The sequence below is a fragment of the Meles meles genome, chromosome 6 (genome assembly GCF_922984935.1).
Source record: "Meles meles chromosome 6, mMelMel3.1 paternal haplotype, whole genome shotgun sequence".
In the NCBI taxonomy this organism is placed as follows: domain Eukaryota; kingdom Metazoa; phylum Chordata; class Mammalia; order Carnivora; family Mustelidae; genus Meles; species Meles meles.
This window is the reverse complement of record NC_060071.1, coordinates 1920188-2195174: the sequence shown is the minus strand read 5'-3', so window position 1 is coordinate 2195174 and position 274987 is coordinate 1920188. Positions and strand designations below refer to the sequence as shown.

Below are 274987 nucleotides of genomic sequence, written 5' to 3'. Positions count from 1 at the left end.
GAGGCCGACGCTGGATGGTTAGAGACGGAAGTCAGCAGGAGGAAGCAGGAGCATGGGCGGACAGGAAGACAGCCGGGGCCCAAGTCCTTCATGGATTGGGGAGAGGGACCTAGAGGTCAGCGGGTATCTGCGGGGAGGGAGGAGGCTGGTCGGAGGGCTGGATGGAATGAGCTGGAAGGTGGGAGGGGGGAATCAGAAGTGGTTTAGAAAGGGCGGTGGGGCCCCAATAAGATCTCTGGGCTCTCCTGCTGGTTCTCCTGTAAATCTGCAGTTGGGCTGGGTTTAAGCAGCCACCGGTCGTGGGGAATTTATTGCTCAACAGTAGCTTAACTGTGGGAGAGCCCAAGGGTCCACGGACGGCAGAATGGATAAAGATGTGGGGGTGCGTGTGTACGTGTGTGTGTGAGAGAGAGAGAGAGAGATGGTCTATTACTCAGCCGTCAAAAAGAATGAAATCTTGCCATTTGCAACGGCGTGGGCGGAGCTCGCGTGTATTACGCTAGGCAAGCTAAGGCGGAGATAGATACCACATGATTTCACTTTAATTTAGGAAACAAAACAGATGAACCTACGGGAATGGGGATAAAAAGGAGAGAGGGAGGCAAACCACAAGACACTTTTTAAAAATTGAATTTAACTTTCTCAGTGTTCCCAGGTTCCTTGTTTCTGCACCACACCCAGTGCTCCATGCAATCCGTGCCCTCCTTAGTACGCACCACCAGGCTCCCCCAACCCCCACCGCCCTCCCGTCCCAAACCCTGTTTGTTTCTCGGAGTCCACAGTCTCTCATGGTTCGAAGAGACTCTTAACTATAGAGAACAAACTGAGGCTGGACGGAGGGAGGTGGGCAGGGGAGGGGCTGGGCGGGGGCTGGGCATCCACGAGGGCACCTGTCCTGACAGGCACTGGGTGTTGTAGGCAGGTGACGAACCATCGAATTCTACTCCTGAAACCCATACTGCACTGTACCTTTGCGATGTCAAATTCAAATAAAAATTTTTTAGAAACAATTGATTGCTAACCGCAGATAAAGCAGAAACCATCTGACGTAGGTATCATTCCCATTTCACGGATTCGGAAACAGTGGAATTCCTATACCCCCGCGGCACGAACGCACGACCAAGTGAGCAACTCAGGTGCCCTTGGCTTAAACTGAACTAGTAGCTTTAAGGAAGAGAAAACTGTCGTGAAAACTTCCAGACCTTCAAGCGGCTGGTGAGGGAGGAGTTCTTCCTAGGCGTGTGTTGGCAACATGTGGGCACAGGCGGGCAGAGAACACAGAGAAGCCGGCGATCCGACCGACTGTGTCACCGGTCACTAATTCGTCAGCACGTGTCCTGCCGACCAGGTCCATGCATCACGCATCTATGCGCACACAAAGAATTACGTCTCCGCCCCAGTAGAATCATATTCTTACCATTCTTTGATTCACCATAATTGATGTAAGCAATCTGCCCGTTCGGAGACATATATATTGTTGGAAGAGCTGGGTTTTTAAGCAGTTCTGTGCTCACTTTCTGTGCTACACGTACAGATTTCGCCAATTGCTTTATTCTGCTTTTAATTGAGCATTTTTTTTCTTACGATCTCAGCCATTTGCATTTCTTTTAAGATTTCATTTTTTCCAGTCATCTCTACCCCCAGCGTGGGGCTCAAACTTACAACCCCAAGATCGAGAGTTACCGGCTTTTCTGAGCCAGCCAGGTGCCCCAATTTGCATTTTTAAATTAAATATTCTGTTCAATCTTCCTGCTCGTATTTCTGTTATGAAAGGTCAGAATTCATTACATAATCTTGCGAGTCAAAATTACTACAATGCACTTCATAACGACCGCAGGCTCGTTTTCAAGCTGAGTCCTACGATTTGTTTTGTTTTGTTTTGCTAACATGGTCCTTGTGTTTTCCGGTTGCTTGCCAAATTTGGGACTGAACCAAAGTGCCTTCCAACCAGTTTCAGACTCTGCTCTCCAGAGGACAGAGACGGAGGTCAATCCTCGCCTCCTCTCTGTATCCTTTGTGTGCTAGAACTTCACCCCTACAGACCTAAACCTGAAATTAACATTTAAATGCATGATTTCCAGCTTAATTTGGGAAATCTAGTAAGCATTCAACCGGAATGTTCCTCCAGGTTTGTTCTGTCTTTTCAGATCTGATATCCCCTCTGTCAGGGTGGTAAGTTTTCTGTATGTTGATATTCCACGCCACAGGAAAGCCACTCCCCCTTATATATCATCCCTGGGGCTCTTCTCTGAGCCTCGTTTACGGCCACTCTGGGATAACAGAGCATCTCAGGCTGTAACTCATTTTCCGATCATTCTTTCCTTTCCGTGGGCTCCATATGGAGATGGACAAATGGGAACATGGGAGGGTTGAGCTGAGGCTCAGAAACTCTCTCGAAATCGGGGTGCAGGGAAGCGGGGCCACAGAGACCAGGCATCTTGCCCTGTGGACTGGAGGTTAGGGCCACTGTGCAGGTCCTGGGCTTTGGGGTCAGTGTACCTATAAGACGAGAGCCTCGGAAAAGGAGTGAAAAAAAATCTGCAAAAAGAAATTTTCCCCATCATACCTTTGGCTGAGCCCTACAAGGTGCCTGGTAGGCAGAGACCCAGGGTCAGCTGGAGGCTACAGGGTGGGGAAGGGTTTCAGAGACGGTGCAGGGCTGAGCAGGCCCATGGTGCAGGAGGGGCCAGAGAAGACCTGCGGAGTCAGCTCTGGAGCCCTGCGCTGAGGCTCCAGAAGGACACACCCGCAGTGAGGACAGGTACTGGGAGAAAGGGCTGCACCCTCACCGCAGGGGTAGGACTGCAAAGACTTGCTCTAACCAAGCCTGAAACCAGCGCTCATGTCTCAACATGACCAAGGTAATGCTTCGGGGATTTCACTGTGGGCAAGAACAGAAGCTCCTTGTCTCCAGAGGAATCAGACAACCCAGGGCCTGTCCTCTGCTGTGTACGGTATTTGGTGAAAGTGAAAATCAGTAGACATGCAAAGGGATGGGGTAAAGAGACCAACGAACAAGAAATGAAACAGTCCTTAGATGCAGACTCTGAGATGACCTCAAGGCCAGAGATGGTAGAAGACAGGGTTGCTTTTGAGCTATGTTTTTGAGAAAATAGAGGGGGAGATGGATGAAAAGGATGGACATTTCAATAGAGAACTAAAACACTTTTTTGAATTTTTTAAAGATTTTATTTATTTATTTGAGAGAGAGAAGGCGCACACGAGCAGGGGGAGCAGCAGAGGGAGAAGCAGGCTCCCCACTGAGCAAGGAGCCCCATGTGGGACTCGATCCCAGGACCCCAGGATCATGACCTGAGCTGAAGGCAGATGCTTAACCGACTAAGCCATCCACGTGCCCTTAAAATACACTTTTAAAGAATGTTCTAGAAATATGAAACACAGCATCGGAAGTTGGTGCTTGTCAGAACGGCTTGCAGGAGATGGAGCAGAGCAGGGAGCAGAATTAAGTCAGGTGGGGACAAATCGATTGAAGCACAGAGTGGGGAAAGGAGCAGAGTTTCCTCTTGTCTCTCCGCTTCCTGAGACGGCCCCGTGCAGTGACGAGGATCTCCAGGCTCGTTAACAATTGCAACTTCTCTGTCCTTCCAGGTTGAGAAGCTCTGTCCTCCTTCCTTCCTTCCTCCTTCCTTCCGCAGCTCTGAACTGGACAGACTGGAGTCCGAGAGGACTTGTCCCCCTCGCCCTGTCCTTCTGCCTCTCCTCACCCACCTCGCGAGCCGGTCTCTGCTCCCCAGAGCTGGAGCGGGACAGGCTGCAGGGCAGAATGGATGGGAAATTGCCCCATGGGTGACCCCTTGGGCTTGAAGGGTTGGATGGTTACCTTTTCTCTTTCATAGCACTTAAAAGTGTTCTTCAAAAACCCCTCCATTCCCCATCTCTGGCTTGATGCATTTTTTCCTGGTTGGTTGCTTAAGCTCCTTCCTTCACCCCTGAGAATCCCATGGTCTGGTCCCCTGTTGGACTAACCTTGACCAGGACCTAAGAAGATCCTCAACTGACTCTCTCTTTCCCTCCTGCCACTGGAAACACTCGCCTGTTTTTTGGTTCCAGAATACTCTGGGAGGGCAGTCAGATCCCAAGGCCTGGTCGCCCGAGTGGCCACGCCAGTGTTTCCCAAGTTAGATTTCTCAGGTGTCAGTCAAGCATCAGTCCTGCGGTTTCTGAAACTTCTAGATGCATGCCTGGATCTTCAGTGGTCCCTTCTGAGCCCATTTTCCTCAGAAAGTTCGGAAAGTCTGAAGCGAGGGGCAGGCTGCCCAGACACCCCAGTCTCTGCAAACCTTTCCTGGAGTTTTTTGGAGCCTGGAGGTAGGTGGTTGCCTAAGGCTCACACAATCTTTTACAAATGCGAGTGGTGGTCTCGCATCCCACTTTGGGTTGGTCCAGGGTTGGACAATAAAGGGTTAACTCGGCAGGTGGGGGATCATCATGCTTGCACATTCCGAAGAAAGGACTGGGCCGTCTCAGTCTCCTGTGACGTAACCTATGAGTCTCTGGAATGTTCTGCCTGATAAGACTATCTTCACATACCTGGGACTTCGGACCACACCAGATAGCTTCCTGTTAACAATGTGGTTTCTGATGAGGGCCTCAGGCTACAGTGTATCTCTCCGAAGTCTGGAGATCCAGAAGCTGTGGCTAAGGTCCACTGAGCAGGTGTTCCGTGCCCACATGACCCACCCTGGGTCCGCCCTGGGCACCAGCGCGCAGGGGAGGTTTCTGGGTCGGGGGATGTTGCGTGTGTTGTCACACCTCATTCCTGAGAGAATTAAGTGCTACCCACAAGACTGTGCCAGGAGAGGAAAAAGGAAGTTCATTCCCCTTGGTGCAGACTCTGCCCCACCTCCCTTTTCCCTTTGCTGAGTCTCCCCTGGGTCCTTTTGCTACAGGACACTCTCCGTCCTGCAGCTTTCCTGAGTTCTGCGCCTCCTTCCGGATCGTGGAATCTGAGAACGGTTCTGGAAACCCCAACACTGGGACCCACAGTAAAACTACCGCAGTTAGTCTCGTAACACAGCTGTCGTATTAAAAAATCTCAAACCCCCAGAAAATCACGGAGGCGAGAATAGCGAACACCCATGCGCCCGTCGCACAGAACAGACGAACGAATTTTGTCACAATTGTTTCTTTTTTGGTTAAGAAATCAAACCTACTAGACACAAACCAGATGTCCTGGAGCCCACCCTGGTCCTGGTCCCCGTGGCGGTCACTGCTCTTGGGCTGGTGTATGGTCTTCCTTTCTGGGTGTTTGTATTTATTCCTGTATACGTGCATCTCCCTTGACGGGGCCCTACGGCCTCGGGGCGCGCAGGTCTGGCTGTCTTCGTTGTATCACCCCAGTTCCGACACACAGCTTGGCGAAATGCGCATTCCTAACTTAACTTGGGCCCAGCACGTAGGTTTCACACAGGGCTGGCAGAGCGCCGGGCACCGGGGCTGGGGACACGACGGGGTCGTTCTGCTGCTCTCGTGGGAATGTCTATCCTGGGGGAGATAGTGACAGTAAAGCTGAATTCCATACCCGTTTTCCGAACGGTCCTTCCTAACACGCCCCCTGCCTACGTCACCAGAGGATTCACCTCCCGAGTCAGGCACGGCAGGGGAGCGAATGGGGATCAGATCAGGGGCGCGGCCGGGTGCGGTGCTCCGCATTAGGGCTTGATCAGACCTCGCTGTGTGTTATATGGGAGGTGAATACAGGTGAGACCCGCTTTCTTGGCCCTTGACTTGATTGATGAATCATTCCGTGTTTCTCGATCTCGGCTTCCCGATCTCTGCTCGGAGGGCTGTGCCAACCCTCACATTCCAGGCCTCGAGAACTCGGCAGACCTCAAAACAGCAACAAGAACCAGGAAATTCTGTGAACCTCACAATGAGTGAAAGATGAAGATATTACGGACAGGGCATGGGGTCTCAGAGTTAATGGTCTAGAACATTCGGAATATTGCTTTTCACAATGTAAGAGCAAAAAAAAAAAAAAATGATCCTGGTACACAGAATATTCCAGAATGATTCTTTCCACGCTGCTGTGAACCAAATCCGTTCAGTTTTCTGCTAACATGCATTCGGCGACCCCTGACTGAGCACTTCCCACATGCCAGGCCGTTTGCCGTGGAGTGGACAAGGAGAAAGGGGTAGGGATAAGAGAGAGGCCCAGACAGAATGGAAAGGAAGCCCTCGTGTGGAAAACCCTCCCAGGGTGGAAGGATCATGGAAGTCTTCCTGGAGAAGGTGGCATGGCAAATGGATTCCTTAGATATTTATATTTAATTAATATGCATTTTTGAGCCATTACTGTGTCCCAGGCCCTGCACAATGTGAAGGCCACGGGGCTACCGTGATGAATACGACAAAGCCAGACCCCGCCTCTGCAGAGCTCCCACCAAGCATGGGTCACCTAGTGTGCGGCAGAGGTGAATGGAAGGTCCTAGAGCCAGGGGAGGGAGAGCTCACCACCCCAAGGACGGGCTTGTGAAAGCTTCGGAGACAGGGTCAGGGCCAGGCTTGTGCTTGAAGGAGGTACAAGATCGATGGGTGCAGAGAGGGAGAGGAAAGGCGCGTTGTGAAGCCTGCAGCACGTGCAAAGGCACGGTGGTAGGAGCGAGGTCCTCAGTCGATCTTCCCAGAGCAGACCGGCTGCGACAGAGAGTGACTCGGTGAATGGCGGGGGTCTGTTTAAGATGAGCTGAGGGAGGCCTGAACGTGGGCAGCTGCTCGGCAAAGTGAACCTGGTGGAATAAAACCCAGGAGAGAACGGCGGGCGGAGATACCCCAGAGACCAGCGGCCACGAGTATCAGACGCCTCACGTTTCTTGCGTGATGATCGTCCCTCACGTGTGATTTAAAGACTCATCTTGGGGAAAAAGGAGAGGAAATGCGACTTATCACGTATCGGACAATTGGATTTTCCATTTTCTCCTAACGCGGAGCTCGCTTCTCTGCCGGAAAGCCACAAGCCACAGCCAAGGAGCCTAAATGAGGCACCGACATGAACACATGTCCCCGAAGGGCAGTCGGCGGACAAAGGCTTCCTCAGGACACGCGCCAGCTGATGTCATAGCGAAGTCAGACACAATTACTCATCACCATTCTGTTAACAAACAGGGAAGGGGGGAAACCCGGGGAAGGTTAAGAAAACGTGGATTACAAATTCTTCCAGGCACAGACACTGTACCAGGCCCCTTCTGCATGTGCTCTCCTGCAGCAATGAAGGGAAGATTCTTCTGGAAGCTGCTCTTTCTGTGCTAACCGCTGGGATCCCTCTGGATTATGGCGGCCTTGGACCGTGCTGTCATCCAAGCCCAGAGTCACGGAGCAGAACAGCCTCTTGGGGGGTCTGGCTCAGTCACTCTGTGCTCTACCCGGAGGGCAGACCAACTGCAGGCCTGTTTTTAATCCCGTTCCAGGGCCCTGAGTCGCCCTCCCTCGGCATGGCCCTCGCTGCTGCTCTACCGTGTGGTGAACGGAATAGAGCTGCCTTCCTCCGGCTCCTTCCAGAAATTCCCCATACACGGACCCGCCCACCTCCCTCTTCTCTGAACCCACTCGTGCTCTTCTACGGCTGAACCAAGGCCGTGGGGTTTTAGTGTGCATCGGTAGAAATGCAGGCCCCAGGAGGAGAGGACCGCCCCACTCCGAGCCGTCCCAGCAACCCGGTGACAGGGTCGTGCTGAGGGTCACGCGTGGGGTGCGCATCGTGGCGGCCGGTGCGCAGGAAGCACTGTGCAGTGTACAGTCATCATCTGTTATTAGCATTACTGTTCTGTTCTTGGAATGGCATCGCCTGCCACACACAGCCCAGGGCCGCGGCCCCAAGGCATCTGCATGTCTCTGCAGCAACAGCTAGGCCGTCGGGCCCTGGGCTCGGCGGTCAGCGTCTCCACCTCCAGGAAGCCCCATCTATGGCAGGAGGGGGAGGAGGCTCCATAGAGAGTTTCGGGGAAAGCAGAGGGTCAGAAGGGGGCTGAGAGAGACCGCCCTCTCCGGAATGAATCCCACCAGTGATGTTTGCTCCCAGAGGGGAGCCCGAGGTGCTCAGCCAGGCTTGGGGCAGCCTGCCTCCGGGCGGGGCTGCTGGAGCCTCTGTCCTCACCCGGGCCTCCACATGCGTCCAGCTCGGTCCAGTCCCAGTGTGATGGGCAAGTGGCCCAACACCGCCCCAATGGGCCCTGGATGGAGGCGGCAGGGGACCTTCCTTCCCTCAGTGAAAGCACCACGAAAATGCAGATGGGGTCTCGCCACCAGTCGCTAAGGAACCACCCATCCCTCACCCTTGTCCTTGGCTCGCTGGGTCCCGGGCAGGTCCACAGTCCAGAGACTTGGAAGAGAAAGAAGAGGGTAGGTGACTTTCTGTGGTCGTAGCCACTCCTCAGCTCGTGACCGTTGGGTCACACGAGCCAGTGATGTTCCTCACGCAGTGGGGGATGGGCTCACGGGGCCTCCTGGGAAGCAGACCCCACCTCCCCGTGCAGACGCCGCAGACCTCAGGAGGCTGGGCTAAGTCCACACAGTCAGACACAACCACATTTGGAAACTGTGAGGGGTGAGCTCAGGTGACCGTGAATTGCCTCTGGTGCTCCCCAGCCCCCAGCCAGCAAGGACGTGTTCACAGAGCGGGGTGCTCATGGTCCCTGGTTGACCGGCCTCCTTTTTGCCCGGGTCTCAGGGATTGCCAGGGTGTGGTATCTTCGGTGCCGAACACATAGCAGTTGGTCCGGCCCCCAGCCAGGCCTGTCGTCCACAGGGCAGTTAGCCACACATCTTACTCCCGTCTCTGCGGCCCCTGACGGCGGCTGGCGCTCCGGGCTGGCTGCTGGCCGGCCCTATCCTGCACGGTGTGTGCGTGTGCGTGTGTGTGTGCACGTGGGTGTGTGTGGGGCCTGTGTGTCTGTGTGTGCACGTGCGTGTCTGTGTGTGTGCGCGTGGGTGTGCTTGCCCATGGAGTCCTCAGAGCCAGCATAGGAGGCAGGACACTGTCATCTCCGTTTTGCAGAGGGGGACACGGAAGAGGCAGGATTCGAACCAGGAACCCTCAATCCGACTCCTTGCGGCGCGCTCTCACTCGCGTGCTACGCCTCCTTTCCTCACGATGTCCCACGCATTGCTCTAGGGGCTTAAACCGTGTTAATTCAGTTATTTCTCGCAATGACCCCGTGAGTGCTATCACGGACCAAGAAGAAAGGACGGCTCGCCGGGGACAGCGGGAGCACGGGGCACGGGCTGGGCACAGGCTGGGCCGGCTCTCTCATCGGCGTCGAGAGCCCGTGGGCCAGAAGCCTCCCCGGACCAGCAAACCAGGGCTCTCAGTCGGCTGCATAGACACTAATACACAGCAGCTAGCATACCCCCTGACCATTCCAGAGGGGTACAATTAGCCAGCGGGAGCACTGATACAGGTGCCTCCTTCGTGGTTATCAAGGAAATGTAAAGAGCATCACGGTGAAGGTCAACGCTTAGCCAGTGAGTCATCGTTTCCAGGGATGATAACAGCACCAGCAGGCAGGCTGGGGAAGCTGCGGCTCCGTGGGGTCCCGGGGGGAGCGGGAGCAGCTGCGTCCAGAACCGGGGTGGGCGGTGTTGACCACAACGTAACATGTTTGCATAAATGTCACCAGGGCTTGGAAAGGAACGTGGAAAAATAAAAGCATCTCTTGTGTGGAGGAAACTGCACGGATCTTCTCCCTTTTCCCCTCGTTTGCGTCGTTGCTGTTTGTTTGCGGCAGAGCAAGGCCAACGGCCCGCGTGACTCATCCTGTCTTCGTGGTCCTGCCCCTCCGCACCCCCCAGCCAGGCCCCCTCCCTGCACACCCCCTACCCCAGGCTCCTGCTTCCCCTGCTCAGGGTCCTTCCTTCCAGGGTGTAGCCTGGGGCCTGCAGGGTCAGAGCAGAGACCCCCCTCACCCTGAAGGCTATTTCGGGCCCAGCAAACGGGACCGGGGAAGGCCAGGAGAGGTTCGATGGCTCCAAGTGTCCCACAGCGGCTGGAAGGGAGCCCGTGAGTGGGGACGAGCGAGGTAATTCGGAATCCCTCAGGGAGGCAGGACCCATGAAGGCAGAAAACCACTCCATTCCGGACAGTCCACAGAGCCGCAGCCTGTGGGAACGAGGGAGGGAAACACGGCGGGGCAGGTCCCCTCCGGCCCACCCAGTCCCACCTCCCACCTCATCGGCACAGGAGCTGCTGTCCGCCAGGCCTATGCCCCTCTGTGTCCCCCGCGGGCTGGCTTCGGCCCCGGCAGCAGCTAACCCTCAGCCTGCTAACGCGCCGGAAGTTTCCGTCACCTCTGAGTCACTGTTTCCCCCTGGGAATGTCGTTTTCATCCACGGAAGCACAGGAGGTATTTGTCCAGTTTCCTGAAAGTGACCTCTTGGGAGGCATTGTGGACACTGTTGTCTCAGGCTGGGTCATTCTGTGCGAAGGCCGCCCTTCCCCAGGCCCGGGTGGGCTTGGGAAAGGAAGGGGACAGATTTGCATGGGAAACGGGACTAGAGAGTGAAACCCAGAGCGGCTGGCTGGCCGGCTGAGGGGGAGGAGGTTGGGGACAGCCAGGTGCCGTCAGGGGGACCCCCCCCCGCCGGGTGCCTCTTCCGAATAATCACCCATGATCTTGAGCAAGGCCTTCTGAGAGCTGGCTTCCTCATTCCCAGAAGGGGGTGATGGCCGCAGCCCTCACTGAGGGTTCCGGAAAGGGTCAAAGGAGACAAGGTCCCAGCACAGCTGGGCGGGGAGAGAGAGAGGTGCTCGCTGATGACCACAGAAAATGCTGAGGATTCTCACACAATCAGAGTAATCGCCAGGTGTCAGCGGGGTTTGGTGGGCAGGATGAGTGGCCGAGCTTTGGGCAAGAATGTTCAGAAATCACTTATCTAGACACACTCCTCCCTCCCTTCCTTTCTTCCTTCCTTCCTTCCTTCTTTCCTTCTTTCCTTCCAGATTTTATCTATTTGACAGAGAGAGAGAGAGAGAGAGAGACGGCGAGAGAGGGAACACAAGCAGGGGGAGTGGGAGAGGGAGAAGCAGACTCCCCAGCAAGCAGGGAGCCCGATGCAGGACTCGATCCCAGGACCCTGAGATCATGACCAGATCCGAAGGCAGGTGCTTCACCAGCTGAGCCAGCCAGGTGCCCCAAGACACTCCTCTTTCTGCTCCCAGATCCCAAACTGTTGTCTTCCCTCTTTTGTGGACCGAGCAGCCTTCCCCATTTCCAGCGTGTGAGGGCTCACTCCCTTCTCCCAGGATCTGGGGGAAGCAGAGTGCCGGGGCGGAAGCGGGAACAGTGTCCAAGCTCAGGTTCTGCTCTGTGTGTCTCCTGGGAATTAACCCACTGGGTCCTCCCACTGGCTCTGGGAGTCCCCATTTTACAGAGGAGGAAACTGAGGCACAGCGTGGTTTTTCACAGCTCATGCCAGTGGAGGCAGGATCTGAACCTGGGCCTGGGGACAATGAGCAGCCCTGCATGTCACCCCCCTGTACGGGACAGCCACCCGGTGACACTGGTTGTCCCCACTGTGTCATCTGCAAAGTCACAGCTAACGGAGGCGGCAGACGCTGGTCCCGTTCCCAGCTCCTGATCTCTAGCCCAACCCTGAGCCCCGCACTGGGAGGCTGTCGGGGTCTTGGGGGTCCCTGCGCCCCAGCCACAGAACGGGGGTTGCTGGGGGAACCCTCCACTGCTCTGTGACAACGTCCCGGCAGCGTCACCGGCTGTCCGTGTAGGTCAGCAGAGGCAGACTCGGGGGCTCGAGGCTTCCAAAGTGGAGAACAGTTGTTTTGCAAAACAGTCTCAAAGATGAACAGAACTGGTCGAAAGCAATGGAGGCATTTTCTTTTATCTCCAAAGGAAGTGATTCAAGCTAAGGAAAGGTGACTCTTGAAAGAGAGGAGTTCAGTCAGACATAAACATCAAAGGTGCTGCAGCTCTTGCCGGCAGGCTGGAGACAGCCGGGGCTTGTGCGTGTGTGTGCACACGGGTGTTTGTGCCTGTGTGCGTGCACACCCGTGTGTGTGTGCGTGCGTGCGTGCGTGCATGGGTGCCTGTTTCCTTCTTCAAGCTTCCACCTAAAACTCTCCTCTTTAAAACTGTGGTCTTCACACAGGGTTACGCAGAGTTCCCCGGAGAACTTTAAAAGCCACCAAAGACCAGAGCCCCCTGGAAGCAGCTGGAAGGGGCTCATCCAGGCTGTGGAGTCCAGACATCCACACAGTTTTCAGCCAGAGGTTTCCCTCTCTGCTTGCGTGAGCTCTCGCGGCCGTGCCCTTGGACCTGGAAAGAGCCACGGGACCAGCGTGGGCTGCGGCTCTGGTTGCGGGAAAGCCAGGGAGGGCAGCGGCCTTCCGCCGCCCCCCGGGGATGCTTCCCTGTGGCACAGGGGTTCTGAGGAGCTGATTGTCTTTCAGAAACAGGGCAAGGCAGGACAATCTTGGGATTCATTCTCCCGGGAATGGAAGCTGGTCTTTTGTGAGGGGAATTTACATGTACAAGGGAAATCTGCATCTGTGAGGGTGGCCCCCAGTCCCGGAGAGGAAGGGGATTCCCAGTCTCTAGAAACTCTTTCCCACCTGAGCCCCCCCACCCCACCGCCATCTGCATAGCAAGCCGTACCCCTGGGACTGGGCCCTTCCCAGGAACCCCGACCCTGCCCCCCACCCCGTCCCAACAGCTTTTGCTTTTAGCCCAAAATGGTATTTCAAGTGGTGGCTCGGCGAATTTTTCTGTTTTCCTGGGTTTCTCTCACATATATGAGGCTTCCTGTAATTAAACTTGTTGGTTTTTCCTTGCTAACCTGCCTTTTATAACATGGGGTTTCAGCCGCAGAAGCTAGAGGATAGAGGGGGAATTACGGCCCCCACCGCACAGCTGCACCGTCCCACATCGGACCCGGGGGCCCAGGGGTGGGAGCGGGGGTCGGGGGTCCTGACAGGTGGGCGGCCAAGCTGGGAGAGGCTGCAGGAGGCTGCCGGGCAGGGCAGCTCTGCACCCCACTGCCTTGCCTGCGTGTTGGGTTCCTTGACGTACTTACTCAGCGCCATTTTGATGTGTGGAAGCTTCTGGACCCACTTCTCCCAGAAGCAATGACAGAGTCCAATAGCTGGTTCCGTCTTGGCTTCTGGCTGTGACCCACTGTACTTACCCCTTTCTAGGAAGCACGATAGAACCAACTGAGACAGAATGTTCATTCTTCTGATACCCCGGGGATGGCTGGCCCAGGGGAAACCATGGCAGCAGCAGGCAGCCCGGATGCCCCGACCCCCGACCCCAGCAAAATGTTCCCCGCTCCTTTGCCGTAAGCCCGACCTGGGGACTCCTCGAGGACCAGGTGCACCAGGAGATGGGAGCCACTCACACAAAAACGCCTACATTTTGGAGGTGAGGAGACCGTGTAGACTAGGCTAGGACGCGTTCTGCAAGCCTGACTGTGCCTTGTCATCCCCTGACCTGTTCCCCAGAGACCCGAGTCCCACCCAGTCGGTTAGAATGACCATTTAATTGGTCTGGGGCATAGCCGGGACACAGGGGCCTTAAGAAATTTCCCTTTAAAAAAACATCTGTTTCAGACCTGTGTGTGCATTGTGCTGGTGTGTGTAGATGCGTACAGTACAGAGCACACACACGCTCACACGTGTGTTTAATACAAGCGACTCATCCCACGTGCACGCACGATTTATTTTTAAATGTGTGGGCTTCCTGTTTTTTTCTTAATTTAATTTAATTTTTTTTTTTTTTTTTTACTTTATCAAGTACTATTATTCTACAGACATTTCTAGGTCAGTAGGGACTCATTTACAGGACTATCTTAATGTACTATTTAGACATCTTAAGGGCACTAGTACATTCAGACTAAGTAGTACATTTAACACATATTTTTTAAAAGATTTTTATTTATTTATTTGACAGAGATCACAACTAGGCAGAGAGACAGGCAGAAGGAGAGGAGGAAGCAGGCTCCCTGCTGAGCAAAGAGCCCGATGATGTGGGACTTGATCCCAGGACCCTGAGATCATGACCTGAGCTGAAGGCAGAGACTTTAACCCACTGAGCCACCCAGGCACCCCCATTTAACACATTTTAAACATATTATTTAGACATCTAAATGCCTAAAAAGTATTTCGTGTTATGGATTTACAATAATTTATTTAATGTCATGCTACTATTCGATGTTTGGGTTTCTCTAACTTCTTATTAACTTCTTCACCACCGTGAATAACCATCGAATACACACAACCCATTACGTGATCTATTTTGCGCCATTAATGATTATTTACTGAGAATCAATGGTTATCATCCTGATAACTTTGTGAACATAAGTGGAAAACGGCATTTCTTTTTTTATTAATTATTTTTATTAACATAGAATGTATTTTTATCCCCAAGGGTACAGGTCTGTGAATCGCCAGGTTTACACACTTCACAGCACTCACCATAGCACTTACCCTCCCCGATGTCCATAACCCCCTCCCCCTCTCCCAACCCCCCTCCCCCCGGCTCCCCTCAGTTTGTTTTGTGAGATTAAGAGTCACTTATGGTTTGTCTCCCTCCCAATTCCATCTTGTTTCATTTATTCTTTTCCTATCCCCCTAACGCCCCACGTTGCATCTCCATGTCCTCATATCAGGGAGATCATATGATAGTTGTCTTTCTCCGACTGACTTATTTCACTAAGCATGATACCCTCTAGTTCCATCCACGTCGTCGCAAATGGCAAGATTTCATTTCTTTTGATGGCTGCATAGTATTCCATTGTGTCTATATACCACATCTTCTTTATCCATTCATCTGTTGATGGACATCTAGGTTCTTTCCATAGTTTGGCTATTGTAGACATTGCTGCTATAAACATTCGGGTACACGTGCCCCTTCGGATCACTACGTTTGTATCTTTAGGGTAAATACCCAGTAGTGCAATTGCTGGGTCATAGGGTAGTTCTATTTCCAACTTTTTGAGGAACCTCCACGCTGTTTTCCAGAGTGGTTGCACCAGCTTGCATTCCCACCAACAGTGGAGGAGGGTTCCCCTTTCTCCGCATCCTCGCCAGCATCTGTCATTTCCTGACTTGTAAATTTTAGCCATTCTGACTGGTGTGAGGTGGTATCTCATTGTGGTTTTGATTTGTGTTTCCCTGATGCCCAGTGATGTGGAGCACTTTTTCATGCGTCTGTTGGCCATCTGGACGTCTCCTTTACAGAAATGTCTGTTCATGGAAGACAGCATTTCTGATTTTTCATTCCTTTTTAAGACGTGTTGGTAGAGTTGAACACGTGTGTATGTGGCTGACTGCATTAGATTTTGTTTTGTTTCAGCCATTCATGCGTTTTTCTCTGAATTGCCTCTTGGAGTCCTTTGTCCTCCGTGTGCGGGGGAAGCTGGCTTCCAAGCTGTGCCTTGCTTCTTGCGGTGATAGGTGCCCCGGCCTTCTTCCAGAGGCTGACAGATGTGTTCGGGGTGTCCGTCTAGAACTTCCGATGTCTCTTGATTAGCCCCTCAGACCTGGCATTCCATAGGCAGGGCTGGTCCTGGGGGTGCCCGAGGAGGCCGGAGGCAGGAGGCCAGAGGCAGAGGCCGCTGCTGGCCAGAGGAGTCTCCCACCTCCCTCCTCTCTCCTTTCCACTTCTCTCTAGTGCTTCCTTTTGGTAAAATGTGAAAGGCGGCCGCCAGGCCTGTGGTTCTGGAAACTGCGGTTAGGAGCGCCAGCCCCAGCCGCATTGAGCAGCGCGTATAAGGGCGGATCTGTAAGCAGCACGTGGAAGGGAGAGGCACAGGCCGTACCCATGGGGTGCGGCTCTCCGGGTTTCTGTCTCCCATCTGTCCCGTCTGCTTCCCTGTGCTCCTGACACCGGCAGGGCCCTCGCAGGGGTGGTCCATTCCAGGGCGGGGAGGCTCCTCCACGCACCAGCTGTTGCCCTGCCCTGCGCCGCACCCCCCTCCTGCGAGCTGGCCACTTCCCTGCCAACTCCTGGTTTTGGAACGAGGCTTCACCAAGGCCCACCAAGTCGATGTAACTTCAGCCACAAAATGATAGGTGCCGGACAGGAAATGAAATATTTCGCTACCATATCCTTGGGACAGAGCGAGGCCAGCAGACCGACCTTCGGATTCTCACACAGTGACGTATGGACCCACAAACCTGCGGCTTCCCTCCTCCTGCTGAGTCTCTGCACTGAGGCCACTCTGGCCACAGAGCTCGGGCCACAGGCCACTCCGTGGCCGAGCATAGCGGAAGCGTGCTGACTGGCTGACAGCCACCAGGCTCTTCTCTAGGACACGCGCTGGGTTGCTTACGCGGAACTCAGGCTGCTGTCTGGAACCCTGCGGCTTCCCAGTGCCGCCTGCTTCTCCCGTGCATCCGTCCGTCTGTCCTCCTTCTGCGCTCCGTCTGTAATCCAGCACCTGGCCCCAGAGATCCAGAGACCAGGGATGGGAGGAACTGCAACTTCGCACCTGGTTCAGCGGGACGGTCACTTGCCGGGCATTCCCGGCAGCAGCTCACCCAGCGTCGGGAAGGTCTCTGTGGGACCCGGCATCCCACCAGCTGAACTGGACCATCCCCCCACATCCAGGAGTGAAACCACAGGGCAGGCAGGGGAGGAATCGTCAGCAATCTGGGAAGTCCTCCTCTGCCCTGGCGTGGCCTCCCCCCTCCCCCCGTGCCTCTGGGGACCTTCTCAGAGCTCCCCTCCCGAGCCCCCCGATTCTGCTGCTGACTCACTGCAGTGGTCCCTCACTGGGGAGTCCTTTTCTGTCTTTTGCTTTCTCTTCCAGGCTCAACCTTGGGCCTTCCCTTGCTGTCATGTCTGCCCTGCCCAGCTGAGCTGACCTCCATTCCCTGGGGCCACTCTGACCTGCAGAGCGACCTCTTCCTCAAGGGTCTTCGTTCCCTTTCCTCGCGTCTGCCCTGCCCGGCTCCCACAGAGGTTTCTCTGACTCTGTTTGAGGCCCTTGCTGGAGAAGGTGGAAGCTGATTTTGAAGGGCAAGGTTTGCTTGGGCTGGGCTGGGCGTAGGGCCTCTTCTTGCTGTCTTCGGTCCGCTCTCCCTGAAGCACGAAGTGATGGGAACTGCAGGACACAACTCGGCAGAGCCCTGCTCCCCAGCCCACTGTCTGCCACCCGTCCCAACATCCGGGAGGTTTGAGGGCACTGGGGAGCTCATCTCATCCCTGCAAACGCTGCCCAGAACACCTGTCCTTCCTCCAGACGCCCAAGCACCTGCAGGAGCCTTACGGCCGACGGCCATGACCCTTGCCGGCCCCTCGGCTCCTCTCCGATGCCTTTGCCGGAAGCTGACAGGGACACTGGCTGTGAAGCCCGTCATAGATGTATGTTGTTACAGAACACGACAAACCCCATTTAGAGTTCAGTGCCAGAGAAGATCCCGTTCGAAACCAGAGAAATGGAAGCTGGGTTTCTCTGTCTTTTTATCAAAAAGAGTGAAGCGAAACCAGGCTCTGCTCTCCCGGGGTACGCTGAGCCAGCAGTGATGACAGAACGGACGATGCACCAGCCTCCTGGTCCGTTCACAGAGCCCCCCTGGGTTGCCACCGTCCTGTCCCCTGTCCCACCATCTACGCCCCAAGGCCCCAGGCTCTGTGCGGGCAGAGGATCCCAGGGACACTGGAAATCACAGACGGGGCTCTGTGCACCGTGAGTGGGATGAGAGAAAAACCCAGCAGGTGCACCTGCCAATGCCTGAGTGAATGTGTAGGGTCAGGGTCAGCGTCCTCCAAGCTCACGTTCTGCCCCGGTTGGGTGCACAGGAGGCCGTTTCTGTCTCTGCCTCAGTGTCTCGGGCCCTGGGAGGTTCTGCGCTCTCTGAGCTGGTCATTTGCCCCCCACCCCGGCCCCATTAACCCCTCCTCCAGGGGCAGGAGGCTGGGACCCCGCACACTGCACTTAGATGCTGCCTCCTGGTTCCCGGCGGTCCCTGGGGAGGGGGAACCTGCAGGAGACCAGAAGGTGGGAGGCAGAGCAGCCCTTCCTGGGGAGGGTTCCTGAAGCGGCGGGCAGGCGGGATTCCCTTCCAACAGCAGCAGCGGGCACGGCACCCTCTCCACGGCGAGATGCTGAGTGGGGCTGGGGCGCAGCTCAGGCTGTGTCACAGCCGGGGGGGCGGGGTGGGGGGAGACCTGGCTGGCTGCCCGCCCCCGATAGCAGCATCAGGGGCAGCATTAAGCCCCTCCTCATGCATCATGAATCTAGATCCCAGACTCCAGGGTAGCCCCATGGCCCTGTTAGCACTCTCATCCAAGGGGCGCCCCCGAGTCCCCGAGCCCCCGAGCCCCTCTGCCCCTTGCATCCGCTCTTCCAGCTTTTCCGAGGCTGCTGCCTTCTGTCCCCTCCGTGGGATCGCACAGAGCAACTTCTCTTTCCCCGAAAGACAGGGACCCACACCCTCACCTCTGTGGCTCGGGAATGGCACCAAGACCGCCTTGAACGTGATGCCCTAACACATCGGCACCTGCAAGTGACCAGGAGTGGGGCAGCCATCGGGTGGGTCTGTGTCGGCCTCCGAGGAGGCTGGCTCTTCTCCGAAGACGCACGCCACCGTCTGTCAGCTCCTGCTGGCGGGGCAGGACGTGCCCCGTGGCTGCAGTGGACAGAGGCGACCTACCTCCAGGCTTCTGGGGGGAGGCGGCCGGGCCAGCAGCTCAGTCAGGCTGCGGAAGCGTGGTTCATGCCACCGGGCAGTGTCCCGCCTTCCGAGCTCCACACCAGTCCCCTCGCCCTATGCCCAGGGGCTCAGATCGGGGGCGGCGGGCTGAGGCCGGACAGTACTTGTGTTTTGCTCAGCCTCAGTGGTTTCCGAAAGATGGAGAGGCGCCCCCAAACCCAGATTTTCTGGAAGTAAAAGCAACCCAGAGGCTTGGGCATCCCTGGGCCAGCATCCCACACGTGGCCACCCTTGTCTGGAGCTGAGTAGCACCTGGGCATGGTTTGCATGGGATGCGAGGTCCTCGGGTGGCCCCCGTGTCCCCTCCCGGCTGCTCACCCTTCGCTTCACCTACTTGGGCCCCAGAGAGGCAAGTACGCCCTGCGGGCTGAGGACCCCAGCCTCCGGACAGCTGCTCACTAAGCTTCCCACCGGACTCTGCCCGGAGCTGTCTGTCTAGACAATAGGGTCCCCAAACTTGGCTGCTCAGAAGAATCACCTGTCGATGTTTTTCCTTTTAATTCCAAAGCCCGCCCCTCTGCAGACCCCCGACTCCACAATCTCTGGAGGCGGGGGGGGGGGGGGTGGGCACGGGCAGCGGTGCACTGGTCAGAGCTTAACAACAGGCTCCCTGGTCGGCAGCATCTGCTCTTTTCTGTGGCATGAACACCCCCGGGGGTAGATTTCACCTGCCTGCGGAACGCAGAGTCGGGAAGAGACGCTCGGTGCCGAATCCATCGCGCAGCGTTTTCTTCCTGCAGATAAAAACAGGTGTAAGTAATCTCAAGGATATAGATGCTGGTAAAATGCGGTAAGATAATTTGGAGGAGATGAGTTTTGAAAACTTACTGTTTTTAATAAACGCAACTGCAAGTGTGTGTATGATTTCCAGGGCGTCTGTGCTAGAAACCTGGGCCGGGCGCCCACATTTTCTGAAATTTTTAACAATCGGTTCTTGCGAGCTGGTAGGGACTGGTTCCAGCCCACTACCAGGACAGCCATCAGAATTTTCTGGAAATCCCCAGTTAGATAAATTGCATTAGATAAATTAGATTAGATAAATTCGGAATCCACCGCTTTCCAACAATGCTCAAACTTTAACTCGCACCGGGATTGGGGTCCTGGGATGGAGCTCTGCATCAGGCTCCCCGCTCCATGGGGGGTCTGCTTCTCCCTCTTTCCCTGCCCTTCCCCCTGCTTACACTCTCTGTCTCTCAAATAAATAAAATCTTTTTTATTTTCTATTTTTTAAAGATTTTATTTATTTATTTGTCAGAGAGAGAGAGCACGCATAAGCAGGCAGAAAGGCAGGCAGAGGCAGAGAGAAAAGCAGGCTCCACGCTGAGCAAGGAGCCAGATCTGGGATTCGATCCCACGACCCTGGGATCATGACCTGGGCTGAAGGCAGTAGCTTAACCTCTGAGCCATCCAGGCATCTCATCAAATAAATAAAATCTTATTTAAAAAATTGGAAAAAGAAAGAAAAATTATTCTGTAAAAAAATTCTGTATTAGACTAACGATATGAAAATAAATAGTTGGAAAAAATACAGGCTCTACAACATGACATTCTTAATTTTTTTTTAAAGATTTTATTTATTTATTTGACACAGAGAGAGAGATCACAAATAGGCAGAGAGGCAGGCAGAGAGAGGAGGAAGCAGACTCCCTGCTGAGCAGAGAGCCCGATGCGGGACTCGATCCCAGGACACTGAGATCATGACCTGAGCTGAAGGCAGAGGCTTTAACCCACTGAGCCACCCAGGCGCCCGACATTCTTAATTTTAAAACTTTTTTTAAAAAGATTTTTATTTACTTATTTGACACAGAGAGAGAGAGAGAGATCACAAGCAGACAGAGAGGCAGGCAGGAGAGAGGAGGAAGCAGGCTCCCCGCTGAGCAGAGAGCCCGACCTGGGGCTTGATCCCAGGACCCTGTGATCATGACCGGAGCTGAAGGCAGAGGCTTAACCCACTGAACCACCCAGGCGCCCCGACATTCTTAATTTTATTTTAAAATGTTTACATATATGGAAAAAGGGCTGTAAAAATGTATACCAGAATGCTAACAATGGTTATGGATAGTTTTTGTTGTTAACAGCTTTTGGAGATGTAATTCACATACTACAAGATTCATCTGTTTAAGATACACGATTCAGTGATGTTCGTATATTCACAGGTGTGCGACCATTAGTACAATCAATTTCAGCATATCTTCGTCACCCCCAGAAGAAGCTCTGTACCAATTAGCGGTCACTCTCCATTTCGCACCTGCTCCCCAAGCCGGAGGCAAGCAGTAATCGACTACGTCTCTCCCGATTTGCCGATGATGTACATTTCATGCACACGAAGGCATACAGTACGTGGTCTCCGTGTCTGGCTTCATTTGCTCAGAATAATGCTTTCCAGGTTCATCCGTGTTGCAGCCTGACTCACGATCTCCTCACTCTTTTATGACTGAACGATACTATATTGTATGGATACATCACACACTGTATTTATTCATTGATCGCTTGATTGAAATTTGGGCTTCATTGAAATTTCCACTCTCAGCTGCTCGGAATGATGCTGCTATGAACATTCAGGTACAAGTTTTCACGTGGATATATGTTTGCATTTCTCTCAGGTGTGTTCCTAGGAGTGGAACCGCTGGGTCCTGTGGTAACTCTGTGTCTTCTGAGGAACTGCCAGACTGTCTCTACACCACTTTACAATCCCTCCAACCGTGCATGGCGGTTACATTTGATTACATTTGATCTTTGATCCGTGCCAACTTCAGGATGTGGTGTGAGGTAGGGGTCCAATTCTGCTTTTGCATGTGCATATACAGTGTCCCATAAACCTTCTTGGAAACACTGTTCATTCCTCAGCGCAGGGTCTTGGCAGTCTTGTGGAAAACCGATTGGCTGTAGGCCTGAGGGCTTGTTTCTGGACTCTCGGTTCTGTTCTGTTGACCTATGTGTCCATCCAGAGGCTGGAACCACACTGGTTCCTTCAGTACAACAGTTCTGCAGTAAGCTTAAAATTGGGAAGTCTGAGTTTCCCAGTTTTGTTCTCTTCTTCTTAAAAGTGCTTTGGCTGGGAGCTCCTGGCTGGCTTGGTCGGTGGAGCAAAAGACTCTTGATCTCAGGGTTGGGTGTGGAGGAAACTTAAAAATAAAAATCTTGAAAGGAAATTTTTGGCTAGTCTGAGTCCCTTAAATTTCCATATAAATTTTAGAATTGGCTCATCATTCTGCCAAGAGGTTGACTGAGGTTTTGACGAGCACCGCGTCGGACATGGAGATCACTTTGCATGGGTCCTGTCTGTACTGACACCCTAACAATTAGTTACGTCTTCTAGCTCGTGAACAGAAGACACTTTTGATTTATTTGGGTCTTCTACACTTTTTCTTTCAACAACTTTTGATGGTTTTTGGAGTATAGGTTTTGTACTTCTTTTTTTAATGGATAATTTTTTCTTAGGATAAAAGATACATCACGTGGAACTTACCATTTTACCCATTTTTAAATGTGCAGCTCGGCGGTGGTAAATACATTCCCTTGCTGTGAACACGCCTCCAGAGCTCCATCTTCCCAGAGTGAAACTCTGCGTGTGAAACAGTAGCCACCCGCCTACTTTCGGTCCCTGCTAATTTGATTACTGTTGTCACTTCATATGAGTGAAGTCATACAACATTTTTCTTTTTCTCTTTAGTGTATTTCATTAGCATATTGTCTTCAAAGTTCCTCTATGTTGCAGCAGGTGTCAGAACTCCTTCCCTTTTAGGGTTGAGTAATAACCCATCGTGTGTATGCCGGAGTAGATCCACGCCTCTGTGTGTGCACACCTGGGTTGTTTCCACTTTTTGACTCTTGTGACTGATGTTACTGTGAACATGGGTGTGGACGTATCTGTCTGAGTCCCTGGTTTCAAATCTTTTGAATATATGCCTAGAAGTAGAATTTCAGGATCCCATGGCAATTCTATGTTTAATTGTTTGAGGAATGGATCGCTTTAATTCATCACTGTCTGTTTTTATGCTTTTTCATCTTTATTATATAATCTACAAACTGTTCTTAAGAATCAATTATGTGTCATAAATGGAAGCCCTTCAACGCTTCCCGTAATCTGTGAACTAGCGCTTATTTGCCATGGCCACTGGGTTTCACGTAATCACTTTGCCGACGGCTTGAAAGCCTGTATCATTCCTTCCTCACACTTGGGGGTCAGAACAGGGTTGACATAGGTCCTCGGCTTTGTTTTGTCTTTTTCTGAGAAGTGAGATTGGACTCGTGTCTATTCTACACTCTCACCCCACCTTTCTGCCCCAGTACCTGGGGGATTTATGTCCATTCCCGGGTATGGAACAGTGACGGAGAGTTCATTGACCTGTTGCCTGGTGACCCCGACTGTGTGGACTTCCTTTTCCCCAGCACCACATAAAATGGGCGGGGGGGGTGAGTTCAACCAAGCTGCTTTGACGAACAAGCCAACATGCAAACAGGAACAAGAGCCCTGGGACTTTCCTAAGACAAACAAAGGATTTGAGAGAAATAACAATATTTAGCAAAACTCAAAACTCCCACTTCCAGATTAAGAAAAACAACTCGCTGCAAACAACTTAAAATAACATTGAAAGTAGCTCTGGGGTTTTACAAAAGCTCTATCATAACACCTAAAGTTGCTTAGACTGAGTTTAGGGAATGTTTGTAAGATTGGAAAATACCTGTTTTTAGCTCAAAGAGGATCTACTGTGTCCTCAGCTGGTCCAGCTCAACAGCCCGTTCCAGCTCTGGGTTCGCTCCAGCTTCTCCAAGGGCCTCGCTTCCCATTAAAACGCTATTGTCCCTAAACCTCCGTGTCTTTTCTTAATCACAGTTCCTCCACTAGGAAATTAATTTTTAGCATTTTCCCTTTTGCAGCCATGAGTCAAACTCAAGACAGCTGTCAGATATTCCCCTTGTGCAAGCCAAGCCTCCCAAGGAGTGACACTACACAGTTAAGACGCAAACGGATGTGATGAGGCGGCCGATGTTGGGCTTGGCACGGCCATGGGCAGAGGAGTGGGGATGCAGAGGAAGAAACCATGCGGAGACAGGATGCACATTATCTCCAAAGGAGTCACCAAGGATATACATTCCACATGGCCCAAATTCAGAGTCTGGAGCCCACAACCCTTTGGCAGATGATATGGTCCAGAGTCTCTGACCCTGGCTGACAACTGGGATCAGTGGACGTTCTAGAACAGCCGTCTGAAAACTATGGCGTGTGGGCTAACTTACTGTCTTCTGCCTGTTTTTTACAGCTGGGCAACCTAGGAATGATTTTTAAACTTTTAAATATCTGAAAAACATAGGTAATGTTTTTGAAACTAAGATTGTATAAAATTCAAATTTCAGTGTCCAACATTAAAGTTTTGTTGATCACCATACCCATTCGTCTTGGCTGCTTTCTTGCCACAGTGGAAGGGTAGCATTGTGTCTGAAACTCTATGGCCCCAAAGCCTAAAATATTCCCTCTCTGGCCTTTGTCATCTCTTTTTTTAAAAAGTTCTTTTTCACAAAACCCAGCAGCGACAGAAGAGAGAGGAGCAGGGAAAGGAAGAGCCAAGCCATAACCATTATCTCCAAGACGGGGAACGTAGGCTTGGTGGGGAGGAATGGGCTTGGGAATCACTGGTTAGGTCTGGCCACTGTGTTTCCATGAGGGACGCTCTGGTTGCAGCCATAGGATGGGACAGACCCAGTGACTGTCCTACTGAGCTTCTCACCCTGTGAAGTCCTTTCCTTATCACTGTGTCTCTGGACCATCATTAGGAGACTTATTCTTCCTTTAGTCCCAAGTGGAGGAAAACACCTCAGTTCAGGTCCATTTGAGAAGAACTTAGCAGGTGGAGGATTTAGATGGTTCAAGGACCTTCGATGGAGAAGCAGCAGTGTTGAGTGCCACGAACGTACTCCTGGCTGGTCAGTCCCCTCTCTGCATCTAGCTTCCACGCTAGCTCCTTGTCGAGTCCCAGGGCTCAGTCCTGTGTCCTGGTGCATCCCAGCGTTGGGGACATTGTCTCCAGACCCTTTGAAGGCCATCTTGTGGAAGACGGTTCTACAGGGCCCCTGGGATCCAAAATAGTACCGATCGGCAGAGTCATCATCAATTTGGACTCAACTCAGAGAAGACTTTGTTCACAGCGTTTTCTGAGCAGAGCTGGAACGAGCTGCCTAGGGAGGCCAGGGGCTTGCTGCTTTTGCAGGAATGCTGGCGACGGTTAGAAAGGTGGTACATGAGATGCCTCTGGGTGCTAGAATTATACGACTCAGAGAGCATGTGCGGGTCAAGGGGGTGGGGGAGTGAGAGGACTCCGACGTCGCCCACAATAGCCAAGAGCGTGGGCTTTGAAGTCAAAGCGGAAAGCATTCAGATCACTGCTCTGTCACCCAGCGGCGCATTGGTAGAGTTAGCAGGGATGGGGTTCAGCTCCACATCCGTAAACTGTGGATTCCGGTCATGACCTCACCGGGATGCTGTGAGGGATCCTTACAGGGCATCCAGGTCGACGAAGGGTGGCTGCTGTGGAACATGCAAGGGAAGCCGACTGCCTTGTGTATCAACCGAGTCCAACACTTGGTAGGAAAAATGCTCTTTTTTTTTTTTTTTTTAACTTCCTCAATGTCAAAGTCATTTGAGGGCAGAGAAGAAAGGAAATGAAGAAACACAAAACAGAGCTCTCCGGGATTACATACCAGGCTGCAGTAGGAGACGGTGACTGTCCCGTGTGTGTGTCTCCCTGGGCTCAGTGACATCAATGTGCCCTTCCTCAGGATTTCTGCCTCAGTCGGGCTGTTGAGCCTCACTCCAGGACTCACTCAAAAGGCTTGGGCAGGGAGGAGAGATGCTCGTCACTTGCCAGACTGGCGATGTGTTACAGATGGTGGTTGGCAGGGATTCGGGAACCAGACAACATCACGTTAATTTGTTTTTATATTCTCCCCAAGTGTTTTACAAAACCATTAATCAAGAAACCCGGTTTGGCTGAAAAACAAATGTCAGTGGTGAGTAACGGCTACCAGCTTCCATCATAGCTGCCCTTTTCGGGAGTTTCTGAGATTCCGGGTTCGCTGGCTTCACAGCCCAGCTGCCACCAGGGGGGGCTTCATAAACCGCGGGGTCGCAGGCTGCTTTCCCGACGTCTGGTGAACGACCCGCCCAGCCCGCCGTCACGGGAGCATCAGGCAGGTCAGCTCAGCATCTGCTGTGGAAAGCAGATTGCTTGAGCTCATTTTAATTCGGCTCCTACTGGGTGCCAAGTCCAGTAGGACCCACGGGAGACACAGAGGTGAGTGCCACATGGTCCTTGCCCCTTAAGAGGACCATCCGGCGAGAAATACCCCAGGTCCTTCCGTGCATGGGAGCAAGTGTGTGCGTGTGCCCTGGAGCGCCCCGCACGGGCCGGGGGGCCAGAAAAGGCTTCCCGGTCAGGTCACGCTTAAGCTGAGTCATACAGGGCCATGCACTGAGGCGAAGGCACTGGAAACAGAGCTGCGGAGCGGTCAGTGGCCAGCGGCCAGCACAAGGCGGACAGAGGGAGCGCGCACCTGCAGAAGTAGCTGAGCGGAGGCAGTGGCGGGGGCGGGAGGAGCTGGGGCTGGAGTGGTGAGTGCGGCTCTGAGGGCCAGCCTGGGAGGCCAAGCGGGAGAGCCCGGATTCCTCGGGGAGGGGAAGCACAGGGGGAGCCAGGAAAGGCTCTAGGGAGAGCTGCGGGTCAAAGGGACTCGCCCATGTAGGTAGCTTCCCTGGGGACCCGCAGTGTGGAAGATGGGCTAGAAGGCATGGGCCGGGCTGTGACCTCGCCCGAGGACGGCTCCCCTCCCTCTGCGGCGCTCGCCATCCGCCCGGGGTCATGTCCTCACGGCTCACCCCGTCTTCACTGACCGAAGTGGACGTTGTCCAGCAGGCCCACGTGTCCCGGAGAGGTGCCGGCAGCCAAGCCGAGCACGTGACTGTGTGTGCCTGCACGTGTGAGGGGGTTCCCCCGACCCCAACGACAACGGGAGGCCAGGCAAGCCTGAACTGCCCTGCACGACAAAGTCCCATGGGAGCCATTGGCCTTTGGAGTTCAAGAGGCCCTCACTTACGTCCTCTGGGGAGGACACATCGCCTCCAGCCCTAAGCCTAGTCGATCACGATCACGGTCACACTTGGTGCTCGCGGGTGCTGCGGGCAAAAGGGAGGGATGCAGGCTTCATCGTCAGGCTGGCGGGAGATGGGGCGCACGGATGGCAGGAGGCGGGTTCCCGGGTGCAGGCGGCTTTTCCCACAGGCATCAGTTCCCCGTGTCCAGAGCAGCACAGTGGCTCTCCCGTCTACACCCGAAGACCCCGGCGTTCACGAGCGAGGAGTAGGGCACCCCCTGGAGGTGCACAGACAGGCTCCGGACGCATCTGGGGTTCTGGCTGCTCCCGCTCCATCTGTGGGAGGAAAGCCAGGGAGCAGCCCGCACTGTAGGAGATCCCCCCCCCATTTGATAATGAGGACCCTCCCCACAGAGTGAGGCTGCTGTCCTCTAGCCAGCAGGGTGGGCTGGACAAGCGGCCCCCAAAGATGTCCGTGTCTCAACCCCTGCAATCTGGAAATGTGTTACCTTTCCCAGCAAAAGACGCTTCGCAGATGTGACATAAAGATCCCGAGAGGGGAAGAGAGTCCCGGACATCCGGGTGGATCCAAGGCAGGCGCAGTGTCCTCTGAAAGCGGGTCGGGGGGGTCGGGACTCGTAGCAGCCGTGACCCTGCAAACAGGAAGTGACCCTCTTGTGAGGAAGGGGCTCAGGAGCCGAGGAAACCAGGCACCCGCAGGAGCCGGAAAGGTGGGAAACAGATCCTCCCTGGACCCTCCCCAGGGAACCAGCCGGCCGACACCCCGATTTTCACCCAGTGAGACTGGTTTTGGACTTCCAGCCTCCAGACAGACGGGAGATAAATGCCTTCATGGTGATTCGTTACAGTAGCCCCCCGGGACCTCCCAGGTTTGGAAACGGGGTCCAAACCCCAGTCTGCTGGCTCAAAGCGTCTTGGAAAGACCTGTTTCGGAGCAGGTAATGGATTTGATGCTGCACTCGGTCTTTGGAATAAATATCCTCAGGGGTAGGGTGAGCCCACCTCGGTGGTGACGTCCAGCACATAGTCACTGAGCCACTGAGGTCAGGCGCCGGCCCGGCTGAACCTGAGGCACAGCCCGCACTTCCCCTTCAGGGAGCTCGGGGTCCGCGACGGGAGCCAACGGACGGGCACCGACGGCAGGAATCGAGGCAGAAAATGCTCTCACAGAGGCTCGCGGCGCAGTGATGGGAACCACGTGGGAGGCCTCTCCGGGGTCGGGAGGGCTGCGGACGGTTGGAAATGAGCTTGGATTTTGGATGGGCTCAGGGGTAAACTGAGGCAGGCCTGGGTGAGGCCCCGGGGAGGCAGCCTGGGTCTAGAGAGGTGGTAGGAACGCGGCCCTCCTCCAGGAGGACTGAGGTCGTGAAGGGTAAGGAGGAGCCGCGGGGGACTCCGTCCCACACACACGGAGGACCAGGGCCGAGGGGGCAGCCACTGTGAGCCGGATCCAGGACCCCGTCCCGCTGGGCATCTGGGGCCTCCAGCCTCGGGGCTGTGAGAAGACCCGTCTCCGCTAGGGAAGGCAGCAGCTGTGGTGGTCCCCCCGGCGGCCAGAGTGGAGGGGACACAGAGGGCCCCGAGCCGGCAGGGTCGATGGGCCCACGGGACGGCGGGGAGGGGCAGGGTGGAAGCCAGGGGAGGGGCCTCCTGTGCAGGAGGCTTTCATACGTGTTAGACACAGAAACCCCATGTTTGTGAAGAACGGGCGAGACAAGGGGCTTGGGGTGTGGGCGGTGAGTGCCGAGGAGGCCACAAGGCCTTCTCGTTCCTGGGTTCCCCGTCTCAGCTGATGGATCCCGTCCACCCCCCTTTCACAGGGGGGCCGGGTCTCCCGCTTTCAGGGGTCAACGAAGGAGGGGCAGCGTCCTCGTGCAGGCGGTTTCTCAAGCTCCTGCCAGAGTGGCCCATCTGGGGGTGACATATTCTGAGCCCCACCCCCAGTTTCCGATCACTCTTGGGGAAGGAGCTCGAGTCTTCAGTGGGAAGTTAAAACTCCACTCGGCTCTCCAAGCGTCTCTCACTTTTGAATTCCGGATCCTGGAATACCTAGAAAAAACTTGTAACCTTTCCGTAAAGGTTGGATCTCCCGAAGTACCTTGACTCGCGTACCTTGTGTACCTCGTGTCTTTACGTAATCCTTGCATTTCTTTCTGAGCCACTTTCTGGCAGGATAGATGGGGGGTGGGGGGCTCTTCCTGCTACCGGAGTGGAGGTGAGTAGAGACAAAGGCAGCAGAATATTAAATCGTTACCCTATCAGGTAAATGGAGCCGAAGTGAAGAATTTTGTGGGTTTAGCTCTTCCTTCTATTGAGTAATCAATTCCCAGGTCCTGGGTGAGCGGATGGGCTGCACGCAGAGGTCTGCGTGGCTTATGACCTCCGGCTGAACAGGAGGCAGAAACCTGCCATGGTCTTCTCAAGGCCCCCGGGGACTGATGCTCTTTGGCCGCGATCAATAATGACCACTTAGCGGAGGAAGAACAGCCCGGGCAGGTCCCGTTTTTTATGCTTCCGACAGTTGTAGAATTGCCGTTCTTTGAGGCCAAGTGCAGCCTGCGTGAGCACGTGAGCTGGGACCCTTGCGGGTTTCTGTGGCGAGCCTCGTGCCCCGAGAGCAGGTGCTTGTGCGTGCGGAAGCGTCCATCAGGCCCCTGGCCTCAACCCCCGGCTTTTCCCCGCTGCGGTCACGTCTGCCTGCAGGCTGCGTCCAGCCCTGGAGCCAGCGGGCCAACTTGCCGTTCCGTCCACTGGCACAGCCTTGTCTCTGAAATCTAGGTGTCCCCTTGGGCTCCCCGGTTGGCGATCACGCTAGTATCTTTTTCCCCCTGTCTGGATCCTGTTCTGAATGGCCTCCAGGGCTTAGTCCTCAAGGACAAGGCACCTGACCCCTGCCTTGCCTTCGCTGCTGGATTTCACTTGCTGGGTCCCAAGGGACTCCTGAACTCCAGAGCCCGTGGACACTTGCCAGGTCAGATCTTGATAGCAGCGTCCTGGGACACAGCTGAAGTCACTTCCTTAATACACGTCTGCTGCAAAAATTATGGTTCCCTCTGGGCCTCCCTGAGTGTCGGGAGTGAGCTCACATTAGCACGACGGGAAGGCACGAAGGGCAGAGCGGGAGTTGGAAAAGCATTTTGTAATTTATAAATACGCTGCATTTAGGCTGTACCGGAGCCTCATTTTGAAATGGACTCTCTATTTTAAACGAATTCTAGATTTACAGGAGTTACAAAGAAAGGTCCGGAGGGGGTGGGAGGCATCCTTTTCTCGCCTCTGCCCTCTCGTTCCATCTGATGGGTTTCTACAGTCATAGGACAGTGTCCTGAGAGAGGGACCCTGGGGGGACCCAGAGCTCACCGAGAGTTCTCCGATTCTAGACACACTCGTATGAATGTGTGTTGAGTGTGTGTGAGTGTGTGCAGGACCCAGCTGTCCCAACAGCCTGGCTCTTGTTGCCCTCCATAGCCTCACCCCTGCCCATCTCCCGTTCCTGAACTGTTACTCTCTGACCGTCCCAGTCCTAGAATCAAGCAGCAGGAGTCCTCTCGCTCATCTCAACTTCCCTGAGGATTAGCCGAGGCCTCATGCGAACCAGCACCTCGTTCCCTCTGGTGGCTGGGTCGATTCTATGGTATGAAGGCAGCCTAGGGGCTTAGGGGCTTTTTGGTTGTGTTTTGTTTTTATCCATTGAAGACACTTTCACTTATGCGTAAAGCTGTTAGGAACATTCCTTTATAAATTCTTGGGTGAAAAAATAAGTCTTGGGGCACCTGGGTGGCTCAGTGGGTTAAGCCTCTGCCTTCAGCTCAGGTCATGATCTCAGGGTCCTGGGATCGAGCCCCACATCGGGCTCTCTGCTCAGCAGGGAGCCTGCTTCCTCCTCTCTCTCTGCCTGCCTCTCTGCCTACTTGTGATCTCTGTCAAATAAATAAATAAAATCTTTAAAAAAAAAAAGTCTTCATTTTCCCGGGACGAAAGGCCAACCCTGCAATGGCTGGGTCATGGAACCTCTACTCGCAGTTTTGAAAGGACCCGCTGAATGACCTCTGAGTGGCCAAACCGTTTCCTGTCCCGTCTGGGTGACCCGTCTTCATGCCCCTGCCAGCCCTCGGCACCGTCACTCTGGTTCACTTTTGCCCTACTATTGTCTCATCCAATAATTAATTAATTTACCGAATGCTCTCATGGTTGAAAGTCCCGTATTGTTGATCGGAAAGGCTTAGCTTTGAACTTGGACATACTCTTCATCAAAAGACATCCGTCCGTCAGAGCGAGCACGAGGCCTAAAGTCAGGTGGAGAGTATCTTGGACTCACCTGCTCATGTCTTTTCCCGTTTAGCAATCTGGGTGTTTTCCTTCTTCTGTGGGCCCTTCTGTCATTAGGCGGATTGCACGGGGACTCTAACCCCAAGGACAGGGAGGGGGGCTGCGACCTAGAACAGTATGGTCCTTCGTACCCAATAGGAAGAAAAAGCTGCAAGTTTTCCGGTGGAAGAGAGGGAAATTCAGAAATAAGTAATTTAACAAATACTGTGTATCCCCATGTGTCCAGCAATATCCTCGGATCTTGGGACCAAAACGAGATCCCAGACCTCAAGGAGCTGAGGCTGCCGCCCTCGGCCAAAGGGAGGACGGATGAAACAGACCCGGAAGTGAAAGAGACGGCTTGCAGCCACACTCTGGAGGGAAGGACTGGAGAAGATCTTCGGTGGCTTCCGCGGCCCCTGCTGCAGCCAGCCCAGGTCGGGCCAGGACCTCGGGGGACAGCGGGCAACTGTACGAGGATGCAGGCGGGAGAAGGGTCGGAGCAGGTGTCCAGCCCCTCCCAGCAGCGAGCTGTTCCCAACGTCCCACGCAGCGGGATTCGCAGGTGCACGAGACCACCAGCGTGGCAGGTCTGGGGCTCGGGAGGGAGCCGGGGAGACGAGGCCCTGTGGTCGGAGGCTGAGGCCAGCTTCAGGCTTCTGCAATGATACCAGTCTGACTCCAAACAGGGAGGCAGGAGGCATCTGTTTCTGGCCGAGGCAGAGAAACAGGGGCTCCTCCCTGAGTCAGATAACCCAGAGAAAATGCGTGAAACGGGTTATGCAACGCTGGTGGGACAGGAGACAGCGACTCCCGAGGGAGCAGGAGCTAGGAGGTTAGTGGAGGTTAACGTCCCAGCATAGGGCCTGTGTTTCTTCTAGAATGCTGCACAGAGAGAGAGGGCACCTGAGTAGCGTCTGGGGCCGCTGGACTGAAGAGAAAGAGCTCCACGGAGGCCCAGGAGGCTGGCATCTGCGAGGCGCAGTGTCAGCTCGAGACCGTGGGGCACAGGCGGGCACGTACCTTCCCCGCCTCTGTTCTGATCACGGGGCTCTTAGAGAATATTTCTTGAGGCTTCCCCCGGCGAGAGTAATCAAGGAGGGAACTGTTTAAGGTCAGGGAAAGAGCAGCCGGAGAGGAGCAGAGAGTGCGACTCCTGGTGCCCCCACAGATCGGGGATTGGCTCCGGCATCCGGGGCTGGAAACGGGAGCTTCACGATCCACGGCATCAGTGGGGGGGCAGGCTCCGAGGGCACCACCTCATGAAAGGGGAATAGTGACCTATCCCTCCTGAAACAGCTTAAAAGCAAGATTGGAAAGACTCAGACCGTTGCTGTGACTCTGCTCTGTGCTGGAACAAAACTGCGGATATGTGTGAGGACAGGAAGCCATCCAGCGTCCACGAAGGTGAAGCCGATGTCTGTCATCCAATCAAAACTGCCCAGGCCCTTGAAGAAACAGGGGAATACGACCCAGGACGAGTACACCGTTCAGCTGACAGGTAATGACGCAGATGACGAAATGAGCAGAAAAGAACCTCAAACCCATTTTCATCATATAGTCAATACGGGGCCTGAGGGAGCCCCGGGATGATGTTCCCTAGACGTGCAAGAGGATAAAAAAGCCCCGCTTGGACTTCTAGGTGAAAACCACAACGTCTGAAAACCACAGGGGGTGGATTCCTGGAGGACGGGCCCCGCAGAAGCAAAGGTCTGTCACGGACACGCACCGCATTCGTAGAACGCAGGATGGAAGCTCGTCGATGATCGTAACAAACGCAATCGATGCAGAAGAAACACTTCACAAAATCCAGCACCTTTGCGCACAGAAACACGCACCAAACGAGGGTGGGGGTCACTTGCAAAGAGCACACCGCACTTGGCGATGGCGGAACAAAGGCTTTTCCCTTCAGGTCAAGAACAAGCCAAGGCCATTGGCTCTCATGGCGGCCATGCGACTCTGAGCCAGAGCTTCTGTCTGCCTGGGGAGGCAGAGAACGAGGCAGGAGCCATCACGGCTGGAAAGCAGAAGCGAAACTTGTCTATTTGCAGGGGACATGATCTCTACTGATACCAAGAAAACCCAAGGTGTCTGCAGACGGGCAAAGGGCCACTGGAGCCTCTCAGTGAGCTCGCCAAGGCCTCGCGGCCCAAGGCGGTTGCGCGCGTCGGCTGTGTTTGCGCCAGCAATGAGCGTTCGGAAAACGAAAGTCGGACGGCGACTGCGCTTACACGATCAAGAGCCACTCGGGAATACATCAAACAAAAGACGTGTACGACTTGGATATTTGAAACTAAAAATTAATTCTTTTAATTAATTAATTAATTAATTAATAAAAATTAAGCAAGCAAGCAACCGTATAAAAAAGAGAAAAGGAAACTAAAACCTTATTGAAGGAACTAAAAACCTAAATAAATGAACCGAGTTCCGTGTTTGTGGGTTGTGAGGCCAAACACTGTTAAGAGAGTGAGCCCCAGAACGGACCCACGGGCTGCCTGCCACGTCTGCAGAACCCCAGCTGCCCTCCCGCTAGAGCGACGAGCCGGTTCTAGAATTACTCTTATTCAGAGACGGGCACGTTCCTGGTCATAAAATTCATTCATTCACGCAGAAATGCGAGGGACCGGAGGAGCCAAGCAGGCCTTCGGGAAAACAGGGCTCATGACTTCCCAATTTCGAAAGTCCCCATGAAGCTGCAGCCGTCAAGACTGGGGGCTGGTGCGAGTGTAGATGGGTCGATCGTCGGAATGAAACGGAGAGTCTGGGACCGAATCCTCACACGCATGGTTGGCTTCCCGCCCCGGGGGAGAGGAGCGAGGCCTCTGTGACAGAGAGGGCCGGGACAGCTGCGTGTCTACGTGCAGAAGGGCCCATTTGGACCACAGTCTCATCCACGAAAATTAACTCAATACGGGCCAAAGAGCGAGGCGGAGGGCGGAAACGAGGCAAGTCCTACAACAAATGTGGGTGTCGGGATTTTGACCCCAGCGTGGACACCGGTTTCTTCCATACGGCTCCGAGGGCACGAACAAGAGCTGCAGAAGGTAGATCGGACCCCACCCGAATCGGGGAGCTTCGTGCTTCCCAGGACACCCCACAAGGTGAGGAGAGAACCGCGGAGTGGGGGAAAGAAGTTACACATCGTAACTCTTACACCTCAACTGTACCAAAGACAACAGATCCAGTTCGAAACGGGCAAAGGATCTGAACGGACATTTCTCCAAAGCAGCTGGACCCACGGACATTGAATACGCGAGGAGACGTCGACGCCGTCAGCCGTCCAGGCCATGCGAAGAAACCGCCGGCGAGCTACCCACGACGCCCACTAGCGCAGCGACAAAGTCAAAGGCGGGAGGAGGATGGGCAGCGAGACTCGGGCCGCTGATCATGGTGGGGGCGGCTCCTCAGAAAGGGAAATGCGGCCTTACCTGGCGACCCTGCAGCGACCCCACCCTTCCTGGTCGTCCGCACCAAACGTGAACGGATGCGCAGCGTGGTTTTACCCACAATATCCAAAATGTGGAAACGATCCCAAAGGGCCGCCAGGGAATAAGATCCAGCAGCAAAAGGGCCGAGATACGGAGAAGCTCCAGGAGGGGTGAGGCTTGCGCGGATGCGAGAGGTCGCACGCAGCCCCGCTCCTCTGCCCGCAGGCTCCGGCGCAGACGCGGCTGCCAGGAAGGCGCAGAGGCGACAGGGCCAGAGGGACTGAGGCTAATGGGCACGGGCGTCCTTGCAGGACGATGAGACGGTTGGGATGGACACACTGATGGCCACACAAGCTTGTTTGTGGTCTGAAACCACCGGATCGTCCAATTCAACACGGTGGACTTGACGGTATGTGAATTTTATCTCAAAATCATGCAACGTGGGGGCACCGGGCTGGCCCAGTCAGAAGTGCATGTGACTTGTGGACTGGGGGTTGTGGGTTCGAGCCCACCCTGGGGGTACAGATGACTTAAAAATAGAATCTTTTAAAAAAAAAACACAAGGTGCATCACGGGGCATTTCAGTAAAGGACATGTAACTGTCGCCCTCTTTCCAGAATAATCCTCCCAAAACACACTCTATCCCATGTTTGTGTTTTTCCTCATGAACGGAAAGGAGGGAAGACATCTTGAGTGACGCACCTATTCAGAAAAGGTAGTGCTCGTGGGCGGGCTCCTTACTCATACACCACGCTCCCTGACTCAGTGTTCCCTGCTCCCTAACTCATACACCACGCTCCCTAACTCATATACCACGCTCCCTAACTCAGTGTTCCACACTCCCTAACTCACTGCTCAGGTCCCTAACTCGGAGCTCCAGGGTGGGTGCTCTCTCCAGCACAGCCTCTCGCCCGCGCGGGAAGCCAGGCCGTGTCTCCATGGGGTCAGCACGGGCTCTCCCTCTGACGCTCGGAAACATGTGCGTCCTCACCCCGTTGAGCTGGAAATAGCCTTCTCCTTCGGGAACCACCCCCACAGGGGGTTGCTGTTCCTGAGAAACGCAGACGCACGGCACATGGGACAATCCCCTGTGGGACGCCCGGCCCCCATCACGCTCTGTTCCGCAGAGGACTCTCTCCTCCCAAATCACACTCAGCCTCCTCTTAAAGGGCTCTCAGACTCGGCGCTGCAGTGATGCCTGGCTCAGCCCCGCACCCTCTGTGTTTCCCCCTCCCACACCTGTTGTGCCCGCGCGTCCGAGGGCGTTTTCAGCACATATTCCCCCAGGTCCCCACCCCAGCAGCGAGGGGGAGATGGGCCACCCCTGAATTCCGGGCTCTTCCATTTGGCCATCTCCGTGCTTCTGAACAGTCTGCAGGCCTGCCCGCCTTTGCAGAAGACCCGGCCACCAAAACTGCCCCTCGCACCTTGCCGTGTGCACTGGGTTGAGCTGTGTTTCCCGAAATAGGTCCGAGCCCTGGTGCACGGAAAGTGGCCTTACCTGGAAACAGGGCGTTCGCAGACATAATGAGGTTAAGGATCCTGAAATTAGATCCTGGATTTAGGGTCAGCTCTAAATCAGCGGGTGGGTGGCCGTAAGAGAAAGGAGAGGACACGGGAGACCCAAGGACTCGGGAAGGTCTTGTGGACCCGCAGGCAGAGACTGGGGCATGCTGACACACGCCGACGAACACCGAGGCTGGCTGGCAGCCACCAAAACCTTGAAGAGGCACGGCTCAGACGCTCCCTCGTGACCTCAAGGTGCCAGCACCTTGATTCCAGAACATGGTCTCCAGAATCCCGAGAATATATTGCTGCCGTCTGAAGCCACCCGGGCTGTTCTAACTTGTCACGGAGGCCCGGGGGGAAACGTGGCCTCCATGTGGGACTTCCCGTGGTGGGCCATGCACTCCGTGTGGCCCCCGCCCGTGGCCTGTTTGCCCCGGGCCTCTTCCCCCTCTCCTCCCCTGGGACAGGCTCTGGGTCCTCAGGGTCCTCAGAGGGGCCGGTGAGACCACAGGGATCGTGTGCTGGGTTTCCCCAGGGTGGACACTGCTGTTCCGCACAGAAAACCAGCCTCGAAGACTCCAGGCTTCCCTCAACAGACCAAGCTGCCAGCCTGGTGGACTTCTCAGCCGTTCCCTTCCAGCATTCTCGGGTAGGACACGCACCACTGACCCGGGTCGTGGGGGAAACGTCATTCTCCACAGGTCTGGGCAGTTGCTGGTGGCATGGAAGATCCCGGCTTTGGAGCGCCCGGGCGGCTCAGTCGGTGAGGTGTCCGACTCTTGATATCGGGGTTGTGGGTTCGGGTCCTGAATTGGGATCCAGGCTGGGCTAGAGCCTCGCTGAAATAAAAAAAAAAAAGGAAAGAGAGAAAATCCCCCACTTTCTGTGGGATCCGTGTGGGTCTGATAAGCGGCCTCATTCATCGAGAACTTCAGGGCGAGAGGAGCATATCCTCTACGGCTAAACGTTCTGGGAAACGAGGCAAGACTCGAGCGATCTTCTCGCCTCCCTTTCCTCTCCGGTCACCGAAGAATGCTGCTCCCAGTTCCCAGAAATCTTGTCCAGCTCCAGCCATCTGCAGTCTTGCAAAATCCTGTTGGTGTCTTTCTTCCTGTCCAGGGCGCTGCCGTCACTGCCAGCAAATGTTGGGGTCCCCGGTGGGTGACCCGATGTCCTTGTCTTCTTTGTTTTCGGGATGTGGGCTTCCACGCCTGCAACTGGAAAGTCCCAGGTAGACGGGGGTGAGCTCCTTTCCCAGGCCCTGGAGAGGAATCCTCGAGGGCAGAGTCCTGTCCCAAGCACGGCACCAAATATTACCAAGAATATTGGTGTTTTTATTGACAAGTAGAGACTCAGTCCTCTGTACGTACCGCTCGTCAGAAGACATCTTCCTTGCCTCTTGTTCTGCCAGAACCATGCGGCGGCCACGTGTTCTGAATTCTATGTCCGTGTTCGGTGTGAGGCTGGCGTTTTCAGAAGCAGCTCTAAGAGCGTGTTCTCGTGCGAGGGACCCAAGGGGCTCCCGGGAAGCCGGGGTGGGGAGGAGACTGGTCCATCCGCCATCCCCGCCACCACGCAGCCCTCCGGGGCTGGAGGGGGCTCTGCTCACGGAGACGCGGGATGGCGGAACTTGACCGCCAGGGAAGGGAGACACCTCCCCCCCAGAGAGTGGGATCGGAAAGGGAGACGAGCAAGTCCCGGTGTCCAGCAAATAGGGTTTCCACAGACGGTAAGTATATCTTCGTCTCCCAGGAAGGCTCGAGCACCCGGAGAGCACCCGGACAGGACAGCGTGGAGAGTCCTCAGCAGGGGAGTGGGGTTGCGGGGGGGGGGGGCGGGGGGAGCAGGGGGAGCGGGGGTTTTGGCACCCCTGCACCTGTGGGTCCTTGCTAAGGGGCAGCTCCCGTTGAGATAGAAGGTCCCAGGCGCGCCGGCCTTGTACGTTGGCAGAGCGGGGCCCAGGAGCCGAGGACATTCCTTCGACAGAGATGGGGTTCCTGTGCCCGGGGGGGAAGGCAGAGAGGGCTAGAGTGAGAGACAGTGGACAGCAGGGCCCCCCAGCAGCTTGTCCCCCACTGGCCATCCGTGGTCTCCTCAGAGCGGCTGTGTTCTCCCCACCCCGGCCTGTGCCCTGGAGTCCTTGGGTCCAAGACACACTGGGGACCAGTGTCCCTATTCAGGCCTGCACCACACAGCCTGACCTGCCTTTCCCCCATTGCTTCTTGCCTTCAGATTTTCCATCCCAGGTGTGGCCTCTTTTGCCAGGCAACAGGGAGGGCCTCCATGCCTGGGTGTCCCCGGCCTCCCAGGATGTCCCTCCCCAGGCCGCCTTCGGAGCCTGGCTTGGGTCAAACGCCCGCCTCCCCTCATACGGCCTCCCTGCCTCACTCACACGGAAGGGAAAACAGTCCCCTGGACGTTTCCAGCGATAAACAGGGCCAAGCTCCATGGTCCCAGAGGGGAGGCGCTTGTGTCCCATTCCTGCCGACGGCGGTCCTGGTCCACATGGCCCCAGGCGGGCCGTCGGCCTGGGCTCCGTTGGTGGCCGCCAGCTGTATCCCCCCGACTCTCGGCTGCCCTCCCTCTTGTCTGTGCGGGAGCCACAGGCCTGCGGGTGCCACCCCGCCTGGGCAGACCCCCAGCCCGCACCTCCACCGGCCCCTGCCAGCTGAGATCTTGATGGTCGCCGGGCTGCCCGGCCCCCACTGTGGCTCTGTGGCTCTGCCTCGGCCAGACATGGCCACAGGGAGAACTCGGTGGCCGTTCTGGGGGCAGCAGTTCCATGAGGCCCCATAGTGGACACAGGTTCTGCTCCCAAGGAGCCTCGTGGAGGAGGACTGCTCTCGCGCTGGCGGACGGCCACCATGCACCTGCTGCTTTCTCCCCCGCGCCGGCCCCTGGCCACCTTCTTGGTTTTCCAGGCCCACATGTGACGCGGCCATGAAATCGGTGAGAAGAGGCTGTGGTGTTCCGGTCCTTTCCCACCGGTGTCCCGCTGGGGGGCGGCATACCCGCTCCGGGATTTGTAAGGGACAGGGCCTTAGAGATGGGACCCCGTGAAGTGTCGTCTGAGCCCCCGGGCTGGGCTCTCGGGGGAAGGCTGTGTGGTTGACGGGCCCGGCCAGGGCTGCTGGTGAAGCCAAACCCATCAGGTCCTTCCACATGCCCCGGGCCTCCCCCGCTCCCACTCCCTGTCTGTGTTGGTACGGGACGGGGGTCCCCTCTACCCAAACCCTTCGCACATTCTGGAATGTCATATTCTGTCTGCCCACCTCTCTCCCCGGGAACGGGGTTTCTTCCCTGGGGAGCCCCAGTGCCCTGCCAGCAGGTGGTCTGAGAACACGTGGGGGAGATTCTGGGAGAGAAACAGGCTCACAACCGTCAGGCCCGAAGTGGGATGGCTCTGTGTGTGTTCACACACGGAGGTGACGTGTGACATTTAGTGGAAGGACTTTTTTTTTTTTTTTTAGATTTTATATATTTATTTGACAGACAGAGATCGCAAGCAGGCAGAGAGGCAGGCAGAGAGAGGGGGGGAGGCAGGCTCCCTGCTGAGCAGAGAGCCCGATGTGGGGCTCGATCCCAGGACCCTGAGATCATGACCTGAGCCAAAGGCAGAGGCTTAACCCACTGAACCCCCCAGGCGTCCTGAAAGGACGGTTTTTGATTTGGTTTCCCTGAGACTGAATAGCTACTTTCTCATTTACTGACTTGGGGCACTTATCAGCTGTTTCCAGAACACGGCAAATCTGAGAGAAGGGGCCACACCCCACGCACCCGCCTCTCTGCTCGGGCCAAGATAAGACCGGCTGTTGGACTTGTTGCCCTAATTCTTCAGATCCCTTCCCTCTGCCCTTTACTTTGGACCCACCCCCTTCTTTCTTAATCCGTTTGAAGAAACTCAGCCGCGCAAGCTTTCTCTTCTGGTCACACCGTCTCTTCGCCACTCTGTCCGGGGCTGTACCCGTCTGTCGGTCCACGAGACCCTTCTCCAGACTCGAACTACTCATCTGTTTATGCACAAAATAGGTGATTGCGCTGAGTTATAAAAATACAAAGCGTATTTTAAATTCGGTGCCCTAGTGTTAGAACTTTTGCAGGCTGCAACGAGACCCCTTTCCGGGCCACAGCATATCCCTGTGCGTGACTAGATGAGTTTATTCCTGTCTCCACCGAGGGACGGTTCCGTGTTTCTCACTTTTCGCTGTTCTGCACGGCACGACGAATCTCCTTTTCACTGTCGTCCTACAGGACGCTTCCTAGGACAGGGCTTGGCGTTGGCGTCCCTGAGGCAGGGATCCTGCACATCCCTGACCTGCTGGGCTGTCTCCTAACTCGCCACAGCGTCCTGCCCGCTTCCCACCAGCAGGGCTCCCGGCTTCCCCACATCCTCAGTAGCACCTGTTTATCGGAGCTGGGTGGGTCGGAGGACGTGGTGATCTTGTTTCGGTTTTGCATTTCCCTGATTACTGGGGAGGTCCGGCCCCTCGTGATGTGTTTGCTGCCCTGGGAGTTTCCTGAATGGGCAGCCGGACCCTGTGGCCGGGTGTCTGTTGTGCTGTATTTTGCTCATCGGTGTTAATGAACCCTTCGCACACGCTGAGTACTTTGTCCCGATACTACTCTGTGGGGCACAGACAATATAAATCACAAACACTTCCTACCAGTTCACACCGGTTGTCTTTTCACGTGTTTTCAAGCTGGGCCTTTTCTCAGTGAGTTCAAACACTCACTGGGGTTTAGGGCCTGTGGTCTCCTGGTGTGAGAAATCCCGGATTTGATTCCATACGTACGGTTTCCTAGTTTTGTTTTGTTTTCCCTCAATGTTCTAATGTACCGCTTTCCAACGTTCAGATATTCTCTCCTTGGTGGACTGTCTTTTCTGCATGCTGCGTTTTGCATCCTGTATGAGATGAGGATCAACTGTTTTGTTTCTGCCATTTCCCTGCCACCACGGATGGGTAGCCTGGTTCCTGTGACCTGTGACCCCATGATCTGTGCTGTGGGCTCTCCTCTCCTCTCCCGAAGGATGATCTGACTTCGGACTGTGAGTGTCCTCCTGGGATCTTGGCCGTGTTCCCCTGATCTAGGGTTCCAGACCCACGCCAAAGCCACACTGTTCATCCCAAGGCTTCTGGGGTCTGGAAGGCTAAATGCTCCATTTTCCTCCTCCTTTTCTTCCTCCTCCTCCTTCTCTTCTTTAAATATCTCATTCAATTACATGTATTGGCTATTGTTTGTATTTCCATAGGAACTTTGGGGTTGTCTTATCAAATGGCACAATACACCTCCCCTGTGATTATTTTTGTATCAACTTAATTCGGGTAGAATTTAAACATATTAGAACTAAAAGGGCCCCTCTTCAGGGAACGGTTTGATGATTTACATCATTTGTATACACCTCTGTGACCACCCATCAAATCTAGAACCTCCCCATCCCCTCTTCTGTCCTCCTTCCCTCCAGCCCCAGAACCACGGACATGCTTCCTGTCCTGCTGATTAGCTGCTTCTTTCCTGAAATGTCGTCTCTGCGCAATCAGGTCGTACCTTGGTGCCTGGAAGCTTTTGCTCTGCGTGATGTTTTTGAGATCTATCTTATCGTTGCTTACATCCACGCTCTGTTCCCGGCATTGCTGAGTCGTGTTCATTGTGTGGATCTACCCCGATTTCCCCACTCACCTTCTGATGGACATTTTAGGTGGTTTCTGGCTCTCGGTAATTACAAATACAGCTGCAGTGAATAGTCCCATTGCGGTCTTGGTAGGGAAACAGGTTTCCGTTTCCGCTGGGAAAATAAACACCTAGATGTGGAAAGACTAGGGCATAGGGTGCATGTGTGCTTAACTGTACAAGAAGCTGCCTCGCTGTTGTGCAAAGGGACTGCGGCACCAGCACGTACGTGGGGATGTCTAGGCGCTCCACAGGCCCGACAAGATCTGCGGCCATCAGTCTGTTTAAATGTGAAAACACTCTAAGGGCTCGTGGAATTAGAATGTGCATTTCCCTGATGACGAATGACCCCAGCCACCTTTTCCTGAGTTTATCTCCCACTCCGTAACTTCTTTGGCGAAGTGTCTGTCCGAGTCTTTTGCCTGCTCTGTCCTGACTTGTTTATTGAGCTGTGAGCATTCTTTACGTATTTTGGATTCAAGTCCTTTGTCAGATACATGGCTCACAAACGTCTCCTCCCCGTCGATGGGGGATCTTTCCATCCTGCTACCCGTGTCCTTAAAGAGCAAAGGTTTGAATTTTTTTACGAAGTCCAATTTATAATTTTATTCTTCTACAGATCATGCTTTGGGTGGCTTATCTAAGCCTAACTCAAGGTCACAGAATTTTCTCCCATGTATGCTTTATTTATTTATTTATTTATTTTTTAAAAGATTTTTATTTATTTATTTGACAGACGGAAATCACAGAGAAGCAGGCAAAGAGAGAGGAGAAAGCAGGCTCCTTGCTGAGCAGAGAGCCCGATGCGGGGCTCGATCCCAGGACCCTGGGATCATGACCTGAGCCGAAGGCAGAGGCTTTAACCCACTGAGCCACCCAGGTGCCCCTCCCATGTATGCTTTAAATACATTTTATTTTATATCAATCAAAGCTGTAAAAACAAAATAGGACTGGTAGACGTTTAGTGGAAAAGCATTTAAATGATTTCACTCTGGCATTTTGCTAGACCCCAAATAGTCATCTCTCCACTGAGAAAGGTCAGAATTTGTAAGTATTTCCTAGAGGCATGAGCGTATTAAAATACTAACGTATGGGAGAATTTTTTAAAAATTTAAAAAGAAAATAAAAAGAGCGTTTGAAGAAGACAGCAGATACAGGGTTTGGAGTGAGGGCTGAGATCAAATCCTGATCTTGCCACTCCCTTCCTGTCTGTTCTCAGGTAGTCCCTGCACTTCTCGAGTCCGGGTTCGTGATGTAGGACCTGGGACTGGCAAGCACATAGCCCAGGTCTGTCACGAGTCACCGAGCAGCCCAGAGCCTCCTGGAGAGCTGTGCCTGTCCACAAGGGCCGGCACCTTCCTCTCCCATGTAGCCAGACCCCCGGAAGGGCCCCTCGTTGGCGCCCAGGGCCTCTCCGCTCCTGGCCGGCAGTGAGAGAGGGAGCAGAGCCCTCAGCAGGAGCGAGAGGGTGAAGCCGGACACCCCCCACGTCCAGAAGGCTCCCCAGCCCGCTCAGTCATGACGCTGGCCGCGTGGTTCACTGGTCAGAGCAAAGTCATCTTTATTGTGATGAAATCTGAGAAGGCAGTTACATTAGTTACACATATACACAACCGACTCAATCACCGTTAGTCCGAGAGAACATTCCAGAAATACACAGGAGAAGGTATCCACGGCACAGCTCACAGCCATACGAAGAAAGGCTACAAGGGAAATGACGGCGTGCTCACAGGGTCCACGCCAGCCCGTCCTCGCCGCAGAACAAGGCTGTCCCGGGGAGCCAGTCGCCCCACATCCGGCCAGCCTGGCCCCTCCCCAGCGGGGGGCCCCACGCAGGCTTTGGGGGGCTGCTGGGCCACAACTCCAGACCACCAGACCCAGACCCAGGCACATCTCTAGGCGAACAGCGGCCTGCAGCCCGGCAGGGTGCCTCTCCGGTTTGTGTCGGGCCCCGGGCAGCCGAGGGAGAGGTGGAGTGGCCCCTTCGCACGCCCCACGGGGATCTGGTGGAGGGAGGAGGGAAGGGACCCCTGGCAAGGAACCACCAGACTCAGGGTTTCTGGTACAGCCAAGCCCGCTGTGCCGACTCGCGACCCACCAGCACTTGGGTCGGTCTGGCTACGTGACAGCATACTGGCCGGGAGCCCGTGGGCCGGCAGAGCTCGGCTGCTCCCAGGGGCTGGCGTACGAGGATGAGGCCACGGCCCATTTCCCCGGTTGTCCCATCCCTTGGCGGAGGCTCACGGACAGGGGTGGGAGGTCCCAGTCACATGTGGCTAATCTGGGGGAGACACGGTCTCTTCACTGGCTGAGAGGTCCGAGCCCCCGAAGGACGTTCCCTCAACTCCCAGCAGCTCCCACTCTGTAACGGACTCGTGTAACAGCGTAGGGGGTGCGTTGGACGTCTCGGGAACCCGAGGAGGACGCGGCTGTTTGTGATGGCACTGTCACTCCCTGAAACCACAGCTAAAGACAGAACTCGTGGGAGGGACATATAGGTAAAATGTTCTAGAACCTCCTTGCCCAGGGCCACCGTCACTAGCCAAGTCTTGGGTGAGCCTCAAAATGGCTGCTTTGTGTCCTGGCCCAGGGTCCAGGCTGCCGCAGCCCAGCCTGTTCTGTGGAAGGGCCACACTCCGGGCTCAGGGAGAGCGGGCGTGAGTGAGGGAGTGAGTCCCGGCCCAGCTGGGCTGCGTCTCCGGCGGGACGGGAGTCTGGGCTGGGCCTGGCTGGAGGACGTGCCAACAGCTGGGCCCACGCACGGTCCCCTCTTGGCTGCACTGGCCTGGCACGGGGTGCTCTCCTCCAAACCGGGATGAGACCCCAGCAGCTTGAACGCTTCTGCTCTGTCATAAGATTCCTCGAGGGGACATCTCTTGGGTCAGAGATCCTTCCAGTCCTGTTTTCGTATTGGCCACGGGACAGCTTCCAGGAATCACAAGCAAGGAGCGGGGCGGGGAGTGGCGAGGACAGAGCACTCACACCGCCCGTCGGACGGCCATCAGCTTCCCTGTGGGCGCTCCTGGGACGGGGCTGGAAGGCCAGGAGGCCGGGCCACCCAGTCACGACCTTCCCCATCACGCCCGGCCTACGGTCACCGGCGGTCCCCACCTTCCAGGACCGAGCCTTCAGTGACAGACGGAAGTGGCTGCAGGGCTGTTGGGGACCAGGCTCTCTCGCCCCCCCCACCCCCTCGGTGTGCAGCGCAGCCCTGGGTCACAGCGTCAGGCTGAGGGGCACCTCTCAGGAAACCCCCCAGTTCTCTCCAGGAAACGAAAAAACAAACATGAAAGCCCGAAACTTCCAAAATCACAGGTGAAAGGCCACAGAAAGTCCGTTTTCGTTTCATGGAGAAACCATTCTTTGATCTGAAAGCGATTTCTGTGACTTTCTTGGAAATGATCGCGCCCCTGCTTGGGGTCGGCTCAGGCTGCGGGGACAGAGGGGACCCCAAGGGCGGGGCCCACACGGGGGAGCCCCCTCTGGCTCTGGCTCTGCTGCGGTGCCTGGTGTTGGCTCCACCCAAGTCTTGGGGGAAAAGGACTCGAACCCAGGGCCCAATCACCACTGTGCCCGAAGGACTAAGAGCCGCTCTGGGAACGGTTCAGCCCGCGTGGACTCTGTCTCGGAGCCGGGAGCACCCGCAGCTGACTCCTGGCCACAGCTGTGCTACCGCACGACGCTGGACTTCTGCTGGTGGAGCTCCCCAAGCGAGACAGGGCACAGGGGTCCCCTCTGGACCCCCACGCGGCCGGCGCTTAATGCACAGCAAGCAGAGGCTCGCACAACCCCCAACCCCCGGCTCCTTCCGCACGCTGGGCTCACTCTGCTCTCAGGCAGCTCAGAAGCCCCCGCACTCCACGGGGTCTTCCAAAACCCAGGGTGGGGTACACGGGGTATTTCTGAGCCGCTGCCCGAGAAGGTCTGCCTGGAGGGCCCTGGGATGGATACAGAGACTTCCTGGGGGAGGACACCTCCACCTGCCCGGGGCGAGCGTGGCTTCTGTCCCACACGGGCATCAGCGAGCCCACGGACGGGGAGGACAAACGGAAGCATGGCTGTCAGCAAAGTCAGAGACGAGAGGCTGGGAGCCCGCCTCAGTGCACGGCGCACGGGAGACGTGAAGTCACCGAGTACAGGGAAACACAGCAAGCCAGGGACCATGGGCTCAGCTGGGCAGAAGCTTCTAGAGTCACTCTTCCTCCCCTCTTGAGACCACCTGGACAACGCAAGGCCCGGGGAGCATGTACCCGAATCAGACCGTGAAGCCCGGCCTGTGCCTCACAGACCTGCACTCGGCCCCCACGAGGCGCCACTGTCTCCAGTGGCCTGGCGGGAGGCGTTTCTGAGCGCCTGTCTCTGCACAGGGTCCGCGTCTGATCCTGTCCAGGGTCGCCGAGAGCGCTGTGGCTGCCGTGGCGGGCGCTGGGGGAGGAGGCACAGAAGGACGGGGAGGCCTGGACATCCCGCCTTCCCTCGGGCTCTGTGACCTCAAGGTGGGCCCTCGGCGGGCGCGGGCTGGGAGCTGGGTGGGAGACACCCACGGGTAAGCGGGAAGGGCCCGCACTCCCACGGGGGCCTCCTGGAAGAGGAGGTGGCCGCCTCATCTCAAGAGGGGCGCCTGGACGCGGGAGTGGACCCATCGAAGCAAGCAGGTTCCCAGCCCGCCGGCGCCCAGACTGTGGGCCAGGAGCGGTCCGACTGGGGCACTGCTGAGCTGGAGGCAAGGGCTGTCCGTGCAGGCCCTGGGCCACGACGCCCCCTGGATCCTGGCTGCTCACTCTGGCCACACGACACACACAGGGCACAGCACACCCACCAGGACGGGGATTCCTGTCACACTGCACAGAGCACAGCACACCCACAGCACGAGGGACGGATAGACAGATGCACACACAGACTTGGCTGAGCTGGGGATTGGGGGGGGGGGTCCTCTGGGTCCGCGCTCGGAGAACAAGGCCGTGCGTCCTGCTCACCCCCTTCCAGTGCCCAAGCCCCACCTGTCCGCAAACGTCGAAGGCAAGAAGAAACCCGATTCCCGTGTCCCGGGCAGGCCTGGGCACTCGGGACTGTGATAGGACGTCTTCCAGGTGAACACGGTCGACGACGACATTATTCACAACCAGACCTCGAGGGCCCACGGACTCACCTCCCAAACATACACAGAGAAAGTACAATAAATACAACGCCCCCCCCCATGTCTACCAGGGCTCCCGGTGGGCAGCTGGGCATCCCTGGACGTGGGCTCAGCGATGCTGTGCCAGGGGCGGCAGGGGGGTGAGATGCCTTCTGTTGGGGGGTCCCGCGGCGGGGCAAGCAGAGTGTGGGAAGGCCCCGCCAACATGGGGGGCACCGGCATCGCGGGCAGGGCTTGGCCCAGCGCCGGCCGCACTCTGCCTGCCGCTACTCAGAAAACGGCGGGAACATGCCCAGGTCCGCGAAGTCTTCGATGTTATAGTTGCTGGTCCCCTGGGTCGGATCTCCGGGCATGGGCAGCATGTCCTGCGGGAGGGCAGAGAAGAAAGCCGCGGGGATCAGCTCATCGTCCCGGGCACTTGCATGCCCCAGGAGCCCAGTCCACCCCCCTGCCCCGGGGGCAGCCCTGCGATGGGCTCCAGGTGTCTGGGGGACACTCTCAGGGGTCCTCAAATGCCCAGAGGCGGGAAGCTGCTCTCCCCCGGGAGTGGCGTCTCAGCAGCTCGACACAACCTCAGGACATAACCCATGTCCGTGTGAGGCTGAGCCAGGACACAGGGTGGACAGGGACCCCACCGGGGTGGTGAATCTGGCCGGGCACCCAGCAAGGGACCCATGGCCGATGCTCAAAATGCAACATAAACTCAGGGCCAGGCTTGGGCGTATTGTGAGGGCACAGTCAGATGCCGGTGTGGTCGGGCTTCACTGTCAACAAGCCCCTCAGGTTCTGTGGGCCTCAGACCGCCCACCTAGAGAAATTTGCCACCTCTCTGGCAAATTTCTCCAAGTGTGTTCTGTCAGATTCTTGCCCCATGAGATACTCTCGGAGAAAAGCATTCTGTGGACTAGGGAGTTTGGGAAATGGCACACTCTGCCTACCTCCTAAAAATCCTCAGGGCTTATTAGTATAATAAAGGCTCTGATAAGTACTGCAGGCAAGAACCTGGAATTTATCTGACCAAGAATTCTTTCAAGCCTCGTGACCATGAACAATCCGGTAGGGGAATTCTGCCTTACACATGGCTGTGAGGCATAAGGACGGAGGAGGGAGGTCAGAATGCTGTCCCTCTGGAGATCTAGAGGGACCTCTGGGTTCTAGACCTTTGTCTGCAAAGATGTTGCTTGGCTGGGTAGGACAGGTGCTAGGGACAAGGAGAGTGGACCCTCCCTTGGGAAGGTGGGGTTACCAACTGGGGGGCCTCCAATCCCTCCCTCCATGGGCTTCCTGCCCATCCTTGCTCTGCTGGGCAGACCTGGAGCTCTGGGCGTGATGGTGACGGGGACGGGGGTGGGGTGCCTCGGCTCTAGGGGCGGAGCTCCTCACGCAGGCCGCTGGGACAGGCCAAGCCCTTGGCTCAGGGGGCATCGACAGGCTCATGCCTCCATCTGGAACCTTCCCTCCAGTGGAAACTTCTGGCTGAAGCTGGGGCCAGGGAAACCCCGTGGGCCCGAGCACTGCTCTGAGGGGCTGTCCCAGGGTCCCCTCCAGCTGCACAGCCAGGTCAGGGCTGCCATCACGAGGGATGGCTGGGAGGGTCTCCAACAACGACTGCTGTGAGGGGCCCGGGTGTCCTCAAGCAGGGAGGACAGCTGAGGCCTCAGCTTCCGGCCCCTCCCCCCGGGGTGGGCCCGGCCCCAGACCCCTAAGGACCAGTAGGGGCGGCCGCAGAGAGCGAGGGGAAAGGAAGCAGAGAGAAGGCGCCGGTACCTACGAGAAGGCTGTGCTGGCTCGATTTACCTGGAACACTTCGGTCTGACCGGGCTGCTGGTGGGAGTGCTGCTCGCCGCTCTGCGGGCCATGGTGCTGGCTTTGCCACTGCGACCAGACTTCCGACGGCCGCCCTTGGAACTGCCCGCCACTCTGTCCGCTCTCGGCTGAAAGACCCGACGCACAGGACACCGCCGTCAACAGCCGCGTCGTGGCCCCGCGAGACCGAGAGCCACGGCAGCCCAGCGCGCCCCATGCTCGTGAAGGGCGCGCTCCATGGGGCCGGCGGGACCCGCGTGTGCAGTCCTCCGCGTGCTCACACGGACCGATGGGTTACAGGTCACCTTTGCACCACACGGCTGGGGGTGAGACCGACGCGGGGGCTCTCTGTCAAGGGGTGCAGGCACGTGGTGGAGGGGGCTCCCAGAGCGCACCTGCCGGGGGTCGGGGGCTCGAAGCCTTGGAGCCCTGGTGCCCTGGGTGGGCTCGCACGGAGCTCGGGCGGGGGCGTGTCGGGGGGCCCGGAGCGTGGGCGGAGACAAGCCCTCCACGCAGCACCCCTGCAGGCCCCGGGAGGGAAGGCCTCTCTGCCCCTCCAGACCCCTTGTCCCCCGGCTGCTCTTTGCAGGCGCCTGACTTGGCCAGAGGAAGTCACCTCAGGGTGCCCTGAGCTCCGCCACCCTCACGGTTTCAGGTAACTTGCTGAGGCCACACGTGGCATTCCACGAGGTCCTTCCACAGGCACCCAGAGCCTCTCCTCTTGCCTCCGAGGGTTTCTTAGTCCCGGACGGCTTGAGAGCAAAGGCATCAGGGCTCAGACACGAAGCGCTTCCTTGTAGGAAGGAACATGTTAATGTGTAAGGACGGCGGCCCGGCCTCTTACAGCTCACAGGGAACACAACAAAGGAACCCAGTAGGAAACCAACACAAACCTGTCTAAACCATTTTAAAGATTCAGCCCAAGAGGAATGGATTATCCAGAGGCCCAGCCAGAAAAGCTCAGGAACGTCTCTGCTTGTTCCAAACCACTTGCCACCGTTCGGGAGCAGCGGGCTCTCCGCCAGGCTCGGGGCGCAGGACAGGCCCCCACCCGCTCTTCCCAATGGCTGTGCTCCCCACGGGCCACCCTCCTGCCCGAGGATGGGCGCTGGGCTCCTGGAGCTGAGACCACTAAGTGTTCAGGGAGAGCCCCAGCCTCTGTCTGTCCCCGTCTCTGTCTGTCTGTCTTACACACACACACCGGACACACGACCCGATTCACGAAAGTTATAACAAAACATCTACGTTCTCCTTAAGGCCTCCCCACGGGTGCTTCCCGAACTCCGCATGGTGACAGCTGGGAAGGGGCCCTCTACAATCAGACAGGGGCATGACTCCCTGCTTCCGGAGCAGGGATTAAAATCGACTGTGCACACGGGACTCTGCTGTTTAAGAAAAATGCATCTTTTCCTCACGCTCACGAGATCCCGAGGCCAAGGGACTTCTTTCAAAGCAGCGTGTCCGTGGGCCGGTTTGGGCATCCAAACGTCTAGAACAGGCCTGGTCCACGCAGCAGCGCCGGGGACAGGGGTGCAGTGAGGAGGCCACCTGAGGCGCCCGGGGAAACAGAGCACAGGCCGGCCCACCTGCTGCCCAGGGGAGCGTGGAGGGGCCCGGTCGGCCTCGCAGAAGGCGACGGCGGGGCCGACCAGGGGAGCTGTCATAACGGACCTGGCGGGGGGCGGGGAGGATGACCACTGCTCAGGAGGCCACCCGCGGCCCCCGCCGGCCACAACAGTGACTCCTTGCTGGGGTCTTGCCTGTCGGGAATTAATTCCCTCCACTTTTCCTTCCGGGTATGGCCACCACTGAGTCCCCCTGATTCATACGTTGGGGTCCTGGGCTCTGGCACCAAACCCAGGCTTGGTGCAGGTGTGCACACAGGTGGGGAAGCAGGACAGCGTCTCCGGGGGAGCTCACGGCATGCCGGGGGAAGGGGAAAGGCGGTGCCACACAGGTGGGACACTGTGACCCGGGAGAGCAGCGAAAGTGCCAACTCTGAAGGGGACACCGAACCTGTCCCAGAAGTAGAAGAGCCCAGCAGGGGGACAGTCAGCAGCTGAGCGGGTGCAGGGCTCAGGGGTCCCTGCCCGGGGACCCGCAGGCGGCTCTAGGCATAAGGCTCCGAATGTGATGGGCTGAGGGCGAGCCACGGCGCGGGTGTCCCGCTGTGAGGGTGGCAAGAACCCGGGGTGCCCAGGCACGTGGCGGAGTGGATGTCTGCGCGTTCAGAAACACGGCCATCCAGGGCTGAGAGGCAAGGAAGGGACCGGTCGGGGGGAGGCCACTGCGGGGACGTCTGCACGGCACACGGTGCCTGAGTCCTGGAGCGCAGGGTGGGGGGAGGATCTGACAGGGCCGGCGGATGGCCAGGAGCCACGTGGTCCCGTGTGGTCCTGTGTGGTCCCCGTGTGTTTCGCGTGTGGTCCCGTGTGGTCCGCGTGTCCATGTCTCCGCTGGTCAGATGTGCACCGTCTGCTTCTCTAGGCTCCGGGCCTGGGGCCACGGCCAAGTCTCTGAGAAGCTCCCGGGGTCCCTGTGCCTGACGCCAGCATCTCCCCTCCCCGGACCGTCCCGGTGGGGAAAGCCCAGGTGAGGACCCTCATGTCCAGCCCATGGCCATGAATACCGCATCTCCGGGCCAGTCTGCTTCCTTCTGTCCCGGGCCAGCGGCTGTCTCTGGAATCCACAGCTCCCCTCATCTTCCTAAAACTGCCCCAAACCAGCCCAGCCCGCCAGGGCCCTGAGGGCCCGCTCTGCGCGGGAGGGTTCTGCTCGCGTCCAGAGCCCCACTGGATGTGAGCTCCCCGAACCCACTCTCCACTTGCGTGGCCTTGTGTCCCCTCGACCCTTACTTCTGCTCCCACGGACACTTCCCAGCGCCCATCGGCGTGGAACCAGAGAAGGGAACGCACGTTCCCACGTCAGTCTCAGGGACTGCCGGAGACCGGACCGAGGCCTGGAGAAAGACGGGCTCGCTTCTCCTCATCATACACGCACGCCTGCAGAATCAATTCTTAAACTTCTGGGAAAGGACAGGCCCTTCTTAAATGTTTGCGGTAGAACCAGTCAAGGGGATCGCTTCAGGAACGGCATGAAGGAGCTGAGGAAGGAGGGACGTGGTGCTTCTGGAAACAGGCGTGTGCTGAGCTTCGACCTTATCTCATTTCCTCTTCCCTCTGATGCTGAGACGGCCGCGTCTCCCACCGCTTGCAGACAAGGAACCGAAGCCTCCGGAAACCTGCCCGCTTGCTCCACCTGAAATGCCGGAGCCCCCTTGGAACCGAGGTCTCTCTGACACAGGGCCCGCGTGCGTTCACTTGGGACACTGAGACTTTATATCCGACGCCCATCAGGCCCTGGACACAGAGCAGAGAGCTGCGGCCACAGGGGCGACCAAGCCCAGCCGCTCTGCAGGGGCAGCAGACAAGGGACAGAGCCATCAGGACGGCCCCGAGCGCGGCAAGGGGGCGTAGGCCACGTGGGGGGACAGGGAAGCGGATGTCACAGCTAATGGTCTTCCTCGGGGAAGCTGCCTCCCGAGCTGTGACCAGCGGGCTGCGTTCATGCCGTCGGACGGGAGGGTCCCGGGGAGGCTGTTTTACTGGCTCCTGTTACGGAAACCACGTAGCTCTGAGCCGCACGCGTGACCTCCGCACTCACGGGACAGCAGTGACTACGACACGCAGCGCCGGGTGCTCTCAGCCCAGACCTCGGCTGCGGAGTCACAGCACCCGACCACAGACCGACGCTGAGCAGGCGAGTGATGTGGCCTGCACCCACCATGCGGCCACAAGCCACTTTCTGGAGAAAACCCCAGGGGTCACCGGCGTCCTCGGACGCCGTGTTGTTCCAGAAGCCGCAAGTGTATGGCTTCGAACTGTGAGCCCGGCTCCAGCCGTTCCGTCTTCGCTCCGCCGGCTTCCTGAGCCCAGTCCGTGCTGCTGCGGCCCTGGGTGAACGTGGGGGCCCCCGTCAGCCCCGCGGCCCAAGCAGAGCACGCGCGGGGTTGCCACCGTCAGGGCCAAATGGGTGGCCTTTCGGACCGGACTTCAAGAACCCGCAGAAGCATGTAGGTTCCTAGGTTGTAGCAGGAAGGGACGACGTCTTCCTTCTGAGATAGTCGTTTGGCCTCCAAGGCCATCAGGTCACTTGCTGACGGTTTCCCGGTGAGCTTCCCCCGAGGATCCCAGAGCTGCTCCAACTGCTGCTCAGAGGCCCTCTGTGGCCGGAGTGGGGGGGTGGCACGGTGGGTCTACCCAGGGTGACCCTGCTGTGCAGGGGACATGTCTAGAGACACCTTTCGTGGTCATAAATGCAGGGGGGCGGGGCGGGGCAGGCCAGGGACGCAGCTGAACAGCCACACGTACAAGGTAGCTCCTGAGACAGAGAATTACGTGGCCCCAAACGTCCACAGTACTGACCCTGGGAGGCCTTGTGGACAGAGTCAGCCAAGAGCACCCAAGTGCCAGCTTGTTCTAGAAACGCCTCCGGGTGGGGCGCTCCTGTAGGTCACGCCGAGGACACGTTTCCCATGCTTTCTGGCCAAGACCTCATTCTTCATCACTAACCGGGGGCGGTAGGAAGGTCTCTGATTCCCTAAATTGCTGGTGAGAAGGCACGGCTGAGAGTCGAGGGCAGGACCCGGGGTTCGGGGTGTGGTGTCTGCAAATGTTCCAGGTCTCGGAAATGCCAACCCCTCCCCCACCGCGCCTGCCCGGCCGCGCCCCTCACTTTTCATCCCTTCCCGCTGCAAACATCTTCAGACTCCCGTGGAAGGACACGCTCTCTCCGGCTTCCTCTCCGAGGCAGCCGTGCAGACGGACAGGACTCCTTCCGGGAAGGCCGGTGACGGGACCGACGCATCTCCTGAGCCTCAGAGAAGACGCTTGTGCTCACGCCGTCGTCATCAGCTGTGACCCGAGAGGATCTGCACGGACTTGTGCCGGGCACGTGCGGGGTGTGTCAGCTGCCCCTTCCTAAACTGGGACAGGAGGGCAGGAAGCAACGGCTTGTCCCTGCCTGCCCGGTCTCTGCGTCTAGAAGTGGTCGGGTGAGGCGGTCACATCATTTAGACCCTGGCGAGTCCAAGGAGGAGCGCCTGGTCTGCCCTGGCCCCTCGGGCCACTTTCACTGCGCACAAGTGTGCTTGGCCCTGCATTGCGCCAAGACACACGGACGCATCGGCAAGCAGGTGGTGGAGACGGAGACGGAGACGCTGCCGTTCAGGGACCTCAGGTCTCGGCTCACCACGTGCTGTGGGTTTCCTGCCTCTTGGCTCCACGCCCATCCCTCTTCGCCCTGCCTGGTGGGGTAGGAGCCGCACGCTGGAAACACGTCTCCCTCCCCCGCTGGGCGGGGTTAGGCTTTGTCCACAGAAGGTGCTGGAGAGACTCGCAGGTGCACCGAGAAAGGGCTTCTCTCCTGGTTCAGATGTTTTTCTGTCTGCAGCGTGGGGACGGGCAGCGTGCAGGAGGCCCAGCGGCGGCTCCACTGGGCTCCGGTCTGCGTGTACCCTCTGGGGAGCGACAGCCGTGGCCCCCAGCCCCTGGCCAGTGCACGTACCGCCGCGAGGCTCTGTCCCAACAGACACACCTTCGGGGAGGTGGGACCTCCAGGCCTGGAGCAGGAAGCTGCCACACAGGTTCACCGGCCTGTCCTCGCCAGGGCGTTCCCGCAACCCCATTAGCTAAGGGTCATTGTAGGAAGTGCCCCGAGCCAGGATGACAGGTCTGCGCCCCGACGGCCGCACCCTCCCCACCCAGCTGTTAGCCAACACTTGCACTTGTCAGCCCTCGGTGAAGGGTTCTAGTCCTGCTTCTGGACGCTCCCTGTCAAATGAGGTAAGACCCACAGTGAGCCGAAACCGGAACCAGGACTGGAAACGCAAATGCATCAGTCGCATGGCTCGGGGTCCGTCCACAGCCCCGAAACGGCGGGAGGGCTTTGGTCTGACTCCTGGAAGCCAAGGGAGCGAAAGGAGCCTGCGGCTCGCTGAAGGAGCCGGAACGAGGAGGCCGGATTCCTCAGTCAAGGAGGGAACTCAGTACACCGGCCACCTCGAGGAGCCCCTGCAGAAGCCCGGGCACGGCCTGTTCCCTCTGACGTCGGTCACCCGGGCCCCCACTTGGTGACGGTCAGCTTCCCAACTCTCCCAGACTCCTGCCCGTGAGACGGGGCCATTGGGGCTCCGGAATCCGGCCCAGGACAGCTCGCTGAGCTGGGTGCTGTGGGGGGGTTGGGGGCCTGGGCCTGCGCACCCTCCGGTCTGACCAGCAGGCCCCACGGCACCGCCATCTCGCCCATGCCCTTGGAGGGGGCACTTGGGTCCCACGCACGGCAAGGAGGGTTGCTGGCGGGTTCACGGGCTTGTGTTCATTCAATGGCTGGCACCCTCAACAGGCGCCTGTCTCTTCCCCATGCACCCCTTCTTTACCGCTGTCTTCCCTGCACCCCCCACTGTGCCCGGAAGCTCGTCCTCATTCATGAACCACTGGCACACTCTCTTCTCTCTGACCTGACCAAAGCCTGCCCCCAACGCCCGCCTCCGCAGACCCCGTTTCCCTGGACCCCCTTGGAGTCGAGGCTGTTTGTTTCCCACCGGCTGCACGTCCCATGCAGGGCCCGCCCTACCCTCTGGGCCCCTCTGCACACTGTCCCCTCCTCTGCTGGGGCCTCCTGACACTGACCCACCGCTGTCCTAGGGGAGCCCATGCCCACCGAGACTGGCCCCCACCCCAAGCTCCTCCCCGCTCCCTGACCCTCTTCCCCAGGGCCTGGTGTCCAAACACGGGCGACCGCTTCCTCCTGCCCTGCTAGGTCAAGGTCAACAAGGGAGGGATGACGGTGAGACTGTGGTAACCCTGTCTGAGGTTTCCGCGCACTCACGCAGCAGGGCCCAGCCCCTCTCATTGTATGAATCAAGAAACCTCCGCCGGGACACCCAGTCCCCACCTAAGTCCCATGTGTCCCTAACAACGGATCGGAGGACAGGGGCAAGCAGAGTCTGGAGACAAGTGCACTGTAACCTCTATCTGACCTCGCCATGCCTCAGTTTATCTATCTGTGAAATGGGAGAAATCAGGCATCTCCCTCTTCCGGGTGCCGTGAGAGTTATGGGAATTCAAACGTGCCTGTGCCGAGCAGGGAGTGAGCACCTGGTAAGCACCAGCCGTGGTCCTAACTGTTGGTGGGGTCCTGTGAGTGCAGGGCAGCCAGGAGCCAACGGGGACGTGGCCGCTGTGCCCGGATGGGGACCCTCTCCCATCGACAGCCGAGGCAAAGACCGGGGGTAGGGGCTCCTTGGGGGACAGCGGCTTCCAGAGTCCGGAGGTTTCTGAGCTGGGCGTCTGGCAGGCTAGAACGAGCAAGAGGCCGGGGGCCCTTCCCTCCAGAAATGGGGACCATGCGGCTGAGCTCCTGCTGGAGGATGATACTCAAGCTCGGCCTGAGGCCGAGCAGGAGAACCTGCTCCGTGTGAACGAACAGGACACGGGGTTCGGGAAGTGCTGTGCCCGGGGCAGGACAGGGCGTGGCCAGCGGCGGACACAGCAGCTCCCCTGGGCTGACTTGCCAGGCGGAAACCCTGTGTGCGGCTCAGCCCCACGCTCGCCTGAGGGCGTCCGTCCTGCAGAGAGACGCCCCGCGAGCCGCACAGGGGGTTACTGTGGCCGCACTGGGAGAGGGTGGGCCCCAGCTCAGGAGGCTCAGGGCGCCTGGCAGCCCCTCCCGATGCGAGGTGGGCCCGGGCCCACAGACCCACAGGGAAGGAGCACCACCGGGAGCGGCCACTGAACCCTTATGGCCTGAGGTTCTGTGAAGCTGGGAGAGGAGCTCTGCCACGGGACGGGATCCCTCCTGGGACGTTCCGCAGAGAGAGAACCTTTCAGCGGCTGTTACTGACACGACGGACCTACAGATTGGCCACCCGGTGTCTGAAGCAAGATCAGGGTGCTCCGGACACGGGCACACGAATGTCCTCGCCAAGGGCCACAAAGGGTGAAACAGCACTTCGGCACACAGGACTATAGTCCCAGAGCCTTGAAGATGACAAAGTCACTCCACAAAGCCGAGACCCAAGCCCCCGGCGTCTGAGGAACACCACGGCACCTGGAAACCCCCAGGCTTGGTCCCGGATTCCGGGAGCTCGGGGCTCCGTCCCCCGAACTCAGGACGTTCAGAAAGCATTTCTGCCGGCTCTCCAGGGAGTCCTGCCCTCGTCCCCACCTACCGAACCCCGGCGTCCGGTTGGCGAGACTGGAGTAGGCGTTCCCGCTAGGCGAGGAGGTGGCTGGGCTGGAGAGGGGGCTGTAGGAGGACGGGTCCGCCGGGTAGGTGTGGCTCGTGCCAATCCCGAAGGGAGATGACTGAGTCTTGCCGGACTGGGAAGGGATTTGCTATAATCAGGACACAGCAAAGAGAAGGGAAGCATCACCAGCAGGCCTCTGGCCCAGTCCCTAGGCCGCGCGGGCTGACGGCAACTCCGCACGGCTCTCCTGCCCACCTGGGTCCAAACCTGGTGTCAGCCCAGCATGTGTGGGTCCAGAAACTGGGGCGGGTCTGGGTGAAGTCACCCCCCGCCCTACGAGGATGGGGGTCCTACGGCTTTTGCTGACGGGGCCTGGTACTACAAACACATGGAGAAGTCCCCTGGGCCGCCGGATGCCCGTGTCACAGTGCCTACCAGGGAGCGCTGAGTGTCAGGGGGCTGGGGGGTCCTCACGCACTCCAGCTGGGGCAGATGGGGGTCCAGAGTGGTGAGGGGGTTCGCTCCTCACAGAGCGTCTCTGGACCGGCCCCTTCCCTCAGCTTCCCGTCCATGGCAGGACTCGGGCCGCGGAAAGCACACGAGACTCTGCTGTGGGGCCCGTCCGGGGCAGAGGGAGGGGGCTGGGCTGGTACTCAGAGCGCTACCCTGTGTCGGAGCCGGGGTCCGAAGGAAGCCGGTCCCGGGGCTCTGACCCACCTGGACCCGGGCACACCTCCCTCCCCAGAGCCCATACCTGTCCGGGAAAGGGTGGCCGGCTCCCTGTCCAGGCCACCTGACTCTGGTTCAGCTGCCGGGAGATCTGGGACATGTTCTGGCCGGTCGACGAGGAGGACTGAATGTCATTCACACCGGGCACGTGGACCACGGAAGAGCTGGAAGGGATGAAACTGCGTTCGTCCGAGGAGACGCCTCACCCCCCACGCAGGCCCCTCGGGTCACCCCCCTGCTCGCTCGCAGCAGCCACCTCTGTCCGTCCGTCCATCTCTCTAGCACAGAACACGCCGGGACAAGGCGGCCCACGCGTGGCCAGCCCCCTGGTGCGCCTCCTCACCCCTGGGACCGTCTCTGTGTCACCTCTGTGGCCTGCCTCGTGCCCCCTGCCCCGGACCCTGGGCCCCGCTCTCTCCTCCGGGCCACCCACCCCATGTGTCTCCGAGGGAGAAGCTCCTTAGCGGGAAAACCAGCTTCGGTGTGGACCCAGTGCCCTGTGCGCTGGTTAGTTCATCCTTGTGGGGTGCCTACGGGCTCTGGGACTGGGCCGCGGGCTGTCAAGGGGTTGGTCTTGGACAGGATAGCCTGTCGGGGGATGCGCCACCTGGAGGACGCTATAGGGAGCTGGCCCCCTGCCACCCTGCGTCTCCCACGTCCTCCCGTCTGTCCGGGGCACTGGCTGGTGAGTCCCAGGTGCCTCTGTGCCCGGCCCCCGCCATCTGGGCTCCCAGGCCAGCAGCACGCCCCGCTGCCCGCAGCATTTTCCAGCCGTGGCGACGATACAGGATTCCACGACACGCATGGGGGGAAGGTGGGCGCTTCTGTTTGGCTTCATGACCTTCGTCCTGGGGCAGCTCAGGGCGGAACAGCGCTGCAGGCCCAGGAGGGAGCCAAGGGTGGGGGACGGGGCTGATGGCCGGTGTGGGTTCAAAGAAAGGCCGTGTACGGGCCGGCCAAGAAGTGTGGGTCTGGTCTCACTGTTCGTGTTACTATACTTTCCTGTGCTCTCTGGTCCCTCGTGTGGTAGGGACGCTCCAAGTGTTTGCGCCTCCTTGTCCCAGCCATGCCCCACGCGACAGCACGCCTCCTGCCGCCGCCCCTCCCTTCCCCACCCTCCCTCCTGATGAGCCGTGGCCTCGGAAAGCCTTTACCGATCCCTGTTCTCTATGGGTCGGGCGTCTCTCCCCTCCCCGTCCAGCCCTCACATCCTCCCAGGGCGCTGGTGGACGAGGGCCAGACCCTGTGCCCAGCAAGCCTGTGCCCCGCATGCCCCAGAACCCCCAGGGACGCTGCCTCAGTGCACACAGGCCGGTCACGGCTGCCAGGCCCACGGTAGGGCTCAGCGCGAGGACGCACTTAGGGACCCGCGGTGACACCACTCGGCCGGAGCTCAGGGCGACTGACCTCCGACTGCCACATCCAACCCACGCCCTTCCCACTCCCGCCCGTCCGGGCCCCTCGGATTTACAGGGAATCCGGCCCATGGCCCAGACCCAGCACCTCACAGACGTCCATCTCTCTCTCCCTCCTTCCCTCCCTCCTTCGACCCATCCATGCATCTCTCCCTCTTTCCCTCCCTCCCTCCATCCGTCCTTCCCCCGCACCCTTCCACAGACCAGCAGTGAGGGAGGCTTTCCCGAGGCCAGACTGTGCCCAGGGCCCGCCGTCCCGACCCATTCCCCGCACAGCCAGCTGGCCACAAGCCGGCCTCTCCTCCGTCACCACCCTCCGACTCCTGTTTCCATGACAACAGCCTCGCCCCGGCTCAGCATCTGGAGTGGGACCACGTGTCCTATGAGCCGCCAGCGCCTCCCTCTCCACGCCGCCCCCCCCGGACCTTCTCCCGGACCCGTTTCCCCAAGCCCCTCTTCCCCTCTGGCCCCCAGCACGGCATTCGAGGCCTCTGCAGCCTCCTCTGGCTTCGCCCAGACCCTGAGCCTCTCCCTGCCTGCGGCCTCCCAGGCCTCGTTCAGCGAGTTCCGGAGGAGGTCCCTCTGCGTCCCCAAGTGGCCACGTGACCTTTGCTCCCAGGCTCGGCTCACAGTCGGCCAGGCCTCCCCCCGCTCTGCTCCCGTCCCCAACGGACCGTTCCTCACCTCCGGCCTCTGCACCCTCCCTGCTGCCTCCGTCCAGACGGAGGATCTGGCAGCCGGGGTCGGGGTTGGGAGGACCCGATGAGAAGGTGCAGGCTGACCGGCGGTGAGGACTGCACGGCAGCCGCTCCCTGGGGGGCCCGCCTCATCCTGCTGGCCCCAGACCAGAGGTGCTGCCACGGCCCCCAGCCCCCTGGGTGCGTACCTGAAGGCCTTCCCAGAGTGCCCCGGGGGGAACGGGCTCCCCTGGGAGTAGATCTGCTGCGTCCCGGCCGCGGCCGCTGAGCTCAGCATCTTCTTCTCCGCTGAAAGAGCACAGCGAGGGTCACGCTCAAGGGCTCCCTGTCCTCCAGACCACGGGGCGGGCAGCCGGGGGACAGGTGCAGGGCTGGGCGTCCCCCAAGCAGGACAGACCCATCCCGGCTGCCCGCCACGTGTCCCTGCCCCGCCCTCACCTCTGCGCCCTCCATCTCCCGGGGCCTTCTGTGCACAGGAGGGCACTGGGCTGTCCTCCAGCACCGAGGCCTGGCCATGCGCCCCAGAAAGCAGGCCTGTTCCAAGACTTGGGAAGATGGAAAGGACCAATGGACGTTCTTCCTCAGACATGACTACTGACTCCTTCCACCCCGTGGAGGAAACACGGAACCGTGGCTCGGAAGGGCGGCTCTGGAGCTCAGCGCCCAGCTCTGCCCTACGATGGGGGTGGGGGTTTGGACATATTTGTTCTAGAGCCTCTCGCTGCCCTACGATGTCAAAACTCCTGTGCCGTTGCTCCCACGACCCCCGACAGCCCACCCACGAGACACGGGAACAAAGGATGTCAATGTTAATTACGTGGCAAGGATTTGGGGCCTATGCAGACCCCTCGCCTGTACCCGTCTCTGGCTTGGTGGGGGATCCCCCCGGGTGGACACGAGCAGCGATGGACCCTCAGGCTCGGGGGCTTGCGGCCGAGGGGACGGCGTCAACAGTCACGTGCTGAATCTCCCACGCGTGCAAACCTCCCCTGTGACGTTTTGTCACGCTGAAGCCCTGAGCAGTTTCCCTCGTCCGTTCCCTTTGCTGCGATGACAGGGCGCCCGGAGGAAACGCCTACAGGGCGGAAGGGCCTGGCCTCTCAGTGTGCGTTTCTGACGTGGTCCTCAGGCCGGAGCCTTGTAGATGAAGACGCAGTTCCAGGTCCCGGGGAGCGGCGCCCGAGGCCTTCTCGTGACTTTTCACTTAATGTAAGCGATTCTGCTCACGTATTCTGGCTGGTTTGGGTAAACGAGGAGCACATTTTTTCCTAACTGCTCCGAAACATTTGTAGGGCACAAAATTGTGTGTATGAAAATTCTTGATTTTATTTTTCGATCTTCTATATTTTTCTTCTCGTCGTGACTTTGATCTGCTTGACGTGTCGGAGATGAAGAAACGCACCTTGAAATCTCCCGCAGCAACTTGGCTTTATCGGGATTTTCGGGTATTTCCAGTGACTCTCCCACGTTCCAGGGCTCACGACACACGCACCTCCCCGTCAGGTCACGGGGTAGAGCAGCCCTGTCGCCCACGGCGCTCGGACGACCGTGCCTTCCGGGGTCCGCGGGCACCAGGCCCCCACCCCTCCGTGCCCCACAGTTCGCGGCATGAGGTTGGGACATGGCCCATTTGGCAGCACGTGATCCAGGAGCTGCCCGTCGGGTCCTTGGACACCCACGGATTCTATCATCATGACATTCAGACTTTCTTATGATTTCACTTTTCTCCTGAATGTTTTGCAATTTGCTAAAAACGTCCTCATCTTTTCTTGGAAGCGAGACTTCCTGCCTTCTTTTCTCTTCCCTCCTTTCAAGAGTGGCTATTTCTGAACACACTGGAAGCTATGCGGCTCTAGAAATATCAGAGGAAAAAAAAAGCACAGGCCGACAAGAAATTTCTGTTTATGACCCTAACCCGAGATGCGCCCGGGTCTTTGCCGAATCGGTCGGGTTCCGGTTTTTCCGCATCTTCTATATCTTCTGGCGACTTGTACCCTGGTCGTTGGGGCTTCTGGCATTCTCTTCGCACTCCTGCTTGCTCAGCCCACCCCTTCCACCCCGCGTTCTTTGCTCTGATTCACCCACACACAAGCCCAGTCCCCGGCAAGCCACGGGCTCGGGAGGTCTGGGTCGATGGCACGTGTCCGGGAGCGTCGACCTGCGGCCTCTCATGTGCGGGCGCAGCCTGGCGGCTGGACACGTGGGAGCTCTCCCGTGCTCCTCGTCTGCCCGCTCTCCCTCCTCGGGCACCTGCAGGGGAATGTCTTGTCCGTGTCACACCACAGCTTCACGTGGATTTCCTGCAAGTGCTGCAGGGTCTGGTCCGACGCCTCAGGCTTCTCTGGGGGGAAGACACGACTTCGAGACGTGCTACCGTTTGCTCTCTTCTCCACCAACACCGAGAGCCCCTGATGAGGCGGGCAGCGTGTCTGGGGGCCAACAGGTCACTGCGCCCCGCGGGTCAGCACACATGGCCCTCGTGGGAGACGGTGCTGCCCCTTCCTCGGCCGTGCAGCGGCTGGTCCCAGCGGGAACGACGGCCCGTCTGCAGGGCACGTGCGGCCGTGAGGAGGCCTGAGCCTGGCTCTTCCCTCGGCTTCTCTCCTCAGCGGATGCCCCCTGCACTGCAACTCGCAGAAATTCCTTCACTCCCACAAAACGGGGTCCTTCTGCTGAACTTTGGAACGATACCGACCTTCCAGGTTGTGCATGTTGCTGACCTCGATGGTCATCCGACTGGAAGGGCAGCGGCGCGCACGGGTGTCGCGGGACAGCGCGATCCAGTACGTGTCACGTTCTCCGGCGATGGCGCCGACGGAGGCCGAGGCCACCCGACGACCGCGACTGAGCGACTACTGGGCGTCCACGTGCTATTCGTTTCCAACCCTCAAATGCAGGAGGCGTGCGGTCCGGGGCCCCAGAGAAGGGGCGAGCGGGGGGCAAGGGTCCTCGGGCTCCTGTTCTGGGTGCTCTCGCACACGGAAAACCCACCCGCGGGGGCCTCTCCTGGGGGGGGCATCTCCTGTCGGCCCAGCCGCAACGCCCGACCCCCACCCCCCGCCAGGTCCCCCACACTGTTGGGAAACTTACATGCACTGATCCCAGCAAACATCTCAGCAAACCGGGGGTCCCTTTCCTGGGAGAAGATGGCATCTGCCTTTTCCACCGACTTCCCGGCTTCATGAACGCCAGCGGGCAGGTTGGGGACGGGAACCTGTTTGCGCGTGAAAATACGACCGTGTCCCACGTGTGAGACACAGAACATCACCTTCATTGGGTCCCCTCCCTCCTGTCTCACTGACATTTCAGGCTGGATGGTTTTACCGGTGGGGGGTGGGGGGGGTCTTCTCTGTTGACAGAGGCCAAGGGCAGTCGGGGTGGGAGTGTGAGCTGGAGGTCACGGAAAGGGTGACGGGGTCACACCAATCACTTCTAGAAAGATACATAATAAGCCGCGTACTCTAAAAACCAGGAGACGTTGGTTTCCCGAGATCTGCTCTCGACACAGCAGGGAAGGCAGAGGGAAAAAGAGGGGAGAAGGGAGAAGGGAGGGAGACAGTGCAGGGTGGGGGGTACCCAGGGCAGGACCAGGCGTGGGAGCGGATGGGGACTGGACTAAAGCAGGACAGACGGCTGGGCAGGGGAGGGCTGACAGGTCCGGAGCTGCCCCCACTGGCTTCCTAGTTTGTGAGACAGCGTCCGGAAAACTACCATTGGCCCCGCCATCTCTGTACTGGCCAAAGCCTGCCACCCGGGCTTCACGGGTCCTGCCTCCTTCATGGCCCAGTTGTGCGGAAGGGTCACGGGAGACCCCCAGGGGAGCGGGGCCTCTGCACCGAGTGACTGGATGGAATAGTTGCGTCTGCTTGGCCGGGGTGGGGGGCAGTGGGGGGCAATCAAGCTAAGGGTCGAAGGCGGTCCCCGGTTCCTTGGGCTGCAGACAGTTCCAGCCGAATGAATCTCCCGGGAGCTCACCTGCGATAAGTCGTAGGACGACAACCCGTCCCGCTGGTGCACTTCCAACTCCGCTTGCTGCTGCTGGAGCTGCCTGAGGGACAGGAAGGCAACCGCGTCACCAAGAACGGGCGTGGTGCCTGCGGGGCCGGACCAGAGCCCGCCCCGAACCCCACGCCGCAGAGGAGACACCTGATGGACCCCTAGACGGGTTCCGATTTTATTTACTTTATTTTATGAAGACTCTTCAATGCCTCAAATCAAGACCCCAAGCTCTGTACTGGAGGCTGCCGCATTTAGGAAATAAATTTGGTTTATGATTTCTTCGTACGCAGGTAAAAAAACTTCAGGACACATTCCGATCGACGCAGAAACTCCGGTGACTCTGGACTCCCGCAGCGCTACTGTCCCCCACGCGAGAGTTTCAGAGCGGCTGCCGGGGCCTGCCCGCCCGCGGGCGTGAGCTAATGGAGCCTGGACCTTGCCTGGCACACCCCACGCTGCTCCTTTGGGGACAGAAAGAGCCTCCTTACAGGAAATGGCTGCTTTATGTTTCAGACGATGGAAACCTCGTTCCTTCCAAGGGGCAGCGAGCCCTACAGCAGCTCAGAGCTCTCGCGGCTACTCTCGCGGGGCTCACACAGGGAGCCCCGAGCCCTCCCCGAGGATGTCTGCCGAACTCCCTTCACAACAGAGCGCACCGAGGCCTGGAGAAGCGGGGTGCGCGGAGAAGCCCCAGTGCTCTGAAGAGGGTTTGGGGCAGTGGCCACCTCACGGCATGGAGGACACCCCACCGGGGGGAGGCAGCCCCAGGGGAGCCACCGCGCAGGCCCGTGACGAGACTGGTGGCCGGGAGCCTGGCCTCAGCGGCAGCTGCGCTCCTCCTGCCCTGGGACAGGGGAGCCCATGGAGTCTCACCCTGCTGCCCCCAGCCAGTCCCTCCAGTGGCTGGACAGCTGGAGGCCCGAGGAGAAGGGGCGCACACTGTTCTGTCCACAAAGGTGAAAGGCGGCTTGTGGACATCCAGGCGCCCCGAGGCTGCAGGTGGTGTAGACGGAGCCGGGTAGGTCCAGGAGCGGCTGTCCAGCTGGCTGACCACTTCCGCTCCCCAAGCAGAGCAAGAGCCGGTCCACAGCCCCCCCCGAGACAGGGACCGCACGGGCCAGTCTCGGCTTCCCTCCTCCGCCGGGGGCTCACTGCTTCTCGAGGCAGCCCGCTCCCTCCTTAGGTGGAACCGATCATGAAAATCTGTGCCGCAAACAGCCTGAATCCACTTCCTGCCACTCCCGCCTTGAGTCCCAATCCCACCACCCGAGAAACACAACATAAGCCGAATTCTGTCCCTGAACTCTGCTCCGGCGGCCAGAGACAGGGACAGTGTGGACACCATCACCCCGCACCGCGCCCTTCACGTGTGTGGCCCCCCGGGAAGACCTCTCAGAAGAGAATCTCGCTGGGGGACCCTGACCAGTGTATTTAGATCCAACCCGTGTGGGCTGCCTGTCCCGGGAAGCTACGGAAACGTCTACACCAGGCTCTGGGTTAGACCCAGAGGAGAGGACGGGACGTACAGACCACGTGGTAGGGGTCCTCGGAGGACAATGGACAGAAGTGTGGTGTGTTGCCCGGGTGCAGGGAGAACAGACAGCTTGTCTCCTGCCCTGGTGCGAGAGCCCAGGGGGCAGGTGAGCCAGAAAACACGGCACGTTCCCACACCCACAACACCCAGAAACAGGGGCACTAAAAAGAATTTTTAATTGCTATTTCGAATAATTTTAAAAGAATGTAACCATCTGTAGAAAAATCGTAACTTTCTTTCTTTCCTTATCCTAACTCTAAGGTTCTATTATTTTGGTTACACCCTGAGGTCATCAACCATGGTGACTCACTCGCGGGGCCCCTGAAGCCTGAGTGCAGAACTCAGGGCAGGCCCCGCCCACGCCATCCTCCCGCCACAGCCTGCCCATTGCACGGTGCAGAATGTGGGGCTCAGAGTCCCGAAGACATGCCCAGGACGGGGCACGCAGCACTCAGACCCGTCTCGGGACGGTGCACGCGGGACTCAGACCCGTCTCGGGACGGTGCACGCGGGACTCAGACCCGTCTACGGACCCCGCACTCAGTCCCACAATGTAACAAGGACCATCACCCCACATCTTCCATTCCAGAGCGGCAGAAGGGAGAGCAGACCTCTGCTTTGGGGTTTCTGTGGGATCAGACCCGTGAATGCCTCTCTCCTCTTTCACAACTTTCCCAGAGCCCAGGCCTCAGCCCACCTGTGCTTGTCCAGGGAACACCGGCCGCTCCCGCCTGTGGCCCAGCCTGTGTCCCACCGGCGCACAGACCACCGGGGAGCAGGCAAGACCACGGCGTGGGGCCGAGTGCCGGGCGCCCCCGTGTAGGTCTGCGCTGCAGGGAGGAAGGGCCCGCACTTCCTGTGTGCGAGGGCACCAGCAAGGGCCACGGGCATGCGGCTGGGAGCTTGCTCTCTGCTCTGCCCCCTTCTGGACCCAAGGAAGCTCCTTCCAGGGGGAGGTAGGAACCAGGTCTCTGGTGTGGCCAGCAGGTCCCCAGGGGTCTGACCATGCCCCCGTGGTCCGGACACGGCCGCCCCATCCGGCTGGCTTTGGTCTCGGTGCCCACAGCGGCACACCATGGAGGAAATGCTGACTCGCAGGCTGCCCGTCCTGGGAAGAAGTCTGATGGGCTTCCTTGGACATTTCTCGGCAATGGAATAAAAATAAACTTTGGTAGGTCTGCAAACTCCAGGGGGGTGGGGGAGGACGTGGCTGCTCCGAGCTCCACCAACAGCATGTGCGCGGGACCCGCTGCCCACCTCCCAGTCTGCTGGGGCCGAGGGCCGAGGATCCCACATCAGGGCTGTCAGGCCCGGCTTCCCCTCAGCGCGGCCTCCCTGCAGCGGAGGTGTCCATGGGCTGGCCGAGGCGGCGGGGACGGCCGACGCTCCCCGGACAAAGGGTCTTCCTCAGCCCGAGGAAGAGAGCGACCCGCCACCACGGTGTCAGAGGCAGCAGAGACCGCAGCTCTGGGAGAACTGGAATCTGGCGAGGAGGTCTGGGACTCCCTGAGCCCGACCGACCGGAGTGAGGCTAACCGTGCCCGCTGCTGACTGAGCGCCGTCTGCATGCCCACCGGGAAGACCCCGAGTGCCCGTCCTGGCGTTCGGAGTTGGTTCTACAGAGGGGTGGCGGGACCGTGTGTGATGGCGACAGCTCCTGGGGCAACCTGGGCTGCTCGGCCTGGGCTGGACGTAAGGCAGGGGGAGCTGGTCAGAAGGGGACGGAGGATCCCCCGACACAGGGCGGAGGTCTCCGCGGGGCGCTGGGGAAGAGGCAGGGGAGGAGGAGACGGCCCAGAGAGGCTCCCAGACAGAAGCTGTGGGGCCCCGCTCTCTGCCAGGTCGTCTGGGGCCGGTGCCTGGGAGGCTGGGACGGGGGACAAGTCCCAGGCTGGGGCTTGGTGACAGGGAGCGCGGGCCCGTCCCTGGCTAAGGTCTGCAGAGATGAGGAAGGTCACCCGCTCTCACAGCCCATTCCCAGGCTCCAGCCTCCTGCAGTCCCGGGGGGTGGGGGTCCCGGACGGGGTGGGCCCTCCCTGAGCAAGTGCAGACGGACGGCTGGCTCGGGGTGAAGGACGCCACACGAGTGGATGTAGTGGAGGCCTGAGGAAGCACGCAGACCAGCACAGAGAGCATCCGTGGTCATGAAGACCTGCGGTGGCCTCGGAACAAGGCCGTCAGGCCCTGCCAAGGGAGAGCTTCACAACCCGTGGAAGACGAGCCGGCGTGGCACCGGCCAGCCGCTAGCTCGCATGTGCAGAAGCACCGGCCCCGCTCCGAGCCCACGCTGTGTCTCCACAAGACAGACTCGGCCCCGAGCATGTGCACAGACTGACCTTCCTGCCGCAGTGAGTCTGCCTGCTGCCGGCCAAGCCCAGCCAACACGTGCAGCGGGCCGCGGGCTCGCCTCCTGGTCGTCACTGCCCTCTGCTGCCCGCAGCGGACATCTCCCGCCACCGTCACCAGGAAAAGGTCGCCGTCGGGTCTGAGGAGGCGTTCTTATCCCCTCCAACCCCACGGAGCTGCCGGGAGCAGCTGTCCTGAGACACGGGACACGGCCCGTTGGCCCCGGGCCCCTGCCTCAGAGCTCACGGCAGAGCCTCTGCGGTCCCCGAGGAGGACGGTCTCACCTGTCCTTCTGGGCCCTGGGGCAGTGCTACCCACGGGAAGGCTGAATCGGAGGCTGTGGGCAGACGTGTTCCCTCTCTGTCCCTGCGTCCGCACCATGTGCCTCTGTCCAGGGAACACGGCCCCTCCCTGGTGGTGGGTGCCCCACGCGTCCTGGAACTTGCCACGGGCCCGCGTCCTCCCGAGGGGCTCTGGGGTCACCTGTCACCAAGAGCACCCACCCCGGATGGCTGATGCCTGTACAAATATGGGCCTCAATGAGGAACGGTGGAAAGTAGAACAGAAATAAAAACCCAGGAAGGGGGGCTTCACCCGCCCTCTGACCCAAACCAAGAGGACTCTGCCGGATGCCTGGCTAGGATCAGGTCTGAATCCCCCAGGGGGCCCAGACGTGCTGCAGAGCTGACTCGTGCACAGGCCAGCCTCGGGTCTGAGAGCAGGGTGCGGGCTGTCCCCACGATGCCCTGGGACTCCTCTCATCACCGGAGGGGGGACAGCCCTCAGCCCCCACAAGCCAGGTAGCAGGTGCCCGGCAGCGACAGGTGTGGGGGACGCGAGGCAGCAGGGCGGGGGGTGATGGGGCTGCATCACCGACCCCCCAGCCAGTGTGCGGGCACGAGAAGAATGAAGGTTCTAGAACTGCGTCCAGGGCCCCGTGGACTAGACAGCTTGCCTGTCGGCACGACCCACAGTGGCCGCTGATGTGGCTGCAGAGGGACCGGGACGGAAGGTACCAGTGACAGCGTGAGCAGACGCTGACCGAGCCAAGCCGGCGTCCTCCCCCCGGGGCTCCCACTGCCCCCCCCCCCCGGCTGCCCCAGGCCGGAGCACACGGTCACCCCAGCCGCGAGACCCTGGGAGGGAGACGGGCCCGGGGCTGCTGTCGCCTCTCCACTCTCTCAGCAAGGACCCTCCTCCCCATGTGGGGGAGGCCGGGGAGTGACAGACCCCGGTCATACCGAGTTCACCACGTAGCCGCAAGACCCTCTCGGACGCAGGGGAAACGCAGCCGGATCTGCGGCTGCCACACGTGCCCGCTCTTCCTCCAGCCCAGAACGGCGCGGCTGGAAGATGGAGAAGAGCCAGAGCGCTGGGCAGACCAAGGCAGGAGCAGCAGAGGGACACGAGGGGGTCACGCAGTTTGGGGCAATGACCAGTGATGAGCTGCCCGATCGCTATGGCCGCTGGGAAAGCGAGTGAGCAGAGTTGAGGGCCAAGGCCAGGCTGTGAGGGGGACAAGGGGATGGGTCCCGACAGAGGGCTGGCAGGGCGGCTGGCAGAGAAAGCTGGAGGGCCAGGGAGACCGGGGAGCTCCCCAGTTTGAGAAGCCGGAGCCGGTGCCGAGTCTCGGGAAGAGCCCATGGCCCACAGCAAAGGGAGGATGTGCTGGAAGGGCCCCGTCGGCTCGCCGACCGCCAGGAGGAGGCAGGACCGTCTGCCCAGAGCTTGAAGAAGCAAGTGCACCTCCGAAGCCCACAGCGGGTGGGGGCAGCGCGGGAGGGGCGAACCAGGACACGGTGGCAGGCGCCACTCTGCGCATCGACACGGTTCCTGTCGCCCGCGGCCGGCCCCACACGCCAGGTCCAGCCCCGGCTCCCCATCCCCCCACACGGCTTCACACGCACCGTCTACACGCAGGACCGAGGCCCAAGGCTGTTCTCCCCACTTTCCAGACAAGGCAACAGAGAGCCTTGGACGACTCAGCGACCCGTCCAGCGGGGGCCGCATCGAAACCCAGGTCAGCCGCGCCGAGGGGCCTCGTGTGATGGACTGACCGTCCGGCTCGGGGCCTTGCGGGCCAGGAGCAGGGCTGGGGCTGAGACCCAGGGTGGGGGCCCGGGGAGGAGGCCCGTGCGGGGGCGCCCTGAGGGGAACGCCCCGATCCAGGCAGCTGAGACACACGACGGGGCCAGAGCCCTGAGCAAGCCGGCAAGCTGGGGTCGCCAGCCGGGGCACGCTCACCGGGACGGCTGTCAGAAGAGGAGGGAGAAGGCAGGGGTGAAGGCAGGGGTGACATGTGTCAGAGCTGGGCCTGGGGAGACACAGGCCTGCAGTGCCACTGACCCACGTGGGCACAGAGGGACAGTCTGGCGGCAGCTCCTCTCACGCCCTGGCACGTGGTGGGGCCCCGACACCCGCTCACGTAGACTTGGACGTCGTTTTGCCTTTGATCCTGCTGGTTCTCCGCCCTTGCGTCCCTCGAGAACAAACCCCGGGAGCAAGCGTGACCCGCCTGCAGCTGGGAGCCTGAGCTGCAGCCTCACGGCAGCCCCACGGAGGCGCTGTCACAGCCCTTTGCGCGGCCGGGAGGTGACCCGACACACAATTCTGGGTCACAGGAAGCGGGGTCGAGCCTGGAGCCCGGGCTCCGGGCGAACATGCACGCACACGGGGGCAGCGGCGAGCTGGGACCCCGACCTGGAGCAGGAGGAACGTGTGTGGATGACTGAGCAGCAGGGGCCCGCGTGTCCCTACGCTGCCACCCCCCAGACCCCGGGGCTGCCGCAGCCCCAGCCTCGCTCCCCGGCCCTGCTTCCAAGGGGCCAAGAAATCAGGCCCTCGCAGCAGGGATGCCTGTAGCCGGAGGGCACGTGGCTCGGCCCAGCAAGCAGGACACCTGCCTCGAGGCTGGGGGTTGGGGCAGCCATGGGGGCCGAACCTCGGGCTCGGGAAGCAGGGGCAGGAGCGTGGCAGGGCAAGGGAGGGGAACCCGTGACGCGGCCCGCAGCCCCGCTCAGCCCCAGGCCTGCTCCTCAGGTCCCACGGGGACCACCGGCCGTGGGGGCGCCAGAGCCCATGGGGAGAGAGAGCTCCAGCCCCGGACTCAGGAAAGGTGCCCACACCTGGCGGGGGGCGGGGAGGGGGGCACGGCAAGCACGTACTTGACGTTGGTGTTGGTGCAGATGACGTACTCCATCTCGTCGGAGTAGGGGTTCTGGAACGTGAAGCTGCTGGTGCGGATCAGCATCCACTCACGCGTCTTGGTGCGCAGCCGGTACATGACCGACAGCACCTGGCCCTTGAGCTTCACCACCTGCGGAGACACCGGTGGAAGGAGGTCAGTGCCCGGCGGGGGGCGAAGCCCCGGGGGGCTCAGAATGGGTGCGCGGTGGGGCCGGCGGGACAGGGACAGGGAACGAGCGCGGTTGGGGCGCTCCTCCGGCTCTGGAGCCGCCCGCTCTCTGCCACGCTCTCAGCAACATCCGCCTCGTATCTGGACCTGACCTCTCAGCTTTCTCAAATGGCTCACGACGCTCTACATGCCGAGTGCCCCCCTCTCCGCCCGGGCGGCTGGGTTGCTCTGGTCTGATACCAGCACCTGCCTCCCCGCCTTGGGTGCGTGGTTACACTGTATTGGGGCACTTGCGGTTTCCTGCCTCACATCCGTAACCCTGCGTCTACGCCACAGCAGGGCTTCCAAACCACTTCCCGACGTACATCCTCACCGGGCTGTGACTGTTTACAAAGGTTTAATACCAAGTCCTAGAGAAAGGAAGTTCGCTGCCCAAGATCAGACCACACTGCTGGAAAACCTGGGAAGGAACCAAGGTCTTGCTTAAAAACTACAATGTGTTTTGCCTGTCCTTGTTCTCCCTGCAGACACACACGATCTGGGCACAAGCAGATGCCGAGCGGTGGGTGTGCACGCACAGGGGCAGAAGGCACACTCGGCCGGCAGCTCTCGAGGCTGCAGCAGAAACAGGAGAGGCTACAAATGACTGCCTGGTGGGCAGAGGCTTGGGTGTGAACATACGCCCAGGACAAAGCAAGGCGGCGGGCCGCTCCTCTCCGCAGGCCTGTGTTCTTCAGATCCTGGGGCTGCTCAGGACAGAAAAGGCTCTGGGCTTGGGGCAGCCGAATCCAAAGTGTGATCAGAGATAAGAACAGGGCCCTAGCCCCAGGGGCAGGGAGGGCTTATCCCTCCTCCTTAACTCCGCGACTTGTAATTTATTTCTGGCTGAATGTCTGTGGACAGCCTAGGGACAGGGACAGGGAGGGACCTCTTGGTCAACTGAGTCCTGTCCCTCCCACTCCCTGCCCTCAGCCCCAAGCTTGGCACGGAGCAGGCACGTGGAGCACCGTTTCTGAATTCTCGACGGGGCTTCTGGCCCCATGAGCTGGGCTGATGCAGCCTGGGCATCCACCCTCTTTAGGCAGCGCACCTGGGGAAGCCGGACAGAATGAGACCTGGGGCTTGGACTCCCTGGCGGAGAGCCTGAGTGATGAGGAAACCAGACCAGCGCCCAGAAGGACGCACACACTGGGTGAGGTGAGGCCCGGAGGCGCAGGGGCCACGGCCTAGCGGCAGGGGTGCGGTCCAGCAGGAAGCTGGCTCTTTCTTCCCAGGGTCAGCGCTCCAGGCCACATGCCCCTGAGGTCACCATTTCTGAGGGGGTCCCGTGGGACAAGACACAAGGAAAGCCGGTGGTCACCTTGCTCCCTCTGAGACCTGTGTCCTGGGCTCTCTGAAGATGCCACACACAAGTGTCTGTCCTCATGGAACACCTGAGATGAGACGGTGGGGGACCCCTTAGCTTCCATGCGGCAGACACTCGCCAAGGTGCTATCTATGCGGGAAGCTGGGCCCTCGGGCCAGAGAAGGAGCAGCAGGAGGGAGCAGCAGCCCTGCGCCCTCCCGGGGCCCGGTTCCAACCCAGGTCACCTCGTGTGGGCCTTCCCAGGGCACTGTGCGCGTCTGGCATCTGAGCCCCCATGGAGTTAAATGTGCTGCCAAGGCCTCCTGGCTAAGCCGTGCCCGAGGCAGGACAGGGATCGGATCGCCTGACCCCACGGCCCACCGTCTCCAGGAGCACCTTGGCCGAGGAGGAGCCCAGACACAGCAGGCCAAGGCCCAGCTCAGAGCCACACCATCAAGACACCGCGGGGTCCGGAGAGGGTTCCTCAGGGAGGGGGCGGAAGTCCCCGGAGGGCAGGGAGGCAGGGTCATGGTTGGCGAGTGAGGCTCCCTGGCAGGAGGCGCTCTGTGTGCGGGAACCCGGGGCGTAGGGGAGGCCGGAGGCTTGGGTGGGGCAGGGTCGCACCGGGGTCCCTCCATCGTGCCCTCCTGGGTCTGGGTCTCGCTGGGTCCCACCCTTCCATGTGGCTGCCAAGAGAAATGTAAGCCGGCGAGGGTCGGAGAGCGAGCCAAGGGCAGACTCGTGTCCCCTGCATGGGCACAGGCCACTCCACCCAACCCAAATTCCTCAGGAACTTGACGGCACTCTGAGGGTCTCACATCCGGGCCATGCAAATGCTCTGGTTTCAATCCAGAGAGTTCCAAGGCTGACTCCGGGCTGACACAGCTCCCTCGGCACTTCTGCAAAAACAAGCCACTTCCCTCTATCAACATTCGTCCCCCAGTGGCCGGGGCCCAAAGAACACACACGAGGGGCCGAGGCTGGTGCTCCAGGATGTCTCCGCGGCCGCCTGGCCCCCGCCCGCTGAGCGCTGTGACCCCGGCTCTCAGGCGCGGCTCCGGCTCCGGGTCCGCCTGCCGTGGGCTGGCCGTGCCCTGGGGTGAGAGGTCTGTGAGCCGGTGCCGCGGGATCGGGGGTAACGTTCCTCCTGTTTCTGTCCAGAACCACCAGCTTCTGCTGGCGTCGGCGTGTGGTCTGACGGAGAGGCCTGTGTGCATGGGGACAGGAGAACGTGCTGGAAGCGGGCAGCTCCAGCCCCCACTCTGTTAATGCCCTGCTGAGGGTCTCGGGGCAGGAGACCGAAACTCTCTGCATCCCGCCATCCACTGTAAAGAGTGGGGCTGAGACGGACGGTGAGGAAGGAGGACCACCTGAGACCGTGTGCGACCAGGGGTCTGCCTGGATGCCAGCTGCGGAGGGATGCCCATTGCTGCCAGAGCTTTGTTCCTACAGACCCAGAAGAGGGAAGCTGACCCAGGCCACCGTGTAGCAAAACCTCCACGCATCTGGCAAAGATGAGGCATGAAGGACGCCCTCTGGCCGCGCTTCACGGTTCTCCGTTCACACTGTTCCAGAATGAAAGTCGCCGTCCACCTAGACCGCGTTCTCCGGGGCCGCTCACCCACAAGCAGCTGCACACGCAGCGGTGGGCACGGGATGTGGGACCTGCCTGCAGGGAGCTGCTGTGTCAGTACACAGGGTCGGGGGGAAGGGAATCAGCGGAGAAACAATTACCAACTGTTCTGTAGGAAAAACAGGAGGCTGAGGAGGTGGGTGGGGCTTTCTTCACTGGCCACCGATGGCATCTCTGAGAGGGCAGGAGTTAACACCCAATCAGTAAGAAGACATCAGTCCTGGGAAGAGCGAAGGGACTGCATTCTAGTCCGGAGGAACATGTGCAAAGGCCCTGAGGTGGGAAATAGCATGATGTGCTCACGGCACCAGAAGACCCACGTGACCACGGGCCATGGACAGGTGCGGGTGACACACGTGCGGCAAGGGTCACCCTGGCCAGCAGCAGCGGCGGAACTCGGACCGGACCCACTCGGACCGGACCGGGGCACTGGGAAGCCACGGACACGTTTACGTGAAGACGCGGCAGAGCCGAACTCGTGTCTCCCAAATGGCGTGGGGTGGGCAGGAGCCAAGCAGGGAGCCCGGCAAGGACACCGCCGCGCTGTTGGAGATGAGAGGGGGCGGCCTGGCCGAGGTTGGCGGGAAGGAGCACGGGGACAAGGGGCCGGAGGCACATGCCTTTTGGGGGGAAGAGGACGTGAGGGCTGCACGTGGGCAGCGAGACCAGAGGAGGAGGCAGACTGTGCCTCGGCTCTGGGCCTGCGGAAGCGGGGGGCACGAGGGGAACATGGGGGGCACAGGGGTCATGGACGGGACGAGCAAGCCTCTGGAGGCCACGGGTGCTCGGAGCAGGTGTGGCAGGAGCAGAATGTCAGTGACAGTCTATGCTGTCCCCGGATAAAGTCGCCGAGGGAGACACTGCAGGGAGAAGGAGCGAGAAGGCAGGAAAGGACCGAGCCCAAGGGGCAGGCGGGGGGCTCAGAGACCACCCGACATGGGGCATGAACAGAGCAGCAGGTGTCGAGGGGAGCTGGCCCTCGAGGGCCTGTCCCATCAGACGACTGAGAGACTATCAGCCCCTCCTAGAACGGATCTCCAAGGCCCGTGTCCTATAACACGGCCCGGTCCTCTTTCCTGGGGCTCCTGTGAGCCCCCCAAGGTCTCGGAGGAGGAAGTCATTCTCTGCCGTCGGCCGAGCGTGGGCCCAGGAGGCGACAGGCCCTCAGACTCCCAGTCCTCACGTGCCCACCGTGTGGTCTTAGGCAATCCTACTTCCCCGAGGCTCCGCTTTTTCTCCCGTGACTCAATGGCGACGATGCCCCCCCCAGGACAAGCACACGGGACGCACACAGGTGTCTGTGGGGCCCGGGCACAGCACAGAGCAGGCGCTCAGCACCGGGCCGCTCACGGTGGAGATGGGGTGACAGTGAACGACTCAGTGACAGACGCCCTCCCTCCCAGCTGCCCTTCGCTGTCCCTGCCCAGAGCGCCACCAAGCCTACAACGGTCACCTCAGGCTGCGCCCCCACCTCCCTGGACCGTCCACAGCTTCCCACGGCGCCTCCGTTCCCAGGGTTCCCCACACCTGCGCCCCGTGTACCCGCGCTGTCTCTCAGACCCACTGCTCAGCTCACGGTCCTTGGCAGAGCCCTCCCGGAAACGACAAGGGGAGGATGTCCGCCCCTCTGGAGGGCTCAGCAGCATCCACCGCGGGCCCCCCCACCGCCTGGCGGTGTCACTCCAGACCAAGGGGCTACGCATGACTCCCCAGTAGGCCCCATTCTTCCGCCTCTCTGCGTGCTGGCCGCCCATCTGGAATGTTCCGTTGGGGGCGGGCTCATCCTGCCCGCAGTTCCCTCCCCCGGGAGACCCTCCCTGCTTCCTCCCCACACCCCTGACCTCCCCATTGTCCACCCTTTGGACACAGGCACGGCTTCCCGGTGGGTCTCCCGTCCCCCTCAACTGGGAGCCCTGGCAGCCAGGCCCCTGACCGATGCCTGTGGTAGCCCCCTGCAGCCTGCCTGGCGTGTCCTGCCGGCCGGCTGCCCGAGCCCCGGTGCCGCAGCAGCCGTCAGCAAGCACTGGCCGTACCTGCTGAAAGCTCTCACGCAGGTGGCTCTGGTCCTCAGAGTGGCAGAATTCCAGAATGTCCTTCCCTAGAAGATCCTGAAGAAAGAGACAAGCCATGAGACCCTATGATTCCCATGGTGGACGCATCACCGTCGGGCAGCCGTGTCCTTACATCCCCTTTGCCCCACATCCCTCGGTCCCCCAGCCCACAGGATGTCCCTGGGATGTTGAGGGGGCCGGCTTCATGCCCTGCCTGCGGTCCTGGGCGCTCCCGCCCACTCCGATCTCGCCAGGGCCCTGGACCAGCACTGCCAGAGTTGATTTCGTTTCCACTTGCCTCCGAGAGGCAAACCGCAACCAACATACTATAGTAAACACAAGAAGAAAGTAAATAATAGCCCGAGGACAGACGTGCCTGCAGTTGCTGAAATGCGGCCATGGACGCTCTCAGGGCCAGACGGTGCTGGGACCCCACGGTAACCGTACTGACCATCACCCACTTCTTACTCAGAGCACCTGGCACGAGCCCAGGACAAAACCCAGCCAGACTCAGATAACCCATCACAGGGCAGCTCCACGTGGGGGAGGGGAAAGGGGTCCCGTGGATGAGTCTCAGGCAGCCAAGGAGAAAAATGACCTCGTTGGCCAGAATCCAAACCCGCGACAGCCTCCACAGGTGCGGACATGGACGTGGGCAACAGGTCTCGTCTGTGAGCCAAGAAGCGTCTCGACGCTCGGGGGTGCGGGTGCATAAACAAATCTGGAAACACCGCCGGCCGAGGCGACAGTGACTTTGGAATTCGTGTCCCCTCACTCCTTCCAAGAATCTCAAGTTTGTATCAAACTAGAGATGTAGAATTACACGCATGGTTCCCTATTTCAAGTTGGACCATTTCTAGGTCTCTTCGTCTTCTTTTTTGAAAGTTTATTTGTTTAAGTAGTCTCTAACCCAACACGGGGCTTGAACTCACCACCCTGACATCAAGGGCTGCACGCTCTTCAGACGGAGCCTGCCGGGCGCCCCTGGACTGTTTCTAGCTCTCAGACAATACGTGTGCTTGAAGTGCCCCCATCGACGTGTCCCAGCTCTGCTCAGAACAGAGATCTTTCCCTTCCTTTCTTTTTTTAAAGGTTTTTTATTTTGGGAGAAATTTGAATCTATGTAAAAGTTGAAAGGATCATGTGAAAACCCCCTGAATATCCTGTCCCTGGACGGTCGCCTCTGCATTTTCCTATCTTTCGGGTGTGTGTGAATATGAATATGTATACATGGAAGCCACGGAAGTATACACAAATGAAAAATCTTTTTGTATCTACAGACACACTGATAAATCTCTTTCTGAATCATTTGGAAGAAGCAGACAGTAGGACACCCATCTCCGAAGTGTGTATCTCAAAGAAACGACATCCTCCAAAACCCTAACATTCTATATTACACCTAAAAAAAAAAAAAATCAATAATTGTTCGATTCAATCACCTGCTATTCCACACGTACTAACCTTCCTTCGATTATCTCCCAAATGTCTCCTCTGGCTACCTGTCTTCAGGCCCAGGGCCTGCTGAAGGCTCTCACAACACATGCTGTGATTTTTCTCTTTGGTTTATTCTTTTTTTAGGATTTTATTTTTTTATTTGACAAAGAGAGAGTGAGCATGTGCGCACACACAGCAGGAGGAATGGCGGGCAGAGGGAGAAGCAGATTTCCCACCGAGCAGAGAGCCTGACGCAGGACTTGATCACAGGACTCTGAGATCACGACAGCCGAAGGCAGAAGCTTAACCCACTGAGCCACCCAGGAGCACTTCTCTTTGGTTTATTTTAATCTAGATTAATTTCTCCTGCCTTTTGGTGTTTCTTCTGATGCTGACTTTTAATAAAAAGGTCTGGAACAGACACCTGAAAATATGCCCCTAACTTGGAACGCAAGTTCCAAACACATTTGAGAAACAAGGGATTAGGCAAAAATCAGTGAACATCTTTCAAGATGCTTCAGAGCCCTTCACATTCATCTCGTTTTTGAGGTTTGCAAGAAGGAGATGTCCTGTCTGCTGTTCATCCAAGTTCAGTGATTCCCATGGAGCATCTTAACTCTGGTTTGTGAACAACCAGAGAGACAGGCGGGAGGGTTAGGGCAAAACCCCAAGAGTTAATTGTAAGAGTTAATGCCTTTCCTGCTTTGGAAGGGCAGAGCTGTCTCCAGGCAGCAAGCTGGATTTTTAGGCCGTGTGCCCTCCGCCGTCATTGCGCTGGCTCTCGAACAAATGAGACAGGTGCAACTTAAGCGAAGTTAAAGCTCTAGCCGACTGCCATGGGCTCAGAACCGCCTACCTGGGGTTGGTAGCCGATCACGCTGATGCATCTCGGGTCCACGAACGTGATGATCCCGTCAGAGTTATGCCGGGATAAGAACTCCGTGGGCACTGACATCCCACTCATGTCCATGCAGACGGGAGAGCTGGTCACCTGGAAAGGGGACAGCCACACTGAGGTGCTTCTGATGGAGACAGAGACGGGGGCAGCGCGAGAGACGATGGGAAGAATCCACGTGGCGTCTATGTCACAGATCCGAGCCCCAGTGTTCAAAGCGCACTGGCCACACCTCCCACTAACGGCCACCATGCGCTGCCTTGCACTGCTGAGGGCCCGTGTCCTTATCAGGCAGTGGGAATCGTGCACCGTGTATCTCAGAGGGTGGGGCGGGATTGTGCACGCCAAACCCCCGCACAACGCCTGGCACGTTGCTGGCGCTTGGGAACGCTAACACCCTTCCCTCCCCCCACTGTCCCCTTACTGAGGAGCCTGAGGAACTGGTCAACATGTTTGCAAAGCAGACATTTGCAGAGCGAACGCACTTCACCCCCCTGTATGGAATAAGCCATGCTCATCACGTGTGAATAAAAATGCTTTTTCATTTGTCTGAGGGTGAGAGGACCTAGGACCCAAAAGCATGACAGGCTAGCATGCTCGGGGCACCCACACCGGCAGGGGAAGGGCTGGCGGGGCCACAGGGCAAACGAGGAGGGGTCCAGCCCACTGAGTGGCTACCGTGTGCGCCAGACACCGAGCCCGTGGGCTTTACGGACATGATGTGGCATATTTCATTTTCACGAGATTAAAAAGCCACGTTTCCCACGTGGCTGTTGGGAGGAGAGCTTCCAGGGAAGGGGCACGCCCTCAGCTAAGAAGAGAGACTCTAAGGAAGGAACGCTGGTGGGTGAGCTCATTGCAGGAAGTGCAGGGAAGAGGGAACGACTGACTTTGACGACGTGGATGAAGGCGTCCCCCCAGCGGGATCTTGCACGAGGCATAAATACGAGTGAAAGCGGGGGGAAGAAAGGGAACTGGGAACAGCAGACAGCTGAAACAGCCCGCGGGGCCACAGGTGGGGGAGGAGCCTACTGGGTCTGCAGAAAAGGCGTACGGGGGCGTGGGGATCAAGCACGAGGGGGACGGGAGGGATGAGGCTGGAGGAGGACTTAGCACTCCATCCTGAGGACCTTGGGGAAGCGTTCAAGGTGATCGGCCGGCTGCCCTGGGAGCAGAGGCTGACTCTGCCGTGGCCGGCGCCCGAGCAGGAATGGACTGAGTGGGGCCTGTGTCCGGCAAGGACTCACCGCGTGTCTCCCTGTGCTCTCCCAGATCCAGCCTCACCCCTGCGCAGACAGGGACCGGAAGCCAGAGAACGCTGGGCACCCGAGGGTCGGAGTGGGCAGAACCACATGCACCTGCTCCCTGGAATTGCAAGCCCCTCTCTGGCCCTGCAGAGAGCCGTGCCCTCGCTCTCACCTGGAGTCTTCCGATGGCCACGAGGCAGTACTTGCTGCCCTGCCCCACCTCGGCATCCTCCTCGGGGATAGTCATTCCTGGAATGAGAAAAGCCAGCGTCAGTGACGTGCCCAAGGTGGGCAGCAAAGGGGCAAGGGCGTCCCGGATGTTTATCCATGAACCCAAAGTGCAGATCCACACGGCCCAGTCGGGGTCAGGAAGGAAGCAAGTGAATTAGCCCATGCCCGCTCCTGCCCAGCTCCCCACTCTGCCTGACGCCTCCGGTAACTTCCTGGGGGCTGGAGCCTGGACATCTGTGCACGGGGCAGAGCAGCTCAAGGAAGACGAGATGCCCGTGACTCATTTACACATTTGCAAAATTTGGCCAACACATCGAGCTACAAAGGAAATCTCAGGAAGAGGTGTGAGTGGGCATTTCGGGTTATGCAAATACTTCCTTTACCGGGGCTAAAAGGAGAAATGGGTGATGGTTACTCAGCACTGGTAAACAGTGCTCTACGGAGCCGTCTGGCTGCCTCCGTCAGGGCAGCCTGCAACTCTTGATATCAGGGTTGTGAGTTCGAGCCCCATGTGGGGTGTAGAGATGACTTAAAAACAAAGTATTTAAAAAGAAAAGAAAGGAAAACCAGTGCTGTGGGTGAGCAGGACTTGGTTAAAACAATCCTCCATGTTCTTTGGTCAGGAAAGAGCCTTCTGCTCTGGGCCGTAGGGGCCTGGCATTCGGTCGCTCACGGTGCAAGGTTCTGAGCAACCACAGTTGGTTATAACAGTTGTAGGGATGCGACACCTCACAGCGTCTCTCAGGACCCTGGGCTCCGCTGCTCCAGGAACCGGATGAGGCCAGAGGACATGTCTGTCTACACAGCCTTGACACATCCCCGGTGAGCCACTGCCCAGATCTAAGTGCCAGGGAACCTGTGGGAGGCAACTGCGGATGAGCGGGGGGAAGAAGGGGTGGGCACGGGCGTCGGCAGGAGGAAAGAATGAGGATCACGCTTCATTCCGACCCACCGCCTCTGGCCGGGTGGTACCGGGCAATCTTCAGGTTATCACCCGGATGTCTGGATTTCCTCTATTTTCCAAGCATCCCTTGTGCCATACTCTCAAGTAATACATGATCTCTAAACACAGTTTTGACTCAGGCCCCAGCAATAAAAAGATAGATATTTCCAAGTAAAATGAGCAAAGGATCTGAATGTTACTCCAAAAAAGATACACAGATGACTAATAAGCACATGGAAAGAGGCTCAGCATCATGAATCACTGGGAAATGCAAATCAAAACCACAGTGAGATACCACCTCGCACCTCTCACGATGACTCCAACAGAAAAAAATGCAATAACAAGTGTTGGTAAAGACGTGGAGAAATTAGAGCCCCGTACACCACTGGCAGGAATGTAAAATGGCGCCAGGGCTCAGGAAAACAGTCTGGCAGCTCCGTCATGAGGCTAACCACTGGTCCACCATATGACCCAGCCATTCCACCCCAAGTGGTACATCCAAGAGAAACAAAAACATCTGCCCACACAAAACCTGTACAGGAACGCTCACGGCAGCATTATCCACAATAGCCCCCAAAGTGGAAACAATCCTAATATCTATTCACTGATGAATGGATGAGAAAAATGGGTAACTCCATACAATGGAATGGTCTCCAGTCACAAATAGGGAGTGTGACTCGTGCTACAGCATGGGTGAACCTCGACAGCATCACAGGGAGGGAAAAAAGGCAGACACGAAAGATCACACACCCCATGAGTCTACAGGAAGTGTCCAGACGATGCACATCCATAGATATGGAAAGCAGGTGCCTAGAACTTGGGGGAGAAGGGGGACTAGCTGTCATTGTGTATGGTGTTCCTTATTGCGGTGACAGAAATATCCTAAAATTAATTGTGTTGACAGCTGCAAAACTATCTGGGTGCACCAAAATCCAAATAACGAAACACTGGAAGTGGGTGATGGAGGCATGTAAAGAACCTTTAAGGAAGTTCGGGTTTACTGAAGATTTGATGATGTGTGCATTATATCTCAACAAAATTGGTAAAAAAATGATTTTGGAAAAAAAAAGGTGGCATTGAAGGGAGTAAGAAGCCATTCCAAAGTCCCATCCTATATATATATATAGGCTCCTGTGTGGCTCAGTGGGTTAAAGCCCCTGCCTTCAGCTCAGGTCATGATCCCGGGACGCTGAGATCGAGCCCCACATCGGGCTCTCTGCTCAGCAGGGAGCCTGCTTCCCCCCCCTCTCTCTGTCTGCCTCTCTGCCTACTTGTGATCTCTGTCTGTGAAATAAATAAATAAAATCTTAAAAGAAAAAAATATTTATCAAAGGCAACATTTTGATATACATCTGTCCAGTCTTTCTGGAGCAAGTGTTGAAATTAGAAAAATAAAAGTGTTAAAATTAACCTTAATTATGTTAATATTCTTTATGCCCTTTACTGTGTGTCTATATATATAACGAGATGTTTTTTTTTTTCTTATATTGTTTTGTAACCTGCTTTGGAAACCGTAGAACTTGCTGGGAAAATCTTCCAACGTGCCAGAACACCTGTCTTTCCTGTTTTCTTCCTATGGATGCACCATCCTTCATTCGACCCCATCTCTATGGTTCTCCACCATGTGGTGCCCCAGCTCGCTGCTCGGCTCAGTAATGCAACCGCACACATCCTTCTAGAAAAGTCAGTAATGCAACCGCACACATCCTTCTAGAAAAGTCAGTAATGCAACCGCACACATCCTTCTAGAAAAGTCAGTAATGCAACCGCACACATCCTTCTAGAAAAGTCAGTAATGCAACCGCACACATCCTTCTAGAAAAGTCAGTAATGCAACCGTACACATCCTTCTAGAAAAGTCAGTAATGCAAGTGCACACATCCTTCTAGAAAATTCTCTGAGCATAACAAGGGCTTCTTTCCTATCAGATTCCTAGAAGTGAAATCGCTGGTTTGAAGAACATAAATGGTACTTTACTATCGGCTATATTTGACTTTCTCTTATTTCATTCGATTCAGACTTGTTTTCCATTTGTTCCTTTATGGACAGCCTGGGAAGGCATTTGCTGTACAAAAGATCTGTCTGGGGTTTTTCCCTCATGGATTTTGAAACTCTCCTTACAAAGTAAGACTATATGGGTCCCAGGCAAGGTTCCTATTAAGTGTGTTTTCTATAAAGTATTTTCTCTATTTGTTTGTTTTTTATATAGAATATGATTCGAATACAGAGAATCCAAACTGTCAGTTTTTACTCTGTGGTTCCTGCCTTTGGGGTTCATTCTCTGAAGTGACCTTTACCCTACAGTTATGGAAAAGATTCACCCACATTTTCATAGAGTAGTTTTAAAGTTTCATATTTATCTTTAATAAATCTGAAATTTATTTTTGATATGTTTGACTTTATGTTTTCCCAAACGATTAGTCAGTTGTCCTCAAATGACGTATTGCTGACTAATTTTTTCCTTTTCCCACTAACTGAAATGCTTTCTTCATCACACAGCACATTTCTAAAGAGACTAGAGTCTCTTGTAGGTCTTTGGTTCAATAATTTGATTTTTAAGTTCAATTTATCACATTTTAATTATTCAGGCTTTAACATACACATTTTCAGGTTTGGTATGGCAATTTTTCCTCAGTACTCTGCTTATCAGGATTTTGTTGGCTATTTTTATATTTATTGGCCCATATGAATTTCAGAATTAACTTTCACTTGAAAGAAACCTCAGTGGCACAATTATTGAAATGGTAGCAAATCTACGCATGGGTTTGGCATGAACTAAAATGTCTGTAATGTTAAACCTTCGTATCAAAGAGCATGGGTGATGCTCCGGTTAAGTGGCCCCCACGTGTCCCTCAGCATCATCCTGCAGTTCAAGCGCTCTTACGTATTTCCTGTTAATATTTTTAACACGCATGCTGCAACACTGCTCTCTTTACAAACGGGTATTTTTCATATTGTGATTTTTTTTCTTTTCTTTCTTTCTTCTTCATTTTCTTCTTCTATTTTCTAAATGGCTCTTCGTCTCCGGGAAGACCTTCCATGATTGGATTCGGTTTTTCAGAGAGATCGTCACATCGTCTGCAAGTTGTTCATGAAATGTTAATTTCACCTTCCTTTTCTTTCTTCTCTCCCTTCAGTAGTGATTATGCCTCCTTCCCTCCTCTTTACTGCCGTGGGTAGAAGTCACACATTGTTGCCCGTGAGTGTGAGAGCGAGCCTTACCCCTCCCCCGCCCCCAGTGTGGAGACCCCGACCCGGACCAAAGGTCCCCATTCTGTCAGGTGCTGATGGGCGGGTCCAGCCTTCGTTCTGTCTCTGTTAAGGAAACCCAGTTCTATTATTAGTTCATAAAGATATTTATTTTTAAAGTTTACTAACTGAAATGAATTTTTGTCGCACAGGCTTTCTCCTTTGGTTAATTACATTAACAGATTTTCTGATGTTAAGCCACTTAGTCTTGCAATCATCATGTGTAACTATTCATTTGGTTTGCTAACACTTGTATTTAGTGTCTCACACTGACAAATGAAGTTCGGTTCACAGCTTTGGTTTTTTTGTTGGTTTTTTTTTAATATACCCTTACCAGGTTTTGTACCAAAGTCATACTAACTTGAACAAACAAAGCAGTATACTTTCCATCTCTCCCTCTACTCTGCAAGTGTTCAAATAATTTGCCCATAAAACCTCCAGGCCTGGTACCATGGAGAGAGCAATTCTTTGCCAGTTTTTACAATTTTTTTTATCTACCTTTGATTTTTTTTCTCTTCTTTATTCAAATCTGGTTACATATTTTCCCAGAAATTAACTTTCCTCCTAAAAATCTTAACATGCATAAATCTGTTATCCACACTGTTTGTTCCTAAGTTTTTACATATTCTCTGATAAATCTCTTCATTCTTAACATGCATTTATTTTTATTCTTTTTTTAGAATTAGAATTGGATTGTCAGAGGTTTCCTCCTTTACATCTCTTCATGAAGAACTATGCATCATTAGGGCAATACTTTTGTTTTCAAATAAGAGTTTTTCATTTTTCCTGCTTCATTAACTGCATCTTCTTAGTCTGCTCGTGACATTTTGTTCTCTTTTCCTTGCTCAGAGGTCAAAGAAGTTCTACTTGCATAAATTAAATTCCTAATATATAAGTTAAATTCCCAATTTCCCCACATTTAATAATGAAAGCATTTCAAGACACAGCTCTCTTTCAAACCGTGTTTCAGCCACGTGCCCCAAACCTCGAGATGTTGTGGGGTCATGGTTGCTAATTACAAAATAGTTTGTAATTAGGGCTTCATTTTGATTTCCATCCTTCACCAAAAGTTACTCAGGATAGATTCCTTTATACCAATAGTTGATTTGCCCTTTTATAAGGATACCAGTTACATGGGATCAGGAACCCGCCATATTTCAGTATGACCTCTTTTTCACTTAACTAATTACATCTGCAAGGACTCTACATCCAAAGAGGTCAAATTCTGAAATACTGGGGCTTAGGACTTCAACCTACGAATTTTGGGAAATCACCGTTCAACCTATAGTGCCTTCCACGGGTACTCGGTGTCTGCTCCTGCCCTTCCTAGTGGGTTAGCCATGACATGGACACTGCACATGAACGGAGACAGTGCCCTCCTGCGTCCCTCACAAGCATCACGAATCGAGCGTGGCTTCTTCCCACTCATTAGAGAAGCAGACCCAAAACAGTCCATCAGAATGGGCCATGAAACAAAACCGATTTGCCATTTCTGTTTTCGTACTTAGTGTTTTGTTATAAAGTTGCATAAATTCTTTCAACCGTAATGATTAAATAAAAATGTTAAACAGTGATATTGGAAAACCTGGGTACCTCCAGATTGTACCTCCCAGATTGGTACAGCAGGGCGTGTGATCAGGAGATGCAAAGAGAGACTTAGGTACCAAACACTCGCCAGCTCCCTCCTCTGCTCTAAGCCCTGTGCCTGCAGTATATATACCGCAGAAATACTACGACGTGGTCCTTGCCCCCAGGTGCACCGCAGAAGCAGGGAAAACAGATGCAAACCAGCTGTAACAGTAGCCGTGACAGGATGCCAATAAGGTGTCTGGGAGGTCGGTGGAACCCTGGGGAAGGCTTTATAGACAAGGATTGGCAAGAATTGGGTGTGTCTGTCTGGTGCGACTGGCAGGCCCTGGGGACGGATGGCTCTGGATGGCAGCAGGGGGAGGAGGTTTCACGTGGCGTCATGGTGACTCTGGTGCGGTTACACCGACTTCTGGGCTCTGAGCACCCATGCCATCAGGGGGTCTCGCATGTAAGGCAAAAACCTAGACACACCTCATCCATCTGGAAAGTACTCACTATCATCTCAGCAACCAGAACGAGGTTTCTGTGCTGCCCTCACAGATGTCCCGAGGCCATTCACGGCAGTGTGTGCACTCTGCTCTCAAAACAGGCTGCCAGTACCCAACCCGTAGCCTGTTTTATTCCCTTTTACGCAGGATGCCAGCACGTGGGGGGTGTGGTTGTTTAGGCCATGAAGGATGAGAAACAGCAATTTGTGACCAGCTGGAGACAGGATAAAAACAGGCACATGGAAAGCAACGAGTGCCAGCCACCAGCAGACGGAGAGCAAAAAGAAACAAACTAAAGCAACCACCAAGGAAACGTCACCATCAGGGGGTAGCAGTGGGCTGAAAAGCCCTGAAGACATTGCTGAATTGTATCCAGCCCTGGAAGTCTGTCACAAGAGCTCTGAACCAGCAGGGAAAGATGAGACCATGTTCTGTGTCCCTCATTCATTCCATGCAGCAAAAAACAATACAAACAAAATCAGAAACTAAATGTCAGGCGAGAAGAAAATACTTGCAACATACAATAAACAAAGGTTTAATATTCATAACGTTAAAAGACCTCCTCTAAGTAAATGAAGAAATCACAACACCTGACAGGAAAATGGGCATACACCACGAACAAGCAACTTGCAGGGAAATACAGAGAGTCAACATACCCGGGGAAAGATGTTTGACCTTGCTAAGAAAAAAAATCCAATTTGAAATACATCCTTTCCCCCCTACACTATCAGACTGGCAAAACTTACAGAACAATGGAATCATTGTTGGTGGGAATGTGGGAAGACAGACACTCTCCCATCCTGCCTTGTAGGGGAAATATGGCAGTTTCCACGATAAAGGACTTATGTCCTTGTTATTCCAATGCGGAGGTGACCCAGCATACACACCAGCACTCGTGGGTCAAGAATGTGCACAAGGACATTCACTGAAGAATCCCCTGCAGGAGCCCCAACCTAAAAACCACCTCAGTGCTCCCCTCTGAGGAATGGTGATGAGCTACTGTGCAGCTACAGAAGGAAGTAGCGCTACATGTCCTACCTTGGGAACATATTTACGATACCCATGAGAAGTTAAAAAACAGGCTATGTAATAAAATTTACATGAGCTTCGACCACACACACACAGATAAGAAGCACTGGGATGTTTTCAGCTGGTTCTCCAGGATGGGACCTGGGCAGGAAGGGAGACTTATTTTTAGTTCATCACCTTTTAAAGATTTAAAAAAAATGGGTTTGTGGGTGAATTTTACTGTGTTTTCAAAGATTTTATAGACCTTTTAAATTTCCTTAATGGAGATGGGTTAGTTTTGTCATAGTTATCTTAAGAAAATAAAGGCACCAGGATAAAAACAAAGGCCAGCACGTGCCATCTGTACTCGAAAAGGGGGCTGCGCGCTCTCAAAGTCTTCTGACATGGTGCCTTGTTCTCCCACAGCGCCAGGCCCGTGCGCATGGTGTACTTAGATCCAGACGTTAGAACTCTACCCCTTGACCCCCCACACGGAGAGAAAATGCACCCCATGGCGCTAGATGTTTAATTCTGAAACAGCTGGCAGAATTGCAACACTGCTTTCCAAATGAGCTCAATCTTGACAATTTACATGCATCATTTTTTGTCTAAAAGCAAAGACATAAATGAGTATCTTCTGTTTATACTTGGACTCAGAAGCTACAGCTTTGTTTCCAATAAATCACGATCGGCAAACAAAAGGCTAGCCAGCAAGGGCCGAGCCACTCAGGCCACAGGGAGGTGCAGCGGGGACATCGGGAGAAAGGGACAGGGGCACATCAGCAGCCCCCCACCAGGCATCAGCTTCACCACCCATAAGGGGAGGAGGGGACTGTGGCCCTGTCACCTTCCTTGTAGGGGGGAGGACTTCAATGGAACGCAGTGGGCTGTTTTCCAAGGGAGGCCCAAGAACACTGAGCCTCTCTCGCTCCCTCTCTTGATGGCAGGACATCACCGTGACCTTCAGCTCTCACAGGCACAATGAGGCGCCCCACCAGCTGCCTGCTAGAGTCAAACACCTCCCACCAGTGCAGAAGGTGGGGCCGGCAGTCCGCACGCCCAGCCTCAGGCCTGCTGGGGGCTGTGCTGCTCCCCGCACCACCCAACAACACTGGGCTCGCTGGGCGCTGGCTGACACCCCCCGTCCCACCACTCGCCTTCGCCTGCCCTTCAGGCCACCCCGCGCCGGTTCTGCCCACGCCCCTCACCTTCCCCGGCGTCTCGCTGCTTTCCACTCCGTCGTCTGCCCCATGAACACCAGGTCCCACTCGCCCCTGCTCGCCTTTCTCCAACTAACTGGCTCCCAGACGAGCCCCTTCCACTCAGCCCTTGGAAGATGTGTTCTTCGCAACCCACGCCCGCGGCCACCTGCCTCTTGCAGGCCCTGAGACCTGGCTGCGTCCAGGGCACCTTCATCGTGGGGACCACTGCCCTGGCAGGGCTGCTCCCTCCTCCCACCGACCTCAGGCCTCCACCCCCGGGGCCGCCTCCACACGCCTGTCCTGTGGCGGGGCTCTCCCCCACCCCCTCCCACCCCACCTCCCCCAGCCACGGGCCACACAATCGCCAAGGCCACACCCCACCAAAGCACCGCCTCATCCAATTTCAAGCCCCTTTTTGGAAAATTCCTGAAGGCTCCCCGCTGGCCACCAATTTCAGTGCCATTGATTCCCGTCTGCGAAAGCACGCCTCCAGATCGGCTCGGGGGGCAGCCCACCCAAGGAGGAATCTTCCCGAACGATAGGAAGGGCAAAGACTTTTGATAGAATATGGTAATTTTCCACTACAGGTTGGCTGGGCTCCCCTTCTGGTCTCTCCCTACAGTGTACTGGCCCCATGGGGCCTCTTAGAAAATGGCCCTTGGCCCAAGCAAGGAGCAAAAGGCCTGTGTATCCTTTGGAGAGCATGTCTCAGAGCACAGAGCTGAGCTCTGCGGGTCACCCCATGGCCCCCGATACAGGGAGACACAAATTGTCTTCATATTTGAGACAGTAGTGACGGGTCTTCTCTGGACGACAGGCTGCTGTGGAGGCCTCCCAGTGAGTGCCCCGAGGAGCCAAACTGGTTCCAGGAAAGATGCTTCAGGGAAAAGTGGTCCTCGTGGCTGACACCAGCATCACAGAAGACACATCTTCGGCGCGTCTGTCTGTCTATGTTTGAAGCGGGCTCCATGCCCATCGTGGGGCTTGAACTCATGACCCAGGGGTCAGGAGCCGCGTGGTCTACCAACTGAGCCAGCCAGGCGCCCCAGAAGACAAGTCCTTAGGAAGAGAGGGACTCGACGGTGACGAAGGGCCCCAGTGCCAGAGGACAGGAGCCCCGACTCGGCGTCCTGCCTCTCCTGTGTCCTGACTGCAGAGCCTCTGGCCTCCTGGCAGTTTAGGAAAGGGGACTAATGACGGTGGCGATCTGTGAAATGGAGCTGCAGGGCACTGGGTGAGAACACGTCCACGAGCACAGAGCACAGTGCCCAGCACCTGGAAATCAGAACAACCAGTTCCAGCAGCCCTGGGACATGGAAGGTGCTGTGCTCAGCACTCCTCAAAAGAGGTAGCCTCTGCTTGGCCACAGGCTTCCTCTGGGGTCGAGGGAGAGGGAGGGATGCTGGGGTCCACGGAGACAGAGTCTTGTGCGACTCTGGTTCTACCCCTGCATGCAGGAGGGGCTGGCCGGAGGCCACACGCGAGGTTCTCTGTGGCTCTGGCATTCTGTGGGTCCAAAGGCCAGGTCCAAGTTCAGCCAGGCCCCTGTCATGCTTGATACTTTGTGAGCTCCTTCCCCGTGGCCGTGGTCGGGCTGCCCTGAGATTCAGTGGTGCGTGAGACCCAGCGCCTCCTCTCAAGGAGCTCACTGGCTGCCAGGGGGACACAGAGAGCCAGATCACCATGGTGCCATGTGGTTAGTATTAGAACAGAGAGACGAGTGCTGGGCTGCTCGGTGGGAGGCCAGAGCCGCCGAAGTGGTGTCAGGAGGGAACAGTTCCTGGCCGGAGCCACATTTACCCAAGTGGGATTTAATAGGAGCGGTATGATTCCAGCCATTTCCACAGATTCCGGTCGTTCCCGAATCGGTGTCACAAAGCTCATTTTGCCCCACGTCCAATCACCTTTCCTTCGGAAACTCGCTGCGCTAACACCAGGTTTAAATAAATCCTGAGTCATGCAAAACAAGTGTGTAACTGGAAACCGCTGTTTGGGATAAAACCCCGGCACTGGCCAGAAATGTGTGTTCATCTCTTAGCTGGGCTTGCGCGAACCCTGCGCAGACACGCATGGAAAGTTGGCCTGTTCGGTAACGCCGGATGGAGTCTGTCCTGGACTGACATCGTCCCATGAATTAAGACATCTCTGTGCCGTCTGCCAGATGCAGGGGAAACTACCACCTCTGCAAGTGCTTCGGGCCACTCACTCATAATATGCTTCCAAGATACTCTCTGAGGAACAGTAATAAGTTTTAGGAAAAAAAAAAAAAGGTTTCTCTGGCCAAATACATTTGGGAAGCATAGTTTCAACGAAGATAACGAGGTCTCACCACTTGGACCTACACAGAGCACTTAGTGTGCTTCTCTAGGAAGGGAAAAGAGAACGTGAGGTTTTCCCACATCCCTGAACGCAGGATCTTCGCTTCATGGTGCATCTCTGGGATGTGCATTTCTCCGAAGCTATTTTGGGAAACGCCGGCCTGCAGGCATGGTGCATTTCTGCATTCCTGCCGGTGACTCTAAAGAAATGGGTCCCCTCACTTTGCAAAGCAGAGCTCTGGAGATCAAAAGAATAAACAGAGACCACTGGAGAAACGACCTGAACCTTGCAAATGACATTGACAGTGACCAGGGACCGAGCTAGGAGACTCTACGTCAGTACCGAAAACCGGGAGGGTTGCCCTAAGCCGACTCGTAAGCGTGAGGAAATCTGGGAGTGCGTGGTTAGGGCAAGACCGGACTGAGGGAAGAGGGGACCAAGACACAAGCCCCCTGTGTCTGATGGGAAAGGACAGCTGGAATGTGTGTGGAAGGGCCCCAGGAAGGCCAACCCCTGAGCTTCGAGCTATGGTGGCTTGAGATTAGTGCAGAACGGGGGCAAATCACAAGGGAGAGCCAGGCTTGAACCCACACCTCCCAGAAGGCAGCACGGTGGCTGCCTGCCAGCGTGTCTGACCAGGGCCCTATGTGACCTCGGTCATCTCCTGCCCCACCTCTGTCCTCGGGTGCAAATGGACCCTTGGTTGGGAAAGAGGAAAGGGAAGCATTCCTCTTCTGCCCTTGCCAGGGCCTGACAGATTGAACTGGAACCCACATGGCCAGTGACGGAAGTGGTCCCAAGCCTCTCAACGGGCAACCACACAGCGGCCTCTGGAGGGCGAGCCACGTGGGAAGATACCAGCATGTGAGAAAGGGGAGACGGAGTGGGAAACCCCCAAACTCAATGACCCGACGTGACGCAAGAGGACACGATAGTTACGAAAAGGTCACAGCCTTAACTCAGCAAGTGCTGAGTTCATGTGAAACGTACGATTGCAGAGTTTTACAAATGTAAACAGGCATCATACGTAGAGGATTCGGACTGAGAAACTCCCCAAGAACGTGGAAGAAAAGGTTTCTGACCCACGTAAGCCGGAGGGGAGCCGACGGGGGATCGAGGCGGTGCAGGTGTGAGCGGAGCGGGGTAGACGCAGGCTGGAGCCATCCAGATGAACCTCCCCGTGGAGAGAAAGACCCCACTGTGCGAGCGCGGGGGCCCACCCGGCACCAGGTAAGAGGAATGAAAACGGCCCGACCCTGGATGCCATGTGAGTGAATGTCTTGAATTCGAGGGATACACTCAAAACAACCTGCAAATGGCGCAGCGGGAGAAAGGAGAAGCAGACTGCCAGAAAAGGAAAACAAAAGTCCGTCTCGGGCCTCTCCGGAGAGGGAGCCCTGCGACCCAGGAGCTCCCGGGGCGGCCACGGGGGAGGCACGGGGAGGCCCCAGGGCGGACGGCGCAGACGGGGGTTGGAACTGGGCATGGCATGCCTTCTCGCTCCTGCTGCAGGAGACCGCAGGGTCGGCCCAGCAGTGAGGGAGACAAGACGGCGGAGGGAACGCGGTCCACAGATGAGGCTGAGCCAGTCGGGCTGACCAAGTGTGGGCGACCAACTTCTGGACACACAGATGACGTAAGACGCCCACGTAGCTGATCTCTGCGCTACGCATCTAAAGCCCAGGTTATCTCCACGCCCATCCGCACGGGTGGGGGGAGGCAGTCTGGTGCGCCCCTAGCCACGGGGCCCTGGAATCCATCGTGGACCCGAACCCTGCCAGCCGCACTTGCAGCCCACACCTGCTTTTCCCACATCACGCATCCCCTTCCCTCTGCAAGGCATGGCCTGACTCGGGCACGATTTCTCCCTGCGTGAGTCTCCTCCGGTCCCCTGGCCTCCAGCCCATCCCTGCTCCGCCTCCACTTCACTCCGACATGCAGACTCGTCTGTCGGAACCCTCAGTGGCCTTCGTGACGTTCTGTGCCCTGAAGGGCAGGGTTCACGCTCCCTGCCTGGCCCATGGGCCCCAACCCCCGGATCGGACGCAACCATCTCCCTCACCAGCTGCGGTGAGCTCCCCGGGGCGGCCAGTCCAGCTCCCCTCCCACTGGCAGCGAGCAGAGCACCGTGGTGAGAGCATCAGGAAGGCCTGGTCTCAGCCCAGCCGGCCCCCTGCGGCTGGGAACTGAGCTCATGACGGCACCACGTGGGTCTTCGCCGTCTCCTCTGTCTGACAGGCACGATAACAGGGCCAGCACTTCCTCAGGGTTCTCGTAAAAATTAAAGAGCGTAAGCACACACAGGCCACTCCTAGAGCCCAGCAGGCAGCGAGCAGTCACCAAGGGAGCTGTGGTCATTATTCAAACCCCAGACCCTCACCCACACTAGCCCTGTGCCTACAAAACATTTTCAATTACGAAATTCCTACATCTCCTTCATGCCTGCATTTCAGCTCTGGTGTTACTCCGTCCTTGCCGGTGGGGCTCTCCATGAGGGCTGGCCATGGTGCGGAGGAGAGAGAAGCCGACTATGATGCTCCCAGCGGACGGGAGCCTCCCTACCTGTGCCCCTCTGCTGACCCCCGACGCCAGGCTCTGCCAGTACCGGCATGCCTGCCTGTCCCCTCCCCTGGCCTGTGAGCTACCAGGGCAGGACCCGTGCCAGACGAGCCAGCCCCGGGGTCCCCAGGACCTCGTAAAGTGTCTGGCCTGTGGCAGGACCTCAAGCACCGTCACTGAAGGACGCGGAGCAGCGGCTGTGCCCGGCCCAGGAGCGAGGAGCCGGACGACATCCGCAGATGCTGCTTGGGCTCTCCTGGCTGTGCTGTCTGACCAGGGCCTCAGCTTGCCTGCTGGAGCAGGACCTGGACCCTGGGGGGCACGGAAGTGTGCGGAAGGGTGCAGGACAGGGTGGCCGAGGGTCAAAGAAAGCAGGGGTGCAGCCACCACCTGGCGGGTCGGGGGCCTCCATTCAGACGAAGCAGCTTTTGGAGATTTTCAAATGAAGGCAAGACACACACACACGCTGTGCCCCGCAAGAGGCGTGTGAGAAGTGCAGGGCCGTTGGGGACGAGCTTAGACTGGACTGGGCTGTCTGGTGAGGGGACAGCGCTGGCCTGGCCACAGCAGATGCTGACCCAAACCCCCAACCCCCCCCGCCCCAGGCCCCTGGCGCTTTGTGGCCGAGGCTCACCGACAGCCCTGCAGCAGAGGGAGCCTGAGCAAGAGGGGCACGAGCCACGGAGACCCTCCCCACCGCGCGGCCCGAGGGAGGGGCCGGATCCAGTCAGTGCCCCCCCTCCCCTGGGTCGGACCGTGGGTCCCCTGGGCGGACACATGGCCTCATGTGCAGAGATCCCCCCAGTCCCCACCGCAGAGCGTCGTGGTGAAGCAAGCCGGTCAGAGCACAGTCCCTGAAGACAGGCCTGCAGGGAGGTGGCCTCTGGCTCAAGGCCGGACGTCCGTCTGAAACGCAAGGCAGCAGGGCGATAACAACCAGCTGGGGCAAAAAAATGTCACCTTCCCAACGTCGGCATTTCCCTGGGCTCCGAGCACCACCGCCTCACGAGAGCTGAACTTGCTCACCCTCTGAGCCAGGGGGCCACGACGCATCCGCTTTGAGAGACGAAGCAGGTGCACAAGCAGAGGGGACTGTTTGGGAGCCCCGCTCCTTCTTCCCGTCACACCCCAGACACTTCAAATGAAACCCACGTAGTACACAGCACGGCGAGGGGGACCGGGGAGGCCACCGTGTCACAGATGGGGCTCGGGACCCACGGGAAGGCACGGTGGTGTCGGTGGGCCCCAGGCAGAGGTCTGAGTGCTCCGCCAGCCGGCCGGGGAGGAGGTCCATGGGCCGCACGTGGGTCGTCCGGGACTCCTTCCCGAGGCCCTCGTCTGCTGCACGAGGTCTACCTCTCCTGCTCACCTCTAGAGACGTCCAAGGGCACCTGTCGATAGATCTTCAGCAACATGGGTGCTTAGGACTTCAGCCTTTCTAGCCGCGTTTGTAATTAAGGAGCTTGGGGCGAGCAGGGACAGCAAGGCTCCGGAGCACTCATGAGGCCCCATGCAAGTGGGGGGGGAGTCACTGATCCAGTCCATGACCTTATCCCGGGGTGAGCGAGCCAATGACCTCACCGCAGCCACCTCATTGTGCCCCATGACTCTCTTCCAGCTTAAAAGGCTTCTGGGAAAGCAGACTGTACAAGCGCCTTTGGAAATTCTGGCACGAAATTCTTTCCCATATCCACCCCCGTAGGTCAACTATTCTGTGTCCATCTTTCCTTCTCCCCTTTCTTCCTTTCATCCGTCCATCCATCCCTCCATCCATCTGTCCAGTCTTTAGGAAACACACAGTCCGAGCCAGGTCTGAGCTAAGCACTGGGGTGGGAAATGATGCAGCACGCCGTCTAGAGAGATCTCCGTGGGAAGCGCGAAGTGTCCTACGTGCTGAGAGTGTGGTTTCCACCAAGGGCCAGCGTATCCTCAGCCGCAGAACAGGCGGCATCAGCTGAGCAGCCCCGAGGCAGGCTGTAATCATGGCTTGTGTTCCAGAACCTTCTTTGTAGATGCACAGCAGTGAAATACAACAACAAAACAAAACTAAAACGCAAAAAAAAAAAAAGGACATGATTTCTGAATTCAGCGCAAGCCACTTAATCCAACCGTCTGGAATGTGCTTTAGAAAATTCAGATTGGCTTCTTCTTCCTCTTCTTCTTTTTAAGAGACAGAGAGAGTGAGAGCAGGGGGAGGCACAGAAGGGGAGAGAATCCCAAGCAGACTCCCCGCTGGGCATGGCGCCCAACGTGGGGCTCGATTTCACGACCCTGAGATCATGACCTGAGCCGAAAGCAAAAGCCGGGGCTTAGCCAGCTAAGCCACCCAGGTGTCCCCAGACAGACTTCTTTAAAACATCATTTTCTGGGGCATCTGGGTGGCTCAGTGGGTTAAAGCCTCTGCCTTTAGCTCAGGTCATAGTCTCAGGGTCCTGGGATCGAGCCCTGCATAGGGCTTTCTGCTCAGCGGGGAGACTGCCCCCCACCTCCCGCCTGCCTCTCTGCCTACTTGTGATCTCTGTCTGTCAAATAAATAAATAAAATATTTAAAAAAACAAAAACATCATTTTTTATGATTATGAAAATCCCATAAAAGCCAGGCAAATGCAGGAGTGAAGAGAGAAGAGACAAGGAAGGAACGTGCCGCCCCACGGAAGTAACACTGGGTTACATTATATGTACAATTTATCAATGCAGAGACACGCTGCTCACTTCTGACAAAGTAAACCTGGAATCTGTCGCTGCTGCATAACCTGCCATTCTTGTTCACACGTCCTAGCACTCTGCTCCGTTCTTAAGTATCCTTCGACAGCGCGTCCAGTTTGTGGTCACGTATCTCATCAGATGCTCCGTGCTGCTTTCAGCCAACGCTCCGTCCCCGAAATTTAGACTAATTGAATACTTTTACGATTATATATAACGCTGAAACATATATATAACAGATACAAGGTAACTGATAATAGATAAATGTATACATAACACATTAAGCTTAAACTTCTCGGATTAATTTCCGGGACTGAATTCCTACAAAAGCAGTCCTGTCCACTGGGGAATGGACATCTTCAAGCACTTGGTAAAGCCAGCGAACGAGTCTACAGGTCTACGCTGATTTATAGTATCTCCACCAGCAGCACATCAAGGCGTCCGTTTTTCCGAATCTTACCAACGCTGTGTATTTTATCTTTTTGGCTTTTTGCCGTTTGATAAGTAAGAGAAGACCATATCAAATTATTTTGATTTACAGCTCTACCAGGGAACTAAAAATTTCCCATCTGCTTAGTGTGTGTATGTGTTTATATTTATACACGTTTTTAATACCCTGTTCATATCCTTTGCTCATTTCTTCCAACTGAGTTAAAATCTGCCTTTTGGTAACTTTCCTCTTTTGGTCCCAACTGTGCCTTCTGGAACTATCCTAAGGAAGACTAATTCCTCCTTCATAGGACACCCCCTCAAATACTTCAAGACAGAAATCATGCCTAGCTTTCTCCAAGACAAACACCCTGGCTCCTTCAACCCTTTCTCATTTGGCTCAAGTACAGGCGGTCGCCGAAGGCGTCATGCTAAGTCCCGCTGCGTCATCACCCTGACCATGCCAGACGCTCGTGGGGACAGACCTCGTGCGACTCCAGGAAGGCCCACCTGGGGTCACCTGCGCAGGCTCCAGGGACAGCCACCAGCCCGCACTCTGGGTCTCAGACCCATCGCTTCTGCTCATTCCACAAGGATCCTCTGAGTTAGACTCACGATGATCGTGGCATTTCTCATGATACCCCAGGTCTGGAGCCCAGACAAAGTGGTCAGAAGGAGAGTACCCTGCGGCCAGAAACAGGATGAGGGACTCGCCTGGTATGATGGCAGTGATTAACGACTTCCGAAGAGGAAGACATTAAGAACAGGACAGGCTCCCCAGAGCTGGATTTGGTGGTACCGACCCGCCCAGGCACAAGCCTTGTCCAGGAAACTCCCCTGACCCTGGGGTCACTTGGGGTGCAGGTCCCACCTCTGTCCCCAGAGCTTGTGGTTTCACCACACTCTGCTGTGGTTGTCTGTGTAGGTGCTGCCCCTCCCCCAACCCAGCCACACTTCTCTGTGCTCCCCGAGGGACAGCCCCGTGTCTGGAGCTGGACCGCCTTGCTCAGCAACGGGCACACATGCGGCCATCACGTGTGCTCATGAGCTGCGCGGCTGTGGGAAGTGTCTCTCCCGGTTGTCCACACCTGAGACACATCTGGTCTCACAAGTAGGGCAGAAGCTCGCAGGTTCCCTGAACCACAGACAGGAGCGTCCATGTCAGAGACCAGGTAACCCCACGGCATGGCAGGACCGCGCCCGGGGAAGACGTCAGCTTCTGAGGGCTCTTCCACAGGGACAGGGGCTGACCAGTTCTAGAGCACCGGCACGACCGTTTCTAGATCTACAGAGCAGAGGTCCGGACTCTGAACACTGTGAGGCAGGGCGACTCAGTGAGCTTGAAAATGTGTCGATTGAAGGTCCCAAAAATAAAATGCAAAGAGACAAAAACAGAGAGAAAAAATCCAGAACACAATACCCCCAACTCGTAGCACCATTTCAAACAATATAATGCCTAGACATTCGCAATACCAAAAAGAGAAGAATGAGAATAGAACCAAAGGACTTGTGAAGAAATAATGCCTGAGAATTTTTCAAAATTATTGACACCAAACTACAGATGCAGGAAACTCAGACATGACTAAGAAGTAGAAATAACCAAAAAGCAAAACAAAATGAAGTACTGAGGCACGTCATGGAACAACTGAGGTTTTCTGCAGAAAACCAAAGACAAAGAAAAAATCTTGAAAGAAGCCAGAAAATTAAAACAAACAAACAAACAAGTCCCACACCACCTGAGGAAACACAAGGATAAGAGTTCTGTGGACTTCTCAGCAGAAACCGTGGAAACAAGGAGAGAGAATATTCATTCATTCATTCATTCATTCATTTAGCAGGCTCCACGCCCAGCATGGAGCCCAACGTGGAGCTCAAGCTCACGACCATGAGACTGAGACCTGAGCCAAGATGAAGCATCAGACACTTGCCTGAGCCATCCAGATGCCCTAAGAAGAGACAATATTTAAAGTATTGGAGGAAAATATGCATCAACCTAAAATCCAATATCCAGTAAAATCATCCTTCAAGAGTGAGGGGGGAGAAATGACTTCCTGTGAAAAACAGAAACAGAGAGAACTCATTACCAGCAGAGCTGTCCTGCAAGAAATGTTACAAGAGGTTCTTCAAGAAGAAGGGAACAACGCAGGTTAGAAACACGGATCCACATAAAGGAAGGCAGAGTGTCAGAGAAAGAAGAAATTCAGGTAAAATAAACTTCATTTTTATTACTTTTAATTGAGCTAATATACTTCTGCGCACTCTGAGTGATAATGCTAACGACGCGTAGGATGACGAGGCCCACGGATAAGTGAACCTCGTGGGAGCAGATCTGCGGGGGATGTAGGGGAGGAGGGGAAGGGAAGCAGAGTGACCGTCCTTGCGGTACCCACAACTTGTGTGCCCATCACCCCTACCTGATTCCAGAACCTCTGTGTCACCCTGACGAGAAACGCCGTACCCAGGACCCGTCATTTCCCCGGCACCCGGAAACCACAAAACTCCTTTCGTCGGGAAGGACCCGTCTTGTCTGGATATGGCACGTAAACGGATCGGATCATGTGTTGCCCGTTATCTGGCTTCTCTTCCAGGCTCAGCGTGACGTTTTCCAGGCTCACAGCATGGCAGCATGGGTCTGTCCCTCGCTTCCTCGATGGGCTGAATAACACTGTGTTGTGCGGATACTTCATTTTCTATTTCTCCATTCGTCAGCAGACGAGCACATCTGGGTTGCTTCCACATTCTGGCCATGAACATGGCTGTGAACGTTCGTGTGCACGTATCTTGGTGGACAAATGCTTTGGGTTCTCCTGAGCTCACCTGGGAGTGGGACTCCTCCGTCACAGGGCAGCTCTACGCCTAACACTGTGACGACCGGCCACCCTGTTCCCTAAGCAGCTGTGCCACTTTCCATCCCCATCCGCCCTGTCTGAGGGTTGCCAGGAGGGCTCCACACCCTCAGCAGACCCTGCCGTGGTCCATCTGTCTGTCTGAACTTCCCAGTGAGTGTCGGAGGTATTGTCTGAAATGCCACCGTGACTTCACCCCAGACTCCAGGTGACACTCAGAAACAGCTGAGACTCCCGCCACCCCTGCAGGATTGCTTTCCAGAAACCTTCGCTTTAAGAAGCATGATTTTTTCCAGTTACGAAGATCATTATGTTCTTACCCCAAAGAAGAGCTTTCTGCCTCTCTCCGTAGGAAGACGTCCCTAGCAGGAAAGCAGGGTATGGTGAGAAGAGCGCCCACCTCCCTTGGGATGAGTGCGGGGCTCCCACTTACCTGCCGGGGGCCACGCCTTGATGTACCCCGTGCAGTGGACCACGGCGTACTGGGCCTCCCCTTCTTTCACGGGACCAAGGCCGTTCCTAAAGAAAGAGCATTTGTGAGATGGCTCTCAACACCTGGCGGGGAGGCAAGGCCACCGATGGCTCCTGTGTGGTCTAAGGCACAGGGGTCAGGCTTGCCTTGTGGGTTTGGATGTTGCCTTCCCAGCAGCCTGCTTTCCCTCCTGCGAAGCTACACCCAGCTCCCCGCTACCCTCGCGTGCGCAGCCCCGAGGCATGTGCCCCACGCCGCTCCCTGCGCTTAGCCCCTCTCCAGGTCCTGCCGCCCTGTGGCTTGGTGCATTCAGGCTTTCTCCCAGCATGGCCCCAGACTCGTGTCAGAAAAGCCTACTGACCTGAACCTTTTTCTCATGGTGGTTATTCTGTTCAGAGGGAGGTGGTCCAGAGGAGCATTTCCACACCTGAGAGTCCAGAAACAGTCAGAATGAGTAAAGGCTTCAGCAAGCTTCTACCGCCTAGAGCGCCACGGTCAGAACGGCAGGTCGGCTGTGACGATCACGCATGGACCCACGAGCCCAGCAGCCAGTTCCCTTCCCGAGTGTCGACGCGGGCTTGCGTGTGCCCTGGAACCTGGACTGTCCCTGAAGGCCGGGGCAGTGTGACCCCCTGGGCACTGATCGGGGCCCGGCCCGGAGGCTACGGACACAGAAAGACTCTAGGGAACCCTGGCCACGCTCCAAGCTGCAGACTCACGTCTGTGCCACTGGGGGGCTTTCGGGACAGCGGGCAGGTGGGCGATGACCGCGGCGACCGTTTCAGGCCTCAGCAGCAACAGCAACTCCACGCACAGGGGGCCCACGGGTGACAAGAAACATCTTGGGCTCGGGCTGCCGTCCGGGGACCCTCCCTATTGACTGCACCGCTCTGCCCGGCAGTCCCGTCCCACGGCCGCTGATGGCAAAGGGCAGACTGTGGACAGAGGGTGGAACAGCCTTTCCGAGGGTCCTTCCAGGGAGGCCAGGCCTCTCTGGGGGACCTTTCCAGCCTCTGTCCTCCATGGTCCCCCCAGACTCTGGACAGCCAGGTCTGCCCTGAAGCCAGAAGCAGTCACTCCTTGGTCTACCCACCTTACATGGGCTCCCCGTTCCCAGCTCCATGTCCGCTAACCCTCTGGATGTCGGCCATGCTAATGATCAAGATAAGGGTCCACGTGTCTTCAGCCTGGGGCAGTGTCCCGCACACACGTGTGCCCCCAGTAGGGTCAATCCAGGACCCCACTGCCTGGGCGAGCTAGCCTGGCTCTCGGCATCGTCCTCAAACTAACCCCGCTTTGGAGGACAAGGTTGTGCACTCAGCAGATGGCACGTTGCCCGACGGGAATCCGGGTCGTGTGGAGCTGGGACCACAAAAAGCCACCAGACTGTCTCCTAGAGCACCCCAGGGCAGGGAGGGGGCTGCCTGAACTGGTGTGACAGGGCAGTGCTTATGGGATGGAGGCTACTCGGGACGCTCCCCAGGAGGGCCTTCCTGGGGACGGCTTGGGGTGGCAGCTCAGAAAGTCCACAGTGGGCGCTGTCCTGGAGGCCCACCACACGGGGATGGATGTGCACACTAATGCAGGCACCCGTGCGTTGGACCAACAGCCTCCCGTATCATTCAGAGTAGAAGCTGATGTCTCATGATGACCTGACATCCCGACCTTCCGGACCAGTGCTCCCATCCCCACGCCCCATTCACTCTGCTCCTGGGAGAGTAGCCCCTTCGTCCCTTGAGCAGGCCAAGAACACCCCTGCCTCAGGGCCTTTGCACTTGCTGTTCCCTCTACCTGGTGTTTTCTTTCCCCAGATATTCCCAGGTCTCCACTCAAAATGTCACGGTAGCCACGGGCCCTCCCCTCACCTACCTAAAAACCAAGGCATAAGCCAGTAACTCCCACTCCTTCCTACTCCTTCAATGTGTTTTATTTTCCTCAGCAGCACTCACAGTCCGAGCATCTACGTGGCACTTCCGTGTCCCTGACTAAAGTCATGCTCCGCAGGATCGGGGATTCTGTTCGCCTTATTCTGGGCTGAACCCTGCACCTCGACAGCCCCCTGGCACAGGCAGGCCCGCAGGGAAAACGTGCTGTGTAACTGAGTGAATGAGTGAGAACCATTGCCTGGTTTCAGAGCCTCCAGGGTCCCTCAGGCCAGGTGGACTCCCATCAGCCACTTCCCAGCCCCTCCCGACACAACCTGGGGCACAGGGTGGTCTCAGCTGGCTGGAAAGTCTCAAAACCCTTTTTCTTTCTTCTTCAGGGACAGAAACTTCTCTCATTACCCCCAGTTCAGTCACTCAGGCATCCCCGCAGCAGGTCACGGGCGCTCAGGCCGGGTTAACTCTTCAGGGCAACTGGCACCCACTCCCGGAGCCAAGATATTTACACCGAGAACGTCAGTCGGCAGGATCACAATTAAATTCTAATAAAAATGTATCATTCGGCCCAGGTAACATAAGAGGACGTACGAAATCCATCGATCCTACATAAACTATAGTGAGAAATACGGAAGCTGGACGGGTTGAAGAACCAGTAGAAAGTTGAGACCTGGGGGACAGGGGAAGCCAACCCGGGAGGGGGCAGAGCTTGCGGGAAGTCAGCCACGGTGGGAGGTGAGAATGAGGGACGAGGGCCTTCTCAGACGGACCCTGACGTGTGGCTGCAGCAGAGCCAGGGGCAGGACAGGTGATGCGGAACCCCCCCCCCCACAGCGCCCCGGTCCCCCACAGACCTCATCCTGCAGATGAAGGACCTCCGCGAGCCCATGCACATCCTCATGGAAGACTGCTGTCCCTCCTTCTTGACCGTCCCCGTCTTCAGGTCCAGGATCCGGCCTAAGTGAGAGAGGGACACAGCGGTCAGCCTCTGCCTTTGATGAGGTGTGGGGCAGAGGGGCGGAGAGCTTTCTCCAAATGCTCCGCAAAGGGGGACAGAGGGGGCTGTGCGAATCGTTTCTCGGATGCCCATCATTCTCGGTCTGGGAACACGTGAAGCCATGAGACCCGCGCGATTCTAAGTGGCTCTTCTGCAGAACGCCGTCTGCACCCGCCGTCCCTGCTCCATCGGACGCCGCCGTCTGCACCCTACTTTGGTCTCTCCCCAGCATTTTGTGGAGACAGCGTTTGCCGAAATCACCGGCACCTTCCTTGTTGCTGTTCCCAACACCCCCTTCCTCAGTCTCCACTCCTCTCCTTCCTCCCTCCTGCCCCGGAGACCTCAGTGGCCCACAGTCTCTCCTCCCGCTGGGCCCCCGCCAGCTTCATCCGCTCCAGGGACGACTGCCTCTGTACGCTGAGAATCCTGCATGCACGGCCCCAGCACCCACCCCTCCATCCCTCCGCCCCAGGCCCAGACCGCCAGCCGCATGTCATGGCCAGCACCAGCCGCTGCTCCCCGACCCGAGGACCGCCGTCCACAGGGAAGTCGAGGTCAGAAGGCCAGATGTCCTGCGAGAGTCCTTCCCTCCATCCCCCCCCCCCCGCACACCCCCCTGTCTCTCCATCGCCTTCGCCCTCCCGCCATCCGTCGGCTGAGGCTCACGGGCTCCAGCCTCCAGCATCCTGCCTCGCACGTGGCCGCCAGCTGTGTGACTGCACGCACCGGACGGCCCACCTGTGTTCCCGGCCGCAGCACGGATGCGAGCTCCTCCCAGGCTGCTTGGGGATTCGGCCCTGCCTGCCCCTCCCCACCGCGTCCACCCCACTGCCCCGAACGCCGCCAGGAGAAACGTCGGAGCCGCCCGTGAATTCCCCGTGTCCCAGCAGGCCCACGTCTTAAGAGGTTGGAAGGAACGGGGGCACCGTTCTCAACGATACACCTGGCGTGTTACCGTTTCGGCACGTGAAGCCCCTCGGGCTACTTTGCATTGTTTCGCTCCCTGAGACTTTGATGTTGGTGTGTCTCGTGCACACAGGACATGTCTCCGTTCCATCGTCACATCCCCCGTCCCGGGTGCTCCACGAGCACCCGCGGCCAGTGGCCTCCGGACGGGGTGCGTGGCTCCAGACATGTCCAGCATGCCCGCCCCTCGGAGGGCCTCCTGCCTCGCACGTGTGCAGACACGAGCTTTCTGCCCTGAGTGCACACCCTGTTCCACGTGAAGGGCACCCTGGTGAACTCCTGCTCGTCCTCCGGACCTGCTCGCCTGTCACGGCCCTGGGAGGCCTCCTCCGGGTTCTGCAGGCGGAGCTTCCCACCCCCGCCTATCCGGCAGCCCCCTCCCTCACTCCCTCAGTATTTATCATGAGTTTCTGCAGAGACAGGCACCCCGTGAGGCCCTGGGGGTGCAAACGTGAGCCAGGCACCGTCACGTCTGCTGGAGGAAACAGACATTCCCACCACTTGCCACACTGCAGCAGACCTACGTGCGTGCTCCCCGTTTACCTTGACCTTGAGCTCCGAACCCTGCGGGAAGGACTGACTGAGTGGAGAACTGTGTCCTAGCACCGTGGACAGCTCCCGGCCCAGTGCACGTGGCTGAACCCACCTGTGCGCGTCCATCCAGGGAAGGACTTTGCAACAAAGTTGGCATTGAGTAACGTGAGTATCGATGGGTTTTTACTTCTATTTCCGTGTCTACATCAAAATACTTACAAACTGACCTGCATCCACCCCCCACCTCGCTCCCACCGCAGAGGAAATGCAGCATCTCCACCCCAAGAGCCCAGCTGAGAGCCGAGAGCCGAGAGCCGAGAGCCGGGGGCCTTGCTCCATCCCTCAGACCCTCCCACCAGGCCCCTCCACTATTCGAACACGTCAGATCCCTGTCACTGATCGGGGGAGGGGACAAAGAAAACCCTTCTTTGACCTGACGCCCCTCCTCTTGCTCCCCGTGCTCTGTCCACACTCACGGCCGGCCCGCGGGCAGCTCTAGTCCGTCACCGGGGCGCTGTGTGCAGGCAAACCGCACAGATACTAAGCAGTCCCTCTCCACGTGGTTCCTGTCCTCGACCAGACCCTCTTTCCTGGACCCTTCTCATCCTGAACTTCTCCAGCCTCTCCAGTGCTGGTGGCACTCCAGAGCCGGGGCCTTCTGTCCCACTGTACCCGGGCCCTCAGGGCTGAGGACACCAAGACAGCACCCCCAGCAGGACATTCCGACACGGCACAGTGGGCGGGAACCAGAACCCGCGTGGGCTCCCCCCGACCCTCACCCACGGTAGCAGGGAGGCCGCAGGGCACACGGTCAGGCCCACAGCGTCCCAAACATCTCCAGGCAGGACACGTCCACCAGAACTCAGCCCCGAGCAGAGGCCCGCCCCACCGTCTGCTAAGAGCTTGGCGCTGCCTGTGCGGGGCCCCAGGCGGGGGTTCGGGTCTGGGCGGGCGGCCGCCCCAGGGCTGACACCTGTCTGTCTCGCTCGCAGACGCCGGCTCCTCGCAGCTGCTCCCAAGGTAAACTGTCACTCGCTTCATCATCTACCAAATGGCAAAGGGTTTCAGCTGCAGAGCAGGCCAGCCTGAGAGTCTGTCAAATTCCGGAGCCTGCTCTGAAAATAAATCGCAGCTGTGGGACACATGAGCCATGGAACACGAGGAAATGAGAAAACACATTTCCATGATCTGCTGTCAGGGCCCCGAGAGACAACGGCCTCACGTTTGTTTCTCTGGGTGCGTCTCCAGTTTCCTCGGGCACAGGAGCCCCTTTCCGTGCTCCAGGGGGGGAAGCACGCTTAGCTTTATACCGCGGATGTGTTCCTGAAAGGGAAACTGGGAAACTGGGAAACTGGGCTTTTGACCTGAAAGCAATGTAGACATATGGAGGCAAGGGGCTGCCCCCCCAACACTGGGCAGTGAGTCCCGGGAAAGGGGGCCGGGGATTACTCTGACTCCCCGGCAACGGGCTGTCACGCTTACTTGCCATGGGGCTCCCCAGTAGGAAGGGGACGCGGAGAAGAGGCTGCGCCGTGCGTTCTTCCAGTCTTCTCTCCGGGCCCACAGAACCCTCGGGTGGGCTTAGAACCACGGGGCTGCATTCCCCGGGCTGGTCCCAATGGGTCCCTCAAAGCACAATCTGTCCAGGCCAAGGCCGACTCCTTCCAGAGTCCAGCCTCATCCCCGGGTCGGAGGACTCAGCCTGCAATGCTGCCGCGAGGGGGCCCAGCACCCATCCCAGCCCGCTCCCTTGGCGGGTGCTGACCGCCCAGCCCTGCAGCCATCTCCCGTCTCCGCACTCCTCCCCGTGACTCCTGCTACCCCCCCCCGCCAGGGTGCCATCTGGAATGTCCCTTCTGCAGCAAACAAACCCCCACACCCTCGGCTTCTTTGAGAAGTTCCCTGAGCCCCAGTGAGCAGACCAGCCTGACCTACGGCTTCCCGCCTGCATGTCTCCCGGAGAGAAGGTAGACGTGCGCTCCACAGCCCGGATGCCCGTGCTCCGAGGCGAGTCTCCATCTCCCTCAGGCCCCAGAGCCCCTGCACACGGCGCTCCCGGTGTACAACCCGCAGCTCCCCTCAGACTCCCATGTCGGCCCTGCGCACCTGCTCCGTCTCGGTCGTCCCGCCCGCGGGTCACTCCTCCTCCACGTCGGACGCCAGCTTGTCCCCCGGTTTTCTCTTCATTTCTGGATCTGCCATCGTCGGACTCGGTCCCAGCACCCACGTGCAGGCCCCCGGCACCCCACTCAGGGCCCCCCCTCCTCCCACGACGGCGCCTCTCCCAGCACGATGCTGTGGTGCGTGAGGAGTCTACGACTGTGCTGCCCGCGATCTTGGGCCCGAGACGCTGGCAGTGCCCCCACTCCGGCCCCGCTTCACCGAGGGTCCAGCGTCGGAACCCTCAACCCCGATCGGCTTCCGTCCGTGCGGAAATGCCGAGCTTCCCTCCGGTGTGGATCCGTCCTCGGCGCCAGCAGCGCCCGGGGACCCGGCGGCCAGCTCCGGCCCAGACACCCGGCCAGCTTCCCGCACAGCCGCGGCGGAAGCTGATACTTTCCCGGGTTGATGCACAAAGGGGGACCATTGGCGAGTGAACGGCAGGGCCCACACCTGAGGCCTCCGATGCCAGAAGGAAGCGTCAGCCAAGACAGAGACGAGTCCCTGGCGGCTCCCTGTTCTCTCAGCCGGAAGACAGGACCGGACACGCCTGCGCTGACGGTCATGCGCGGCGTCAGAGACTGACACGCAGACACCCCATCGGCCACCCGCACAAATGCGAGAAGCAGTTGGAGGCTCCGGGCGGCAGCTCTGTGAGCCCCAAGATGAGGACGGCGCCCTGGACTGGAGAGCCCCAGGGAGGGAGGCTCCCCTGCAGCCAGCCCAGTCCTGGCCTCCGGCTCCTCTGAGTGAAGAGAACATTCTGGAAGGTTTTCGCCTGTGTCAGGCAAAAAGGTTGAAGAACTGCTTATTTCTCCCTTAAAGTGCTTCTATTCTAAAACTAAAGTGGTCTTTGGGAAAATCTCACACACACACACACACACACACACACACACAGTAAAAACCCCAGACACTTTCTGCCTTGAGAAGAACAGTATTAACATGTAGGCGTTCCTGAAAATCTCTGTGTGTGCCTGTTTTTTCTCGCAATGAACCAAGGTGCCATGGTGTATGTTTTTCCTCCTTATGTCACAACATAGACTCACAAAGTTGTGATCACGGACGTTATCTGGAAGGCTCTACGACACTGTTTTGCTCAGACGGTTTACCGTTGGACATGAAGTTATTCACAGGTTTTCCACGTGGCAAATAACACCATGGTCAGGAACTGGGTGGGGAAAAATCCCCATATCCAGACCTTCTTAGGCTAGATTCCCCAAAAATGGAATTACGGCATCACCCGAGGACAGGCCGTCAGCACCAACACCCGGGCTGCTCTCAGCCCCCCGTGAACCCGCGGTGAGCTCTGGACTCCACGCCGTGACACGGGGACAAGTACGACGCGTCTCGAGGGTTACAAAGACCGTTTTTCTAAATCGAAAGCGTGAGATGCTTTAGAACGGAAGCCGGCAAACTGTGACTTCGGACTGCAACCTGGCTCACTCGGTTACTTAAGTATTTACTGGAACCGGCCGCAGACCTGCGCGGGTTTAGTTATCGTCTCCGGCTGCGTTCGCGTGACGCTGGTCGGGTCGAGTCGTTGTGAAAGAAAGTGGAAGACGGACTCAGAAGGTCGAGCCTCTCAGCTCCCCGGCCCCTGACCACACACATCCGCTGACTCTGGCTTTGGAAGGATGCTCCCGGGTCCCCAGGGCACGGCACCTTTCTCTGCGGGCAAAGGGCTCTTTTGCCATTGTTTTCAGTACACGGAGTTTTCTATTATTTACATCAGCAGTAACTTTTTTAAAAAAGGAGGAACCGAAGTTTGTGTTGGACGAGACCACAAAGGAAGGCTCTGAGCTTCATAAAGCGGCGCCGCAGGCCACGGCAGGAGCACAAACAGAAACCAGAATGAGTTCATTGGAGGAATCCTTGAGAAAACTGAAAATCTCTCATCTCGGTTTCAAAAGAAGAAAACAAGGCCGCGAAGGAGGAAAACAAGAGGAAGTGACCAGCGACAGAAGCAAAGCAATGGCCCCGGGATGGACACTCTTTGATGTCGTTCCAAAGACGTGTGTCCCCTGAACGGGGGCCCAGAGGCTGGAGGGGGGTCGGGCTCCTGTCCTGGTGACAACGTGCGCTTGTTCTCGGGGGCTGACCCCAGCGGCCCGGGCAGCTGTGCACACCGGCCCCAACGTGGCCCCCCACAGGAGTCCAGGCCGAGCACGTGGGGCCCCTTGGGAGCAGACCCCAGAATGGGAGTGGTACCCATGGAGCCTCCGGCTCCTGAAGGCCGGTGTCCCCCCTGAGGACACCAGTTCCCGGATCGTGGTCAAACTGCTTCTTCCCACAGCAGAAGGGGTTCTGGGTGGTGGTTGTCCCCGAGCTCCCGCATCTCAGCGCTCTCATGCTGGTCCTTTACTAAGACCGTCGGGAAAGGGTTTGTCATGGTCTTACAGGAGCCCACCTGCCTGGCCACAGTGACTGGTGGAGCACTGGGCAAGCGCTGGGCACCTGCCACAAGCTGGGCCAGTCGCAGGACCTCATTCCTCCTCTGGCCGTAGTGATGGGTCCCCAACTAGGACGGGATCCAGCCAATCCGAGTCCTCCACAGGCCGACCCTGGCCACTCCCGCTTCTGCTCTTGCGCTGCTGTAGGACCGTGAGCCTCGCTGTTTCGCAGCAGCAAGTCCGGCCTCACGGAGAACCGGGTCTAAGACAAAGACGCCGACTCCACGAAAGCGATGACGGCATTCGCTGGCAAAGATGACCATCGCCGTGTGCAAATCTGGTGCCAAAAACCCCCTTCTCCTACGTACAATAACACCGCGTTAGCACCCGTCACTTACTCCCGAGCAGCGCAGATGGATGCAGGCGTCCCAGGACTTGGACAGCAGAGGAAGGACAAGGGGTTGGCCCTTCCTGTGGCCTTCACGGAGGCCCAGGTGTCACGAGACATCTCCTGTGTGTGACTCGTGTGACCAGCACGGGGTAGGCAGGTAACGGGCATCAAGGGCGGCACAGGATGGCATGAGCATGGAGTGTCGTAGGGGACGGAGGGACCACGGACCTCGTCCTCCGAAACCAGTAATATGCTACGTGTCGATTAGCTGAACTTAAATTTAAAAAAAAAGTCTTTAGCACAGCAATCAAAACATGATTTTCCGTGGGACTCACATCACAGTGCAGGAAGCAGGTTAGGGGACGCGCCAACACGCAGCGGGGAGGAGGGCACTGCGAGAGGCCGGAGGCAGACCCTGTGTAGCCCCATCTGCAAGAACTGCTGGTCGTGGCCGTGGTAAGAAGCAGAGAGACGTGGCGTGGACTTCGGCGTTGTTTTGAATTCCCGGTGAACGACGCCCTGTCCCGGCTAGACCCCACAGCGCTCAGCATTCCCGAAGCAGACGGAAGCCCAGAGACCCGGAACAACGAACAACGCTGCCAAGGCTGGCCTCCCCGTGGGCACGTGAGAGTCCGAGCTCCTCACAGCCCCGAACGCCCGGGCGCTGGGCACAGGAGGTCACCTCGGCGCAGATGGTGGCCAGTCTCCGCCTGCTTCAGCATCACACACCCAGACTGGGAAAACCCGACGGTGCTTTCCTTCTTCAATCCTTCTGTGTGTGTCTACTGCTTTCTCGGGGTTTTCTCCGGTTTCTGTAGACACCGTTGGGTTGCGCGAGCCCATCTCAGCCGTCCCCAGGTGGCTCCTGGGCGGGGGTCTGCATCCACGGGGGGCTAGAGTTAGGGGAGGGCAGCACCCCTCAGGGCAGGCACGGTCCGGGGCTGTCCTGGTTTTGCTGCTGGCCCAGAGGAGTCATGAGGAGAGTCTCTCCGCTCCCTGCCAGTTTGCATGACAGATGACGGACCTATGATCCCCCTGTGCAAGGCAACAGCAGAGTGAGACACGGATCCCGCCCCCAGAAGCTTGACAAACAGCTGGATTCAGACCACCTTGTCCGCCCGCCCGTCACTCAGGCTCCTCGGCTCCTAGACGGGTGCACCCCTCGTCATCAGCAGCAGGGACAGTCCTCTGACAGTCCCTGGAAAGAAACCGTGTGCCAGGAACGCAGTCCCGGGTTCCACCCGACAATGTCACAAAGGGCCCCACGCAGGTCTGTAAGGGGGGAGCCAACACTCAGAGTTGGAGAAAAGCCCCCGTCTCAGGAAACCCTCGGCCCCACACGGAGCAGTGGCTGTCCCTCAGCCCACCCGGGCTTCAAGCGCAAGGGTCTAACGGCGCCAGGAGCGTCTCGGGACTCGGATCCGTGGCCACAGCTGGTCGCACGCACTTGGAGATGAACCCGAAGGGGAGGCCACAGAATGAGACATCCTGGAAAGGGCTCTTCTTCCCCGTCCCTCTTCAAGTTCTTGCTCTGGAAAGAAAGCCCTTCCGCCTCACGCTTCCCTCATCGAGAAAACACCCCTCGTCGTCCTGGTGACATCGCTCTGCTCGTCCGGATCCACACCCAGTCATCTCATGGCGAGGACGGGCCGAGAGCTTCTCGGGAGGGGGGGAGCAGGGGCCCTGTCTATGCCTTTGGGAACCCCCACAGCCCAGAGTGGGAGCCGTCCTCATCTCGACTGCCACGTAGCAGGTTCCCACAAACCCAGATGCTTAAAATAACACCCATTTATTAGCTCACAGTTCGTTGGGTCCAAGTCCCGGATAGGCTTGACTGGGGTCTCTGCTCGGGGCCCCCAAGGCCAAAACCGAGGTGGTGGCTGGGCTGGGCTCCTCTCTGGAGGTTCTGGGCAGGAACCCGTCTCCAGGCTCATCTGAGCTCCCGGCAGAGCCAGTTTCCTGCAGTGGCTGGCCTGAGGGGCCCCATTCCTCGCTGGGCGTCAGGAGCAGGTCCCTACCAGGAGGCCCCCCCCAACACCTCTGCAGGCAGCCCCCTCCGTCGTCAAAGCCAGCCGTGGTACGCGGAGTCCTCTTCAGGCCTGGACTCTCTGCCTTTCCTTCTGTCACCAACCAGATACAATCCTTTGCTCTTTATAATGGCTCACCCAACTGGGTCAGACCTACTTGGACGATCTCCATTTTTTAAGGTCAACTGACTTGAGGCTTTAATTAGCTCAGTAAGAATCTGTCCCGGCAGAGCCTAGATGTGTGCTGGACTGAACACCCAGGAACGGGACCCCGGAAGAGCCTGTGAAGATACTGGCTGCCGTGACCCCCAACAGGGGGGACCTGGGACCCAGGGAGATGCTTGGCCCATGGCCGGCCGGGATCATGGGGTTCACAGTCCTGGAAGACAGGCAGGCGACTGGCCCGGTGTGTGTGTGTATGGGGTGGGGGGGTGGCAAATGGCAGGGTGTGTGTGTGTCCCGCTGGCCAGCCCACAACCCTTTACCCACTAGGGACGCTGGCGCAGCCATCTGCACGGGGTTTTGTAAGGACACGTGGTTTCACAGCAGCGACCAGGGGAAGCTTCCTTACTCGCGTGCCTTGCAGGCCGTACCACACTCCACCCTCCCAGACCACACGCGGGCGGGCTTCTCCCGCGGCCCAGAGGAGACGTGCCACTCCGGCTGGGGGCATCGGGGGTCGGGGAGGGGTGAATTCAGGCGGAAATGGAACTACAAAAGACAGCCCCACCATGCTGCGGTGGGAATCACCACACAGAGCAATGGATTCTTCCAGAACGATATTGTCACAAGAGGATACAGGGAAGCTTATGGGGGTGGGGGCCCGAGAATGGGGCCAAGTCCTGCCCCGCTGGAGCTTGGTGGGACAGGAGCTGGTGACCGGAGCTGGGCTGCCAGAAGCGCGCAGGGGAGCCAGGCCTCAGGCTGCCGGTCACTCACCCAGAGGCGGGACAGCGGCCTCCGGATGTCTAGCAAATGTGCTCCCGAAAGCCCCTCCCGTCCCTGCACGTTGGTGGCAGTAAATGTTGACTGTGCTTCGGAGGCCACGCTATACAGCGAAAGCAAAACGTCTCACCAGCTCAGCACCGTCTGGGGAAATGCATGTGATTTGTGTTTAAATGTAACGCTATCAATAATTCAGATTTTAGAAGCAAACATTTGTAAGACCAGCGTTAATATTTAATGCTGCCCATCTCTGAGAGCGTGGAGGAGACGCCCGGCCGCGGGGACCGAGTCCCTGCCCATCTGCAGCAGACGATGCTGGAAGCCATGACCATGGATGACAGCGGTCACGGTCCTTGAGTGGAACACGGCTCCCGGCCAGCCCCGAGAGGGAAAAGATTCCAGGGAGCAGGGACGGGCCTGCAGGGAACCCTCCCTCCTCCGGGCTCAGACTCCAGGCTCTGGCCATGGAGCAGCACAAAACAAAGGGACCTGTGATTAGGGCTGGCGACAGGGACTGAGCACGGCCACCAACAGGCCCCACTGACAGCCTTTTGCCCAGCAGCCTGATTTCTGGTGGGTCCTTCCTCGGAGCCACCCTGCCCTCTAGGGACGGCACCAAGGACACCCGAGCCAGGCAGGTCGGCACGAAACATCACAGAGAAAACCGTGTCCCACAGTCACAAGGCCAGGATGAGCTCTGGAGCACATCCACACCAAGAAGCAGAGCTCCACGGCGAGTGACCAGCCCCAGGACCTTGCCACCAATGACCCCCCTGCCAGGGCCCCCTGGAAAGCGCACAGCTCGCTAACTTTCTCCCGGGGCGCACAGTCCAGGCAGGACAACGGCAGGGGCTCTGACCTGTGTTACAAACTGACCATCACCTCCCCATCCCCCAGTGGCCCTGTGTCCTTACTGCCACCCCCGTCCTCCCTCCCTCCGCTCTGTCACCCGCCAGCCTCCGCCCCCCACAGCCAGCGCCTCTTCTGCTATTTCATCTGCAGGCAGAAGTACAAACGCTTCATCTTGTTTAGAATGTGCTGGGGTGTGCTTGAAAAAAATACATTCCTCTCCGGGTGTCACGCTGCAAAAATGCCAGAAACGCAGTCCTGAGGGCTTTCATTTTGCTGGTAAGTGATTAACCCTCCTCTCCCTCTCTGGCTGCGGAGGGGCCGCCTGGCGTGTGGAAGGAGCCCGGGCCAACGTGTCTTTCCAGAAGGCAGTTTCAGGCCAAGCCTGGCCTCCCCAGCAAACTGCTAATGAAATGATCAAAAAATACAAAAATAGCAACAAAAATCTGCCTCCATGCACAAAAACAGTGCCAAGGGCCCTGAAGAGATGGGAAGCAAGGAGGGGTTTGTTTTCAAGGAACGGGGCAGGTAGGGGGGTGGGGTGAACACGGGCAGCCCCGTGGCGTAAGAAATACAAAGGGGCTGCCTGGAAGAAGCAGAAGGGTCCCCCAGCAGAAGCCTCCAAACCTACAAGTAGGGAAGAGACCAGGGAGTCCGGAAGCAGAGAAGTATCCCAGGGTCTGGACAGAGAGGCCTGGGGCAGAGCTGTCTTGTCACGTTGACTTCCAACGGCCAACCCGCCCCATGAAGAGGCCGATGGCTGTCTCCGAGGGGGGGTGTTCCAGCAAGAGGGCCACTGAGGCCCCTGCCCACCTGGTCCACCGCAGCCTCCTAGCTCCCCCCGCCCCCAGCAACTGGGCTCCAAGGTAGAAAAGTTAAGTTTACAAGAAATACATGCTGAGCACAACCATTTCAACTCGTAAACACGTCAAGGACAGAGGATGAAAAGAAAGTGAGGAAGAAGGAAGATGGACGGACACGTGAGAAGATTCGGGATCTAACAAGAAAGCGATCTGAGAAATTAAGAAATCACTACAACACCCCCCCACCCCCCCACCCCTCCATGAAACACAGCGAAGCAGGCTATACGGAAATACCCAGTCTCGGCGACACGGAGGGGATCTTCCGTGCATAAAAAGAAAATGACCTGAAACCAAGAAAGATTGCTTTTAGGTGAAAAACAGGATTTCAGATTTGAAACCTCAACGATAGGATGTTGCCGGAGGGGACGTCCGGCCGCAGCCCAGGCAGACGGCCCAGACTGAGCAGCCGGGCGGGGGACGTGCCCCCCGGGGACTGGGGAGCCAGGGTGGCCGGGAGAACCAGCGAGGGAGGTGCACACAGGGAGGCCCCCGCCCCGAGGCCTGAGCGGGACCTGAATGAAGGCATCAGCGGAAGGATGAGAAGAGGACAACATGGAAATCCTGCCCCTGAAGATGGCCAAATCTCAGATGGAAAACACACAAGATGGAGAAAAGGGCTGGTGAGGTATGTCAGAAAGAAGGATGCGTGAACTTGAACACAGAGCAAAAAGAACTTTTTAAATTGAAACACACACAGATAACAAGGGATTTGAAACGATCACAAGAGCATCTGTGAGCTGCGGGACGGCAGCCTTGGTCTCAAGTACTTGTAACTGGAGCCCCAGAAGCAGTGGGGAAAGATAACAGGAGAAACATCCGAAGAATGGAAAGCTGATATTTCTTATAAACATGATGAAAACCATAAGCCCAAAGATTAAGAAAGCTAAATGAACACCAAGTACGATAAACATACGGAAACCATCCTCAGGCAAACCATAACCCGACTGTTCAACACCACTTACAGCAAGAAAAACCTACACCAGCCAGATAAAAGAGGTATTTTGCACAGAAGGAGGGAGACGAAGATGACACCGAGTTTCTCACACGAGCCAACGCCAGTGAGTGCGTTCAGGACAGCAGAGAAGACCAGAGGCCCACATGCCGCACGAACCAGCTACAAGAATCTGCACACAAAGTGTTAGCAAGTCAAACCCCACCACATACAAAAAGTGTCATATGTCATTATCCGAGCGTGGTTTGTCTCAGGAACGAAAGACGGGCTTTGCTCCAAAACACCAAACAATGAAACTCACCCCGTGAACAAACTAACAAGGAAAAATCGGACCGTCGTCACGCTAGATGTCACCGAGGTATTGGACAAAACCCAACACCCATTCTTCAGAAAACACTCAGCGAACTTGGAGCAGGAGGAACTTGCTCCAGCTGATAAAGGACGAGCATGAGAACTTGTGCAGGCTCAGGAAGGAATGAGGAATGACCGAGTTCTTTGTGCAATCGGGGAACAAAGCTGTCTACTCTCACCACTTCCATTCCGCCTCATGTTCTACATGTGATAAAGGTCTAAAACAGTGCAATCAGGCAAAAAAAGGAGTTCTATTTCTGTGTCCTATCACTGAGCAATTCGAAACTGAAACAGAAACCCCCATCAACATGGGCACAAAAGGTACAAAATACTTAGAGATAAGTCTGTTCACGGCCCGTACACGGACAATAACAAAATAATGCTCCATGAAATGAAAGGAAAGCCAAGTAAATGGACGGAAGCACGGTTTGCGTGGGTCACAAGACTCAAGATGGTGCCAGTTCTCGCCAGACGGATCTGTAGATCTGATGCACCCCAGGCAAGTCCCCGCCGGGCTTCTCCGTACGGTCAGGCAAGCTGACCGTGTAAGTCACGTGGAAGTAAATGCAAAGAACCCGCAGGAGCCAAAGTTATGCTGGAAAAGAGGAACAACGTAGGGAGACAAACGCAGCCTGATTTCAGGACGCAGAGGCAGGAATCAAGACAGCACGGAACTGGCGTGGGAGCAGACAGGGAGGTCGACGGGCCAGCACGAAGTCTAGAAACAGAACCCCCTCCTCCATGCACAGAGAACTGATTTTTGGCAAAGGAGCAAGGACCGTCTTTTCAACAAACGTGCTGGAACAACCAGACCTCCGTTAGCAGAAAAATATGTACGTAACTGAGTAATCCCCACGACGGATTAAGTAAGAAGCACGTGCGAAGTTACGTCACACGGCACTTCAGGTAGTATGCAGACGCTCATTCCCTTTCTTCTTGGATTCTAAAAACAAAACAAAACGATCTCTTCCCCTGCACCAGGAAAGTCTCTGCATCCTTCCAGGGGCTGCTCTTTGTGCTCTTAGTAAATTCTAGAAGCACTGTGCTTCCCCGTGGCTGTCACCGGCCCAGCCACCCCTCATCACACGGCAGGGTCCTAGTCACCTTCCCAGACTGAACAATGCCTTCCTGCCACAGGGCCTTTGCACATGCCGGCCTTACGGCTGGGAAAGTGCTTGACACTCCCAGGCCCTGCCCATGGCTGATCTCCATCCACAGCCTCCAATCCCAGTATGAGCATCATTTCCTCAAGGGCCTTCCCCTGCTCCCCACCTCTTCCAACATGGGAACGAGGGGTCCCCGCTAGTGTGTTCATAGCCTCCTGACATCCCCCCTTGGAGCACATCACCATTTTCATTCTGCATTGACCACATGACTGTCTGTCTGTTCTCGCCCTAGCCGCAAGGACAGCTCCTTTCTGGACGGCGACCGTGTTTGGCTCACTGACATGCTCTCAGTCTCTGGCTCATGCTGAGTACGTAACAGGGGGTTCACAGCAAGACATGCTCTCCGCCTCCCGTAAAGTGGTTTCCCTTCATCCATGAAGACTCAGTGTTCAAGCCCCGGGAGCCAGCGGTCTGGAGAGGGGGCCCTGAGGGGGCCACCCCAGCCCGAGCCTCAGCTGCTCTTGTGGGCACGCCTGGGGGTCACCATCTCCCCTCATGGCTGGCTCCCAGCCTTGCAGGCCTGTCGTGGACACTGCTGGTGTCCCAGGCGGACCCCCGGGCCCCTCATGCCAAGCTGACCGGCAGATTCCCAGCCCGGTGCCGACGAGGCTTCAGCTCACTGCTCATACCGCATCTTCTCACACGCTTATCCCTGAAGCTGCTTGGAAGCAGCCTGGCCTGAGGATGCCTGGGAGTGTCACCCACCCCTCGGGGTCCGTGACCAAGGACAGCCCGCTCTCTTGCCTCCAATGGGACAGCCTGTAGTGTGACGCAGCCTCCCGACTCCCTGCAGCATCAGGCTGAGGCTGGACCTTTCCTGAACTGCATCTCGGCTGGTTCCTCCCCTGACCTCCACGGCTTCCCCTGGATCATTCCCCGAGGGGGTACCATTCTCCAGAAGCACGTACACAAATGCCCACACAGGCTTGGTGTCCAGAGACTCGGCCAGGCGAAGGCGGCTGGCCACGAGGAAAGGAAGGTAGCCGGTTCCGACTGAGCTCTGGGCCTCCTGGCTCAGGCACCATCCTCGCGCCACTCTTGAGCAGAAAACAGGGGCCATGAGATTGGGTGGTCTGGGGTAAAACCGGACCCTGTGGCAGCCTCTGGCTCCAAAGCCCATGGTCTTGACTCGCCCCCACCCCCCGAGTCCGCACGTGTGCACGCTGGGTGGTACGTGTCCATTCCTGGTCCCGTCCCCAAGTGTCAGCTGGGCTGTTGGGCACAGAGACGGGGTGACCAAGGGGGACTTTATGCCAAGCACAAGCCTATCATCCCAAGCAGACGGGGCTGTCTCCTGACGTGACCATATCTGTCACTGTGCACATCCAAGAGGCCGGGGGGGGGGGGACTTTCTAGGTGCTTCTGGAGGGAGCACACGACCCCAAGAAGACCCAGTCCATGGGAGCTCTGAGGTCCCCACGACACAGAGCTGTCACGAGTCTAGGTCCTCAGAACGTGTGCACTTCACCCAAGGTTAAAGAATGACATTGTAAACAGCTCATTGGAGACTAATTCTGTCATCACCAGGAAGGGGGAAACTGAAAGCCATCCGTCAGTTGCCGCCTGAGTCAACAGCTGGCAGGAAGGCTTTGCGTTGGTGTATAAGAACAGAATCCACAAAAATAAAGGACAAACTGAATGCAGATGTTTGCCTCAATTAGCTTCCACAGAGGAAGCAATAAATAGGAAAGATCACTGCTCTACGTGCATTTTTATTTCACCGTTGGGTGTGAATCATGACATTTCGGAGAGAAATATGTCTCTTTTTTTAGTAAGGCCGAAGGAAACTATTTTAATTTTCTTGATCCTGGTGCAGTTTCTGCAATCGAGTTATTTTTAACCGAAGCATTACCAAACACAGCCGTCACGTGAGAATATTACTGAAACCCGCGTCATGCCAGGAAGAAGCAATGATTCCATTTGTCTTTTCGTTTGCCCTAAAGTAACTCAAAATAATTGTATCTGCCTCAAAACTATCCTACCAGTAGGTTATTTTTGTCATAGTTTCCTTTTACAGATGGAGGGAAAAAGTCTTTGTTTACTTCGGGAGCATCAGAGTTAGGACAAAAGATGCTTGGTTAAGAATTCAAGGCTTGGGAGGAGGGTTTAAAAGCTGGTGCTGCTCATTTTTCAACATTGTTGCTGACTGATGACATTGTTAACATTTTGTTTCTTTTTTATTTTGACCTTGTTGAAATTTCTGTCCTGCTATGAAAAACAAATCGGCCTGTCCTCTTTCATTTCATTTTGGGTTGTTTGGTTTTTTTGGTGTGGGTACGGTAGTTCGCAACCTTTGGCTGACACCGAAATCATCAGGGCTGTTTTCAAAGGTATCGAAGCCTGGACTTCGCCACAACAGGGTCGAATTCCGAGACACGGGCCGGAGCGCCCGCACTGGAAGGTCTGTGAGAGCCAGTGGAGTCCTGATGTGTGCCCAGACGGAGACCCGCTGTTGTAGGGCTGCGGATCTTAAACACTCACTCATTACGAAGCTGCTGGCTTTCCAGCACAACTTGGATGTTGCCCCTTTCGAGGAGAGCCACGTACACAGAGGAGAACACAGAGCACAGATCTCGAGAAGGGGATTCTTAGCATTCCAGAGGGACGCACCAACGGTCCAGGGAGGGGGTGGAATCTCTGGGTGAACTCGGAGCCAGACTGAGAGTTCCCAGTTCACGGTACACACATGGCTAAGGGGATGGCAACACGAATACTGACCCGTTTGAGAGCACTTAACCCCATCCCTGCTTATTCAGGCCCCCCTCACTGCTCTCGGGGGCTGCCAGAAGGCGCTTCTCTGCCTGGACACTGTGGAGCCCGCGCCCCCTCCTCCGGGGGGTTCCTGATGGAACAACAGCATAACGCAGGTGTGGCCGGGAGGGCTCTGGGCTCCCTAGCTTACCCACAGTGAACCCCAGACGCGCCTGACTCCCCTTGAGCCCCACTGTGAAGGAGGCTGTGTGCGTCTCTGTGACCTCTGGCACAGGGGTGCGCTCCACGACCCATGGGAAGTCCAGTCATTGGTTCCCACTGGCACATCAAGCCTCGCAGAGCCTGGCATGCTCCCGTGTTAGACCCCGACCCTGACCGGCTGTGAGTCCGGCCCACACGCGCTAGGGCCTCAGACATAGGAGGTAAGGACAGGAAGAGTGAAGGGTTTGTGCCCGGTAACGGCACAGGGTGCCATGCCCTGCGTCACGGTCCAGCTGCAGAGGAAGCCTCGGGAAATGAGGCACAGCGTCCGGCATCGGTGAGCCGACACCTGCCAGGCCCTCCATCCAGAAACTGACTCTGTACGGTGGAGACCGGCAGAACGGGACCTGAGCGGCCCAGGTCCCTGTCGCAGCAGAACAGGTCCCAAGCTGGGGGCCAAACTTCCCCTCACCCACCCGCTGTCCGCTGTGTGCCCCCTGCCACACCACCTCGGGCAACCCGGCACCCCCCCCCCGCCCCCATCTGGCCCTGACCCCTGCCTCTGGACTTGCCCTCAGCCTCCGTGGTGACCTTCCACCATTCTCTGCAGTCATGGTCTTGGCCCTGGCTCTGAACTATGTCTGGCTCTGCTCTGTCCGCAAAGACAGTGCTGAGTGGCAGGTGCGGCCCGAAGAAGGACCCAGGCATCAGGCAGTGAATCCTGTAGGGAGGAATGGAGGCGAGGGGCTGGAGAGAGTGTGGCGGGCGGGGTGGGGGGGGGGGGAGCACGACCAACAAAGAAGCGCTTCTGAGAAGTGAAACGCTCCCACCGGAGCTGGATGGGGGACTGACGTCCAGGTCCCACCAGATCCAAGAGGTGCGGAGAAGCAGGGGAGAAGGTGTGCTCCTTATCCCCCCTCGGGCGGGCCTCGCCCCTGCCCACAGAGGACAAGCAGCGGCAGGTGCAGCGGGGGGTGCGGGGTGCGGAGGCGGAGGAAGCAGGCTCAGGAGAACGTGGCAGAGCAGCGGGCACGATGGCACCCGTCACTCCCCGTGGCGCTCGGACCTGAGGGAGCGCCGTGTGAGGGCGGGGAGGGCCTGGGGAACCCTCGCCTGGGGCTATGACCCTGACGGACGGCCGGGCACCCCCACTTCCCAGCTGGGCACACACAGCACGTCCTGCCCTGCAGTCACGTCCGTCCGCGAGCACGGGCTGAGGGGTCCGCAGGCGCCCAGAGGTGACGCAAACGCATCCGCAGGAGGGGTGTCTCGTGGCCCGGTTCGACGCGGAACGTTGGGGCCACTGGGAAGGAGCCCTCCTGCTCTTGCCACAACTGAGTGCTTCTCCGGCAGAAGAGATGCGTCAGAGACAATGGGGCTGGCAAGACAGGGTTACCAAGGGCCCTCAACACTCAGCCTTCTTACCATTGTTCGGGTAGAGAGAGGGCTGCAGTGAGTGGACGGGTTTCCCTGCAGGCAGTCCTGCCCGAAAGCCCGAGTCCCCATGATCACCGCCCCGGGCTGCACAGTGCGCCCCAAAATGCACGTCTCCCTAGAACCTCCCTAGAACCTCGAACCTGTGGTTTCGCCTACAAACAGGGTCTCTGTAGACATAAACCGGTTCAAATGACTCAGAATGGGTTGGGAACAGGTCCTGAAGACAAGAGGACAGTCTGGACCCAGAGACACGGGGAGAGCGCCGTGCGTGGCCGAGGCAGAGACAGGAGGGGTAGGTCTAGAATCAGTGGGCGTCAGCGCTGCCGGCCACCCCGGACACCAGGAGAGAGGCACGGAACAGATGCCCCACGGAGCCTACAAACTGCGCCCACCCAGACCCAGCCTGCTGATGTCCTGGTGTCACACCTTTCACCTGCCACCATGAGATTCCACGCCTGGGGTTTTTAGCTGCCTGGTTTGGCTGAGGGCAGAGCCCTACGGCGCCCCAGCCCCCGCAACCCACTCTGCACCCTGCGGCTCGGTCACAGGTCTCCTCGGGCGTTCGCGGCCATGGGACCAAAGGTTCAGTCCCCCACCCTCCAGCATGTCCCACTGGCCCCCTCCAGCTCCTCACACACTCCCGAGGGCCCCGTCCCACCTGCCAGACAAGTCTGGTCCCATATTACTTCTCGTCAAAGCCCCTTGGACTTTTCCCACCTAACACGTATCACGATGTGTGATGTGTGTTCTGTGCGGTTATTTCTTTGGCGTCTCTCTTCACTGCTAGACCATCAACTCCCCGAGAGCCAGACGGCACCAGCCAGAGCTCTACATCCCCAGCATTCCGCGCAGCGCCCACACAAAGCGAGTTAGCACTCGGTCCACATGTGCCGGATGGGTACGTGCATGGAAAAGTGGAAACTCGGTGCGTCGGCGCGCCCCTCTGCTCCTCCGGACGTGTGATGCTCTCCGGCGCAGGCCGAAAGGCGGAATGCCATCCCATGATCCCTGGGCAAAGCTAGGAAGGCCCCAAGTCTACCCGTCTTCCCTCGGCAGAAATGCCAAGACCCTCCGGCACATGCTAGAGGCGTAAGAACACAGAGCAGAGCGAGACGGACAGTCTGGAAGACCACCAGGGTTTCAATATGATTTCCCTTCACTGAAAAGTGAGAGCAAGCTCTACGTTCCAAACACTCTCCTTAACACCACCCCACGGGTCACTCACGTACGCTTCAGGCCAGTCCTACAGGGGCTACAGCACCACCCGCACTTGCAGATGAGGAAACTGAGGCCCGGGGGTGGTCAAGTCACTGACCCAAACTAAACGGCCAGTAACTGGCACCAGGTCCCTCTGCCTCCAAGTGCGGGGACACGTCCACCACCCGCGCTGCCTCCCCTATGCCCCCTGGCCCACCTCGGCCTCGCCCGAGTCCCCCGGAGAGCACGCACACGGGGTGGGGGGCACAGAGAAGTGGCCCCTGCAGCGGGGTCTGCCGCGGGCACATGGACTCTGCTCCCGCCATTTATGGCTGGGACCAGAGGGAGCCTGAACCCAGGAGCCCCAGCTGGAAGCCTGTCCAGATCCATGAAATATTTCCCCACCTAAAATATGAGAGCAAAAGACAAACAGCACAGCATGCTAAGAGGAAAACAGGGCTGGTTCTATCAATATCGAGCCACGGGAAGGGACTGAACGGACGCCTGAGCAGCGTCTGGGTGAGACATCGAAGCAGGCTGCAGTTTCCAGTGGGGAAGCCACCGGGACGACGTGACTCTCAGCCCTCACCCTCGTGCGTTTCTGGAACACCTCGAGCGACACAACTCCCAGAGCTTTCTCCGGTGGCCCGAGTGTTCACTCCACCGTTGGGCAATTACCGAGGGGCCGAAATCAAATAAACATGCCTTTCTTGCCACTGAAACACTCTATTTCTATTTCAAGCAACAGAAACTCAATAACACCGCTAATAGCTGACTCAGATAAAACCCGGATTTCTTTTCCATTTATACGTGTTACCTAATAAGGCAAGAAACGGACGGCGGAGTGTGTTTTGGATTTCAGACTTTGGCATCGGTCCAAGGACAAAGCCGGGTGTTGCAAAGAAAATAAGCTATCCACTTGCAAGTATGGTTTTCATGAAGTTACCATCTTGACGGACAGTTGGAAAGAGACGGTCTTTTGTCCGGGACTGATACTGCAGGGCTGGGCTTCACAGGTCACGGAGCCCCTGAGGGACCAGTGATCTGCCTGTCATTCTTCCCCTGGAAGGCTTGATGGTGCAGCTGAGGTCAACCTGGTTTGCTCCTCACCATCTTCTGCAAAGTGTCCTGAATGGGCTGAACCGGAAGGCAGATGCCGGCTGGCTGCTGTCCCAGGCCGTGCACGCCGGGCTCAGTGGCATCGTGCACAACTGGGCTCATTTCTTCCCTAGCCTGGATCCTCCAGCCCTCAGCGCCTGGCTCACCTCTGGCTCTGTGCTGGTGGTTACCAGCTGTCTACCCTGCAAAGCTCCTCCTGGTCTGGGGGGCAAGTCTGTGACGAGTGGACTTGCAGAGCGAGGTCCCAGGGCTGGTGCAGGGAGCAAGGGACAGCAAGCGCGAGGAACTGCTCATGCTCTGACAGCTCAACCCACACATCTTGCCCTGCCTAAGACCCTTGGCAAACGTGGGCAGCTGGAGGCTGTCCCCAGCCCCAGCACACCTTGCTGAATTCCTCAGGGCACGCATCTCGTTTCTGTGCATATAAATCACGCGGGGGACTTTACGACAATGTGGGGCTGAGTCAGGCACCCTGGGATGAGGCCTGTGTTTCTGTATTTCCACGAGGCTCCCAGACGTGCAGGCGCTGCCGGCCCACGGAGCACCCCACTGGATCTTACCAGGCTTTACTTTCCAGGTACCAACACACACTCGCCTTGAGGTTCACCGCTAACATGACACTTCACAAGCCTTACGCTCCCACCTCCCCGAGGAGGAAAGTTCTAGTCGGAGATGGAAAAACCCGACAAGGGCAAACAGAGGTGGACTCAGTCCAGGTGATGGGGGGTCGAGTCCCGGGACGGTGGCCCCGGACCGGCAGTTGTCAGACTTCAAGTGTGCATCAGTACGACACGGAGGGCAAGTCGAAATATAGATTACCGGAACCTCCAAGCTCCTGATCTGGTAAGTCTGGGTTCCCGCTGAGAATGTGTGTCCCTGACAGGCTCACGGGTGACGCTCAAGCAGCGAGACCAGAGATCATGCTCTGAGAACCACCGCGTGAGATCACGTGGGACCCAGAGGCCAGAGTTCTGACACTGTTCACCATCCGTACGCCCTGAACCCCACTGACCGTCGCACACCTGCCCCTGTGTCAGGGGCCCCAAAGACCCAAGCTGAGCCACTTTGGCCAGACTGGCTGCTCCAGGCCATGCCGAGGCTCTCCAGGGCGTGCCCAGACACAGGCTTCGTCTTCACCGACAGCGAGCTCCACTCTGCAGCACCTGTCTGGCCTTAGCTGGGGGCCCCGGGCACCTGTCGGGGAGCCCGAGTCTCAGGCTCCCCTCCTGTGATGGGGGTCAACCGCCCCCCCCTGCACAGGGCTGGGACAAGGCCACAGGAGCAGCGGTTCTCAGCCTGACCCTGCACATCAGAGACACCCAGGACGCTCTTCCAGAATAATCGTGCCCAGCATCATCCCCAGAGCCTGGGCGATAACGATCACCTCTCCCTGTGTGATTGGTTCTAATGTCCAGCCAAGACTGAGATCTACTAAACTGGTTTTAAAAAAGAAAAACCTGGTATGAAAATGTAGGAGCATCCCTGACCGTTGTTAACATCTCGCTGTTAGCATGAATGAGAAACGAAAGTAAAACGCACCGAGTCCCACAGGTGTCTCCTCTCCCAGACGAGGGGGAGACGGGAGCGAATGACCGGCCTGAATCCCTCCTAGAAACAAGGACGACAGGTCAATGAGCAGAGACCCCTGACCAGGGGTCCCCGGGGGCCGACGCTCGTGAGATATCTGGGCCCAGACCGAGGTCCGGCCAAGTCCTGTGACCCAAGCCTGAAAAGCATCTCTGGACTCCGGCGATGGGGGCCTTAATCACAGCTGATGGGGACTTGTGACTCATGCACGAGGGGCTTTCCAGACGGAGCCCTCGGGGACACACACGGCCCAGGCTCTCCCCGGATTATCTCAAGAATGTGGGCCAGAAGAGCTAGGAAAGGGGGATCTGTTCGTTCACGCCCCCGCTGGGAGCTCCTGTCCCGGATGGGGAGGACAGGCTGCATCCATCCCACAAGACCTTTCCAAGGCTGTGCAAACAGATGTTTGTTGAAGGGATAGATAAATAGTTAAAAGAATTAGTAACTGGATAAAAAAAAGGGAGAGAAGGAGGAAAGGGGGAGGTGGGGGGGCGGAGAGGAGGGAGGGGGCGGAGAGGAGGGAGGGGGCGGGGGAGGGGGAGTAGGGCAGGAGGGAAGAATTCATGCTGCTTTGGCTCACAGACGCCCCGCGCCACGCAGCACTAACTACTGCAGAGTTTTCCCTACACTGAAGCAAAACGCTGACCCAGTTCTCTGAACAAAGCAAGAAGGGAGTGCAGAGGTGCGGCGCTGGGGGAAATGAGCCAAACAAACCTGGCTCCTTACCGTCTGTGGGTTACCCTCCTCCACACCCGCGACCCCGCGGGAAATGGGCACTTCCCACACAGGGCAGTACTCCAGGTCCCGGATGGGAGGGCTCCAGTTCCTGCTCCCCGGGATCAAGGTCTGCCAGAGCTCGGTGGCCTCGGGCAGGGGTGAGGGGGGACCTGGGAAGGCCACGGATGCAGAGAACTCACTCCCTCTGGGCTCTGTCAGCTGGGCAGCTTGCTATGTATGCTACTTGCCCTCTGAACCCCAGCCCTTGTGGCAGGATCGCCTGCAAAGCCCTAGGCCTTTCCTCGCCTCCCTCCTTCCTGACGGCGCATGGGCTGGGGCCCAGGTCACTCGGACATGCACAAGAGATATTGCCGCAGCAGGGGCGCACCTGGGTGCAGCCAGGAGTTGGGGGGCTCAGTGGGTTAAGCCTCTGCCTTCGGCTCAGGTCATGATCCCAGGGTCCTGGGATCGAGCCCCGCATCAGGCTCTGTGCTCAGTGGAGAGCCTGCTTCCCCCTCTCTCTCTGCCTGCCTCTATGCCTCCTTGGGATCTCTGTCAAATAAATAAATAAAATCTTAAAAAAAAAAAAATTCTGCAGCAAACCACCCCGGAATTTGTATGATCCCTCCCACCTTCCATCCCCGACTTCAGCTCCACTCCCAAGTCAGGGGCCTGAAACCCAGCTATCTTCCCTGGAAGAGGAGAATGTGCCCCCGCATCCGGCAGAAAGCCCCGTCCATCCCCATAAGGATCACATCTAACGCCACGGAGGCTGGCTCTCCCCGCCAGCCAGTAAGCCTTCCTCTCATTGGTGACAGTGCCCCAATATCCCGTAGGGAGTCACCTCCCCCCAACTTTTACCCCACGTGCCTAGGGTAGAGACGCTGGCCTCACACCCTAGCTGAGACTCCCTGGCCGCTGGAGCCGGCAGGGCGGGGCAGGTGGCTCACGCGGGGCCCAGAGCGCCGGTCCTGCGAGATTTGCTGAAACTACTGGAGAAGGCGGTCTGCTTCCGCTTCCGCTTCCGCTTCCTGAGCTGCCACCAGAAACTTAGAGCTGCTAAGAAATGCCTGTGTTCGACGAGGGGGACCTGCCTGAGGCTCTGCCCTGCCCGGGCAACCCCCCTTCTGGGTACAGTGTTTACCCCAGAAGAACCGCAATCAGGATCTCAAAGGGGTGTCTGCGCCCCACGTTCACAACAGCCAAAACACAGAAACAAGCCCGATGCCCACGGACAGACGGGGACGGAAAAGGAGGAACACACGTACAGTGGTATGCGCCTCAGAAAGGAAGAAATCTTATTTGTGACAATATGGATGAACTTGGAGGCCACTATGCTACCTGACGTGAGGCTGTCACAGGAGAAGTAGTGTACGATTCCCCTTCCGGAGACCTCTAAAGCAGCCCCGCCCAAGCAGAGAAGAGAAGGGCGGTTTCCAGAGGCGGAGCTACAGGGTTACAAAGTTGCAATCACGCCAGGTGGATACATTCTCAGTCCACTGGTAACACTGTGTCTGTCGCTAACAAGGCAGAACTGCCTGCTTTGGAACATGATAGGAGGATAGAGCTCCCCTTACCACAAAAACAAGAAAGAAATAGAGAAGAAAAGAAAAAAGCCATAAAAAGACACAAGGAAATTTCTGGAAGTGCAGACATGCTCAGTACCTTGATGATGGTGATGGTGTTGTGGGTGCACACTCGTCAAAATCTATGCCCCGAATATGTGCAATGTTTTGTACGTCAGCATGCCTCAAACCGCAGAGCTAGCCAGGACACGGAGGAAAAGATTCTTGTCATCTACTGTGGTTACGTTTCATCGTCACGGCAAACAGCAAGTCAGCAAACACAGAGGCGCTGCTCCAGGGGAAACGGGCTCCTGCCAGCCTCTGGACACAGCCTGAGGGTTACCCCCCGTGGGTACGGAACCGTGTCTTAGGTATGTTTCTGTGTAAAGACCCCTTACCTAACACTGCTGCCCCCTGGCCCCCGAACTGCCGGCCACCAGCCCCGCGCCTCACATCTGCGAGAAGCTGCTTGGACACACGACCAGCCCTGCCCCCCGGCAGAGCCTGCACTCAAGACCACCACCACCAGCACTCCGGCTTCTCCGCCAGCTCCCCCCGTTTCTTGAGTCAGTGCACTGAATTCTACGTGGGGGCCGTGGGCAAGAATGGAAAAGGGGAGCTAGGAATTTCCTGGGCGGAGAGAGGGGAAGGAGGGTCAGGAAGAGAGACCCAGAATGGGCCCGCAGGCAGCCTGCCCGGCTCCTTCTCGGCCAGCAACGTTGCTGTGGGTGAGGACGCCACCCTCTCCCCTCCTGGCTGAACCCCGACAGACAGACCCAGCCCATGCTACTGCAAGATGTCCCCCATGAGAAGTCATCACTGCCTCTGCAGGGGGGACAGGTGACCCCGCCGCCATCCCTGTGACTCTGCACAAGCACCTCTCCCCAGGGGCCCTGACCCAGGGGAGCCAGCGTGGGAGTCTGTGGGCCCAGCGCTGTCACGAGGTGACTCGCTCTCTCCCACAGTGCCCACTCAATGCCCCACTAGCCAGCCCAGGCCACCTGCAATTCCCACGGACGAGGCCTGGACCCTGCCCCACACGCTCCCGCCCTGACACCCCCGGGGGAGGGGAGCATGGCCCTGCTTGCCAGGCCTGCAGTGAAGGGACAGGTGGGCTTGAGCCTCCCATCTGATGACCAAAAGCATCAAGTCATCCCCGAGGTTTGTTGTTCTGAGTTTTAGGACAGCTACGTGTTGGCCGGTCACAGAGCCTGTCCCTGTCCCGTGTCCTGAGAGCCCACAAACCCCCCAGCCCATCCGCTGCGCTGAGCTCTTCCAAGCTCCCCACTAGGTCTACGAGCTTTTAGGCTGTAGTGCCGGGAGGCACATCACGTCTCTCCAGCCCTGGGACAGCCAGTGCCCGCTTTCCCCCTGACCATAGGACCCCCTCCCTAGCCTGCCCTGCTCCTCGTGAGAGGACCTCAAGCAGACAGAAGCTCAGAAGCCTCACTGGCCACCGTCCCCCAGGTCTTCTGTCTTCCTGGCGGAGTGCCTGCACTGCCCCGCTCAGGCAGCGGGGGCCACCCCAAGGATACTCTGCACAAATGGGGTTCACGCTGCCCCTTTAAACTCTGTCATTAAAGTTTCCCAGGGACAGAAGGGTCCACTGAGCTCCGGTGAGTCAGCTCGCTAAACCCATGGCCAGAGCCTGACCTCCCCATGACCATCTCCTCCCCCCACCCTGCATCTGCCCCAGCCCGGGCTCCTGACTGGGTTTCAAAAAACCACATCCTGTGGTCAGACGCAGAAGTCTAAGGAAAGTAGGGAAAGGCGGCTCTTTCCGGAGAAGGTGATTTCAGCTGTCAACAGTTCCCGGCTGATTTATTTTCCTTTCCATAATCCTCTGGAAGGCTTAACTTTGTCAGGTGTCTTCCTTAGAATTTCTACGTGGCACTCTCTAACTGGGCTCCAGGCTGGGACAGCAGGGCGCGTCTGAGTCTGTGGTACCGTCATTGTTTGAACCACGGGTGGTGCTCCATGCCGGGCCGGGGGACATGGTTACGCAGACGCAGAGGGGAGCACAGCACAGAGCCCGTCCTCACACCTGAACCCTCCCCTCCCCTCCTCTCATAGGGCACGGACACGACGCCGAGAACGCCGCTGCTGTCGTCCAGAAACAGCCGTTCTCTGTCACTTCGGAAAACATTCCATTCGGTCTTAGAAGCAGTGCCGTGGGCCGGACTGCGGCCTCAGTCGGTATATCGAAGCCCTAATCCCCAGAACCTCAGAACGCGACTGTATTTGGACACGGGGCCTTTAAGGAGGTGATTCCCGTTAAATAAAGCCCTGAGAGCGGGGCGTCATCTGTGACTGGTGTCCTTATCGGAGAAGAGACGTGGCGGGGACAGAACACGGCCACAAAGCAGACCCGTGAGGACGCAGCGAGCAGGTGCCACCGACAAGGCAAGGGGAAAGGCTCAGCAGAAACCAAACCTGCCGACATGGGATAAGGGGCTTCTAGAGTCCGGAACGGTGAGAAAATACATTTTGCTGATGAGGCCACCCTCCGAGGTGTTTTTCTCCGGCAGCCTGGGAGAACTGATGTAATCAGCCCAGCGCGGATTCTCGTGCAACAGGCTTCGGCCAAATGCCTGCCTGGGGAGCGAGGCTCGTGGGCTGACACAGAGGAGAACGCAGGCCTGGCTGCTCCCGCCACGGCGGGGACCGGACGGCCCAGATGCACCCCCACACAGCGGAACGCGAACATCACAGCACAGTCAGGGCTACTCCGACAGTCGTGCGGAAAATGCAAACGTGTTCCAAGGCTGTCTATTGGGGAACAATTGGAGTCGAATGTGAATTTTGTGTCTGCTTACGAATGAGTTTGTTCACAAGGAAGATGAACGCAGAGAAGCGCACGCAGCCGAACGGAACCGCCTGGGCACGGAGATGCCGGCCCCCCAGGCTGTGTTCCGAGCCCCCATCTGTACCTGCCGTCCCAGCTCTCCTCCAACTTGCAACTTCACAGCACTGTCCTCGTACCACCACACAAAAACACACAAGCGCAACCCTTCCAAGACTCACCTCCACAAGCAAGTGTCACACCAGCCTCAAGGTCCCGTCTAGGATCCTGTTCTTGTTTTTAACCGTCAGGGATCTTTCATGACTGGGTGGTCCTAACCCGCGTCTTCCCCACAATGGTTTTTATCTCCTGAGTCTGCATACTGCGGTGATTTCCAGGAACGTGCATGTCGCATTACAGCAGAACTGACTTTATTTAAATGGTGCAGTAATGAACTCCACGGCAGGGAGCTGAAGCTTAGTAATAAACGCCCCCATCATGACCACACGTAATTAAATACTTGAGACATAAACCTCATGACGGAATATGTGGTTCTGGCCAACGTACCGATATTGCCTCCTAGTGACCACATCTCCTAATTGCAGGTAAAATACAGAAAAAAATGAATTTAAAAACTTCACGTAATAAAAATGAATTTAAAAAAGCGTTATGGGGTAAATGAAGCCATTGTACCAACCAAGTCAAATACAAGTACAATTGACACGCAAATATGACCTGTTTACTGAAAGACGTTTGTCTCCAGGGTCAAACGGCCTCGTGGGGGGAGCCACACTGACCTGTCATGGAGTTTTCCGAGGTGCAGAGCTGCTCTCTGAGCTTCTCCACATCGTCGGGATGCACCTGTTCGTACAGGGTGCTCCCAAACCACTCTGACTGGGGCTGGTTCAGCACAGGGGTGACGGAGTCAGACACGTAAATCACTCGTCCGGTCTCTGCCGCCACCACGAATAGAAAGCCGTCTGCTGCTTCGAGGATGAGGTGCTTCAGTTCCTGGGAAGAAAGGATCAAGAGGAGGACTGAGCGCGGACGAACCCGGTCTGATTAAATTTTCACTTCAGCAACCTTCCACGTTTGCTCCCTCGTTGAGATACGCAAGTAGTTTTAGAAACTTTGATTCCTTTGTATAATTGAAAAATAAGCTGAAAAAGGCACATAGCTTGTCCCAGCTCTAAAATACAGCTGCTGCAAACATGGCTGGCCCTGATTCAACCAGCCATCTCTTAGAGAGAGAGGAAACTGCCAGCCCAGGGGGCTGACGGGGAGCAAGGAGGGATCAGCAGACTGTGTTGGGAGGTCAGAGGTGTGAAACTGCCGTCCCATCTCGGAGCACGAGAGGGACCCAGCACACAGTTCTCGGTACAAAACGTGCTGCTGGAAGGAAGGGAGGGGAAGCAAGAGCGGAGAGCGGGAAGGACGGTCTCCCAGCCACTGCTCCCACGCTGGGGGTGCAGTCCCGCTCCCGCTCCTCCTGCCCTCCCGGCTGAATGCCGGCCGTGGGTACAAGGGTCTCTCCTTGCATCGGCACATCCGTCAAACTTCCAGATCTCCTGCACAGGCTCTCAGAGCGATGCTGGGGGACGGCCCGGCACCGCCCATTGTCCGTATCACCTCACAGTGACGAGAGGGTTTAGCAGCACCAGCCCGGAGGTCACGCGGACTCACCAGGCTTGCGACTGTCAGTAAAGGCAGGGAGGAGCTGCTTGGAATCGATGAGCGGGCAGCGGAATGCCCTGCCATCATCCCTGCAGGGGCATGAATGGAGCCAAGTCAACTTTGTTGAAAGATGTCTTGTCTTGGCCTGGAGGCAGTGCGCGTGTGATTCTCACGTTAAGCTCAGCGCAGAGGCTCCATCCTCTAGCGCCTGAGAAGCTGACTCCCCCACATGCCCTGTGCCCTCCGGTGTGCCTCCAAACACCCCAGACGCCGATAACTGATGCCCTGGCCAAGAGCAAAGGTCAGCCGTCGGCAAGCACTTCTTGCTGGGAACCCTTCGTCAGGTGTCGCCCGATACAGAAGCCTCATGGAAACCCCACACAGCGCAGAAGATGGGACTCTGACGCCACGGGCCCGGCTGAGGGCACTCCAAGGACCCAAAGACCAGAAAACAGGGTCTGCTGGTGAGCAGAATCTGGGAAGCGCTGAGCCCCTGGCTGGGTCAGAACCCTCACATCGTCTGCCTGGGAACCTAGGGCCAAAGAAGACTATACAGCATTTTCTGAGAAAAGTTTATTTTGTCCATTTCTCTCGATTTGCACTTCTGCTGATCCACTCACTTAGCTCAGCGAACGGGTCAGCAGTTTTCTTTCAGGATCGGAAGACGGAAGAGTTTCCAACAGGAAGGACTACAACACAGAGCAGGAGGTCTGGGAAAGCTGCGAGCTCTGAGGCCAGCGCCGAGGCTGAGCGCTGTGGGAAGGTTTCAGGACGGAGCCTCACCTTCGTCGCGGCCCCTCTGTCTACGCTCCCCCCAACCCCCTACCAGATTCGTATTCCGGGAGCCTGTCACTGGCCATCAAGGTCCGCAGCCTCCGCTCTCCGGTTAAACCGACAAGAAGGCTCGGGAGCGTGGGTTCTGGAGGCAAAGCAGGCCCCCGTCCACGGCTCTCAGCTGTGCACCTCTGGGCACGTTACCGTCCTCAGCTTCCATTTCTTCCCACGGTACTTCTCAGTGGGAGTTTGTGAGGTTAAATGAGGTCTTGTCAACTATCACATGATTTCACTTATGTGTGGAATTTAAGAAACAAAACAGAGGATCATAGGGGAAGGGAGGGAGAAACAAAACAAGATGAAATCAGAGAGGGAGAGGGAGACAAACCATACGGGACTCTTAACTCTAGGAAACACACTGAGGGTTGCTGGAGGGGAATTTGGTGGGGGCTGGGGTAACTGGGGTTTGGGCATTGAGGAGGGCACGTGAGGGAATGAGCACTGAGTGTTACACGCAAGTGATGAATCCCTCACCTCTAGCTCTGAAACCAACAATACACTGTACGTTAATTAACTGAATTTAAATTAAACTAAAAGAAAAAAAATAAATGAGGTCTTATGTGTGGAGGCTTGGTAAGGGCTTGGCACACAGTCGGTGCTTAATAGAGGCAGCTGCCTCCACACCAACCACGTGCCAAGGGACCAAGGGAGAAACAGGGGCTGGACGTTCCCTGTCCACATGCCCGCCTGCTCCCCTTGCTGCCGGATGCTCGGTCATGGAGACTGGGACATTCATTTCAAACACGGACCTGGCAAGACTTTTGTGAATTAAATGCAGATAAAAAGGTTTGTTCTACTGAAAAAAATAAATAAATAAAGTTGAAAAAAAAAAGTCTGTTCTTACCCCAGCGACTGGGGGCGCGTAACACATTTCTGCACCCCGTGGAGACACGCACCACAGGAAGTCCCAGCACCACAGGATGTGGGAGCGGCACCTGCGACCACGGAGGGGGACACGGGGCTGGGCGCCCACTCCCGGTCCTCCCGGTCATGGTCACGGCACAGCCACACCCTCACCCCTGTGAGGGGAGGCACTCCGGGGCCCCCAGGATGGCAGCAAAGGACGCCTCTGCCACAAGGGAGTCGGTCACCTCTGTCCGCTCCTTTTCCTTCTCCTTTCTCCGAGCCTCACCCCCCCAACTCGAACAGGGCCTGGTCCCAGCAGCAGCGGACAGTCTGGCTCCAGATTCGCCTTTCGCTCGCGCCTCCCAGGCCCTGCCCTCCCGTTCCCCTCATGTCAAGCCCCCGCTCTCCATCTCTCCAAGGGCACTCGGGGGCCCCTCAGAGCCCAGTAATGCTGGGGAGCCCCAGGGACGGGGAAATCCTCCCTCATGTAGGGATCCCCCCACTCCGGCACCCCAAACACATTGTCCCACAACCGCCTGTGGCCCGTCCCACACCCCCCACCTCCACCAAGGCCTTCCAGACCCATCCCTCCGTTGACCCACGGATCCTGCAAAAGCCCTCGGTCGGGGGACGGGATGGGGAGGCCCAAAGCTCCTGTTCACCTCAAAGATGAGCCAAGCGAAGCTAACAGCGTCTGTGGGTCTGTGCTCCCTGCGGCGCCCGGAAGGGCAGAGAATAGAGCCCCGGCCCTGGGTTCACGCGGTGTTTTACAACATCTGCAACATGCGACCCCCTCCCTGCAAGCCATGCTGCACCTCTGCTCTCCCCAACTCCTCACAGCCTGTCAGCTGGGAGAAGGATGGCCCGGGGCCCAGGCCACCTGAGAGGTCAGTGGACACTTCGGGCCACCAGCAGACCCTTTCTAAGCTGCAGCCCTCGTCTACACGGCAGGAACCAATACGAGTGGCTTTTGGCTTCGCTAGAACGAGAAGCACGTGGATCACCACGACTGTCGGCCAGCCTGGCGGCCGCACCACCCAGCAGCACCAGCGTGCTCCGGACCAGCGCACCGCCCGCCCCCACGCCCCATGGACGTTTTCCCCGAAGCCTCAGGAGGGTTTACGGGAAACATAAAAGCCAAAGACACGGAGGTCACACAAACACTGCCCTGAAGAAAGCAAATAAAATCTGATCGCGGTTCCCCGCGCAGCGTCTCTCCCCGGTGACAGCTACTCTGTCCCCGCCCCCGGATGGTGTCGGGACGGCCGTACCTGCTCCGTCAGGAAGGAGGGCTTGTAGGCGCCGTCCGTGGACTTGTTGCCGGTGCCCCTCATGGACTTCATGTGCGACACGGCCATGCGGAGGATGGTGAGCTTGTCCGGCTTGCGGGCCAGCGCGCTGCACGTGGGCACCATGTCCGACAGCTCCGTGATGTACTGCGTCATCTTGTTCCGCCGCCGCCTCTCGATCTCGCTGTGGTTCTCTCTTCCCGAAAGCACAAGAACAGGGCGGGGGCGGGGAAAGAGACACGTCAGAGCAGGGGTCACTGCCCAGCGGGACGAAACGGGCACATCCATGAGCGCCAAGCGACCAGGAGACACACACGCCCAGGGGCTGGTGCCTGGCATGCTCGCAGCGGCACTCGGGGCCCAGGGGGCCTGTGTCCCTGCATGGGGGGAGGGGGGTGCACAGGCCGCCACAGGGGCCTCCGTCTCCCCTTGAAGTGTGTCCTGAACCTGCCCTTCGTTCCCAAGCACCCAAGTACGCTCTCTAAGCACAGAGAATTCTGGCGTTATCCTTCAGCCGCGGGGGGTGAACCAGCCCGCGCTCCATCCCCGCGCCGGGATCTGCACTCCATGATCCACGCATCGGGACCTGCACACTGCGATCTGCACGCCGGGACCCACGCACCGGGATCCGCACACCCGATTCTCACACCGTGACCTGCACACCTGATCCATGCGCCAGGATCAACGCATCAGGATCCGCACCCCAGTCGGCACCCTGGGATCTGCATGCCGGATTCACAAGCCAGGATCCATGCATCGGGATCCGCACGCCCAATCCGCACACCCGGCCCTGCGCGCCGGGACCCGCACGTGGTGGGCGCGCTCACACACAGCTGCACACAGATGGAGCTACCCCGCGGGGGGGTGTGCTTTCCTTGGGCCCCAGCGTGAGAAGCACCGCGTGGCCGCCATCCTTCCGTCACACAGACCTTTGCTCTGGGCCCCGCACATCTTCTACCGCCCAGGACAGGCTCGCCCCTGGCTCATTACCCAGCCCACGGCCAAGTAATCATTAGAAGAGAGGACGGGGGAATGTTTGCATGTTGCTATCATTACCTTAAGGATGAAAGAGGAGCTGCCGACTCGGCTCCACACCCCGGCACAGTGTTACCTGGGTTTAAAGCCTGGTCTAGAAAGACATGAGATGTCTGCAGGAGGATTTAGGGTTTCACTGGGGCTCCGAGCAGGAGAGGGACACGGACAGCACGGGGGGGGGGTGAGGCTGCCTGCCCACCCCGTGTCTACCAAGTGGGCTGAACACCCACCCTCCCAACCGGGCAATCCACCGGCCATTGGGCACAACCACACGCCAGCCGTGTGCCAGCCGCACACACTGAGGGTCGCTGCCTGCGCCGGCAGGGGAAGGCAGGCCTGCAGCGGAGCTCACGGCACTGGTACGAGCCGACCAGCCCAGTGGGCACTTTCCAGCCTCTCCACCAGAGGAGCACTGAGCCGGGCACTGCAGGGGAGGGGCCGAGAGGAGACAAGGATGGCTCCTGCCCATCCTCCAGCAGCTGGGGGGTTATCTAGGATGGAGAGGAATTGCCTTGCACAGTCTGGAAATGAAGCCAGTATAGAGTTAAACCCCGTGAAAACATGTGGAATATAAAAACCATGGGGCAGAAGGAGAAAGGACAGAGGCGGCGGCCCAGGGGGCCACAGGGCTGGAGCGGTAGGCCAAGACCAGGAGGTGACCAACAGGATCAGAAAGGTGCAGGCAGGCCGGGTGGGGGGCAGGCTTGACCTGGAAAGCAGTGAGGAACAGGGGGCGCTGCCTGAGCCCAGAGGGAAAGCTGGGAGAACCCACGAGCTGAGAGCTGAGAGTGGGACCAGTGCAAATGCCCTGTGGCAGCACCCGCTTCTCAGGGCAGACCCCGGGGCAGGGAAGGACGCCCACTATTTAGGAGAAATGGCTCTTGGGTAATTGGACAGGGCCTGGTTACCATGGGGAGAAGAGAGGTAACCACTCAGTCAGGGGAGTCCCACGTGCTCCATCAAACTCCGGGTCCTTCCCGGGAAGATAGAGGGAAGATCCTGTCCCTCCTCTCCGCTATTCCAAAGCAGGTAAAGAAGCCGCCAGAGCCCACCCAGAACTGGCCTTCCTCACCAGCCCCTTCCCTGGACCCTGCATCATGCACCTGTCAGGGGAGGCATGGGGCACTGGCCCTGGGACTCCAGGAAAGGCTGGGTGAGCTTGCTTGGGGCGCCCCCCCATCCCCCCAGGCCAGCCTGCAGACAAGTAGACTGGGCAGAAAATGCTGCCCGAGGCTGTGGAAGGGGGTATGGCACAGGGCAGGAAGTCTGGCCACTCAGGGACGGCGGTCACGGCAGGGTGCAGCCCACACACCCCTCCGATCTCCTGCCCAGGGGCTCTCCTGAGGAGGCGATCATGCCTCCTCCTCCCTGATAGCGGAGGGGAGTTCTATCCTGCTGGGCTTTCAGGGAGCACCCTTCCTGTCCTGGCCAGGCCTCCCCGGGCAGCAGGGCAGAACGTCAGGAGAGCCGAGAAGGCCCGAGGAAAGCCATTCTGCGCAGCCCCACAACAAGGCTGGCCACAGGCCCTGTGGGAGGACCCACAGAGCCATATCCAGTTGGGAAGTTTCCCTGGCTTCCGAGGCTTCTCCAGAAGGGGCAAAGGAAGGTCCCTCCCCAGGAAGCAGGCAGGCGCCCTGTCCCCCGAGCACCACGCAAGGCAGTTTTCTGCAAGGCAGCTGGAAGGCACCCATGTGCTAGGCTGAAGACAATGTTCCTGTGCAACACAGAGAGGGAGGCGGAGAAAGCCCCGTTCCTCCGAAGAGGGGCCAAGCCCAACCTCTGATCACCCCTGCCCCTCAGCGGGACAACCCCCCTCCGTGTTTCTACAGCTGCTCCCGGCTGAGCGGCCTCAGCGATCCCCACCTCTGACCCCTGCAACCGCGCTCTGTGGAAGAGGGGCCCAAGGCTCAGCGGCCACTTAGCAGGACCGGACCAGGCTCCTCACCGGCCTACTCCCCGGTCCTGGATCCGGAGCCAGAACGCCCCTGCCCGAGAGGAGCAGCTGCAGCACCACGGGGGACGGAAATGCTGAGCAGCTCCCGGAGACACAGCTCAGCACCACGGATGACCCCAGAGAGGGCTTCCATCCCGACCAAGCCCGCTGTTATCCGGACACAGACCCTGCAAGTCAAGCTTCGTCTCTGCAGGACGGAAGCGGAGGGGCGGGCAGCTGGACAAGGGGAGAAGGCATCGTGACCTTCTCGTGCCTCAGGCACACGAGTGCCAGACATCTCTCTGGAGAGACAGCGGGCTCCACGGACACAGATTCCATCTGAAGCATCTTGACCCTAATCCCAGCCCCGACCTACAGAAACCGGGCATCCTAACCAAACCCCTGCTCTCCTGGTTGCTCGTGGGCCCCCCTCTGCCAAGGTCAGCCCAGCTTGCCGGCAACACCTTCTGGTTCATGAAGTCCAAGGATGCGGGGGCACAGAGAAGTCTAGAACGTCTGGGAACGTTCCTCTCGGGCCTGCTGAATCTCTCCTTGCCGTCAAGAGAGCTCACATGGCCACTGCACGCGTCCCACGCGTGGTGGCAGGTCAGATGACAGAGGACAACCCTTGCTGCTTCCTGGCTATCCCCCTGCCTCAGAAGGACGTTGAGCATCTTCTGACCTAGGAACAAAAGAGCCAGCTTCCTCAGCTAAGTCTAGAAGCTTCTCCGCACAGTCTAAGAATTCCGCTCCATCGGCCAGGAAAGATCCCTGCAGGACAAGGCCGCCACGCGAATGTCTTCCCCGGCCGTGGGGCTGTCATCATCACACCTGCCAAGGCAACAGGGTGGCAAATCCATACGGAAGGAGTCAACCCAAAATATCATCACACCTCCCAAGCTGGAGAAAGCGCATGCGAGCATCCAAACCGCACGGAGTCAAGCGGAAAGTATCAGAGTATCAGAGTAGGTGGGATGAAACACAGAAGGCCGCCCGTGGAAGGCTGTCCATCACAACTCCCTCCCTCTGGATGACGCTAGGGCTCGCTGGCTGCGCTCCGCAGACATAACCGAAACTCCAGCAGGCGGAGCTGGGTGCTGCAGGCGTCCCGGGCAAGAGACAGGCCACCCGACGGTGGGACCTCAGGAAGGTCACCCTTCACAGCTGCGAAGGGTGAGAAAGCGCTGTAACACCACCGGGGTTTTGGTTCGGCGCTTACTGGTCACCCCCCGCCCGTGACATCACAGCCACAGCCTCAAGAGCGCCTGCGAGGTCGTTTGGATGCTTGGAGAAAGGGTACAGAACGAGCCCAAATACGGCAAAAATCGGGTTGACAACACGCAGTGACCAGAATGACGGCAGGGAGCACTCGGTTGTCCTAAGTTGTAAAGCTAATGTTACAAACACGTGTACAATGGAAACGTTACAAATAGGTTTCCGTTCCTTTCTTTTAACGAACCGCACACGCATGCGTACACACGCGTATGTAAATCACACGAAGGACGCGGCGTGCAGCTCTGACCGTCGGGGACAGCACGGATGTCAGCCGTCGTCCCCCCTGGGCGGCGGCTGAGCCCAGCAGCGGGAGCAGGGAGAACCCGGACTCATCAGAAAGCAGACCGCAGGGGGCACGAAGGAGGAAGATGGCCTGAACCACAGAGCGTGGGGGGGGCTGCGCCTCTCCTCCAGGGGGACTCGCGGTCTCGCTGGGCGGGATGGGTGCATCCCCGGCCGGAGCCAGAGGGGCTCGGGGCTGGCCTCCCCGGAGGGTCTGCCCCACTCCCAGAGGCCAGGGAGACTCCTCTCTGGAGAAAGGTTTTGTGCTGTGCGATGGGTTTTCCCGGAGACGGAGAGCCCGTCACCCTCCGCCGTGGGGGACCGTGACTGGGCAATGGGGACTCCTCGAGGCGCCCATGAGGTCAGGCCGCCCTCCCCAGACTCAGCCCAGAAGAAGAAAGATCGCTCTGTACCCCTGCTCCTCCTGGCCTCTCCGGCCAAGACTCCCCTCCCGAGACACGCAGGCCCCCCCATCTCTACCAGCCTCGAGGCCCTCGTCCCTGCGGCCCATGGGCTGCACCCGCAGACGCCGCACGGGGGAGGGCCGGCACCAGTACGCCAACAGCCTCAGTGTGGGGGGCAGGTCGCCCACCCTCCAGCGGACCTCGGCCAAACCCCCACAGCTGCAGTGTCCCCGTGTGCACGCGGCTTCCTGCCACTCCCCGCTGCCCTGCGCCCTCCGTCTCCGGCCCCCTTCCTCGTCGGGGGTGGGTGAGGCTAACACTGCGCCCGAGACAGGGGTCTGGGGAGCCCAGGATGGATCCCGAGGATGCCACCAGAGGAAGGGGTGGGAGAACCGGCCACTGTGGACGGCGCTCCCTTCTGTGAGTGCCAGTCGCCCCCACTCTCCCACGGGATCGACCCCATGCCTTCCCAGCACCCAGCCTTGCTCTGGCTGCTTTGGAGCTGGGCCCCGGGCTTGGCCCCCTCGGCTGTCCTCTCCTCAGCGCCCACCGCCGGGGCCGCTGTCCCCCCGCTGCGCCTGTGGGTCCCCCAGCCCCCGTCTGCGGACCGTGGGCAGCCGCGGGACCCAAGCAGCTGGCTGTCGCTCCAAGAAAACGGACGACTGACTTCCTCTGTGACTGTGGCCGCATTTCCCGGAGAAGAACTGAGACGGGAGGTCTGAGGGCAGGCAGGACGGTCAAATTTCAGACCACCCTCGAGGAAGGCTGGGAAAGCCGGCTGGACAAACCTCAGGGGGCAGGGAAGGCACAGCTCAGCTTCTGTGACACCAACCCACGCTGGGGGCTGTCCCAGCGCCTCGGCCACCCTCTCTCACGGGGCCAGCCGGAGGGCCTCCGCGGGGCTGACTGCAAGCAGACGGGCGGGGGGGCAGAAGCTGTCCCCGAGGTAGTGCACCACGCTGGTGGGAAAGCGCCCCTGCAGATGACCTGCTGCTCCCCTGCATGGCAACTGAGGACCCCGGCCCAGGGGAGGGTGGGGGTGGTCTGTGCCGTGGCCCCAACCCTGAGGGGCTCAGGTGCACCCACCGGCTGACGGGTCTTCAGCCACCGTGCCCCCCGGGAGATGGTGATGCGACCCCAGGATCCTGCAAACTCACCCAGAAACAGCAGCGAACGTGGCTCACCCGCCCCATCCTCCCTCTGGTTTGTCAGCATGGAGGCAAGGCCGTGGCCTTCAGAAGCCTGTCTGTGCTCTGATGCGCTGACGGCCTGAGTGACTGAGGCCCAGAGGGGAAGGATTGTATCTTAACGCAGGGCCTGCAGACAAGGAGCTCCTCGTGTCCGCACAGTGATTTAACCGCGGACACCGGTCCTCGATGTCGAGCGGACATCCCTCTGTGTCTCGCCTCCTGTTTGTCCGGAGACCCCAGAAGTCCTCATTTCCTGAGCTCAACACGGTCCAGAATGTTATCTCGAGGGGGATCCTGACATGGAGACACCAAGCGTCCTCCTGTCCTCGGGAAGGGAGGCATGGGAGGTGAGCAGACCAGACAGGGGTGCCCGTGCTCTCCTCCGAGGCTAGCTCTGCTTCGGGAGCAAAGCTTTTCCCAAGAAGCGGGTGCCATCCGAGCTGGGGCTCCTTCGGCACCGGGAGACAGCACCCCACGTTTCTGTTACCCAAACTCATGTCTCGTTCTGATGAGAAAACCCGGGGTCATCAGAGAGCACAGCAGTCACCTCTCTGACACTCTCAGAGTGTCCTCTCTGCTGTCTCCCTGAGTGCTTGCAGGGGACGTACACACTGTGTGTCCTACGGACATACAGACTCTGGGAGGCCACGGAAATGGGACGCCCGTGCCTCTCTGTTTCGGGGGGCACGGGGGGAGTGCACTCAGTCACTGCCATGGGGTGAGCAGACCAGGGGGTCCGTGGGCCCGGGGCTCCCCAGGGACATCGTTCTAAGAACTTTGAAAAAAATAACCCAGAGTGTCATTCCAAGTTGTGAAGTGCAAAGAGCAGAGGAAGAGACCCATCACCCGGGGCAGGGGTTCAAGTTCATCAGCAGCCCGGCGTTAGGACTGCCCGGAGTTGGGGACGGATGTCCAGGCAGGCCCCTCCGTAAGTGACCAGTACAGATGGGCAATCCGCTAAGATCAATGGCGTGATCCGTGCCTCTCTCAACCCTCCCAAACCTCTAACTAACTTCAGCCAAACAAAACCAGAAAAAAAGAGAGAGAAAGAGGAATGGTCTGCAGGGCTGTCTCTGCCTCACCATACCCGATGGAGCGACCCCCTGTGCTCCCGGGGACACGGTGTGCACTCAGGTCAGCCCCTTGAGCCCGGCCCCCCCGCTGTCACACGGCCGGTGAGCGACATGGCTCTGAGGCCCCCATGGGGTAGTCTTACAGCCCGTGCCCAGGACGGGGCCACCCCGTGTCCTTACAGGTGCCGTAGTGCCCATGGCAGCAGAAGAGGCCATACTGTGAAAGTCTTTCCTAGACGTGAGCTCTAGCCTGCATCACCGTAAAGCTCGGCGGTCACTGTCTCTGTTAAAGGCCAACACAGCTAATACCCTGTTAGTGACATTTTGAGGCCAAGTGTCCTCCCTCGGTGACGTCGGCCGGGCATGGCCTGTCCCGGGTCACCCGCGGGCACAGGACAAGGCGCAAGCAAGGGCTCTGGTGACAGGCAACGGCTTCCTCAGCGACAAAAAGACCCTGAAATCCCTGTGAACGCCCCACAGACACAGCTGGCCGCTTCTTGAAGACCAGGGAACGTAAACTCACCTTGAAAATTTGCTGGGCCCTTCCCCGTCTTCGTCATCAAAGTCCATCCTGAAAAGCCAAGAGCACGAGGAGGTTCAGTACAGACAGAACATTTCACGGGCGACCCGAGGGGCTGGCCCCACCCAGGGGGTCTCGTTCGGCCGTCCAGACGCATCGCAGTCCCAGCCCTCAGGAAACACCCCCTGCATTTCGCCCTTTATCTTGTGCTCCGTGGTCAGCGCTCAGAAAGCTCGCGGGGAACCAGAGGCTCTCGGGGCGGTAACGGGCTAGCGGGGGCCGTGTTGCCAACCGACGTGGCCGCTCTGGGTGAGTCAGAGAGGGGCATTCCAGGCCACTGTCCCCTAACATCCAAACCCAAACAAAGGCATGGGGACCGAGAAACAGTCATCTGGGCCCGGAGTGACCCGAAGGACCCGTCTGCTCATTAAAAGTCACCCAGTACTCAGAACCCACTCCTTGAGCCTCTGAGTATAAACATAAATGGAAAAGTCTCGATGGGTATGTGTTTCACTAATAGCCCAAACTGTCCTTCTTGAAACACCAGGCCCCTCTGAGGTAAGTTAATGTTACCCCAAAGATGCCAGGGTAACTCGTTTGTGTGAACTGTACCTGGAGCCTTCCAAGGACAAAAGGCAAAACAGCGCAATGTCCTCGTTCTCCGGGATGTCCAGGGGAGTGCTCGGGGGGACGCCCTGGAGCCACGGCATTGCCATCCCGCTCTCCGTGGACCCAAGGGGCCAAGCAACGCGCAGTCCCGTGGGCTCCACGTGGAGGGGAGGCCGGCCTGCCTGGCAGCCAGGACGGAGAGCTGAGCCCAGGAATGAGGGTGTGATGGCCTCGTGGGGAACGGGACCCCCACCCCTGGCTCTAGGTGGGTAACAGTGACTTGGAGAATGAACAGGAGGCCCAGGGCAGAAGGAAGGGCCAGGGTGCAGAGGCAGAGCTCTGTCCACACACACACACACACGCACACACACAGGAGAGGACCCTAACGAGACAAACTATCTTCTCTCAGCTGGGCACTGACTCGGGGAACTTAGGGACTGGATTTAGGACAAAGGAGTATTTTCTTCTTTAAAATGGGACCATTTGGGGCGCCTGGGTGGCTCAGTGGGTTAAGCCTCTGCCTTCGGCTCAGGTCATGATCTCAGGGTCCTGGGATCGAGTCTCGCATCGGACTCTCTGCTTGGCGGGGAGCCTGCTTCCCCTCCCCTCTCTCTGCCTCTCTGCCTACTTGTGATTTCTCTCTGTCAAATAAATGAATAAAATCTTTAAAAAAAATGGGACCATTCACTGATTTTCGTTTTGCATATGTGCTGGGTGGCCACGGCCCTAATCTGGGCACCCGTCTGTCTGGGATGACCGGAGGGACTAGAATCCCTCACTTCCAGGCACGTGGGCCACACGGGCTTCTAGGAGCAGAAGAGCAAAGGCTAAGTTAGATGAGAGTAGGGACAGGCGACAGCAATGAAAACGGACACACCACGGCCCCTGGGGCCGGGCAGGCGGGGAGGACACGTGGTTGGGAAGGGAAAGGAGAGGGACAGCCGACACGTACACCATGCTGTGACACACGGCCCCCAGGTGGCCGCGGGAGACCCCCCCCCCGCACTGTGGGCAAGTGGGGGCCAAACGCAGGGACTCCCACTCGGAGCGAAGCCGTCCACAGCCTGTGGACCCACCACGCCACCACCTCCCTCTACCAGACGTGACCTGGGCGCCAGCCCACCAAAAATGCCCGGTGCCGCAGAGCCACGGAGCCACACTGACCCCCGGTGCTCACCGCGGGAACAGCAGCACACGGACATGACCCAATCCCGGGGACCATAGACATTTCAGAGTGCGGAAAAGAAACTGCATTTTCAAAATTCCTCAGGACGTAAGTTAGTGGGTGGCAAAGCCTCGAGTGAGCGTGAGATGCACAAGTTCACGGGAGGGGAAGACCGGGCTCCGGCAAGATGCCATGTGTCGGTCAGCCCCCTGGCCTCATCCCAAAGGATTTTTGGGGTGTTCGGGGTGAAAAGCATCCTGATTATCCCAGACCGAGAGCATCCCAGGATGCAGGCCGTCAGTGCAAAAACTGGGAAAAACCCAGGCCAACCAGGGTGGTTGGTCTCCCTGGGTTTCGGGAAGACAGTTCTATTCTTTACCCAGGACCCTGATGGCACAGGCAGGCGGGGACACGGTCCCACTGAGGTCAGGTGAGCTGTGGCTCTGTGGAGGAAGCCGAGGGTGCAGGGAAGGGGCAGCCCTGCTCTGGAGCTGGGGTTTCCTGGAGTCGGGGGGAGCTCGGGTTTGTGTACAGAAACTTAGAGACCACGAAAGGGGGCTTCCCCGTCCGTGCACTGCGGTCACACGCGTGCAGCCATCAGATTCCATCGTCGGAAGAGTGTGATGTGGGCGTGAGCCCCGAAGAGACATCAGTCCATGAACAACTGGTCAGGTCCGCGGGGCGACGCCCCTGACCCCACCAGTCTCGTGCTCCTGGGGACGCAGGTTCCTCGGAGCGTCACCCCCCAGGGCGCTGCCATGGCCGTCCGTCACCACGGCTGATCCCCTGCTTTAACCATGCCCACAACAGCTGGGCTTCTTTCTTCTGCTATAAAAACTCTAAGTAAATCATCCTTTGTTTTATGTCTTTTATGTGCCTCTATTCCCCTGAAGCACCTGGCTAATGAGAGAAACCCAGCTATGACTCTGACGTCCCACTGTGTTCACGCTGGAGAATTCGGATGACAAGTGGATGCTGTGAGTCTTCACAGGACAGGCTGAAGCCACACTGCCTCCCTTTCCCGTCAACGAGTGAGAATTCTCGGTTGATAAAGTGCCAGGAAAGCACCTCTGAGCTTGGAACTAGTCAAGAGAGTGCGACGGGAGTCCCCAGGAGCGGGACTGGGAAGCAATCACGCATTATCAAAGGGCCGTCATCAGACGCTCTCAGGAGAAGGGCAGGCGCTGGAGCGGCAGCACCAGAGGGCCCTGGGCCGGCCCGAGGCTCCTAACAGCACGGGCAGCCACGGAAGCAGGAACAGCCCTGCACGGGCGGCCACGGGAGCAGGAACGGCCCTGCACGGGCGGCCACGGGAGCAGGAACGGCCCTGCTGCAGAGCCTGGGCCAGCCACAGTGGCCACAGCGGAGCCAGAACAAGCATCTGGCTTTGGGGGCAGAGCCCGTCCCATCCCTGCCACTGTCCCCTTCCCCAGAAGCCGGCCCCGACACCCTGGCGCTGAGACCGGGGAGGTCTTGATGAAAGAGAACAAGGTGAACCGCTCCCACTCCGCTCTCCCACGCGTGTGGAGTCACTTTTCAAAGAATCGGAAACTCCTGCACCTTCCCCTGTGTCCCGGGGCCGGCGGGCGCTCAGCTTGCCAGTGGCTCCGGGGAAGGCCGTCAGGGAAGGGGAAGCGCGTTCAAGCCCAAGGGACCCACAGGGATGGGCCAGGCAGGCGGCCAGTGGCCCCCACACCTGTCGGGGCCAGCTCTGCACGGCTGGAAGCACGGGACGGAGGGGAGCCCAGCCCCGGGGGCCGGGTTAGGGATGGGGACAGGAAGCAGCTCCTCGCCTCTGGCCCCTTCCTCCCCGCCCCGAGCCCCTCTCTTCTCCAGGGCCCCACAGGCCCACGCGGCGTTTAGCTGTGTGTTCCGGCTGCTCGGGCGTAATCAGGCGCAGACGAGCCGCGTTCAACGGCAGCTGCAGGAAGCATGGGGCTGACAGCCCCGCGCAAGGGCACGTTTCCCCGCCTAGACCCGGAAGATGAGCCCCTCGGTCGCTGGGGTTTAGCAGCAGGAACCGGTTTGCGAGCTTCTCCCTGTGACAGGGAAAGGGAAGCAGGAAGTTCCCCTGAACCAGGACAGTGGGGGACAGGTCTCCCGTCTGTCTTAAAGGGCCCCTGCCATGTCTACACAGGTGGCCAGCGTGTCGGCCACTGCTGTCCCTTCCACTCAATCTCTCGTGTCTTTTCTTGATGTTTGACTCCCGTGGCTGCAGGTGGGATGACCTCCAGGCTCTGTGTCAGCCCACGGGTCCTCTCCTGCCTCCCGCGCACGCCGTGTCTGTGTGTGTGTGTGTGTGTGTGTGTGTGAGCGCGTGTGCGTGTGAGATCAGGCAGGCAAGGGACAGCGGGGACGACGTCTTCAGAAAAGAGCCTGACCCATGTCCAGTCACCAGCCAGGGAGGCCAGCGGAAGTCAGGGCCTGGACGCAGGCTAGGGTCGGCTTCGGGGCCAGCAGCCCAGCCCTGCGCGCAGACCCCCCAACCGTGCGGGGTGGGAGGGGCGAGCGCAGGAAGTCCTGCTGGGGGCACAGAACCGGCCCCAAGGGGCTGCTCGCCCTGCCAAGAGGGATTGTCCTGAGCATCTCTGCCCGTGCTCGACCCTGACCCCCACCTCCCTGCGCCGGCCCTTCCAGAAACAGGGGTGGGGCGCCCCAGCGTTCTGTCTCCGGGGAGCGGAAGTGAGAGCCCACACTGAAAATAATTTGGAAGCCCCTGGAGCATGTGAGGAGCAGCCGGCACCCCGACGTGTCGACAGGCCCGTCTCCCCGCTGTGGCACAGGTGCGCTCAGCTCAGCGCCCGCTGGCTGGGAGAGCTGCTTCCAACAGGACGGCGGTGGGGGTGTGGGGTGCAGAGAGACCCCGGTCTCGAGGATCTGCCCAGCTGGGCCCCAGGCGCCGACTCGGAGTACTACGGGCCTGCCCCAAGCACCAGTCCCCCGCCCGCTGCACTGGGGCCCGGGGAGTGAGGAGCCCTGAGTCGGGAGAAAGCTGGCGCAGGGGCCACGGGGCTCGGTGTCTCAGCCCTTCCCACCCTCTCAGTACGAACCCAAAGCTGACACCCTCCTCTCAAGACCGTGGGGTGCACACAGCCGTGTCCCCCGTGATCCAAACCTGCAGCGCGGCACGCACCCCGCTCCAGGCCTCCCCACTCGCCCGTCCCCTGCCCCTTTAGAGCCACACTGGGCAGAGGGACTGCAGGTCTGGAGCATGGCCGGCAGGCACGGGAGCCCACCCCGCAGGCCTGGGGCTCGGGGCAGTGCGTTCCCTGCTCCGGGGAGCCCTGGGCTGTCGGAAGCGGCACTAAGGGGAGAAGCTGACTCTACTTCCCGAGAACCGTTATTCTCCAGTTCACTGAAAATCACACGGATTCGATGTGGAGAGGGGCCTGGGGGACAGCGGGGTGTGAATGCGTAGGTCTCGTTGTCCCCGCAGGGATTTTTGTTAGCTGGCTAGTGTTTCTGATATCCATCTGGAACCATAGGAGCCACAGCCGTGAGCCAATGTGGTTTTCGGGTCCATCAGCCCAAGGGCAATGTCCACATGGCTCCTGGTCCGGCATGTCCCACCATCGGCAGCTTCACCAGCAATGCAGTGCGCGAGGCACACGCCTGGCCTTCGGCTGCGGGGCCGGAGGGGCGGAGGTTCTGAGAGTTCCAGCACAGCTGCCGGCAGAGACCGGCTTCCCCGGACACACGAGCGATGGGGCCCCCTCGCGGCCCACGGGGGCTGGGGCTCAGGTCCACAGCACTGCCCTCGGCTGGCGTGCTCACACAGGGTCCCCATGAGCTCCCCGCTCCCAGAGACAGCCTGAGCAGGGCCCAGCAGGACCAGAGAGCCCGTCCCCACCAGGAGACAAACAAGCAGGAGGCCCCTGCTGGCCGCTGGGGCGGACACTTAGAGGCAAATCACATGCATACTTGGGGATCTTGCAAAATCTCCACAAGCAGGCAGACCGCTGAGCCTTCGCTCTCCGGGAGGGGGAGAGACAGCACTCCCTGACAGGTCAAGGGTGTTGCTCAACACGTACAAAGCCGTTCCTGGAAACGCTGTTTGCTTACCCAGAACGCCGCTTTCCTCCACGGGCGGGCATGGCCCCAGCCATCCTCACGGGTCCGGTGGCCGCCATGGGGGCCACCGGCAACGTCACCGACCCAGGGATGTCAGCAGCCATTTCTGGAACACAGCAAAGAAGAGAGGTTTTATCAATGCCAGGAAGAAGCAAGAAACTTGTCCAGTGGTCCCAAAAGCAGCAGCCAGAAGGAGAGCCCGCTCAGCCGAGGCTGGTTCTGTGACTCAGGCGAGCCCTGCCCCCAGCTGGGCTCCACTCTCCTGCTTTGGAACAGGACCCCACCCCAGGCAGAAGCCCCCTGCTCAGTGTCAATGGTTAAGAAGAACATGCACTTGCAGCTTTCAGAAGGGACGCCGGGTGACCTGGCGGCGGCTAAGACTTCCACGGATCCAGGCAGTGTGGCCAGAGCCCGAGCAACCTTCCAGACCGAGCAAACCCACAGGAGTCGGGTGCCCTGCCCCCAGCTGGGCTCCACCCTCCTGCTTTGGAACAGGACCCCACCCCAGGCAGAAGCCCCCTGCTCAGTGTCAATGGTTAAGAAGAACATGCACTTGCAGCTTTCAGAAGGGACGCCGGGTGACCTGGCGGCGACTAAGACTTCCACGGATCCAAGCAGTGTGGCCAGAGCCCGAGCAACCTTCCAGACCGAGCAAACCCACAGGAGTCGGGTGTCTGTCCCCTGTGGCCAGGGCCCCGGTGAGCGGCCTTCACCCTGGGCCCTTGCCTGCAGGTGGAAAGGCTGTTCCCCATCCTGAATCCTCAGAACCATGACCAAAGGGGCCCGTGTGGCCCCACCAGTCATGACAAGGACAGCAAGTGTCCACACAGACTCCACGACGGCCCGTCAGAGGGGCCCGGCTCTTCACAGCCAGGCCTCCCCCGGATACGGACTACTGCCGGGATACGCAGGTGTGGGGTTAGAGGCTCATGCCTCTCCTGGCCCCACGACCCTGGGGCACTACTTCTTACAAGCTAGAAGCTTCTGGAAGCTCGTTGAGGCAATGTCAAGCATGCCCAATTTCAGAGAAACCACACAGTTCAAGAATTTTCCTTCCTCCTTGCGGAGGGTTCTTCAACTCAGGCACCACTTTCCTCCAAATATTAAATAGCAAAATAAATATTCAAGTGTCCTCCCCGACGCTGATCTTGGGGGAAACTCCCCCAGCGCTCGCCAGCCCCAGCTCGGCTCTCACACAGCGCAGAAGGGACGCCACAGTCTACGAAAACGTATTTCAAGAAAACAGGTCAGGATAAATAAGGGAATGTGGGCCCCCGTCAGGGGGACGGGCAGTGCTCACACGGGGTGGGTCTCTGCCCTCTGCCTCCTTCCGGAAGCCAGGAAGCACCGGACAGCTGCCCCACGTTACATCCGAGGACATCGTGTTTAATAAACACATTCCAAGACCAACGCAAACTATTCCACTGAAAACTTTTGAAGGAGAATTCTCGAATACTAACAGACATCTTAATTTAGCCACTCTGTTCACGAAAACTGGAGAGCCGTTACAGTTGCTGGGTTGGTTTTTTTTAACCTACTGCATACAACGGCGAAGTACTCAAGGGAGAAAAATCCGTTTCTTAAAGGAATCTTCTCCCCTTGCAACAGCTTCAACTTAATCTGAAACAGATTAAGTCCATTGCCCGCCCACCCCCCCCAAAGTGGAGGGCAGAGCAGCGACCAGCACGAATAGGAGTGAGGACAAAAGTCACCACTTCCCAAAATAAGCCACAGAGAACCTCAGTCCCTTAAGACGCTCTGAGAAAAAGGTCCCCTGGTTTAGCAAAGTCGGAAAAGCCACACGCTTATCCTTGGAGATTCCAACAACCTTTAAAAGCGTACTGAGAAGTCCTGTATCAGGAAGTTGTCTTAGCTTTGGTTAGACCGGCGTATCATAAAAGGAGGGAAGGCGGGGGAGACAATGTGTGTTTAGACAAAACGACAGTCATCCAATTTTACCTCGGGAAAGCAAAAATATTGCTTTTGTAATACAAGTTACAGAAAGTAAAGCGCCATGAAATCCGGCTACAAGACGAGGGCTTGGGAACACCCGCCGTCCAGTCCTGTCCTCAGACAACTGCTCACGCGAGGTCAGGGCAGGGCGGGTCCAGTCTCCCCCGCACGTTGGCATCCTGTCTGCTCCCCTGGACCCTCCACGTGGGTCAGCCTCCGCTGCCCAGCAGAGGGACCAGCTGTGTGAGGGCAGGTCCACGACCACCTGCTACCAAAGACCCCACTTAGCACACCTCAGAGCCCTCCACGCCTGTGCGGGACAGGAGGGCAAGCTGACGGGGACACCAGCAGGCTCTACCGTGGGACATGGTGCCCTTCGTGGAGGTGACGTGGCCGGTGGCTGTGCTGAGACAGCCCCATTCTTCACCGGCCACGCGCACCTGTCACCAAGTGCCCTCAAGCCGGGGCTGGGGCCTCCCATCAGAGGCGAAGGTGAGAGGCTCCCACCTGCCCGGGGGTGACACGGCACTGAAGGTCAGCGCCAGGCGTCCAGGAAATCCTCTCCTCCCGGGACTCGGAGTTTCCTCCTCCTCTGTCTGCACAAGCCCGTTCAGTAATGAAGAGAGAACTTTGGCGTATGTTCTGAAAACACTTGATGGCATTTTTTCCCAGTCTGCCACTTGCTTTGAAGGTGGAGAGATTCCGTTAGTGCGAGAGAACGCTTTCGGAGGGAGAGGCTGAAGGAGATGCGTGGGTCAGCTCTGGCCGCTGCAACAGAATTCCGCGGACCGGGCGCCGCAGACAACGGACTTCCGTTTCTCACGGTCTGGGGACTGGGGAGTCCAAGATCAAGGTGTCGGCCAGCTCACGTCCCGGCGGCCGCCCTGTCCCTGGCTTGAGGACGGCCACCTCCTCTTGGTGGCCTTGCACGTCCTCCTCTCAGCAGGCCACCAAGCCCACGGCCCTCTTCCTCGCCACCTCCCTTCTCCTCAATTACCACCTAAAAGCTCTTCAGATTCAGTCACACTGGGGGCCGGGGCCTCGACACGGGAATTTGGGGGACATAATTCAGTCCCCAGCAGAAGCAAAGGTCAGTTGTCCCAAGCTCAGTTCACTCGGGAATCCTTCTTCTAGCGACGAGGGCCGCGACGCGCCTTCTCCCCCACGCCGTGTTTGAACGTGGCTCTGCCTCGAGCATCCGCATTCCTCCGCCTGTCTCCGTGCGGCCTGTGCTTGCTCTCGCCCCACCGTCCTCTGGTACCCAGCAGGGGACCTCCTCCCACTGCCCTCACCGTCCCCAGTTCCCTCCATCCTTCTTTCTGGCTTTTTCTTCCGTTTAGATTCCAGAATACGGGGCGCCTGCGTGGCTCTGTCAGTTAAGCTTTTGACTCTGAGTCCGGGCTCAGGTCATGATCTCAGGGCCATGAGATCGCGCCCCAGCCCCCATCTGGCTTTGCACTCAGGGCTCAGTGCGGGGTCGGCCTGAGATCCCCTCCCCCTCCTTCCCCCGTCACTCCCCCCATCACAGCTGGAAGGAGCCGCAGCTCTTCCCACCCTCGCCGTCCCACGTGTCCCCCTTTCAAAGTGCACATGCCCGGCTGAAGGGGGTCCAGGGTCACCATCCTGTGTCCTGCCATCCCACCAAATTCTAATCTGTTCTAATCATTTTTTGGTTGATTCTTGTGAACTTTCTAAGTTCACAAAGCCTGTGGACTCCAAATGAGGATGCTATGTTCATTTCCAACAGGGAAAGGTTTCGTTTCTTTTTCATGTCTTATTCCTTAGTCAGAACTTCAGAACAATGTTCAGTAATAACGGCCCAGACCTGGGTAACCCGAGACCATGTGCTTTGCCGTTAAACACACCTGGTGTCGAATCACAACTCAACACTTCCCAACTATGAGACTGACCAGGCCACTCTGGTCAAAAAGTCTTGATAATCTACCCTGAAGGGTCATTCTAAAAATTAAGAATAGCGCAGGTGCAGAGCCCAACACAGGGTCTGGGAGGAAAGAAATGCCACTCAAGAAACAATGATTAAAATGGTCATAATGAGGGTGCTGGTGAGCAACCTCGCCTGGTCCTGGACTGAACGGGAATGACCAGCTTGTTTGAGATAGAAATGCTTGTTCGAGATAAGGAAATCTGCTCCTATTCCTATTAAGGCTTATTTCAGGAATAAACCTTATTTATTTTATCATTTTATGAAATGCCATTTTGGTCACTGAACTAGTGTTCTGGATTCCAATAAGCCAAGTGAAAGTTTCAATCAATGAGACTAAAATTCACTTTTCTAAAGGTTAAACCTCGGTGTCTTTCGGGAAGCACCCTCCATGGATTCCCGTAAAAGACATTACGGAAATGTGTTTCTCTCCTCTGTAACCCATGCCCGAATCCCGTGGGATCAGCTGTCGGCCTTCCTTGGAAAAGTGAACACCTGTTCCCCAAATCTGGCAACTTTTCTACGTGACTTGACTAGAAGGGAGGATAACTCCTGGGATGTCCCCTCGGGAAAGGCAGATGGGGGAAGGTCTCCCACCAGGTCACAGGTGAGGGTCTCAAAGGCAGGGCTTGAAACCGCCTTGTAAGCACACTGTAGATTTGCTCCAAGTTCACCCCCAAAATGAAGGAACGTGGAACCTGAGCGCTGCACAGGCAGAGGGGAAATGATCCCGGACGCCCGCCGGCCTCCCCTGCCCCTGCGGGGTGCACGTGACTCTGCCTTTCCGAGGGTGGCGCTGGCAGCGTGGACTGAGACCCGAGCACGTCCCAGCGTGGCCTGTGAGGCTACCTGCCCGGGACGGGACCGGAAGACAAGTGCAGGGACAGCAGCGTGTTATCGTGGCCCTTTCCGGGGTGGGAATCCGAGCAGGGTTTTTTTTTTTTTTTTTTTTTTTTTTTGATTTACAAAATGAGTATTTATTGAGCACCCATGAAATTCACTGGGTATTTTGTCTGGTGCCAGGGGTACAAAGCTATGCCAAACAGACATATAACACCTGTCCGAGCAGGGTTTTATGTTCTCCTAAAAACTCTTTCCGTTTTTGCATATAGGTTTTTTTTTTTTTTTTTTTGCAATGAACATGTGTTACTTTAATGTGAGTCTAATGCTGTGTTAATTTAATGACCACGGCGAGAATAACAAACATCTTCCGAGGATTTCTGGTAGAAAACATGGTGAAAAGCACAGACAGCTGGAGAGTGAGAAGCGAGGAACGAACAAGACTAAGAAAGGGGAAACCCTTTTCACCAACAGGACCGGCCGACAGCAGAATGGATGGGCTTACAGATAACAATAAAAGTTTTATATGCAAATAATTAAAATATGTTTGCATAAAAACAAGGTTTATGTTGGGTGCCAACCATGTTTCGAGCTCTTCACGGGCATTGGTGTTCCCCCGTAAAAGACAGGAGACCCATTTTACATATGAGGGATGTGGGGGGAGAGAGGCAGGGGCTGTGTCTGGCCACCAGGCCGGCGAGGGGCCAAGCGGGTTCTCGTGTACCCGGCCAGCCACCGTAGGGCCCTCGCCACTCGGGGTGCTTGGACAGAGCCTGGGCAAGCAGCCTGCCCTCTGCCGGGGCGACAAGGGACATCCTGAGGTCAGAAGCCCAAAGAGGAAGTCGTGCAGGAAACCTTCATGTTTTGGGGTCACTCCATCTAGCCCTGGGGTCGTGGGCAAGCGACTTATCCTCCCCACGCTGCAGAGTCCCCATCTGTGACGTCAGGAACCCTGCTACGTTCTCATACCCTTGTTTGGGGGATTAAGGAAGGTCACTGATGTGAGACACCCGGCAGAAGTAATTTCCACTCTGCTCTTTTGTTTTCCCCCAAGAGAAGGCTGTTAAAGAAGACACTGTGTGCGTGTGTTTACAGAACCTTGAGCACATAACCTGTCTTGCCTCCGTCTACTAACTACAGAAGGGGCCTCCTAACGGGAAGGACCTCAGGAAGTTGTTTGGAAGATGAAAGAAGCTCATATCCGTAGAGCCCCAGAGTGATGCTGGGCACGAAGTATAAGCTCATTTAAATGTGGCCTAAGTGGGGCGCCTGGGTGGCTCAGTGGGTTGGGCCGCTGCCTTCGGCTCGGGTCGTGATCTCAGGGTGCTGGGATCAAGTCCCGCGTCGGGCTCTCCGCTAAGCGGGGAGCCTGCTTCCCTCTCTCTCTCTCTCTGCCTGCCTCTCTGTCTACTTGTGATCTCTCTCTGTCAAATAAATAAATAAAATCTCAAAAAAAAAATGTGGCCTAAGTCAACACACACACACGCACACACGCACACAGAGATGCTGACTAAACCTGCCATCGTTGTCTTACTGTAAGGAACTAAGTTGCTTCTGTGATTTCATTGTTACGTGCTGGGCCACCAACGGGGGTACGGCGCTAGGAGAGGCCTTTCTGAATGCTCAGCAGCCCCGCTCGTGACACGGTCCTGGGAGGCCGCTGCAAGAAGCCATGAGAAGAGGGAGCACGGACGAGGCTCTGCTCTGGGCCACCCCTCGCACCACCACCCTGCACAGCATGGGGCCTCTAAACCCCCAGGGGCTCAGGTGCCACTGCAGGGAGCAGGGAGGGGGTTCTGCAGACAGACCCTGAACGTGCCCGCCCCCGACCTCTCCCCTGCCCAGGGCCCCACAGGGCTTCACACAGAGACGCACACGTGAGCCCCGTCCCAAGCCTGCCACGGACACAGCCCACGGAGCGCCTCCGCGAGCAGGTGTAGCCGTGGGGCTCAGAAGTCCCAGACCCCAGTTTCCCGGGGCACCCCAGCAGACACCGCAGGGGAGGCAGGGCCATGGTCCTCACCCTGACCTCCCCACGCCGGTGAGGACGAACCACACGGAAAAAGGAGAGTCGTCTAGCGCAGCGCGGAACCAAGAGCACCTCCTCCTTTCAGAACGTCCGCAGCGACATTTAAATCGAGGTGGGAAACAGGTTCTCAAAGGTACAAATGAAGTCGGTCGTGTGGAGAAGACGCCCGCTCCCCCTGTGTCTCACCCGGAGACCTCCACAGTCAGACCTCTGTCCCCATCACCCTGCTAGAGAGCTGCCCGTCCCAGGGCCCCTTCCCTGCCAGACCCTCTCTGGGGGTGATCCCCCACCCGCCCACCTCTGTCCTCAGCCTGCAGGGGCCGCATCTCCCCCTCCCACCCAGGCCTCACATTCTCGGCCTCCTCTGGGCCCCTCCACATCTCCCCACCTCTCTTCTCCCCAGGGCACCTTGTCTCATCCAGGAGCGGCCCTGGTCCCACACGCAGCCGGCAGATCCTGCCGTTACCCACAAGGTCTCTCCACCTCTGGCTTCTACTGCCGACCCCGCTCAGGACCTCCTCCCTGGGCCTCCCGCATCTACTCTCCCTCATCCGTCCTCGTGGAAGCCAGAGCTGCCGAGACCAGCCTTTGCTTCTATCCTCCAGCGGCTTCTCTTTGCTCTTGGAACGCACGTGGCCCTCCCTGCCACCATCGGCCCATCCCCATGTGGCCAGGCTGCCGCCCACCCCTCCAGCACACCTCCTGGGCTCCGGCTGCTCTGCTCCGTCAGCTTCTGGAACACACCACATGCCCACCCACCTCAGGGCCTTTGCACCTGCTACCCCGGGGGAGGAAAGCTCTCCTTCCTTCTTCACTGAGCTAACTCCCAACAGTCGTTCAGTTCGGCTCCAACATGACCTTCCCGGGGAAGCCTGTCCCCGGCCAGTCCCTCCCCACCCAGTCAGGGTCTGGTGCCCCCGTGGTTTACCCTTACCATCCCTGTACTTCTGCTGCGAAGCCAGGAAGGTCGCAGCCGTCCAGGTAGAAGATGGCAGGGCCAGAGCGACGGAATCGCAAAGAGGGCATCCCGGAGGAGAGCGATGATGTCAATGCCTCAGAACACTCCCTATGTCACCGTCAGCTCCCGGAAAGGGAAGATTCGAACGAGCCGGATCACGTGATCCTCCCACACCGAGACCAGATGGGGCAAAAAATTCCCGGAGGAGGAAGAACGATATGGTAGCAGTGTTCACGTCCGCCGTGCCACACGCCTGCCCCGCGCGGCCTCTGCGGCCAGGGCCAGGCACGCGCCTTCACACCTCCCTCCGTCCGTCGACTCGGAGGGTCGTGCGCCAACGCGGGGCGGCCCGAGCTCCAGCTTCCCCGTGCATGACTCTGTTTCTCCACCTGTTCTCCCGCTAACAACCAGGGCTCGTTGGGACCCGCTTCCTTTTGCAGAGGTAGCTGTAAGAAATGGGACCCTGTTTCCGTGGCAAACGGCACTGGAAAGCTCTGAGCCGGCAGCTGTGGCAGAAGCCAGGTACTCGAGAGGAACAGAGACCCCCCTCCCCGCCTCCGGTGGAGACACACAGTCGGGCAATTTCCTGGTGAGAGCTGCGTGCTGGGCTAAGCCACTGGCGTTGTGGGAATGACTGGGAGGATCCGAGAAGGCTTCCTGGAGGAAGCCAGAGTTGTACCTTCCTGGCAAAGAAAACGCCCAGGAAGCAATGAAACAGGACATAAAATGTGCCCTTTTCCTAAATGGATTCCTTCAATTGCTGCGGATTTTCTGGGCAGACCCCCAGTCCCGCCCTTGAGGGGCGTGCCCCCAGTCCATGCCCCGTCCCTGGACCTTGCTCCGACTCCCATGAGATCTAGAATTATTCCCCGGCCTCACACACAGCCCTTAGCTACAGACCTCGGCACAGGGTCCCGGGTTAGAGCCAACAGCAAGTGCACAAGCAGTCAGAACACCTCTCTCCTCAGCCGTCTGCCTCCAAGCGCAGACGGCCCCCTGCCCCCCCAGGAAGCACGGTCCCCCGTGCCACACACGGGCAACAGGACCACGCGCCCCATGCAAAGCTGGAGGGAGGTTTCCGGCTCATTTTAACATCAGTGCAAGCCGAGGGTTTGAAAGCTTCGCCATGACACAGAGCCCAGAGCTGGCTGACGAAGGAGCATCCCTCCCCAGACCATCTCGCATCTCAGATGCAGACATATTGTGCAGGATTCCTCCGACACAGAACAGGCGGCGAAAACATGGGGAAAAGGGAACGGAGAGCATTCCAGATAGAGGAACACGAGGGAGAGACAGACATTTCGTCCCCCGATTATCGCATGGGCATCTCAGAACGAAAAACACCCCTCGATCTTCACATTGGGGAAAAACAATCAATTCCATGCAAACTTTCACAATACAACATGATGTTTTAATGACAATTCCAACAGACAAAAAGCCAAAAGGGTCTCTCCGTGGGTGGGGGGTGAGGGGGGCAGCTCAGCGGAGAAAAACGCTCCCCCCAACAGCCATCTCTCTCGGAATCTTTCTTCCCCCAGAAAGCACCGCACACATTACAGCCCTACCTTTTCCGAGGGATTAAACAAAGATCTCTCTTGCTTGTGACCAGCACCTTCTTGGGAGAATCTGTTTTCCGCGCAGAAGAAATGTTAGGGACCTCTGGGAGGAAACGAGCTGCATTTGTATTCCGCTCAGAAAATGTCACAGAGATCTGTTTACCTTAACTGTGGACCATGATTCAGCCGTGACGACTGTCTTGCATACTGATCAATTTATTTGCAGCAAAATTTCTAACATTAACTGCTTAGGTTCTGAAAAACCGGGGACTTGGATTTCTTGTGCAACCACAATACACGTTTGAATTGTCTACATTATTATGAACACATCTCGGGGGAGGGGGGAGATTAGAAGGGAGTCCTCCTGAAAGGAGAGCCAGGGAGGGTCCCTCCTGCTTTTAAAAGGAAGGCGGGGCACGATTCCCCAAGGCCCTCCGTGGGGTGGGATTTTTATAGCACGATGTACAGAAGATCATGAGCCTGAGAGCCGGGTGACTGTGAACCTGGGTCCTTGCTATATTTCAACCTGCCCATGTCATCCACAAGGCAACCCGTCCAACAGGCAGGCCCTGGGTCTCTGCAGCAGGGAGGAGGAAGAGGCCAGGCCCTGCCTCTACCCGCTGGTGCCTTTAGCTTGGACACCGGGCATCTGGCTGTGTCTGAGCCGCTCCCAGCCGGCAGGCAGGGTTTAGCATTAGACAACTGGAACCAGTTCCAAGGCAGCCCCCGCCTCAGCTAACAAGGCCGCGGAGGCACAGCCCTGCTACCCAGGCTGCCCGAGGCGAGCGTCATGCCCACTAGAACGTGGCGCTGCGCCAGAGCCCACTCAGGGGTCCGCACCCGTACTGCCACTAGAGTCCCCGGCCACCCTGCAGCCTGAAGTTCCAGCGCCCCTGCCCTGGGGGTGGAAAACACAGACTCAGCTAGAGGACAGGGAAGTGGTCATGCTAGGAGGAAGAGAGGAAGGAGGTCACTGTTGGGATCATGACCCTGGAGCAAGACACAGAGCAAACTCAACCCCTGCCTGCCCTCCGTGATGGGACCCGCAACCCCACCTGTCCCGGGCTGGAGGCTAAGCCGGTGGCCAGAGCCCATCCCAGGACAGGGGGTCTCTGCAGCCACGCGCAGATGGGCCAGAGCACCCGTGGGGAAGGCTTGGGGTGTGCCCCGAAGGAGGGCTTCCTGGGGGCCCTGGCTGAGACCCTGTGGTGACCCACGGGGCCTGAGTCTTCAGGCCCGGAGAGTGGCACAGCAGGGCTGACGCCCCAGGAGAAAGGGCCAGGCCTGGGCTGCAGGTGGGAGTCTGCAGGGGGCTCTGACTCGCAGACTGGAAAGCACTAGAAAGACCAGGGGCTGGGGGAGAGTTCAGACACGGTGTGGAGGAAAGCCCGCAGACCAGACCATGCTCGTCTTCCGGAGGAGCCCTGAGCAGGAGGGACGACAGCGAAAGGGACAGGGCCGCGTGTGACCCCCGCAAGGGCCTCCATGTGGCAGCTGGGGCCGTGAGGGGCATGGCGTCGGCCGTCCGGATACGGTGGAGAGTCGCGCAGAAACCAAATCCGCTAAAACGTCCGGCGTACAGCGAGGAGCCGACGCAGGACGGAAGGCCACCCTGGGAAGAACCACTCCGCTGCTGACCGTCTCGACGGCAGGGACTAACGCTGCAGGAAAACGCTCACGGCGCAAAATCTCGCACGCGGACAGCCGTCGGCCGGGGTCCGCCGGAGCTCCTGCCTACAACCTTCTCTCCGGCCCGGCCTTCCGCGCCAGCACCTGGGCCTTGGAAAGGACAGCCCGTGGAACCCCCCGCAGGACGGTCTCCAGCACCCCTGCCCTGGCGCGCGAGCCGGGACCACTGACCACACCGGTCACCGTCACGCCTGCGCCCGCAGTCACCTCTCAGTGCTCCGAACAAGGCACGCGGCGTGCGCTCACCCTGCAAGCCCGAACGCTTGCGACCGACCATCAGCGCGCCCCTGACGAACTAACCCGCAGACGGCGTGCGCGGGACCCGTCCCCACTCCCCCAGCCAGGGGGTTCACAGACGCGCTTCTGCGGGAGTGAGACGTGTGGTCATCCATGGCCGAGCGGTGACTGTGCAAGACCAATTATTAAGAACCGTCAAATACTTAAATGCAAAGGACAGGGGGACACAGCAGAAATACTGAGGGAGGGCACGTGCCGGCTACCCGTCGATGACCGTCGCCCCCTCCCAGAGCCAACAGCTGCACCGAACCAGAAATGGAGATGCAGAAGGAGAGGGATTGTCACGGCGTGTTGTAACGAGCACGTGTCCCTGTGGAATTGTTTGCTGTTCTGGCCCTTGTGATCATAAACGACTGTTACCATTAAAACAGTTTTGTTGTTGTTGTTGTTTTGTTTTTTTTTAGATTTCTGTTTAGGTTGCGTGCCTTTCAAGAAGAAGTTCTACCTGGAAGCTTTCATGTCTCTGTAAGGAGGACCTGACGACCAACTTTTCAACTTTGCTACCCCAAGAGGACACGGGGGGAGCCTTCGGAACCAGGCACCCCAAGTCGGTCTACAGGAACCCACCATCGATCCGAACACAGCAAAGAAAACAAAGTGACTAAGGAAGGGGAGGGAACGGAGACGTGAGGGAAACACAGAGAACCGCCAACACGGCGTCCCGCCACCAGACTCCACTGTGAACGGACGTGGCTTTCGTCCGATGGATGGGACGCCGCGCCGGGAGCACGGGGCAGCCTGGCCGTGGACGGAGCTGGACAGATGGGGACGGAGCTGGACAGACGGCGTCTGAGCTGATGTCAGACTTCTGAAATGTGGTGGCCAGGAAACAGTAACAAAACAGCAACGACACCTGTTTTGTGAAAATGCCAGATCTTCAGGGATCCAGTCCTGACGGTCCTTAGCTACAGCCGAGCAAACAGCCGTTCCGCACCCAGAGCACCTCACTGACCTCCACGTACCCGCGGCATGCAGGCGTGCAGAGCCCCTGTGTGCGCGGGTCCTCGAGCACGTCCACCAAAGAGAGAGCACGGCTAACAGCCACGCCGGACTTTCATCTCCCACTTGGCAGTTTCTACCATCTCTGAGTTGTGAAAACTCAGACTATGTTACTCCTACAGTTGGGTACAGTGCAGGGGAGGTCACCGAAAGTAAATGAGCAAACCCGGGACTCTGGGCTCCGTGGCGGCTGTCCAGGGGCTCTGAACACAGAGCTGAGGGGTGGAACAGAACCCCCCGGTGAAATCTGTGAATTCTGGGCCTCCTGCAGCCCATCCCAGAGAAGGGATGAGGAGGGGAGGGACGGGGAGGAGACGGCAGAGTAGGGGAGGGGAGAGGTAGGAGAGGCCAGGGCTGGGGAGAGGATAGGGGAAAGGGGGGAGGGGGCAGGGGAGAAGAAAGCAGGGCAGTGGAGAAGAGGGATGTAAGAGGGCAGGGGTGGGGATAGGTGGGAGAGGGCAAGGGAGAGGAAGGGAAGGGCAGAGCAGAGGAGGGATGAGAGAGGGAAAGGGAAGGGAGGGGAGGGCAGGGAAAGGATGGGAAAGGACAGAAGAGGGATGGGAGAGGGCAGGGGAGGGGATGGGAGGGCAGGGGAGGGCAGGAGAGGGATGGGGGAGGGCAGGGCAGGGGCTCACCCCCAGAGGAGGCGTCCCCGCACGCTCCTGAGCTTTCACAGTAAGGCAGTGGCTCTCAGCCGTGAACATGTATGAGTCCCTGACTAGAGCGGGAGCATGAGCTCCTCAGGGAAGTTCGGGATGGGGAGGGGAGGCCACACAAGAGGAAAGGGGACAAACACGACGTGAGAAACAAAGGTGATGCCCCAGCAGACACAGGGAATCAGTTCCTTGAGGCGGGGCATGCTGCCAGCTCACAGGCAGGGACAAAGGGTCACAGTGACCACAGGAACACGCACGTCCCTCCAGGGAGCGACTCTGCACCTTTCCTCAGCTCCTTGGCGCCAGGAGTGACAGGGATGGGAGGCTCTGTCCTCTCCACAGAGAGGGGCCAGCTGACGACCCAGCAGCTTTCCCCTGGTCTCTACCCGTACGTGTCCGCGGTAACCGCCATCCCCCGGGACCCAGGTACGGGGCCAGACCCTCACACACAGAGAGGAAACATGGAGCCCACCGCGATGGAGAAGTCCTGCCAACGCAGACCGGGGCCACAGTGAGCACAGAGGACCCCGTGCGCTGGGGGTCCATGCTGAGCTGTGCCACCAGGAGCCAGTGAAGTTGGTCAGACTCGTCTCCCAGACGCTGTGGCCTTGTCAACGGTCACCCAAACAGGGGCAGCTCGGGAGGAGCGTGGCACAAACTGTAAACGAGACAGCAGGTTCCTCGCAGGATGCCGGCCAGCCACGACGAAGGGGGCCATGTCTCCGGGGCCACGACCCGCCAAAACCATGAGCCAGGACACTCCGTGGTTAATAATCTGGGGGGAATCGGGTGACCCGGGAAAACCACGCCTACCCAGACTCCCCACACCGCCCAGCCACCAAGACCTGCCGCGCCGTCCACTCAAACCCTCAGGAGATGGCACCTTGCCACGAACATGGGGACACGTGGGGTCACACCAGACCACGTGCTTACAGGGCCAGGCCTTGGGAAGAACAGAGGAGGAGGTGTCTTGGACTCCCACCTTCCACCTGACCCCCCCAACCCCCCCCCCACACACACCTTGCGCTCAAGACTCACGGAAAACTCATGAAACACCTTCCCGAGGCTGAGACGTTTTACCTTTCTTCACCCCAGCTCCTGGCTTCACCCCCTAACTCCTAGCCTACTCCTGCCATCTCCTCCCCATCCCTGTCCCTCCCTCCAAGATCCCACCTGTGTCCCTACGGGCTCTGCCCCCTGCCCTCCTGCCTCAGGTTTTCCCCAGATCCCTCCCTCCATCCCTCCCTTCTGCTCCCCCTACCCCCGCCCCTGAGCTGCCCCTGGAGTCCCTGATGCCCACCAACACTCGGCCTCTCCCAGACAGACACAGGCACCCAGGAACGGACACACCGTCAGCCCAGCTCTCTCTCCGACGTCCCTCGCCCTGGGTTTGTCCCTCTCGACTCAGCCTCAGGCTCCGGCGGTGCAGGGGCACACACCCGGCTGCCCACAGCACAGCAGCGCCGGTGTGGTCAGGGGCACCCGGAACGGCAGCTTTGTTCCTCGGCCTCCCACGGATGCCCAGCTACAGCGCCCCCGGGGGAGGGGGACCCGGAGAACCCTAACAAAACCAGATGACCCTCCCCGGTCCTGAAATGCAATTCTTTCTGTAAAAATGCCTTCCTTGAATAGGGGGAAAAATAAATATGAACACACCCCGTTTGCACAACAAACCAATTAAGGAAATCACGTATCTTTCCACAGATACAACGTCCTCTCGGAAATTTTCTTACTGAATGTGTACCTTGATGAATGCATTCATGCGTCATCTGACAAAGAGATTTTTACGTTCAATTTTAAGCAGCGAATTACTCTCTAACTGTGAAATACACACGATAGTAAAACTGCTTGCAGGCACAGAAGGCTCTGGAATCGCTTTTCTGTTCTTGTGCTCTTCAGTGCTACAGACCAACTGGGCTTTGTCCTCAGTGGTCCGACCTCTGCCTGCGGCCCAGGTCTCCAAGACGGCAGTGGGGGGGGTTCCTGGAAGAGAGACTGCCGGGGCTCCCCGCACCCCTGGGAAGCCCGAGCTGCAGAGGCCCTCAGGGACCATGAGACTCAGCCCCTGGCTGCGGACGACCAGGGCTCTCAGAGCTCAGGGGATGGTCATTCAGTGTCCAGAGGCTCTGGCCCCAGCAGCGGGTCCCCTCGGCCTGGAGCATCTGTGCGGGGGCCGGCGTGCTTCCTGTGAGGGTCAGGGAGTGGCTGCCTCAGGCTTCGGAGGCCACAGGATCTCCGAGGCCAATACTCACTCATGTGGTTCTTGTCCACCAGCAACCACAGGTGCCGTGTGCACAGCGTGCCCAACTGGGCGCCAGTTTACGAACGTCGGAATTAGAATGTCATGTAACTTCCACATCACGAGAGACCGTTCCTGTGTGCCCCCTGACACCGATCATTTAAGAATGTGAAACTAGGGGCGCCTGGGTGGCTCAGTGGATTAAGCCGCTGCCTTCGGCTCAGGTCATGATCTCAGCGTCCTGGGATCGAGCCCCGCATCGGGCTCTCTGCTCAGCAGGGAGCCTGCTTCCTCCTCTCTCTCTGCCTGCCTCTCTGCCTACTTGTGATCTCTCTCTCTGTCAAATGAATAAATAAAATCTTTAAAAAAAAAAAAAAAAAAGAATGTGAAACTATTTCCCAGTCTGTGGGGCACAGAAGAAAAGGAGCGGGCCAAAGGAGGCCGATCGGGCCTAATTTGACAATCTCTGGCCTCCGCCAAGGAGCCCAGGCATCCGGCCCCAGAAGCAGCCCAGGGGGCTGAGCTCACACAGCCGGCCGGCCGCGGTGGAGCCACAGGTGCACAGATATTTCATCCCAGCTGGCGCCCTGCAGGAGCCGGGCTGTGGGGAACCCACCCTGCACTTTCACCCCTGAGAAGAAACCATTCTTGGAGGCTGGGCTCCCAGGAGAGCACGGCCGGGCTCTGCCCAGAGCCGGACCCTCCCCCGGGCTGCGGTCCGTCCCACGGGCCATCTGAAGAGGCTGCCATGCCAGGACTGTCGGAGGCAGAGGCCCGGCTGCGGTCGTCCTCAAAGGCTGTCCCGAGAGGGAACACACCCAGTGACCTCCCAGGAGAGGAAGGGCTTACTCTGGGCTGCTCTGCCATGGACTGGACAGTCCGGCTGGACCGGACACATGACACAGGGTCGATGCTTGCAGTCTCCCGCGGGGCTCCCTCACACTGGCAGTCCTCAAGAGAGTGGGCAGCCAGGCCTGGGGGCGGGGGCAGGTACCAGGAGAGGCCGGCTGGGCCTGGGGAGCGGGGAAGCCACAGACCGGTCCCACTCACAGCAGAGCATGCCTGGGAAGGCTGTGTACGGTGGTGCCTTCGAGGCAGAAGGCCTGGGGTAGGGGGTGTCTCTGGGACAGTGGCTTTAGTCTTGCGGAGCAGCCCCGAAGTGCTAAGCGAAGGACAGACTGTAATGACGGCTTGGGGGTGGGGGGAAGGAAGAGGCACCTGTGGCCACCTTCTCAGGGTGGCGGCTTGTGGGTGTGACCACACGGGCGGAGGGACCAGGAGAGGAGAGGAACTGTGGGCGGGCAGAGGCTGGTCATGAATGTCGGACCACGGCCGCGCCCGCGGGTTCTGATGCCCGCACCGGTCGAGCCCATTTCCCCGCTCTCTGCCCAGAAAGCCGAGACCGTGGGCCTGTGCTCCGAGAGGCGGAATCCCCCAGTGACACTCACTGACTGAAAGTGAACGCTCCGTCGTCCCGGCCCACTTCCCGGCATGAAGGTGACAAATCAGTCCCGAGGGTTCAGGTCGTTTCTTGTGGGAACATTACTGCTGGGCGGCTCCAGAGACCGGCGCGGCCACGGGGAGGGGACACGGAGAGAAAGCTGCGCTTGTCTGTAAAGGGACGTTGGCTTGTGATCAACAGTAGCTCTCTGCGTCCTCAGGGTCCTCTGCCTGTCTCTTCCGGAAGAGACCGGAGCTCCCTCCTGTCTGCCGTGTGCACGTGTGTCTGGGGTGGGACGCGGAGCCGCGGCAGGCTCCCCCTCCCTGGGACCCCGGCCCTCCTCAAGTCGCAGCACTAACACGGATTGGACAAGGACACTTCAGCCAATGAGGTCATTCCTGCACCATACGGTGTCAGGCTGAACACGGGGCCGCGGCTGGGACGCAGGAGAAGCTCCAGGCTCCTGCCCGGTGCTCCCAGGACACCGGGTGCGTCACACTCTGGCTCCGTCCGTCGGCAAGTCATGCAGCATCCTCATGCCTCATGAGATAATGTCCCAGCCACTGCCAGCAGGTCGAACGCACAGGAGCGCTGGCGGTGACACGGCTGGGGTCCAGCGTGGACGTGGACAAGTGCGTGAGTGCCCAGCCCTGCCTCGTGCGGGGCTGGGGAGAGGCGCCCTCTGGCCCACGGGGAACGCCGCTCGCCATGAGCAACACGTGCGGCTTTACTGTGCAAACAGCGGTGGTGTGTAAGCCCCTGCACTAGGCCCACGGGTGCACAGAGCACGCGCGAGGACCTCACCCACCGTGCTCACGACGGGCTGGTGGGGACGGCCCTAAGAGGAGTCCCAGAGAGATCAGCGGGCGGCAGGGCCGGGGGTCAATGGGCAGGAAGAAGGGAAGAGACACGCAGACCATGATCCCCAGAGGTCAGAGTCAAGAACACAGGGAACTGTCAGGGAGGCGGGTTCTGAGGACTGGCAGAGAACGTTCCAAGCCATGACACGGCCTAAATGTTAAAAAAAAAAAAAAAAAAGGCCTTGTAAGTTCCGTGTGTGTCCAAGAGTGCACCAAGCAAGCCCCGGGTGGCCAGCAGGCCGGTGTCACCACGGGGACTCCTAAGACAAGCGGCTCACACCTTCCTAAGACGGACTCCGTGCCCTCCGCTCCCTGGCGTATGGTGCCAAGCTCCCACAGTTAACTCCCGTCTCCACAGAGAAGCCAGACTCGGTTTCTCCCCCAGACCAGGTGGCGAGCTGCCTCCCACTCGCTCCGTCGGCAGAAGCTCGCTTTCCTTCCGTCGGAGGCTCAGCGCTCCCGCGGCCTTCCCGGACGGATTCTGGGCGCCTACTCTGTGTCGGGTACCACACCAAGCACGTCCTCAGGCTCAGAATTGAGAGGGATGGTCCAATACAGAGTCAGTTTGAGCTGTGAACCAGAAAACAATTTTAAAACACGCCGTAGAAGACACGCAGCTGAGGGACAAAGGCACACGCGTCTGTGTCTTAGCAGAAGGAGGCCCCTGGCTGGGTCCTGACCGGCCACCCCCGCGGGCTGCCCTCCCTGATGTCTCTTTCTTCTCACCTTTTCCTCTCGGGTTTATGACCTGTGGCCCAAACGTGGCTCGCACCAGGAACATGCCACGAAACTAATTTTGCACGGGTCAACTGCATGGTTCCCCCCCCACACCTCACTGCAATTTGTGTGCCGAGACCCTGACCCCTGACACGATGGCACGTGGAGGCGGGGTCTCCGCGAGGCGACCAGGTTTGGATGAGGGCTTGATAGTGAGGCCTCCTGCTGGGATTAGTGTCCTTGCGAGAAGAGGCAACAACAGAGAGCCTGTCCCTCGGTCCCCACCTGTGCGGACACAGCACACGCCAAGAGGGGGGTCTCCCCCCAGGAACCAGACCAGCCCGCACCTCGGTCCTGCACGTCCCAGACTCCAAGCGGAGGAAACGAGCCTGCGCCAGAAGAACCATCTGGTCCGCCGCACTTTGCCATGGCAGTTGGGTTCACTAACACTGTTGCTCAAGGGGACCGGGTCGAAAGGGATGATTCCCGTGTAGAAAGCATGCGCCCCTCGACACGGTAATTTAACCTGGTCTAGAGCCCTGGAACACTCTTTCCTCTTCACGGATCCCAAAGTAGAACGGTCACGTGACTAATGACCATAACCTTGTATCAACTACGCCTTCCCTTCCCTTAGCCCTGTCCACTCCCACAGAGTGGCTTTGGGGACAGGCGCCATCGAGAAGCTGGGGTTTGCCGGGATGGACAGAAGGTCAAGAGAGACTGAATTCTGGTGGCAGCTGGGGCTCCCTTCTACCCTACAAAGATGATGCCCTAAAGCCAACTGCGCTCTTCGGGCTACGCTCAAAGTAGAAAGTACGGGGACGGCTGGACTGAGGCGAGGCTGCCCCAGCAACCCACGGCTACGTAAAGAAGCAGCAGAGACCTCAACCACCTCCTCCCCTGGCCACAGGAGGAAGACGGCAGGCGTCACACACTCACATGTCCACCTCTCCTGTATCCCTGCACGGATACACAGAACTCTCTTTTCTCCTAAATGTCCCGTTCTGAGAAGTACTTAATTCACTTGGACCTTGTGGATACACCTGGGGACCTGAAATAGGGCCCAAGACCCTACAGGTCATCCCACAGGAATGCCCACCATCACTGAAGAAGGTGGGAAAGAATCACACCCATCAGGACTCCACGTGCACAGGGCCACTTAGGATCCGCGGGAACAGAAGCCCACCACACCTGAGCAAGCCGAGGACGGAGGGGCACCTCAGGCTTCCGGCACGGCACTCCTGTTGGGAGCCATTCAGAGTCACGTGGAGTCCCTGTGCTTCCTTGGTCCTCTCTGTCTTTGCTACGGTCTGTTTTCATTACACTCAGTTTAGGTTTGCGTTTCTTCTGATTTACCTTGCTCAGAACCCGCTATAGCTCCGGATTCTGAGGCTCAGGGCCACTCATTAGTTCCAGAAAATGACCCGACCACTGGTGGCCCTGTCTGCGCTGCGATCTCTGGCCGGAGCTCCACAGTGCCCACGAAAGTAGGAGGCCTCCCGTCTGTCTTGTGGCCACGCACCCGAGCGTCCTCACTCTGTCTCTGTGCTAAATGCTCTGTAATTTCTCCCATTCCACTTTCTAATTCATTAATTCTCCATTCATCTGTGTTTAGTAGCTAATAAATCCATCGATTGACCCCCTCATTTTGTTTATTTTTCAACGCTATAATTTCCCAACAGCCCACTTGGATTTAACGACAGCCGGCCGGCTGGCTGCCTCCACGGGGCTCCTGAGCACCCCCGGGGAATGAGCGTCTTACGAGGATTCACGACTGACTCAACATCTCAGGCCCCTTTCCAGTGCCCCTGAGCCAGGGAAGGCCCAGAGGGTGGTAAATGACCTCAGGGAAAAGGTGCATCCCACCCAGGAAAAACGAGATGGGAGGTTCGAAGAGCCAAGCCGGGAGGATGAGGCAGATTTAATTTGATGAGAAAAAGAAATGCAGTAAGATGGGGCCTGTGCTCAAGCATCATGAGAAATTCGTATCAGCTACAGAACATCAGTTCGTGTGTTAAGGTTCAAAATCAGTAAATTATAGGCTAAAAACGGCCTTCTTTGTACCGTTCGATGTTTAGACATTAATTCTGTTTTTGCTGACTTTAACATCATGACCGTGGCTTTCTTTGCCGGCACGTGGGCCTGACAGACCACGGGCAATCCTTTAACTTTCAAACCTTTCAGTCCCTTTTTTCAAGCTGTGAACAGGAAAATACAGTCGTACAGTCGAGCCCCTGTTGTTCTACTCAATCAGAGAATCCTCTTCTTTTAAAAGAAAAGATTAACCCAAACGCTTCTTTGAAAAGTCACCATTTTCCAGTTGACGGTGACACACCAGACCGCCGCCCCGTCTCTCCCTTCCTCCCGACACCCCGTCGACGACAGCGACCGACGACGGCCTGATTCCCGAGGCCGACCGAGGGGCATTTTCTCTGGGAAAAGAAACGGGCGTTTTGTATTCTAAAGAAATTTACATCTCCCCAAAGTGATCAAGGAGTTGGGGTGTGGGGAAAGAGACGGGGGACCATTCTGAGAAGTCTGCATCCAGCTAACAATTTCTAGAAAGAGAGAAGTAAGAGAAAGAATTTATTTTTTTTAAAGTATTCAGAGAGTCGGAGACTCTAGGTGGAAAGGGCCCATCGATACCCGAAACAGAGAAGGACAGAAATCCCCACCCCGCAGACCAACCCTTCACTGTCCAGACGAGAAAAAAACCCAAGGAGAAAAAGCGGGGTGCCCGAGGGCACATGGGGCCTGCGGCAGGACCGGACACGGCTCTCCCCTCGCCCTCGCAGGCCGCCCCGGGGCCACCTAACGCCACCCCTCCCCCTCCCAGGACAGCCCACTTGCTCGCCCAGCGCCTTCCTCCCGCAGCGGCCTGGGGGGGCCAGGGTGACGACCGCGGAAAGAGGGTGTGTCGGGCCTCAGAGCGGCTTCAGCAGCCGCCGGCTGGGAGATGGGGCTACTGAGTCCCGGCCACCAGGCAGACCCCCGGAGACCATGGACCCGAAACAGGGGTGAGTGAGCGGTGGGCTTGGCTGCCGCTGCCTCTGTGGCCTGCAGGGTGGTCCAGGAGCCCGGAGCACCTGCAGCGCCTGGCAGCTGGTCGGAACACACAAAGGTCACCTGCTGACAGGGGGCCTGGGACGGGCCAGACGGGCATCGCGTAAGCGGAGGCGATGCTGAAGCAAGCGCAGCCGGGGCAGGTCCTGTGTGGCAGCGCCACCTAGTGGGGGACAGGCCTAACTGCCCCGCCGCGGCAAGGGAGCGTCTCCGCACCGGCACCTTTCGCCCCATGACCCCGGGCAGACACTGCCCTCCAGCAGACCGGACGTACGTGCACGAAGGCACAGACCTCGCCGTCCTTTCTAACAGTGTGTCCCAGCATCTGCGCCCCGTGATGGACACTGGGCAGACAGGTGACAGGCCGGCTGAACGGACGAAGGCAAGTCCTAACTTCTCGCTTGTCCACAAAGCGCACAAACCCGATGGTCTTGGGGCCAGTTAAACAGCTGGAAGGAGAAGGAGGCACCGAGCCACCATGTGCAAGGCCGAGTTCCAGGCCCAGAGTCGGGCCGGCCCCGTCCTGTTCTGTCCTGGTGTGTGCACACGAGAGCCCCCCTGACGGCCTGGGAGGGCCACGGGCCATGGGGCCTCCTCACAAGCGCCCCCTTCTCCGGTAAGCACACCTGCTTATGGGCTCCCCAAGTTCTTCCTGCTTCCCTTCAGACCCCCGTCACACTCCACGCCACCGCGGCACCGACAGGAATGGCAACAGTGAGAACTGGTACCGCCCAAACACTGTGACATACAACCCTCCAGTCCCCACCACAAACCACCGGGCGCCCCGTTTCCCATGTCTGGGAGCGGCGGCACTAACAACTGTGGGCCAGGTACCCCAAGCCTGCTTCCAGCACAAGGGGGTATCTTGCTCCCCTCCGAACCTGGAGCACACGGAACAGACCCCACGGCATGCCATAAAGTAGCTGTCCCATTTTACAGATGGGTAAATAGAGGCCCTCCTCTGCACTGCCTCCAAGCAGACTGCGCTCACATCACCCCCATGCACTGGGTTCTTACACACCTGGAACTACTGGGGTGGTCCCAACATCCCCCCGACGGGCTCTTGGGTCTCTGACAAGAGGAGGAGGGCGGGGGGGGGGAGGCATGTGAAAGAAGGGAGGAGAGAGAGGAGGAGGGAGAAGAAGAGAGAGAGAGAGAGAAGGATGAGGAAGGAATTCTCAGAGTTTGGAAAACGCAGCAGTTTCTTTAGGCAAATTACACCCAAAATTATTCTGGTTTTTAAGTCACGAGGTCTTTACAAAGTCAGTCAAATACCAGCTTGGTTTTAAGTGGGACATAGAAGGGGCAAATTAACTTCCTTAACGCAGATGCAAACACACACGAAGCCCGGCTGTGCACCACAACGGAGGACAGGACGAGTCTCACACTAATTGCCATCTGCAGAAGATCTAGCTGCTAATTGCAGTGCGTTTCAGGCATTCCACATGAGCAACTTACCTGAAAAGCTTTTCAATTTGTATGTCGGGAAAATTGGTAATTAAACACTTCAAATCCCTGTTGACTGTGTTAGAGACATGATCATTCTTACATAGTTAGATTACAATTATTTTATTTGTCAAATAAAGTGGATATTTGGTTTAGGACAGTATCGGCCTTCCAGTGTTTTTTAAAACTCCCCTGGGACCCATACTCACCGAGGAGTCTCTGGAACCACCCGTGAACGGTGTGCAGAGCCCAGAGACGAGGCTCAGCAAACATGCCAGGAGGGATGTTGGAAGCCGCTCATCCCCATCCTCAGCCTTGTCTGCCCGGGACCCTGACTCATCCACGCAGAGACCCCCTTCGGAGTGACAACTGCTAAAAGTAGTCTTGTGACACAATGTCACTTTGGTGGCATTTTTTGATAAAAAATTTTTATTTTATTTATTTATTTTTTAAAGATTTTATTTATTTATCTGACAGACAGAGATCACAGGTACGCAGAAAGGCAGGCAGAGAGAAGGGGAGAAGCAGGCTCCCCACTGAGCAGAGAGCCCGATGTGGGGCTCGATCCCAGGACCCTGAGATCATGACCTGAGCCGAAAGCAGAGGCTCAACCCACTGAGCCACCCAGGCGCTCCTTGATAAAAAAATTTTAAAAAGCACCATGCCAATGCCACCCTGCAGCAACATCAAACAAAAGGAAATGAAGGGATATTTCACCAAATGACTGACTTGCCCTTGGCCACAACATGAAGGCCACTGAAGGAAAAGAAAAGACAGAACAAGACCAAAACAGGCCTCTGAGGAATTATTCCAGCACTGAGTGGGAGGCCGAGGGCATCGCGACGACGGACCTGGAGGTCAGGACGCAAAGCGGAGTACGTCCCATGGAGATAGACAAATGCCACGTGATCTCACTCACGTGTGGAATACAAGAAATAAAACAAATGAATAAACAACAAAAACAACAAAACCAGATTTCTTAAATACACGGAACAAAGTGGTGGTCGGGGGTTGGGGGGGTGACATGAACCAAAGGGGATGAAGAGGAATGAACGTCCAGTTATAAAATAAAGCGGTCGCAGCGATGCCAAGTGCTGTGCAGAGAAGGAGCCTGAGCAGAGCGTGCACCCGACTGGGGATAAAGTAACATTGTGAGTCAGTTACACTGTGCGTCAGTTACCCTGTGCCAGTTACACTGTGCCTCAGTTACACTGTGTCAGTTGCACTGTGCCTCAGTTACACTGTGTCAGTTGCACTGTGCCTCAGTTACACTGTGTCAGTTACACTGTGCAGTCAGTTACACTGTGTCAGTTGTACTGTGCCTCAGTTACACTGTGTCAGTTGCACTGTGCCTCAGTTGCACTGTGTCAGTTACACTGTGCAGTCAGTTGCACTGTGTCAGTTACACTGTGTCAGTTGCACTGTGCCTCAGCTGCACTGTGTCAGTTACACTGTGCAGTCAGTTGCACTGTGCCTCAGTTACACTGTGTCAGTTACACTGTGCCTCAGCTGCACTGTGTCAGTTACACTGTGCGGTCAGTGACACTGTGCATCAGTTAAATGGTGTCACTTACACTGTGTGTCAGTTACACTTCGTTAGAAAACGCTACAAGGAGAGAGAGACACCACAACTAAACACAATTTGCAACCCTGGATTAATCCTACAGCCAGGCAAAGGATGTTTCTGGCTCTGAAGAACACCACACGGACAATACGCATAAGGTCCGTGGGTCAGATGTCACTGTCATATTAGTGCGGACTTCCTGATTCGGGTCGCAGACTGTCACTATGCGAGAGAATGTCCTTCTTCCTAGTGTTGTGGCGTCACCAAGTGCCACAGTCTTGAGACGACTTTGGTGCAAAAAGGGTGCTTTTATGAAAGCACGGGGACGGGACGCGGGGGCAGAGCGAGCTGCCCTGGGAAGGTGAGGCGTGACTGATTCTGTGCTTTCGGGTTTGTGGACACAGCGGGTAGAGATGACATATGTTTCTAAGGAATTTCTGCACGTTGAGAGCAGGGTCTGCAGGGCCTTGGAGGTCTGGCTGTCCTCGAGATAAGGCCGCTTTTAGTCTCTCCAGGAACAGGTAGGCAGCTGTGTGTTCCCTGAGGAATGTCATGCCTGCGGGTCTCAGGTGATGGCATAACTCTTCATTGGTTTGTCATCTGGGAGAGAGGGAGGCCGATTCGGTCATCCACTCAAGAAATATGTATTAAGCACCAATTATGTGCCAGGCCTCGTGCGAGGGATGGGGGACACTGGGGTTTAAAAAAAACGAAAGGTGCCAACTGGAACGGAAACGAAACTGGAATGGAAAACTCAGAGGTTTCTGGCAAATCCCCGCATCACCTGGGTGTTTTGAGCTCCACAAGTCCAAGAACAAACATGTTCCCCGCCACCTTCCCCCAAATACCCCCAAATTCCCGGACCTCATTCGCGTCTGCTGCCTTGGGACATGGTGCCCTAATTCCCCCTACCCGGGGTGCATCAGGAACCCGGCTGCTCGGTCCCCGCATTAGCTAAGTCCAGCCTGTCATCAGCTCAGTCGGCTTCACTCCTAACCTACCCCATGGTCCCCCCGTCTCCCCCCATGTCCACCGCCCCTGGAGCGGGCTGCCCCCATCCCCCACCTGGACTGCCCATGTGGCCTTGAAGCCGGTGTCCTTCACCCAGCTGGCGGATGCAGTGGCCGGAGAGAGCTTTCCAGAAACTGCTCGGGTCACGTCACACCCTGCTCACGACATTTCGGAAGCCGCCTGTTGCCTCTGAAACAAAGACTCCTTTCTTTCCTATTCCTTATTTTGTGGAGAGCCTCACGCATGGGATCGTTTCATAAGCGGCCGACTCCCCGACCACGAGGTGAGCTCCGGAAAAGCGGAAAAAACGCGCCTGGCTCTGCACGCCACTGTGAGCGCACGGATGGCATGCAAATTAATATTTTTTTAATTAGGTGGATAGGCAATTAAAATAATTAGTGTCTGGCTCTGGCCAGTGGACGGAGACTCATTACCACTGGGGACCGCCGGGGGGAGGAGGTAGAGGAGGTACGGGCTTGGCGGAGCCTCGGGGACACACAGACAGATACGCCGGGCAGGCAGCTGGAGGCGGACGTTAGGGAAAGGCACAGGCTCCTGTCCCAGACGGAGCTCTCTGCCCCAAGCCCACCCCTTCAGTATCCTTCTCTGCCCGTCAGAGGAGCCGGCGGGGGTCTGCGTGCCCTCTGCCCCCAGCGTGCTGTCGGTCGCTTGCATAAACCTGTCCCGACAACACCTGCTCTCGGGGGCGGTCCAGAAGCCGCGGGCCACGCACGCAGCCGGCCTGTTGCGCTCAGCATCCTTCTATCCCCCCGCATGGGGCACAGCACCCTTCGGGCGGCGGGGGCATGGGGGAAGGCTGCCTGAGCCGCGCTGGAAGTTTTCTGGTGAGAAATGCTTTCAATAGGAGAGAACACAGCTGTGAGCCTTGATCACATTCATTCATTTTATTCTTTGGGGGGCCTGGACTCCATCAAGCATATCAAATTACAGCAAATGATTCCAGACTACGCCTCGTCTCAAACTGCTGATGGGATAGAAACATCAGTGCTGCTCTAAAAATAATAATAAAAAATTCCTGCCGTTCTGTTATTTCACATTTAAATTAACTTTCTTCATGGGTGTCCTAATGATCTGAAGGGGGTCGTCTCATCCTTCCACCACTGGATTTTCTTACACCCGGCAGTGGTCGCAAGAGCCAGCCCCTTACCTCTCTGCTGGCCACTCGTCCCACAGACCTTCCGGGTCCCCTTTCCAGCTGCCATGGCCCAGAGGTGACAAGCAGTCCCATCCGCACAGACCAGGGCTTCCCGACCTCTGGAGAAGTCTTTGTTGTAGGGGGGCTGCCCTGCGACTGCAAGAGGTTAGGCAGCATCCCCACCCCCGCCAAGGGCACCCCCACCCCAGGGCTGTGACAACCAGGAAGCCCACCACACCACCGATGCCCCCTGCAGCTCTGCGTCGTGTGGACACGCCTCTGCCCCCCCATGCCAGCCTCCCCGGTGCTCTGCCACACAGCTCAGTCAGAGGTCCCTGCAAGAGGAGACAGAATCATCCACGTACCATGAATTTAAAACAATGGGGGTGGGGCGCCTGGGGGGGCTCAGTCGTTAAATGACTGCCTTTGGCTCAGGTCATGATGCCGGGTCCTGGGACTGAGTCCCAAATCGGGCTCCCAGCTCAACTGGGGGGTCTGCTTCTCCCTCTCCCTCTGCCTGCTGCCCCTGCCCCCGCTCGTGCTCTCTCCATCTCTCTGCAAATGAATAAAATCTTTAAAAAAAAATGGGGGCATGAATCAACTTCAGGCCTCCTGGGGCCTGGGAGTCTGGAACTCAGCTCATTAGCTGAGGTCCTAAAGCAGCCACATCGCTCTCCTGCCTCCCTTCGGTCACTTACCAGCTTCAGTGACTTTTCTGCACAGCGCCCCTGGTGCCCTCCGGGGGGTCCTCCCTGGCTGTCCGACACCAAGCCTGTCTTCTGCCTCCGGGGCCTGGGTAGAGAGGGGCCCAGTGCAGGAGGGACCAAATTGAACACACACTTTCCCTCCGTCACTAAAACCTCCTGAACCTGCATCTGAAGCTGGAATAACGGCACCAACCGGCTAAGCCACGACGCGCAGGCAAAGAGACAACAGCCCCCAACCCCGCCGTGAGCTCTCTCAGCCCCGGGCACCGGGCAGCCGGCCGGTCTGGCTGGAAACGTGTCCTTCCGTCCAGGTGCGTGTGTGGACACTCGGCAGCGATCAGAGCCTTCTAGGACGGTTACCGGCCCCTTCCACGGGGAGAAGGCCACGTGGGCGAGGTGACGTGGCAAGGGGCCCACGTCCTGCTCCCCCACTTACATGGCGGGGCCCCAGGCAGGTCTCAGAGCTGGGCTGAGCCTCGGGTTTAAGCTCTGCCTAAACCAGGTGGAGATGCAAACACAGAAACCCACCGGCCGGGTGGATTCTCTCCCAGGACGTTAAGATAAGGGAGACAAGGAATCGGGTCACAACCTCTTTATCTCTGGGGATAGCTGTGACTGTATTGTGCGGGACTCGGGCGGATGGAGAAGCGCACCAAACGCCCCCCAACAGGAGAGGCTGAGAGAACGGACACGGGCAGGCACACGAAGACCACGGTGACCCGGCCGCCAAGACGGGAGGACGACACGACGCAAGGATGCCCCGGACTCTGTACGCGCGTGCGCGCCTTGGGGGAACGTCTGTAATGACACACGCAGGGGTGTTCGTGGTGGGTGTCGGAAGTACCTTCGCTTTTGTACATTTGCGGGCTGCTCTGTTCAGAATGAGCAGGTATACTGCTGGCCTCGGAGGAGGGGACAGCTATGAGGACGACAGAAGGGGGCCGGTCAGCAGGGGCTAGGGGACCCCGCGGCTCTGCCTGGCCATTCTCTCAGCACAACCAGAGTGAGAGAAGACGGGTCCTCTTTCCGTACAATGTACAAATACGGGAACCACTTGCTTGTGAACATTCTTGCTTGTTTGTGGATTTGCCTGGAAAATGGTCAAGCTATTGCAGTCTGGAAAGCCAGAGGCTCCTTATCGGCCCAGGGCTCCGGCCTCTGACTGCTGCAACCGCAGCAGCCACCAGTGGGGGGATGGGGGGGTGGTCCTTTGAACAGAAATGAAGCTGCCCCTGGCTCTGGCCAGTCCCAAGTGGACCTTATCTGTAGTGGCCGGTCACTACGCAAGCCCCATCCGTGGTTCTGCACACAGATGGCAGGGAGGGGAGGACCTCTTCCAGGAGGACCCTAGCAGGACTCTAACAAGGGACCTGATGGGGACAGGTTTTCTGCTACCCCCAGCTGGTGGCCAGGTTATAACCAGTCTGACCTCCCTTCCTGGGAAGGGTGATAAGATTTGTGCTTCTCCAAGTTTCCTTTATAATGAGATAAAGTCTGGAAGAACTGGTTTGGGGAGGGACTACCCTGGTAGGATTTACAGATCAAAATCAGTTCCCACAAACGAAGACCAGAATCTAAATTAGACAGCTCTGGCCTCCTGTTTCAGAGACCTGCAAATACACTGCCTGCAGCCTTGCTTTCTTGTCTTCAAGGCAGGCATGTACAGGCAGCCACATACAAAGCTGTGACACAATTCCCTGGCACCCATGCATCCATGCACCCAGGCACCCACGCACCCATGCACCCATGCACCCAGGCACCCACGCACACAGGCACCCAGGCACCCAGGCACCCATGCACCCACGCACCTATGCACCCACGCAACTATGCACCCAGGCACCCACGCACCCATGCACATATGCACCCAGGCACCCAGGCACCCACGCACCCATGCACCCAGGCACCCACGCACCTATGCACCCAGGCACCCAGGCATGCACACACCTATGCACCCAGGCACCCATGCACCCAGGCACCCACGCACCTATGCACCCAGGCACCCAGGCTCCCACGCACCTATGCACCCAGGCACCCCTGCACCCCCACACCCATGCACCTATGCACCCATTCACCCATGCACCTATGCACCCAGGCACCCACGCACCCAGGCACCCATGCATTCATACACCCACACATCCACATACCCAGGTACCCAGGCATCCATACGCCCAGTCACCTAGGCACCAATGTACCCCAGCACCCAGGCACCCAGGCATCCACCTTCCTGGATATGCCAGACACGATACGACAGGTGCTGGGGCTGCACAGTGAGGAAGGCATCCCCCCCCACCCCCGTGGGGCTTCCAGGCCAGCAAGAGACCCAGGCGTCCACCAATGACTACACGGTTTACCATCTCATTCCCGGTGAGGCAAAGTGCTCCGGGTGTGAAGCCCACCCACAGGGCCCCAGCAGAGAGCCGTGCAGGCAGCTTTATCTGGATCGAGGCATCGGGAGTGGCCCGCCCCCTCCCCCAGGTGAGTAAGAATCCAAGCTGAGACCAGGAGAAACCAGTGTTGGACAAGGAAACACTCCCACGTGAGGGGGCGTGGGCAGGAGAGACAGGTGAACTGGGTGTCAGCAAAAGCCCTCGAATGCAGAGGTTGGGCCAGAGGCGGGAGAGAGTTTGTATTTGCTCACAGGAAGCTCTGTGTGCATCCGCACACAGCCTGCCCCAGCCTGCCCCGCCAGCCTGCCCCGCACAATGACCGCCCCACAGCCTCTGTCTGAAAGCCCCATGTCTCCACACGCAGCGGTGCGCCGCCCGACCACACCAGGGCGTGCTCCTGACCTCACAGCCCCGCGCAGACATGACCTTAGGGGAAGAGGAAGAGAGGCAGAAAGGATGTCCCTAGGCAGGTGAGGGACAGTCAGCACAGACCCGCAGTGAAGCGGTGAGTGGGTGTGCTGCCGGGGACCGAAGTGCTTCAGCCACCCTGGTCTGTCCTCTGGGGCTCACTACCCCCAAGAAAAGCGCTCGGCGGAGCTGGGGAAAGGCTAGTTGACATCCCTCCCCATGTGTTCATTCTGCAGCCCAGGTCCCCGGGGCCAAGTGGCCGCTGCCTCCCCGACAGCTCCAGTCCTGTGTCCCGGGGGTGCCCCAACTTGTGTCTAATGCTGAAGCCTCAAGCACGCCCCCCGGCCCCGTGTGTCTCCACCTTCCTGTGGCCTCCCACCACCCAGGCGTCAAGACGGGCGGCGGGGGCCTCCCCCACTCCTCCTGTTCCTCTCACCCTCTCCCACACCCTGCCACAGAGTCCTGATAGCTCTGCCCAAACACAGAGCTGCGGCAGGAGGCTACATGGGGGGGCAGCCCACTGTGACGGACGAGGACGAGCCTGGTGCCCGGCGCTGTTCGGCGTGGCATGCCAGCCCCAACGTCTCTCACCTCCTCCTACTTCTCTCCATATCCCTGCCGGCCGGGCCACGCCAGCAACCTCCAGCTGGAGTCTTGCCTCACATCCGGCCTTCCAATCCGCTCTCCACACAGCAGCCGGGGACAGCGCGGTGACATGCAGGGCAGAGCACGACCCTCCCCGGCTCCGGACCCCGTGGCGGCCTTCTACTGCACCTAAAGTCTGACCGACTCCACGGCCTTCCCTCCGGGAGCCGGCCTCCAGCTTCCCACCCCACTTCACCCCTCCTGGACCACTGGCCACTCTGTACTATTCTGGTTCCTCAAGGCAAACCAGCCCTTCAGACCTCAGGGCCTTTGTAGATGTTCTTCCCTTTGTCCAGAACACACCTCCTTGCATGTGTTTCTCTTCATCCCCCGGATCGCAGCTCACAGGTTGCCTCCTCAAGACAAGAATACAGAAGACAGTCTAGTCTCTTCAACACATGGTGCCGGGGAAACTGGACAACCACGTGCGGAAGAATGAAACTGGACCCCTCGTACAGCACGCACGAAACTCAACTCAAAATGGAGGAAAGACCTAAACCTGAGACCCAAAACCACACAACTCCTAAAAGGAAAAGTAGACAGTCATCTTGGACATCAGCCATTGCAACATTTTTCTAGCGACATCTCCTCAGGCAGGGGAAACGAGCAAAAATGAACTGGTGGGACTTCATCAAGATAAAATGCTTGAGAAGGAAACAGTCAACAAATCGAAAAGGCAGCCTGCGGAAGGGGAGGAGATACTTGCCAAATGACACAGCTGATAAAGCGTTAATATCTAAAATGCAGAGAGACCATGCACGACCCAACACCAAATAACAAATAATCTGGTTAAAAAATGCGCAGAGGACCTGAACAGACACGTCTCCAAAGAAGACATGCAGATGGCCAGCAGACACCCAAAAAGATGCTCCACATCACTCGGCATCGGGGAAAGGCAGGTCGAAACCACAGTGAGGTCCCGCCTCACCCCGGTCAGAAGGGCTAAAATCAGTAGCAGCAGAAACAACCAGTGCTGGCGAGGATGCGGGGAAAGAGACCCTCGTGCGCTGTTGCTGGGAAAGCAAATGGGTGTAGCCGCTCCGGAGAAGAGCACAGGGCTTCCTCCAAAACACTGAAAACAGACTTACCCTACCATCCCGCAATTCCACCCCGGGCAGTTACCCAAAGAAAACAGAACCGAATTCAAAAGGATACATGTAACTCTGTGTTCCCCGCAGCAGGATCTACAGTAGCCAAGGCAAGGAGGCAACGCGAGGGTCCGTCGACAGACGCACGGGTGAAGATGGGGTGCGTACACGCACAGACACGCAACCGAGTAGGACTCGGCCGAGAATAAAGAATGAGGCCTTGTCGTCTGCAAGGACGCGAAAGGACCTAGAGGGCACTTGCTAAGTGACACAAGTCGGACGGGGAAAGACACACACTACGCGACTCCACTTAGAGGCGAGAGCTGTAAGACCAAACCATGAACAGAAAACTCACGAACACAGAGAGCAAACTGGTGGTCACCAGTGGGGGGAGTCAGGGGGCGGGCAAAATGCCGGAAGGGGAGCGGGAGGTCCGGGCTTCCAGGTACGGGACGAGTAAGTCACGGGAATGAAAGGATCGGCACAGGGAACGCAGTCAGCCGTATCCTGGCCGCGCTGGGCGGCGACAGGTGGTAGCGGCACCTGGGATGAGCCCGGCCCGGCGCACCGTGTGCCGCGGAATCACTAGGTGACAGGCCGGGAACTCCCACGACGTTGTGTGTCGACTACACTCGACCACGAAAAAAGAAAATCAAATACGTTTAATCTCAACCTGAAGTATAATCTCCCGCGGCATCTCATTACATCGTCCACACCTACTGTCCGTTTATACCTCCTCTACTCACAGGTGCGTCCGCCCCATAGCAGAAGGCATCCCATCCCCGCAGCCAGCCGCGAGGGCTGGTCCCCTGACCCCCAAGGACTGCCTTACGGAACCTCAGCTACATTACGGATCAGATACCTGGCACCTCCGCCGGGCCCCATGGGGCCCCACGCCCACCTGCTGTCACCTACAAAATGTCTGGGAGCGTGGGAGCAGCAACGATGTCCGTGCTACGTACACAGCTCTGACTGCTCGTGCAAGATAACCAGCAAACACCAGGACACCTCGATGAATGTACCCAACTCTTAAAAACCGTGACCGCCTAGGGACCCAGGATAGAATGTCCTTTAGCTTGTTTTGTAGAAACTGTCATATCAGAGCGCTCTGATTCGAAACCTGGTGACCGATACCAAGTTTGCTGTCTGTGGGGCAATCGATAAGGGAAAGTAATACAATCAAACGCTAACAAAGAATTTTAAAAAAGGTTTCCCCTCCAAGGGGCAAGCCTCAAACCTCCTTCATTTCTTCACACCGTTAACAATTTTATAACTAACACATCTGTGGGCTTCTTACGGCTGCCTGTGCCCGCGGGCAGCAAGGAGCTCAGCGGTCATGGCGGTCCTGGTTACGCACTGCTGACCACCCACAACCAAGCTCTCAGTACCTGGCACATAGTAGTTGCTCAGTAAATACTGGCTGAGGGACAGACCAGCCTCTCTCTCAGACATCACTCCGTTCACGGGGCAGAAGCCAACGGGCTGTAAGTGCGCAGCCAGGTTCATGGCACACGGCTACAAGATCAACCTTACAAAGATTCTTTACTGTAGAGCAGACCAACACTGTATGTTAATTAACTGAATTTAAATGCATTTTTTAAAAAAGAAGACCATAGGTTTCACATGTGTATGGTCCAGCAGCAAAATAAACTTTTTACTTAATGCACAGTACTTGACTGATTCTAAATGCACATTTTTAAAGCAACCTGAGAGGGACGTACCTTGCGTAACTGATGGTGAGTCTGGGCTGAGCTGCAGAGCTTCCCCTCTGGGGTTCCTACAACAGCGATGTATCTCGTAATTGATGGGCCCGTGAATTCCGTGAAATGCGATATGTAAAGAAATCGGGCTTCCGGGGTCTGCGGGGTTGGGCACTCCTCCGCCCTGGGGCAGAGGGGTGGGCAGGGCCACGGGGCCCCCCACAAGCTCCACGGGCATCCCCCGGAGCTCTGAGTCCACCGCATCCCTGGGTGTCCATCTGGGTCCCCAGGAGCACTGCGAGGACAGCCACCGGAGGACAGCCCGTGCCTTCCCCAGTCTGCCCACATAACCCGAGCCCGGATGACCCCAGGTTCTCCGTAGGACAAGAGCTCTCTCCGCTCTAAACAGCAGCTAGCCCCCCACCCCCCAAGGCTTTGTGTACGTGCCCAGCACCACGCAGCACACCTGTCCAGCACCTCATGCGACTGTTCGCTACCAAGTCAGTGTCCTCGTGCCTCCCGTTAGCCTCGGAACTCCCTGAGGTCCAAGAGCGCCCTTCCTCACCTTCACCCTGGCCCAAACCCGGAGCAGTGCTTGGTGCGTCCGCAGTGTTCGATGCCTCTGTTGAACTGACCCAAACGTCCTCCGCCTACAGCTGTTTGCCCCGAGGACGACCTTCCCACACCACACACTCAATTCGGAAGACCAGAAACAGGGAGGGAAAAGAAGTCTAGTCATTGACTTCAGGAAAAAAGTAGAAATTCTAAGTCTCTGAAATCATACCTTTCGATTCCTTTACCGTGTGCAAGCAAAACTCATTAACTCCTCTGTAAATGCTCATCGCAGGGAGCGTCCCGATGGCGCCTTCCCGATGCTCTCCGCTCTCACTGTACCTGAGACCCTCCTGCTTCCGCTACAAAGATGACGGTGGAGTGCAGGCACCGGAAAGGCAGCCCCCTTGTCCCCCGTGCCGATTCGGTTATGGATAACCTTCCACGCGTGAAACGAATCTAAACCTTCCCTATTCCATATAAATCAGAAATGCCTAAATATCACCCAAAAAGGGAGTGAAACAAACAACGCACACACCCAACAGAAGATTCTAGAACACCAGCCCCTGGTCTAGGGCACAGAGGTCGACCCCGGCCAGAGAGAACAGGGAGAATCAGTGAGCCATGTAGGGTCTGGAGCAGGGAGGGGTCAGGCATAACTGGACGCCCAGACCGGGGGGCACAAGACAAGAGAACTCGGGGGAGCCCAGCCTTTCTCTCCTCAGAGACCACGGCCCCCCCAAGGAGCGCTAGAATCCCAAACAGGAGATCTGCGAGCGGCAAATCAGAGGTTTAAATGGGGGTCATATCACCCGAACACCCGGAGAATGGGAAGACTCCAGCTCCGTCCAGCATCGCAGACACAGAGCGCCCTCCCCATGCCTTACGGAGACAGCTAATGGCACAGGGGCCTGCCGGCGGGCAGCCCCGGGCTGTGAAAACGGAACCAGTGGGCACTGGGGCAGAGGCGACAGGCTGTGGCCTTTGGACCCTGGGCACGAAGGAGCAGCACAAATAAATCTCAGTGCCTCCTGGTGCATTTGCCTGTGTTTACCAAGCTCTTACCCTTTGCAAAGCAACAACATCCCGGGAGAGGGAAGAGGGAGGAAGAGGGGGCTGTGTTCAAAGAAGCATAAGGGACTCCCGCTCCCGGGCAGTGGGCTCTGGCGACAGGCTTGCGGGCCCTGCCTCTATAGTCAGTCCAGTCTGCAGTCTCCCTCTCGGGCTCCCACCCACGATGACCCACACCTGCAGCAGGAGAGTCTCCCGCAGGCCCAGACGCAGGCATTCGGGTGCCCGGCCCCGCCAAGCCAGGCAGTTGCCCCGAGGGAGTCCAGGTGGCTCTGGAACAATGTATGGGTCGAACCCCTTTCCCGGTGTGCTGAAAGGGCTTCCGTGGGTGGATATGTCGGAATGCCTGCTCTGACTGCTCTTCTTTCCAATGTAAGCCTCTACGGTATCTTCGTTTAACTGCCTTCACTTTTTTTAAATGTCATAACATTGAAGTCCATCGGTTTGCTATTGATTTTCCAGCAGCCGACCAGGTTGAAGCCACAGACTCCGGGAACCAGCCAACCGGAGCAGCTGTGTCCACACGGGACACGCTCTGCTCACCGTTCGGGACCACCAGCTCCCGATCTGAGCGCCAAGACTCCCTGTGTCTCACGGAGCCTCCTTCCTGGGAACGCCTCGGACTCCCCACCTCTGTGTCTCCAGGGCCTCCCCCTTTTACTCTTACCCACATCTGAGCTGTGCCAAGTCCAACCTCCCCCCAACCTGCCCAAGGACGCTGTTCCTTTCTGTCCAGAGCCGGGTCCTGGCCATCTCACCACCCTCCCCCCGCCGACCACGGGCCTCATTTCAACCAGCCTCCCTGCCTCCAGGCTCGCGCCTTCCGATGTTATCTAGAAGTCCGCCTTCCTGAAGAAGTGATCATGCGACTTCCTCGTTCAATACCACTGAGGACTCCTTAATGTGTGTGTTCCGGGGGGGGGGGGGGAGGCAGACTCCTCAAAGTGTCCTTCAAAGACAAACAAGTCTGTGAGATCCCACCGCTCCCTCCTGTAACCCCAACGCCCCGCGGACTCACTGAGACCTACCCAGTGTGCATCTGCCCCCCCCCACCTGTCCCCTCCCCCTGCAGGGACCGTGGGCCCCCAGCTCTGCACATGCGAACCCTCCGGTCCCACCAAGGTGGGCTGGGAAACGTCTCATCTCCAGAAGCTTTCCCTGGCCAAAGATGGAGGGACCCTTTACTCCTAACTCTGACGACCGACCTGTACTTTCTTCTGTACTAGGCAACCCCCCCACCCCAAACCTGAACCTCTAACAGGGACCTTTCCTGGAGGGCTGGCGGGGTCTGACTGCCGCTGGCATCCTCCTCAGGGGCCTAGTGAGCACCAGGGCTGGACGGCAGCTGTCAGCACGCAGCACCCGAAACTTGACAGCCGCCAGCCCAGGTGTCCCCCCTTCCCATCCTGGGGCGCCCCTCGGGGAAGCCTCCTCACCAGGTAGGGCATCCTCCCCGCCGGAAACAGAACTCCCTGCTCCCAGTCCCGAACAGGGACACATGCCCGCTCCTCCTGACCCAGTCACCAGTCCCAGGTCTGCGGGGCGCGCAGGGGGGTCGCGGACCGCACCCGCCCGCGGAAGCAGCGGGCCCGAGCCGGACCGGGCGGGGATGCTCCGGCCGCCGCGGTGCTGAGGACCGGGCGCCGGTGCCCACCGAGGACCAGGGCGCGGCGCGGGGACGGGGGGCGCAGGGGACCGGCGCCCGGGGGCGGACCGCGCGGGGGAAGGCGCGACTTCCACCCCGGGCCACCCTGTTGAATCCGGCTCCAAACTTTTCCCGCCGCCCCGACCGCCGCCGGAGACGCCGCGGGGCCCGGGACGCGACCCGGCGGCGGCGCGCGATGGGGAAGCCCAGGGGGTCGCGGGCCGGCGCTGCGCTCCGGGGGCCGCGAGGCCCGCGTCCACGCCCGCGGGGCCGGTGCTGATGCTGCGACGCGCGGGCCCCGGAGCGCGCCGGCCCCTCCCCCCGTCCCCGGTGCGCGCGGGGCCCCGGCCGGGCCTGCGGGCGGGCGCGGCCGCTACTCACCCGGAGGGTTGGCCGCCGCCGGGGTTGCCATCTTGCCGGGAGGCCGGGAGGCCGGGCGGGGCGGAGCGCGGCGCGGAGCCCGGCCCCGGAGGGCGGACGGGCCCAGGCGCCGCCGCCGCCGCCACACAAAGGACGGCGCGGGCGGGCGCTGCCTCCGCTCCCCCCGCCGCCGCCCGCCCCGCCCCGCAGCCCGGGCCGGCCTTTGTCGCGCGGCGGGGGGCGCGGGCCGCCGCTCCCCGCCGGGCCGTAGCACCGCGAGACTTGCGCCGCGGGCCCCCCGGGGTGGGGGTGCGGGTGCGGGTGGGGGCGGGGCGCGGCGGGCGCAGGTGCTCGGGCCGACCCCGCGCGGGTTTGGGCGGGGGGCGGGGGGCGGACCGGCCGGCGCGCGGGTGTCCGGGACACAGCGCGGAGGCCGGGGCCGGGGCGCCGAGCGGGTGGGGCGAGCAGCCCATTAAGATGCAGAGGGAAGCGGTCCTTAGAGGCGCGGGGAACAAAGGCGCCCAGTGCGGCCCACTTAGCATGCCGGGGCCGTGCCGCCTGGCTCTCCGGGGGCCGGAGCCGCGGCCGAGGGGTGGGCGCCCGGCGCCCAGAAATTCCCAGGGCCCGCCCGGACAGCTTGGGGGCGCGCTGGGTGCCCACCCCGGCCCGGCAGGCGGCAGCCGGCCCGGGAATCGTGAACGACTTAGCGCTGAGGAGGGCACCCAGCTCTGCTCCTCCGGCGGAGGGACTGGCCTTGGCTATGACCCGAGGTTGTTGCAAGAGCCGTGGGGACACAACCAAAGAGAATTGAACAGATTTTTAAATGTTTTGATCTGCATGTCCTGGTGAGGTTACGCTGCAGAGCTGGGGGACCCTCTGTTCTTCCCGCAGACACTCCGATGGCTGTGAAAGCTCATGGCTCATAGGAAGAAAACTGGGCGAGGCGGGTGCCCCAGGTGCAAAGCTCACATGGATGAATGAGTCCATCCCAGGTGAGAGCCAGAGAAGGGCAAGATGGCTCCTACATGAGACATGTTTGCAGAAGCATCCGCTCTTTCACACCCCTCCAGAGAAGCATGGGGGGAGGGTAGAAAAACAGTGCCTGGGATGTATTTTCAAACAGGCACTGTCTTTGGGGAGTATTTGTGACTACTGAGCTAACAGGCGCTTAATGATATTCATTTGGTTATCGACTGGGCAGACATCGAGTGTCTGCCGTGTGCCAGCTAGGTGCTGGGCATAGGGTGGAAAGGAAGCCACGGGGGCTCTGTTCTCCCAGGGCCTAGCCTGGGGCTGGGGAGGTGGAGAGCCCCAAGAAGATGGTCCTACTCGGGACGCACACAGTTGGGGGTGGGGGTAGGCTGAAGGGACGCAGGCAGAGAGACCACGGAGTGAGTGATCAGGGAAAATGAAAATTGGGCTTTGATGAAATGAGCAGGGCATGGAGAGGCGGATGGAGAAGATCTTTCATTTCATGTCGCATTTGGCCATGCGATAGGCCCGGCCCAGGGAGGTGATGAGAGAAAGAGCAACTCGGACGTCGGCTGGCAGCCCCGGCATCCTTGAACGGACTAGAATGTCCCCGGTGCTCCCAATGTGACACCAAGTGAGAAGCTTCCTTTCCACATGCCCATCGGATACCCACACGCGCCCGATGCGCAGTAGGCACCTGACTCAAGACTCCACGCGGGAGATGCGAGGGCAAGTTCACCTTGTCACACCACGTCAAACGAGGGGAAATCCCTCTTAGATGTTCCCTTTCCGGCCCTGCTCGCCACGGGTGGCTGTGTCTGTGGCGCGTCTCCGTGCAGGGCACCAGCCTCTCCGCACCCCTGCTCCCACTGAGCTCTGCACCTCCCACCCTCTGTGCCCCTTGGAAGTCAGCCCTTCTCCTTGCGGTGGTGGGGGAGGGGGTCCCTATCAGCCGTGACCTGCGGCTCCCTTTGACGTCGCCTGCAAACAAACATATTTGTGACTTTTGCCCTGAAAAAGGAATTGGGGGGACATAACACATCACCACACACACACACACACACACACACACACACACACACACCCCTAACACGGACATGCCTATTTGCTGACAAGCTTGACTTCTGTACTGTGCTGAGCCCTGCTGCCCATTTTGTAAAGGTTACTTGGCGGATATCTTTAATCCTTCTCTTTGCCTTTGTCCTTTGCAAAAGACAGGTGGCACGTGGCTAGCCGCTCGGGGCCGCAGCGCTTCCATACTCTGCTTTGAGTCTGCCGTGCTGTGGTTTTCCGTGGTAAGAACGGGTGTGACGTGAACAGAAGGAGACATTCCACCTTCTCCCACAGTCCCTGCACCTCTCAGGTGGGTGATCTTTGACCTTGACCAACTCAGCCCTCGCCCTGTGCAGATCAGGGACCAGAGGCTCTGGGGAGAGAATCCCAAGGTCACGCAGCTCGGTAGCCTGCAATACTTGGAACCGGCTCACCCACGGCCCTGGGATTTGGCGGCTGGGCGGGGGAGGTGTCCCGAAGTGTTAGAGAAATGGGATCTGGGCCCTTACCTTCTGTCTCGTCTCGCTCGCTCCCTCTCTTCCCTCTTGTTAAATAGGTAAATACCCAGAAACATTGATTGTGGAGGAAAGCCTCCGCTCCTGAGTAAACAGTCGGAAATGGGGCGGTTAGTCATTGCTGAATACTGAGTGGTATTTACACAGCACAGTGGTCTCGTGCTAGTTATGAGAGCTAGTAGACTGTGACCAGCTAACAGGCTCAGGAATTGCGCTCAACCTTTAAACAACCTAGAACTCTTTTAAATTCCGAAGGAAGCTGTGGAACTGGAAGCTGAGATTTGCATGTTTTAAAAAAAGGACTGAAGGCAGACCCGCTGGGCCCACGGCACGTGATCCGTGACGGGGAGCCCGCTTCTCCCACAAGTGTCCTGGGCCGGCAGCCACCGCGCGGGCACCGGCAGAGGGAAGCAGCCGGTCACCTCGCCCCGCGTCCCAGTCCTGTGAATCCTGACACGAGAGACCGGACTCCCGTCGCACAATGTGTGACGACCCCAGGATTGTTCTCTTCTCTTCCCTTTGAGATAGCAAGAGGCCCGGAATGAAAGCAGGACCTTCCTCTGGAAAAGAGGGCGTGCAAGGACAGACAGACGGACGGCCAGGCTGCCGAATCTGTGAGCAGGGGCACTTCTCTGCGGCACGCTGCTCGGCCCCGGTCCTCCCTCTCTCCCCACTTCTTCCCAACTTGTTGCTCTTCCCGGACAGAAACGTGGTGGAGCCCCCGGCTAGTGGGTCTCCCCGTTATGCTCAGAGGCGGGGACTTAGCCCAGAGCTGGATGGGGCCGCGGGTTTGCAGAGAAAGACAAGAGCACGGCCTTTGAAACAGAGGGTGGCCCAGGTGTCCTCTGTCACCAACGCACCCTGCTCCCTGCCCTGGAGCTTCGTGAAGCGCCTTACGGCACCGGTACGGCAGGCGAGGCGAGCCCCAGTGCTGAGTGCTAGCAACCGTGGACTTGAATGTGGTGATGCTGGTGCCCTGCACACATAGGAGGCTTTAGAAGGTGACTCAGATAACCCAGCAGAGAAGAAGGAACATATGGCAGGAAACTGCCCCCTCAGAGAGAGACAGACAGACAGACACACACACACACACACACACACACACGGGAAGGGGCAGAGCCTCTGGTTCTGCCCCAGGGAAAGCAGGGAGAGGAAGGGGGAGGACAGGCTGTCAGACGCACGTGTTCCGACTTCCATCTTCCGGCCTGAGTCCCAACAGAGGCACCCCCCTTGAGCTGATGGAAAAGCCACCAGCCGAGGGCTTCCCCCCATTTGGAGCCCAGGAGGGGGACCACGCAGGACGGTTCTGGAGGGATTGAGGGATGCGGACAGAGAGCTGGGCCCCCCGTGACGCTCCCGGCTCTGTGGAGCCTCTGCGTGGTCTCACATGCTGGGGATCCTTGCGTTCCCACAGGTGAGGGGACCCGGACATACTGAGTCTAGTCTCCCAGGCTCCTAGGGGAGGAGGACGAGTGGCTCAAGGAGCAGGGCTCATCGAAAAAAAGCCTCCAAACCAGGGCCCCAGATCTCAGCCACAATCCAGGCCTCCCAAAGCTGCCTTCAAGTTCACCGGCCAGGTGACCACCCAGCCACTCTGGATGAGGGGAGCAAGGATCCCAGGGCCCTTGCCCCCCACCAGCCTCTCCACCCAGACACCTCCTTGAAGAGGGGGTGGCGGGATACAGGCCTCAGCAGGACCCTGCATTCCGTCTGAAGGAGACCACCGTCTGCACAGGAGATCCCGTCTGTGTCAAGGTGAGAGTCTGGTTGGTTCAAGGAGTCTGGGATGAGTGGATTTCTGCCCCCGCATGTGGTACAAAGGGACATTCCGAAGCCAGAACACAATGGACACACATCTACGGTGAAAATGCCCACAGGCACGAGCTTCCTCCCTGGAGAATCCGTCCCCGGAGCTGCTCTCCGGCTAGAAGAGCCCGGTGTCCTACGACCTGGGCTTCTTCAGGCACGGGCGCAGCAGGTGTCTGTCCCCATCCTTAGCGGAGTCTCAGGCTTTCTTGGTCGCCGGTGGCCTTCCCGACCGTGTGGAGCTCTGTAAACCGTGCTCTCAGATCGTGGCCTCGGGAGCCACACGGCCTGCGTGCAAACACTGTGTTCACCTGCCACGTGGCTACATCTCTGTGCCTCAGTTTCCTCATCTGTGAGACAGGGAGAAAACAGTACTCACCCCACAGAGGTTTTGTGAGAGCTAAGGGAGCTAACATTCGAGAAAGGCTTCGAACACGATTTCGCATGTGGTTGGCAAAATGTATTTGCTGATACTGGTCGTTATCCAAGAAGGAAGGTTCAGTAGCCAAGGATGAAAGGGGGCACATTTGGGGGGAGGAAAAGGGAATCCAAACCCGCAGCGACCGACAGTTGGGAAAAGTGCGTGAAGACGACTGCACATCAGAAGCTGTCCCCAGAGAAACAGTCACAGCCGCAAATGCTTTTGTCAAGCAGGAATCGAGGAAAACGAGGGAGCCCCATTCCGGTTAAAATGGCGGAGCCTGTCCGTAAGGACTTACCGCTTGGCAGCTGAGGGCTCCGCAGCTCAGCGTGGTGCCCACGGAAGACTCCGAAGGAAGAGAGAAGGACGCAAACAAGTCACCCTTCAGGAGAACCGAACCGTGCCTCTGAGCGTCACCAGGACTCACCGTGCCTGTCTCTCTCCTCCTCGCTACTCCCACCTTCCTCCACGGGGGGCAGACCCAGCTCCCGACTGGGAGAGTTGGCACGGTCTCTGGCTCCCGCGCGTGGAGAGGGACTCTGGCTCTTCCTGCAAGAGAGTTCAAGGCTGGGGCTGCCCTGGCTTCGATGCCCACCCCCGGGATCAACCGTACCATGGGTCAGTGACCATGTCCCCTCTCGGGATGGGACACCCAGGCATGTAAGAAGAAAGCGCCTCCCGGTGGGAGCCCGTGGCTCTAGAGACAGGGACAGTGTCTCTATTCTTTAACGTAAGGCTGTTTCCACCGATGGCCACTACGACGAGGGAAAAGATGATCCGAGATAAATGCGGAGACTGACTTAGCAAGAAGTCGGAAATGTGTATAAGAAAGAAACAGAAGCATCTGTGATTAGTCCGAGGGCAGGTCTTTGCAAAGGAGCGCCACGCACCCACCCATCGGCCCCCACGCTCCCCACCAGCCATGGCACTCCGATGAAATCCAGCTCCTTGTCGTCTCCGACACACGACGCACACCGCGGTACCTCCTTTCCCCAAGATGCCCTTCTCCCCCGGGAGCTTTTGCTTCCTCGGGAACCGTCCATTGCCAATCGCCTCCTCTCTTCCGGCGGAAGTTGGGGAGCTTCCCCCATGAAGGGGCTCCGTGTGGCAGCTGTCCCCTTACTCTGCCACACACCCACTGTGCTGGGATCCGTTTCTTGTTTATGCGCATTTCATGAAGTCGTGAGCTTGGACTTTCCTATTTTTGTCTCTTGCCTGGCCCCCAGCTCCTATCCTGAGCCACAGGAGATATTCTAGTATGATGGAGCGAGTGGGGGGCGGGATGCGGGGAAGGCGACCGTCTTACCGGACCACAGTGACGCAGAGCCCACCGCGCCTCTGGCCCGTGTCCTCCACAGTAGGACACAAGGTGAACGCTGCCAAGGGCGCCTCCTGGCTGGGCTTTCATCGTTTTTCCTGCTATAATCCGGATCGTGTTATATTAAAAGCTGCATCAGTCACTCTTGGGGAACAAGAGGGAAGGAACATGAGTAAGGGGCACTCTGAGCTCAGCGTCCTACTCGGGAGGAGTTCCTCCTGCTCCCCAGGTGCATGAGGAGGAGCTCCGTGGCTCTGTCTCCAGCAGCGACCGCATCCCCCACTCCCCAACGCTCAGCTCTCTAGGACTTCCAGTCGCCTCACACCGTGACTTCCCAGCTTGGGCATTTTATGAGTTGGCCTTGTTGGTGGCGAAATGCTGCTGTGTGCGTTTACTCAGATTTCTTAGGTCGCCGCGTTCCCGTTTTATTAATCCATTTTGGAAACCACCCTCACCGATGGCAATTTTTTTTTTCTGCATAATAAGATTGTCTGACCGTCTTAGAGGGTAATTCTAAAGAGGTGCCTTTGGGCTCATGTTGTTTGTACAGAGGTCGTTTCTGCTTAAAAACGCCAAGTGAGCAATGGGGTTGGTGAACGATTACTCTCTCTCCCCAGGTGATCCTCAGCACCCTCCTGGCGCCCGCACGGCGCTCCGAGAGCACATGCCCAGACCGAGCTCATTATCCGGACAGCTGGTCTGCGACCGCTCCGTCATTAGCCTGCGTGTTGCCACAAACGGGACGGGTGACGAGGGCTCCCTCCCCGCAGGTCACACTGACAGGGGGAGATAAGCGCGTTTCTGCTGAAGAACGTTTAGTTTGAGCCCACGGAGTCTAACTCCTGGAGGGCTGAGATTTTGGTCTTCTGAATATCTATATTTTAAATACAGTCTTGGGACTTTAGAATTGAACTTTAAAAAATCACCTCCAACGTAAGTTAGAGGCGAACCTTAGAAACTCTCCAGTTGTCCCTGCTTGCTTCAGGGGACCGAAGGTTAGAGGGGTCCCAGCTCTGGGCGGCGTCAGCATCCCTGGTGAGGTGGGGGTTGCTGGGAAGGCGGGCCAGTTTCCCTGGCTTCATTGCTGTGTCTCAGAGGATGACAGGGACACCGCCTCTCCCATGAGCAGGGAGTCTAGTCTCCCACAAGGTTTCCAGCACCCCCCCCCCGGGTATCTCCTGGGGTTCTCCAGGGATCTGAACTTCCCACGGGCCTCACCACTGTAGCCGGCCACCTCCCCATGACACCTGCTCCAGCCCTCTCTTCTGGTCGCCACCTGTGTCTCCCGGGGATCCCGTTAGGAGGATCTGCTCTTCTGGGCACCGTTGCCCACAGCAGGGCTGCGGTCTTGGGCCAGCCGGAGGCCAGGCCTCTGCTCTCATCCACAAAGGGCGGTTCCTCTTCTCACCACCTGTGAACGGGACCAGAACTCACCAGGATCTCCAGCTGCAGGGCCAGGTGCTGACGGCCCCAGAAACTGGCCATTCTGCGTGCTGCTGACCCATCTGCCTCTTGCACTCAAAACCCACTTGCCTCAACTGAACACTGAGCCAGACCACAGAACAGGGGGTGTGGGTGCCACCGGCCTGCCCCCACACCCACACCCCTCGCCCCACCTGCTCTAGCCCCCCCTGCTTCTTAAAGTCCAGAGCCCTGGTTTGCTCCAGCTCCCAGAGAGAGGGGAAATCCCTCCCTTGGCCAACTAGTTTAAGGTCACCAGCACCCTGAGAGGATGGAAAGGGGGAACCTACCTTTCCTTCCTGACACGCCGGGCTGTAGGTTCCGCTCTCTGCCCCTGCGGCCTCGACAAGACGATGGTGAGCCTGGGCTTCTCGAGCATAACATATGATTAGAAAGCAAATTCCCTGTTATATAGAAAAATCAGGGCAGGATGGGGGAGGGGGTGGCCAGGACGGGGTCATTCCGTCATTCCCGTCACCGTTCGGTGAGCTGTAACGGACTGCGTCACTGAGGGGAGACGAGCGAGAAAATGCTCAGGAGGAAGCACAGATCTTCACCTGTCTCTGTGTCATCCTCGAGCTTCTAAACTTGTGACTTGGGGCGCCTGGGGGGCTCAGTGGGTTAAAGCCTCTGCCTTCGGCTCAGGTCATGGTCTCAGGGTCCTGGGATCAAGCCCCGCATCGGGCTCTCTGCTCAGCAGGGAGCTTGCTTCCCCCTCTCTCTGCCTGCTTGTGATCTCTGTCAAATAAATAAAATCTATAAATAAATAAATAAATAATTGTGACTTAAGCAGAAGGTTCGTTGACCAAATCATCTTTGGCTTTATGATCCTTCAAGGGAAAAGTAATAATATTCAAAGTAATCATAACATTTATTATTAATCACTAATGGATTTAATTTAATAATGAAAATCTTTGCTGTGAGAACCGTCTGCCTGACCGCCCCCGCCAGCCCCCAGGGCTTGCTTCGTTCACACACCTCGCAGGGATTTGCTCAGATGGGGAGCCCGCCCCCAGGACGCCAGCCGCCTGGCCGGGGGTGACACATCCTGAAACCCTCATGGTCTCTTTTTTCCCGGGGATGGGTGTGTTCCTCATTGCGAGATTCCCGCGTGACTCTCTCGGTGCCCACAGAGAAGAGCCCTTTGCTGGGCCAGCGTGGTTGTTTCTGAGCGACTGAAAATCGAAGTCAGGACCCTGGGTTGGGACCGAGCTCAGGGCTCAGCTCGGAGGTGGGAAGCCAACCCGAAACCGACAGAATCGTCCGGGGCAGATGTTGACTCGAAAGCTCTTTCTTCACTCACAAGCAGGAAGAACCGGAACCGAGAATCTGAGTATCGCCCTGAAGATCAATGTATATTTGAGGAAGGAGGAGGAGGGCGGGAGGAGGAGGAAGAGAAGTTGCAACTAACAGTCAAAACAGAAAACCCAAAAGAAAACGAACAGAGTCAATAAGTCCTTCGTGGACAGGAAGCCGTGGTCTGTGTCAAGGAAGCAACGTGTGCCCAGGGCTCCCGTGGAACCTGTCCACGTGGCTGGCTGCTCCCCTCGGCAGGGGATGCATTTGTCTAACGTGACTTAGTGACACTAGCCGCGAGGCCACCCGTCTTGTCTCCCGTCACTCCACGTGCCCCCCCCTTCCCTGGCAGCCCGCAGGGGATAATCCGGTTACCGAAGGCGGTTTGCTGTGAGGAGGTCATGAGCTGGTCGGCCCACAGGAGTGTTGTACTTTCTATTTTTGTTCCCATTAAAAATAAATTGGCATTTGGTCAGTTCAGTCTGTCTGATAAGTCTGCTTGCGGTTAAAAAAAAAAAGAATGTTCCAGACCATGCAGGAAGGTCATGCTCCAAGCTGATGCTGAGACCCTCGTGGCTGCCCTGGAGGGCACTGTGGTCTTGCTGGTTTCCAACTTTAATCAAAATGATCTGAATAACGACTATATCACATTTGTAATTATGTGACTATGCAGGCTTGTATCTATACATATATTGTATCTACATAAAATGCCTAAAAGATTCAAAATTATTTTCGTATGTATTTTATTTAACCCTTTGTGACTTTTAAAAAAGATTTTATTTTATTCTATTTATTTATTTATTTATTTAAGAGACAGAGAGCACGAGCAGGGGGAGGAGCAGAGGGAGAGGGACAAGCAGACTCTGTGCCGAGCACAGACCCCAACTCAGGGTGAAACCCCACAACCTTGAGATCAGGACCTGATCAGAAATGAAAAGTCAGAAGCTGAACCGACTGAGTCACCCAGGTGTCCCACCCTTTGTAACTCTGTGATTCAGTTATTCTCATTCTCATTTCACAGGTCTGGTGAGTGATAGTCAGAGAGGTTGAGTGACTTGCCCAAGGTCACACAGCAAATGAGTTCCAGAGCTAAATATATGAACCCAGACTGGTCTGCGTCCAAAGTGTTTGCTCCCTTAATCTCCAAGTATTAATTAATGCAAAAAAAAAAAAAAAAAAAAGAGCCAGCCCTCTGATAGATGCTATCTCATTTTAACACGCAAACTTGAAATGGAGCTTCCTGGATTAACTTCATGAAGTAACGTGAAATACAATGTAGGGGGCTAGAAACTGTGGAAACACGTAGCATGAGCAGGCGTGGGAAGGTGGGATGGTTCTCGTGCCTGGGACGAGGTCGGTCCCCCAGGTGGTGGGAGCCTGGAGGCTGAGTGCTCCCAGGGCTGGTCACCTGGTCAGCATACCCTGTGATGAGCGTGTTGTCCCTGGTGCTGCTGGTGGTTTCGGTTGTCCAGACCCAGACGGGTTCCCCAGCTTGCTGGATGGTCGGGTGAAATCAGAAGCAAACTGACCTAACTTCTCGAAAGCATAAAGTTGTGTTTCTGGAGGTCTGTGCCTGGACATCCTGTTTGTAGCAACAGCGACGGGGTGAGGAGGTCTTCTCTTGGTGGTGGCTGAGCCCCCAAACACAGAGATGCAGGGACAGGGGAGAGCGAGAAGGTAGGACCTCTTCAAAATGAGTTTAATACATCTTAGGTCCCTTTTAGTTCATTTAAAGTGGTTTACGTTCCCAACTTTTTGTACTCTTCTATTTCAAAATAATTTCAGACTCCCAGTAACGTTGTAAAAATAGTAGAAAGAATGATCATACACATTTCACCCCAACTGTTAACATTTTACAACACTTGCTTTATTGCTTCCTCTCTGTATATCTTCATGTTATCTTTTTTCTGAACATCTGAGAATATCAGAGACATCATAGCCCTTTCCGCCCCACACTTCAGTGTGCGTTTCCTAAGAACAAGGGCTCACTTTTACATCACCACAGTATCACGATTACAGTCAAGAAATTACCAAAAAAAGAAGGGATGAGAATGCAAAATAATTATCTGAACTGCAAATATTATACATTTTTCCCAATTATCCCAAAGATGTTCTTTATGGAAAAAGGAATTCTGGTTCAAGAGCCTGATCCAAAATTACACATCGTCGTGTCTCTGGAGTCTCCTTTAATCTAGAAATGTTGCTACTTTTCCCTTTAGTCCAGTTTATTTTCGTAGAGCACTTTAAGGGTCACAGAAAACTCCCTATATGCCCCGGCACCCCCATGCACCATCCCCCTCCACCAACGACCTGCACGACAGCGGGACGTTTGTCCCATCGGTGAATGGGTGACATTGACACATTACAATCACTCCAAGTCCCTGGTTTACACCTGGGTTCACTTTTGGCGTTGTACGTGCTATGGGTTTTGACAAATGTTTAGTGACTCTCATCCACCCCGGCATACAAATCGTTTCACTGCCCTCAAAACCCCCCGTTCTCATCTGCTCATCTCGGCCCTCATCTTTCTACTGTTTCCACGCCTTCGCCTTTTGCAGAAGGTCATCCCGTTGGACCCCTACAGCAGGTGGCCTCTTCAGACCGGCTTCTCTAAGTGAGGTCCCTCCAGTCTTCCCATGGCTTGATCGCTCACTTGTTTTTAGTGCTGAACGGTAATCCCGTTGCCTGGATGGACCACTGTGTGTTTATCCCCTCACCTACAGAAGGACGTCTGGGTTGCTTCCTCGTTTGGGTGATGATGAACAAAACCATTGCTGGAGACATCCACGGGCCAATTTTGCATGGGGATGGGCGCCATTCTGAGATTCTGTTGCTGGTTTTCTCAGAACAGCCTGGGGAGGAAATTTCTAGAGTGGTATTTCATGGGTTCTGGATGCACACTTCCCGAAACAGGGCTTGCCTTAGAGTCACTGGGCTTCATGACCATTGTCACATAGAGGCCGTGGGAATTCCCTTTCCATGCGAAACGTGGACAAAAAACCCTTTTGTTGGTCCTTTCTAGGGAAGAGTCAGAAATTACAGCATCAAGACTTGCAGAATGTCTTGAAGACAACAGTGAACGCTTTTGTAAGAAATACCCTCCTTTCCCGGCGTCTTGATGGCCCAGGGGACGATACCACAAGGAAACACAGGGACGTTGACAAGTCTGAGTTGAACATGATTCAGAAGAAGGGCTCTGAATGCTCCCAGCTTTTAGGACAAGAGGAACTAATGTGTGCATAACAGAGATGCACGAATGCAAACCAGAACGGTGATGAGATCCCTCGGCACACCCGTCAGAAGGGCTAAAATCAACAACACAGGGAACAACAGACCTTGGCGAGGAGGCGGAGGAAGGAGAGCTCGTGCACGGTGGTGGGAACGCAAGCTGTGCAGCCGCTCTGCAAAACAGTACGGAGGCTCCTCAAAAAGTTAAAAATAGAATTACCACGGGATGCAGGAATTCTACCCGTGGGTACTTACCTAAAGCATAAAAAATACTAAGTCAAAGGGCTATAGGTCCCCCAATGTTTACAGCAGCAATGACCACGAGAGCCAAATTATGGAAAGAGCCCAAGTGTCCATCAACCGAAGAGTGCATAAGAAGGTGTGGTAGAGATACACACACACACACACACACACACACACACACACACACTGGAATACTATGCAGCCATCAAAAAGAATGAAATCTTGCCTTTTGCAATGAAGAGGATGGAGCTAGAGGTTTTATGCTGAGCGAAATAAGTCCTTCAGAGAACGTCAAATACCACATGATTTCCCTCGCATGTGGAATTTAGGAAACAAAACAAACAACAGAGACAAACCAAGAACCAGATTGTTAACTATAGAGAACACAGGGATGGTGACCGGAGGGAGCTGGTGGGGAAACGGTGGGCATGGGGGCCGGGGTGAGGAGTGCGCTATGACGGGTGCGGAGCGCTGCACGGAAGCGCTGAGTCGTACACGGCACGCCTACAACTAAAACCTCACCGCCCGTGAACTCTGCCGGAGTTTCTGTAGAAGAATGGTGTGTGATGAAGAAAAGCTATCCAGACACACCTAGATACATCTAAATGAACTCTTCCAATAACGTGAAAGAAGGACTTAGGTATTAAGGACATACATCAGCGCTGTTTTCCTTTTGTTTTGCTGCATAGGCCAGCAACAGACCGCACCTGCCATCCGTGTCTCTGAGACACACTTTCGTTCCCCTGCCTGGAGGAGGATGAGAACACGCCAAGGCAGAGGCAGCGGCTGAGCCAAGGTGTTCACTCAGGCCCGTCCAGCCTCACATCCCAGCTCTTAGCACTTTTCTTTTTTTTTTTTTTAAAGATTTCATTTATTTATTTGACAGACAGAGATCACAAGCAGGCAGAGAGGCAGGCAGAGAGAGAGGAGGAAGCAGGCTCCCTGCCGAGCAGAGAGCCCAATGTCGGGCTCGATCCCAGGATCCCGGGATCATGACCTGAGCTGAAGGCAGAGGCTTTAACCCACTGAGCCACCCAGGTGCCCCTCTTAGCACTTTTCACAGCGGCATTTCCGACATGACGGCAGCAGCTCCGTCTGCCGTGGGAGCCCCGGAGCACAGAGTGTGGGCGCAGGGATGTGGGGAGTTTGCGGGAGCTCCCGGCAGGCCCTCTGGCCTCTCACCGTGATCTGGGGAGCGGGGAACCAGCATTCCTGGGGCCATTTGCAAATCGAAACAGCAGACACGTTCATCTCCTCTAGGAAACACCCATTACCTCCGACAAAACCCGGGCCTTCTGGAGCTGCATAGTGACCTCAAAAGCGGTTATCGACGGGCAGGACGATTAAAAACTCTGCGTAAGTTGGGTCAGGGAATAAAGAGAACAGGATATAACTTCAAGTCAAACGTGGCGTTGGGGGCAACCTAAGGGGGGCAGCCTGTGCTCTTCCTCCCCGCAGCGCACCCCAACACTGAGACTCCCGTACCAGCAGGGCTGCTGAGGCCGCGGCACCAATGGGCCGGGCCGGGCACCCTGCACCGTGTGAATCCTCCTTTATTTGCTTCCAATGCCTCATAAATACGATGGTTGTTCCCACTAAACTGTCCCCGAGCCCGCTCAGCCCCCAGGATAACGTTTCCGGCTCCCACAGGGCGTTTTCCCTCTTCGTCCCAGAGCGCGTTCAAAGAAAGCGCAGTTCAGGACTACGGTCGTCCTTTGCTGGAAGCGGAGCGAACAACACAGGACCTCACGCTTAATTAACACATTAACATAATCACATCAAGGACAGGCAGAGCGCTTGACAGTCGGAAATTGGATACATCGATGCAAATGACTCCAGCCCCCTGCTTTATAATTAGACCAAAAAAAAAAAAAAAAAAAAAAAAAGGCTGGCGTAGACGCCGTGGTGCGCACTCACTGTAGCTGTTCCCCATTTGTGACGCAGGAGTCGTTGACACCAAAGACCGCTGATTTGTCTCCGCAATTAAAGGAGCCGAAAGTGTGAGCACGTGTTTTCCCACGCGCCGGCTCCTTTTTGACCTCCTGCGAGAAACGTAGATGCTCTTTTGCTTTCCACACATCTGCCAGGGCTCTCGTGCTTCTCTGAGGAGTTTTGCCAATGAAAACAGGGAACCCTGCCGATTTCAGGGGCTCGGGATGCAAAAGGCCTAAAGCGGGCAGAAGCGTAGCCAGAACGAGATCAGGACGGCCCCCGGGGCTAACATGCCAGGGTCCGGGGGATGGACCTGGGAAGGGCCCCCAGGAATCCACCTGGCCAGCCCGTTTGGAGCGTCGCGCCCAGCACAGGCACAGAACCTCCAAAGTGGTCGTTCCCAGAGCGTGTTCCGAGCTGCCTGTCTCTGGTCATCCCTGCCCCCCATCCTGTTTTTGGGACCTGGGGTTGCTGCGATGACCCCCGAGCCTTCCCCTTCCCCTCTGGTGTGGCTTCCTTTCAGTCCGTAGTGGCTGAAGCGTCCCTTCAGTTCCCGCCGTATTTCCATGTCTCCTGACCCTTCCCGACCCGCTGTCACACATTCTCGGGGCGGGACCCCTGCCACACTTGGTCTACACCGCCCTCGCCATGCGGGTTACGTTTTGATGTTTCCACCGCTTTCCGTGCAACGTGTGTGCCTCTCGCTGGATGGTCCGCTTCCTCAGGGCAAAGGCCGTGTCCCTGCTCATGTCCCAAACCTGTGGTTACCCAGTGACTCCCCTTTGCCGAGGACACTGCTCGCCAGCTGAGGGCCCAGCCCCTGCCCTGTTGTTCTAGAAGCTCCGCTAGGTTGCTACTGTGGTTTCCATTCAGGAAGACCCTTAACCGCTGTGGGGCAGCCGTCCCCCGCCTGTGCCTGGGAAGGCGGACGGGAGAAAGACAGGAGAGAAGCAGCCACGCGGGGAGGGAGGTCGGGGAGAGCTATTTGGGGGCTGAGGGCAGGGGGCTCTGGGCTCCCCGCGTGCTCCCCCAGGTGCTCTAGAAGCCCTCCTGAGCCGCGTCCGCTGTAGGCCTGAGCCCATTTTCAGGTTCCCTTCTGTTGCCCCCACTTTCTGGCAGCCCAACAGTGTGACTGTGACACATACGCACTCCACAGAAGTCTGGACTGCTTGGTGCGAGAGCTGCGCCTGCGCCACGATCTCAGATGTGCGTGCTGGGACCCGACCGTGCCGTGCCGAGCCCGGCTCTTCCCCCGGCGTTGCCCAAGCTCGTCTTTTAAGCTCCGTGGCATCCCTCCTGCTCTGCCGTGTGATTCAGCGTTCACGTGCCCGTGGACCCCAGCCGGCGGAGGGTTCTGGGAGACAGGAATCCTGCCGACTCCTCGCTACAACCACATGTTGGGGGCGGGGCAGGGGGGAGTCCACTTCTCGGCCCACCCGTGCCTGCCAAATGGGCAGTTTGGGGGTCCGCACACTTGGAGGTTTGATGTGTCGGATGCTGCCCAGATGGTCTTTGGAGGGCACGTGCCTGCCACGGAAGAAAATGCTGTTCTCTGAAACAGCACCGAAAGATGGGACGGGGTCTGCTTTCCCATTATTTTAGGGTTTCGGGGAATTCCCCAGCACTGTCTGCCGTGCAAAGGGCAAGAGCGTGGCAATCTTCGATGAGTGATAATGATGATTTAAAAACCCTTACCATCATTGCTGTGGAATGAGAGACCTGTCAGTGACAGGTGACCAGATCCCCATTCACCCTGAGTGGGGCACGGCACAAGCTCCCTGTGCTTTCCTTTTAGGGCAGACGCGGACGGAAAACGTAACTTTCCCAGCACAGTCTGAAATAGGTTCTAAAACACGGATGCCGGATGCTGAGGACATACGCCGGCTCTGACCGAAGCTTCCCACTGAGCGTTCTTTGGGAGGAATTACACTGCTTGCTGGGGTGTCCTGGGGGGACCCCGAGAACAAGCGTGCACGTGTACGGGGCGTCCACCCTGCTCCCGGGACTGGTGTGATAAGTGCTCACGCTCCAAACCCAGAGGAAGGGTTTTATGACCGCCCTCGCCCTTCGGCGTCTGCGGGATGAAGGCTGCCGAGGTAGCACAGCTGGAGCATGAAGTTGCCCACAACGTAGCCACAACGTAGCCACAACGTAGCCATAATGTAGCCACAACTTGTCCACAACGTATCCACAATGTAGCCACACCACAGGTACCAGTAACGCCCCACATCCAGGCGTGCCCCCAAACCCTCATTAGCCCACTGCCAACCCTTTAGCCACACACCTCTGGCTACCAAGCCCCTCGGCTCCAACAGCTTGAAATCCCAATGGGCTGAAAGTTCCAACCCACAAGTCAGCTAAACCGCCGAGCCCCCCCACCCCATTGTACTCTGCAGGTGCTGCCACATGAGAGCATCTTGGAGGAAACACTGTCCGCCCCACAGCCCCGAGGTGAGGGATCCCCATGAGAGGGAAGCCTGGGCAAGCGTTCTCAATGGAGGTCCCGCACCAGAAGCATCAACATCACCTGGAATGTGCTAGAATTTCAAATCCTCGGGGTGCCCGGTGGCTCAGTCGGTTAAGCATGCAGCTCTTGATTTCGGCTCGGGTAGTGATCGTGGGGTCATGGGATAGAGCCCCGCATCGGGCTCGTGCTCCATGCGGGGTCTGCTTGGGATTCTCTCTCCTTCTGCCCCTCCCCCATGCTCCCTCACACTCACGCTCTCACTCCGTCTAAGATAAACATAAATCTTCGAAAGAAATCCAAATCCTCAAGCTCTTCCCCCAGACCGTCAGAATAAGAAATTCTCAGGGGCTGAGACCCAGAAATGTGGGTTGGAACCAGCCCCCAGGGGATCCTAATGCTTGCTGGACTCAGCGCCACCAAGCCGGGCAGTGGTCACGAGGACTGTGCCCAGTCTGTGACATGAGACACAGCCTGAATCAGGAGACGCTGTGTCAGGAGGGCAGGGCGGCTGGGACCACAGTGCAGGATGGCAGAGCCTTGAATTTTGAGCAGCCCCAGCTGGCCCCGTGATGGCGATGGAGGGAACAGATTACATTCTCACTCACTGGTCTACACCACGTGGCAGTGGGCACGCTGGCGTTCGCACTCTCCCGTGACCCCCCAGGTACCGACACGGTCATGCCTCCTCAGTCATCTGGAGGTGGGCGGAAGTCAGTCACCACCCCAAATCCTAAATAGCTCCTGTTTTGGGCGGGGAACAGCGACCCGGAGCACATGTGAGCAAGCGCCACCTGAACCCGAAAGAGAGAGGGAGTCCCTCTCCTCCCCGTGCCGGCCAGGCGAGCTTCCCTTGAAATGACACCGTTCGCTTCCTGCAAATAACCCTACGGGCCACGATTCTCTCCATTATCCCAAGAAGGACATAAAAGCTCGGGGAGGTGGAATGATGCTTCCAAAGACACACAGCCCTTAATCAAAGAGCAGGGCCAGGCATCGTCCAGGCTTTCCAGAGCTGATCACGGTTCCCTGCTCCCCGTGCAGCTGGGCCTTTGCCTGGTGAGCTGTGGCTAGTGGCATTAATATTAATAGACAGCCCAGAAGACCTGCCCAGCCTTCTGTTTCTGTTCGAGCTCCTCTTAGGAGAACAGCACTGTGTTTCTCCCGAAGGCAACAGTCCACTTTTTGGAAAAATACAAAGAGAGGATGAGACTTCTTTTTCCAAATTAAATCCGCGTTTTGTAAAAAGTCATCATAAATTCCCTCCTCTGACCTGTGGGTAGCCTGGCGCTCGTTCCCGGGGCCTGGCTTCTCTGCGAAGCGGTGGGCGGCCTCCTGCCTGTGTTTCTCGGCGATGAGCCTGGCTTCCAAGACCCGGGGAAACTTATCACTACACGGTGGCACCCGTGAATGGTAGAATCGTGCATTCCATCAAATGTAGGAGAGCTTTTGTTCCGTTAGAACTTGTCTTTTCTTTCTTTTTTTTTTTTTTTTAGTTTATTTATTTATATGCCAGAGAGAGAGAGAGAGCACGAGCAGGGGGAGCAGGGGGCTGATGGGGTTGGTGCCGGACAGCTCTTTGCCCCGCCGTGGCGAGGAATTCACGTGGCCAGGGCCGCCCGGCCGGCTCAGTCGTTCGAGTGTGTGACTCTCCATCTCCGGGTCGTGCGTTCAAGCTGTAGAGATGATGTAAGGCTAAAAATCTTTTAAAAAATGAATAAATGAAAAAGTTTCTGTGGGTAATGTGTTGCCAGTACGAGGCCCCGGCTAGACCGCGGAGACCCCGAGGGAGACCAGACTCGATGGAGTCATGCAAAATCAACATCTTCAGCTGTTCGCTGGCCCAGGTGTGTGTCGAGCACGATTGGGGCTGGCCCACGTGTGACTCCCAGCTTGAACCTCCGTCCATTCGGGTCGTCTTGGGCCTACAAAGCGGACGGGCTCACGGCAGTCCTGGGAATTTCCCAGCGGGCTCGCAGGACTCACTGTGGGCAGAGTCGGGCTCGCACCTGCTCGGCACGCGGCCTGCTCTCTGTGTACGTCCTCCCCACCGGCCCGGTTCTCCCGGCAGGCCTCTCCTCCATCAGGGCCTCATCCCCTTCTTACAGGTTTGTGGAAATGCCCAGGACTGGACCCCACACCGTCCCTGCTCTGCCCCCTGCCCCGGCCTCCCCTGCTGGTGTCCTTCAGGTCTCAGCGTTGGTATGGTCTGACATGGACGCTCCCAGTCTCTGTTTACCCCCTTCTTTGTAAAGCCAGGCTGGGCCCTGGTTTCTTCCAACCCACTGCCAGCTTCCCCGCTTTTTCCTGCGCAGACACACCGCACTCTGCTGCGGCCATGCGGAGGAATGTGGCTCAGCAAGAAACGAGTGAAATCAGACCCTTCAGGCGCTGGGTTTCAGAGACAGCCTTATTGTTTGCAGACTGATCGATCAGATCCACGGGGCACTGGGAAGAGGCCGTGGACTCGCACAAAGACCAGCTGGGCCAGTGTGGTCGGGAAGCTGACCATTCCTCCTCCTTAACTGCAGAGAGACATGCCCGATGCCCAAACCCAGGGGCAGGGGAGAGGACACAGCGTAGGCTTCTGTGTCACAGAAAAACGTGATTAAGCTTTCTGAATGAGAACTTAATAAAAATGCCTTCGCTGTTGGTCTCCATGGTTGTGGGATGAGGGGAACGAATACATTTCCAGGCACACAAAAGGCCGTCTGGGAGCCGGGCAGCGTGGAGGCCGTATTCCTCCTATTATCTGCTCCTGCCACCGTCCTGTGGCTGAGTCGGGAAAGCGCTGGGGGAGCGTTGGCTTTCCAGGTCCTGAGCGGGTGGGAGCTTCTTCCTGAGCAAGGAGGAGACCTGACCTTGAGGAAGACTGCATTCTGGGCGACCCTGCTTACTGCGGCTTCCAGGACAGCAGGCCTGGGGGACGGGCCAGAGGCTGTCCCAGGTCCCAGCTCTTATGAAACCTTCTCACTCCAGAGGTCTGTGGCCCCGGGAAAGCCCCACGCTGATTCCACTTCTCTTTCCACGTCCAGGTAGACAGGTGTCGTCCACGGCCCGCAGCGGAGGAGGACACAACGGAAGAGGCAGAACCCGTGGCAGGCGAGGTGGCCACGTGGCTCCGGGGAAAGGAGGAGCTGCGGGGCCCAAATGCGAGGTCCACCTGTGACTAGGGTCCCAGGGCCACTTCCGTCTCCAGGGACCAGCTGCAGACAACTTCCCTTCTCTCACCTGCCCCGTGATGAGTCACCCCCCCTTGTCCTGAGAGGTGCTGGGCACAGAGCTCCTGCTCACAGGTCCTCTCCGTGCCTGTTTCCACATCTGTGAAACGGGTGTAGAGTCTGCTCTGTGGGGGGTCATCGGGGTTAACCACTAATACGCTGATATTAGCCGGAGATCTCCAGTGCCCGTGTGACGTCTTCACTATAATCTGAGAGCCTTCGTCACCGGTGACCCCTCCTCCCAAATCCGTCCCGTCCCAGCAGGTCCTCCTCTGGCCCAGAGGCAACCGGGCTCCCCCCTGCTGGCGCTGAGACCCTGCCTCCTGTCTCTTGCTCACACCCCGCCTCCGGCCCCTCAGTCATGGCTCCTGTGGCGACCGCCGTCCGTGCTCCAGGCCACCAGCACGAGTCACCTGCACCGCCAGAAGTCCCCATCCCACCTCCCGGCCTTCATCCACAGCCTCTTCGTGACAAGCAGAGGGACACTTCCACGTTAAAAGTGGCGTCATGGGCCCAGGCTGTCACCTTTCGAGGGTCAGGAACCGTCATCCTCACACGGCCCCAAATCCTGCCTGTCTGGCCCCAGATCGCCGCGCCACCCACATGCCCCCTCTCTTGCTTGCTCTGCCTCCCCCATCCCGGCCCCAAATGCCCCCCTCTGCCCACCCAGCGCAGAAGGCCCCGGCACCCCACTGTGCCGCAGGGTCCCAGCCCCTCGCGGCTCTGGCACCCAGCACACCCTCCCGCAAAGTGGCCCCTGCCTCGCCGCCCGTGTTGTTTTTCTCTTCGCTCCAGACCCAGCAGTTTGTCGGTCGTCTCGTGTGCGAGGTTGGCAGGGCGTGAGGGCAGCGTTCGCGTCTTGTTCTCTGGTGTGCCCGTAACTCCCAGCTAAAGCCCAAACACGCGGCAGGGGCTGAGGGACCCCGATTCCCGTGCGGGGAGCGCGAGCTGCCATCGCCAGCCAGCGGGAGTCGCAGGTGCGTCTCCTCTTGGGTTTTCGGGGAGCGGGGAATGCCCTCGCTCCTGACTCCCGGACTGTCCCTTACTGAGTGGGCAGCATACCGGCAGCCCGAACCTCCACTCCTTCCTTTACTCCACTCCCCGGCCTCGTGAGGGAGCTTGGGGGTCCCGCTTTGCAGGTGTGGGAATGCCGGGTGGACGTCAAATTCCCGCCTGGCCCCGGGCTCTGGTGATGGGGCGGGAGGCACTCCTTGCAGCCCCGGATCTGTGCGGGAGGAGCTCTCCCTCCTCAGGATGCCTGGAGCCCCTGCAGCTCGCATTTGCTGGAAGGTTCGAGGCATTCCCCATGCACCACCATTCCAGGCTGGCAGCCCGAGTTCCAGAAAGTCGGGGGGTGGGGGGAGACAGTGGAAAGTTTCCTAAGGGGGACAAAGATGAAGAGCTTACACCATGAACAAGGACTGTCCTCTGGTTTATGACGTCTCTGGGTCTGGAATAGCAGAAGAAATTAGGGTCCAATTAAAGATTTCCATTACGATGGCTCAGCATTAAGCAATTTTGTATTGAAGCCCACCGGCTTCTCCCGGATATTAACACGGGGTTCAAAACTTGCCGTGTTTTCCGTCTGGTGCTGTCACTGTGGCCTCACATCTCCTCCACTGCTTGCTTCTGATAATAGCATAGGTAACTGTATTAATTATTTTATTATTTATATCCTTAATTGTGTTATTGCGTTAATTAAAGGTATTTAACTAAACATGATTTTGCTTCTGATCATGATAGTCATATCACTCAGTTTCACACAGCCTGAAGCTGGTTGTCGGTGAGATCGCCGTCTGCCGTGGGTGGACATGAGGTACTCACAGCGCGGTCAGAAATGAAGCCCGTTCACAGAGAGAGAAAGGAGATTTTTGTGAATATTTGCTCCTCAGCTCTCAAACAGCACCTGCACGCTGTCTGAGGGTTTTAGTTTCCTGAATTAGTTGGATAATGATATCAGTTTGATATTTTAATATTTCTGCGTGTTTTCCTTTGGTAAGAGACCATTTCAGCATCACAAAATTCTCTCCATTTTTTAAGGTTTATCTTGTTCACTTAACCGTGTTGGAATCTCTCCCGCCCGCTTGGAATCTTACTAGAAGTATCCTTGTTTCCTTCCCGTTATCAAATGTGGGCCACGATAGCGCAACTTCTCGATTCTGTCACGATCAGCCGTCTGCTCCCCGTTTGCTACCGCGCACGGCAATTACAGTTTGTTGTGTTTTTTTAAATTACATCACAGAGTACAAAGGATGGTGTGGTATAGGTAGGCTTAAACGCTTTCAAAATGATGTCACAGTTTACTATGCAGAATGATATACAATTTAGGGGCGCCTGGGTGGCTCAGTGGGTTAAGCCTCTGGCTTTGGCTCAGGTCATGATCCCAGGGTCCTGGGATCCAGCGCTGCATCGGGCTCTCTGCTCGGCAGGGAGCCTGCTTCCTCCTCTCTCTCTGCCTGCCTCTCTGCCTACTTGTGATCTCTTGTTTGTCAAATAAATTTTTTAAAAATCTTAAAAAAAAAAAGAATGATATACAGTTTATGTGGGTATGTTTAATTTTAACAGAAGGAAATGTTCATTTAAAGGTAGGTTAGCATCCAGTGCACATAAATCTACGGAGAACGACAAAAGCACACTCTGGAGAATCCGCACACACTGTCTCGGAGTCAGACACCCCCCGGCAGGAATAAGTATAAAGGCTACAGAGAGGTTGGGTACAATCGACAAATTCATTTTCGCTAATCTATGCAGATTCTCACGCCCTTTGAAGAAGGGCTGGTTTTATCATAAACACATATATCCCCACAGGAATGGATGGTTCTCTGCTTTCTTTCCATTTTGCTTTTTAAGTAAATTGTTTCATAGCTGCAGCTCGTGTTTGCCCTTCTCTTTTGGACTTGAACTGGTTCGCCATCAGACGTCTACTTAACGGCAATGAAGAATGTTCTGTTCACTGCTGCTCTATGACAAATCACCCCAACTTAGTCGCATCCAAGAAAAAAGAAACTTTGTTACGCTTACAGACTCTGGAAAAGGCACAGCAAGTTTTGCTGCTCGCAGGCCCCTTGTGGGAGGCTTCTCTGGGAGGCTTGGGGGGGTGCTAGGTTATGAGACGGAACATCCGGCGAGCACAGCTTCAGAAAATGAGCTTTCCAAGGAAACCAGAAGGAAGCTGCTGGTCTTTTCTGACTTGGCCATGGAAGTCACACCTGTCACTTCTGCCTTAACAGACTGGCTACAAGCACATTCTAAAGCCGTCCCAGAGTCAAGGGGAGCGAGCCACCCCCTCACAGCCGGAGGCATGGGGAGGAATTTGTGGCCACTTATAAAACCGCCACAAAGAATAAATATCACTTTTTTTTTTTTTTAAGTAGCCTCCACGTCCAACAGGGAGCCCAGCACAGGATGTGAGCTGAGATCAGGAGTCAGACGTGTAACCCACTGAGCCACCCAGGAACCCCAACAAATACAACTTGGAAGAACGTTTGATTCTCAATGGCAAACTCACTTTGGATGTAAATAAAGATGTTTGAGATCTTCTAGCAAAGTATTTAAATCGTTCTCGGAAAATATAAGGTCCCCCTTGGTAAATGGAGAATTAGTTCATGTTCTTGAATGGAAAATTTTCAGTTACTTAAAGATGACAGTTTTTCCAAAATTAATCTACAGATTCAACGCTGTGCCGATCTGAAGCCCAGGAGAACTCCTTGGGGACCTAAGAAGCTGACTCTTGAGTTTACGTGAAATAAACAAAAGACCAAAAGACGCCAGGAAAATGTTACAAAGAAAAAGAACAGACCTTTGATTTGCCCAACCAGAAGTCGACATTTTTTGAAGCTGTAGTAACTCGGAAGTAAGTCTGGCAGAGGAATAGACAAACACGTGGGACGGAAGAGAAGGCTGAGGCGCGCAGGACGGAAAGTCTGCTCCGTGGGGCAGGGTCGATACCTGGCGGGGGAGGGGAGCAGACCGGGATCGACGTATTGATGGCGGGATTACTGGCCGTCCCGTTACCTTCCCCATCCCACTCCGTACTCAATTCCCATCCAGGTGGATTGAAAACCTAATAACATGAAAAGGAAGCAAAAAAAAAACCAAAAAAAAAACTGGACATAAACACAGAAGAACATGCCTGCATCCCAGGAATGACAAAGGTTTTTTGTTTTGTTTTGTTTTGTTTTTTGAGAAGACCAGAAAGTGTAAACCTTTTGTTGGGTCCGTTATCAAAGGAACGAGGCTGAGACAAAGTGAAAGTTATGCAAAGCCTTATTCTACGCCAAGCATTAGAAGTCAGACTGACCCGCCAGGGCCGCCTCCGAAGACAGCGACCCCCCTTGGTCTTACAGGCTGGTTTTATAGGGCACAACCGCAGCCCTCTACGTGTGTGTGTTTGGCTGATTGGATGTCTCCTCCCTGTGTGTTTTAGTAACGGTTACCCGGAACCGATACTAGTAACCGCTGAGGCGTTTATTAAACAAAATGGCCTTGTTTTAGGTGTGTGCTTTAGCAACAGTTACCTGGAACTGATATCGGTAACTGCTGAGGCATTTATTAAACAACAAAATGTCTACCGAGGCAACATGGCGTCACTATGGCTAAGTAGACCCAGGCAGGCCCTCGGGGTTTAACAGGTTTTAATGTGGAATTGGCCCCAACACCTTTAAGGAAGATACTGATAAATTTGATTGTATTAAAACTTTAGCCCCATCACAGTCCTCCAGGAGCAAAAAGAAAAAGAAAAAAAGAAAATCCCGAAATCCGTGAGTAAATGTTCCTGTCCTTGTAACTAACCAAGGGTAAGTATGGAGACTCTGTGAAAGCATTCAATCAGGTTGAAAACTTCAACCCAATAAAAAAATGGGTAAATAGTATAAGAAGCATTTTATGGAAGAAAAACGAGTTCCATAAACATGAAAATATCCCGAGCATCTCTAATTATCAGTGCCGCATAGATTTTTGAAATATCGCGTTACTGTTTTATACCTCTCATGTTAAAAAAACATTTTTAAGTTTGACAATCCCAGGTCTTAGGTGGAAGTATGAATGAGCAGAGCACTCAGAGACCGTCTGCCGATCTCGGTACCGGGGTAAGAGCTGGGGTAATTGATGGGTAAGCCTGTCTCTTCCTTCCTTCCCTCCTTCCTTCCTTCCTTCCCTCATGCCTTCCCTCCTTCCTCCCTTCTTTCCTTCCTTCCTTCCTTTCTTTCTTTCTTTCAAGATTTCATCCATTTATTTGACAGAGAGGGAGAGTGAGAGAGCACAGGCAGGGAGAGCAGCAGAGAGAGAGGGAGAAACAGGGAGTCCGACTTGGGGCTCGATCCCAGCACCCTGGGATCATGACCTGAGCCAAAGGCAGATGCGTAACCCACGGAGCCACCCAGGTGCCCCGAACCTGTCTTTTCCAAAACGGGAAAGAGCCGTGGGGAACGCAGGAGCCTCTTAGGTGAGAAAAGGGCAAGGAACTAGGGGAGTGTAGTACCTTTGGAAAATCCACACCCACACACTCGCTGGAAGGACTTTCCTCCCCAAGAAACAGTCAGAAGCACGGTGCTCCGTGACTGTGCGGGACGCGTTGCGTTTATTAGGTCAGAATGTGTCGTTCAGGACAACGTGACCATCTTGTCTGCCCAGATCTATTTGCTACTATAAGTCCCTGAATCAGACTCTGGTCGATCCCTGTGTGTCCCTGGTGTCCTCTGTTCCATTCATGTCTGTCCATCTGTCTGTCTGTCCATCCGTGTCTGAGCCAGCAGGACGGGAGTCGGACTTTGAGCGTGGGAGTGTCGCTGAAGCAGTATTGTTGTTTTGTCATCCTGTGGTCATTCCGTCTCAGGGAGAGCCTCGGAGCTGAGAGGACGCGGAGAAGGGCCTCGAGTGTGAGAAGAGCTGGCCACAGAAGGACAAGGACTGTCAGACTCGGGGACCCGAAGATGAACCAATTCCCAGAGGCTCACCTTATGGAAAGAAATGTGTGTTTCTATTCATAAACGGAATTAATTTGTTTATTCACTTATTCTCGTTTAAGGTAAATCCATTTATTTGAATGCACAGTCCACGTACATGATTCAGACTCAACAAGCGTAAATCCGAGGCAGAAGGTCCTCCCCCCAGCTCTGCCCTTGCTCCGCTCTTTGTCCAGGTCCTCCAGAGGAGCGGGAACTGGTCGGACACAGACTGGACACTGGACCCACACCGGACACGGAGGACACACTGGGAGGAGCCTGCTCATGGGATCGTGGAGCTGAGAAGTCCCAGTCCACAGGCCGGAGTCCCGGGAGGGCCGATGGTTGGCTCCGGTCCAAGTCCGAGGGCCGGAGAAGAAGGGGAGCGAGTGCAGGCGTCCGCCTTGAGTCTGAGTCAGAGGCAGGAGCTGACCGGGGTCCCAGCTGGACGACAGGCGGGCAGGGAGGGGGATGCTCTCTTACTCAGCCTTTTGTAAGTTGGTGCATAAGGACCACCTGGGGTGGGGAGGCCAAAATGCTCTCCCCGGGCGAACCCCTCACGGGTAACTGTCATCCGGAAACGGCCTCCCAGCCACACCGAGATGGTGTGGAACCCCACATCTGGGTGTCCCACGTCCCAGTCAGGGGGACACATAAGGTTAATCACTGCCGCTCCCAGTCCACTCCCCAGAGGACATCGAGGAGAGACACTCCTATGCCCGCCACCCAAGGATGCACACAGGTTCCTCCTTATTCCTCTCCCTTCCAGAACGGAATCATACCGTGCACGCGTCTACACCGAGCCTTCCTCACCTAGGGAAACGGCAAGGAGACCTTCCCACACAAGCACATGAAGACGGCCTCATCCCATCTCGCGGCTGCGTTGTAGTCCACTCGCCTCGTCGGCACCGTGTGTTACCAACCTCTTCGACCTCTGCCAGCCCGCCGGGAGCCGCGCGCTCTGCTTTTCTGGGGTTATGGGGGAGGCTGAGCTCCCGCTGAGCCAATCGCCCTCTCTTTTTAGAAATTGTTTCTATCTTTTGCCCGTTTATTAAAACTTACGTTTTGCTTTGTCGAAGCAACATAGGCTCTCAGTGCGAAAGTGAGTCCGCTGGGTCTGCAGGGCTTGCTGCGGAACACAGAAGTCCCGTCCTCACGTGATTTTTCCCGCTCCTTGACGCCGGCTACTCCCAACACCTTTCTGGGCTTCTCTCCTCGTCCTGCTCTATCTCCAAGTACTAGAGCAGCGCGCTGGGGCAAGACGGTCCTTCAACACACGGGGCTGGAAAGGCGAGACCTCCACACGCAGGCGAGCGAACCCAACACAGACCTCACGCCCTTCGCAGAAACTAGAAGATGGATTCCACACCCAAATGTGAAATACAAACAGTGAAATTCTCAGAAGACAATATAAGAAAAATATATAAGAAAAAATTCTTAAGAATGTAAGAAAAAATTCAGATAATCTTGGATGTGGTCATAACTTTCAGATACAAGACCAAAGACAGTGTCTATGAAAAAAATACTCGATATGCTGGACTTCACTAAAGTAAAAATTTATTTTAAAAAAACTTCTCTGTAAAAGACAGTGTCAAGAGAATGAGAAGGAAGTATTTGCAAAAGACACATCTGATAAAGAACTGTTACCAAAATATACAAAGAGCTCTGAAAATTCAACAATAAGAGAACAAACAGCCCAATTAAAATGGGACAAAGACCTCAGCAGACAGCTCATCGAAGAAGATACCACAGATCCAAAATAACCGCATGAAAAGATATCAAGGATATCTTGAGATGTGGACGGAACTAGAGGGTGTTGTGCTAAGAGAAATAAGTCAGAGAAAGACAAATACCACATGATTTCACTCATACGTGGAACTTAAGAAAACAGAGGAACACGGGGGAGGGAAGGAAAAATTACGTCAGATGAAAACAGAGGGAGACAACCCAGAAGAGACTCTGAATCACAGGAAACACACTGAGGGTCGCTGGAGGGGGGTGGGGGATGGGGCAGCCGGGGGATGGGCACCAAGGAGGACACGTGATGTCATGAGCACTGGGTGTTGTCTACGACTGATGAACCGCGGACCTCCACCTCTGAAGCTAATAATAGAGTAAATGTTCATTAAATTGAATTTAAATAAAAATTTAAAAAGCAGCAACAACATGGAGCTACGCCTACAGCTGTGTTAGTGCGGCTAAAATCCAGAGCACGGAAAACACCAAGCGCTGGTGAGGCGGTGGGACATTGGCTCATTTGCTGCTGCTGGGAGTGCACCGTGGTGTGGCCACTTCGGAGGACAGGCTGGCAGTCCTCGCAGACCTGAAACACTCTTACCAGCGACTTCGTCCACACGAAAACCTGCACATCAGCGCACTCATACTCCCCCAGACGTGGAAGCCAGCAACACGCCCTTCAGCGGGGGAATGGGTCGTTCAGTTGTGGTGTGTATCCAGGCAATGGGATAGTTTCAACACGGAGAGTATGAATGAGCTATGGAGCCACGAAAAGACACGAAGGACTCTTAAAAAGCTATTGCTAGGGGGAGGGACACACTGAAAAGGCCACATAATGTGTGATTCCAGCTATAGGACCTTCTGGGAGCCCTCGCGAGTACAGCGCATCCCGCTTTCTCTCCCTGCTGAGCCGAGTCTTGAGCCCGGGGCGTCCTGCGGACCCGACTGCTCTCTGCAGACACAGGAGCCCGTGCAGCTGAGGGCCACTGGGCCTGGCCCGGACCAGGAGAACCCAAACTGCCACCCGCTAAGCCCTGAGCTCAGCAAATGGCGGTGGCTTGACACATTCCATTTTGTCCCCGTTTGTTACACAGCGGGGACGTGTGTCCACGTGCAGACCGTGGGAAACCTTTTCATCTTTTCTAAATTCAAGCAGTTTTGGAGTGTCGGCCACGTGGCCATGATGTAGGGCATCCAGGCGGCCGAACGGTGACTGAATTCCAGGCTATGCACAGACGAACCCGCAGGGCCTGAGCTCCCCACGAAGGCGCACACACGAGTGTGTCTCTCCACGGGGTTGGCTTACTTCGATCATCCGGCAAAGTTCACCGCCGTTGTAAAGCAGCTTCAGGATTCCAAACGCAATGACAGTTCCCCATGGCTCTTCACACGGCCCACGGAGCAGGACAGAAGACAAGCCACACAGCAAACGAGGCAAAGGAAGGGGGCAGGAGGACCGACCTGACGTTTGGCTAAGATGCTTTCATCCCTGACCACCTCCGGTGTCCAGGCAGGGAAGGATCCCGGTCCTGTTCGGAGCCCCATGGGGCAGAGCCTGGGAGGACAGTTACCACTCTGAAGGGGTCAGGCAGAGAGGGGTCAGGTCTGCAGACTCTGACAGTTTGCTGCCCAAATCCTCCCCTTTTCAAAGGGATTTAATCGGCCCCGGGGCCCCGCAGACCTGCTCTGGTTCTGCTGGTTATCGGTTCCAGGGTGTCCCGGATGTCGTTGGTCCCGACCATGTCTCCTAGCCGCGGTACCCCAGCTGTTTGCGTCACGGCTTGACCTGGGCTTGTCACGAGAAGCTCCATCTGGCTGTCGACACTGCGTGGACATGTTAGAAAGCCATTATTTCAGATATTTCTTTAAATAAACCCAATCTTCCTCAGACACTGTGCCTTCCAGGTTGAAGACGATGATCCCCCGCTGTGTCATGTGCCCCTCCCCGAGCTGTGCAGGAGGTTTGTAGGGTCCAATGAGGAGCCCCCGAGCATGGGAGAGGGGCCTCAGCATACCCGCGGTCCAGTCTGTGTGGTGTCTGGAGACGGGCTGGGTGGCCTCTGTCCCCCACCGGGGTGTGGATCCCTGCGCCCTGAGCTGGGAGCCCCCTGACGGGCTTTGTTCCCTGCTACAACACACTCAGTTTGTAGTGCTGGTTTCAGAGAGAATTTTCAAAGTAAAACAAGATCCCTTGAGCCTCATGGAATGAAAAATCATGGGGACTGTGTGTATTTGACAACATTCGCTGGTAAGAGTGTCTGTGACCCAAGAAATCTACACTCACGAAAGTCATTTCATGGCAAGGATGTGGGGGAACCGGGCCCCCATCCAGCACTGGTGGGAACAGAAAACGGCAAAACCACCTCGGCAAATGGTCTGGCCGTTTAGAAAATTGTTAAGCCGGCACTTGCCGTAAAACCCACCAATCACGTGAATAAGTATTTACCCAAAATAAGTAAAATCGTAAGTCTACGAAGCCCATTCATGCAGACGTTTAAGCAGCTCCATTTAGAGCCAAAAGCTAGAACGAGCCCCACGCACAGCAACAGGGGAACGGACACACGGATTTGCCGCATTCGTATTGTGGACCAGTTCCCAGTGGTGGAAAGGAGTAAGCCTTAGGTCAGAGAGTCCAGACAAGGAAGAATTCGTGTTGGGTAACTCCGTTTGTGAAAAATCTGGAAAATGCGAACCAGTCTATGGTGTCTGGAAAGCAGGTCAGAGGTCGCCCGGATGGTGGGAGAGAGGGGCTGAGGGTCAGGAGGAAGGACGAGACCAAAGGCGCAAAGAAGAGCCCTTGGCGGTGGCCATCCGTTCATTGTCTTGATTGTGCGACGGTTTCACGCGTGTGTGTGTGCGTCAGACTCCTCTGACTCTATGCTTGAAAATGCGCCGCTTAGTGTCCGTCAGTTGCACGTAACCAAAGCTGCCACAGTTTAAATCCAATAACAAACAGTGACCCTACGCACTTGGCGGCGCTCACTGGTCAGACCCTCTGTGAGCACCAAGAAAACACACATTTGTGAAAATCACGAACGTGTCTTCTCAGCTTCTGTCACTTTCGTTCTACGTAAATCGCCCCCCACCCCGCCCCGTGCTTATCTGACGTGTAAACCACTGGCTTGAGCACGCAGGTGGATACACTCCGGAAATGACTTAAAATAGCGGGGTTGGTTTCAGTGAACGAAGGCTACTTTTGGTGATTAAAAATTCCTCACCACGTGTTTTATACATCGTTTAGTTTGCCTCCAAAGGCTGCATAGGCCGCCCCAAGTATGGACACTTTCCTTCCTTTTCCTACTGTTAGGTTCCCCGGGCGGCTTTCCAGTAGCATATTATCCATTTATTATACCTCCAGCAAGTAAACAGAGACAAGTACGCACGGCTAAGCAAAATCATAAAAACAGAGTCATTCCCTTCTGTTTTAGTTTTGTGGTTGCAGTGAACTAATTTCCAAGAAAACACTGGTGTGAGTGTGATCTTGGGTTCGCTGGTGTTCGGTGAAATCCCAGGTCTCCGCGCCGATTGCTAAGCTGGGTTTTCATTTAATGTCGTTCGCACACGGCTAAAGCCTCTCTTCTTGAAATGAAAATGTGAAAAGTCAGTGTATCGGTTTCAAAAGGCGCATCAAGCCACATCTGCGTAATGAAAGGAGAGATAAAGTGCACTTACGGGTTCTCCGTTTACCAAATCCTAAGCAGTTTAATTAGACAATAAAGACGCGTTTGTATCGGGTGAGATGGGCTTTGCTGAGCACGGCCGCGTTGGAAAGGTAATTTCTGGCTGGAACAGCACCAACGGGTTTGAAAACCAGAAGGAAACTTCCAGTCCAGTGGCTCCCCAACTCAGCCTTTGCACTGGTATGTGCCTTTGAAGATACGGATATTAGTTCCTCAAGAGAGAGTGAAAAGGCAATGCAGTACTATTTCATAAAAGGAAATTGATACAATTTAAAGTCAAAAGTCAAAACAAATAAGTACAACATTGAGCCTAAAGAGCTACTTTAGGACAAAACTGTTTTCCTTTGAAAAACAGAAAAACACGGGTGCTGATGATCTCTGTCACTGGGACGGACAGATTGCCAGGACGGTCCCCAGTGTCCCCGCTGCTGGCGTCACACACGGATGGGATCCCTTCCCCAGAGTCTGGGCTGCACTTCGTGACCTGTTTCTGGTGACTAGAGTAGAAGAGTCAGTGACGTGTGGCTCCTCGCAGATTCGAGCGTGAACGGCCATGACCTCCCCCTTGGCGGGCACCCCTCACCTCTCTCATGGAGAGACCCAGGGGGCAAGGACCTGAGGCGGCCCTGCGAGCGTGTAGCAGACCCTCCCCCGTCCACCGGGCCGTCACTGGAGCGCAGCCAACAGCGGGATGGCAGCCTTGGGGGAGACCCAGAACCCAGGCACCCAGCAAAGCCACACCAAGAACCGCGTTCCACACAAGACACGGTCACTTTACTTAACCCAAAGAAAATCCTTCCTGCTGCTCTGAGCGCATCTCATTGCTTCTGTGCGTGTCGTCGTGCCAAGACAATAAATCAGAAGTGAGAAGAGAGAGGATAAACACATTTGTTTTCAAGATAATGCTGTTTTAATTTTACATGGCGAGCGATACAGAATTCAAAACAGCCCGCTTGTATTTCACAGAGGAAACTGTATATTATAAATTCAGCAGACAAACGGTAGACTGGGGAAAAATTCAACTCCTATGGTAGAGAAAAGAATCAGTTACCTGTAACGTCCCAATTAATTTTAAAAGGATAAGAATCGGCAATTAACAGAGAAGAGCCTAGTGTCCAAGAAGCCCGTGAACAGACACTCGACGTCCTCTGAAGTCTGCAAATTGCCAATAAATAATGCATCATCGTGTCAGGCCCGTCAGACCGACAGAGTGAGAATAAATGGTAAACTCTCCCTCCGGTAAGCTTTCAGGGAAAAGAAGCTGCTGACATCCAGGGATGGAAATGGGAAAGGTTTCAGACCGCTGGGAGACAGTCTGGCAGGAAGTTCTTCAGGGAAAATCAAAAACATACTCCTGGATGCTCCAGTCTCACTCCTGGGACCAGAGGGGGAAAAAGTACCAAAAACCCCAGACGTCATGTGCAAGGGTGTTTACTGCCACGTGGAGTGACCCGACCCGGAAACAAGGGGCGTGCGTGTCCGGAAAGGAGACGGCGACAAGGCGGGACACCCCGCCCTCCTGCATGTGTGCCCGGGCCGGCGCACCCCGGACAGTGGGGGCACGGAGGCGTGCGCGAGGCCGTCTCATCCATCCAAATCAAGGCCCCCAGTCCAAGTCTGCTTGCAGATAGGCCGGGGGACGATAGGTCGATAGATGGATGGATGGATAACAGAGAGATGGTAGGTGGATGATAGGTAGACGGACAGCTGGTAGATGGACGGCACAGAAATGGAGAGAGAGGAACGGAAAACACCCATTAGGTTCTTCCCGTATGCTGCGGACAGGGTTTAGACAGGGAGGCAGAAGAGAGACGTGACAAGAGGAGGGGCGGGCAAAACAAACGGAGAACTTCAAAAAGCACCTAAACGGGCGCCTTCGGTCAATGCAGCGTAACTGAGTGTGTGAGTGTGGAGCTGGACACAAGGATGATGACAGAGAAGATAACGGTGACTCTCAGGAGGCCCGATTCCAGGGAATTCCACCCTCTGCACCTGCGGCTGTGGCAGAAGGGGGTTGGCCCCTCTGGTTCGAAGAAGGAAATACAGCCACTGTGGGGCTCCATTCTTCCTGGGAGAAGCCCTGTGAATATTCAGGCTTCCTCTCTCCTCTGCTTGCTTCCTAGTCTTGCCTTAAAAAACACACCGAGGCTGTGGGGTGGAAGGAGATGCATTCCTGCTGGTTCCCAGGTCCAAGCCACCACCTCCAGGCTGTCCTAAGCAATCCTGCGACGCGGGGCTGAGGTCGGTCATATGTGCACCGCAGGGCAAAGCGAACAACAAAGGCAATGAGGACGTCTCCCTATTCGCTGAATGTCCAGAACGGGGCGTGGGAACAGGGCTGGGAGAGCAGTGGGGCGCACGGAGGGACTGACAGACTTTCCCCTTCCGGGGAGTTCACAGAGTTCCCAGGAAAAGGCCTTCCAGGACTGGGCTGGCGGGTTCACCGGAGGCGTTCTGATCCAAAACGGTATCTGATCCGAAACGGTATCGGACTGAGAGGCAGGAGCCCGGGGGGTTGAAGACAGGGGAGAGACTCCTCCGAAGACCGGACATGCGGACCCACCCCGAGGGCCAAGAGCACAAGGAAAGATGCTCCCCCTTCCCCCACCGATGGCGGGGACAGGCCAGGGACCTGCCAGAGCCTGAGTAATGGATTCTTGTGCCACGGGCCAGGGGAAGATTATTTCGCTTAGCTCACAGTTTTTCAATCAACGCGGAGAACCGGCGGCAGAATAATTCATGATCGCACTGCGCTTGGCAGACTGCAATATCCTTCCTGTCCTTCGAGCCTCCCAGGAGCTATTTGTTTTCGGGTAAAGATATTAAATTCATGCTTGAGAGCATCAGAGGAAGACAAACGGTCTCGGGGGAACAAACGACTCTGAAAGGAAAATTCCTCTTGAGTCGCCGTGACATCGCATCTTCGAACCGTTTCCGCGGAATTAGAGTCCCGTTCTGTTGTCACTTCTGTTGGATCGCGTGTCCCGCGTCTCCTGCTTGCGCCGGCCCGGAGAGCGGGCCCGTGTGCGTGTCTCCCCCGGGCCCCATCTTTTGTCTCCGCGTGACGCGTCTCCGCCGCGTGTTTGCAGATCATCGATCCGGAATTGGCAATGAAGGTGCGAGCCCCGGAGGTGCGCACGGTTCTGCCCGACGCCGGAGGGAGCCAGGCCGGCTTTTTTAAAGAAGGAGACGCTTTTGCTCAAGAGAATGCATCCAAGCTCTCTCCTTTCACGTGATTAAAAGATAAATGTCACGGTCTGAGTTCTCTTACATTCGGTTTATTAAGCTGCAGACCACACGTCAGGTGCATATTAATGCGCTGCCTTCGGTTTTGTTTAACGTCACGAGGAGTGAATGTCATATCCGTCAGGGCCCGGGAATGAGATTCCTCGAGCTCGCTGGAAGTTAAAAACGAAACAGCAGCCCGTAAATCACTCCTATTTGGACACAAGTTGTTGCTCCTGCATTTCCCATTTTCCTGCTCAACCACTTCGCAAGTATCACTCTTTGATCCTGAAGTCGCTGATCTAGAAGACGGCGGCTTATTAGCCCGTAGCCTCTGGCCCGCGGTCGTCCGTCACTCTGCGTCTACGCGGGCTGCCTTCCCCGGCCGTGGAAGTAGGGAGCTCCGCGGGGAGGTGCACCGTCTGGGGACAGAGCCATGCCTATTCTCGTCGGGAGGGCCCGTCTCTGGAAGGGCACGTGGCTGAGACCCACAGTGAGACACGGGCACAACTTGCGTAACTGGCCTGGTTCTGTGTGTCACTCACGCATCGATTCATGGACGATACAGCTGACCTGCTCCCCCTGGGCTCCGTGAGCTCCAAAGATGAGGACGGGTCCCTGCCTTCGAGGGCCAGAGGCCGGTGGAACTCCCTCCTGCAGGGAAGACAACCTTTCCCGTCCCTCTGGCCCCCATGGTTCTCTGTTCCTGCAGCTACAGGAGACCTTTGAGAACCTTTAGTTTCCCCCTCTGCCTTCCCCTTGGGCGATGCCACCCGCCAGCCTGCCCCCGGGTTCCCTCAAGCTTACGGTACCTGCTCAAGGACCCCCCAGATAATGCTGCGCACGTGGACGGCTCGCTACGTATCTGTTGGTTATTTCTGGGGTAGACGACATGACCGTGTGACTGCCAAGGTTACACTCACAGCGGGGGCATCACACGAGTCAGGTGACCCTGTGGTGGGAGGCGCAGCGTTCAGATCGCAGAGACCCTCGATTACAGGTGCCCTGTGCGGGTCCGGGCAGACGCCGTTTAATCCGCGGGGTTAAACCCACAGGCGAAGGTGTAAGGGTCGGGAAATGAGACATGGAACGGCGACACACAGCACAGGAACACAACACTTCGGGATGCACAGAGGCACGAAAATCTTGCGCGTTGCCTAAAATAGAGTGGGTTCTCGAAACATATTTCATGAGGGGCTTCTCCGCGGATTTCCAGGATCCCGGCTGAGCTTCGAACCGTCCACTTGGCGTGGCCGTCGCTGTGGCTCTCGGTGGGAGGATGGGCCTGGGACGCTGGTTTCGAGAGCAGGGGCACGCAGCCAGGCGGGTTTTTATTTCGAGGGTGCGTGTCTCCGGACAGTGCTGGGAGCTACTGGCTGATGTCGGTCTCGGAGCAGAAACGGTCGCTTCCTCCGCATTCGCCTGCGCCGCCCTCGGGACTGAGACCGAACCCAGCGCTCTCTTGCACCGCCGGTACAACAAGCAACCTGGAAGGCTTGTTGGAATAAATACTGAACCAGTCGAATTGTGTGTGTATTGTGACTGTGTGTGTGTGTGTGTGTGTGTGTGTGTGTGTGTGTACACGCTAACACATGCGAAACTCTGGGCCCCGCAGGACACTGTACCGTACCGCACACAATTCATCATTTAGAAACACGGAGCTTCAACTTGATCTGAAAGTAGGGTCTGAGGCGCCACTGCCCACGCTCGGGAGTCCCTGAGCCAGCGGCAAAGCCAAAGCAGGGGCCAGGACGGCGGCGAGGCGCCTCCTCCGAAGCTGCCAGACGTGTCCCCCAGAGCTGCGTCCTCTACGACGTGTGCCCAGGGAGAGCGGGGAGACCCAGCCGCGTCACAGGTCCCCAGGACCCCTCAGCTGTCGTCACAGCAGGACGGTCTCACGTACCGGAAACACACAGCCGTGCGCAACGGAACGATGCAATGAACACATGAACACGTGCACAATTTGAAACGTTCTAGCAGCGGGGTACAACCAGGGGGAACAACGCAAGTTTGTTTCATAATACGACGTAACCCAGCGTGTCAAAAATACTAATTCAACATGTAATCAATACGGATGACTATCAAGGAGATTTTTGCATTTTACGTTTTCCGTGCTGAGTCTTCAAACTCCCGGGTGACTTTACACCGGGGCACGTCTCCGTCCGGACAAGCACGCGTCCAAGGGCTCAGCCCCGCGGGGCAAGGAGCTCCTCTGTTTTAGCACAGACACGTGTCCGAGAGAAGACCCTAAGATGTTGCGTCTCCTCGGGAAGGAGAATCTCATGTTTTCCTTCATCGTCTAAATTTCCCAGGATGAGCATGTATTTCTTCCTAAATAGTGATAAAACAGCAAGAAGCGTGTCACAGCGCTCCTCCAGGAGCGTGCTCCGTACGTGATAATGGGGGGGGCTGGGAGATCCCGCCTTGTCCGCCGCAAAGACCTGACTTTGACATTCGCTGCTCAGTGATGTGGGATTTGGGTGTGCGTGTGTGTGTGTGTGTGTGTGCGACCAGAATCGGGACCCATGGTTCTGACTATTCAAATCTACCATCCTGGCGATACCGAAAGCCTAGAGAGCTACGGTAGGTTCCAACGGCAGAAGCAAAATAATGTCCACAGCCTGGAACGATGGCCCGAATCTAACGGCACGAAACGTGCTCGTGAAACAACGTACTCTGTCCTCACATGGAGAAATACGGGTGTTGTAGCTCAGTGAGGTCATTCCTCAAAGGAATGGAGGGTTAGACTGACTCCACACGTAATAGCAATCGCCAGTTGCGGAAGCTTTCAAAAGAGGATGAGGACGGGTGCCTGGGGGCTCAGCCCTCAAGCGTCTGCCTTCGGCTCAGGTCACGATCTCAGAGTCTTGGGATCGAGCCCCGTGTCAGACTCTGCTCAGGGGGCGTCAGCTTCTCCCTCTGCCCCTTGTCCCACTTGTTATCTCTCTCTAATAAATAAACAAATAACATCTTTTTTTTTTTTTTTTACACAAATGGATGCTGAGGATGTATTCATAGAAGCAGAATGTCCAGAACCGCGGAGAAGCCGGTCTTGGGCTTCACTCCTGGCTCGGCCGTGGGAGCATCACCCGGGGGGAGGGATCTATGGGGTGAGGCTCCCCCGGAAGGAAGCGAGCAGCGGGGACAACTAGAAGAACGGAAGAGCCGGAGCCCGGGCTGGAGAGCGAGTGGAAGTGTGAGGGGCTCTTCGGCACAGAAATGCTCAGCCTCATGGGGGACGAGACGGACGCGATGCAAGCCAGCACTGAGGCACCACGACCCGGGGGTTGGCGAGGCCACCGTGCTATGGTGCGGTGACAGGGTCCACCGTGAGCTTACCGGGGTCCCCGCACACACTCCGGGATGGAGAAAACAGCAGACGCGCACGGACCCCCAGAGCGGACCGTACTCCACAGCCCCTCCCCTCGCTAGGAGTTATTTTCAGTGAATGAGAACGAACACGGAGTTATCGTGTCCAGAAAGAAACGCAGTCATCTTTTTCTTTTCTTGGACTTCCCACACGGAATAAATGACACCAGCAAAAAGATTAAAAGGCACATAAAATAACATGACCACTGCAGTTTAAAAAATGGCCTAATGCTTTTTTATGTCATTAACTTTTTATTAAAAAAATCTACATACTGGTCTGTCCCAGTAACAAATAATAATAGGCAGTTACTTTTGAGTTTTAAGACCAATTTCTGCAAATTTTTAAGGTTTAAATGCAGATAGAAGACTTAAGCGATCACACGGAAAGATCGAATTGAAGTAACTCCAGTCCAAAGGCAGGCGTGTGTGGGGCGGGGGGCTGTGGGCCGGGCTGTACTGGTATTGAGCCTCCCGACACGCTCCCTCTGCCTCCAGGAACGTTCTCTCTCAATCCATGTAGACAGGAGGCCAGGATCACATGTAGGGGCGCCTGGGTGGCTCAGTCGGTGAAGCCTCTGCCTTCAGCTCAGGTCATGATCCCAGGGTCCTGGGATGGAGTCCCGTGTTGGGCTCCCTGCAGGGAGGGGAGCCTGCTTCTCCCTCTCCCTCTGCTGCTCCCCTGGCTTGTGCTCATACTCTCTCTGTCAAGTGAATAAATATCTTAAAAAACAAAACAAAAAAAGATCTCTTGTAGATGATTAAAACCCAGCAGTCACTGCAATGATCCTGGAGAAGTTAGACCAACCGAAGATCTTTGCAGGGAGAATTTTATCCGTGACTGTAGACCTTCCAAGTCACGGTGTCGAAAAGTAGCACACCAATTCCTACTTGGTTTTATGATCGGTTTTTAAGTTTTGTACAGACAATGCATCCCTTGTTGCCTTCATGGGGGGCAGACGCCGCCCCCTCCCTGCCTCAGTGTGCCACTGTGGGGAGCAGAGGTTGGCAAACGCCCCGGGCCCCGGTGGGGGAGGATGTGCCTCTCTCTACCCGGCTGCGACTGCCGTTGCTCCGTCACCCACCAATTCCACACTTTGCGAGTGGCCCCTCCGATAGCCCAGCACACCTGCAAAATAACACACGCGCCACGTTAGTCATTGTGGCCTTCAGTTTAAAAGATTAAAAATGACCCAAATATCCATCAGAAGAAAACTGGTTAATGGACTAGTCTCTCCTGATGAGGTGGGAGGGGGAGGGGGATCTGTTTTCTCGCAAAATTAGAGCGTCATGCAGCTAACCACAGTCTGCTTCTAGAACAGCGCGACTGTATGCCGCCTTCTACTTGGAGGAGAGAGGACGTGAACTTAAATTCGTATTTGGAGAGACAGGTCAGAATTAACGACAGTGGGCGTGGGGGTGAGGAGACGGAGGGCTGGAGGGACCGACAGAAGAGGAAGGAGGGGATCGAAGAAAAAGGTGTCTCCGAGGGGACAGGAAGTGCCCTCATATCCGTGCAAGGCTCTTCATGTCCCAGCTGCCTCAGGTGTCTCCAGAGCCTGGAGGGGGGACCCTGGAGTTAGAAGAGCGATGGCCCTTGGCTCCCCGTCCGGAAGGAGCACAGGGGAAGGTGAGGATAAATTTGAGTAGAAGTTTGGAAGCTCAGGGGATCCAGCTCCAAGCTGGAGCTTTCTAGAGGGGGTGCACTAGGCTTCCCCCCACACACCGGCACCCCAGCTCACCGTGCCGGAAGGCAGGGAACAACCCCCTTCCCAGGCTTCCTCTATGCAAAACTTGACAAGTTCCATGTGAGCACATGGCCGCTTTGCCAGAAGGCTCCCCAGCTCAGGTACGTGTCACTGAGCGCTTTTTTCCGGCGAGTTTGTAATTTTAATGAAGAACCCATTTGGCTGGTCTCCCTGACTGTCCTGCCATAAACTTGGCGAGGTCTCCGGGGACCTCCCTGAAATCAGTTCTGATGAGCTGCATCCCGACGCTGAAAGTAGAGGGAGAAAGTTCCTTCTCCACCTCACTTGACACCAGAAATTGTTCCTCGGGACGCGGGAGCATCAGTATTCTCCTCAGACCGGGGGGAGGGATGGGCATGTTGTCTCCAGGCCCTTCCAGCTGGCCGAGGCTAATTGCGTCTCATCTGTCCATCTGCACACGCCGCACGCGTCCGACGTTGCCAGAAAGAGAAGCAGGCGAGCGGGGGTGGGGGATGAGACCCTGGCAGTTCCTGCGCCCGGCTATGCCCACATGCGGCTGAAGGAAAACGCAGCGTCTCGCCTCTCTGCCCGGAGGACGGAGACGGTCCTTGGAAGAGTCCGGAGGCTGCAGATTTATTATTAGAATCTTGGAGAGTGTCCGCAGTAGGACCTGCCCTGAAAGCAGAGGAACCTGGTCTCCCGGCCGAGTACGGTGGCGATTTCAGAACGGTCTATTATTCGGTTCGTAGTAACTGCTCGCTTATCCTGGAAAGAAACGTTTCGTTGGAATGAAAGGCACTGTGGCTTTTGCTTCCGCATTTTCTTCAAAGGGTCTTTCTTCAAACGCATGAACTTGGGGGGCGGGGGTCACGGATATTCAGAGCACAGCGTAAGACAGCCGTGATCGGACGCGGCCCATAAGTTCTGACTTGCGTCTCTGCTACAGCAGAGCGGATTTGACTGGAAAGTAATGTCTATTTATTTTTTCCTAGAGAAATCGTAGAGGAAGATTGTGAGAAGGGATCTCATCCTAGAGACAAAGTAAACTGAGGGACGCAGGGGGAAAGGATTACGAGAACATCCACACGAGCACTCTCCGTGTGTAAAATTCTATCATATTTCTGCACGCTGGCGCTCAGAGATGAAGCTGAGAAAAAGCTGAGAAACAGCTCCTGTCACAAAGGACTCGAATACTTAGGAATACATGTGACCAAGGCACAGAGCTCGTACCCTGAAACCGCAAAGCAATGCTGAAGCACACCAAAGGAGATTCACATAGACGGGAAGACCATCCCCGTTGATGACCGCAAGACCTACGGCCATCGTTAAAATGGTCGCACGCCCCCGCACGACCCCCACCAAACTCCAACTGACTTCTTTGCACATGTTGACAAGTTCATCCCTAAATGTCTACGGAATTACAAGGGGTCCTCAGAGGCCAAAACAGCCCCGGGGAGTAAGAACAGAGTCAGAGGAATCCCACTTCCTAACTGTGAAACTCCCCACACAGCTACGGCAACGGTGAGAGTGAGGCACGGGCACAGAGGTCCAGATCCGCGGGACAGAGATGAGAGCCAGAAATAAGCCCTCCCGTTCACATCAGCCGACCGTGGGCAAGCGCTTTTAATGAGGAGAGGGCAGTCTTTCCAACCACAGTGCTGGGACTGCTGTATGTTCCTCTGCAGAAGAATGAAGCCGGGCCTCTTCCTCACACCATCTAGAAAACATGAGTCGAAGACCTCGGTGTCAGGGCTGACGTACAGCTCTGTAGCAAGAGGACGCAAGCACTCATCTTTGTGACTCGGATTAGAAGGTGATTTTGGATTCTCATCCCCTCTATCATCTGTGCACACGAGTCCCCAAACATCCCCTCTTCCGGATTCCTGACTTGCTTATGGAACCGCCAACCCAACATGCCCCCATGGAGATGCCCTGGGTCTCTCACGCTGCACACGCCCACGCCTGAACTCAAGATCCGTGCCCACACTTCCACCTGCCCCCTCGTCTCTCTGCCCAGGGTCAGTGCCAGCCTAGGAGACCCAGCCATGACCACATCACGTCCTCCGCCACCCACCCATCACTCTCCAGCGCTGATCCCTCTGCTTTCCGAAACCTGGTCGATATGACTGAAAGTCCCCAGAGAGGTGGGGAGCAGATATAATTTACACCTGCCTTTCCCACATCCTGCACGCGCTGGGCTTGTTTTACGCAGAACATAAAAGTGGGGAAGACACGGAAATAAAAGCAGCGGCCACAAGACCCCTATTATGAGTGACGGAGCCTTGACGCATCAAGATCGTCAAAGGGACACGTGGGAATCAGATGGGGTTTAGGATCGCACAGATAGAGGAAGGCATTTCTTCTGTCCAGCACACGCACACACACACACACACACACACACACACACACACACACAGTTTCCAAAAATGGAATCCTGTTGTGAAGGATATCGTCACATGTAACGATTTAAAGAAACAGAAGCAGTATTTTCCTTTTGTTCTAGAAACCATAAGACAGTGCCGCTAACAGGGGAACATAAGAAGGAAGACCAGTGAAATGGGAGGCCTGAGCCCAGGTCTTGATGTCTTGGGACCCCAGGTCACTTCTTCCCAGTGAACGCCTTAGGGGGCTGGACGGGGTGGGGCAGGGGGGCGGTTGCTGACGTCATACGTGCAATGATGCAAAGTCACGAGGAACCCAGCACCGGAGTCTTGTCGTCTGGTTCCCCCAGCATTGCAGGGAAAGTCTCTCGCAGAAGGAGAGAAGACGCGGTGCCCAGCCGTCATGTCCACGTGTGGGGAAACAGGCCGCTGGGACCCCAGAGCCTAGGAGTGCCTGCAGCAGGAGGACGAAAGCGCCGGGCGGAAGGGGCAGGAGCACGGGGGACAGTGTAGAAAACCTGGCCCGCGGTCGCACTGGAAGGACGAAGTGCACCAAGCCTCGGGGCTTCAACATCCGTCTCTGTAGAGCGGGCGCCGAGGGTGGGAGCGTGGCCAGGTGGTTCTCGGATGCCCTCCAGCACGTGGGTGCGGGGACGGTCCAGCAGAAACCTCAGTCCCCACTGCTCTTCAAGACAGAATGTCCCTGTGTCCACCCAGTCGCCCAGCTGTGGAAGGAGCTCAGACGTCCGTGGACAAATGAATCGATAAAGAAGATGGAGATGGATGTGTCTCTATATCATAATGGAATACTACGCAGCCATCCAAAAGAATAAAATTTTACCTTTTGGTAAAATGGACGTGGATGGAACTAGAGGGTATTATGCTGAGAGAAATAAGGCTGTCAGAGAAAGACAATTATCATATGATCTCCTTGATATGCGGAATTGAAGACACAAAACAGAGGAACCCAAGGGAAGGGAGGAAAAATAAAATAAGACAAAAACATAGAGGGAGAAAACCAGGAGACTTTTAAATCTAGGAAATAAGCTGAGGGCTGCTGGAGGAGAGGGGCGTGGGGGACGGGCACTGAGGACGTGACGTCATGAGCACCAGGTGTTACAGACAACTGATGAATCACTAAATTCTACTCCTGAAACTAATTAAAAAAAAAGGAAGGAAGGGAAGAAAGCGTGGAGGCCGAGAAAATCAAGGCCATGACATTCCTCAGACACCTCTAAGTGCCCTAGAAGAAAAACAAATAGTGAACTTGCAGAGACCGCAATCCTGCAAGACCGGAGTCTCCCGTGGTTTACGAATGTCCTTGAGATTTACAACAAAGAAGTTACCTTATCAATAGCCCAATTTCCAGAGGCACATGACTCAGTTCCTCAAGCCCTAAATAAAGTTACATTTCTTCTAAAGCTCAATCTCACTAACAAGAACACTTGATGGCAGGAATGCGACATTCCACCAGGAGAATCCCAATTGTCGTCATGGTAGTGCCTCGTCAGAGGGAGCAACGGCCTGGATTTGATAATAATGTCAGGCCTTCAATATCCTGACAGTCTTTTCTACCCTGAGAGCCCTTCTGAACAGCCCCTTTGTCCTCACTTACTGCTGAGCCTGCAGTCGTGGCCCAATTATGGACGGCCAAGTCCACCCCCACTCTGCCTTTAAAAACTCTGACTGTGGGGCGCCTGGGTGGCTCAGTGGGTTAAAGCCTCTGCCTTCCGCTCAGGTCATGATCTCAGGGTCCTGGGATCGAGCCCCACATCGGACTCTCTGCTCCGCGGGGAGCCTGCTTCCTCCTCTCTCTCTGCCTGCCTCTCTGCCTAGTTGTGATTTCTCTCTGTCAAATAAATAAAATATTTTAAAAAAACAAAAAAAAACAAAAAACCCAACTCTGACTGTAATCCAGTTCGGGGACTATAAAGTCTCGTGCGATTGCATCGGTGCTTGGCTCCCTGGTGGTCTCTCAGATGCGAAAACTCGGGCATAACAGAAAGAAGGAGGGAAGGAAGAAAAAACAGCATTGAAGAGGTTTATCAGAGACCAATACTGCCAGAGGCAGAAAGGGAGAACCAGTCGAATCTACAATGGGAAGAGAATCTGTGACTCGTGGTACGTCCCTTCATTCTCTTGCTACGACAAGTTTATTCTCATTTTACAAGTAGGAGTCGAGGAATAATTCAGCAATCAGCGTGGCATGAAGTTAAACCGGTGCCCGGGGCCAGGAGTCCTCAGGCAGGAGGAATGGTATGTGGGTCGGACAAGAATGTTCTGGAGAACTAGCCTGGTTCCTGCCCTGGGGTCTCTTGTAAATAGGCTTGGGGCGAGGCAGGTGAAGGAGGCAACAGGTCGGGTCCCGCTGCTCAGGGAGACTGGGCGGGGAAGCCTCAGCCCTTCTCCTGACGGCCCCGGGCACTTCCGGCCCAGGACAGCCCGTGCAGACGGCTCCCAGGCCCCCGGAGCCTTCTTCGGTGTCCATCTCTCCCTCTCCCGTAGATGAGGAGCAGCTCTGGCAGCGACATCCACCTCTTTCTTTCCATCCCAGAGTTGTTTTTCTTAGTCACACGTTTTATTGCACAAATCGTCGGCAATTTAGAAACCCACAGGAGAGCAAAAAGATGAGCATCGTCGTAATTCCACTGTGCAGAGAGGAGGCTCCTCCCTTTCTATTTTCGTACATTATCCGTTTAGTTTTTACAAAAGCGGAATAGGAGTCAGCGTGGGCACCGAGGTCCCTTTATGCTGAAAGAGTCGTCTTGGCCGTTTTCCTGGAGCAGTACGTGTCCTCTTCCGATGCGCGCTTACCGCAGCGTATCTCGTCCGTAAACGTGGGGCACTGGGTGACCCGTCTCCCCCCGTTCTCACCGTCAGCTCCTCGCGCACAGCCGCGAGTAGGTAAACGGCGAACAGAAGCACTGGCTGACATGATTTGCGCAAAGACACGTCTCGGTGGCATTTTACAGACCACGGGGTCGCTGTCCAGGACAGGGGTCTCCCCCTCCTGCCGGCGCCCGAGACCCCCGGAACCGAGGACTGCAACAACACTGTCACCCTCGGCACCTTGCTTCAGTTTGTGTGTCCGAGGAGGGTGAGCGCACTCTCCCGTCAACCACCGCGTCCACACCTCTTCCAGAACGGCTGGTTTCCCGGGAGGACGGGTGACTTCCAAACGTCCGTCCGACTCGGAAAATACCATTCTTCCATTGCATGTGCGGCAAGTCCCTTTTCCAGCGGGCGCTGTCGCTTTTCGGTTTTGTTGTTTGGTTGTTGATTTAAAAGCGGCAGAAGCTGCAGGGCCCCATGCCGTGAGGCGTCCCATCCATCCCGCCCGCAAGCACGGCCGGGCGGGAGCCGCTGGGCCAGGGCGCCGGCCAAGGAACTTGCACTCCAGAGGCGCCCTGCACACGGCAGCCCCTCCCCGCCGTCTCTGGGGCTTCGTTCCTAACCCTCTTATTGACTCTCACGTGTAAGTACTTCGTCCGCCTGGAGTTAACTTTGGGATAAATACCCGAGGTTCCCGCTTTCTTTTTATTTTTATTTAAATCTGCACATCCGTTTTTGACCTTTCCCAAACATCCCTTATTACTATTATCAAGTTAAATGCATGTTTGAGGGGTTTTTTGTATTTAGGGGAGGGGTAATTGGACTCTCAGCCTGCGTCCTTGGACTGATCAGGAAAACAAGCCAACTTACACCAGAATTCCATGGAGCCGCATTTCAGGCCCACGTCTGTGTTCATGCATTCGTTCGTTCATTCATTCGGCATCCACACATGCGCTCTGGGCTGGGGACTCCGCTACACCCATCACCCACGGATGAACTGCCAAGAGCCCAAGGCCGGTCAGGGCGACCCCCCCAGGAAGATGCCGTCTGAGCTCCCCCATTCCCACAGCTCGAATCTGAGACTTTGGCCTGTTCCCCCGTACCCGAGCCTTTCTGCAGCTTCTTCTTGTCTGTTGACTTTGACCCCCTCCACCATCTCCCTCCCCAACCTCCAATGTGCTCTCCAGATCGGTGAGCTTGGCTTCCTTGTGCTCGTTCCGAGATCCCACATGTAAGTGAGCTCATAGAGTGTCTGTTGTGCTCGGATCTACGTCACCAAGCATAATGCCTGGAGGTCCGTCCGTGTGGTCACACACGGCAGGATTTCATCTCCTGAGGCTGAGAAATATTCCCTTGTGCACACACCCCGCGTCTCCCTCATCCTTCATCAGTCCACGGACACGGCTGCTTCGGCATCCTGGCTGCTCCAAATAGGGCTGTAACGGACACTGCCACACTCAGGCCTTTCTGAGTTAGTGTTTTTGTTTTCTCGGGTGAACACCTAAGATTGGAATTCCTGGATGATACAATAATTCTATTTTTAATTTGGGGGGGAGGTCCACACTGTTTCCCACAGTGGCCGCACCGTCTGCAATCCGGCCAACACTCAGATATTTTATTGTAAAAAAGGAATATTAAAAAGGGGGGCCTAGCTGTCTCCCCGAGGAGTGCACAGCTCTTGATCTTGGTCAAGGTCACGGGTTCAAGCCCACGTCGGGTGTGGAGATGACTTAAATACATGAATAAACTTTTAAAAAATGAACATTATTCCACCCAGTGCTACGAAATGCCATCTTCACTGTACCTCAGTTTTTAAAAAAACATTTGGTTTCTTTTCTCTCCATCTGGTTATTCCTGAACCGACGGTTCGCACCGTCGTCACTCTCAGCCAACGCTCAGAGGAAAACGCTGACATCAGTAATTCTATTTCCTCCAACGACGTCTTGGCGTCTTTGTGAGCACTTCTCCTCTCCAGGAACTGAGATCCGCTTGACACGTTCGAAAATGACCTCCTCGCGTTTCCATTAGAATCACATTCGATGCAAGAATTCGTTTTCGGAGAGCGGCTGCCTTGGCGATGACCCTTCCTCGCATAGACTTTCCTCTGCAATTATTCACGTTGACATTTATGTCCCCCAGTTAAGAAAAATGCTTAAAAATAAAGATCCAGCCAGTTTCTTATTAAATTTACTCCTAAGTCGTTTATAAATTATCTCGCTTTCTGCTCGTGGAGCCTTGGGCCTTTTCCGTGTAATTATTACAGCTACGATCAAGGACGCGACCATTTACTTCGTATCCACTTGGCTTGAATTCTGAAGCGGTTGGGTTTCTTCCCTCAGCTTTCTAGGTGGGCACGTCTCACCTGTAAGTCCGTCATACTTCCTCCTCTCTTTCCTCGTGATGACACTTCCTTCCGGAACCTTCCAGAAGATGCTGCGTGGGTAGCAATGTGTAACCACCACCTTCATTTGGCTCCTGGCTCAGAGGGACAAACCTCCCTGGCTGGTCAGGCAACAGCTCCTCACGGGGCCGCAGAGACAGGAAGAAGGAGCTGGATGGAGGCTGACTTTTTCGGGGTCCTGTGTTTCTCGAAGGAGCGCCTGGTGATGTCTTCTCAGTCTGACCCCATCTGTCCCCACACACCCTGAGTGTCCCCACTGCGCCATCTACATGATTGTGTCCATGGGCTGGGCCCTCCTCGGGGGTCTGCAGACCCCAGGGCATCAGACCTCCGAGGTCACCCCTCCTTCTAACCCGCATCCCAGGGAGCGGACCCTGACCCCCTCTCCGGGCCAGCGGCGCTTCCTTCCGTCCTCGGTTCTCCGATCTACACGAGGGACCAGTCCCGTTCTCGGCTCCCGAAACGCCGCCCGCCTACCCGGGTGTGCGCGTAGCAGACATCCCGTGAAGATGTGGGGTGCGCAGGGAAGACCCAGCAAGCCCACTGTGGGTGCGCACGCCGCAGGGTTGATACCGGGATCTCGAAGAGGTAGGAGGACCCCCGTGTGCATCCCCGGTCACTCCCAACCACCAAAACAGGGAGACAGTCCACCCGTCAGTCAACAGCTGTGTGGACGGGAGAAACGTGGTAAATGCACACAGTGGAATGGGATGTCAATCAGCCTCTAAAGAGACGGAAATCTTGCTGTTTGTGACAACACGGATTAACCTGGAGGACGTCCTCTGGGCGAAATAAGGCAGGAGCAGAAGGGCACATTCTACACAATCCCCTATTAGCAGCAGACAGGAGTGGGGGGTCTGGGTGGCCCCATCCGTTACGAGTCTGACTCTTGATTTCGGCTCAGGTCATGATCTCAGGGTCATGAGATCGAGTTCCGCCTCGGGCTCTGGGCTGGGCGTGGAGCCTGCTGGGGATTCTCTCTCTCCCTCTGCCTCTCCCCTTCCTCCCTCTTTCCCTCCCTCTCATTCTCTCTCTTCCTCTGCTCCTCCCCTTAAAAAAAAGGAAATGCAGGAGTAGAGCGGCGTTGCCAGGGCGGGGGGGGGGGGGGGGGGAGGCGGAGATAAAGACGTGCTAACCAAGGGGCATAACATTAGTCCTTTAGGGGAAGGAACTGGCGTGCGGGCAAGCAACGGCACGGGGCTCTGTCCTTCAAAGTCGCTGAGAGGGCGGGTGTCCCACCCCGTGTCCCACCCACCACATAATTTTTTTTAAAGACGACTTCCTATGAGCGCAAACAACCTGAACTGAGTATTAGCACACTCGAGCTCCTTTCTCCGTTAGAAGCCCTCCCAACCTCAGAAAAGATGCCTCCCACCTCCCCAGGAGCCAGGAGTCCTCAAGCACTTGTTGTTTTTTTATTTTTTGTGTTCAACGTTGTCCCTGCTACTGTAGGGGTCAACGCTCGGGCTCCTCTGGGGCTTGAGAAGCGGCAGTCGCTTGGCCCGTCTGAGGGTGCGGCCCCCCCCTTGCTCCCTGTCTGGGCTTCTCGGGCCAGTCAAGAGAGGCACCCTCTTGAGCCAGACATTTGGGGACCAAATCCAGTCCTCCAGTCCCGTTTGCCGACCGAGGGACTGAGGGCTGTTTCAGCCTGGGAGGGCGGCTGCCTCGTGCCCTCGCCCGGCTCGGGGTCGTGGCAAACCACTGCATGGGCTGTGTGACCTTCCCAGGGATAAGGGCCGCAGCATCGGCTCCAGGATGCTACGATTTATAAAAGATGTCGTGGCACGGCATGGCTGAGGGCAGGTGTTCCCCCCCCCCCCCCCGGTATTTCTCCCTCTTTCCTGGTGGAGCCTGGAGGCTAATGTTCCTCAGCCTCGGTGCGTGGGCTCGGCTCAGGCGGGCTCGTCCCCGGTGTGGGTTGGGGCGGCTCCGCGGACTGGTAGCTGATCTGATGCCTCCCCTGGGGCGGCTGGAACGGGTCGGGGCTGGCGGGGCCTTTCTCTGTCCCCACAGGAGCCTGGACCCCAGGGTAGGGCAGAGGACGCTGCCAGGCCTCCAAAGGGCCGGCTGAGAAATCGCACTAGATTCTACTCGTTAACACAAGTCACAGGCCAAGAGGGCCCGTCTCTTGAGAAAAGTGAAGAATTCCTATGAATCGGTCTCCTATGATTTCCTGACAAACGACCTGGTCGGGTTTGGCTGATCCGGGGGGGATGTGGGCGGAGGGCACTGCTTCCCGCTGTAGGTCCACGGGCTGGTGGATATTCTGCCTGGGACCAGCGGATGGGCAAGGGCTTCTCGCTGCTGGGGCGGTAGGGCGCAGGAGGGCTAGCAGAAAAGGGCAAGGACGTTTGAAGGTCAAACTCAGAACTGATATCTTTTTATGTCAGACAACGTACTCCTGGCCAAGACAAGTCACGCGACCACCTCCAAAGTCGAGGCCGGGGGAAGGGCACCCCATCCCCGATGAACCACCGTACAGTTGTGGGCACGGGGAGGCGTGCTACGGTACACAGCTCACCCCCGCCCAAAGAAACCAGCCCAGTTAAAATGAGGACTCTAGGAATAGCAGAGACAAATAATAAAACACGTGATAGTAAGCCTACGAAATGGGTAGTTAGGTTTAAAGAACCCCCATTAACGTGGGCGTTAAGTCAATGCAAACATTACGTACCCACCCTGCAAGGGGGTTGTGGGAGGAAAGGCTGTTAACGATAACGCCATCTAAAAGCCTAGATTATTCCCAGAAAATAGAGTGTTGAATGGGGACAGGAAGAGAGATTTAAAGGCGCATTAAATTTCTTGCTTTACTTAGGGAGAGGAGAGTTATTTTTCATTTAAGTAGAGAAAGACAATTTCAAATTTATGTTTTTTCCTTAGAGGTAATAACTAGTGTAGTCGAGCAAGGCCTATAGCTTCTAAAACACGGAAGGGAAGAAGCCGCAGGAGAAAGATTCACGGCATCACAAAGAAGGGTCGGGGAAAGGTGGGGAAGCGTAAGGACCAAAGCCCAGGGAGTGCCCGCAAGCGCACGCGGAGGGCGGCCCGCTCGGAGCTCAGGGCGCCAACCCCCCCCCCCGGGGCCAGCACTGCCTCCCTGACCAGGTGCTGCTCTGGGGACCCTGAGGTGTGTCTGCAAGTTACGGACCAATTAATTCTGCAGCTAGAAAGAGGCAGAGGTGGGACCTAACGTCTCACCCCTTAAGACAGCATTGTTGGGAATCGCAGACTTGTGACCTTGTACGAACTGACCCTGGGCCTGCTTCTCGGGTGCTGTGAGAAAACAGACTCCCGGGTGCCTGGGGACTCATCGGTGAAGCCTCTGCCTTCGGCTCAGGCCATGATCCCAGGGTCCTGGGATCGGCCCCACAAAGGGCTCCCTGCTCAGTAGGAAGCCTGCTTCTCCCTCTCCTCCCGGCTCGTGCCCTCTCCTGCTCTGTCTCTCTCTGTCAAATAAATAAATAAAATCTAAAAAAGAAAAAAGAAAAGAAAAGAAAGAAAGAAAGAAAAGAAAAAGGGAAACAGACTCCCAGAGCCGGTTATAAACAATGACAAGCAGTAATAGCCAACCCAGCTCTGGTGTTAGCGTGAGACCTTCTCCATCCCTGGGTCCCGTCCACTTCACATCACTGAGACTTCTCGAGGGTCCCTTCTGGCCGATCTGCCCACTGCCAGCCCCCGGCCCCAGTAAACTCCAAATCCCCAGAATTCAGGGTCACCAATGACTGCATTTGTTCACTGCTGTATCTCCAGATGCGGAAATGGAGCCTGGCCCATGGCAGGCACCTGACACCTGTGTGTGGGCTCCGTGGGCAAGTGTGCCTGGTGGGGACAGGGGAGAGGAAGACATTCTCCAACAGCAGGGGGTTGGAAGGGGGAGGGCGGGGTCCAGAGCAGAGGTGGGGGCCAGAAGCGGGAGGAGGACACAGCCCCTCCTGTGGGGCAGGAGAGCAGAGCATGTGGGTGCCGTGCAGGTTGGTGTTTGCAAGGGGATGCTGTCCCCCGGGAAGCTCCGTATGACCTTCAGAATAACACTTGGACCTCAGCATCGGCAAGTGACACGGGACTCGGGTCCCCAGCGGTCGGAGGACCACAGTCCGGAGGGACTCGCCCGTCCCACTGAGCATGCTCACAAGGACTCCCGCGGACTCGCACGCGTCTGAGAGTCTAGCACCCAAGCGTGTCCCCTGCTTGTCCCCACCCCGGCCGCGGGTAACGCTCCACAAGCCCCCACGGGACACGTTAAGACAGGGCGTCGCTCTGCACCAAACCCCTCCGCTCCCTGCCAGACGAGAGACTCCTGGCCCTGTCTGTGCGCGAAGGCGAGGGCGCGCACTGGGGCTCCCGCCCGGACTCCAGAGGCGCCCTGCGCACGGCAGCCCCTCCCCGCTGTCCCCGCGGGAGGGGCTGGAGACGCGTCGTGTCCCGGACTTGAGACTTGAAACAACGGGACCCATATGGGCAGGAAATTATTTTTAAATGGCTGAAATGTCTAATTTCCATAACCCTCATTTCTTGTTCACGCTTGCGCGAGGGGGCGTCGTGCGAGCCTGGGAGAGTCGGCGGCTCATTCGTGTCACTCGCTCAGGCCTCCTGTCCAGAAGGGTTCAGATGCCCTGGTTCTGGGTTGTTGTTTGTTTAGGCTGCCAGTATATAGAAAAGTTTAAAACTGTCAGAGTGGGCTTAGGAAAATTGTAGTAAATCTTAAGTGTTTACATTTAATGAAACAACACTTTTTTTTGAGCTTTTCTTTTTTCTTAATTTATTTAAATTCTATTAATTAACTTACAGGGCCCCTTAGCGTGTGGTCCCCTTCGGATAAAACACTCTCTGGACTGGCAATCGGAAGAGGAGGAACTAACCTCCCTCCCCCCAGACTTTGTCACTGTTCAGAGTCACCTGGGGCCATGCTTGCCTGGACCCGGATAAGGAGAGGATGGTCCAGTGGCCTCCAAGGCCCCTCCCTCCCCTGACCACTCGACCACGCTCACGTTGGACTCCTGGTGGGTTTTCATCAAGAGTTTTGTTTCCTGGGGCGCCTGGGTGGCTCAGTGGGTTAAAGCTCAGACTCCCCTGCCCCCCGCCCCCAGCACCAAGCTGGATTGTCTCTGGAGGAGGCGGGAAGTACCTGCAGAGGCCCCAGCCACGCAGGCCTCACCGTGGGTAAACGTCACTAAAAGTAAAACTGGTCGAAACATGACCATATACGCTCCTGCGTTTGAAAACTCACCGGAGTCTCCCGCGTGTACAAAGACAAGCCTCTCCCTTCACGCTCGCTGGGGTGTCCACCGCCGGCACAGCCCCGTGCCCTGACGAACGGGGACTTCCCGGCTTCGGAGCCCCTCCGCCCCTCCTGCTCCCCACGGCCGGTGGGTGGTCTCCGCGGCAGGGCAGAGCACCCCGTGGACTGGGTCAGAGGAACATGGGTCAGGTTTGTGCCGCGCCCCCAGCAGCCGTGCAGATGACCGTGGGACAGAAGTGCGGTGGCCTGTGTCCCTGTGCCGGACACGGGTTTCCCAGAAGCAGACACGGGGTGGGGGTGTGTGATACTTAGCGGGGGACACCTGGGTTGCGGGACTGATGGGTCTCGGGGCAGCAGGCTCTGGCCAGAGGGGGTCTGAGGCGCATCCCTGTGGTGGGGGCAGTCCCCACGTGCCCCTGACAGACAGAGAGAGGTGCCTTGTTACAATGTCCTCTCCCCACCCCAAGTCCCTTCCTCGGTGAGGTGGTCTCGCCCCGACCCTTCCTGGGCGGAGGGAGAGTCTGACGGATCTTCCAGAAAGTGCTCTTTGTCCCACACACCTTCGCCGAGGGCCAAGCCAACTCCTCGGGCCTCGGTCCCCAAGACTGGCCCTCGCTGGGGACGGAGCATGTCCCACAGACCACACAGGGCTTGCCTGTGCCCACTGGGTAGTGGAGAGGGGTCTCGCGGACAGCACCTCTGAAACCCCTCCAGCCCACGGAGCATAAAGGGGTACGGAAGGAGACGAGGCCAGGGGGCAACTCACAGCCTCCGTAGGATTAGCTGAACCCCCAGGCCTCAGGAGGGGCAGAGGTACCACAGTGTCAACGGCCTTGGCCCTGGAAGCCTGTGATCCTCTCAATGTCATTGTCATGGACGGACCCCGCCTGCGTGTCTCCAAGTCAAAGTCCCAGACGCTCCCCCCGAGGGTCAGTGGTGACCACATGTCCATCAGCGGGTGGCCGGGACTGGTCGTGGACCCACAGAGCCCTGGGATGGTTCTCCAGGGAGAAGGGCCATGAGCCAGGCCACCTGCCAGACGGTGTTGACGAGTGAGGGGGCAGTGATGACTCGTCTCCGGGACCACGAGGACTAAGAGGGTGAATCAGGTTTCAGTGCCTGGGAGGCCTTGCCAGCTGGGCCCACGGCGGGTGGTGGGAAGCCTGAGAGCAGGAAGCTACTCCGCTGCCTGAACACAGATGCCGCTCGAACCTCAGCCCGGCTTCCTGCAAACACGTGTCCTTGGTCACCGACAGAATGTCCCCCACCTCCTCCCACTCCAAATCCACCCTAGGCATCCTGGCCGAGAGCTTCCGGCCAGGGAGGGCACGACTGTCCCGTGTCATCCGTGTCCTCAGGACGCTCCCTGGGCCTCCCACACGCCCTGGTCCTCTGTGACGGTCCCCGGTCCCACCGCACACCGTGCCAGCCACACCGTCCTGCTCGCGGTTTGTGTTTGTCTCCGTAACCCTGTCAAGACGGAATCCGCCCGCCACCGCACTCACTTTCTTCGCGGTGTAAAACCCGGCGCTCACGTTCACGGAGCTGCGCCCACCACCGTGTTTAGGTTCCGTGGCGCCTCACGGCCCCAGAGAGATCGCAGCCTCAGCAGCAGCCACTCTCGGCTCCCTGTCCCCCGTCCCCCGTCCCCCTGCTTCTGCAAACGACTCATCTACTCCTGCCCCCATGACTCTCCTGCTCCCCATCTCTCCGGTCAGTGGACTCCCTGCATCTTCGGCGCGGCGGGACGTTTCCAGCGTTCCCACGTGTCGCCGCGTGCGTCGGGGACGGCTTCCTTCCCGCGGCTGAACCCCATGTCATCGCTCTCCTGACCGGTGCTGACAGCGAGGACCTGTGTTTCCGGCGCTCCCTGGAGTGGAACTGCCCGCTGCGGTCACCCCTGCTGCACGTCACCCCTGCGTCCCACCTAGCGAGGAGCTGCCCAGGTGTTCACCGAGGTAAACGTGCCGTTTTGCTGTCCCTCCCGCAGCGCCAGGGCCCCCGTTTCTCCCCATCCCTGCCGACACTCCATACCGGCTCCTTCTCCCGGGAGCCGTCCTGGCGGCTGTGGGGCCCCAGGTTTGCATCTCCCCCACGACGGATGGTGTCGAGCATCTCTGCCCATGCTTATCGTCCATCGGAAATATTGTCTTCGGAGAAACCTGTTGCCCATTCTTTAATGGGGGCGTTTACCCTTTATTGTCGGGTCGTGAGAGCTCTTTACATATTCTGGATACAAGTTCCTTCTCCAGTGTAGGACTGGCAGAAAGGCCTAAAACTCTTCCTGAGAGACCATGGCCAGCGTGTGGCCAGCCCCGCCCCCCAGAGACCTGTGTCCTCTCTCCAACACTTGCCGTTTTCTCTCACAGATTGTGCGGCTGAAGAGAGTTGTGTGTACGCCTGTCTGAAGGAAGATGAGCTCAGACATCCGCAGAGAGTGTACACGGGGCTTGCGACAATGTGGTGGGCAGCTGCCGTGCTGGCCTTCTGGGGACCGTCTGGCCCGGCACAGCCCCGTGCTGAGCCCACACTGCCTGTGACAGACGGGAGGGATCGTCACATCCCAGCGTCGGTGACCGATCATGTCTGTCTCCAGAGGGAAGGATGGGATTAGAGCGTCAGCCTTCGAGACGGTGCAGGTAAAACCCTCTGGGTACGATCACCCCCTTCAAAATAATAATAATAATAGTAATAATAAGAGTGTCCAGAACTCCTCGGGCTACAAGCAAACACCACTGCCCTCTCCGAAGGCTGAAACCAGGGAGCTGCCATCAGAACGGCCTGAGGTCATTTTGGGGACCGGGACGGGGGATGGGGGGGCAGCAAACCCCTTTTTCTGCTCTCCAGTCTCCGTGTCTTGAAATTTCCTCCTCATTTCAGCATAGAACTGAAATTACTTCTGGGACAAAGAAAGGACACAATGGATGTCCGTGAGGTCCTAACGTGCCCCCTGCCCACTGCTCTGGCTCAAGCCCAGGGAGATGGGTACCGTCTCGAAGTTTCCTACAGGAGAAAGATGAGCTCCGAGTTGCCTTCTCAGAAGGTCACGTCAACCACGCGCTGAGGAAGAGAATGAGGACGGGCGCGCCCACAAATAAGGAAAGGTAGAGGCGTGGGGCGGTGACGGCGAGGGCGACAGGACAGAGGGCAGGTCCCGGGGCCGGGAGTCGGGTGTGTGGAGTGAGAGCACAGCGGTCTCACGAGCGACTCCCACATCGGACGGAGAAACTGGGCGGGACGAGGAAGAGACACACGGGGAGGGGAACGCGGAGGAGGCGGCGATGGGCTGGCCCCGATGGCGGAGGCCGAGCTGCCCGTGTCGGGAAAGGTGGACCTGCTGGTCAGGAGGGGGACAGGGATCCCGGAGGAGGAGGACACACCAGCTAACGTGTCACGTGTCACGTGTCACGGAGGACAGAGAGCGTGGAGTCAGGGGAGGAGGGAGGGCACTACGGACCCAACGTTTGTGTCTCCCCCAAATTCATGCATTGAGCTCCCCTCTCCAATACGGTGGGACCTTTGGGGGTGACTCGGTTCAGATGAGGTCATGAGGGGGAGCCCTGCGCTGGGGTTTGCGCCTTCGTGGGAACAGGAAGAAGCAGGACAGCTTCCTCCTCCAGCAGGCAAGAGCAGGGCGGGGATGGGGCAGCCTGAAGCCAAGATGAGGTCCTCCCCGACCCCCTGGGGCCTCGGTCTCGGCCTGCAGCCTGCTTCCCAGCACAGATCAGCCCCGTCTCTGAGTCCCCGGCTGTGGCATCAGGCTACAGCAGCCTGAGCAGCCCAGGACAGAGGGTGCAGCCTGAGCCGAACGCAAACACCAGGCAGGGAGGGGGAAGGAATTTTTCAGGGGGCCCATGGCATCTGGGGTCCTCGGGAGCTTCGTGGGGCTTTCGGAGCCCTGTGAAGGGGAAGCCCGACTCAACGAAGAGGGGAGCGAGGGCAGCCTGCTAATGGCAAGCGGAGACATGTTCGAAGGCGGGGACAGGGCAGGAGAGAGGTCGCCGGGGATGCATCCAGGTGCTGCCAACGCCCTGCCTTGGGCTCCGTCTTCTTGGCTGTCCAGAATTCAGTGCTTGGCTGTTAAATTTGACTTGATTACGAGTCTGCCTCCCCGAGTGGCCCTTGGACACCCATCAAACAGGGACAGTCGCATCCCTTCTGTGGGCGCCGTGGTGCCTAACACCAGGGAGCGGCCCGGTGCAGGCTGGGAGCCTTTAGTGGGTGTTTTTCTCAATGACAGAGAGAGCGTGGGCTGGAGCTCCCTGCGCCCACTCGCGAGGACGAGACACGGCTTGGGCGACTCGTCCCCACGGCATTTGGAAGGAGGCGGCTGTGTTCCTCTGTTGAAGGGAAAGCACGCTGAGCGGGCTCCGCCGTGTGGGGGAATTCATCCTGCTTTCCACCATATGGCCAGGTGCCCGTGACAGTGAGCTCCCTGGAGCCCAGGATGTGCAGGACGTGGGGCAGGCGGGGACAGGGGCGCAGCGGGGGCAGAAAGGGCCTCGCACCGTGCCCCAGCGGCCCCCCCCTGCCGTTCTCTACAACATTCCCCGGGATGCACTTGCCTCCTTGCCGGTCGAGGTGGTGGGACTTGCCGGTCGAGGGTGGAGGAAGGGGACCTGGGCTCTCGCCCCGCCCTGTCTAACTACCCCTGTGGATGACAAAGTCCTCAGCCTTAGGGGATAAGACGGGAACAGATGACAGACGGAGTGACCTGAGATGTCATTCCGGTCTCTCTCCCTTCCTGTCCCAGGTCCAGAGCTGCTCTCCCTGCTTTGCCTCTTCCCGCTGGTGGTACCGTCCCCGCGACTGAGTCCGCTCCAATCGGAGCTGCCTCCAGCTGGTAGACGGCGCTGAGGTTTGGAGCCGGAGCAAGAGGAGTTGGGGGACGCCAGCAGTGGCTGGAGCCGCGCCCTCGCCCCCAGCCCTCGGGGGACACAGGTGCACAAGGAGGAACCGGCAAATGGTCCTTCTCAGAGCAGGGGTTCCTTGTGGTTCTCCAGGGGACCGCGGGTTTCTGAGCAAACAGAACATTCAGGGAAACAACCGCCCTGACCCACCGGGTGCAGAGTCAGGAGCCACGGAGCAAGGATCGGGACCAAGGATCAGTGAGAACTCAGCGAGTTCCCGAAACTACCACCCCACCCATCCCCTGCCATTTGTCACTGCCTTCTGCGTGCCCAGAGGATCGGAGGAAGCCCTTGAAAGCAGGCCTGCCTCAGAAGGGAAGCAGGAAGGTGGGACCCACTCCAGGAGAGAGTCCGAAAGACCAGGTTGAGGTGGGGAGACCCGAGTTCCCAAGGGAGGAGGAGTCACTCCAGACCCTGGCAAGAGTGGGACAGAGAGTCCCCAGGAGCCCGGGGCTCCGCAGCATCACGGCTCCTGTGGGGCATCATCAACGTGAACCCACACGTCCCCGGAGCAGGTCCATCCCAACAGCGCCTCTCGGCAGCTCACAGGGGAGGTGAGGGGCCCAGGGACGGGCACTCTGGGGCTGAATGATGCAGAGCCCGGGAACTCAGCCCCCGCAGGGCTGATGGCGCTCGATCTCCCGGGGCCAGCTGCAGTGAAGACGCCGGACAGTCTGGCTCAGCCACAGACCACGAGCTCTGGGGCCTCTTGGCCACACGCAGCCACTTCAGTTTCAAGGGTGTGACCATGCGCCGGGGGAGACAGTTGGACGTGGCAGAAACCGCAGCAAAGACTCGGGTGACCCGGTTTCTGGTTCTGGGAATTCGGCCTGGCGGTTCGTGACTCTGGGCCAGTGGTTGAACCTCCGGGTCCTGCATCACTTCCTACCTGCTCTGCTCGGCCTGGAAGGGGGCTTAGCAGTGTGGCCGCCGCATGAGAACGGGCGGTGACGCCCCCAGCTGGGCCGGCCCACAGACCCTGCCCCCCACCTGGAGCCTCTGCTCTCAGGACGAGGTCGCCCGTCAGCCCCCCCCCAAATTGCTAAGGGGGGATGGGCTGTCGCCGAAGTCTCCTCCCGCTCGCCACCTTGCCAGCTCACCGCGAGCACGAATGAGCCCGGAGGTCCTGGCCCCGAGGAGCGGGGTGAGCGGAGGAGAAGGATGAGCTGCCCCGCAGCCGTGCTGTGTCATCTGCCAGAGAGGCAGGGAGCCCGGAGCACGCGCGTCAGCAGCACCACAAGAGCCCAGAGCGCGATGCAGACGACAGCCAACGGCTGGGGACTTTCCAACAAGCTTTCCCTCAAAAGCCGCCTCGAAGCCCATCCAGGGATGGAGCGGGCAGTGCCAGGGCAGACAGGATGCTCCGAGCACCACACGCCCAGACCCGGTGGGGAAAAGGAGGCCGGGAAGAGAGAGGGGCCGGTCTAAGGACGTGGGCAGAACCCTGACCAGTGCGTTCCACCTAGCCCGCCTCCTGAGCCGGCCCCCTCGGGCTTTTTTGAGGGTCGTTGGGGGGTCTCCTTCCCGGCTCACAAGGCAGTGAGCTGGGCTGGGCTGGGACGTGGGCCAATCAGGTAGAAGCTCCCAGCCGCGCTTCCCCACAGTGGACAGCCATCCCAGGACCCAGCGCCCCACGCCCAGCGCACGCAGCCGAGGCCACAGGCTCCCCTGCTCCAGGCAAGCCATCCGAGCATCCGTGTCCTAAACTTGGGCCCGTCGTTAAAGACGCAGGATCTAACCAAACCAAGCCCTGCCCACATGGACCGGCACCCTGGTGCAGAGGGACCACGGATATCCCAGGAAGCGTGCACTCTGGCCGTGGGGGTGAACAGTAGCGGAGACAGAGGCAGAGGGACAGAGCTTCTCCTTTGCCCAGAATGATCACAGAAGTTAGCTGGCGTTTCAGCCAAGGAAGGAGAGAGAGAGAGAAGCTAATCGTTTTCCTCTTTGGGGGAAGAGGCAGGGACAGGAGTGACCGGGGACGTCAGGGCAGGAGAAGCCTGGGGGGCAGGGGCGGAAAGGAGGCTGGAGAGGGACCAGCTGATCTCCTGGCACGTGTCAGTCATCAAAAGACCTTGGGTTTCACGCTGAGCGAAATGGAAAACCACTGGAGATGTTCGGGAAAAGCCAGAGGAAGGTTTTAAAGGAACAGCTCCGGCCACTGTCAGGAGGAGTGGTCCCAGGGTTCAGTCACGTAGTTTACAGATGCTTACATTAAGCAGGGGTTGTACATGGAGACTCCCAGAAAGAGCCTTAAAACTGACTGCAGGATAGGGGGCACCTGGATGGCTCCATGGGTTAAGCGACTTTGGCTCAGGTCCTGATTTCAGGGTCCTGGGATCGAGCCCCGCATCGGACTCCGAGCTAGGCGTGGAGTCTGCTTGAGGTTCCCTCTGCCCCTCCTCCTCCCCAACCTCCACCCCCCGACGGGCAGATGCTCTCTCTCTTACGAAAATAAATAAATAAAAATTTTTAAAAACCACTGCAAGCTCGAGATGGAGTGGAAGCCCGCGGCCGACACCTCCCCACACGGGGCAGGGCTGGCCTCTGTGCACGGGCTCCCTTGGGGGGCTCAAGAGAAGGCCGTGGCGGACCCAGGACCCTGCCTGGGACACTGACCAGCTTGACCTTCCTCAGCCCATGCCAGAGCTCAAACCCCTGACTGCTCTCCAGGACGCGGCCTCCCCAGCGTGGGGCTGAAAACATTCCGGGGCTCTTGCGCTACCGATGGCTTAAGGACCGACTTGCAAATGCCTGAAAAACTTAAACTGGCTCTTGTACCCCGGGGCCCTCTTGCTGAATATCCCCCAGACAGAAAGTGCTCCCCTGTTCAGCCAGCACCCACCCCAAGCCGGGTTAGAGCCAGAGGCTCTGGAAATATTTTCCCTGAACTGTCCCTTTGCAAACTTTACCCCTGAAATAAAGGATCCCTGGACCACCAGCGGGAATTGGGGGTCAGGGAGCTACATGCCCGCTTTGTGATGCCGTCAGAAATGGGCTGCGAGCCCCTGGGGACAGGTTCTGGGCCCCCGGAGGCATTGCTGGGGCACCAGCTGGTGCCAATGGGGACATCTCCAAGCAGGGAAGAGAGAACAGAGGTAGGGCCGGTGCACCCCACCTTCTGTCCCTATCACGGAGAAAGCAGGCTGCCCCGTTCGTTGGCAGCAGGGTTCAATGTCCAAGTCGGGTGCATATGAGTGACGCTTAACTAACTCTGTTGAAATCAACCTGTTTTGAAGTTTCAAAGTGAGAGAGGAAGTTCCACCGTTAAAAACTCTGACCGCAGGCAGACCCCTTTCCCCGGGCTCTGCACTGCCTTGCTCCCAGCAGACACGGAGCCGGAGCGGGTGGACAACGTCCTCTTTTCAAGGGTTAACGGCAGGGCCGAACTCCCGAGAGACGCTCTGCTGCGTGGCTCACGTTTTATGCTGTGGTGGCCCCTGTCACAGCCCTGGGAGGACAGTCCTCTGCGCCGCGATGGAGAAGACGTCACACGCTGTGACTCGGCCATGGCGGAGTAAGAATCCGAGCTCAGAGCTTGTCTGACTCTGAGCCCAGCGTTCCCTCCCGTGCCCCCCAGCGGCCCCCAGCGGCCCCTTAGCCCACTTCCGGCATCACACGGTCCTCACGCTAGGACCGCTGGGGTCAAGATGGGTGCAGCTGTCTGCTTAGCCTTCCTGTGCCTTTGTCCTTGGGTGGAGACGGGGCAGAACATGGCGCCCCTGCCTGTGCCATCGGTGGCTGGGGTGATCGATGCCATATCTGGCTGGGACGCCATCCCCCTGCCACCATGCGCTGGCAGTGGGGGTCGGGATCCCCGCTCTGGGGGAGCTTCCTCCCCACGGACACCGGGCTCAGCCGTGTGACTTCGCCCAGCAAAGCCCAAGGCTTGCTGTCCTCACCTTCCCTCTGCCACTAGGACCAAAATGCTCCATATAGAAACTGCTTCTTCAGCCCCAAATGGGATTCGTGACCTGGAGCCAAGCCACGGCCCGTCCACGATGCGAGCACGGGGAGGACACTTGTCCCCAGCTGAGCCAATGAAGCCCTGACTTCATTTGAAAACTAAGGACCAAGAAAATGAATCTCTTTGGGTGACCGAAGCTGTGACATGAAGCTCGGGAGGCTGCCGTGTTTCTGTGGAGTGAGGAGCAGAGGAAGCCCGTGCCGCAGGGGAGAGGAGGGCACAGATGCCCCGAGAGGAGCAGAGGCAGGGAGGAGAGAGAAGCCTTCGATGCGATGTTCCCCGCAGCTCGGTAGGCTCACACGCAGCTCCGTCCCTTACCCGGCGCTGGCGGCCCTCCTCCACTGGGATTTCTGGATTCTCTGATCCTTCCAGGGAATACGCCTTACTTCTCAAGCTGGCTTTGCTTGGATCTCTGTCCTCTGCAATGATGACGCTAACTAACACATATCGTTGTGCAACGGAGACACCGGGGCCCAGCAGGTGCACAGCACGTCCCCAAGCTCTCCGAGTCCTTTGTGAGGGCACCTAGATTTGACCAGAGAGGTCCGAGGTCCACAGCGTCGCCCTCCTCGCTCAGCTAGGGGCCAGGCAGCCGGTGTCGGAGGGATGCCTGGGATTTTCCTGGCGGAGAACGAGGCCTCAGCCAGGATCTGAGCTCCCAGAATTCAGACGGAGAGACAACAAGCTTGTGAAAAGCCTAGAACTTCAAGATCCTGAAGGACTGAATCATAAAACCGGAAGACTTTGTTTTCTGGTTCTTCTCCCCCCACCCCGCATATTTCAGCGATACACGTTCATAATTTAAAAACCTGAGTCATTTAGAAAAGTATCAAGATGAAAGTAAAAAAATCACCAGAACACCCATCAGTCAGAAAGAAAACCTGCTAATACATCAGTGACCATTCCTCCAGACTTCCCTCTATGACTCTACGCAGCCATAAGTAAGTATTTTCTATTTGACGTAAGTGGGATCATACTGAACCTGATGCAACAAAATTCCATCAACTGGGGGCTTATAAACAACAGAAACTGATTTCTCACTGCTCTGGAGCTGGAAGGTCCGAGATCAATGTTCTGGGCAAATTCTATGTCTGCTGAAGGCCAGCTTCCTGCTCACAGACGCATCCTCACGTAGCAGGAGGGTGACGGAGCTCTCCGGGGTCCCTTTCCTAAGGGCACAAATCCCATCCAGAAGGTCTCCACCCTCGTGACCGGATCCCCTCCCAGGGGCCTCCCCTTCCAGCACCTTCCCACGATGGACTAGGTTTCAGCACAGGAACGTGGGGGGACACAGATATTCGGTCTGTAGTAATGTCTTTTTGGAAACTTCCTTTTTCACTTAACACTGTGCCATGAACACTTTCTGCGCCAACACCCACAAAGCCGTGTTGTCATTTTTAGGGACCATACAGTCTCCGATCCCATGGACGAGGTCACCGCGGCCTGCCGTCCTGGAGATCCCAGCAGGTACCCGGCAGAGAATGGAGCTGACCTTGTGTTCCCGGATGACCAACTACTCCGCTGAAGTCCCAGTCCCCCGCTTCCAGATGTGGGACCTCGGGCAAGTTGCCTCCCTTCTGTCCTGTCTTCCTGTAAGACGGAGATACTCACAGTACCTTCCCACTGGGGGGAAGTGGGGCGTGGGGTGTGGGCCATGGGACGGGTCTGTTTAGCTTTTGTGTCTGCAAGAGGTGCTTAGACCAATGCCTGAATCACAGTAAGTTTAATCATTACGTAATTAGCCTCTCCCCTCCATATGGATGTTTAAGTCATTACAGACTTCTCTCTATTCTGTATCTTTATGCAAGGTAGTAAACATTGACTTCATGCCTTTCGTCCACCGGTAACATTGTATCTTTGGATAAATTCGTGAATGTGGATTTGTTTGGTGGATGGCTCAGCACGTAAGGACTCAGTTGTATACTTGTTTTCAAACCGCTTTCTGGAAACACTGTGCTACCTGCCATTTTCATCAACAGCGAGAGACAACACCTGTTTCCCCCAAGCCGCACAGGCACCGAACTTTCTCAATATCTTCAAATTTGCGGTCTAGTGGGGAAAAACATCGCTTTCTGAATGTCTTCTCGGCGGCAGGATGGTTCTTTTGTTCTGTCTTTTGGACATTATCATTTCCAGTTGCCTGCATCTCTGTTACTCCTTGTTCTAACGGGAAGGTCGTATTTTGTAATGATTATAAGAGGTCTTTGTGAACTTTCTACCTTTAAATGTTCCTGTAATATCAGGGGTACCAGATAAAATACAGGCCATCCAGTTAAACTTGACTCTCCGGTAAACAAGCAATGGGACATACTTACACTAAAGAAATTATTTGTTGTCTACCTGAAATCCGAATTCAGTGGGGGTTTGTATTTTCATTGGCTGAACACAGCAATCCCATGTCATACACACAGTGAATTTTTTTTTCAGTTTGCCACTTTTTAACTCTGCTCATGTTTCTTTTTTAAATAAAGACGTTTGTTCGTGTATTTAATAATCCCAATAATCCTATTGCTGTTCTCGTTTACGGTCTCGTGATATATATTAGAGAGCATCTCACGATCCCGGCTTTGTGACAAAAACTTAAACGTTCGTCTTACTACTTTTTGGCTTCATTTTTTACATTCGTTCTTCGATGGATTCTGGAGTTTATTTTGCTCTAGAGAGCTGGCCAGACCCTGCTAGTCACCATTGAGTTATTGTCACTGTTTTTTTTGAAAGTAATGTTTTTTGGCAAATTCAACCATTCTGTCTGCTTGAAGTCTTGAGGCAGGATGCCCACCTCGGATCCCTGACCCTCCACGGGGGCTGCATGACTTCCCCTGTGACCTTTACCCTCGGGGCCTGCACTTCCTTACCTGAAAGTGAGCACGACGCGGACCGCCTCATAGGGTTCCCGGGCACCTCTGGCAGGCATGCGGGTGCTCGCGCTGGAGCAGTAAGCACCGAGGGGCTCTGTGTTATTTCTGTATTTATCCGTCCATGCCTGCGTGTTCTCCCACGATCTCATCCAGCCGGGCTGGCGTCCCTCCTACTTTCAGTGCCTCCCCCCTGCCTGTTGTCTACAATTCACCGAGACCTAGAATCATCACCGCAAGTCGGAAAGAAAACTCTACTTGGAATCTGAAGGAGACTGGGCCCAATGCAGCAGGACCACGTGACCGGGTGATGACGTTCACTTCTTCTGGGCCAAGAGTAAGGACTGTGTCCTGCTAGACTCAAGTCTCCTCTGGTCCCCCAGGGAGGAGCATGTGCTCTGCCTTACAGACTACACCGCATTCCCTCATCCGCTTGCGTCCCGCTATTCCTGCTCTCAGTGACGAGGGATTCTCCAGCTCCTTTTCCAACCAGCTGCTGAACCCCCGAGCGCTGCCACTCTGGCATGTTCCCCTGACAGCGGGCCAGTTCCTTGGAAAGGCTACTCTTTCCATCTGCACTTTGGATTTTCCAGCTGAACCATCCCATGCACTGCAAAGACGGATCGTTTTCCCTGCTTTCCAATTTCAAAAAAGGAAAAAAAAAAAAAAAGCGGGGGAGGGGGTTTGGCTTTGCAAAGGCAGAATCTGAGATTTTCACACCGTTTTTCTTCTCTTGTCTAAACGCATTGACCGGACTTCGCAAACCGGCCCCAGTCTCGCTCCCAACTTCGATGAAAACGTTCATCTCGCTCTTAAGCATAATGCAGGGGGACGCTGCGAGAGGCCCTCGCGTCCCCGCCGAGCGAACCCCCCAAGGCAGCGCTTTGGAGGAGCCCTGAGAGCGCCCGCCCCGGCGCACCTGCCAGGGACCCGCCGCCCGCTCCCCGCCGCGGGCCGCCCCTCCCCGCGCCCTCCCTGGACGCCCCCCCACCCCGGCGAGAGCCCGCCGCCCCCTCCCCGCACCCCCCGACCCCCATCCGCCACCTGCCACCCCCCTCGCCTCGACGCCCCCTCCCCGGCGGGAGCCCTCTGTCCCCTCCGCGCGCCCCCGTCTGCGCCCCCGCCCGCCGCCGGCCACCCGCTCCCGCGCCCCCTCCCCGCGCGCCCGCGCCCCGCCCCCACCCTCCCCGGCGCCCCCCGCGGGCGAAGTTTCGCCCTGCGTTTCCGCTTGAACCGCATCCAGCTGCCTCCCTTTAAAACCCGGGGCGGCCGCGACTCCGCTCTCAGCCCCTGTCGGCGGCCGGGCCGGGCTCGCCGGCTCCTCCCGGGCGCTGACTCAGCCGCAGCCGCCCGCCGCCCCCGGAGCCGGGCCTGGACTGCGCCCCGCGCCGCCGCCCCGCCGCGGGCGCCCCGCCGGCCCGGGACCCGCGAGCGCACGGGACGGCCTCGCCAGGTAAGGAGCGCGGGGCTCCCCGGGACCCGCCGCAGCGGCGTCCGCGCCGCGAGCCGGTTCGTCCCCGCCGGGGTCCAGCCGCCGCCGCCGGAGCTGCCCGGGACCCCTCGCGCGGCCTCTGCGCCCGGGGCGCGCGGCGGTCGGCGGGCAGGGCGGCCCCGGGGCGCGGAGGCGGTGGAGCCGCGGCCGCCGGGGAGGCTGCGGGCTCGGGGCTCCGGAGCGGGGAACTCGCGCGGCGCCGGGGCGCGCCCCCAACCGGGACCGAGCCGCCCCTTCCTCCGCACCCGGGCCTCGGCCCTCTGTCCCGGGGTGGGGGGCGGGGGGGCGTGAGCGTGGAGCTGGATGGAGTTGCAGATGCCTTCGCGTCAAGTTCTGCGTGCCTGCTCGTGGCCGACAGTCACAGCAGACATTTCTCAGTGTGGCTGAGGAAGGTCGCAACCGATGTAACTTCGGGGAAAGTTCTGTTGGTGGCAGCTTTTCCGAAGCGTCAGGTCAGGTCTCAGTCGGATTTTGCCCTCATCTACCGAGAAAAGCCTAAGGCCATCTCTCCGATCTTTCCCCGGTCAGGGTGCCGAATGCCTGGGGGAGGTGTTTTGGGGAATGTATTATGGAACCCAATTCTATGAGAGACTCTCTGCTGCCCACTGGGAAAGTTCTGGAAGGGAAAGACTGTCAGGAAGGACCAAAGGGACGCACCTGCTCCCTAGATTCTCAGTAAGGTCACGGTGTGGCCTCGCACCCAGAGATAAGCCCCCTTGCAGGCCTGGCGGGGAGAGGTTCCGCTCCAGTCCAGGTCAGCGCCTTCCTTGTGTGGGTCTCCCTGAGCCTCCCCGGAACCCAGCAGAGGACCAGAGTATCCGGCTTGGCTCGGCCATGCAGGTGTACTCTTTTATGGCACATCTGTGTCCAGGGGCCGGGACTACACCTAGGGGCTGGGGGGCTCAAGTCCCCTGCGTATCCTTCTGCCTCCTGAAGGCTTCCCCGAGAGGAACGGTACAAACCTGACGGGTGGCCCTTGCCAGCCTGCAGAAAGACATCATAAAGCCACACATCTGAGCTATAAGATGTGACTTACAAACTGGATCCGGGGCCGGGTGCCATGCTGGGGCGGCTCCATGGAAGACCCGCTCTGAGGACCCCCTAGGAGGGAGGTTGTGTGAGCGAACGCGTATCTCTGGGAATCTGCTCTGAAACCCGTAGCTTCACATTTGTCCCGAAGAGAAATCGAGGGTCAGCTGTTCATTTCTGGGGCGTAATCTTTGCATGAATGTGCTCTTGTCCTGAGCAATTAATTCCCGATCATTTTTTTCTGGCCGCATTTATTATTTATGAACAATATGCAGGCAACGAGGTATAATGGGTCTCTGAAGTCAAATGAATTCCGAAGATTGTAGCGAACTTCTGACTGTTACATATTTAAAGTATACATTTACATTGAGCAAGGTCATGGTGAAATAAAAGCCTTTTTTTTTTTTAATAGAAAGAACCTTAATTGGCCTGGGGAAAAAAAAAGTAATTTGTCTGGATGTTCCGTGACTGCTTGTAAGTTGTGATGTAGAGAAAGGCTCATCGTTCCTGTTTGTTTCCTTCCTGGGCTAATGAGAGAGGCAGCCATTTCGAGTACACTGACTTGCTGGTTAATCTTTCTCCAACAAATATTGACACAACCAGATTGCACGATCATAGCACAGACTGAAAGGCTGTCGTCCTACGGTGGTTTGTGCACAGTATTTGAAATTGAACAGTGCTGCCATGATTGGAGTGGAAAATAAAGTGATAGCGAGGAAAGTGTCCTTAAATTCTCCTGTCCGGCCACGCTCGAAAGAACAGTGTTTATAAAATTGACAAGGTTCCAAGGCTCCGAGGCTACTGCTTCCAGTAAGCGCTGGCCTGAAGGAAGACCGTAATGGCTCTGAATGCTGGCGTCGAAGGCTCTGGAACGGGTCCATGTCAATGAATTGTTTAGGTCACTGAGGTTCACGTGGGAACGTTAGTGACATTTTCAACTATTTCAGTGGTTTGGGGGGCAAATATTCCTCGAGTGCATTACATGTTCCTGCAATCAGAGAGCTGGCTCATGGCATCCAGACATTTCCTGACGACTCAGCGTCGGCCCCGGCTCTGGGCTCCGTTCTACAGGGTTCGCAGGGAAGAAGGATTCCTGAGCTCAGCACTTGCTCCCGGCTCTGCCTTGGTCGGGTGATCGTGAGCAAGTTGCCTCTAGAGTCAGCATCTCCTCTGTAAAGCCCAGGAGGTCGGGCTTCTGAAGCGCTCACGGTAGGCTGAGCGCTGTCGGGATGCTGCCGAATTCCCGGGGCCGCAGCCCTTACCCTTGCTTTCCCGGGAGCGGAGAAGCAACGCGACTTGCCCAAGGTCGGCTCAGGGTAGGGGAGCTGGTATTCCTGGCGGGGCTCCTGGGACTGTGAAGTCCGGTCCTTCTCGCCTGTGCTGCACCTGTCCGGGGAGGCTGCCCGGGGGAGGACATCCGTGACCGAGAGTCCGTACTCAACACTACCGAGTACGTTTGCCCGGAGCCGTGATTACCAGTTGCGCTTGGGAGGGTGATGTGTACAGAGGCTGCAGGCAGGGTCCCTCTCTAATCGTCTCTATCCGGGCTGGCCGGTGCACGGAAGCTTCTAATTCCTTCTGAGACTCAGACTTCCCGTTTGTAAACTTAGAACCCGTTTGCCTTCTTTGCTGCGCTGTGGTGGGAAACGTGCCGGAGGACATAGCACGCAGCAGGTGTTTTATAAAGGAAGTCCCGTGAGCCGTCCCTTCCGCAGTCTGCCCCGTCTTCGCCGTGGACATCAGAGCTCAGGGCAGAGTCCTCTGCGTGCTCTTGAACATGTGCCCCGATGGCTGGACATTTCTGGACGGGTCCTTGCTGTGCCCCCAAGATCAAGGATGTTTCAAGCCCTTCCAGGCAGAGCCCCCTCGGGGAACTTATTTCAAGGGAAACCTAGAAGGACACTGTCCTCGAGGGAAAGAGATGAGGTTGGGATTCCTAATCCCAGCATCCCCAGCCCGCCGCTCACCCCCTGGGCCACACGCTTCCTCGGGACCCCCGTGGCACAGAGGGGCTTGCACACGAATGAGCTCCCGGGAGAGCACTGGCCACTCAGCCTCACCCCTGCAGTCCGGTCCTGGCCGGACGCCACCCAGAACAGCTCTTGCCTTTCGCTTACAGTCCAGTCTGAAAACAGAACATCTGCCTCCCCGGCCCTCTCCTCGGGGGCCACACCATCACCTTGACCTTCAAGTTTTTACCATCCCGATGGCAAGGACGGGACAGACAGAGGGAGGAACGGACCTGGCACGTTCCTACTTAGACTAGAGCTCCTTCCGCTTTCTGGCTGAAAACCACTAAAGACCCCTAAAGGAAAGTGCCCCTGGGGCCTCAGTAGAACGTCTTAAGGCACACGTTTCATGTTCGGTTCATAGGTCTACACTCTATTTTTATGTTCAGCATTTAAAAAATTATTTATTTTTTAATTAAAATTTTGTTTTGTTCTACTCCATAATTTATCTCTGCTTAATATAAAGCAAGGCAGCCCAGGGACACCTGGGGGGCTCAGCAGGTTAAGCAACCAACTCTTGATTTTGGCCCAGTTCAGGATCTCAGGGTTGTGAGAGGGAGCCCGGCGTCTGGGTCTGTGTTGGGTGTGGAGCTCGTTTAAGATTCTCTCTCCCTCTGCCCGTCCCCAACCAGTGAAGGAAGGGAGGGAAGGAGGGAGGGAAGAAGGAAGGGAGGTGAAGGAAGGAAAGAGGGAGGGAGGAAGGAAGGAGGAGGGAGGGAGGGAGGGAAGCCCAGCACCCCTCTGAGAGGCAGTGCCCTTGACCCTGGGCCACACTGCTGCCCGCTCAGTGTATGCGTGCCCCAGGCAGGGAGGCCAAGCCCTTGGCCGTCAGTCTTTCTTCTAAAAGATCCGCCTCCTTGTCCCTTGGCCCCATGGAACTCATGGAGCCCAAAATGGCATTTCGTCCATGTCCTTGGGATGGCGTGATGCCAGAGGTCCCCCGAGCTGCCCCTGGAGACTGCAACGGGCTCAGAAGTCACGGCGTCGTGCCACCACTCCCGCGACCCAGGCCCGGGGCAGTGGGGACGGACCGCAGTCCCTTCCATGGGCATACACCGTGTCAGGCTCGGGCAGCCTCAGTGAGCGGACCCGAGGTCGTGGTCACGACGACATCCGTGTACCGTCCAGCGGTCGGCACTGTTCGCCAGGAAGTGGCCCGGGGACTGTTCGGCCTTTAAACCATGCCCAGCGCGCTCTGGCTCCCCTGACTTCTCCTTGGCGCGGGTGGGGCTCCCTGTGTTCTAGAAGACGGCAGACTGATGGCGCACATCTGTCACGCCTCCTTGCCTTGCCCGGAACAGCCTCTGCTCATCAGTCATCACGTTCTCTCCCACAGAGCGGGGATGGGGCCTCAGGGTCTCTCTCAACAATTGCCTGGAGTCGGCTGGTGACAGGGCTTTGAGTTGGGACTGTGGACCATGGGACGGCGAGGGGACAGGTGCTGGCCCTCACCTTTCCCCTCGGCCCCTCCGATAGCCGTTGACGAGGGCGCAGCTCCGGCAACGGGGACACCATATCAGCTTCCAGGCCCCCGTAGCCCCACACCCCGGACTGGGGGGCTGACGCAGAGGGACAGACCCGGTGACGGCCTGGCAGCTACATGGCCCGGATCGGGGGATGGGCAGAGCCGGTTTCTTCTGAGGCCCCCTCCTCAGTCGCTCCTCCCCTGTCCTCACACGGGCCCTCCTCGGTGCCCGTCTGTGCCCGCCTCTCTTCTCATAGGGACCCCAGTCGGCCGTATGGGGTTAGGGCTCACCTGTCTGACTTCATGTTACCCTAATCACCTCTTTAAAAGACCCTTCTCCTGGGGGTGCCTTGGGGGGGGGCTCAGTTGGTGAAGCGTCTGACTCTTGATCTAGCTCAGGTCTCCGTCTCAGGGTCGTGAGTTCAAGCCGTGCGTCGGGCTCTAGGCTGGACGTGGAGCCGACTCTAAAAAATAAATCAATAACAGTAAAAGATGAGGCCCGTTGGGAGAGTGTGTTCTCCAGCACAGCCGCGCTCGGCGGTATGGGGTGGGGTTGAGCACCCCAGTACAGGGGGCAGCGGGACACCATGAAGTCCGTGACAACAGCTAATGGAAAACAACTTGAGCCTGGCCTGCTGGTCGCTGAGAGGGTGCAGTCCAGGCTGACATGGCAGTGAAGCCCCATGCCTGGGGACAGCCATAGTACCAGGTCCCCGGAAGGGACCTCTATCAGCAGTGTGGCTCAGTAGTGTGGTCGTGTGGCTTCCAAGATGACTGTCCTCTCCTCCTGGAATAGTCCGTTCCCTCTCCTACGAACGGATGCTTGACAGACGCCCTTCAGGGGTCTGTGGACTGGACAGATGGACATCTGGACTCAGCCCCCAGCGTGTGACCCGGGTCCCAGGGCAGTCACAGCGAGGGTCCCCGTTCCCTGCACCCCAGGTCAAAGGCTGCTACATTCCTTCTTGGTGTCCACAGAAGAAGAGAGAAACGTGGCCACTTTTGGCAGACTGAGCTTTGAAAATCCTGCCTCTTCCCAGAGGCCACATCCGCGGCGGAGCAAGGCCATTGCTGCCCGTTAGTGGGCACGCGCAGGGACAGCTGACTCTCCTGAAATTGTCTCTGTGCTCGACAAGGAGTCTGATTTCGGAGAACGCTCCTTAGATGCTGGGTGTGTGCGTGGTGGAGAGTGGTTTGCACGTCTCACGGGCCAGACCGCTGCCCAGAACTGACTTCCCTCTTCCTGCTGCTCGCCCACCCACCCCCAGGACCGCCCCCTCGGAGCAGGTGTCTCCCACCTGTGACTCTGCAGAGAGAGCCTCTCGCTGCTCAGAACACAAAGGCGCCCCTCTTGGAGGCGTCTCAGAAGCAGAGGTGGTGGGAGATTCGGTCTTCCCACATGTGGCATGGGGCCGGGTGGCGGAAGGAGGACAGGGACCCGGGAGTCAGTACCTCAGCTGGCTGGAGCCACAGGCTACAGAAGCTGGAGATACTCTGCCGGGGGCCACGAGGGCCTCAGCCTCCAGATCTTGACTCCGCCACTCACAGCCATGGGACCCCCGAGAACCACCCCCCGATGCTCCGAGCTCCGCGTTCTTCCAGGCGGATGGACGTCTGAGTGCTAACCCCCTAAACCGGGGGGAGAGGTCGCGGAGGATAGCGCCCGGCCGGACGCGGCACCCTGAGCTCGAGAGGCTGAGGTCGGGGAACGGCCAGACCTGCCTGGAGAGAGGAGTGCAGTCGGCGCCCTCGCCGGTTTAAAGGACGCCTGGAAGGCCCCGCCAGCAGGAGCCCCATCCCTCTGCGGCTCGGGAAGATGCACGTTAACCCCCCCACCCCCACCCCAACAGGCCTCCTGGGACACGAGCAGCTCATCAGTTTGCCACGAGAGTCACGATGCAGCGGCCAGAGCCTCGCCGTCCTGTCCACGCCGGCCCTGCGGCATCACAGAAGGACACACCGCGGCCCCGGGGACGGCGAGAAACCCGCTTCTGTGCGTGCTGCGACGGCATCTTTTAATGCTTCCTGCTTCCCCACCGCAAGCCCAGGATTGCCCCCGTTTCCGCCAGCGCCGCGCAAGGTCCTCTCCGTCCGCCTTTGATCCGTCATGCGGTATTTTTGTCCCCTTTACTGAGAGTGGACTTTGGAATTAGAGACAGGTTGCTCCTTTGGAGGACAAAGATTTTAAGAGCTTAATAGCCAAGGGCTTTGGATTCAGGGCGAGAAGCGCTGGCCATCTATTTTTAAAGTGTCCTCTTCCCAGCAAAATAGTTTTCTAATGATTCAAGTTATAGAAGGACTTTGTAGAAGTTTCAGGAAATTCTGAAAAATGTCGCAGAAGGAAAGGTCTCCTACCTACGACCCTAGGCACACAACAAACCTTTCCATGCTTCCCGCAGGTTCTCCCCGCGCTGGACCATTTCTGGGGTGGCTGCCCAGCGGCTCGTCCTCCTCAGCGGACTCCGTGGGGATGAGACCCGGTGAATCGTGGTCACGGGAACACAGGAGGCTCGGCGGCGGCCGGGGGCAGGGAGGGCGCCCAGGGCTTGGGAGGGTGGGCAGGGCTGTGTGATGGGGGCCAGCAGGCGGCATTTCAGGTAGAGCAGGTGCCAAAGGGAACCAGGAAGAAGTCGCAGAGCCTCGGGGCGGTTTTAAACACGCCCGTGGTCTCCTCACCCCTCACCCCCCGACAGGTGCCATCCCCGGGGACCCCGCCCGAGCCCGGCTGGAAGCTGCGGTCGCCTCAGTGAATGAAGCGGGGCTGGAAGCGACGCTTCTGCCTTTCACAGCCCAGGCTGGTCTCTCTGGGGACCCTCTGTGCCGCCCTGGAGCCTCCGGGACGAAGCCCCAGCGAGGCTCCCGGCTGAGCCCAGTGACCCTCCAGATTCAGAAGCAGCGAGTGGTTTTCGAATAAATTGCAAGAGCCTGCTCAGGAGCTGAGCGTATTTCCTTCTCCAGGGGAACACGAGATCCCACAGGCAGAGGGAGGTGGGCTGGGGTCAGAGCCTAGAAGGGCCTTGATGTCCAGGGCCCGACCTGCAGGTGCTCGGCCCGGCTCCGCCCGAAGACGGGATAGACTCACAGTGGCTGAAGAAAGACTGTCTCATCACCGGACGGACACCCGGCTCCAAACTCAGGTTCCGTTCCTTGATGTTGAAAATCGATATCCGAGAGACGAGGGAGAACGCTTTCTGTATTCAGGGAACTGCCGCCTAGGAAGATGGGGGACTGACGTCTCAAAGACCGTCCTCCTGTCCAGGCAGAGCCGGCAGGTTTCAAAGGGGAAAGTGTGGGGAGAGGGAGGGGGGCCTCGAGCAGGGGAAGCAGGTGCCCGGGCAGTTAGTCGTGTGCCGACCTGACCCAGCACGGGCCTGACCCTGCACGGACTTGCTGGCATCCGGGCCGCTGTTTGGGAAAGTCTGGGCCTTCCCAGTCCAGGCCAGTGTCTGCAGATCTCCAGGAGAGCCGGTGAACCTGCCGCAGACCAGCACTTAGGTCGGGGAGCAAGGAGTGCCCGAGCTTGCAGCTGCCCCCCTTCAGCCCGGCTACAGTGCCGTCAGCATCCCGCGCTCTGCACGAGACTCCAGGAGGCCAGGGCACTCCCTCCTCATCGCCCCAGCTCTGCCACAGGTCAACGGGATTTGGGCTGGGATTCCGAGCCCCGCTCTCCGCCCTGACCCTCTCTCCCTGCCCGTGGAGGCCGCTAGAATTCACCCGGCGTTGTGGGTCTGCAGGTGTAGGGCCTGATCGCGTGAGGACCCAGGCCTCAGGGCTCCCAGACCAGCAGCCGCAGAGCACCTGCTTGGAGCCCAGCTCCCATCCCTGGGGTCACCGTCTCCCGGCCTGGGGAGGGCGGCGTCATTCAGTCTGTGCGACAGCCAGAACTGTGCGAAGTGCCCGTCCACCTGAGTCCCTCGGTGGGGCCCTTCTGCCCTGACTCGGAGGGTCTGCCCCAGCCTCCCCACGGCGATCTTCTCTCGTCCTGCAGTGGAGGCCTCCCTACGCCGCACATGCTCTGGGGACAGTGGGGTCTGGCTGTGCCCAGCCCGCGTCTCGCCGGGAGGCGGCATCTGCCAGCCCAGTTCCACGGCCCACCCTGAGCAGGCCGCCCCTCCGACGGCCACATCTCTCGGGAATGATAAAAGGTGATTGTAACACCTGGGATTTCAACACTCCCTTCACCAGGGTATCCCCGCTGCCCTGAGCACCGGCATTTGCCCCTAAATTCTCTGGTCTCATCTGTCCCTTCGCTGGCTGGGCTCAGAGGAAAGAAAACGTTAGCAGAGCATGAGAAGATGGCGTTAAGTTCAGCAGAAAACAAGCCGACGCTTCCAAGTACTCTAGACAAGGGATGGCAGTTAATCACGGGGGGCTGGGGGTCCCCTCTCGTCTCCCACACCCTCGGTGACGGGAACGGGACACCAGCCGGGACCCTGTGGCAGGCTCAAAGGCACCAAGAGGTGGCCAAGGGGCAGGGATGGCGAGGCCCCGTGCACGGTGGTGGATGCCCCCGGGCAGACCCACGGCTCTGTCCACTTGTGCGGACACGTTCGTACGTGTTCACGCCCCACCTATGCTGTCCACCCCGAGAGAGGGGGCCACTGTCCCAGCACGGGAGGAGGCACAGAGAACCCCAGTGACTGGCGAGCTGAGCTCTGCCTGAGACTCTGGACGGCATCTTCCTGGCGCTCAGTCGGGAGGCACTATGGACACGTGGGGGCAAGGAGAGACACTTCCGCACCGGGAATTTTGTGAGAAAGAAGGAAGATGATAACGCCAAACCCCCTGGGTCCTTCCGCTCGGCACTACCCTCATCACCGGAGAGAACAGCTCTGGCCTTGGGTCCCGGGCATTTGCCACAGCCGCTGTCCCCCATCCCAGGGACTCCGCCAGGACAATGTGCCACCCACCCCCGGCCCTCATCACTCACCCCCGAACGGCTACACAGGCCACCTTTCAGGGCCCCTGGGCCGGCTCCAGAAAGCATGATAGCGGGCACAGGGGATCGCCTGGCTGGTCACGCGTCTTGGTACCGTCCTTGGTCAGGTCTGACCTTGCACCCGGCAGGCCGGTCTTGCTCTCCCCAGCCCCCAGCCACGGGCCGCAGAGGCCACACTCGAGGCTCCCAGGGCCCGGCCTCGCTGCTGCACTGATCCGTAGCCATCTGGGCGGCGAGGCCAGGGAGCAGGGCAGGTGCAGCCGGCGGCCTCCTTCCCTAGGAGGGGGCGGTGGTGGAGGCAAATCCAAGGACGGGCAGGTGGGGGCGTGGGTCACGTGACCGCAGATCGATGGGGCCAAGGCTCCTGACCTCTCCGTATAGCCCGGGGACACGCGCTGGGACGGCACAATCAGCCGTGAGCACAGGCAGGGCAGGTGATGGGGTGCGTGGGGAGGAACCAGGGGAGCGACCCCCACAACCATCGGGGCTGGGGCACTGGCCGCCGAGCCCGTGGCACCCACCAAGCAGAGAGGGTGGCACCGGGCTCCCGGCTCTCACGGCCTCAAGGGAGCAGAAGTGCCCGGCTGCACCTAACGGCTGCCAGGGGCCAAGCTTGAAACAGCAAAACAAAATCAAACTGGAAGTCAGTCTCTAGGCCAAAGGGAACACACCTGCCCAAAGCTGCTGGAGGACCCTGCGTCGTGACCTTTGGAGGAGACGCTGCCGCGGCATCACCGTGTGGTGGCCTGGGAGGCCTGCTGGGACCACAGTCCGCCCCAGGGGTTCTGGGGAGGACGAGCCAGAGGGGCCCCCCTGCCGGCCCCAGGCTGCCGGGACCTGAGACCGTCCTCCCACTCCAACTTCACGGGAGCCCCCTGCGGGCCATCCGAGCCCGAAGACAGGGAGTGCCGGACGTCTCGGGGCCCCTCCCCGCCTCCTGCTTCTCCGCAGAGGGGACAGGCCCTCCTCAGAGGGACCATGATGCGGTCAGAGCGCTGTCTGCCGGGGGTGGAGGGGGTGGGCTGGTGCCGAGGACATGCAGCTGGCCTGGCCCCGGGGGGTGGGGTGACCGCTGTGTCTCCCCCTGCGCAGGTCTGTTCAGCACCCCACCCGGCCCCAGACCATGAGCCAGGACGGAAGTCTGTCCTCACCGCGCACGTCCACGAACACCCCCGTCCACAGGCAGAGACGCGGAGGAAATGGGGGAGGGTCCCGGCCTTCAACGGGGGAAGAGGAAGGGGCCTGGGCTCCCAGCGGCTGAAGGCTTTCCGTGTTTGAGCCCAGCACACCCTTGGCACGGGGTGGGGGGGGGGTGACAACCCGATGGGGGGTCTTCAGATCAGAGGGGTCAAGTCTGAACTCGACCTGAAGCGTTTCCTAGGAGGAGTGGGCTCTCCAGGCAGAGGGTCTGTGTGAGCAAAGGCCTGGAAGTGGGAAAACCCGTCCTGTCTTTCGGAAACACGGAGACAGAACATAATGTATGAGAAACGGAGGCGGAGGTAGGAAGGGGGGGAGGGGGGAAGCAGGAAAGGAGGGTGGGCGGGGAGGGGAGGGGAAACAGGGAGGGGTGGGGAGGGGAGAAAGAAGGAGGGGGGAGGAGGTAGGGAAGGGAGAGGGGGCAGGAAGGGAAAGGGAGGGGAGAGGAGTGAAGGGGGGAAGGGAAGGGAGGAGAGGGGAGGGGAGAGGCAGGACTGGAGAGGCAGGAGGGAGGGGAGCAGAGGTTGACCCTTCTGCCGAGGGAACCCAGGGCCTTGGGGAGTCTCCTCTGAAAACAGGAATGCGATTCCTGCTAACCCACCCCCAGCACCCCAAATCCACTCCAGGGCTGGGGGGGGTAGGCAGGGGGGGTGCGTGAGGGAAGCTTTCTCAGAAGCCGTCCCTGTGGGCTGCTCCCGCCCGGGGCACTGGGGAGTGGGTGGGGAGCCCCTGGCCCAGGGGTCGTGCCGCCCAGCAAGGACTGGTCCGCGCCCGCCTGCCATCCTCGCCTCGGCTGCTGTTTCTGAAGCAGGGGTGCGTGACTGCCGTCCCAAGGCCTCGGCACGGACGGCTGAGCGTGCACTAGGGGGCACGACGCCAGGGTCAGGGTTCTGGGCCCGGCAGCTGCCGGTTGCCGTGTTTGGGTACTTCTCCCTCCGGGGGGCTCGTCTCCCCAGCAGGACGCCCGCGGGGCCTGGCACAGAGCAGGACAGAAAAGCAAAGGAACCGCTTCTCCGGGGCCTCTCACACCCCAGGAGGTCCCAGGGCCTTGATTTCGGATCCCGACACCGCCTGCTTCGGAGCAGACGGGTCCCTCATTAACAGCTGCTCGCGCTTCTGTTCCTCGGGTTTACTTCCGCTCAAACGTGACATTTGCCGCTGATTTTGGATCTTGTACAAAGTGTCTCCAACAAGCAGAAGCACTTCGAAGAGCTCCATTCAACGCATCGGGGAACAAATCGGCTTCTAAAATCCCGTCCCCTTAACAGATGTCTGGAAACGTTTCGGGACTTCCAGAAGGGAGTCTTCGCGGGGGAACCTTGACGGTGCACAGCGATCTCATCGCTGGGAGAGTCTAGCGTCGGGGCGGGCGGCGGGTGCTGCGGGGAGCGTGGCCCTCCGCGGACGGCTGCTCAGTCCCACCGCGGAGGCTCGCGGGTCCGCTTATGATGGGGTCCAAGCCGCGTCCACCTGGGTCGCCCGGCGGAACAGGCACAGCGTGAGGAAGGTCTAAAGACGGAGAACCTGGTCCCCTCGGGGGGTGAAGGACAGGGCCAGACCCAGGCTTTGGGGCCCAAAGTGGGAGCCTCCTTAACAAAGCGATACAAAATCACGAAAACAAAATGTGTCTTGTGAGGTCCGTCTTGTCCCTGTGGTTGTCCGTGTAGCACGTCGGACCATCAGGACACCAGTCAGACGCGCACAGGGGATGGGGCTGGAATCTTCCGGCCCACAGTGCAGGGAGGTGGTGGGAGGCGCTGAAAGACCAGCCTGCCTTTCACTAGCGAATCGAAGGCCTGACCATGAGTCGCCAAGCGTATGAGGGCAATAAAGTGTATTCTTCTTTTTTTTTTTAGATTTTTTTTAAGATTTTACTTATTTGAGAGGGAGCAGGAGTGTGGGGAGCAGCAGGCAGAGGGAGAGGGACAGACTCCCCGCTGAGCAGGGAGCCGGACGTGGGGCTCGATCCCAGGACCCCGGGATCGTGACTCGAGCTGAAGGCAGACGCTTCACCGACTGGGCCCCCCAGGTGCCCCCAGTAGAATGAATTCTGGAGGTCGGTAGCCAACAAGCCCGACAGACTTAGGTCGGAGTCTTTCCTCCGACCCGGCAGCCGGTGAAGCCGTCACTGCGTCTGCACCGGAAACTAGCAGAATGTTGTGCGTTAACTACCTGGAATTCAGACACACTGGACACTAGAGATCTGTGCGGAGCCTCTCCGAGCAGAAGCCGCTGTGGGCCACGGAACCACCCCCTGAATCCAAACCAGATGTACTCCCGACTGAACTTTGCCTTGGCCTGGTCCGGGGGCCGGCCTCCAAGGCCTCCCGCCAGGAGGGGGAGTGAGCCCAGAGGAGGGGAGGCGGCCCAGGGGAGGGGCTGGGCTTGGTGACTGCTGTCCCTACGGCTAATTTCTGCAAAGCGCGCACTGTCCGAGCGCTCGCCTCTTACGGTCGTGGGAAGAACCCACTCGAATGAGGGGCCCTGAAACTCCAGCCCCTTTTGCTTTATGGTGAATGCACCTCTGATGTGGGACCCTGAAGGTCTGGGAAGGCTTCCTGGAGGAAGTGGCGGGCGAGCCAGGCCTAAGAGACTTTGGTCGACGAGGGTGGGCCCTCTGAGTATAGTGAACAAAGGCTGGACTGAGTCAGGAGCAGTGAGGAGACGCGGCTGGGCTGTAGGGGCTCCCAGGGCAGGGGAGGCCGGGGTGGGCCAGGTCAAGACGGCGATGAACGCCGGGCTGACGGGCTGGGGACGGCGGGCGCTGTAGCCAGCTGGGGATGAACGTGGTCGTTCGGGATGGTTCATCTGGCCGTGGGCCCCAGACAAAGAGGGGAACAGTGGGAGACGTGGGGCCTGGGTGCAGAGCGCTCGGGCCTGCGGAGAGCCCGGAAGGACCGAGCTGCGTGGGGAGGGCGGTCAGAGGCACAGGCTCCGGGGCTGGGATGCGGGAGGGGCACGTGGACGGTCAGGGACAACTCTGAGGCGTGTGCTGTCCCTGGTTCACGGCTCAGACCCTGAACAGGTGTCCCTTGAAGGAGAAGGCCCACTGCGAGCAAATACGAGGCAGGCAGGGAGGCGGCCGAGCTGCGTCTCGGAACCCCGTCCCAGGAAGCAGCACGCGTGTCCCACGGAGCGCCGGCCGGGACGGACTCGGGGCTCCGCGGACCTGCGCTCCCGCAGCCGACACCCCGCTCTGCCAACAACATGGGCACGAGGAGACGTGCCCGAGTTCCGGGGACACCGCACGGCGCACAGCCGGCTCTCGGATCGTCACCTGTCATGATTTCCGTTTGTTTCAACTATTTGCAAATGCGGAAGCCACGGGCGTCTCGCGGGCCCCCCGAGAAAAGGCAGCGGGCGGTGGTCAGCCGGCGTTCCTGCACCTGTGGGAGCCCAGGGGGCACATCCCAGAGGGGCCAGGGCAGAGGGGGCTTCCCACGCGGCTGGACCCCTGCCCTGTTCCGTAGGACACTTTCCGGAACGTCTCGCTGACGGTGTGACTCTCCAGGACTTGGGGAGGTTCCCTGCTGCTCCTTTGAGTGTCTCCCCACCCCCAAAGCATGTGCTGAAATCCTAACCCCCATGTGAGGGTATGAGGCGGTGGGGCCCCTGCGTGGGGTCAGTGCCCTGATAGGACCCCACAGAGCTCCCTTGTGGCTTCTGACACGTGAGGACGCAAGCGGTCTGCGCCCTGGAACAGGGCCCTCGCTGGCACCCTGACCTCGGGTCCTTACTGCCACCGCACAAGCCCCATTCTGCAGATGGGCAAGCTGAGGTTGGGAAGGGTCGCGCCGCTGGCTGCAGGCCACCAGCATGGAGGGGGCTGGCCGTGCGGGGCAGCGCTGGGGGCTGGGGGGGGTCAGAGCTGCGGAGCTCCGCGGTAGTGACCCTGCGGGCCAGGAGCGACCTCCCTGGACATCCCAGTGCAGATCCCAGTGCAAGACTGGTCCTTGGCCATGAGGTCTGGCGAAACTGGGAAACTGGCTCTTGGTTTCTCCTGCAGCCCTCCCCAGGGGCCGCTGCTGGTCCCAGCCCACCAGCATGATTCAGGAGCCCCACCCACGGGCTCCACAGGGCCAGCTGGGCGGTGGAAGGTTTGCGGCACTCTCCACGAACCAGCGCAGGGCCCTTCCCCTGCCTCGCCGCCTGGCTGTGGCCCTCTGGAGAAGAGCAGGTGCAGGGCGGGGGCAGACTATGGTCGCCCGGCACAGAGAGATCATTGGACCGTCGCGGCCGCACACAGCGCAGGACGGACAGAGCCATTACCCCGGCTCTGGGGCTGCCCCTTCGGCCTGCTGCTCTCGGCATCTCCCTGCCCCCCTCGTTGGAGAGGACCCCGGTCAAGAAGCAGGTTCGCGTTCAGAGCGGCCCGGGTGACGGCACACCGTGGGACATCGGGAGGCAGACCGTCCGTGCAGGGTTGTGACGAGGGGGACGTTTTGATGCAGGCGGTTCACCGCGACCCCGTCTAAGGAGCACGGCCGAAGGGTGGGGTCGCAGCTTTCCTCCCACGGGCACAGCAGGAGGCCGTCTCGTCTCCTGCCCCAGTTCTCACGCACCGACCGTCATCCCGCCTCTAACTCAGCACATGGCTCGGTTTACAAAACGTCCGGTGATTTCTCATCCCTGATCTCGAAGGAGCAGCCTCCCGCCTGTCAAGGCTGCAGAATGTGTCCCTCCCCTCCAGAAGTCTGCCGAGGCGCTGGGGTGACGAAGCTCGGGGCTCCTTGTCGTCCGTGTTCGGCACGGTGCCCTGCCCACGAGGACGGAGCCCTCCAGGACAGCCTGCTCCTTCTGCGGCCGAGGACACCAGGCTCGGCGCCGGGCTCAAGGTCACTCAGCGTGTCTACGGCCGGCTGGATCCTGCTCTCAGGGCCACTCTTTTCCTCTGTCTCTGGGGATGGAGGAGGTAAAACAAAGCCCTGGGACGGGGACCCCATTCCCAAAGACTTGCCGAACTCAGCCGGCCCTGTGGGCTCCTGACCAGCGTCTTCGCCTCCGCAGCCCAGCCCGCAGCTTTGGAGCCGCACAGCCTCTGCGGCTGCCTGCCTTGGAGGGACCATTAATTTCAGGGAGACTCATCGGTCTCGGGGACAGCCAAGCCCGTCCCTTGCAGTTGTCCCTGCTGCTGTGAGTTACTGTGGGGGAAGCAAGCGCGTGGGGCTCTCCCGAGCCCCTTGTACCTGCAGACGCGGCTCCCAGCCCTCTGACCTCCCTTCGGGTGGAGGGCGGTGTGCCCAGGGGACTCGTCATTAGTGGGGCGGCCCCCTATCAGAGGACACCAAGCGATTGCTGTGTCATCGGCGGTGTTCTGCGGAAGCCGCCACTGAGAGCCAGGTGGAGGTTCGTGGGCCACAGACAGGAGCATCTCGTCCTTCTGCGGACAGCTTGGGGGACCGAGTCCTGGGGAGGGAAGCCATCAAAGCAGAAATAAATGTAATAGCCGGTACGTCCACTGCACGCTTCCTCAGTGTCCGATGCTGGGCCTGTACTGCGGGCCTCCGTCCTCGTTCGTTCTCAGATCCGGCAGGTGCGTGGGGCCGGGACGACCCCATGTTAAAGATACGGAGGCTGAAGTTGTCACTCGTCTGGTGTTGCACGGCGGGCCACAGTGGGAGCCTGGACACTGTGTCCCAGGACGTGAACTCCAGCATGTCCAGCTGTACAGCCCTCCAGACGAGCGAGGATTCTGCAAGCGGTGGCTCTCTTATCTCACCTGGGCGGGCACTGGGGGGGCACGCGTGCCTGGATCGTGGAAGGAGCTTCCTGCTGAGGCTTCTGGGTTGTGTTTGGGGGAGCGAGGGGCACAGGTAGCGGGCACGGGTTCAGGGAAGCCTGTGCCGGAGGCAGCTGCGGGGGCTTTCACGGGCTGGGAAGGGCGGCTGCAGAGTTGGCCACCTGCCCTCCCCAGATTGCATTTCACTGTTTGAAGAGGGTTGATTCTTTCAAAAACTCTGCTAGAGGCTCCTTGCCCCTGGTTTAGCAAAATGTAGAAGGTCAGTCATTACACTGGGGCACAAAGGGAATTGTCATCAAATTAGAAGCATTAGCTCCATTTCCTAGAAATGTCTCTGGCCCCGGGTCTGGAGGAGGGCAAGCAAAGGGGAGCTTGGGACCCCTCCTAGATCTAGGGAGGGGGCGGGACCCAGGAGCCAGGCCCCGCAACCCCGTTGGCGCCCGTAACCCCGCCAACGAGCCCCATCTTTCCTGCCACCGTAGCAGCTCCCAGCCTGCGCACCTGGTTGCTGGCCGACTGTGCACCTGGCCTCCGGTGTCACGGCCAGATTTCACCATTCCTCCAGTCTGGCCATTCCCACGCCCACCCCGTTCCCATCCCTCCAGACAGAGGAACCCATGTTCCCCAGCACCGCAGAGGGTCCCATGCCCACGTCCCACTGCAGTCCCCAAACTCCACAGCATCTTGTGCCTGAGACTGGGAAGGCACGGAACTCGGTAACCATGGCAACACACGGTTCCTGCTGCCCCAGCGCCATGAATGGAAACCCTTTTCCAAAATACAAATTGCACACAGGTACCCGCAGCTGCTGCTCTCCTCGTGCACAGAACTTTCTCTTGTAAGGCGGGGGACACTTTTACAAAGTGAATGGTCCTTTCTCGTTCCCGGGTGTGTGGTCTTCACCTCGTTCATCCTAAGCCCCGATCTGCCCGGGAGGAGATTAGAATGCTACAGGAAGCAGGCGGCAAGAAAGGCCATTTTCAGGTCCTGACAATCAAAAATACGATTATGCAGCAGAATAATAGCCTTGCAACTCAGGCTATTTTCTTGAGAAGAGATTTTCCAAATTCCCTTATTTCCTTTTTTATTCAGCATATCACAAACCCACTTGGAGGTGTTGGCTCATAAATCTCTCCCTCGGAGCTTTGCCCGTGTCCTTCCTGAGACACTGGCTGCATTCAACAAGGTAGAGCTGGCCCAGGGGAAGGAAAAACAGGGCAGGATGGAAACGGCAGAGGGTGGTGAGAGAGAAAAAGGCAGTGAGATGCGTGTCTCCCCATTTTTCTTCTAGCTGAGACCTGGAGGAGCCAAGGGCTTCAGACCCATTGAAGGGACAGTGAGCTCTGGGGTCCTTGCCCCTTAGGGATGAGAGAGCTTTGCTGGAGACTGTGTGGCAGACCTCGGGCGGTAGGGATCAGACAATCACACAGTGATAACCGGTAACTAAGCCAACAGAGATAACTACCTGCGGGTCACAGACGAAATCACAATGCAACTGAGAGAGTGCGTTGGACTTGTGGTTGCAGCTAAGGCTAAAGGGAGGGGGCGGCTCTCAGTGCATCAGTGAGGAAAGAAGGTCCAGCATCAGCCACGCGTGCTGCCAACAGAACCAACCAGAAAAAGAAAGGCAAGTTAAACCCAAAGAAAACCAAAGGCAAAGAAGAGTAAACGTGAGGGTAGAAATCAATTCGATCGAAAGTAAACACACACCAAAGGTGAGAGATTTTTGAGAGTATCGACGAAACCTGTGAACTAGCAGAGAAAAAAAAAGAACAGAAATGTGGATCACCAACACTGGCAATTAGAAGACCGCGTTACTCCAGATTCTTGGACGTTAAAAATGGTCAGGGAGCAGCACCGACAGCTCGATGGGGCAAGTTGGACCTTTAGACGGAATGCACTCGTTTCTTTAAAGGCACCGCTCCCCAGAAGCCGTGGCCTCTGAGATCCAGACAGGGGAGCCTTTGCCCTCTGAGGCTCCTGGCTTCCTCCTGTAGCTTGGGAGCCAGGCCCCCGGGGGAGACACGAGGGCGTGGGTTCTGCAGGGGGAGAGCAGGTGAGAAGCCGTGTCAGTCACAGAACCAAAAGCAAACCCCGAGGCACACAGTCCCCAGCCTGTGCCAAGGAGGGCCACAGGGCACACAGAGCAGCAGACCAGGGACCTTGCCCCGGAGACCAGGGCGTGGGGGCTGCCAGCGTACCCGCGGGCACCGTCCCCCAGGACCCGGGGCACGCCACCCGTGTACACAACGTGCTTTCGCTCAGGTTGCCTCGTGGTGCTGTATTACATCCCTGGGTCAGATAAAATTCCAAACCGTATGTAACATTCAGAAAAAGATGACTTAAATCACAGGTAAAATAAAGACACTGCGTTTTCTCTGCTCATCAGCGTCCCTGCGTGAATGATTGTCCGTTTTGTTGTCTGGTTCCCAAGGGGACAACAGAAGTGTCCAAGTATGATTTTCAGAAATTTGGAATCTCAACTCTCATGAAAACACGTGACGTGAACGGTGAGTTATTTAATCCATGAATGACGGGACCATTGCCGTGGAAATCCAGCTCCAAGAGAGCAGGAAAAGGGAGTCATTTTTCAAGAAAGCCCACTTGAGAGAGACGTGCTCATTTACAGGAGAACTTCTCCGTGTTCTGCGGAGCAATAAAACTGTCACCTGGGGGTGGTCTTTGCTACCGGACGAAGTTCCCTGCCCTGCCGTCGGGAAGGAATAATCTGGATTATTACCGGTCTCTTGCCAAGGCCCCTCAGCCTACGCTGTGGAAGGAGAGTGGAGAAGGGTTGTATTTTGGGAAGCTTATTCGAGCCTCAGCGGAACGGTCTTGCCTTGAGATACAAATGCAAGAGAAACTATAAAGTCTGTGTAGGTATCGCTCATGTTTTTGTGCCCCTAACCTTCTCCCCGATCGGCCGAAAGCACACGACAACGGGACTGCCAACAGAATGGCCCATTTAGCTTCTGACTCCATCAGCCGAGTCGATATAGAACCCCAGGGGAGCAGAGGACATCCTGGCACCCTCTGATCTCCATTAGACTGTCGAGGTCACAGAGTTCTTCCGTCCAATGGACAGGATGCTCCCGCAGCCCCGCGTGCAGCCGGGCCACAGGGCTGGAGGCCCCAGGACAGAAGGGGACTGTGAGGGAGACCAGAGCTTCGCAGAATATCCGGCTGGTTTCCCCCCCACATTTCTAATCTGTCCCGGACCCAACTGTGGTCTTGTCATGATCAGTGCGCAGCATGAACCGTGTGACTCAACCGTCTGCGTCCTGTCTGAGGAGAGAGCCTGTTATCACCCGTGGATGTCCCCGCAATGTCACGCCGCTTCGAACGTTTCCTAGCACTGCCTCTGCACGCCCGTGCTTCCCCCGGTGGGAAGCGGAGATCTCAGGGGCAGGCGTGGAGCTCTCGTGCAGAGGGAACAGCAAACCGGATGGTCCCTCTCGCCCAGGAGACTTTGGGAAGGAGGAAGGGGACAAGGAGGCCGAGTGTGTCCAGGGACGGGCTCTCAGGTCCCAGTCTGTCCTCACCCCAGGCTCGGGGTCTCAGCGTAGGGGCTCTCAAAGCGCACGGGTACACATCGGGGCTCCCAAACACTGACCCAGGAGCTCACTTCTGGGGGTGACCTGAGGGAAGAGGCAGGACCCTACCGTGAGCCCACCTGTGGCTGGCACATGCAGGACAAGTGGCACAGAGCGGGCAGGACGACAGGGCCGCAGCCGAGCTCCCGCTTCCCGCCGTCTACGCACCCAGACATCCCGCGTGTCCCCGGACGTGAATAGGACAGGGACGAAGGTCCAGTGTTGGGAGAGAGGAGTTCCGTGGACGGACTCCTGGAAACAGTCAGAGGGCCAGCAGTCATCCTTTGGGGAACAGAAGCCGGCGAGGATCCTGAGGACCGTCGTGGCCCACCGCCAGGGACGTCTGCCAGGGGAGGCGGGAGCAGGTGCACCTTCACCTCCGGGATCAAGGAACCGGCCACCGGCATCGTTCCTGGGGGCTGGCAAGTGGGACACAAACACTGAACCTCGAGGCAGACGTTTTAAAGTCGAAGGACGCTGTGCATTGACTTCCGTCCATCAGATCAGTGTCCCAAACAGACATTTTTTTCTTGAAAACTTTTTCCTTTCATTCCTTTGCTTATTTAGCGGTAAGCAACGTAGTCGAATTCGTGTGAAGCACGTGCTGTAAGGATTCAGCAATTCTATACGTAACAACGTGTCAAAATGACATCTGTTCAGTTTACTTTTCTCCGTAATTACTCCGAGATTTCCCATGAAAACCTCGAGAGACCTCAAAGGCAATGCCCCTCCCAGAGCAGTCCTCTTTTTTAGAAAAACACATTCTGGAATGGGGACGACATCAACGTGCCCGAGGGTCGGTAAGCCCAGGCAGAATAAAAATGTCAGTGCTGATCGATTTCGAAGATAAGCGTGAAACAGCATAAAGTGGGAGCCGTGGTACAGGTGACCAGCGTGGGGTCTCCTGCTCCCGGGGCGGGAGCCTCTGCAGGACACTGCGTCTGCCCCAAGAAGCAGAAGCGCGTTTCCCCTACACGTCAAGATTCCCATGTTTGCTTTGCTTTTGTAACATTAACGAAGAAGCTGAAATTTAAGTGTCAGGGGAAAGGTGTAGGAAATGATGTATTGCACAAAACAGAGGTAAATTTTTTGAATACGTTACTTATTTATTTTTTAGAGAGAGAGAGATTGAGAGATCACAAGCAGGGGGAGAGGCCGCAGAGGGAGAAGCAGGCTCCCCGCTGAGCAGAGAGCCTGATGCGGGGCTCAATCCCAGGACCCTGAGATCATGACCTGAGCTGAAGGCAGAGGCTTTAACCCACTGAGCCACCCAGGCACCCAACAACCACATTCTAATCTGTTTTTTTTTTCTTGTCTTCATTGGAGGTGTTCACTTGTTTCCCGTTAAAACGTTCTTCCATCCTACCCCAAACATGCTCACAATACCCCGAGAGCACTGGGCATCAGAGAACCAACAACGGGAGTTCAAGGTCTCTACCCCGAGCCCCGCACGGAGCTTCTGCTAAACCAGGACGTCTCCCCGAATCCTGCTGGACTGGCTACAACTGGGGACCTGCTACCCGTCTTACCCAGGTTGGGGGGGTGAGAGGAGGGAAGGTTAATCTGTGTCAGTCTCCAGCCCCGAATATCCCTGCCCTGCGATCCCCCTCCCGTCCCGGCACCAAGTGGACTCTGCTCCTACAGAAGCTGGCTCAGGGACAAACCAGGGCAGCTGTGGAAGGACCCATCAGCCTCCAACCCAGACGCACCGGCTCCTCCATCCCACGTCCCAACACCACGAGCCGTTAGAAGGAATGGTCTTTAAATTAAAAGGGAAAAAAGGCAGTGAGGGAACAGGAGGAAGAATGAAACGTTAGTGGGTGTCCTCAGGAAGACTGATTTCTGAAGCGAAAGCACCGCGTGGTAACGGAAGAGCAAGCTACTCTGACCCGAGGACGGTCTGAGAAGCTGGGAAAGTCTTTGAAATTCAAAGGACGCTAGACAAACCAAGAGGGTTAACAGGGCCGGTGAGGGACGGGGTCAACCTGGCTGGAAACCAGATCACCAATGGAAAAGACCCCCAGAGCGGCCCTTGGGGTCACGGGTGTGGAACAAGGGATCACCCGCAGGACAGCCGGACGCATGGACGACAGAGCCCCACAGTCAGTATCCGCATAATAAAACCACGAAGGTAGAGCCAAGAGGATGTGGAAAGGAAAAAAGTAGGAAAAAATTTCTCAGAGCTGAAGAAAGGCTTGAACATTGCAATCAAGAACGTACCCCTGAGAGAGTAAATCTTAAAAGTCGTTATCATGAGAAAAAAATCTGCAGCTCTGTCTGGTGAGAGATGTTTGCTCGACAAGTTGTGGAGACCGTTTTGCTATAGACAAACACCGGATCTCTGTGTTACACTCAATAAAAATGTTTTCTTTCTTTAAAAAAAGTGTCCAAATCAAGGAAAAAAATATGGAAAAAAGACACACTCATTAGTAATCTTCTGGTAGAACCTTTTAAATTAAATGTCAGGAACAAAGGTTAAATTCTATAAAACTTCCGGACCAGAAATTAGCATATTTATTGCCAACAATGGAAAGAAAAATTAGATGTCTCACTTCTTTGCTTTTTAAAGTAGGCTCCATACCGTCATGGAGCCCACCATGGGGCTTGAACTCACCACCCTGACCTCAAGACCTGAGCTGAGATCAAGAGTTGGGCGCTTAACTGCGCTACCGAGGCGCCCCTAGATGCCTCATTTCGAACATTAAGTGCTAAAATGTCAGACAGTAATCAGGCAGTATCTTAGAAGTTCTGAGAAAGGATCCCCGTGAACCCAGAAATCTGCGCTCAGCAAAGCAACAGTCTGGGAAAGGCAAAAGAAAGTTATTTCGAGACTTTGAGGAAACGTCAGTCGGTGCTCAGAGGAAATGAAGCCTCGGAGAAATAGAGCCTGCCACGTGTGTTGTCTGGACACGCGATGCTGTGAAGACGCCGACGGTCTCCACGTGGACCCGGATCGGCGCAGTCCTGGGCAAAATCCCGGCCGGTGTATTTCTGTGGAAATCAACAAACTGATTCCAACATTTATGCGGCAGGAAAAGAACCAGGAATATCCAAGACGATCTTGAAAACACGTTAGGAGAAGTGACACCAGCAGATTTTAAGACTTACGCTACAGCTGGAACGGAGAAAACGGTGTCCGTAAAAAGAAAAGACGAGGGTTTTTCTTAGACAACAGGCTAGAGGAGCGCCGATATGGACTGTCCTGGCAATCGACTGCTGTGTAATGAACCGCCCCAATCTGGGCTTAAAACAGTAACCGTCGTTTACTTTGTTCCCGCAGATGGGGGTTACGTGGGCACAACTAACTGCTACTGTTCGGGGGCTCTCAGTGGCCGAAGGCAGGTGGTGGCTGGGTCTGGGGTCCCCAGGAAGCCATCCTCACCCACGTGTGGGGCGCCGGAGCTGGGGAGGACTTGCTGATGGGGCAGGACCCCCAGGGTCTCCCGCATCCTCCCCAGGGCACAGTCTCCCTGAAACCTGAAAGAGGTTTTCTGGCCACAATGCAATGAAACTAAAAATTAATACATTTTCTTAAAATAAATAAAAATTTCTAACTATTTAAAAATTTTCGAGAAATCACATTTCCAGACAACCTTTAAATCAAAATAAAAACCAGAGACTACGTAAAAATCAAAAGCAATGAGGAAAATGATCTATAAAATCCACGAACCATAACACATTTTTCCATGCATGCAGCAAAAAAATCATGTTCAAAAGATCCAGAGCTTTAAAAATTATCGTTATATTTCACAAGAAAGACTGGAAATGAATGTATCAAACTGTCATCTTGTGAAGCTAAAAAAAGATCAACAAAAACTAAAAAAAGAGAACGAGGTAAGATAAAGGTGAAATCAGACCTATAAAACCCATCATTTTTATGATGAAAGATTAGAAATATTCCCTTTGAAATAAGGAACAAGACAAGAACGCCCACCGTCACCCCCACAGTTGGCCATTTTGCTCACGATAAATTCGACAGGAAGAGGAAAAGCGGTAGCGTGCAAAGAAAGACCCTGTTCCTGGCAGACGCTTGTTTTCTTTTTCTTTTTTTTAAAGACTTAATTTATTATTTAGAAAGAGAGAGCGAGCAGGGGAGGACCAGAGAGAGAGCGACACGAGGGCTCTGAGCTGAGCACAGAGCCTGACGCGGGGCTCGATCCCACGACCTGAGATCATGACCTGAGCCGAAATCAAGAGTCAGACGCTTCACCGACTGAGCCACCCGGGGGCCCTGACACTGATTTTCTAAATAGAAGTCAACCGAATAATTAACAGAGGTCGGGAAGGCGGTGGGGTTTAAAATTCATATATAAAAAGTCTCTGTCGTTCGTATATGCAGGAGATGGCCAAACAGGAACGAGATATCGCAAACCACAGAGAACCAGGCCTAGACAGACAGACAGACAGGAGCCACAGGAAGAGAAGAGTGACGAGGGCATTGAAATTTAAACATCGAAACAAGAACAAATAAGATTCTTTGAACAAATTAATAGACAAACCTCAAACTGGGGGGAAATTTTCCGAAGCGCGAGACCAGGGAAGTGATGATTCCTAGAACAGGACGAAGTCCAGACAACAGACAAGGACGAGACCCAAGACCCACAGGAAACAGAGCCCAGTGCGGTGTACGGACACCTGTTCCTACAGTAAGAATACAAAAATGGGGCGCGGGCCTTAGTTAAAATATGTAATTGACTCTGTTTTGTTCATTTTTGAAAAAAGGTAAGAAGCACGGCAAAATGTAAATATTGGTTAAAGC

The 274987-nt window shown here is 57.3% G+C and overlaps 1 protein-coding gene across 5 annotated transcripts; it reads right to left on the bottom strand.

Moving 5' to 3' along the window:
* Window positions 1–43245: 43245 nt before the first annotated feature.
* ARNT2 (aryl hydrocarbon receptor nuclear translocator 2) lies at window positions 43246–184760 on the bottom strand. Of its 5 annotated transcripts, none has more exons than XM_046008751.1 (19): window positions 184609–184760; window positions 147600–147714; window positions 141767–141814; window positions 134034–134247; window positions 130206–130419; window positions 102355–102457; window positions 99982–100047; window positions 99582–99667; window positions 79754–79830; window positions 78296–78430; window positions 75988–76062; window positions 70786–70937; window positions 63718–63790; window positions 62833–62956; window positions 59931–60030; window positions 57655–57793; window positions 56883–57033; window positions 48644–48780; window positions 43246–47211 (listed from the first exon to the last, which is right to left on the bottom strand). In XM_046008751.1, exons 1-19 carry the CDS (start codon window positions 184637–184639, stop codon window positions 47113–47115), a joined length of 2139 nt encoding a protein of 712 aa, XP_045864707.1. In that variant the 5' UTR covers window positions 184640–184760; the 3' UTR covers window positions 43246–47112. The 5 variants fall into 5 exon arrangements, with proteins under 5 accessions (XP_045864707.1, XP_045864706.1, XP_045864709.1 ...); XM_046008750.1 differs by having other exon boundaries at window positions 56883–57048; window positions 184609–184743; XM_046008753.1 differs by lacking the exon at window positions 184609–184760 and adding an exon at window positions 156896–157103 and having other exon boundaries at window positions 56883–57048.
* Window positions 184761–274987: the final 90227 nt, after the last annotated feature.

Coding starts and splice junctions, on each gene's coding strand:
- ARNT2 (XM_046008750.1), bottom strand. CDS start 184,639: ATGGCAACCCCGGCGGCGGCCAACCCTCCGG. Junction 102,458..130,205: donor CTCGGAAAACTCCATGACAG/GTCAGTGTGGCT, acceptor TCTCTCACTTAG/GCCGGATCCTGGACCTGAAG. Junction 78,431..79,753: donor TGGCCATCGGAAGACTCCAG/GTGAGAGCGAGG, acceptor TCCCCTTTCCAG/GTGACCAGCTCTCCCGTCTG.